Source organism: Eleutherodactylus coqui, chromosome 2 (genome assembly GCF_035609145.1).
Source record: "Eleutherodactylus coqui strain aEleCoq1 chromosome 2, aEleCoq1.hap1, whole genome shotgun sequence".
NCBI lineage: Eukaryota > Metazoa > Chordata > Amphibia > Anura > Eleutherodactylidae > Eleutherodactylus > Eleutherodactylus coqui.
The window spans coordinates 52,108,253-52,396,610 of NC_089838.1; the positions used below are offsets into that span (position 1 = coordinate 52,108,253).

The window sequence follows — 288,358 nt, forward strand, 5'->3', positions numbered from 1 at the left end:
TTCTCCAATATGAGGTTGTGCACAGCATTGACGATCTCCGGAACAACAACCTCTCTCGGTCGTCCAGGACGTTCCTCATCATTGGTGCTGAAGTGGCCCGTTTTAAATTTGACAACAGAGTTCTTAACTGTAGAATATGAAGGCCATTGATCCCCCAATGTCTGCGACATTTCACCATGAATATCCTTCGCAGACTTTCCTTGCAGAAACAAGAATTTTATCCTTTGCGGTGAATATCGCCTTAGACTCCGACATTTTGTTTTCCCGCGTGCCTAGATCACTGTTGCCATAAGCTTCAAACACAACATTTTGAAAACATATATTAGACACATAAGGCTTTCATGTGAGGTAACATTCGTTACCATAGAAACAAGAAAAGAATACAAAGCCAAAGACTTAGCAGCTCCTCGTATACTAGAACAAGTACTAAGGGTACACTATGTAGTCATGTCTTGGTCCCCTTTATAATAGGACAAGTACAAAGGGCGCACTGTGTAGCCATGTCTGGGTCCACTAAAAATTTGGACAAGTACAAGGGGGACCTGTGTAGTCATGTCTGGGTCCCCTATATATTAGGTTGAGTAGTAAGGGTATAAAGTGTAGTCATCTCTCGGTTTCCTATATATTAGTGTAGCCATGTCTTGGTCTCTTTATATTAGGACAGGTACTAAGTTCTAAGGGTGCAAAATGTAGCCAAGTCTGGCTCTCGTGTTTTAGGACAAGTACTTAGGGTGCGCTATGCAGTCATGTCTGGGTCCCCTATATATTGGGACAAGTGCTAAGAGTGCACTGTGTAGTCATGCCTGGGTCCCCTATATATTAGGACAAGTACTAAGGGTGCACTGTGTAGCCATGTCTGGGTCCCCTAAATATTGGGCAATTACTAAGAGGACCTATGTAGTCATGTCTGGGTTCCCTATATATTAGGCTGAGTAGTAAGGGTGCACTGTATAGTCATGTCTGGGTCCTTATATATTAGGACAAGTATGAACAGTGCACTGTGTAGTCATGTCTGGGTCCCCTTTATATTAGGACAAGTACTAAGGTTGCACTGTTTAGACATGTGGTCTCCTATATACTAGGACAAGTAGTAAGGGTGCACTGTGTAGTCATGTCTGGGTTTCCTATATATTAGGACAAGTACTGTATATTCTGGCGTATAAGGCGACGGGGCGTATAAGACGACCCCCCAACTGTCACCTTATACGCCGGGAATACAGCGGAGCGAGAAAAAAAAATCATTACTCATCTCCCCCGGCGTTCTGCGGCGCTGCTGCAGGATGTCGCTCCCTCCTGGTCCCCGGCAGAGCATTGCTTTCTGGACGCGGGGCTTGAAATCCCCGCCTCCAGAAAGCTAATACTGTGATTAGCTAACACACGCCGTCAGCCAATCACAGCCATTCAATGACATCATTGAATGGCTGTGATTGGCTAAAACACATGTGCCTTCAGCCAATCACAGCCATTCAATGACATCATTGAATGGCTGTGATTGACTAACACTCGTGCGCCTTCAGCCAATCACGGCCATTCAATGATTGGCTGACGGCGTGTGTTAGCCAATCACAGTATCAGCTTTCTGGAGGCGGGGATTTCAAGCCCCGCATTCAGAAAGCAATGTTCTGCCGGGGACCAGGAGGGAGCGACAGCCTGCAGCAGCGCCGCAGACCGCCGGGGGAGGTGAGTAATGATTTTTTTTTTTTGACACTTTCTTTTTTTAGTATTACCGGCGTATAAGATGACACCCGACTTCAGAGCAGATGTTTGGGGGTTCAAAAGTCGTCTTATACGCCGGTATATACAGTACTAAGGGTGCACTGTGTAGTCATGTCTTGGTCCCCTTTAGATTAGGACAAGTACTAAGGGTGCACTGTGTAGCCAAGTCTAGTTATCATGTATATTAAGGGTGCACTGTGTAGTCATGTCTTGGTCCCCTTTATAATAGGACAAGTACAAAGGGTGCACTGTATAGCCATGTCTTGGTCCCCTATATATTAGGACAAGTACTAAGAGTGCACTGTGTAGCCATGGCTGGGTCCCCTAAATATTGGGCAAGTTCTAAGGGGACCTGTGTAGTCATGTCTGGATCCCCTATATATTAGGTTGAGTAGTAAGGGTGCACTGTGTAGTCATGTCTGGGTCCCTATATATTAGGACAAGTACTAAGGGTGTACTGTGTTGTCATGTCTGGGTCCCTTTATATTAGGACAAGTACTAAAGGTGGCACTCTATAGACATGTCTGGGTCTCCTATATATTAACTTTAGTACTAAGGGTACACTTTGTAGCCAAGTCTGGGTTCCCTATATATTAGGACAAGTACTAAGGTTGCACTATGCAGTCATGTCTGGGTCCCCTATATATTAGGACACGTAATAAGTGTGCACTGTGTAGCCAAGTCTGGGTCTCATATGTAATAGGACAAGTACTAAGGGTGCACTATACAGTCATGTTTGGGTCCCCTAAATACTAGGACAAACACTAAGCGTGCACTGTGTGGTTATGTCTTGGTCTCCTATATATTAGGACAAGTTCTAAGGGTGCACTGTGTAGCCATGTCTGGGTCCCCTATATATTAGAACAAGTGCTAAGGGTGCACTGTGTAGCCATGTCTTGGTCCCCTAAATAATAGCACAAGTACTCAGGGGGACTGTGTAGTCATGTCTGGGTCCCCTATATATTAGGACAAGTAGTAAGGGGGCACTGTGTAGTCATGTCTGGGTCTCCTATATATTAGAACAAGTGCTAAGGGTGCACTGTGTAGGTATGTCTGGGTCCCCTAAATATTAGGAAAATAATTAAGGGTGCCTGTGTAGACATGTCTGGTCTCCTATATACTAGGACCATTTCTAAGGGTGCCCTGTGTAGCCATGTCTGGTTCCCCAATCTATTAGGACAAGTACTAAGGGTGCGCTGCGTAGCCATGTCCGGGTCCCCTATATATTAGGACAAGTACTAAAGGTGCACTGTGTAGTTATGTCTGGGTTCCTATTTATTAAGACAAGTACTAAGGTGGCAATCTGTAGACATGTCTGGGTCTCCTGTATATTAGGATAAGTACTATGGGTGCATTTTATAGCCATATCTGGGTCCCCTATATATTAGGACAAGTACTAAGGGTGCACTGTGTACCCATGTCTGGGCCCCTATATATTATGGCAAGTACTAAGGGTGCACTGTGTAGTGATGTCTGTTCCCCTATATATTAGGACAAGTACTAAGGGTGCACGGTGTAGGGATGTCTGGGTTACATATATGTTAGGACAATTACTAAGGGTGCACTGGGTAGCCAAGTCTGGGTCCTCTCGATCTTAGGGCTTGTACTAAGAATGCATTGTCCAGTCATGTCTGGGTCTCCTATATATTTGGACAAGTACTAAGGGTGCACTGTGTAGCCATGTCTGGTTCCCCTATATATTAGGACAAGTACTAAGGGAGCACTGTGTAAACATGTCTGGTTTCTTATGTACTAGGATAAATACTAAGGGTGCATTGTGTAGTCATGTCTGTTTCCCTTATATGTTAGGACAAGTACCAAGAGTGCACTGTGTGGCCATGTCTGGGTCCTCTATTTATTGGGACAAGTTCTAAGGGTGCACTGTTTGTTTAGTCATGTCTGGGTCGCCTACATAGTAGGACAAATAATAAGTATGCACAGTGTAGTCATTTCTGGTCTCCTATATTTTAGGACAAGTACTAAGGGTCCCCTTTATATTAGGAGAAGACCTAAGGGTGCACTGTGTAGCCATGTCTGGGTTTCCTATATATTAGAACAGGTACTAAGGGTGCACTTATGTAACCATGTCTGAGTCTCCTATATATTAGGACAAGTATTACGGTTGCATTGTGTAGCCATGTCTGAGTCTCTTATATATTAGGACAGGTACTATGGGTGCACTGAGTAGACATGTCTGTTTTCCTATATACTAGGACAAGTATATGGGTATAATAATAGATCATAGACTGAACATGAGTCAACAATGTGATGCAGCAGCCAAAAAGGCAAAAACAATTCTGTGTTGTAATAACACTTTCCAATCCAACTTGTATCCTGGTTTTCCTAGGGGGCTTACTGTTTTTCTGCCATTATACAACGGCGCTATATGCTGGCTAAAGCCAGTAATGCATAAGGGAACACGTTGGATAGGTTCCGACAGCAGACAGGTTGGCAATACACAGTAAGAGAACCCTGACGGATGTCTTCCAACATCGGAGCTGTACTGTCTTAAATCATAATGTCTTCAGAGGTCAGACAGTGGTTTTGAAAGGGTTAAGAGAAGCATAGAGTCTAGATCACGTGAGGTATTTATCTCCTACTCTTCCTTGGTCAGAACTCATTTGGAATACTGTGTCCAGTTCTGGGCACCCCACTTTAAAAAAGACTGAGACAAACTGGAGCAAGTTCAGAGAAGAGTTACCAAGATGGTGAGCGGTCTGCAAATCATGTCCTATGAGGAACGGTTAAAGGATCTGGGAATATTTAGCTTGCAAAAAAGAAGTCTGAGAGGAGACTTAATAGCTGTCTACAAATATCTGAAGGGCTGTCACACTGCAGAGGGATCAGCCCTATTCTCATTTACACAAGGAAAGACTAGAAGAAATGGGATGGAACTGAAAGGGAAGAGACACAGATTAGATATTAGAAAAAACTTTCTGACAGCGAGGGCGATCAATAAGTGGAACAGGTTACCACAGGGGGTGATAGATATTAGTCCAGCCTTTATTTGAACATTGAAGGAGAACCTGTCAGGGATGATTTAGTGAATCCTGCACTGAGCAGGGGGTTGGACCCGATGACCCTGTAGGTCCCTTCCAACTCTACTATTCTATGATACTAAGTACTAAATGTGCACTGTGTAGTCCCTTCTGGGTCCCCTATATATTAGGACAAGTACTAAGGGTGCACTGTGTAGCCATGTCTTGGTCCCCTAAATAATAGCACAAGTACTCAGGGGGACTGTGTAGTCATGTCTGGGTCCCCTATATATTAGGACAAGTAGTAATGGGGCACTGTGTAGTCATGTCTGGGTCTCCTATATATTAGGACAAGTGCTAAGGGTGCACTGAGTAGTCAGGTCTGGGTCTCCCATATATTAGGAGAATAAAGTATCTTGACTTGTTTGGCACTCCCGTAACGAGTATATGGGTGAGAGGCATCATATATATTATATATGTAGCTCTTTCACTTGTAGTTTATAGGGCTTGTGAATTGCTGGCTGGTACTTTGACATCCATCCGCATGCGTTGTCGCCTCCACTCTGGAGTGTTGATTGGGGGAATGTGACGTTCATACTCCCACTAGGTGGGAGTGTTGGAATTATAACTTTGATTTACTACGACATCTTCGTAGGATATACCAATAAAGTGTTTTTTGGGGGAAAATACTATTGGATAGGTCATCAATAGTTGATTGGCTTGGGTCTGTAGCTCGGGATCCCGACCGATCAGCTGATCATGTGCCCTATGACAGCTCCACAAATACACAGAGGTTGGAGCGAAAGTCTTCTATACCGACTTCTGTGTAGTGGCCATTGCTTGTGACTGCTGGCACGGCTAGCATGGATTTCAATGAGAGCTGCGCTTGCAGTTAGAAGTGCCAGCCACTACACAGAGGTCAGCGCAGAGACTTTCACTGCTTCCGCTCAGACCTCTATGTTATTGTGGCACATTCAGTGGGCACACGATCAGCTGATCGTTTAGGGTCCCAATCAATAGATCGCCAATAGTATTTGCCCTGGAAAACCCCTTTGTCATTAAATTTTGGCCTCCTACAGCCATCGCTAGAGTAAGCTTAGGGTGGATACATTGTACTCTGTAAATCTGCAGTTAGCAACCCCTAGTGGTGGCTACAGACTGTAGGTTTCACACTAAATGGCCTTCTCATGATTGGCACTTCCCTGTATGGAAATGATCCCTGTGACCCCGAAGTGCAGCATAAAATCATGGGACAAGTTTACCGTGAATCAGTTTTGGTGTGAATCCACATTAGGGCTCCCAGACACTAGCGTTTGCGGTTTTTGTTAACGCGATTGTCAATGGGACTTTCTAATGTTAAAAACGCAACGCAATGCACCAAAAACGCAAGTGTGTGGGAGCCCTTAGGAGGGTAAAATTCAGCGATCTAAACCACTTCCAACTAGGTCATCGGTGTTAGACTAGCTAGGACCTCACTGCCAGTCGTGGGTTTACTTGTGTAATTGTGTGAGGAGTATACAGAGAATGGTGCGATCAAACATGCAGCGAAGGGGATTGTGTGGATGGAAACAACTTATCACCAAAAGGGGTCAGAGGAGGATGTCAGGAATCATTCTGACCAACAGGCACTGCCCAGTCAGCCGAATACAACGCTGCAGCTCCAACTAACATCCAAATGCACAACTCGCCGTACCCATAACAGGAGATGGACAGTTCCTGTGCCATGGTGTCTAAGAGAAACAGAAATGCGAGACTCCAGTGGGGAAAACTTGCATTGCTGAGCGGAAAACATCTCCTGGTCAGATGGATGCAGATTTCTGTTGCCCCGTGCTGATGGGAGGTCAGAATTTGAATCACTTACCCCTTCCTGTCAGTCTGATCAGAATAGGTCAGTACCTCCATCTAATCTGCAGCAACTACAAACAGCTTCCTGTCCGCAGGGGCCGATATTCCGGCAGAGTGATGGCCTCACCGGGTGAGATCTACGGTACAACGAATTGCTGCAATTCTGAAGGTCTCTAATAAAGTGGCTATTTAATGTAATATTGAGTAATAACCTGTACAGTTGGGGACAGCTGCAGGAATCCCACAAGGAAGGGCTCCCAGCTCGCTCCTTCCTCAGAGGCTCCATCTCTTCTTCCCTCATTAAAAAGCTCTTATTTGACTAGTTTTTGAAAACAATACTCTTGACCCCCCACTAACCCGGCCAATTAGGAGCCTGTCTCCTGCCCATCACTCCGCAGCTTGTGAAAACCACTTGAGTCTTGTTTTCTGGTGTAGACCCCTGAGCTTCATGCCAGGCTCACTCAAACGAGACCGCAGCACCAAATTAGTCAATGACCTTCACATCATTGCTGCTAGAAGACATTATTCTGTCCTAGTCTTACTTGATCAGCGTCTCTGATAATGCGGACCACCCAGTCACTCTCCTGAGACTCCACCAAGACCGAGTTCCTCAAAGCCAAGGCAACCAGGAAGAAAAGGAAGCAAGTGCTGGGCTAGGCACATTCAGCTGATTGCTAGTAGCACTATGATTTACAGGGCTAGTACAGGGCTACAACCTACTAAGGCTCAGGGGTGACATGCATTGGAACCGAGCGCTGCATCAGGAGCGTGCACCTGATGGCTAGTGGCACTATCATTTACAGGGCTACAACCTACTAATGCTCAGAGGTGACATGCATGCGTAGCGAGCGCTGTGCCAGGAGCGTCCACCTGATGGCCAGTGGCACTATTATTTACAGGGCTACAACCTACTAATGGTCAGGGACAACGGACATGACATGCGAATCGAGCGCTGCGCCAGAAGCGTTCACCTGACGGCTAGTGGCACTATCATTTACAGGGCTACAATCCACTAATGCTCGGGGATGGTGGGAGACCATGACATGCGAAGCAAGCACTGCGCCAGGAGCGTCCACCTGATGGCTAGTGATACTATCATTTACAGGGATGGTACAGGGCTACAACCCATTAATGCTCGGGGTGGGGAGGATGACGTGCAGAGAATTGTAGTAAGCAGCAGGTGTTCTTCCTACAAGCATATAAAAACTTGTTCGAGTTGCGTCTGCAGTTCTATGACGTCCAGTCGTTTTATACTTGTGCGACCCTCAGTTTTTCACATCCACAAAACGTTTTTCCCCATTGCATCTTATTGGCTACCCACACTGTCCACAGGCGAGTTTCCTGTGCGAGCTTTGAATATTCCAAGACACGACAAATTTGTACAGAAATGGAACGATTGAAAGCAATGGGGTCTATTTAATTTTGCAAATTGCAGCAATTTGCATTCTTCCGCAATTTGGCAGAAAACACACCCATAAAAAATAAATGGCACTCACAGGCATGTGACTTTCATGCGAGTGTGATTTCTTAATTTTCTTATTTAAAAACTTTGCGCTGTTCACGTACATGAAAATCTCATGTTCAGCGGTGAGATTTTCTTGCAAATCATATTATGATTTTCTATGAAAATGCGATCTTACCAGCGCACATCAGTCCAAGTCTATGTTGCCTCAAATTTCTTGATGGCATTTGGTAATGTATCTTGCCGGATCGCAGGTCTCCTGCTGCTCCTAGTTGAGGTCAGGAGACTCGCGGTCAGGTAAGGACTCGCTTCTCAAGGCCGTACATAAAAAACAGGTACCATAAGAATATGCTCCGCCCCTTAGCCATAAAACTTGAAAATACGGGCCTCCTTTTTTTTTTTTTTTTTTTTGCATCCTATTGACTTGAATGACGAATCTAATCCACCAATTGCACCACAATCGTGTGCAGTGAATTTGCGCATTGACTCCTAGGAGTCTGTGCGCCATCAGAGTCTAGCTATTTGTAAACTCAGACAGCACAGCCACCCAAACTCCGCTCATGCAGTAGCCCCAAGGCGCTGTGTACATGGGACAGATTTGTTGTGGAAAATTCCTATCAACAACCATTTGGTGCGGATTTTGATCTGGAATTCCCCTCATTAGAGGATGTGGAATCCGCACCAATAAGCGGATGTTATAATTAATACGCTTCGGATTTTAAATCTGCACCGCCTGTCAATTTCCACAGAGGTTTTCTACGGTGCTGCTGCTGTAAATGCTGCAGATTTTCTAGGCGGAGCCCCGTCCAGGAAGATCTGTGGCAAACTCGCTCCGTGTGAGCATAGCGCGGCCAGGGTACTGCTGTCCACTGGGGTGTAGGCTAACCATTTTCCTGATAAGACTCCATCCATTCTGGTATGTATATCTCCCCCGCGCTGTATGTTATTAAGAGTCAGGCACTTTGTTTATATACATTTTTTTAATATTTTTGGCATCCTGTGTCGGGAAAAACAAGGGGAAAAAAACAACAAATTAACAAAAATAAAACTATTGTTACATATAGAAAAACTGGATTCGGTCACATTAACCTCTTAACTCCCAGGAGTCTGGGCTAACTCTGCATCATCTTCCAGGAAAGCGCCCATGTTGCTACAGGCAGCACCCCTCAAAGACTGCGGAGGGGGGTGGTGGGAGGGAGGGGGAATTTTATTTCTCCCTTAAAGAAAAAAAAAAGTTTTTACAAGATTTTAAAAAAGGCACAAAAACAGCCCAATAAAATACAGAGGGAGGACTTTGCTTAACCCCTTTGTGGCAATAAGGATGCTACAAGGCCGGCACCTCCGACAGCTAAGGGGTACTTGGATTATATATATATATATATATATATATATAAACACATCAGACAAACGGTAATGGTAGTGAGTTGGCTAGCAGCAAACACAGAATTTGCCCGTTATCGGGGGCTCCCTTCTGACTCCGTAGACACAAACTCCCCCCTTACAACAAGTCCACATTATACATTCATTAGCCTTCTCATCACCCCTCTCCCTTTAGGGTCACAAACTGGAATATCCCCCAGAGAGGGTTAAAGCAGCGGATCCCACTCTTGCCAGTAAAAAGTTTGCAAAGTGTGAACTCCCATTTCCCAGCGGGTTGTGGACCCTCCAGTACGGTGGCACATAGCTAACTAGCACCAGAAATAAGCTGTTGGTGGAGACCGTGCGTTCATTAGATGTCAGGAAGGCTCGTGCCTCAACAGTCTATGGGGGATGCAAATGTTGCACCGTTGTTTCTTATGTATGCGTCTCCCCAAACACATACACCACACATACTATGTTGCAATGTGGCGACTGCCCGCATGTTTCTGGCACCATCTTTACAGACATAAGTTTGCTCTGCGCTGACACACGAGCCTCCGGCTCTCCGGCATCAGGGATGGCACAAGCTCTGAGAAAAATGCGTGTTTTACTTGCAACATTGTATCCTGTAAACCAATGGACCACCCCTTTAAATAGACTTAAAGGGGTCCTCTACCAGATCACGTACTACTTGGCAGGACCTCAGTGTCACCAGGTATAGACATTGTGGTATTATATATTATGTATATATGCGCCATCTGCAGAAAGGTAGGAGGACCCCTTTAATAACCCACAGGGCACATATACAAGATGGTGAAGATGCCTTTAAAAGCCCCAAGAATTAAAGAGATACCTTTTCATTCTGCATCATTCTAGAATTAATAGTTCTGCAACTTTCCAATATACTTTGATTCAATTCCTCACCACTTTTCAAGATCTCTGCTTGCTGTCAATGAATGGGACCTTTGTTTCTATCCCAGTACTTTTCACAATTCTATCCTCTGTAGGTCAGGTTCTTAACGCCCCAGGGCGTACACTCAGGTCCTGGGAATGTGAGGTTTGTATGGAGTGGGAGTTTATCTTGTTCCAGACATGGCGGGTGTCGGCAACAGCCGCGATCCATGTGAACTTCTGACGGCCATTTAAGTGACGTGATCATTTAATGGTACCGTGACAGTGTGGGTTACCACATCTGCACTGAAACATTGTAACAAACTGCTGTATCAAGGCAAGATAGAGATCCGAGCTGCTTGTGCGTTCAGAACTAGACCGGAAAGATACAACGGTAACAAGTCCACATCCTAATCACTGACAGCAAACGGGGGCCTTGAAAATGGTGAGGAAGTGACAAAGTTTATTAGTGACTTGCTGAACTTTTCATTGTACAATAACGGAGCTTTATTGACATAAAATGGGACACCGGCCCTTTAATACTTGTAATCGTGAACTGCTTCGACATAAAGGCACTAATATCAAAATATGGAGCCATTGACAACAGCTGCTGGACACTGAGCACTCTGTCCTAAGTTACCGAGGGGCTTTCTGACGGCACATTGGGTGGCGGACCTTACAATAGCGTCCAGAACCGCCACCTAGAAATATCTGGCGTAGCTCAGGGTTCACGCTCTGCAGCACTTTACCAGAAGACGGCAAGCGTAATTTTGCTGTAAAACGTTCTTAAAACCACCTAAAAAAAAATTGTACAAATTCAAACTGTGAAGAAAAAAAAAAAATAGATCCAATATGGCGATTTATTCATACGTAAAACACGCGCGCGCATATTATACATCTATACACGTGTGCAGCGATACGGGACACACGCAACATTTTACTACTTATGTGGTTTGTATACAACCGTAGGGCCCCTAAACGCACCGACATCATGGACAATGGGGGTCATTCTGTCATTAGCGGAAGTAACAGACATTATAAGACACGTACACAAGGGGGAGGAGTCTGTTAAGGGCCCGGCGCAGGCATAAACCACATGAGGAGAAAAAAAAAAATGTAGAAAGGCCTGAAAAATTCAGGTTATTACACGACTCCACGTCAGGAACGGAGAATTTTTTTTTTTTTTTACTTTTTGACACAAAAATGTAAAAACAAAAAAACCCCCAAAAAACTAAAACCCCCACAACCCTCAACCCCCCCCCCCATATAACTCTAGAAACGTGTAGCAGCGGCAGCCATTTTGCTCAGTAAGATTTGTCTGTGGTGATATATAGGATTTCCACCCGTTTCTCGTAGCCTCGGAGAACAAAACCAGATGGGTTTGCTGTAAGAAAAGATGTTTAACCCTTTAGTTGCAGCTTATGTTTACGGTGAAGGAGGACTGGTTGGTTGGGATCTGGCGGTGGGTTCTGGTTTCTTCCCACCGATCCCCCTTTGGAGAAGTAGACACTGTGACATTTGGGTGATATGATCCCCTCGCATAGGATCAGACTCCTGTCAGACTGTAGGTTGTACCTCTACACATATAAGGCCGATCAATTCTGCCTATATCCATCTTGTTCCGGTCTCGCCATACATAAGATTTTTTTTTTTTTACTGTGGTCACATCCAGAGCTGCATTCAAAGCTCTGCATTGTGCCGATTCATCCTCAGAGCCATCCATCTCTGATCCAAAGCTCCAAATTTCCTCCCTGTGTGGCCATAAAGAGCTGCAGATTAAAATTCTAGATTCCTGCAGTCACCACTAGAGAGTGCTCCCTGCATACTGTTTATACACAGAACGCAGCTCTGGATGTGACTGGAGTACACAATGTAAGATGAGATCAGCGACAGATGAGTAAAATTAGTGAATTTTTTAGGAAGATTGACCCGGTTAGCATAACTCAAGGCTTTCATAGAAGTCTCTTTGGATCCACAACTCTGTAATTCGCCCCACCCATCTAGGACCCTCAGTAGACGTCTTTCCACCACGGAAGCATTCTGTGTCTCGTGTCTCGGCTGCATCCTCATAACATAGCGAGAAGGCAACAGGATTTTACCATCTTGCAGAGATTCGTGGACCTGACAGCTTGGATAATCTGCAGACTGATGAAAACCTTTGACCTCATCTAGAGAGAACTTACTGCCGGCATTCCACCCGCACCGGCGGTGTTTTATGGTCCCTCCTTAAACCTCTTGGTTAGATCTGGATTGTATGGATTCTGAATGATAGATTGAATTCCTGAGTTTATCAGAGGTCGGGGGGCAAGAAGTCGCTCTCAGGTGAGGGGATGCTCCCCAAATTAGATCCAGACTTGAGTTTCTCGGAGTTAGTGTAATTTACAGCTAGTGTTGCAAGTGACGCCTTCAGCGTTATTACACAGGAGTCTCTACTCATCAACCAATATTTCCAGCAGCTTCTCCTCCACCCGGGCAGGTCATGTTTTAAAGATTTCCCACGATGCCGAAGAATGGAAACTAATGAAGTCCCCTGTAACAGTCGAGAATCAGTTGCCGAGACGGAGCAGCTTCTCTGCGGAAATGTCTTTTTAGTAATATCGGATTAATACTGCAGTCTGAGATGGGGAACACGGACAGTCCAGGCTGGCGGCGAGGGGTACACTGTGCAACACCCAAAGAGGTGGTCAGGCAGCACGACCCTTAGCAGCCAGTTGGTCACCGAGAACACAAAAAGGAACAATAACATTGAATGAATCTCTTTAATTTAGGACAACCTTTTGGGGGAAAGACAAATCTATCACCAGGAGAATGGCACAATCCTGCACTTCCTTGCCGGCGCCCACAATGGGACACCGATGGCATTTTGTAGATGCTATATTCTTTAGAGAATCTTAAGTCTGTCTTGGTGATGAATCCCCCAATATATGAGCGATTGGGGGCAGCGGAGCTCTGATATATGGGGTGTAAAGTAAAAGCTGCGGTAATAATAGGAAGAATGAGCTGGCATCTCCTGGTGAAGATGGTGGTGGTGGTAGTGCTGGTGGATCTGGGTTGCTGGGTTTGATGAACAGTTGCTGGCTGATAGAAACCTTCCCAGGAAAAGAAATAAAGTGTCACACGATAATATGTGCAAAATTAGAATTTCACACCCGAATAGCTGCGGAGGAGGAGGATGAATCTTGTAGTCTGCAAGCTTTGAAGCATCTTGGATAGACTCTGCTGGAATCCAATGGAATCTGTAGTGATTGGCGAGAACTGAGTTTGTCTTCGGATAGAAATCTCCTTACATGATAAGTTCTGTAACAGTTCAACTTCATCGCCTCCTGACCTCGAGATCCCCGCCGCCGCCGCCAACACCGTCACCACGGGTCCAGGCAAACTCTTATTGCATTGCTGTAGTGAAAGTCTGGTGATTAAACCAGAGGGGAATGACCGCGGAGAGGTCAATTCCACCCTTAACAAAAGGGGGATCTTTTTTTGGTCCTAGTGTTAGGAATGGGGTTGCAATGCAGCCCCTAGAAACCACAAGAAGCCCTGGTGGAACGGTGCATACAGTGCAGTTTGTGACAGGCAGTGCAAGGCTGGATGTGCGGGTCTCTACCCCTGGCCGCAGCTAGCGGGTGGAGAGGAGGAAGAAGAAGAAGAACTGTTGACTAACACTGGCGTCCGTTGTATCTGAGCTGCAGGAGGAGACCTCAGTCTCTGTGGTGTCAGGAGGACTCTTCCAAGGCATTGACAACTTGTTCCAGGATATCAGGGCAGTGATCTGCAATCTGCTGGAGGATGGCGTTGGCGAATTCCTGCAATTCTGCGCTCTCTTGCTCGCATTTTTCCAGCTCTTCGCTCAACTGAAAGACAGAAACAAGCAGATTGTGAGCAAAGAAGAACACCACCAAACAAAGTGAGCGTCAATACGATGTTGTCCACAAGACTCTGGAAGTGCCTGCAATTCATGGTGGGTACAAATTAATAGCTCCAGTGTCTTGGGGGGCAAATACTATGTTCACTTCTTTCCAGATCTTTAAAGTGAATGGCTACCCTTGAACATCATAAAAATATTGGTTGAAAAAAGAAATCAGCGCAAAATCTCTTAGTAAGGCTCTGTGTTTCCAAATCCCCTGCATAGACATAGCTATATGACAAAATTCTGTCTGCCCGCAGCCACCACTAGGGGGAGCTCACTCGCAGTTATACAGTTTCCATTGCACTCTAATAATAATAATAACATTCTGCAGTGAGCTCCCTCTAGTAGTGGGTGCAGGTAGGCAAAATTTCTACATCTGACCATGTCTGTGCAGGGGATTTGGGGGTTCTGTGTATACTTTTATGTGTTTCATGATGGTACTACTACCCCCCACCCTCCCCCTTCCATATACACACACACGCACATACTCTCTCACCTCTTCAGCAGTCATCTTCTGTAGCCTCTGCTCCCAAACTGCCCGGTTATCATCCAGGTAGTAGGAGTCGGGCGGTTGAAGCGCTTGCAGGATCTGGGGGTCTCTGTCCTGGCACAGAGCAGTCAGATGCCCGATATATAGTTTGAGTTTGCTGCGATTCTGGTCAAGGTCTAAGAGGGGCTGAATCATCTGCAAGAGAAGTCATAGCGGTTAACTGCAGACAGAGAAGACGAGAAATATCCAACAATGTCAACTACAGGTACCGCCACCGGTCACCCAAGAGGAACCTTCAGGGATGTCCACGCGGGGGATATTTGCCACAGATTTTCTGTGTGGACGCTCAGTGCGGAAAATCTGCAGTATTTTCAGCAGCAAAGTGGATGAGAGGTTAATAATCCCGTCCACACACTGCAGAAAACTGATCTGCAGAGCAAAGATCCTCAGCATGTCAATTACAGCACCATATTTGGGGTACGGATTCCACCTCTTCAAAAAAGGAAGCGGTTGCCGCACCAAATGGCGCTGATTTTGTGCTACGGACATTCCGCGGCAAATATACCTCGTGTCAATATCCATCAGTTATACTAGAGAAGCAAAGGAAAAAAGAGGGGTCAGATGGAAACAGCACAGGAAGCGTAAGCACAAAATGGTGTGTGTGTGTGTGGGGGGGGGAGGTGAACATCAAAAGGGACCATCAACGTGCTGCTACATTGTAACAAACTATCAGGACTGGAATGAGGGAGTTTTACTGGCAATTATTCAGACTGGATACATTTATAACAAACGCTCAGCTGTGAAAAGTAACAAGTCTACAGAAGATTTTAGCTTCGGTACATAGTAAAAGTATTCCCATTTTCTGACAGCAAGCAGAAATCTTGAAAACTGTGAGAAACTGACAGTTTTAAAAAGTTGCAGCACTTTTCCCTGCTCAGCAATGAACCTTTACTGACACAAGACTGGAGTGGCCCTCTAAGAAGGTGGATATTACTGTATATAGCGCCGGGAATCTTGCAGTCCTTTATAAGGCAGCGACACGTGGCATCAGGCGCGGCGCAGCTTAACAGATACCGTATCTTAAAGTCACGTTCACAGACAAGAGCGCAGGCGTGCGAGGGGCTGTCAACACCGGATAAGGGGAGTTTAGCAGCTCCGACAGAAAGCAGCGGCGATACGGAGCAAATCCAGGGGTCTCGGAGGGCTTCTCGGGAAACAGATAACTGCCAGATAAGACACGGCGCACACAGAGCCTCACGTCACACATCCATAGGGCTCCATTCACATGACGAAGGCCAAAAGAGTCGGGCGGGATACATCATACCGGTTACAGCAGACTACGCTTTCCTATATAGGGAATAACACAAAAAATAGTATATATATTTTTTCAATAGGAGTCAATGACGGACGCAAGTTGATATAGCAGCACACGTAGGCGCCTTTCCAAAATTCACCTTGCTGCAAAGCAGCGTGCACAGAGGCTGCGGATCCAAGGAAAGCCCACCTTTTTCAGGCAGATGGCAGAGGACGAATTCTGCGCCAAATCTTGCAAAAAAAACGGACAAGAAGGAAAAAGTGCAATGCAAAAAAATGAAGTTTCATCAGTAAACGTAAACAATAGACTGAATTTTTCATGGTCTTCAAGATCTCCACTTGCGCGGCTTCTCTGAACAATCTTCTGTGAGCTCAACACAGCAGCAGCACAACTCTCTCCTCCGTTCTGATACTTTGTTGCAATGTATCAGTTTAACCGAAGAGGATTGTCTAGAATGGATACAACTGCGAGACAGACACGAGTTCTGCAGGTTGTAAACAGCAAGCACAGATCTTGAGGGTAAAAAAGTGGATAATTGATCTACAGAGCGGATTAAAAAGTTTCAGAACTTGTCATTATCCGGTGATGAACCGTCGTTATACAAAAGTTCACAGGGTCTGACGTGGGGCTGCGGAGCACGAAGCAGTCAGAAGAATATGGAAGGGACACGATTCCTTACACATATGTGATATATAACAAATCAATCTGCCCCCATGTACAACACTTGAGGACCCGGACGTATAGATGTGGCCCTCAATGCAGTCATCCACCACGACTCTTATGTACGGTGAATGTGAGCGACTTAAAGGGGTTGTCTCGCGAAAGCAAGTGGGGTTAAGCACTTCTGTATGGCCATATTAATGCACTTTGTAATATACATCGTGCATTAAATGTGAGCCATACAGAAGTTATTCACTTACCTTCCCTGGCTCCACCCCTTCTACGCGTCATCGTGTAGCTCCGCCCCGTCACGCGTGCCGATTCCATCCTCCTGATTGGCTTGAATCGGCACACGTGACGGGGCGGAGCTATGCGATGACGCGTAGAAGGGGGAGGAGCCAGAACGCCGCTCGTGCCAGACCGAGCCGAAGGCAGAAGACCCTTCTGCGCAAGCGCGTCTAATCGGGCGATTAGACGCTGAAGTTAGACGGAGCCATGGAGACGGGGATGCCAGTGCAGGGAAGGTAAGTGAATAACTTCTGTATGGCTCATATTTAATGCACGATGTATATTACAAAGTGCATTAATATGGCCATACAGAAGTGCTTAACCCCACTTGCTTTCGTGAGACAACCCCTTTAATGATTTAGCAGAAACAGGCGGCACAAGTGAACGCACAAACTCCGACGTCGTCCTCGTCCGCTTGTGTGAATTGTAAAGACCCCCCAGACGGTGTGGATTAATTGAATTTATTGTTCCCGTTTTCCTGCCTGAAATACCTGATGAGGCCGACTCAAGGAGAGGCAACTACTGTCTATTGCCCTCGGTTATCAGTGCTATAGTAGTGTCCTTCTGTAGGATAGGTGTCATGAAGAGCTGGGGAACGACTGTGACCATACAGACAATTTTTGGCTTTGATCTGCGGGTGTTAAATATCAACCACGTAAACATAGTGTGAGTATATGAATACAAGGGAGTGTGACAAAGCAACATACCCTACCCTATTATGACCATACACTAAATGGCTCCTTTATTAGAGCCCCCGACCCTCTCACGATTGGCTCTTCCCTATATGGAAATGATCCCCGACGTGCAGCATAAAATCGCACGCCAAGTTTTTTCGAGGAACAGATGGGAGTTCAGAATATGGCGCAAGCAACCTGAATCGACGACCCCTTCCTGTCAGGCGGGTGGAGGCGCAATAATGGTGCGGGGAAGTGTTTCGTGGTGCAAAGGTATCCTCGGACACCAGCGGATGGGTTCAAAGCGTTACTAGGTGGGGGGCTGCAAGTCTGGCACTTTATGGTCTGGAAGCCCTGATAATCTGACATGCAAAAAATGATCCAAATTAACAGGATATGCCACCTGATAATCCAGCACCTTCAGCAACCCTGTCAATATAATGCAACCTGCTGGGTGACAACTAACATGGCAGCCATTATGGTGAGGGGCAAGCGCTTCCCGGGGGCTAATCCTCTTAAAAAGGGCAGATCCTGGGACAATGGGCAGATAACAGGTGAAATGGAGCACGGCAAAGCCCGTTAAGCCCACTGTCTGCAGATCATGGGGTGCAGCACACTTCATTAAGGATGCCATCGTCTCTGCTGAGATGCGAAGCCTTGTTAATAAATATATTGAAAGAAGAGCTCATGGAGGGCTCAATAATGGGCTCCTCGGGGCGGAAGATGGAGGGGTTGCAGCGCCAGAGAGGGGTGATCCGATGCATTAATAAAAAAATGAGTCACCGGGTCATACAAGCATCTTTGGTGAGTGCAGCCTGCAATGTAAAGTATGGAGGTTCCCATTCTATTGATGACAATATCTGGCTGTTGTGGCACTACAACTCCCAGCAGCTCCTAGATGTAAGCAGCGACCGCAAGTAGAGAAAGTTGCTAAATTTATTATATGGGCGTTCTCAATGAAAAACAAATTCGCAGACGAAAACATCAATTTACAATTGCGATCATGGAAAATGCTGACGGCGCTTCGAGAGGCCGTGGAAATGAGGTAGTGTGACGCTGCTGCGGCTTTGGTACAGTGTCTACTGGGGACACACAGGGTTTACTATGCAATCCCCAGTAATGAGTGGGTTAATTTTAAATGAGGGGGTAGCAAGTTCCTTTCTTCTAGGTTGAGGGGGAGGAACAGGAGGGGGTTGCTTTTTGGGAATGTCAAGAGGAAGAGACCATCCAAGATGCTCTGAGATGACGCCAAGGGACACAAGTTTGTGACCGGCTTGTCAGTAGTGCCGCCAGCACGAGCTTCACCTCACACTGAGATGGGAGAGATCTGAGAACGCTCCCCTCTGGAGGGGTGCAGGCGAGCCCCCGATGCAAACAATATCCCATGTATGCACCATTGTTTTCTGCTGTGCAAATTAAAGAGACGACATCATCGGTGCGGCCAGAACTAACATACGGCATGTACCACTGTGAATGCGGGGGAGGACCCTGCACCGGAAAACTCACAGGAACTGCTGTAGAATATGGCAGTCCTCAAGTGCCCCCCACCTGCAGGTCAGGATTTAAGGATATCCTATAGAGAGAACACCTGTGCAATCCTAACAACATTGGATGTCGCTGCGCTCCTCCAATCAACATTTTACCCAGAATCCCACAGGTGACTGGATACACGTTGAACTCTACATCAGAAGTTAAGGAAAAACTTTGCAACTACCTTGCTTTACAGCTTTTGCAGCAGTTCTTATCTATTATTTTCCTCTACTCACATACTAAGCTGCCTTTCACAGTCCTGCTGGTTGCAGATAACAGTATCTTCCACCTCTAAGGATAATGCACTGCTCTCTAGCTTTAGACCTGAATGGAGAAGAATAATCCCATAACTCACTGGTGAAGGATAGAAAATGCCTGTATAGCGAGCGTTGGCCGTCTCCACATACGGCCGGGGCTCCTCCGGTCTGACTGTCGCTCGGCAACAAAATATTTGGGCGTCTGCGATCTGTCTTGCATTGGAAGGAATGTGCCGGGAGCCATGACGGGCAGAAGTAAATGGCTTCTTAATTACATGATAAGGACAATGGGCAACACTTAACATCACACCCCTGAGAGTCCAAGATAAGAGAAGGGCACAGGCAAGCACGACCCATCATACCACCATGGCCACTAAGGCTACAACGGCATCTGTGTTGTGTAATATGACATGGCAGCGGGCTATAGGGGCCGAGAAAAGCCAAAACATGGGGTCCTTGTGTACCTACTCTTACCCGAACTGCTATGATGCCACCACCTGGCACTGCCATCTTTATGGCACTAAGATCCAAGCCAGAAGCCTTCTGCAACTTTTAACTGACTTTATGCTTCAACTCAGTACCGATTTCCAATACCTCTGCTTGCGGTCAGTGAATGAGAACACCCCTGCTTGCAGACCTCTCCTGATACAATGCATCAGTCACCAGCTACCGAGTCCATCTCACATCAGTGGGTTCGTTACAATGTACTTGCTTACAACACTGAGGAGAGAACCGGCCGGGAAAGGGTTACTGAGGGCTCCGCTTGTAAATGACCCCGGTGACAATGCTTCAATAGGCCGCAGTTATGTGGTTCCCATAGATGGCCCAGGTGCTGCGTCCTCCGCATTCCTCCAATTACATGCTCTGCGAGTTCCTCCAATATCAACAACAAAAAGGGGAGGGGGGTGATAAAGAGCCCCCAGAAAAGCCGGATTAAATCCTGATTAACCCTTTCACCTTTCGCTTTCAGCTCACAGAGGGTGATGAGAACAAAGCGTCACTTTCATGACGTAATTGCACATTGGGGGGTGATAAGGATTTTTTGGGGGACGGGATTGGATTCACCCATCTCCTACTCCATGGAATTTTCAAAGTTCATTCATTGGAGATGTTCCTCGGAGGGTGGGGGTGGGGGCATGGGGGTGTTGTAGGAAAAATCATACAGATATACTGCCATTGTTTTGGGGGTTTAGGTTTATGGCTTTCACTATTTGGTAAAATAACCTGCCAGCGATCTTATCTGATCGGCACGATTACTGCGGCACCAAGTTTATAGAGATGGTTTTGGTTTTTACACTACATAATAAAAACACATTTTTAAAAGAAAACAACTGACTGCATCGCTGCGTTCGAAGACCAAGAACATTTATATTTTCCCGGAACGGAGCTCTGTGAGGGTTTGATTTTTGCAGGAAGAGTTGTAGTTTTTATTGGCACCAGTTACAGCTACATGTGACTTTTGGATTGCTTCTTATTATGTTTTTTTGGAGGCGAAGAAAAGAAAAATAGCAATTATAGTGTTACTTTTTTCAATCATTTCTCACCATTTGAGATAAATAGCACAATATTCTCATTGTTTGGGTCGTTACGAACACGGTAATACATGTCATGTGCTGTGTTTTTTGTTTTTTTTAATTGCAGGTATTTTATCCATTTAAAAAGGCTGTTTTGTGGGGAAAAGGAAGTATTTTTTTTTTACTTTTGTTTTTAAATAAACTTTATTGGACTTTTTTGACACTATTTTTTTTTTTTTAATTCGTTTTATTTATTAATGATAAGCAGTCTGCGAGACACATAATAGAAAAGGTTTGTACAGTACAAATGAACGTAGATAGAAACATATTCGTGCTTTCAAAGGTTAACATCGAGCTTGTTACTGTGTCTTCCAAACTATCCTTCTGTAACTTTTATTAACAATAAACATTTTCGAACTTTTATAAACAATAAGTTAAGCTTTGCTCTTCCTTCTTGGGTCTTAGTGGTTACAGGTCTTCCAGGCACTTGTCAGTGGGGGGGGGGGGATATTAGGGGGTGGGGAGGGGGGGGGGGGAGGGGATTATCGTGTATTGGGTTTAAATTTCAGTTGGTACTCAGGGTAGAGTAAGAATTTAGCCAGGCTCCCCATACTTTTTGGAATTTAGCCGGGCATCCTCTGTGTTGGTATATGATTTTTTCATACGAGGTTACAGTGTTCACGCTCCGAATCCAATGTAGGATCGAAGGGGGCTCTGTTGCCATCCATTTCATAGCTATTTCTTTGCGAGCCAGGAATAGTATCTTCTGTAAAAAGACCCGAGTATGGAATGGCCACTCGTCCTCCTCCAGTAAACCAAACAGCGCCACCTTGGGGTCTAGTTCAATGGATAATGGGGGTTGTAACAGCGAGTTTACAAGATTTATTACTTCTGACCAGAACTCCCCAACATGCCGACACCTCCAGATCAAGTGCCAGAAGTCCGCCCTTGGTTGGCGGCATCTCTGGCATGAATCCGAGGTCGTATTGCGCATTTTGTGTAGTCGATTGGGAGTGAGGTAGGCTTGGTGTATGATGTATAGCTGGATTAGCTTGTTATTTACAGCTGGTGATACTGACAGGTGGGATTCAGAAATATCCTGCCATTCCTCAGGTGTAAGGGAAGCAATGGCAAGTTTCCATTTATCATATGCTGGGGGGGGTTTAGGATCTATTTTGGCTGAGAGGAGGTGTGTGTATAGAGCTGATATTAGGCCTTTGGGTCCTTGGGATTTAAGAATTCCTATTGTGGGAAATTTGGATATGCGGGCCGAAGGGGGGGGGGGGAAATTGGGAGTTTAGTGCATGTCTTAACTGAAAGAATCTGAACAGTTGGAGGCGTGGGGCCTGTAGTCTCTCTCGCAGTTGTGTAAAAGTGGGGAGGATTCCGTCTATATATATATCTTTTATTGCTTGTACTCCTTGGGCGATCCAGTATTGTGGGTCTGGGACGGTCTGTAGTGCGGTAAGACCAGGATTGTTCCAGAGAGGGAGCTCTGGTATTACATTCTGGTAACTCTGCAGAGTCTTTATTTCCTTCCAAACGCTAAGAGCCAGTTTATGGAGTGGGATTAGTTCGGTGGCTTTGGTACATTCTGGGAATTCTAAGAAGTTCAGGAGATTTTGTCCTGTTACTTGTTTAGCTAGTTGTTTGTCTGCTATGGGTAGTTCTTTCCCCAAGACCCAAGCTCTGATGTTTCGTAGTTGTCCTGCCAGGTAGTAAAGCCGGAGGTCCGGTAGGGCCATTCCGGCTTGCTCTTTGGGTCTTTGTAGGATTGATAGACTCAGCTTAGAGCGGGAGGAATTCCAGATAAATGTTATCATTAGGGAATTTAGGGACTTAAAGAGGCGCTTGGGGACATTCACTGGCATGTGCTGTAGTATGTATAGGCATTTGGGTTGGACGACCATTTTGATGAGATTTATGCGTCCGGCTACAGATAATGGTAGTTTAGCCCATCGCTTTAGTTTGTGTTTTATATTTTCTAAGAGTGGGTTTATGTTATCTGCTATTGCATTATTATGGTCATATGACATGATCATTCCCAAATATTTGAATGTTGAGACTGGTTTTAGTCCGTATCTTGCGACGCAGGGGTCATTTTTTGGGTTGGTCTCTGTATAGAGGATTGTTGACTTGGACCAATTAACATGTAGTCCGGAAAAGTGGGAGAATCTGTCTATGTGTGTCATGGCTTGGGCAAAGGAGTCTGATGGGTTCGATAAGAATAGGATTGTATCATCTGCATACAGTCCCAGTTTGCTTTCGAGGTCTGACCATTTAATGCCGGTTACACTAGGGGCACTTCTTAGTCGGATCGCCAGTGCTTCTATGGCTATGGCGAACAAGGCCGGGGATAGAGGGCATCCCTGACGGGTGCCTCTTGCCAGGTGGAAATCCGCCGAAGGGACACCATTAACGACCACATTTGCAGTCGGGGATTTGTATATAGTTTTAACCCATTGTTGAAACTTGGGTCCGAAACCGAAACGGATCAAACAGGCCTCCAGAAAGGCCCATTCCACAGAGTCAAAGGCTTTTGCCATGTCGAGTGAGACCAGAGCCCAGGGCATGTTATATTGTTTACCTAGCTGGATAGCTGTTTGGACTCTGCGGATGTTAATAGTTGTAGACTTCCCGGGCATGAAGCCCGTTTGGTCGGGGTGAATTATGGATAGTATCACCTGGTTCAGCCTAGTGGCCAGAATTTTCGTTAGGATTTTGTAATCCACATTCACCAGTGATATGGGTCGATAAGATCCACAATCTGTGGGATCTTTCCCAGGTTTCAGGATGACTACTATGGATGCTTTATAGAATGAGGCTGGGAGTGTTTTGTCTAGTTGCGCTTGAGTTAGCACCTCAAGAAGCTGTGGGCCTAGTTGCTCATGGTATTTGCGATATATCTCTATGGGAAGACCATCGGGTCCTGGTGATTTGTTAAGGGCCATATCTTGGGTTATTAGCTGGATCTCTTCCAGAGTGAAGGGGGCTTCCAGGAGATTGACCTGCTCTTCAGAGAGGGTAGGGAAGTCTAGATCGTTCAGATAAGCCAAGACATCTGTTACCGTGTTATTAGAGGTGGAGGTGTATAAGTGAGCATAGAATTCTTTAAAGCAATTGGTGATAGATAAGGCGTCAATGAACTCTGTTCCTTGCTGGTTTTTGATCTTAAGGATCGTGTTTGTTTGGTTTTCCCTCTTGATGAGGTTAGCGAGTAGGTGGCTGGATTGGTTCCCTAACTCAAAGTAATGTTGTTTGGAGAAAAATAGTTGACGTTTAGCTTTGGCGTGTATTTGGTGCTTATAGAGTCGGGATAGGCTGAGCCAGGCTACTTTGTTGGCGTCTGTGGGGGCTGATATATATGCTTTCTCAGCCTCTAGGGTTTGGTTTTCCATCTCCCTGTCGGCCTGGGATGTCGTTTTTTTTATATGTGAGATAGCTGATTTGAGGAATCCTCTGATATAGGCCTTGAGCGTGTCCCATTTCAGGGCGGGGTGGGTGTTGTCCTTGTGGGCGTCTAGGAATAAGGAGATGTGGAAGGGCATCTGGTCGTCCGGTCCAATAAGTTTGAGCCAGAATGGGTGTAGTTTCCATGTGGGCCTTATTTTAATTTGTGGGAATTTTAGGGTTAGCAGTATGGGGCTGTGGTCTGATATGCCTCTCGGACAGTGTGTTATACTTGCGAGATGTATTGCCAGTTCTATGGAACTAAATATGTAGTCAATTCTTGTCAGTGCGTTGTATCCCGGTGAGTGGCAAGTGTATTCTTGTGTCTCGGGGTGACGTAGTCGCCAGAGGTCGACCCATCCGACGCTTTCGATTAATTGTCTCAAAGGGGAGTTTGAGGTGGGGGTGGGATTAGAGGATGTGTAGAATTTGTCTTTGATAGGGTCCATTATCATATTAAAATCCCCTAGACACATCACCTCCGCTGATGGATAGTGATGTGCAAACGCAATAGCAGCCTGCAAGATATGGAGATTATTGTGGGGCGGATTGTATATGGATAAGATGACATATGGTTTGGAGTCTATTTCTCCGTATATAAATATGTACCTTCCTTCAGGGTCCCTGCGGGTGGTGATTGGGTTCCAGCGCACTGATTTGTGAATTAGCACCGAGACGCCCCTAGAGGAGGAGGTGTGAAAGGAATGGGAAGTCCACTGGATCCATGGTTTTGACATGGTGTCTGCTTTGTCTTTGACAAGGTGGGTCTCTTGTAAGCTAATGATGTGTGGGTTTAGTTGTTTGATATACGCAAATACCGTCCTTCGTTTGAGTGCTGTGCCAAGCCCTCGGACGTTCCAGCTAAGACATTTTAGGGACGCCATTGTTTACATAGGCGTAAGATTTAGTCTTTTGTCTGTGATCTTGGGATGGGGGGGGGGGTTGGTATTAATGTGTGTAAAGGGGGGAATTGTGTTAGCGCCTGTTTGTGGAAGACATTGTTGAAGAGCAAAAACATAACAATTCAAAACATTGAACATTGACATCTCACTAAAATTATACCGCGGATATCAAAGAAACCAGCAAAACAGAGAGGTTGGGGAGAGGGTGAGGAAGGGGGGGAGAGGGTAAGGAAGGGGGGGAAGAGGGGAAGGAGGGGGAGAATAAGAAAAAGGAAAAAGACAAAAAAGAAAACAAGAAAACAATTTAGCTACAATCTAATTAGAGGTAGCAGCTGTTCTGTCTTTTTTAGGGGAAGACTTCTGTTGGCCTTTTTTTAGAGGCTTGCGGCTGACCGCTGGGCTCCAACCATAACTTTAGCGGTGTCCCGATCGTGTTGCACACAGTCTATGCGTCAAAGGAATGTTGGGCGTTTAGGTCACAACAAGATTTAAAGTCCCATTAGCTAGTGTTGTGGGGACGTTCATCCTTTTGGTGTTTCAGGGTGCATATCTAGCCACTCCAAGGCCTCTGTGGGAGATTGGAGGAAGATCGCCCTTCCCTGGGCTACGATTCGTAGGCGGGCGGGGTATGCCATTGAGTAGGGAATCTGTCTCTCTTTGAATTTTCGCTTCGCCTCTGTAAAGGTAGCTCTTTGTTTTTGTAGCTCAGCAGAAAAGTCAGGAAATATAGAAATCGTTGCGTTGTTATATTTCAGCGGGCCTTTAATTCTGGCTTGGCGTAGTGCAGCGTCTCGGTCTCTGCAATTTAGGATCCTTATTAGAAAGGGGCGCGGGGGGGCACCCGGCTGTGGCGGTTTTGCAGGGACTCTATGGGCTCTTTCTACTGTAAAGTTGGTAGAGAAGGTGTCGTCTCCTAGTAGCGTTTTTAGCCAAGTTTCGGCGAATGTTTCTATATGGGAACCCTCTGATTTTTCAGGTAAGCCTATTATGCGTAAGTTGTTACGACGCGAGCGGTTCTCCAGATCGTCTGTTTTGGATTGGCAGAATTCTATCGCTCTTGTTGCCTTTTTGACCGCCGTAGTTAATGGACGCAGTGAGTCTTCTGCATTGGAGACACGCTCTTCCATTTCCCGCATTCTATCGCGCATATTGTGTAAGTCTTGTCGTAGCAGGGAGACGTCAGATTTAATCTCTTCAATTTTATTAGTAAGAGAAGATTTACAGGTGTTGATTGCGTCTAGGAGTTGGCGCATGGTAGGTTCTGCGCTTTGCCCTGCTTCGGTTTCAGGCTCTTTCGCCTGTGTGGGTCGTGTTGCACGCGGGGTGTGATCAGGGGTTTCAGAGCGAGAAAATTCCTTTAGTTTTTCGGTGGCATAGCCACCTTTCGCGCGTGTACTCATGTTAGAATTCGTTGGGTTGGTGTGGCGGGTTATGCGAATTGTCGTTATAGTATAGACTATGTCAGTATTTGCTTGTAGAGATCAGGGGTCTCTATCTTTGCGTTACCGTGGGCAACCGCACAAAGAGTATTCAGTTGGCTAAATCCTGATAGCGCCTAATTGATTCTAGCCTAGGTCTGGTCGCGGTGGAAGAGGGTGGGGGAGTTGCGCCAATCAGATATGGCGGTCGCCGACCGCAGGATATTACAGTCTACAGGAAATAGAGTATTCCGGTTGTGTTATAGTCCGCCTGGACTGTGTTAGCGTTTGTGAGGAGTCTATTCAGTCCTGAATGTTGTCCCCCAGCCCCCTGTGAGCAACTTACAGTTTTTGTTGCCGGCTCCGCAGGTCCGGTCCCGGAAATGGGTTTTTCTTCAGGGGTTAATCCTCAGGTGGTGTGGTTCGGTGGAGCGGACCGGAACCACGTTGAGCCGCAGAAGCCGATCAGGCTGGGATCGCCGGGTCCGCCGCCACCGGCGCCGGGAGGAAGGAGCGCCGCTTTAAATTTGTGGTGCCTGGATTAAGTCGGCGTGCGGCAGAGGCGTTATAGTGTAGTGGCTCCGGCGAGGTACGGACCCCGGCGGGCCCCGCGGCAGCAGCACGGACACAAGGGACGTCCCCTGTCACTTTCCAAGGAGGCGGTCACCCTACGGCGGCTCGGTCCCCCCTCGGGAGCGATCAGAGGTAGGTGCTCAGCAGCGGGGAGCAGGCGGCGAGTCACGATCTCCGCGGCCGGCCGCGGGCAGGTGATGTCGGGACGGTCGGCGCCGGCAGCTCCTCTATGTCTCCTGCGGCTTTAGTCCGGGACCAGATGCGGCGCGAGCGGAGCGCCTCGCTCCTCCAGGTAAGCCTCGTCTGTTGCGGCGGGGGGGGGGGTTGCCCTCACCCGGCCCGTGATGCACGCCGATCTCCGCAGCCCGGGAACAGCGCAGAGGGGCTCCGGTGAAATTGGAGCGGTGCGGCCGGTTCCGAGCGCCAGCGGGGTCTCCTGCCGGGTGGTAGGTGAGGAGAGGTGGTCCGTTGGGGCTCCGGGTCAGTCAGGCGGCAGGTTAGGATAATAAGGATGGCTGCAGACGAAGCGCGGGAAAACTTGGCGGGGTGCTGGTGCCGTCTCCCACTCGCGGCTCTGTTGCAGGAGTTAGAGGGCTGCCATCGTTCTCAAACTCGGTCCAGATTGTCTCCGAGGGTCAGGGAGCCCGTTGGTACCGTTTGGGTTGCTCAGGTACTGGTCAGGCCAGGATTTTGGACGGATTTTGCTATCCCCTCTGGGGAGCACCTCTTAGTTGCGACCTTCCATGCTGGTCGCAGGCCACGCCCCCCGACACTATTTTTTTAGTCCGTGAAAAGAACTTGACGATGTGATCGTTCGATCGCTATTAAAGTACACTGCATTACTTATTTAGTTCATTCTACCCAGCGCATAACAACAACTTATTAGACCCTGCAATAGGCTGAGTTCCAGCTGCCAAGGAAACCCATTGTGCTGCACCCATCAATGGGTGACAGAAAGAGCCCCCCCCTCCTTTCATCTACTTACATGCTACAGTTGCTATTGATTGTGCCATGTAAGGTGTTAAAATGACAGAATCTGAGGTTTCTCCTCTCCTAACACTTAAGAGCAGGAGCCTGGCTGTCAGTAGTCCGTCAAGCCACCATCTTAAAAAGACCTATGTGAAGGTTTAAAGCCCACGATAAGGCCAGTAAAAAGGCATATTGTGGTCACAAAGGGGTTAACTAACTTGCATTTACCTGCACCCGACGATGGCGCTCTGTAGTCCTGACCCAGTACAGTACTAAAAAGGCCAACGGGGCACAGCTGCAGGCATGTAGTAAAGGTTTGGGGGCAACATGCAAGCTGTTAGTGCTGTCCAACGTCTACATACTACAGGAGGATGAGACCTTTACATTGAGAAGCTCTATCTTCATCCGCTTAGTTGGGCGACTCTCGGACACATAATGGATCAGCTCTCCATGTGGTTCTGTGATGTACGGCTTCTTTCAGTTTGTTTAGTCACGTTTGTTGTGCTGGCTTTGATAGTATGACGCTGGCGCTATCTTTAGCGCCAGGTCTTTTACCGCTGGCCACTCCGAGCATTATCAAGGTTTCTATTGAATTAGCTTGTGTCTTCTGACCAAAGTACGAGAGTCTCCGTTCCGGAATTTTGCCCTCCAATGAAAACTTTGGTTTAATGGGGTCTAGGACTGTGTTAGGGATCTTGGCAGTCCAAGGAATTTGTAAGAGTTTCCTCCAGCACCAAAGTTCAAAGGCATGAATCTTCCTCCAGTCTCTTTTGTCCAGTGTCCAACCGTAAGTTGTGGTTGGGAAGATGATTGTGTTGACTATCTACCATTTCCTTGCAATGCTTTTCTTTGGCGATCCAGACTGCAGCATTGTGGTTCCTGTAGAACGTCTATATAAGTTGCCCCATGACTCCCACTTGTCTCAGGCCACAGCTTGACGTGTTCAATGCCATTGATAGAGCACAAGTACCTCCTTTCGGGATTCCCGGCTCTTTCCATAATCAAATTAAGAAGCAACATATACAAAAATCACAAAGATACAATGGTGACAGATATCTGCAGGGATGAGGTGCAAGGCGTAATGTCACCTCCAGTCAAGAAACCATACATAGCTAGCTAACTGCATTATGGGTGGGAGAGGAGAAGCACAGCAGGCACATGCCAGGGACAGAAGAGGGTGAAGGGCATCGGTTCCATGCAGACAGACCAGACAAAGACATGCAGGACATCCAGGATGAAGCCGTAGCGGGTTCTCACCGTTCTGAACAAAATGGCTGACCTAATCATCTCATTGGTTATGCCCAAATACCCTCCTCATCATCCTATTGGTTGAGATGGTGAGGATAGAAGAGGCATCAGAGAGCAGCGTGAGGGATAAAACAAAGAGCTGGTTAGTGACTGCAGCAGGAACAGTTAATCATCTACACATCATCCAATCTGCTCTGACAGATCTAATTGTATACATACAGCAGCCCATGTGACCTGTGGCCCTACGGGATTATCTACACTGACCAATTCAATCTGATTGGTTGCAGGAGTGGCTGAATATATTCCAAATACTTAACTGCAAACTTCTGGAAGGACGGGAGCTGCGTGAGAACTTTGCCCCCAGCAGTCACATGCTGCTGCACAAGTTGCAGGATGCCGCCATACTGCGTCACATTCACTGAGCGTTACTACAGGACAATCAAAGGGCTATGGATGCCCATGTGTGTATAGGGGGTACCAATAAGGATATTTACAGTGACACAGGACCAACCTACCTGATCGGGGGAGGGCTTGTGGTTAGTTTGGTTGGACTGGGCAGATGTCTTCAGGTGATCGGCTTCGTAGTTGTCTGCCATCAGCTTCATCCTGTTCTGCGTCTGTGAGCACAAAGAGAAAAAGACACTAAACACACGGCGGATAGCCGCTCCTTAGCAACCACCAATATGGCTGCAGTTACGGTTGTTACCCAGACTTTCAAAGCGAAGATCTGCTATTCAGGAGTCGGGGAAAGTTGGATAGCAACTCCAGCAAGAGTGGAACAGGCTCCATATCTGCCATCACTCAACTAATACTGATACAGGACTTCATTTTGCCTACTGCTCAAGAGGCCCGGGTGTAGCAGATCCCTACAGGAAGGGTTAACAGCGCAGGCTCTCAGCGGAACATCTTAATCTACAATACCCCCTCAAAATACTCTAAAGGGGTCACCCAGCCGCAGCAAGTACAAGGGTTAACAGCTGAATACATACATGGAACATCACAGCAAAACACGCACAGATGTGCCGCCTGCAGGGGGGCTGCTGACACAGGAGGCGACCCCGGGGGGCAGCAAAAATATTACTCAAGGTACAAACTATTTCACCTACGGCTTGGAAGTCACGGTCAAGATGCTTCACAATGGCCTGAAGACCCAAGAAGAGCAGCAGCTGCTGAGTGTTCATGTGCCCGCGGGGAAGGGTAGACACCAACTAATGGTAAATGGGCACCAGAGACAAACACAGAGGGTACATGGGGCGCTACAGGAAAGAAAAAAGGGCATGAGGGCGCTACAGTAGAGAAGTGAAAATTCTGTCTATGAGATACGCCACAGGTCCAATCACCGGGGAAGCTAGAATATATACTGTGCAGAATAGTGAGTGCAGCTCTGGAGTATAATACAGGATGTAACTCGGCATAAGTAATGTGTGTGCACAGTGACTCCACCAGCAGAATAGTGACTGCAGCTCTGGAGAATAATACAGGATGTAACTCGGCATAAGTAATGTGTGTGCACAGTGACTCCACCAGCAGAATAGTGACTGCAGCTCTGGAGAATAATACAGGATGTAACTCAGGATCAGTACAGGATAAGTAATGTATATACAGTGACTCCACCAGCAGAATAGTGAGTGCAGCTCTGGAGTATAATACAGGCCATGTAATGTGATGGACACTATATAATGGGTTTCAGGTGTCACATATGCTTGTAGATATTTAGATATGTTAGTAGTTCACATTTAACAACATCTGTGACTTGTAGTTCCACTAGTACAGAGGCACAGTATCCTTTCCGGTATCGCCATGGTTCGGGCTATACCCGCGTCCTTTCCGGTATCGCCATGGTTCGGGCTATACCCGCGTCCTTTCCGGTATCGCCATGGTTCAGGCTATACCCGCGTTTTTTCCGGTATCGCCATGGTTCGGGCTATACCCGCGTCCTTTCCGGTATCGCCATGGTTCGGGGTATACCCGTCCTTTCTGGTATTTCTATGGCTTGGGGTATACAGGTCCGCCATCTCTGTGAACGTTTGTTTGCTTTTCCTACAGTGAGAAATCGCTGCTATTCTGGGGGAGAGGTCAGATGACAAGCAAAAAACAGCGTGATTGATGGAGAGCGAGACCCCTGGGAGGCGCTGCAGGTAGTGGCAGACGATGTCCCCCTCACTCCTGTGTCGTTGCACTGTGGGTTCTTGCCAGATTATTTATTCTGTTTATCGTCTGGATGGAAGAATCTCAGACTGACTCTTCTTGGACAGCGGAGTCCCTGCGGGCCGAGGAGCTGACTATTACATTTGAGAGTGACACTTAGGACCCTAGATAAGCTGGGGGCTTGGGCAGAAAAATGGCAAATGAAGTTCAATGTTGATAAATGTAAGGTTATGCACATGGGCAGCAAAAATGGATGTTACCAATATTCACTTAATGGGGTACCGCTAGGGAAAAGTGATATGGAAAAAGACCTGGGGGTACTAGTGGACTATAGACTAAACTGGAGTAACCAATGCCAGTCAGCTGCTGCAAAGGCAAATAAAGTTTTGGGATGCATTAAAAGAGGTATAGGGGCAAAGGACGAGAACATTATCCTTCCATTATATAAGGCACTTGTCAGGCCTCACATGGAATACTGCGCACAGTTCTGGTCACCGGTGCTCAGGAGGGATGTTACGGTATTGGAGGGGGTTCAAAGAAGGGCAACTAAACTAATACATGGAATGACTGGACTGGAATACCCAGAGAGGCTATCAAAATTGGGACTATTTACTCTAGAAAAAAGAAGGTTAAGAGGCGACCAAATAACCATGTATAAGTACATGAGGGGACAATACAAGGATCTCTCCCAGGATCTGTTTATACCCAGGACTGCAACGGTAACAAGAGGGCATCCGCTACGTTTAGAGGAAAGCAGGTTTTATCACCAACATAGAAAGGGATTCTTTACTGTTAGAGCAGCTAGACTGTGGAACTCTCTGCCTGAGGACGTAGTGATGGCAAAATCCTTAGAGGAGTTTAAAAGGGGACTTGATGTCTTTTGTAGAGCGGAAGGATATTATAAGCTATAAATCTAAGATTATTTGTTAATCCGGGTATACAGGCAGGTAGGAACTATTAGGGGTTGATCCAGGGAACAGTCTGATTGCCATTAGGGAGTCGGGAAGGAATTTTTTCCCCAAAAGGGCTATTGGCTTCTGCTCTTGGTTTTTTTTTGCCTTCCTCTGGATCAACAAAACAGGAGGCTAGACAGGCTGGACTAGATGGACATTGTCTTCATTCAGCCTTACGAACTATGCTACTATGTTACTATGTTAGTTAAAGGAGCCAAGAAGTGAAAAAGCCAGAGCCTCCTATTCAGCAGATTCTGCTTCTGGGAGAGCTGGGTGACCGGCGACAGAGCCCCTCCCCCGCTACGTGTGCCGGTAGGACTCAAAGCAGCGGAAATCATCCAGATCCGTACTTGGCAAGACAGCGGCTCAGAAAAGGGGGGCCGGACAGCAGGTGACAAGAGGCTTGAGGGGTAGGGGGGTTGGGTCTGTTGAAGACAATGTCATGAGGAAGAGGACAAACGTGTAACATCTGCACCAAAATCGGAGGCAAGAAGAGTGGGGGGGGGGGGGGGGGGGGAGGCGGCGCTGCCCAGCCGAGTGACAGCTATCTAGAAATGGGTCAATTGTGATAGATCGGAGCAGCCGACCCATGTTACACAGGAGTCTGTGGGGGACTAAAAATCTGAGCACCCCAGCCACATAGCTCCGCAACAGCTCCTCACATCCACTTAAAAGCAGACAAGATGGCGGGGGAAGGGTGAAATATTAGCTACATGCGCGTCCATCACTGATATGATTCATCTGGAATTCGCGGCAGGAAAATGTGAATCCTTCCAGGGTTGGCGGCGTCTGACAGGGTGTGATAGAAAGCAGTCGCAGCAGGCGTCCACTCACCCCTCTCCAGAGACCACAAATGGTCCAGCCCATGTGGCGGTATGGTGACACAATGTTGGCTCATGCAGAATATACCATATGCAAGGGAAAGCCGCGATTGTGGTGGTGGGCTTGGGACGGTCGCAGTAGGGTGGTCAATCTCTGGATGTACCACAGGTTGGTGGGAAGTGCTTGCTTTCTGTATATACACGATATATGGAGATATTTGCCTCCGGAGTATAAGGGGCTGCGAACGGCTGGGAGTGTTTCCATCTGATGTCATCCCCGCGTCTGGGAGGGTCTAACATCACTGTCATCCCCACATCTGGGAGGGTCTCAAATCCCTGTCATCCCCTAGTAAAACTGCTTGTCAGGGTCCTGATTAATAGACAGTCTCCCTGTCAGTAAAGGGTTTGTGGAGGGGACTGCTAATGTGTGAAGAGTCAGCTCTGCTGCCTAATGACCAGTCCCCCTCACAAAGTTCTGCTTCAACTCTTCACCATTTTCAAAATCTCTGCTTGCTGTCAGTGGATGGGAACAATTTTATTCACATCCAGACATATTTCACACAGCTGAGGGTTTGTAACAGCTGCATCCAACCCCATGGGAGATCAACCCATTAGATTCACCAATCTCTCTCCTGTTCCAATTGTTTGTTACAATGCATCAGTTTACAGTCCGGGCCGTTTACCTATCAGAGGACTGGATGCACTGTAACAAACCCTCAGCTATGTAAAGTATTAGAACTGTGCAGGTTTTCACACTTTTGATGTCAACAAGAACTTTCCAGTTTACTTACAGCAAGCAGAGATCTTGGAAAACAATAAACAAAGTCTATGCCAGGAAACTCTTAAGGGGATCGGTGACCAGGAGGCGTCTACTTTAGATCAGGGCAGCCGTGACTTCACAAATACATAGTAACATAGTTCGTAAGGCCGAATGAAGACAATGTCCATTTAGTCCAGCCTTCTATCCTCCTGTGTTGATCCAGAGGAAGGCAAAAAACCCCAAGGGCAGAAGCCAGATAGCCCTTTTGGGGAAAAAATTCCTTCCCGACTCCCTAATGGCAATCAGACTGTTCCCTGGATCAACCCCTAATAGTTCCTACCTGCCTGTATACCCGGATTAACAATTAACCTAAGATTTATATCCTATAATATCCTTCCTCTCCAGAAAGACATCTAGTCCCCTTTTAAACTCCTCTATGGATTTTGCCATCACCACTTCCTCCGGCAGAGAGTTCCACAGTCTAACTGCTCTTACAGTAAAGAATCCCCTTCTATGTTGGTGATGAAACCTACTTTCCTCTAATCGTAACAGATGTCCCCTCTTTACCCTCGCAGTCCTGGGTGTAAACAGATCATGGGAGAGATCCTTGTATTGTCCCCTTATGTACTTATACATGGTTATTTGGTCGCCCCTTAGCCGTCTTTTTTCTAGAGTAAATAGTCCCAATTTGGATAGCCTCTCTGGGTATTCCAGTCCCGTCATTCCATGTATTAGTTTAGTTGCCCTTCTTTGAACCCCCTCCAGCACTGTAACATCTTTCCTGAGCACCGGTGACCAGAACTGTGCGCAGTATTCCATGTGGGGCCTGACAAGTGCCTTATATAGTGGGAGGATAATGTTCTCATCCTTCGCCCCTATACCTCTTTTAATACACCCCAAGACTTTATTTGCCTTTGCAGCAGCTGACTGGCATTGGTTACTCCAGTTTAGTCTACTATCCACTAATACCCCCAGGTCCTTTTCCATATCACTTTTTCCTAGCGTTAAATGCCTTCGCTGACTGCAGAACACGTGGTTCTTAACATGTGTCACGCTCTAATCACATCCAAAGCTGCATCCACAATTCTCCAACTTGACCTACAAAGTCTCTGCAGTCATTGATGTGACCGACAGCCCAGCTCTGTGTCACCATCACCTTAGGTCCCACAATGCATCGCTCTTTGGAAACCAGCAGAGCTGTGAACGCAGCTCTAGATGTGACTGGAGTACTAAAGCAATCCATGTAATGCTGATAGAAGTGGATGTTGTACATGAAGAAGCGTCTCACCTGCTGCTTCAGCTGCTGCACCAGCCGATCCTTCTCCCTCTTCAGCGAGGCCACTTCCTCTTGCGTCTTCTTTTTACGGGACGAGGATAATTCGAGCAGCGCGATGTTTGCGTCTTTCTCGCTAATGGCGGCGAGTAGCGCTTCCTGCCTGTAGGGAGGAAATAGAGCAATCAGGTCAGAAAATGAAACATGCCATCAAACAGCGCCCCCTGTGGCCACATTATCATAAAACGCAGACCCTGCTCCTCAAAGCACGACACTGTCGCACCAACATTCTGCTCACTAGCACCCTCCAATGCGCACACTCCTCTTCTGCAACGCTCTTTACTGCTGTGGGGTTATGAACGCTGCTGCTCTCCGGCATGCGGTTACATGTACTTTTGGGAGGTCTGTACGCCACCAGGACCCCCCACAGCCCGGTAGTAAATTACAGGGTCCAGCAGGTAATTACCACCCTGTACCAGCAAGACCTCTCTGTAAAGGCCCATTTACACAAAGCGATGATCGTTGCGTCTGAACGTGCGGCCATCGTGCACTGCTCGTTGATCGCTAAATTCAAGCCAGCCTAAAAATCATCCTGTGGTCTTATCAGGACCGCACACTGAGTTCTCCGCGGGTAGTGCTGATAGTATTGTTTCAGCTACTTCACCTGCCAGAGAGCAATGGAGCTGAATGCAGATAAGAGTCCTCGGGCTATTAACTGCATTCAGCTAAAGGCTTCATTTGCACGCTAATAAGCTATTAAGTAGGCATATATCTATATTACACTCAAGTTCGGCACTATAAATCACTGGAGCAGGGGGAACACCAGATGGTCAAACTGAATTTGTCACTGTAGGGTTCAGAACTAAAATATAACTTTTATTGAATCTTTATAAAAAAGAACTTGATGAACAAGTCTCAAATAGGACACACATATAGCTAAAAGAGAGTACTCCTTAAACAAAATTCCCAGAGATGACGGAATGGCCGTATTTCGGGATAGAGAATTTAAAACTATACAGCTTTAAAAGGAGTAGACCATAGAAGGTTCAAAACAATCAGTGATTTGCTACAGAATTATGTAGTGTAGCTATAACCTTTTACTCAAAGGGTCAAACTAGCTAGTACGTTCAGAAGTTTCTCAGAACACCAACAACCTCGAGAAGTCTCCGTAGCCCTCTAATCGAGGGGTTAACTCGGTGATTGAAGTTCCAAAAATTCTGAACCCACACGTTACCCCAGCCTAGTTTAGTGCACAGGGGTATACATAAATCCCTCTAAATTGCACTCCAATAGAGACTTCAGGGTAGTCTCAGCAGAAAAAAGAAGATCCACTCCTCCCAGATCTAGTCCACTATATATAGATAACTTCCCATGTGGCTATATCTGATGGAGAATAGACCATTGATAACTTAGAAAAAATTCCTCTGTGGTAGGCTGGCGGCTACCTTCTCTCGTTCTTATTGCTTTCTAGGGGGGAATCTCTCTCATTAACCCTTTGAATGCTAGCATCGTCTACCTCTCCTTTACCTTTACAACTTCCGCTACAATCTAATTTTTGTCGAGCAGTTTAAGGACGTTGTTTACTGACTTTTTGACGTCCAGATATGGAATTTGGTTCCTGATGACGCTACTCTAACTGTAGCAGAAACGCGTCGAACCGCGTAATTTTTCTTAAGAAGTGACGTTCTAAGACTATTCCATATAATTGATGGATTATCTTTCCTCTCCTTATTTTGGATTGGAAGTAATCAATTTTGGAATTTTTTCTAAGTTATCAATGGTCTATTCTCCATCAGATATAGCCACATGGGAAGTTATCTATATATAGTGGACTAGATCTGGGAGGAGTGGATCTTCTCTTTTCTGCTGAGATTACCCTGAAGTCTCTATTGGAGTGCAATTTAGAGGGATTTATGTATACCCCTGTGCACTAAACTAGGCTGGGGTAACGTGTGAAGTTCCAAAAATTCTGAACCCAATCACCGAGTTAACCCCTCGATTAGAGGGCTACGGAGACTTCTCGAGGTTGTTGGTGTTCTGAGAAACTTCTGAACGTACTAGCTAGTTTGACCCTTTGAGTAAAAGGTTATAGCTACACTACATAATTCTGTAGCAAATCACTGATTGTTTTGAACTTTCTATGGTCTACTCCTTTTAAAGCTGTATAGTTTTAAATTCTCTATCCCGAAATACGGCCATTCCGTCATCTCTGGGAATTTTGTTTAAGGAGTACTCTCTTTTAGCTATATGTGTGTCCTATTTGAGACTTGTTGATCAAGTTCTTTTTTATAAAGATTCAATAAAAGTCAAGTTCGGCACTATGGAGCAATTCCAGCAACCTCATTGCTGATTCACAATTCCAGCAACCTCAGTGGTTGTTTGGCTTGTCTGATTCAACCTCATTGGTTGTTTGGGTTCCCTGATCCAACCTGATTGGTTGTTAGTGCCGAACTTGAGTGTAATATAGATATATGCATTAAGTAGCTGAGTAGCTACCTAATAGTTTATGCAAAATGATCACTCAAAGCGGTCAATCAATCTGTCGTTTGAACGATTATCGCTCCGTGTAAATGGGCCTTTACTCCTGGGTGCCCCCACTTCCCAGCAGCACCCCGTCCCCTACATTCCAGATGCAGCACTGTAATCCTCGGCCCCAGCTGACTGACCCCTACAGGCGGGTCACTGTCTGCAGCATCACATGGCAGCTTCAGCCACGGGAGATGTTGAGACACTGACAATTAGAAAGACTGGCACAGCAGCGGCCCACCAGGGAGAAGCGGCGCTCCTCCACCCATGTGGAAATCTGTCCGCTATGGTGACTGACCAGCAGGGGGTACTCAGCTTTCCCAGCACCCTGAGCAGATACTGAGATCGCTCTTCCCACCGTATGATCTTGTGACGGGAGGGAACAGTGGGCTCCATCTATCCTGGGGTCCGGAGCCCCACCTGAAGCTTATTTAGCAACGCCCCTCCTGCTGGAGCCCAGCCAGATGTCTGAGGAACACACTTGTGGGGGAAGGCGCACGCAGAGGGTTGCCCCAAGATCCCACCCCCCTAAGTCCCGATACACGGGGCGTCACCCAGCTTTCCTTGAAGCAGACTTGATGCAAAGATTTATAAGTGAGACGCTCCCGTCGGCGGTTTTGCTGGGACTAGTAGTGCAGTTGCTCAAGAGCATTTTTCATATTTGCACCTGGCAAGCACATCGGCACTAGGACCCAGCTCTCTTTATATGGGCCTCTATATGGGTGAAGTTTTGCACTTAACCCTCCGACTCCTAGCTGCGAGGGGTTATTGGCGTCTGGAGGCGGTGTTACCCCCAGTCTGATGGTTTCTAATACCTACAACCTGCACCCCACCCTCCCCCATTTCTTTCAAGCCTGCACAATAGGTCCTTTGTGAGGGGGCGCAGGATTAAGGATTGTGTTTTCTATTATTGTGCCGCTGATTAATCCTGACCTGGTGTCACTTTCCTCCCTGGGATGGGGGGCCGTGGGGGGCCCTGGCTCCAGCTTCCTCACCGCTGCCAAACTCTTTTCACGCCTCATTTGCCACGTAAGCGATTACATTTTAAACTGATGGGAGGTTTCTACCTCCTCGAGGGTCACATAAAGAGAATCGCTCTTTGTGCTCGAGGAATGCGCGGCTAGCGAATAGCGGCGCCCGGGAGGTGCTGCGGCCACTAATGGGAGCGTCTACATGGGGACGGATAGGACAGGTGTGACAATATTACAGATGTTACTCTACAGCGGCTGACCCATGAGTTACATCCTGTATTATACTCCAGAGCTGCACTCATAGTTCTGCTGGATCAAAAGCCGAAATCTCCTCAATGACTCCACCAGCAGAATAGTGAGTGCAGCGCTGGAGTATAATACTAGATGTAACTCAGGATCAGTGCAAGATAAGTAAGGTATGCACACAGTGACTCCACCAGCAGAATAGTGAGTGCAGCTCTGGAGTATAATACAGGATGTAACTTTGGGAGAAGTACAGGCTAAGTAATGTATGTACACAGTGACTCCACCAGCACAATAGTGAGTGCAGCTCTGGAGTATAATACAGGATGTAACTCAGGATCAGTACAGGATAATGTACGTACACAGTTATTCCACCAGCAGAAAAGTGAGTGCAGCTCTGGAGTATAAATATAGGATGTAACTTGGGAGCAGTACAGGATAAGTAATGTACATACACAGTGACTCCACCAGCAGAGCAGAATAGAAAGTACAGCTCTGGAGTATAATACAGGATCTAGACAATGTTGGGATCAGTAGTCCAAGCTGGGGTTACTTCACCAACAAGCATGGTGTACCCCTTTAAAGGAGCAAGGAACTTACAGTTCCTCCTGGAAGGTCCCTGCTGACCAAACTGCTGCGGATCATAAGGACGCAGCAGTTCTTCCTCCTGGGGTCGGAGGTCGATGCTTCACGGAGGATATTACAAGGGAAGAAATGGATTTTGCAATTCCAGTAGATTTCAAACACGAGGGGGGAATTCACTTAAGGACTGTTAATTAGCAGGTTGCAAACTTCTGTCAGGCGTAGTTGGTATTATCTTACGGTTCCCCCACGAGATGATGAAGGGGAGATACCACACAATGACAAAAAGCGTCTTAAAGGGCCAGTAAAAAAACTTATGAAGCTTGATCGGTGCATGCGGATAAGTTCTACATCTTTAGACTGTATTCCAATATATCAAGATCTCTGCGTGCTGGTAGTGAATAAACATTCATTACTAAGATCCAGAGGCTGGAGCCATGAACAGGACTTACCTTAGAGCAGTGGTCCCCAACCTTTTTGGCACCAGGGACCGGCTTTAAGCAAAACCATTTTTACAAGGCCCGGCAGGGTTGGGCGGGACATGGGCGGGGCTTTGGTTATATGGGCCGGGTTATGAAGGGAGTTGGAGTTTAGTGCATTCTTATTTAATTATGACATTTAGAATGTCCTGGCAGTACACACATAGGGCAGTATATAATCTATCCCCCCCCCCCCAGCACACACATAGGGCAGCATATAATTTATCTCCCCCCACCTCCAGTAATAGACAGCCCCCACCTCTCAGTAATTAGCAGCCCCTCCCCCTGAAATAAGTAGCCCCCGCCCCCAGTAATAAGCAGCCCCCCCCCCAGTAATAGGCAGCCCCTTCCCCTGTAATAAGCAGCCCTTTTCCCTGTAATAAGCAGCCCTTTCCCCTGTAATAAGCAGCCCCTCCCCCTGTAATAAGTAGCACCCACCCCCTCCAGTAATAACCAGCCCCCCCAGTAATAGGCAACCCCTTCCCCTGTAATAAGTAGCCCCCTCCAGTAATAAGCAGGTCCCCTACCAGTAATAGACAGCCCCTTCCCCTGTAATAAGTAGCCTTCCCCCCCAGTAATAACCAGCCCCCCCCCCGTAATAGGCAGCACCCCCAGTAATAGGCAGCCCCTTCCCCTGTAATAAGTACCCCCCCCAGTAATAACCAGCCCCCCCCAGTAATAGGCAGCCCCTTCCCCTCTAATAAGTAGCCCCCACCCCCCAGTAAGCAACCCCCCAGTTATAAGCAAGCCCCCCCCAGTAATAGGCAGCCACCCCCCCCGTAATAAGTAGCCCCCACCCTCCCAGTAATAACCAGCCCCCCAGTAATAGGCAGCCCCTTCCCCTGTAATAAGTAACCCCCACCCCCCAGTAATAGGCACCCCCCTGTAATAGCCAGCCCCCCAACCCATACACTTACCTCCTCCCTACTGTCGCTCTCTGTCTGCTTGCCCTGGCGTCAGTGTGCAGCCCGTAACGCTTCCTCCCCGAGTCCTCTCCTGCGGAACTAATGAGCAGGGGACTCGGGGAGGAGAATCCTGGCTGCACACAGACTTCAGTGTGCGCCGGGATCAGCGCGATTACCAGCAGAGAGCTGCGGCGCCCCCGCTGGTAATCGCTTCAGTGGTTAGCGGCGTCGGCACGCCGCGGGCCACATAACACAAGGCAGCGAGCCGGATTCTGCCCGCGGACCTTGTGTTTAGAGCAAAAGTTCCCGGCGGTGCCGCAGACCGGCGCTAAACACCCAACGGCCCGGCCCCGGTCCGCGGCCTGGTGGTTGGGGACCCCTGCCTTAGAGGATAGTCTACACTAAGAGGCTGAAGGCTTCAGCGCAGGGTGGAGCTTAAACCAGTAAAGAATAAATGCTTGTATTCACAGACAGCAAGCACAGATCTTGAAAACTGAGATGAATAGAAATACAAGGGCGTTTTCTGATGAGAGGGGAGGAGCCTCTTACTTCATCTCCAGGACCTCCTCTAGGTGTTTGCGCCGCTCGGCCCGCAGGCTGGTCAGGTGGATCTCCTTCTCTGCCAGCGACTGCTGGGTGGACGACAGTTTTGCCTTCATGGATTCGAGCTCCTGCTTCACCTTCTCCATCGCCATCATCAGCTCCTCCACCTGTGGAAGAGATAGGCAGAGTTATTATCAAAGAGTGGAGAGCAGCGGCACCGCACCTGCAAAAGAGAAGCAGAGCTAGAGTCACAGAGCGGAAAGCAGCAGCGCCGCACCTGCAGAAGAGAGAGTCAGAGCTAGAGTCACAGAGCGGAGAGCAGCAGCGCCGCCCCTGTAGGTAGTCACAACAAAGAACTAACAAGCTGGAAGGAGGTAAAGGACACTTCAGCTGTAGGGGAAACAAGCTATTGTCCTCTCTTATCAGCCATTTTAAGTTTGTGGTATGCAGAGTGCAAGACAGGCTGGAGCCCTATTTACATGCAACGCTTATTGCTCAAAATCCATCGTTTGAGCAATAATTATTGTGTTTAAATGTTGCCATCTTTCACTCTTCGGCTGAACGATGATTTTTAGGTGAGCATAAAATCCATTGTTCGCCCAGAGAGCTGATAGGACCGCATGCTTTGTTCTCCACAGGGAACGCAAATTATATTCAGCTTGCAGCCCCATGGCAGAACAAAGGAACAGTATGCAGAGAACAGACCACCTGCTGTTCTCTGCATACAGCTGCAGAGACTCATTTACATGCAAATGAAGGTAATAAGCTACTAATCGGCATTAGTGCCCATTAGCAGCTTATGCAAAATGATCGCTGAAACTGTCAATCATCCTATCTTTTGAACGAATTTTGAACAATCATCTTTGCGTATAAATGGGCCTTAATACTATCTGTTGCTCCCTGTTATCAACCTTGTTATGCTGCTACTGTGGAACAGGTGAATACATCTATCCTTTCCGGTTATCAGCCATTTCAGTTAGCAAAGCAGAATATCCTCTGTTATCAGCCACTTGGACCGGGATTGTAGAACAAGTGAATACCATCTGTTGTCTCTTGTTAGCAGCCATTCCCATTCTGAGCTAGGGAGATGCAGACCAGTGAATACAGTGTATTGCTCCCAGGTTTCAGTCAGAGAGGCGACTGTAGGACAGAGGGATACACTCTATTACTTCTTGTTATCAGCCATGTCAAGCTGGGGAGAGGCTGATTGTAGTACAGATCTACAACATCTTTTACCTTGATATCATTCTGGTCGGAGGCTAAAGCTCCATTTACACGCAAAGATGATCATTCATTCAAAAGATAGGGAGAATGACAGTTTCAGCGATCACGCCCATTAGTAGCTTATTAGCTTTATTTGCATGTAAAGGAGGCTCCCTTTCTTGTATGCAGATAACAGCGGGTGATCTGTTCTTTTCATACAGCTCCATTGTTCTCCCACGGGACTGCAGCTGAATACAATGTTATCAGCGCTACCATGGAAAATCACAGTGTACGACCCCTGCTATCAGCTGTCCAGCCGAACAAACGATGGTTTTTATACTGAACGAAAAATCATCATTCGGCCGAAAAGCAAATGATGGTAGCATTTACACGCAATGATTATCACTCAAAATACATCGTTTGAACAAATTTTGAGCAATTATCGTTGTGTGTAAATGGGTCTATGGTGAGAATGACAGTCTGAATGATCATTTTGCATAAACTGCTAATGGGCACTAATTCCCATTAGTACCTTATTAGCATAATTTGCCTGCAAATGAGCCTCCCTTCGCTGTAACAGGTGGTCTGTTATCTGCATAGAGCTCCATTGTTCTGCCAAGGGACTGCAGCTGAATACAATTTTATCAGCACTCCCAATCACAGCGTGCGGTCGCTGCTATCAGCTGCCTGGCCAAACAATGGTTTTTACACTGAACTAAAAATCATTGTTCGACTGAAAAGCAAACAATGGTAGCATTTACATGCAATGATTATCGCTCAAAAGACATAGTTTAAGCGAATTTTGAGCAATAATTGGCCCGTGTAAATGGGGCTTAACTGTGGGGCAGGTAAATACTCTGTTGCTCCCTTTTATCAGCCACTTAATTTCTGTTTTCACTACTTTATGTCACTTAGACAAACTGAAACAAACTCAGTCCGGATCATATTACGGGGTGCGAAATATAATGCCCTTCCATGTTTGGAGATCACATTATGGGGTGTGGTATATAATGCCCCTTCCCTCTCACCCTCCATTTTCTTAGTATATAATTATATAGCGCCCCTCTCCACAGAGCAAAATAACGTTTGTGCCCGAACCTCAACTTTTTAAAGGGGAAGAGCACTCTGCACAGGCTGCTACCACGGAGAGATGTTGCTATTCCTTTAAGGAGCCCCCGAGCAGTGTGCAGCAGAACAAGAGGGGGTTTCACGGCATCTATAATAACCCTCCGATTACCAGCTCATCATAATTAGATGACTCGGAGTTTAGCAGCCAAGGTCAGCGAGTCAAGGGAATCCGTACTTGCAGCAAGCACATTGGGAGTGATTGTCTTTTTTCCACGAGGCAGACCGGCTTTTCTGTGAGCAGCACCCATCATCTCTCTGGTGTGTGTTGTGGTGGGATAATACGGATCGAGATGATGCTGGGAACAAGCTCTCGCTGTCTGCTCCGGTCACTGTACCTGCGTGGGATGTCCGGTGTAGCAAGTCTGCGGGAGAGGGAGGGGGTGGAGCACCAGCCGCCAGGGTGGGGTGCTGTGTAGCTCCGACTCCGCAAAGGGGGGAGCAGTGACACCATATTAGAACAATCCAACGATAAACCTCTCAAAATATTGTCAGATATAGTAGAGCCGAGTTGGTCTTTAGGCACAACTCAAAGCAATATCAGATATGTCATGTGCAAATTTACACAGGACTGTAGGTCGCACTTCACCTAGATGATGCAGATGTAGCAGAGCTGAATTGGTTATTTGGTACAGCTAGACACGTCCCTATCAATTCATGTACTGCTCAACGTGTCATCTTCCGCCGCAAAATAAAGCGTTGTACAGTTTAAGATTTCTGCTTGCTGTTACTCTCACACGGTCGATTGCTGCAGTGGTACTACAACTCCCAGCAGGATGTCACTGAGCATAGTTACAATGTGGCAGAAGGCAGTAGCTGGAAAGTTTAAAGTCTAAAGAAAACTGCCCACTTCTTCGAAGACGTGAAAAAAGTGTGTGTGTGTGTGTGTTATTTATATCCATCATGAGCGAAGAGTCATGTGATCTAACTTTGGGGACACTAATGGCACCCCTACATCCCCTCAAAGGGTTAAAGGTCTGTCCTGCATGAGGCGTTAGGGCAAATGATTACCCGTGGGGTGGAGATCTGTCTGTAGGACCGTGAAGGGTTAACCTCTTATCTTTGGTTTAGAGGTAAGAGTTCACGGATTTGATTAGCTGAACCCCCTCACTGATGTAATGATCTCACGCTACAATGTGGCAGCTGTGCTATAAGAACACCCCACCACCACCACCCCGGATTCACTGATGATTGACAGAGGAGACTAATTAATAATCAGTTATCCTGCGACATGCGATTAACGAGGCGAATAAATAAACCGAAGTGGGATAAATTTACCAAGTAATCTGGAAGATCTCATTATTAAGACAAATCACATCCGCCGCGCCACGGATCCCGCTGCCAAGAGGAAAGGCAAGACGGCCAAGGAAACAAGAGACAGGCGAGGGCAGCGCCAGGTAGCCGTGACTTATTATTGGTTGGCTCATGCCAGCCGTAGCCCGATCTCCCTGTGGCGCCGCAAACGCCACCGGCTACGATTTAGTATGGAGATGAAAATTTCAGGAGACGTCTTGTTGATGAGTGAAAACGTCTTATATGGAGACACAGCGAAGTGCAAGAAGTCAATGCACTGGACACTAGTGGGCTGGAGGAGGCATAAGGTCCACAGCGCCTCCTCCAGGTCACTAGTGACAAATTAACGGACAGGCCAACTCTCCTGAACACGGCTCCAGCCATAGTGGTCTACTAACATTGTGAGAAGTGATGGACGTCCAGCACTGATGAGGTCTTATAAAGCTGAACAGTTCACATCAATGTGCCAAGCTCATGGGCGCCCCCTAGTCACCCTGGGGCATCCGTTACAGGCCCAAATCATAATGTGTTTATCCGGTCACATATCAGCAGGTTCTGGCACAGTAACTGCTCAATTAAGATATATCTGCAGTCTGACTAGGATAAGACAGGAGACGACTACTCGGCACTGTCCAAATTTATTATAGTGATCTATAAGATTATTAAGTATTACCAGCATGTAAAGAAATACCAACGTCAGATTGTACTTTCATGTATAAATACTGTAATGTTCATAGTGGCCACTAGAGGTCAGCAGAGAATCTCCAGGGAAAGCATCTCACTTTACAGCCTGTTGTTCAACACTGAATGTAATAACAATATGGTCAGACAGAGGGTGAAAAATGAGGGCAGCGGCACTAGGGAATAGGGCTCACTGTGGCACAGGCTGGACAGGTGCAGAAAGGAAGGTCACAGCAGACAGGGCACGGGTTGCTCACTATACCTTGCACCATTTAAAAGCAGGATGAGCGGCATCGTGCAGCGCTTCACAAGACAGCTTTAGACAGGAAAAGAAACACAAGAGAGGAGGAAAGCATGCAATTATACTAGCACAGTGTCATGCTGGGAGTAAAGACATTCTAATGTACAGGGCATGGCACACCTTCCCACTGAGCCACACACTAGCTGCTCTGCACAGGTTGGTACAGTGATAGTAAAGGGCACATAATCTCCTTACTATCCTGTTCTTCAAACTCCTACTGTTTTAATGTGGTTAAAAGAACACCTGCCCACTAAGCTGCATACTAACTCCTTATAAAGCTGTGCATCAGAGCTATCTACTGAAGGCCAGTGCATGTTCCCACTGAGCCACACACCATTTCCTTACCAACCTGTGTGATGAAAGTAAGGCAGTGAACACAATTGCGTGTCCCTGCTGATCCACACACTAAGTTCTTACCAACTTGTGCAACAGAATCCTCTGCGGAGCTCTCATGATGAACTTACCTACTGAGTCGCACACTGCTCCATCATCAAACTGCACCAACAAACTCACACAACACATTCCTACTGAGCCAACACTTCCAAGAGCTCATGTAAAAGAAGTCTCTCCTTGGTTAACAAGTGACAAACCTACTAAGCCGGCTATCGCCAACTGAGCTACACAGACGCCAATTTGAGTACTGGGACACTTTACTACTGAGCCAAGCACTGCGTAAATTATGTAATCCACTAACCTGCCTCAGTTACTTTGGCTGCCCCTTCCTATCAATCTGTACTTTATAAAGAACAATCCATTACATCTTCCCACTGAGCCAGCTCCTCCATACACCAGGTCATCCTTTTATCTCACTGAGCCATCCAAGCAACCACATTTTTACCTGGGACATCAGCTTCCCACCAGCCACAGTATACAACCCCCTAAAACTGCTGCACAGAGAACAGTCAGACATGAGTGGACCTAAACCCTTCAGAATTCAGGGCATGCTGTGAGTTGTAGTGTAGGGCTGGATGACCATTTGGTGTATTTGGGGGTCACCAGATCCTCCCCCAACTGTAGAAGTCAGAGGAAAGGAGGTAGTATGAAGTACAAATAACTGCACCCCATGCAATGCAGTGTTGCCCTATCTGGAGAGGAGCTATAGTGCTGTTCATCCAAATCTTCCTGGTTCATTAATAGAATGCCAGAGCTACAGAAAAGACCGACACAACCTCCCCACAGTAGACATTTGAGGGACTGATTTATGGGCTCTTTAAGGCCTACAGTGAACAGATACACTGTCCCAGGTACCAGGCGGCTGACCTGCTTCTGAAGATTGGCCCTCGCGGACTCCTCTTGGGCCAGCACCATTTCCCGCTCGGCGGTGATCTGCACGCTTTCGCGCAGAGCCTCTTCCAACTCTTCAATGCGATCGTCCTTCTGATGCATGACATCCTGCGGAGAGGAAGGCAGACTGTGAGGCGTTTTTTGTGCATCTAGAAACGGTCATAGAGACCTCAGCGGAAAGGAGACCGTCAACCACAGGAGAAGCAGGAGGTTAGTGGCAGAAGTGATGAAAATCAAAGCTAGCGTCCAGCGCAAAGATGGCAGACGTCTTGTGTCCTTCGGTGCAGTTTGAGCAAATAGCGTTAAAGAGAAAGCAACAACGAGTGATAGGAAGGTTCAGTGTACAGAGCGTTCACCACTGAGGATGAGAGTAGTTAGTAAAGTGTCCGATGAGCGCAGAGGGCGGCGTTAGAAGAACGTTCGGAGAGGTCTCCGGTTAGTGAAGCAGACTTTAAAGATGAAATACACCTAAAATCATGTAAGCTACCAGATCTCTGGAGATCCTGTGCCCCTTGGTCATGACTCGGAGACTTCTAGAACCACCCAACCCCCTCCTTGTATTGCTACTTCCTTTTGAATCTATTGGGGGTCCAAAGTAACAGCCCACGATGGTTTCGAAGAGGTCTCCTAAGAGGAGGTAGACTTTCCCTTTAATTAAAGATCCAGAACCAAAAGCAAGACGGCTTCCCCGCCATAGCCCCCAACGCAGATTGTTAGGAGCGGAGGGTGACCTGACCTCCTTGACTTGGACCCGCATAGGTTTATACCGTTCTACGGAGGCAAACCACGCTGCCCCCCACTCTACCATGAGCTGAGAGAAGCGATGTCCTTTGCACCCCACATGGCATTAGTTGGGGAGATTTGACTATAAGCTCTGCAGAATAGCCTGATGATATCATACAAGAGTGTCCCCCCCCCTAATTCCAACAGTTTGTCCTGTGGAGATGTTGCAGCTGGGACCCCAGCGGCAAGGGACGTAAATCAGTTCCAGATGCGGGTGTGAAGTGGGTTTCTCAGGAGCGCGGCTGGGCAGATTGTGTTACACGGAGGGCTGTTTTATTATTATTACACGGAAAGGGTTTGTGTTAAGTCTTCGGGTTTTTTGTGGCTCTTCGGATCAGGAAACGCTCGTTTGATGATCACCTACAGACGGTCAGGATGAAATGAAGCTGGATCTTCGGGAAGTCTCGCTGAGCCAAGAGCAAAAAAAAAAAGGGGAGGGAAGATGAAAGTGAACATGCCAAATCAATGTTTAGGGTCGTTTTGTGGAGTCCAGCAAACGTCGCGCAAAACACGGAACCTAGAGGCTTGCTGTACTGCGGCTCTGCTCATCCAAAATCTGGCCATAATGGGAGAGCCAATAGGAATCATCTGCATTTGTAAGCATGCACACCCCTAAATTTGTTATACGTAGCGACTTGTCACTTAACCTAATGTGTTCTGATTGGGCACATATTTATGTCACCTGCCCTGACCCTGTGGGTAATGACCCCCAGAGTTCTCTTACAGGGCCGTCACCTGCAAACTCGTAACGACAAATTTTGCATTTCCTTATGTAATAACTCTGCTTGCTGTTAGTAAGTGAATACATTCCAGAAGCTGCACAGACTGGATACTTCTCACAACTAAGGATTTATCCAATCCAGACTGCAGACTGATACATTGTAACAATCAATCAGGACAGGAGGGAGCTGCGGATGTGTTCACCTCACAGAGGATTATATAGACTGGAAATTAATGTAACAAACCCTCAGCTGTGAGATGTATTCGGTCAGGACAGCTTTTCATTCTCTAGAGAAAAAAGTTTATTAGGTGGCTTAAACGTTGGGGTGCGGGTGGAGAACACAGTCATACAGGAACAGCTCCTGGACTGAACGCCCTCTCGCCCCTTCTGTTTGGTTTAGGCCGTTGTGCATACGGCGAGGGGACGTATCTTCTGTCATCGCTTCCAATAATTCGCCTGACATGATCCAGCGCTACAGAAAGCCTCAGATCATAATCCTGCAAAGTAAGAGCCCCCTGCCAGAAACCGGGCGCGATGCTCTGCAGGATCAGTCCAATGTGGAGGAGGGGACGGACGTTAAACGGCTCCCGAAGCATTAGGGGCCCGGTGGGGCTGGTGAGGTATTTGACATCCACGTCCAGCGGTCCAAGTGTTGGGTGACAAGCAACATCCGGCTGTGTCCTGCCGTGGAACGTTGCCGAAATCCAGGTTACAATATTATGATGGGATGAATTTACCTCAATTGCAACATTAGGTTTTCATTCGTCATCAATTTCAAAATCTCTGCTTACTGTACTGTAACGTTCAAACGCGCCCGATTGTCCTGGCAACGCTGCAGCCGCTAGCAGAGAAGCATCGGATGGGTTTGCTACAATGTATCAGTGCAGTTGTGTAATATATACCACAGGACGGGTGTAATCAAGAAGACTGCGAGCAGAGATCCTGAAAATGGCAAAATATTGAACCACAACCTCCGAGTGATACGAAATGATGTAATTTTATGTGTTTTCATTATTTTCGCCGGGTCCAGTGCCGCTGAGACGTCTCCTCTGAGGCCGCGTCATCTGAGCTGCCGTCTGCCGCTCATAGGGTCACGGTCTCGGAGGCCATCGTGGCAGTATTCATCCTGCGACTTCCTGGGCAGCGCGGCTCAGAGCAAGACACATCCAGTAAACGACTCTGCTTGTCCAAAGTAAACAGGCTGGGTGAGCTGGAGATGGCCCAAACCGCAAACCCTGCGTTGGACACCCTGGCCCCATGCCAGCTCTCTGAATCAAGATGGCCGCCCGCGGGTCCCTCAGTGAGCTCCGTGGCACGTCTCCAAAACCACTGTCCCTTGGGGACCTGAATTCATCCTTCCAAATAAAACAACCTGAGACGCAGAGGCCAAGCACCTAAATCACAGGCTCTTAGAGAGGGCGCGCAGAGCCCCCGCTGACTAATTGGAGACATTCTTCGGGGGCCCTAATCCGTCTTCTCTCGCGTTGGTCTCAGTGAATGGATCCTCTGTCACTGCCCCTCTGCCAGACGCTAATAGGAAAGGCTTCGGGGATGTTCTGGAAATATTTCCATCCCCGCGACTGACAAGCAACGAGACCTTCGAGAAAGCGGCAGAAACCTCAGAAGTATCTTTAGGAATTCTTCCAGAAAGTTCAAAAATAAAGAAAAACGTTAAAAAAAAAAAAAAGGGTGAAAACCTTTATTTTTTATATTTCTTTTTCCTATAACTCCTTTTAAATTCACTATTTTGCTGATGGATCGGCACCGTTGACTGCACTGCGTCGCCGTGCGTGTAATGTCTGAGTTGTAGGGGCAGCCATCTTTTGGTTGTTGGGGTTAAGGATGCGTCACCTCGTCTTCCCCCTCTTGGACAGCACAGAGCAGGGAGTGTGCAGCGAGGGTATTTATACGGCAGGACGCACAGATGGCGTCTGCGGGAACACGCTGATCTTACTTTCTGAACGTCCTGTGCTATTAATTCCGGCCAAAACCATGAAGGCCAGAAGGTTTCTAAAACTGGGACTTTTGTAAACCCACCCAAAACCCCAAACCTGCTGGCAGCAGCATCAGAGCTCTATATATACAGCCTCCGATGTCACATGACCCCCTACTTCACGTATTAGACTGTAATCTCTTAGACATTTTCTGTCTGGCAGCTTTATAAACCCATACATGCAGTACATTTCCTTTAATCCAGAATCTATTAGTCTGCAATTTCTGGTAACTCTGCACTGAGCAACCAGAATCCTGAGCTGACCAGGCGAATACCAGCTGCAAATCTTCTAATTCGGAACCAACAACACCACCAATAGTGAATGTCCATTAATCCGGAATGTCAGGCACTAAGCAAACCGAATGGTCATCTGCAGCTAGAAGAAAATTACTGACCCAACTTTCTTTAATCCAGGACTGGTAGTCCAGCAACAAGCCTAAGGAAGTGTTTGTTTACTTTGCAGTTGGTTTTGCCAGATTATCAAAAAACTTCCTTTAATCTGGAATCCGATGGAAGGATCTTCTTGCCATTCCCTTTCACCCCCAGACCTTATATTGGTAGTAGATTGTCATTACCCCCCCCCCCCCCCCCCCTTGTATATGATGAATGTAACTACGCCGCACCGATCTCTGTCCGTCCCAGCTGCACACGTGTTTGGCGCGGCCGCTGGGGAAGAGGTGCCAGTTGCGTCCCCCACAAGGGATAAATTTTCCACTGCAAGACAGCAAGTTCACAGCACCCACCACAGACCCAGGGGAGGGGGAGGTGAGAGCTTCCAGACTTCTTTAAGCTTCTCTCCGGGTCTTGGCGCCGCATCTTCATCTCCAAATGAAAATATTCCGCTCTGGCTTTCATGTACATGCGGGATAGGCTGAGGGGGGCAGAATAAAAAGGACCTCCCATAGCGACCACATATAGATGGAGGAAGCGGGGGGTTATGTATCCACAATAGCAGATATGTAATCCATTAACCATCAGCACATCCTCCCCTGAAATACTCTGCTCTGCTGGAACCCCGCTCCTTCCGCCATAAAGCGCTCAGTCTGTCCCCCATTCACGGCACATCGCACCCTGACCAATCAGTACACTCCTATCCTGAAATACTTTTTTGCTGCGGTATATGATACCTCCTGTTCCTACCTGCAGCTGCTGGGAGCTGTCGTTCAGGTTGTCTTCTCTGCGCCTCGCCTCCTCTAGAAGTTGAGCATTTTTCTTCTTCTCCACCTGCTCCTTGTGTTTCAGCGTCGCCACCTTCTTATTCTGGTCCTTAATTTGCCTGGAAGAGACGAAAATAAAAAGAGGTGAGATGCAGCGCCGCCGTCCAAAATGCCTGTCAGCTGATCACCTATAACACTTTAATGCTCGTTGAACTTCCCTGTACTTGGAACTCTGTTCATATGCCGCATTGAATCCGATTTTTCCCAGCATGGTGCAAATCCACCCGGCACAGAAACCACGTCAAAAAGTTACGTCACTTTTGAATCCACATATGGAACAACAAATCGGTGCCATATAATCTACGGCACGCATTTCCATGGAGTCAATGGCAGACTATTAGGGGGTGGAAATGGCACGGATTCGGATTCAAACCCACTGCAAAGATCAGCCGTGGGAACAGTCAAAAAGTAGTTTACAGCAAAACTTTCCATGTAAATTCCACTTCCAAAATCCGCTGCAAAATCCGTGGCTTTTTGTCATGGGTTTTGGCTCAGATCCACACATGGATTTAGCACTGTCAATAGGCAAAATCCACGTGCAGAATTCCAAAGCGTTTCTATTTCTTAACGCAGAAACGCTATCTTCCGCACGGGAGTTCAAAAGACGCAGATTTTAACAAGGACTAGAGGTGAAATTTACGTGGAAAACCCGGCTCTGCCGCCATCACGATTTCCATGAGGATTGCCGTCCAACGTTCCCCGTCCTCTGAATAGGGATCCTTTATGGTTATACAACCAGGGGCTGAGTTATCTTATCATTCAGGGGTCCAGAAGAGCTGGGTGAGAGCCGCAACATGGATTATCATGGTCGTCACCCAGCTTTCCCAAAACTAAGAGGGGCATGGATACTTTATCACCGACAGGATATAGATGCTTCACTGTTATGTAACTATTTCAGTAAAGCGGTGGAGGGGCGCAAGGATTTACGCACTGAGGGGGTTCAGAGTCAGCTGATGGATTACACTCCAATCCAATGTGGTTTGGACGGTTGGCTGGGAGTTTAGGCCAATCCATGTAAAATATAGCTGACATGGCTGCCGCGCCCTCTAATTAACCGTAGAAAGCGTCAGGAATAGTCAGGCGGGGATGGGGCGACTCTCATAGGATGACCCATAATGTGACTTCCAGTAGAACTGCAGCACGCATCACGTTTTATGTACTCCATTCACATCCAGAGCTGCGTTCCTAATCCTGTTCCTATTAGTTTTCAGGCTGCAGGGGCTGGGTGTGTAGTGCATTGTGGGTACTCCGCTGTGGGGTATGTCTATCAGTAGGATAGTGAATGCAGCTTTAGCAGTGAATGGATAGATTAGCATGCCGCCAGTTGCAGCTACCAGGCAGTGAAGGGGTTAGGTGTGCTGCGGAGCTGCGCTCCCCGGGTGACCCACTGCCCACACACAAAGGCTTTGCTGATCATTTGGAACGCAAAGAACCATCCAGGGGAGTCGGGGGTGAAAACACAATGGGTGACCGGCGGGCACGGGACAATTGGTGACTGAGGCAGCCCGAACTCAGCACAAGCTGCCAGTCACCACGCTGACGGGGCAGGGGACAGGCCTCATCATTAACCCCTGTGTCTCCAGGCTGTCCAGTGCGCCTGTTGGGGGTCTCTGTGGGAAAAGGGGATTTGGCATCAGTTTGGAGTCACTGTACACTTGGGGTGTCTTTGTGCCCCCAACCTGGTGGCTGCTGACAGATAGAAGTGTGTGGCCATCAACATCAACTGGCAACCTGACCCCCGCTGAACCCCCGCCTGGCAACAAGCTGGTTACATATGGACAACCAGCAACTCACTGACAATCCATTCCTATCTCCTCCACACTGCCTCCCATTGACCACCTTTCTGCATCCCCCACCCGCTGACCACCCCCCAGCACCGCCCCCCCCCGCTCACCCCCCCCCTGCACCGCCCTCTCCCTCACCACCCCCCAGCACCGCCCTCCCCCTCACCACCCCCCAGCACCGCCCTCCCCCTCACCACCCCCCTGCACCGCCCTCCCCCTCACCACCCCCCTGCACCGCCCTCCCCCTCACCACCCCCAGCACCGCCCTCCCGCTCAGCACCCCCAGCACCGCCCTCCCGTTCAGCACCCCCCTCCCGTTCAGCACCCCCCTCCCGCTCACCACCCCCCTGCATCTCCCTCACCCCCGCTCACCACCCTCCCGTCGCCCCCCTCCCGCCGACAAGCCTCCCGTCGCCCCCCTCCCGCCGACAAGCCTCCCGTCGCCCCCCTCCCGCCGACAAGCCTCCCGTCGCCCCCCTCCCGCCGACAAGCCTCCCGTCGCCCCCTCCCGCCGACAAGCCTCCCGTCGCCCCGCCTCCCGCCGACAAGCCTCCCGTCGCCCCCTCCCGCCGACAAGCCTCCCGTCGCCCCGCCTCCCCCCTCCCGCCGACAAGCCTCCCGTCGCCCCCTCCCGCCGACAAGCCTCCCGTCGCCCCCTCCCGCCGACAAGCCTCCCGTCGCCCCCTCCCGCCGACAAGCCTCCCGCCGACAAGCCTCCCGCCGACAAGCCTCCCGTCGCCCCCTCCCGACGACAAGCCTCCCGTCGCCCCCTCCCGACGACAAGCCTCCCGTCGCCCCCTCCCGACGACAAGCCTCCCGTCGCCCCCTCCCGACGACAAGCCTCCCGTCGCCCCCTCCCGACGACAAGCCTCCCGTCGCCCCCTCCCGACGACAAGCCTCCCGTCGCCCCCTCCCGACGACAAGCCTCCCGTCGCCCCCTCCCGACGACAAGCCTCCCGTCGCCCCCTCCCGACGACAAGCCTCCCGTCGCCCCCTCCCGACGACAAGCCTCCCGTCGCCCCCTCCCGACGACAAGCCTCCCGTCGCCCCCTCCCGACGACAAGCCTCCCGTCGCCCCCTCCCGACGACAAGCCTCCCGTCGCCCCCTCCCGACGACAAGCCTCCCGTCGCCCCCTCCCGACGACAAGCCTCCCGTCGCCCCCTCCCGACGACAAGCCTCCCGTCGCCCCCTCCCGACGACAAGCCTCCCGTCGCCCCCTCCCGACGACAAGCCTCCCGTCGCCCCCTCCCGACGACAAGCCTCCCGTCGCCCCCTCCCGACGACAAGCCTCCCGTCGCCCCCTCCCGACGACAAGCCTCCCGTCGCCCCCTCCCGACGACAAGCCTCCCGTCGCCCCCTCCCGACGACAAGCCTCCCGTCGCCCCCTCCCGACGACAAGCCTCCCGTCGCCCCCTCCCGACGACAAGCCTCCCGTCGCCCCCTCCCGACGACAAGCCTCCCGTCGCCCCCTCCCGACGACAAGCCTCCCGTCGCCCCCTCCCGACGACAAGCCTCCCGTCGCCCCCTCCCGACGACAAGCCTCCCGTCGCCCCCTCCCGACGACAAGCCTCCCGTCGCCCCCTCCCGACGACAAGCCTCCCGTCGCCCTCTCCCGACGACAAGCCTCCCGTCGCCCTCTCCCGACGACAAGCCTCCCGTCGCCCTCTCCCGACGACAAGCCTCCCGTCGCCCTCTCCCGCTGACAAGCCTCCCGTCGCCCCCTCCCGCTGACAACCCTTCTGTTGCCCCCTCCCGCTGATAACCCTTCTGTCACCCCCTCTCGCTGACACCCCCTTGACAGAATCTGGAGTGTAGAGGATCCAACAGTAACAAACCCTCAGCTAAGAACACTTTCCTCTCACACCCAGTCTGCAAAAAGCACCATAACAGCACCCCCTACTGGACAATTCTAAGCATGCTGGGCTTGTAGCGCACATTACACTGCAGGCGGCTCGTCTTCCAGCAAGACCCCAGTTGCTTGTTTGGTTTGTGTCATCTGAGACCCCCGGCCTCATTAATGGTGGAGACACAGCAACAGCCGGAATGACTGCCCCGAGACATACAATGTAATACGAGCCGGACGTGGCGGGATTAGCGCGGATCATTTGTGGCAGCCCCACCTGCGGATCATTATAAGCAGATAATGATCGGAGCGTGGACACAGGGTGACGGCCAATAGCAACAGGGAAGGGTGGGTAATCCAGCCCTAATCCTCAACTCTGGGGGTTTAATCAGCAGGGACCTGTCAGGACATTGTGCCATCCCCCCATCTAGTGACCCGCCCTCCAGAACCTTGAAACTAGGATCCACCTCCCAACTAGAGACCCCCAACAAAAACATTCCCCCAACTAGAGACCCTCAACCAGATCCCTACAACTAGAAACCTTCCCCAACCAGGGCCAGATTACTAGAGCCTCCATGCCCCCCAAATCACATCTTGTATCCAAGCTAGAGGCGGTACAACAGGGTACTAGAGCCTCCATGACCGCCTGTATCACATCTTGTATCCAAGCTAGAGGCGGTACAACAGGGTACTAGAGCCTCCATACTCGCCTGTATCACATCTTGTATCCAAGCTAGAAGCAGTACAACAGGGTACTAGAGCCTCCATGCCCCCCGTATCACATCTTGTATCTAAACTACCAAGCTAAATTGTTAGAAAATCCATACGTGGATTAGCTCGACTGAAATGGGTTAAATCTGTCGTAAACAAGTGTAAATTAAGACACAGATTTCTGCTGTGGATTTGGCCATGTGAGAATATTACCTGCACCGATACATTGTAACAGAAGCGTTAGATGAGAGTGTCCAGACAGGTTTTCTGGCTGTAATCAAGAATATTCCTACTTACTGACAGCAAGCAGAGCTCTTGAACTGAGAAACTGGAACAAAGTCTATCAGTATCAGAAACAAATCTGTATCAAATTCTGCCGTGCGTTCATCAGGACTTGACGGTAGTGAACAAATCCGCCACAAGATCCTGATGCACATTTTGATGTTGATTTGCTGCAGAAATACAGCAGATTCTGTATCAAAATCTGCAGGCTCTATGTTGGCGGGACGGGAATGTGCGCAGGTGATGTCCCCCCTCACATGTGAAATAGACAATCCCAAGAGTCAGAAAAGTGTCACGTTCTAATCCTTCAGAGACCACTAATGGCGTACTCAGCAATGCACCCAGCGTGGGCACCAAACGGGTCACGGCCAAAAATCACTTATTACCGGACACTTGTTACACCGCATCCAGGGGCTCATTATAGAACAATTGCGTGCAGATCTGTGGCAGATTTAACCCTTTTAATTGAATTCAAACAGAAGGGAAGAAATCTGCTGCAGATCTGTAACAAATCCCACAGGAAATCTGCGACGTGTGAACGCACCTTTATACAATTTTTCATCTGTTTCTGCGAAAACAGGAAAACGAAACAAAGCAGTCTCTACAGGTGTCAGACAACACCAAGGAGAGTGAGACACATCTGATATTCAATAAGAGTTGGGAGTAGTCACGGTGGCCATATTGTTTGATTTTCGGCCAGTTACACTTACTTATCTTGCCTACCTGACCGCACGGACGCCATTCAGACACTGAAAGCGTATAGGATATTGATCACCCTCAGGATAAGTCATCAATTTCAGAAGGGTGAGGAACCTGCGCCAGTTGGCTGTTTGAAGAGACTGCGGTGTTCAGGTGAGTAGCACAACTTCTCAGGCCAGCGGTCACATGGCCTTTATTGGTCACATGGCCTGAGAACAGCTCAAGTGAATTACACTCAGCTGCAATACCAAGAACAGCCACTATGAAATGTACGGCGCTGTGCCTGGTATGCAGTGCAGTGGAAGTGGCACTTACCATGAACACAACGGCTACTTTAGACAGCTGATTGGCGGGAAATTTCTACGCGGCAGACCCCCACTGATCTGAGACTCACGCCTGACTAGAAGTCATCAATAGTTAAAGCAGTTGTCCAGTTCTGAACAACTGACAATCTATACTCAGGTCAAACCATCAGAAGTAGATCAGCAGGGGTCTGCCTCCTGGAACCTACACCAATCAGCTGTTTACCAGGCCAATGTGTTCGTGCACCGAGCCAATTTCTACAGGAAGCAAACAGCTCCGTTCTTTCTGCAGTATTGGTATAGCATTGTTTTCACTTCCATAGGACCTTTGCCCGTAATACCAAGTCGGGCCACTACAGTGGATGCGGAGCTATCTGCTTCCTGCAGAAATCAGCTCAGTGCACAAATGTACCAGCCTGGCAAATGGCAAGGGTTGAGCGTGGCAGCTTCTCACCCCCCCCCCCCCTCCCTCACTGATATACTATTGATGGCCTACACAGTGAATAGGCCATCCATAGCTTACAACCTGACAATCCCTTTAGGATAAAGAAAACCCCTATAAACAATTACAGGGTTTAAGCCAATCAATTCACTGATAAAGCTGCACCAGGAGGGAATCACTCACCTTGACGTCATGCTGAGAGGAACCATGGGTCCAGGAAAGAGACAGCAAGAGAGAGTCAGATAAAGAGACAGTTAATGAACACGGACAGAGGATTATTATAAAGAAAGGAAACAGAAAGTTATAGTGTCTATAATGTGTGCGGGAGAGGGGCAGGTCACATGGCAGTCTATAATGTGTGCGTGCGGGGGAGGGGAGGGTCACATGGCAGTCTATAAAGTGTGCGCGGGAGAGGGGAGGGTCACATGGCAGTCTATAAAGTGTGCGCGCGGGAGAGGGGAGGGTCACATGGCAGTCTATAAAGTGTGCGCGCGGGAGAGGGGAGGGTCACATGGCAGTCTATAATGTGTGCATGTGGGAGAGGGGCAGGTCACATGGCAGTCTATAATGTGTGCGCACGGGGGAGGGTCACATGGCAGTCTATAAAGTGTGCGCGCGGGAGAGGGGCAGGTCACATGGCAGTCTATAATGTGTGCGCGCGGGGGAGGGGAGGGTCACATGGCAGTCTATAATGTGTGCGCGCGGGGGAGGGTCACATGGCAGTCTATAATGTGTGCGTGTGGGAGAGGGGCAGGTCACATGGCAGTCTATAATGTGCGCGCACGGGGGAGGGTCACATGGCAGTCTATAAAATGTGCGCGCGGGAGAGGGGCAGGTCACATGGCAGTCTATAATGTGTGCGCGCGGGGGAGGGGAGGGTCACATGGCAGTCTATAATGTGTGCGTGCGGGGGAGGGGAGGGTCACATGGCAGTCTATAATGTGTGCGTGTGGGAGAGGGGCAGGTCACATGGCAGTCTATAATGTGTGCGTGTGGGAGAGGGGCAGGTCACATGGCAGTCTATAATGTGTGCGCGCGGGGGAGGGTCACATGGCAGTCTATAAAGTGTGCGCGCGGGAGAGGGGCAGGTCACATGGCAGTCTATAATGTGTGCGCGTGGGGGAGGGGAGGGTCACATGGCAGTCTATAATGTGTGCGCGCGGGGGAGGGGAGGGTCACATGGCAGTCTATAATGTGTGCGTGCGGGGGAGGGGAGGGTCACATGGCAGTCTATAAAGTGTGCGCGGGAGAGGGGAGGGTCACATGGCAGTCTATAAAGTGTGCGCGCGGGAGAGGGGAGGGTCACATGGCAGTCTATAATGTGTGCGTGTGGGAGAGGGGCAGGTCACATGGCAGTCTATAATGTGTACGCGCGGGGGAGGGTCACATGGCAGTCTATAATGTGTACGCGCGGGGGAGGGTCACATGGCAGTCTATAAAGTGTGCGCGCGGGAGAGGGGAGGGTCACATGGCAGTCTATAAAGTGTGCGCGCGGGAGAGGGGAGGGTCACATGGGAGTCTATAATGTGTGCGTGTGGGAGAGGGGTAGGTCACATGGCAGTACAGGACAACAGTCTGGCGTGACTTCTAGACACGGGGGACGATGAACATTCCTCCTCTTAAAACTTACCGTTTTAACCCTTCACCATAGTCAAGATCATGGCTTGCTGTCGGTGAATGGAAATGTTCTTGTTTACATTCTTAGCTAATAATTCTCACAGGCCTTACCAGCATTGTATCCAGTGTAGACAATCCTACGAGAGTCACTCAGACTGATACATTGTAACAGACAAGAGGAAGGATTGCGCTGGATACAAGTGTAACACTCCAGACGCAAGCAAAAACGACACCATTCACTGACGGCAAGCAGAGTTCTTAAAAACGGTGAGGAACTGAAACACAAACTACATTATATTCATTATACTATGATTCCGCTTTTTACCCATTACCTGCCTTTTTTTCCCCTAATTTTTGGTTTACCCACTCAAAAAATTATAACTCTTATTTATCCGTTGCTGTCGGAGGGCCTTTTGTTTTTCGCAGGATGAGTTGTATTTTTCATTGGTTTTATTTAATATACCATATAATGTCATGAAAAACTTTTTAAAACATTTTAAGTTGAGTGAAATGGAATAAAGCATAATTCCACCATCTTGGGGGGGGGGGGGGGGGGGTTTACAGCGTACACACTGTGGCGACAATAAGATGATAACTTTATTTTGTGGGTCGGTACGATTACTATGATACCAAATTTATAGAGTTTTTTTTTTTATACTTCTCTGCTTTTTAAAAATAAAATATCTTTTGGAAAAATGAAACTAATTCTGTCGCTATAACGTTCTTATTTTTCTAACAATGGTGCTGTGTGAGGGCTCATTTTTTGCAGGGCGTACCTATCAGTACCATTTTGGAGCACATACAACTTTTTGATAGCTTATTAACATTTTTTTTCTTGGAGACTAGATGACCAAAAAAGCGTAATTCTAGTGTTGTATATTTTTTTATTCTGACGACGCTCACTGTATGCGATAAACAAGTTAATTTGACAGATCAAATATAGGAGAAGGGTTGTTTTTTTTTACTTTTAATAACTTTTATTTTTTTTCTGATAGTTAAGAAAACTTTTTAGAACTCCTTTTTGCATTATTTCTTAGTCCTCACAGGGGACTTGAACTTGCGATTGTTTGATTGCTCATCCAATATAATGTAATACCATTTCATTATACAGTGTTCTGACAGGACATGCCACAGACATAGTCTGATAGGCAATCAGCTATGGCAGCCGTGGGGGCCTTCAGAAGGCCACAAGCTTCTATGGCAACCAAACAACACCTCACAATCTCATCATAGGAAGGGGGGTCCATGGAATACATAACAGGGCATTTAAATGCTACTGTAAGAATTGACAGCTGCATTAAAACGGTTAACAGATACGATTAGCGTTCACGCCAACTGCAGTACCCACATTCCGATCGCTCTCCATTCAAACCCTACACCCCAATGAAGCAACTGTAGGTTTTGGGGCGTCAAGGAATTCTTCATTATTGCAAATCAGCCCTCAATTATGCAGGGTATGACGCCTGCGGCTGCGCATGAGACTTTTCCTCTAAATACATGCTGGTTCTTGCATTGGACGTAAACCATGGAGACCTGAGTATTTTGGCTGCAGGACTAGACACCCCCATACAGAAGACACCGTGTGTCACATGTGTGCAGATGTTGTACCTGGATGCTCACGTCTGACCACAACTTATGGAAGAACAAAAGACATTTGCAAGACTTGGACAAGTAGGAAGACCAATATCTAGTTTTACCGCAAGACCTACAACTCAATAAGTATAGAGAAGGGGTGCAGTTCCCCCTGGTGGAGGATGCCACCAGTGCAGTTTAATGGGATTATGACAGTGCTGGTGGTTGCCTCTCACCTCTCCAGCTCCGTGATCTTTGTATCCTTTTCATTCTTCTCATTCTCCATCTCCTTGAGGATCTCTAGGAGCCGGTCCACCTCTGCCTGGGACTTGCTGGCCTCCTCCCGAAACTTTGCTACCTCTTTCTCCAGCTGCTGAACCCGCTCGTTCACCTCGGGGTTGGATTTCGCTTCCTGCGCAGCCTCGTGGACCTAATGAAATATATGACAAGACCAACAAAGGGGACATTATGAAGGGGAATGCAGCAAACCTGCTGGTTTCTATTCCTGTGTAACTGGGAAAACTGGCAATCAGGGGTCTGGGAAAGCCGGGTGGACAAGCCTTGCAGAGCACTAATGGCAACCATATTGTTTTTTACTCCACTTTAACAATAAGACAATTTAGTAATAAGTGCAGATGGTTCTTCTCGTCTGGACATTTCAAGTTTCATCTCTAGGAAGCAGCAAGAGGAGAATGAAGTCAGCTCGCTACAACTTGGTTGTTGGCTTGGCAGAAATGCTAACTTTGGTCTGTTCCTAGCAGAGTGGTGATTGAAATAGGGTGAGCGAAAAGGGCTGCGCCCAGAGGTCTGGCGCGCACACCGTCCATGCAGCCGAGGACGCTAGACACTGCTTTTCCATGACGGGACAGGTGGCTGTAAGCAGCTGGCATGGTCCAGAGGGCAGATGGTACTCATCCCGCCCCTCCTCTTCTCGGCTGCCAGGGTGATAATTAACAGTCGCCTGTTTACATGAGGCACTCTGCCCATATACCTGGCACCGTCCCGCCATCCACAAAACACACAGTGTGCTCTGTCACTGCCTGCCAGGGCGAGGTCACACCAACAGGACGAGGGCAGGAAGGCCAAAAACCACAGAAGGACTAATCACAGAGCGATGCACATGAGCAGATCCACCCTGGAAGTGGCGGCCGCAGTGGACATCATCTGGTCATCTAGCAGCCAGCACATCAGACAGACACGTACACGCATGTGCATGCAGCTGAACACATATATAAGATAAGCAGTCATCTGGAGTAGGGAAGGAGTGAAGCCCTGTGTACAACGTGTACATATATAGTATTTATTGTACTCCAGAGCTGTACTCACTATTCTGCTGGTGGAGTCACTGTGTACATAGACTACTTATCATGTACTGATCCTGAGTTACATCCTGTATTATACTCCAGAACTGCACTCACTATTCTGCTGGGGGAGTCACTGTGTACATACATTACTTATCCTGAGTTACATCCTGTATTATACTCCAGAGCTGCACTCACTATTCTGCTGGTGGAGTTACTGTGTAAATACATTACTTATCCTGTACTGATCCTGAGTTACATCCTGTATTATACTCCAGAGCTGCAATCACTATTCTGCTGGAGGAGTTACTGTGTAAATACATTACTTATCATGTACTGATCCTGAGTTACATCCTGTATTATACTCCAGAGCTGCACTCACTATTCTGCTGGTGGAGTCACTGTGTACATACATTACTTATCCTGTACTGATCTTGAGTTACATCCTGTATTATACTCCAGAGCTGCACTCACTATTCTGCTGGTGGAGTTACTGTGTACATAATATAACAAAGTCTTTAAGGGCAAAGTGAAAAAAATGGGCTCCTAAAAAAAAAATTTTTATTGTACAATTTTACTTTTCTAAAATTGACAGAGTGGTAAGGGGAGAAGGAATCATCATCCATTCATGGGAAGTTGTGAATGGTGACCGCTCACTCAGGCGAGCAGCATGGACAGCACACAAACAATGAACATAGGGGGCCTAAAACCATGCGGCCATCAGCTTTAACACACGTGTCTCCATGCGGTGACAACTTACTGCTTTTCCAATGTGTGGTGACCCATCTGATTGCTAAGATAAGGACAAAAAACAGACTGAAGTCAGACAGAAGACTCAAGAAGCTGCAAGGAATATTATGTAACAGACCTATCTAGAAGTTAACATCACATTATTTCAGGTCGCTCTAGCAAACAACTTCCCCATGGCATCCATATGCCAACAGTACTAGGACTGTGATGACCACAACTCCTCACCTTCCTGAGCTGGTTCTCAAGCTTCAAAAACTCCTCCTTCCTCTGCTCCAGTGCAATCTCCAGGGACTTCAGTCTCGAGTCTTTTTTAAGGCCGGAGGATGCCAAGGTGGAGGCGTGTTCCTTTAGGTCCAACAGTGACGACTGTAGAGACCAGGTCAAGAAAAGGAAAAAATAAAAACATCCGTTATAGAGAAAGTGCTTCTTCCCAGTCATTGGCCACTCAGATTATATCCCGGACGAGCCCCCAAATTATTCTTCACCTACATACAAAACGGTGCTACTATAGATTCCCTAAACCTTAAAGTTAGCACAGATGAATCCATCACACTCATTGGGTCATGTGCAAGAGTGTAGCGGGTTCATCGGTGCAAATGTTTAGGGAATCTATAGTAGCATCCTTTACTATGTGGATAAATAAAAACTTGGGGGCTTGACAGGGATTCAGCAAAATAGTCATTGCGTTTCCCCTCAAAGATTATTTTACTACATCCCGGACGAGCCCCCAAGTTTTTCTTTACTGGCAAGCACACGTCTTGCGCACCTCTTTCTCGGACAGGTCTCCTTGTAAAGTGCTGACTTTTTCTTTCAAGTCTTTTAGCTCTTTCTTGTAGGACTCGATCTCTTCTTGTTTCTCACGTTCATCTCGGTCCCTTTGGTCTTTCAGACGTTCAATGATTCTCTCCTAGGCAATAGACACGACTTTTGTGTTACTCACAATGTTGCACACTTCATAGCAGAGATTATCAAAAGATTGCTTTTTAGCTGCCATATCCCTCTTCTGCGAATTGTAGTAGACATTTTCAAAATAACATCCCCACAGCTCTACCCCCTTTTACCTTCTCAGCCAACGCCTCCTCCAGGGTGGTCAAGGCAGTATCAGTGTTGGTGGTGTCAGCTTGGAGGGACTTCACTCGCTCCTTCAGACTGCCGAGCTGTTTCTCCTTGTCCCGCAGTTGCTCCTGAAGGTTTTCGATCTGGGAGACAGAAGAAACACGTAGTAACTGCGATCAAAGAGTAGAAAAGTAACATGCACAATGTATCTGCACAATCTACAGTGAAATTCCTCTAATATGACATTTGCTAATTCAGAAAGAAAAAAGGTGGAGGACAGCTTAAACTATAAAAAACAATTTCTTCTTTATTAGTTAATCCATTAACCCCTTCCCGCTCCTGGACGTACCTGGTACATCATGGCAGCCTGGTACTTCCCGCAACATGACGTACCTGGTACGTCCTGGAGATAGCACGGGATCACATAAGATCCCGCGCTATCCCGCAGCGGGAGCCGGCTGTCAGTCACAGCCGGCGTCCCGCTCCAACAGCGGGGGGGCATCGGAGATGCGCCCGCCGCTGTTAACCCCTTCCCTGCCGCGATCTAAGTAGATCACGGCAGGGAAAGAGTTCACAGAGGGATCGCGATCCCTGTGTCTCTCCGGCCGGAACTCGCGATGTTATCGCGAGAGCCCGGCCTGTCACCATGGCAACAGGACGCCAGACACTGGCGTCCTGTATTGCCTGTGCCTATAATCGCTGTACAAGCGATAAGGCATGGCAGAGCAGTAGCTTTGCCATGCCTTATGACAGCGATCATAGGCACAGTGATGTAAGTCCCTCAGAGGGACTCAAATAGTATAAAAAAAAGAAAAGAAAAGTGTAAAAAAAAGAAAAATGTAAAAAAAAAATGTAAAAAACCCCTTTTTTATGCTTTTTCTAATATTAGCATAAAAAAAGGGGAAAAAAAACTAAAACCCCACATATTGGGTATTGACGCGTCCGTAACGATGTGTACAAAAAGTTGAACACGCTTTTTTATTTTGTACGACAAAAAGCGTAAAAAAAACCGCTAAAAAACTGCAATAAAAGTGATCAAAAAAGCCGTACATTTCCCAAAATGGTACCAATAAAAACTACAGCTCGTCTCGCAAAAAATAAGCCCTTAAAGAGCTCCGTACATAGAAAAATAAAAAAGTTACATGACTTTGAATGCAGCTATAGAGAAAAAAAAAAGATTTCCAAAAAAAGGGGGTTTTATTGCAAAAAAGTGTAAAAACCTAAAAAAAATATAACAATTTTGGTATCGTTGTTACCGTACCGACCCGCAGAAAAAATTTAGTGTGTCATTTATGCTGCATGATTAACGCTGTAAAAAAAAAAAAAAAATCTATGGCAGAATTGATGCGTTTTCTCTCCCTGTTATCATTAAAAAAAAAAAAAAAAAAAATTTTTACGATATTGTCTATGTACCCAAAAGTGGCACCGATAAAAACTACAGATCGCCACGCAAAAAACAAGCCCTTATACGGCCGCGTCCATGGAAAAATAAAAAAGTTATGGCTTTTGAAAAATGGAGATGGAAAAATACCAAAAAAATCGCTTGGTCCTCAACGCCAAAATAGGCCATGTCATTAAGGGGTTAAAAGAGCAATCTGCTTGCAAACATTGTATGCAGAAACGCTGAACGCGTTTCGGCCAACTGGCCTGTTAAAAAAACTACAGCCGCTAGCCGACGGCACTTTGAGGATTCAGCTCCCATTGCATCTTTCTAAAACTCTAAAACTACCAAGACACTACGAGAGAGGCGAGCCCACATTTTCTTTTTCTTTTTATTACCTTGATAATTCAGAAAGTCTGATATTACTGCGCCACTTCATTACCTTCTCCCTTACGGCCAGACGTTAGTTATCTCCAGTGGACGGCCAGCCTGACCTGACACACTGGATGAAGGGCGCTCTCAGTGTAAAGCCGCGCTCTAATTAATGAGACGTCTTGGCCACAACAGAGCCGCGTCGCAGACTGCTGTGTACACAGGACGAGCCCGAGTTCCAAAAATACCCACGGCCAAAAAAAAAAGGCCTTTTCAAGGTAAAAAGTCTGTCGCAGGACATCCCATGAGACAAGACGTCCTTGTTGTCTGAAGACACCTTCAAGGTTCCAAGATGAAAGGTTAAGGAACGAGTCCGTGGGCAGCAGCGCCCGACCATCACGTGACCGATGCGGGTAGAAAGTGTTTATTATTTAGTCTGTACACCCTTTCATCGTTGGCAACACATTCAGGAGGTCACAAACTTTTCAGTTTAAAGGGCAACTTCACCAAAAACTAGACTAGGCTTTTTTTCCATAATCACTTTCATGCCAGAATTCTGGTGTTAAAAAGTTGCACATTTTTTTCTTAAGTCTCACTTATGCAGAAATTAGTGGCTAATCGTCATTTTCCACCTCCCTCAACACTACAAAGTCGGTACAGTTATAACCCATATATATGTGTAGATCTAGCCAAATTGCCAACACCTCGGTCCCTGAGCTCATTATAGCTAGAGTCCTTGGCCAATCCTTGTTTTTATAGGGGACTCTCACCCTTAGACAGGTACCGTAAATTGAAAAGTTGCGGAGGAGGTAAAGAGTGCAATCCCCTTTGTCATTGATTTGAGGTCTCCATTTGGGCTTAAAACAGCAGGGGACAATGGTAGATTAGCTTTACCGGTAATCCTAGGACAAGAAGCATACTGAGAAGTTTAAAGGCTCCCTACCTTCCTCAGTACTTATAACGAAACCTGTCAGGGGTAGGACTGTATACCTAAATTAAACCTATCCTCCCTATCCTGGAGACTTTAAATAACCTATAGAGAAGGAAAATTACCAAAAATTCTTTGAACGGGGGGAATATACGGGTGCTGTCATGGAGACTTCCTGAAAACAGGATTACCGGTAAGGCTAATCTACCTTTCCCCGTCCTCTCCCCGACAGCACCAGCTGAGAAATACCAGAGAAACAAAATATTTTAGGGCAGGACCACTGCACCCAGGACCTTACGTCCCACGACTAAGTCCTCGTTTGCCCAAACATCTAACCTATAATGTTTGATAAACATGTGTTTTTTTTCCACACTGCGGCCCTGCATATTTGGTCCAGGGAAGCAGAAGCATGCTCTGCCCAAGAAGACGCCATTGCTCTTGTGGAATGAGCCTTAAGATTCGTTGGAACTGGTTTATTTGCCCCTATTGCTCCCATGAAACTTCAAATTTGTGTCCATTCTCCACTGATTCTTGGAGGAAATATACTGTAATACTGCCCTTCTGACATCCAGGCAATTATATGTCCATTCTTTACTATTTTTTGGGTTATTACAGAACAACGGAATAATTATTACCTGTGATCTGTGGAAAAAAGAAACTACCTTGGGGGAGAACAAGGGGTCTAATTGGAACACTATCTTCTCACCTGTGTCCCTAAAAAGTGGTGGCCGAACGGATAAAGCCTGCAACTCGCTAACCCTCCGAGCTGTTGTGATGGCTACCAAAAACATGGCTTCCAAGTTAGATATTTAATAGGGATGTCGTCTATCGGTTAAAATGGATGCCCTGACATCACCGACAGGACCAGGTTCAGATCCGGGGGGGAAGGGGGGGGAACTGAGGTGGGGATTTTAGGCCTTATACAGTCGACCGCTCTCAGAAACCTTGTGATCCTGCGTTTTTTAGACGCCAGACTAAGGCCTCATGTCCACGGGGAAAATAAGAATTAAAATCCGCAGCGTTTTTCCCGCACGCGGATCCGCGCCCCATAGGAATGCAATGATCACCCGCGGGTAGATAAATACCCGCGGATGGTCATTAAAAAAATTTCTGGAGCATGAAAAAAATGGACATGCTCCATTTTAGTGCGGTTCACGTGTGCGGGAGCTCATAGAGCACATAGCTCAATTGATCTCCCGCATGAAAAATAGAAGACAATTACAGTGCATCCACACTGCATCCGCAGCCCAAATGCGCGTTACAAATCCGCAGCAGATCTGATTTTCCCCGTGGACATGAGGCCTAAGTGCTGTGACCTGCACTCTTTAAGGGTATTGGGTGACAGCCCCAAGTCTAACCCGTCCTGCAAAAAATCCAAAATCATACCAGTATCTGGTGATGAGGCTACAAAATGTCTAGCTTTGCACCAGGAAAAAAATCTTTTCCATACCTTGGAATAAATCCCATTAGTGGTCTGCTTTCTTATGGGATTTTTCAATAACCAAGCTACTAGATGCAAAGTTTCCACTTTCTGGTTAGATAGGGGCCCCTGGGTTAGCAGGTCCCTGTGGGGTGGAAAGAATATCGGCTTGCTGACGCTCAAACTCCTTATCAGAGAGAACCAGCTTCTCTTTGACCACAGGGGCGCTACCAGGATTAATGTGCATTTTTCGTGCTGGAACTTCTGTAGCACCCTGGAAATTAGAGAAAATGGTGGGAAGGCGTAAGTTAGACCTTGCCCCCAATCCTGCACTAAAGCGTCCAGGCCAGACGGCTGGTCCTGCGGGTTGAGAGAAAAAAATTCCTCTACCTTCCAATTTTTTGTTGTCGCAAATAAATCTATCCTGGGGACTCCCCATCTGAAAGTCAACCCCTAAAACACTTCCTGGGAGAGGGTCCACTCCCCAGGATCCAACCTCTGGTGACTTAGGAAATCTGCTGCTGTATTTTGGACTCCTTTCAGGTGTGTTGCTGAAATTGACTGGACATGTTTTTCTGCCCAATGAAAAATTTTTTGTTCTATATTCTGTAATAGCATCTGACCGGCTCCTCCTTGATGCCGTATGTATGCTACGACTGTAACATTGTCCGACAGGACTCTCAGATTTTTCCCCTGAATCAACCTCCTGAATATCTGAAGAATCTTCCATATTGCTAAGAGTACCCTGGCGTTTGAGGAATATTGCCTTATCTCTTGAGACCAAGCTCCCTGGTCCAAATTTGTTCAGTGGTTTTAGGTTCACTTTGAGTCTGGAATTCCCATTCGTTTTTTTTTTACCAAAAAAAGGCGCAAATACTGTCCCCCTCCCTGTTGATTTGGGGGTCCGGGTACTATGGCCCGGAGTCTTAGTAAATTTTTTACCCCTTGAAGTAAGGGAATAATCTTGGCAGCTGGGCCTCTGGTAGCTCGAAAGACCTGTGGGGGCTGAGAGGTCCATTCTAGGTGGTAGCCTACTCTTAAGATCTCTGAAATCCAGGGGTCTGCCACTCAGGCTCATACTGACAGCGGGACCAGGAATCTGCTGATCGGCAGATCCCTGCTGATCAACTATTGATGACCTGAGGATAGGTCATGGATAGGAAGAGTCCCGACAAGCTCTTTAAGGTCTGGGGTATAAAGACGTTTCTGTATAATGTATTTTGATTTCTTCTGTTCCATTAACCTGGCCTGCACAATTCACTTCGGGGTCCGACTGTTCCCTGTTATCAGCCGTTTCAAGTGGGGAACAGGTTGACTGTAGGGCAGGAAGGCATCTATTATTCCCTGTTATCAGCTATTTCAGGCTGGGAAGAGGATGACTATAGTCTTCTTCAATGAGACGAGTGAAAGGATGCATACAGACCCCCTCCACCCACGGCCCCCCATGATCACTACTTTCTAAGACATAACTCTAGTGCCGAGACCCTCCAGAGACATTCATGTCCATAAGCGTGGGGGATACTATCACTGCTGAATTTGGGGTTACCGCCCCATTAAAGGGAAGCCAGACAGCTGGACCTTGATATAATCTAAGTCAGGTTCAGTTCCCACTAATCTAAAGCAGTTTATTAATGAGGCTTGTAGATGGCACAGCGCCCTGCGGGTTACCAGGTAGACCAGGTCTGGCACCATTGTACCCTGCCATAGTGCCAGTTATGTCTAGAAGCCATCGACATTTCCAACAGACATGAATGGGCAAGGGCTGGATGCCAGCGATGACGGGGGTAGATAATGGTGAGCGTGGTGTCACCGGAGAGCCTCTGTTATTACTGCGACCAATTACTGTTTCCAGGTCAGCGGCTCCTGACAAAGGAGAAGGGAAGTTTCTGCAAAGCGACACCAGGTGAAGAGAGGCAGGGGACTGATGATGTGCCAGCTGCCTGCACCCACAGTACGGGGTCTCCCCGCAACACACACAAGGGTTCCCACAGTGTAAGGTAACAACTTCTCTGCCCCAACACTGCTTAGCCTGGAGCTTGAGACCCCCTCAGAAGTGGCAATCGCCTATAGTACGCATACTAGCTCGTATATAGTCGTCAGCAGAAAGAAGAATTTTATACTTCAAGTGCAAAAAGTATGCTGATCAAGTAACTGGTACAAATGGACTAAGGGGAAGAGCCTAAATAAGGGAGAGGAGCCCAAAAGTGCCCCATAAAGAATAACCCCTGTTCAGTGATCCCCCTTGAACCCGGCCATCTGACAGTCCCATGCAAATAAATAGCATTAGCGGACAGACGTAACCACAGCTTCGTTCATTCAGAGACCCTTGGGACAGCTGTCCACGTGATGGTTGGGGGTCCCAGCAGTTGGTCACTCACCGATCAGATACTTATTCCCTATTCTGTGGAGAAGGGACAATTTATTTTTGTGGGACAATTCCTTTACCACCTTCCCGCCCCAGAGAGCAAATGTACGGCCCGGCTGGGAATCAGTTCCTGCAAATAGATGCACATTTACGTCCTATGGATGGTGTGGGCGCAGCATCTGAACCATCCGCAGCAGGAGATGACTGACTGACAGCCAGTATCCTGCTGCAACTTAAAGGGCTCACAGAGAGAGGGCACTCCCTATGTGACTGTATTAGACCTCCAACATACAATTACAGAGGGCCGATAGGTTGCCATGGCATCCAGGTCTGTCCTGGTCTGTGATCACTATAAGAAGCAATAATGTACTGCAGTACAGAAGTACTGCAATGTATTATTAGTGCACTTGTAGCATCATAGTTTCAAGTCTCCTGCAGGTAAATAAAAAATGTGAAAATATATTATATATAGATATAAGATCAAGAAAGCCGAATGTACCTCAGAATGGTACCTATAAAACTAAAGCTCGTCGCGCTATAATCAAGCCTCTACAAAGCTCCGTCCATGGAAAAGTCCTAAAGTTATAGGACTGTTAATGCAATGATGGAAAGGCCTAGAAAAAATATATATAAATTTTGGTATTGTCGTAATCGTACTGACCCGCAGAAAAAAAAAATTACCACGACATTTATGCTTCATGAGTAATGTGGTTAAAAAATGCTGAAGTGATGTGTTTTTTCTTCCTGCCCTCCAAAAAGAAATTATTAAAATTTCTACAATACATTACCGAAAAATGATGCCAGTAAAAACAACAGCTCGCCACGCAAAAAACAAGCCCTCATACGGCCATGGAAAAATAAACAAGTTATGGTTTTTAAGAAGTAGAGATAAAAATCCACCCCAAATTATTGCGCCCTCAAATCCAAAATAGACTGCATCACTGAGGGGTTAAACATGGCTAACAGACTCGGGTGGTACTACAAGCCCCAGCCAGCAATGCCAGACACAACCCTCTATAGTGGGATCACTAACTCATAGACAGTGATACTAACAGAGCAATGGTCAGACTGCACCATCTACTGGTAGTAGTGCAGAACTACACCACATACTGATCCCAGGACATAAGCCTCATTTTTCACTGGAGCTCACAATCTAGTGATCCTACTAAAGGCACAAAGTCGTGTTGCAGTGTCAGCATCTTTCCCATACGCATGTAGCATGCAAACTGTGTATAGTCTGATGCACTGATACACTGTACCAAAGTATCAGGACAATAGAGTCACACAGCTGGTGCGTTTACCCCACAGTAGATTGTTTAACTGGATACACTGTAACAAACCCTCAGCTGAGAGACGTTTTAGACCAGAATTGGTTTTCAGTCTTCAAATGTAAACAAAAATATTCCTATTCACTGACAGCAAGCAGAGATCTTGTACCTTCTTCTGCAGCACGTTGACTTTCCGCTCCTTGACATCCAGCATGTCTTTGAGGTCATGGATCTCCCCGGACAGGGTACCCTTCTCCTCCGACATCTCCTGGATCTGCTTTGTCTTTTTGTTCAGCATGGTCTCCTTCTCCTCCAACCGTAGGCGAAGTGCATCCACCTGTGTAGCACACGAGTCTGACTCCACCCACTATCATCAGAGTGATTGACTCCACCCACAAAATGTAGGTCATACTCATTATCCCCTTCCAACAGATCAGCATACACACCATAAAACTCAGACCTTTAACTGCAGCCACTAAAATGTAAAATGTGGGCTCAATGCCCCGCCCTCCGACTCCACCCACCCGCCTCAATGCCCCGCCCTCCGACTCCACCCACACGCCTCAATGCCCGCCCACCCGCCTCAATGCCCCGCCCTCAGACTCCGCCCACCTCAATGCCCCGCCCTCAGACTCCACCCACCCGTCTCAATGCCCCGCCCTCCGACTCCACCCACCCGTCTCAATGCCCCGCCCTCCGACTCCACCCACCCGTCTCAATGCCCCGCCCTCCGACTCCACCCACCCGTCTCAATGCCCCGCCCTCCGACTCCACCCACCCGTCTCAATGCCCCGCCCTCAGACTCCACCCACCCGCCTCAATGCCCCGCCCTCAGACTCCACCCACCCGCCTCAATGCCCCGCCCTCAGACTCCACCCACCCGTCTCAATGCCCCGCCCTCAGACTCCACCCACCCGTCTCAATGCCCCGCCCTCAGACTCCACCCACCCGTCTCAATGCCCCGCCCTCAGACTCCACCCACCCGCCTCAATGCCCCGCCCTCAGACTCCACCCACCCGCCTCAATGCCCCGCCCTCCGACTCCACCCACCCGCCTCAATGCCCCGCCCTCCGACTCCACCCACCCGCCTCAATGCCCCGCCCTCCGACTCCACCCACCGGCCTCAATGCCCCGCCCTCCGACTCCACCCACCGGCCTCAATGCCCTGCCCTCCGACTCCACCCACCCGCCTCAATGCCCTGCCCTCCGACTCCACCCACCCGCCTCAATGCCCTGCCCTCCGACTCCACCCACCCGCCTCAATGCCCTGCCCTCCGACTCCACCCACCCGCCTCAATGCCCTGTCCTCCGACTCCACCCACCCACCTCAATGCCCTGTCCTCCGACTCCACCCACCCGCCTCAATGCCCTGTCCTCCGACTCCACCCACCCGCCTCAATGCCCTGTCCTCCAACTCCACCCACCCGCCTCAATGCCCTGTCCTCCAACTCCACCCACCCAAATGTTCTGCTCTCCAACTCCAGCCACCAGATTGATAATTCCATCCCACAAAGTATACATACAGGCCCTACATTAACAACATCCCCCATTACAGGACACTACACCAAATGGCTTAACCCCCATCCTCCAAGCAACCAAAGAGTTGTTTGAACAAGTGAGTGCCTCCACCGTTTGCTTTTGTGACGCGCGTTTAGTCTGGTAAATGCACTGTTGGCAATGTGAAAGACTGAACAATTCTCGTTTGAATCAGTGATGTATCTGTTGTATGAACAGGCGGCCCAAGAACCATGGGTGGTGGCACCACTCGCTTGTTCAGACAATAACCATCTTCTCTAAAAGGACCCCAACTCTACTTACTAAAACCAAAACTCCACCCATCAAAAAGGGCCATCAAATCCCACCGACCAATGTAAAACCCTATTAACCCCACCCACCAACCCCAAGCAGGCGGCCCAAGTCTACCCACCAACCCGTCGCAGGCGGCCCGACTCTACCCACCAACCCGTCGCAGGCGGCCCGACTCTACCCACCAACCCGTCGCAGGCGGCCCGACTCTACCCACCAACCCGTCGCAGGCGGCCCGACTCTACCCACCAACCCGTCGCAGGCGGCCCGACTCTACCCACCAACCCGTCGCAGGCGGCCCGACTCTACCCACCAACCCGTCGCAGGCGGCCCGACTCTACCCACCAACCCGTCGCAGGCGGCCCGACTCTACCCACCAACCCGTCGCAGGCGGCCCGACTCTACCCACCAACCCGTCGCAGGCGGCCCGACTCTACCCACCAACCCGTCGCAGGCGGCCCGACTCTACCCACCAACCCGTCGCAGGCGGCCCGACTCTACCCACCAACCCGTCGCAGGCGGCCCGACTCTACCCACCAACCCGTCGCAGGGGGCCCGACTCTACCCACCAACCCGTCGCAGGCGGCCCGACTCTACCCACCAACCCGTCGCAGGCGGCCCGACTCTACCCACCAACCCGTCGCAGGCGGCCCGACTCTACCCACCAACCCGTCGCAGGCGGCCCGACTCTACCCACCAACCCGTCGCAGGCGGCCCGACTCTACCCACCAACCCGTCGCAGGCGGCCCGACTCTACCCACCAACCCGTCGCAGGCGGCCCGACTCTACCCACCAACCCGTCGCAGGCGGCCCGACTCTACCCACCAACCCGTCGCAGGCGGCCCGACTCTACCCACCAACCCGTCGCAGGCGGCCCGACTCTACCCACCAACCCGTCGCAGGCGGCCCGACTCTACCCACCAACCCGTCGCAGGCGGCCCGACTCTACCCACCAACCCGTCGCAGGCGGCCCGACTCTACCCACCAACCCGTCGCAGGCGGCCCGACTCTACCCACCAACCCCTAGCAGGCGGCCCGACTCTACCCACCAACCCCTAGCAGGCGGCCCGACTCTACCCACCAACCCCTAGCAGGCGGCCCGACTCTACCCACCAACCCCTAGCAGGCGGCCCGACTCTACCCACCAACCCCTAGCAGGCGGCCCGACTCTACCCACCAACCCCTAGCAGGCGGCCCGACTCTACCCACCAACCCCTAGCAGGCGGCCCGACTCTACCCACCAACCCCTAGCAGGCGGCCCGACTCTACCCACCAACCCCTAGCAGGCGGCCCGACTCTACCCACCAACCCCTAGCAGGCGGCCCGACTCTACCCACCAACCCCTAGCAGGCGGCCCGACTCTACCCACCAACCCCTAGCAGGCGGCCCGACTCTACCCACCAACCCCTAGCAGGCGGCCCGACTCTACCCACCAACCCCTAGCAGGCGGCCCGACTCTACCCACCAACCCCTAGCAGGCGGCCCGACTCTACCCACCAACCCCTAGCAGGCGGCCCGACTCTACCCACCAACCCCTAGCAGGCGGCCCGACTCTACCCACCAACCCCTAGCAGGCGGCCCGACTCTACCCACCAACCCCTAGCAGGCGGCCCGACTCTACCCACCAACCCCTAGCAGGCGGCCCGACTCTACCCACCAACCCCTAGCAGGCGGCCCGACTCTACCCACCAACCCCTAGCAGGCGGCCCGACTCTACCCACCAACCCCTAGCAGGCGGCCCGACTCTACCCACCAACCCCTAGCAGGCGGCCCGACTCTACCCACCAACCCCTAGCAGGCGGCCCGACTCTACCCACCAACCCCTAGCAGGCGGCCCGACTCTACCCACCAACCCCTAGCAGGCAGCCCGACTCTACCCACCAACCCCTAGCAGGCAGCCCGACTCTACCCACCAACCCCTAGCAGGCAGCCCGACTCTACCCACCAACCCCTAGCAGGCAGCCTAACTCTACCCACCAACCCCTAGCAGGCAGCCCGACTCTACCCACCAACCCCTAGCAGGCAGCCTAACTCTACCCACCAACCCCAAGCAGGCAGCCTAACTCTACCCACCAACCCCAAGCAGGCAGCCTAACTCCACCCATCTTTCTAAACTAACTCTTCTTACCAAAATGAAAACTTAGCGTCTAACTCCTCCCATTAAAAGGAATATCTAATCCCACTGACTCATGTGAAACCCTAACTCCACCCACAAAAAAAATTAAATCTTAATTCAACCCACAAAAAAATAAAATCCTAACTCCACCCACAACACATAAAACACACACTTTTCTCGCCATTTACTCCAGCGCTCTGCAGTCTTCTACACCGACGGCGGATACTTTGCAGCCTCGGCCTAGGAGCTCACCTCAGTCTGTAAGATGGCAGCTCGCTGCTCCTTGGCGGTCAGCGACTCCTTCAGGACCTCCACGTGCTGCTTGCTGTCGGAGAACTGGTTGGTTAGGGTCTCTAGCTTGGTCTGTAGGGCCAGCAGTTCTGTGTCCTTCCGGGAGAGCTCTTGCTTTACCTGTCCGATCTGCAGGGGGCGACAAAAGTCAAGAAAAAACAAACTGAATGGCTTTGAAGACAAGACAGAGGCCACCAACGTGCGAGACGTCTCCAGCTCTTCAGAAAGCCCAACCAGACATAAAATCAAGTCCAAACAGAGAACACCCCCCCCCCCCCCCCGGAGTAGAAACCCCCCAGTAAATACAAGACCTTACGAGGTCCAAATCTAATGTATCTGTCACTGGGAAAGTTGGGTGGCTAGGAATATGGCCAACAGAATCAATCCCACTGGGGCGGTCACCTCGCTTTCCTAGCCCCCTGAATGCTAAATCGACCTGCTTGCTCTGGTAGATTTGCTATTCAGAAGCCAAGAGAGCAGAGCTGTAATTTCAGCCATATTAGTACATGCACGATGGACTATGTGTCATTCTAGTGTCTAGGAAAGCTGAGTGGCAGGCCGATAGGTGGTCACCCGGCTTTACCAGATGCAGAGGTTCGTGGCCTCCATTTACCGGAAATCTCCAGATTTAAAGGGTCGGTGCCTCGGAGATTGCAGTGTAAGTGTAGAGGTTAGTGTGAGTGACAGCCATTGATTGATAGAGGGAGGTGTTAGAGGCAGCGCAGACCACCAGGAAGAGACAGGGAAAGCCAGCGGACAGACAACGAGCAGCCTTACGCCAGACAGCTCCGTCTGCAGAGCTGACACTCTTTTCCTCAGCTCCTCTGCCTGGCTCTCCTTTGCAGTTAGTTCCTCTTTCAGCTGCTCTACCTGTCAGGACATTGAGCAAAAAAAACACTCAGTCACATGATCAGCATCTGTGTGGGGTGGGGGTGGGGGCAGAAGCCACCCAAAAGTAAAGGGGAACTCCACCTTAACCCCCGCAGCCTTTTTTTTCCTGCATTTTTGGTTTCTCCGCCTCCCTTCAGAAAAATTTCTAAGTGGAGTGAAATAAAATATTTTACAATCTTTGGGGGTACTTTTTTAACGACGTACACACTGCGGCAAAACTGACCGCTTATTTTTTTAAAGTAGTACAGCAAAAAGAAAAGGTAAGTAAATAAATCAATTAAAAAAACAAACAAACATAATTTCTATCCGCCGCCTTCTGGCCGCCATGACATTTGTATTTTTTCAGCAATATAGCTGTGTGATCGCTTACTTTTTGCGGGACGCCCTGAAGCTTCTACTGGAATACATACGACTTTTTGATCGCTTTTAGCAAAACACAATTCAGTGTTTTTGTTAGGAAACTGTTCACCGTGCAGGATAAAAAATGCGTACGTTTGACAGATCTAATGTTTATGAATCCAGCGGTGGTTATAGGTTCTTAGCATTTTTTTTTTCATTATAAAATACAAATAAAGGGTTTCTTCTAATTTTTCAATTATTTTTCCTTTTTTTTTTTAGCCCCCTCAGTCCACTCTCATGCAGGTGTTTTATTACAGAGTTTAGCGCAGCGTTTCAGACGCCATGCTAAATGCAGTAAAATGCCTTCTTTAATTTCAACGGGGCTTCTCAGACAAGCATTCGAGCGGAATGTTTCTATCGCCATGATTTTCGAACACTGTCTGCTCTATTTTAGTGTGTTTCAGAGATTTTTAACGAACCTCATCACCCACTGCAATGATGGGGTACATTTAAAAACACTATCAAACACGTTTGAAGACGCAGTTCGAAAACTTAGTATTTTTATAGATGCCCGTATGAAAGTAGCCTTAGAGAACTTGAATTTACGATCATTTGATGGCACATACAATATACTGCAATACTATTAGTATTGCAGTATATAGTATTTCTGCAGACATTCTATTAAGACAGGCCCCATGCTCATCTTAAAGCGCCTGTGTCTTTAAGCTCCATATACTACCTGATTCAGCTCAAAAGGTAAGGTGAAGGGGGCACTCGGCACCCCTGAACAATAGTCAAAGCATTTAAATGCCACTGTAAGAATTCACAACAGCATTTGAAATGTTAAGAGCAGCGATCGGTGCAAACTTTGATCTTGGTTGCTGTGGATGGGCTTCAGTTGTCAAAGACAGACCGCACCCGCCATGTGTGGAGCGAACTCAGCTCCTGGTCCTGCTCCGTACAAACCCACCACACCTAGGGGGCACATATAAGTCCTAGGGCGCTACAGGGTCAAAGACCTCCATCCTCCAGTCCTGTGTAAGTAAAACTTAAAACGGTTATTCAAGGAAATGAAGTTATGGATAGGAAATAGTTACTTGATAGTCGGGGGTCCGATGCTGGGGTCTGGAACTCCCCCCAATGAACGGCTAGATAGTCACATATGTACACCCCCTCCCCATTCATTTCAATAGGGCCGCAGGAGACAGCGGAGCTGAGTTCAAGCGACAATCTATCATGGGAAGTGCACGTGCGACCATTCGGGGATTTCCAGCCCCACCCCCCTCGTGCTCCTGACTGGTGGGGTACCGGAGCTCAGACCCCAATATTCAGCTAATTATCCCCTATCCTATGGACAAAAGATATCTTAAAGTTGTGACACATCTCCCTCATTCATTGTAAAATAATACAATTTATCACCATGACCAAGACCTCTGCTTGCTGTCAGTAAATAAGGCTTTCCTATTTACATCCAGAGGCCAACTTCACACAGCTGAGGGTTTGTTACAGTTTATCAGCAAATGTAAGAGCTATAAGATTAAATTACCTGCATGGATACACTGTAACAAACCATCAGCTGAGCAATTCATTCACCGACAGCCAAAAAAGTTGTTAAAACTGGACCGGCCTTTAATAATTTTAGGTGGAATTTCCCTTTAAAAATAATGAGAGAATCACAACATGTGCGACAATTCTATACAGTTTGCTTTGTAACAAAATATAGCTATTGCTCTCAGTTATCAGGCAGAACAGAAGAAAATACAACATAACAAAAAACCTCAAAACAAAAAAAGATAGTAAAACTTTTACATCTCTAAATTCTACAATGCCAGTGTTGCACCGCCACCTACTGGCCATGTAAAATACTACAATACTTTGCAGACCCCACAATGTATAACAGTATACGGAAGAACCCACAGTGGGATAACGATTCTTTCCTTTGTCAAAACAAAATCAAATCATAAGTCTCGCATGGAATAAAACAAGAGATCAATTTTGCAACTTTGGTACAACGAGATGCGGCTACTGACTCAATATCATACCTTGAATGCTTCTGCGGTGCGTTGTCCAGAACGCTGTGGGACAAGTTACCTCCAGAGCTGCACTCACTATTTTGCTGGTGGAGTCACTGTGTACATACATTACTTATCATGTACTGATCCTGAGTTACATCCTGTATTATACTTCAGAGCTGCACTCACTATTCTGCTGGTCTGGTAGAGTCACTGTGTACATATATTACTTATCCTGTACGGATCCTGAGTTAGATCCTGTATTATACTCCAGAGCTACACTCACTATTCTGCTGGTGGAGTCACTGTGTACATACATTACTTATCATGTACTGATCGTGAGTTACATCTAGTATTATACTTCAGAGCTGCACTCACTATTGTGCTGCTGGAGTCACTGAACATACATTACTTATCCTGTACTCATCCCGAGTTACATCCTGTATTATCCTCCAGAGCTGCACTCACTATTCTGCTGGTCTGGTAGAGTCACTGCGTACATATATTACTTATTCTGTACTGATCCTGAGTTACATCCTGTATTATACTCCAGAGGTGCACTCACTATTCTGCTGTTGTTCAGCAAGCTTGTCATCACTTTAGCTGGCCTCCTGTAATGCAGGTTGGGCAGCTAGTTTGTCCTACGTCAAAGTGGAGAGTCTGAAGTAAAGAAGACACTTAATTATCACAGCAAGCACTGAACAAGCAAGGAATGCTGGGAGATTTCATCTCTGAAACCTGCAGCATAGTAAATGCAGCTCGAGAGTATAAATTGTACAAGAAGTGAGTGGAGCCTCAAAAATCTGTATGTTTCCTCTCTGATGGGCCCTCTGCACAATACAGACACCAGGACCCGGAGCTTCCGGGGGGCCGCGTTCATGTCTGCGCAGAGCTGCCCTCACCTTGTTCTTCATGAACTTGGAGTGGCTGCGGTACACCTCCATCTGCTTCATCTCCTCTTCTCGCTCCTCTGTACTCAGCGCCCCGTTGGATTTCAGCATTTGGATCTCATCCTCCAGATCCCGCAGGCCACGCTCCATGGAGGTGATCTTAGAGTCCTAGGAAATAACTGAGGTCATATGACTCTACAGGTGCAAACGCCATACTGAAAACTTACAGAAAACGTATCAAATGTGGGTGGTGGGGCACGAGTGCAGAGAGATTTCCTACCAATCGCTAAAACAAAAGGAGCAGAGGTGCACAACCAAGCCCTATGCTATAGATCACCAACGACAGACATTTATGGGGTCATTTACTAGGCGTAACTCTGCCCACTAGTTAGGATTTTCAGTGACAGGTGCCCTTTAATATCCCACTCCAATCTTATGAATGATACGTCCCGTTTATGCCCCCTCTCCTCCACCATCTATGCCCGCCTTCATTGCCCGGCGACAGATCTATATATAGACCCAAGGTGGGGGGTCTCGTTACCTTCATCTCGATCACGGTCTGCAGGGCTTTCGTCTTGGCAGAATCTGGAGCGTTCTCGAAGCGTCGGTGGATTTCCTGCAAAGACAACAACACAGGTGAGTCGCCTGCCCCAGAACGCCGCTACCCTGCCCCTTGGAGACTGCCGCTGCCAGACGCCACACACTGACAGAATGGTTGCCTGGAGTGAATTTGCGCATTCTCCCTTTGGGCAGGATGTGGCTGAGATCAACTCAGCAGGTTACTCAAGGCAAAGGGATGTCTATTAACACAGGGCAATGCTAATGCATGGTATCCACCGAGCCCACAATGCAGGATGGCACTAGGGGGGCAACAGAGGTTGCAATGGAAACACTGCACAATTGTTGTATACAACCCCCAATGAGAAGAGTAGGAAGGGACAGGAGCAGAAGTTGTATCAAGATGCCGCACTCATTAACAACGGGCATCAATCATAGGGCACCGATGGCTCTAAATGGCAGCTAGGAGTTAAGTCGTGCGTGGATATGGCCTTCTATATCACTAACCCCCCCTGTGCAACTCACCAACAATCACAATCTGCAGGGTGCTGCAGTCCCCAGCTCATCCACTAGATGGCAGTCTGGTGTCATCACCCTACAAGTGAGTGCAGGTGACCCCACAGGGAGTGGGGTAAATACGATTTCACTATGACAGCGCGTTTCTCCAAGATCATCGCCTTCTATACGTGCAGCGCCGGTCAGATTATGCTTTTAAAGCTACAGGACCAGTTTCTTGGCCCTACAGGAAAGCTGGGTGAACGAGTCAGGGGGGGTGCAGTGACCCTATAACCTTGGGAGGGAGACCCCAGTAATGAGGCAGACAGTCTAGCGTGACTCACAGTGATTTTTTAAAGCGGAAATGCTCTTTAATTAACCAAGTATAGAGCGTGCAGCGTGTGTGGCTATTGTACGTGTCAGGGGGCGGATTAGCAGCATGGCGGGGGTCTCGTCGCCCCCTGGTGTGGCAGATCACTCGCCGCCTGCAGACCGCGCCATCTTCCCTGCAAAAAACTATTTCCAGCTACTGAACAGGAGCATTTATCCGACACCCACGGCCACCATAGCAACAGTCGTCGTGGAAACAGGAAAGTAGCCGTCTGTTTAACGTACCCTGTAGCAGCGGATCAGCACATTAACCTTTATACTGCCGACGCTTGTATGTTATGATGCACGGATCTTGTTTAAGGCTTATACTCCAATCACAACCAAAGCTTGGGGGGTGGGAGGGGGCTACATCCCCCACACTGTTATGTGCAGTGCATGATGGGTGTTCAGCTGCACGGTTATGTTTGTGTCCATGTGACAAGCAGGAGGATTTTCTCTGCAGCTTTGGCTGTGAGTGGAGGATGGGCTGACCTCTCTCAGCATGTTGCTCTCCTTCTCCTTCTGATCCAGCAGGCTCTCCAGGTGGTGGACGTGCATCTCGGCCTCAGCCAGTCTCCGCGTCCTCTCGTGGTCCTCATCCATCACCTTGGAGGAGACCCCCTTACTCTGCAGCATCTCCAGCAGCTTCTTGATGGACTCGTCCCGGGCGTTTAGTGTCTGTTTCTGCGTCTCGATCCGTAACTCCATCTCCTCCAGCGTCTTGCGCAACAGGAACAGCTCCTTGGCTTGGCGGTCGTGCTCGGCATGCAGGATGCGGAAGTTTTCCTCGGTCAGTTCGGAGGTGAAGACCTCCTTGGTGCGCCCCCCACTGTCCTGCTGGAAGAGTTGGTTGAGGTCCCGCTGGATGCGCAGCTCATCTTGTAGCGCCTGGATGGTCATTTGGAGATGCTGCAAGAAAAGAAAAAGGAGGAGATAAAGCAGTAAAGACTGACACTTAAAGCAAGATTCAAGGTCTGGATTGACAATCTCTATAGCACGGTAATGGCCACCAGTAGGCGCCGTCACCCACCATCCGCTACCTACCAATAAGAGCGATACAACCGCTGTAGCAGCCACAAGCCAAAGAGACAGCTGGAGGCCCCGCCCACTACGACATGGCAAATTTTCCTATGTCAAGCTGCCGCAGATGGCGATAACGTACGGCATCATACTTTGGAAGAGGCAGCGCCTGGTGACGCTGATCGTAAAAACACACCCATTAACCCTTGAAGAGCAATATCAGCAGACAGAACCCATCATAGTGACCGCAAGAGGACAGGGCGTGAAGGCTAATGCAATGGACCCCATAATGCAAAGGGGCAGGCCCAGCTTTCCCAGACCCATAAATGGCCAGTCCTGACTCCATTCCAGCACCTTGGCAGCTCCGTCTTTCAGGATTCAGAAAAAGCTGGGTTGCCATTATGGAGGAGCGGTAATGGCGGCCATGTTAGAGGAGTAGGGGAGAGGGGAGTGACAAGTCTACGTGTTATCCAGCGGTGGCTCCTGTACTGCCACATCACTAATCCAATTTGCCATTCAGGAGTGCAGGAAAGCTGGATCAATGGTGCACATGTGAAGTAAGCAAGCGACTTGTGCACTGTCAGGGCATGCTGGGAGCTGCATGGTAGGTCCCTGGATGTGCCCTCTGCACTGTGATGCATTTAAGTTGATAGCGGCGGGCGGATTAGATGTCGGAAGCCAATTAAACAGTTAAAGGATTCAAGATTCTTCGTCCCTGCCGGGTGGTGGTGGGGGGATGGTGGGGGGGGGGGGGGCAACACGACTGCACCGAGGACTTATGATTAATGACTGTGAAGCGTCACCGCGCAAATCTGACAACCTGATCAGCAGCTTCCAGAAACGTGTGATGAGACAAATAAAGAGCGCGACCAAGGCTGCAGCGAGTACAGGACACATCTGTCCAGTTGTCACCTAGCTTTCCCAGAAACAGATATAAGGAAAGGCAGGAGAGGTTACCAGTACGCGCCGTCACCCGCCGTCCGCTACCTAACAATAAGAGCGATATGACCGCTGTAGCAGCCACAAGCCAAAGAGACAGTTGGAGGCCCCGCTCACTACAACATGGCAAGTTTTCCCATGTCAAGCTGCCGCAGATGGTGATAACGTACGGCTTCATACTTTGGAAAAGGCAGCGCCTGGTGACGCTCATCGCAGCCATCGCTCTACAGTCAGGTGCGTGACTATAAATCGCAAGGCTCATCCAGACTGCAAGACAATGACCCCCCTCCCTTGCCCCAACACCAAGAAGGAGGACAAAGGGGGCCGCAAGATGAATTATCGCGCAGATACAGGCGGAATACACAATGTCCTCGCCACATAGCGCACAGGTTCACCTGAGGACGTAAGAAGGGCAGAGAGTAGAAAAATCCTAAAGAGCTCTATTGATTATTAAATTATACTCCAATCACATCCAGAGCTGCAGCCACAAATCTTCTTGCTGTTCCTAGCTGGTTCAGCGTATATCCGGCAGTGAGAGATTTAGAAAACAATCCCATAATGCAACACAACCAAGTGCTGAGCAGTAAGGGATTCCTTGTGTCAGATTCCAGAATTAAGAATGCAGCTCTGGATGTGATTGGAGTAAAAGTAATAGAACTCATAACAGCATCTGGTAAGCGGAGGAGAGAAACCGGCAGGTTATGAGGGGAGTCCATCCAAATAACAGGACCTACAATCTAAAACACAGCAGTATCAGCGCTCAACCACAGGGGGCAGCAGAGGGCTGTGAATAAACCTCCAATCAGGGATGTGACATAGTATCATTACTCTACCACTAATTATGTCTATACAACTTGTCCTGTATAAACGGATGAAGCTGGAATACACAGCGGGACTTGTTTGGGGTTCCTTTGTGAAGTCATTCTGCACATCTCCCCACCCCCACTGTGGCCCTGATGACCATGGGGCCACAAGCAGCAAATGCATTAATAAAATAAGGGATTGTGGGAGCGCAGGTGGCTCCTTTAAGTCTCCTGCAGGAGTTAATGGCGGCACGCTCAGAATGGCACAGTGCCATAAGCGGGGGGGATGCTGCAGCGCCATTGTGTGCAGCCATTATCACTACCATTAGTTGCTCCTTATAGATAGCAAATTGTGGCTCATCCAGAGCAAGAAAAAGGAGCAACTGCCACCCCCCAACACTGCACCCCACACCCCACCAGTGGAGGAATGGCAGGAATGTCTCTGCTAACCACCCGCTGGAAATATTCCTCCCTCTGTGTATATAAAGCTGGGCAGCGGGCTGGACACCAGGGGGAAAGGGGTTAAATACACCCCCATTAATATCAGAAGACAGAACCCATCATAGTGACCGCAAGAGGACAGGGCGTGAAGGCTAACAGCAATGGACCCCATAATGCAAAGGGGCAGGCCCATCTTTCCCAGACCCATGAATGGCCAGTCCTGACTCCATTCCAGCACCTTGGCAGCTCCGTCTTTCAGGATTCAGAAAAAGCTGGGTTGCCATTATGGAGGAGCGGTAATGGCGGCCATGTTAGAGGAGTAGGGGAGAGGGGAGTGACAAGTCTACGCGTTATACAGCGGTGGCTCCTGTACTGCCACATTACTAATCCAATTTGCCATTCAGGAGTGCAGGAAAGCTGGATCAATGGTGCACATGTGAAGTAAGCAAGCGCCTTGTGGTGCGCTGTCAGGGCATGCTGGGAGCTGCATGGTAGGTCCCTGGATGTGCCCTCTGCACTGTGATGCATTTAAGTTGATAGCGGCGGGCGGATTAGATGTCGGAAGCCAATTAAACAGTTAAAGGATTCAAGATTCTTCGTCCCTGCCGGGAGGGGGGGGGATGGTGGGGGGGGCAACACGACTGCGCTGAGGACTTGATTAATGACTGTGAAGTGTCACCGCGCAAATCTGACAACCTGATCTGCATTTTTTAGAAACGTGTGATGAGACAAATGAATAGCAGACCAAGGCTGCAGCAAGTACAAGACACATCTGTCCAGTTTTCACCCAGCTTTCCCAGAAACAGATATAAGGAAAGGCAGGAGAGATTACCAAACACAATGATCGCTTATAGTGGGCGACACTTGGCTTTCCTAGAGTCCAGAATGGGGAATTGCCCTAGTTATACAGCAACGAGTAGAACATCCCGACCGGCTGCTGGCACCGGCGAGTACCTGTCACTACGAAGTACAGCGGCTCCCTGCTGCTTCCCCTGCGCGGTTGGAGAACTATCGCTTTAATGAGGGACTTGTGCACAGAGTCTAATAGTCCCCTCCCCCCACTTCCGGCTGCAATCTGCTTCTTGCAGCATCTTGGCACAATCCACAGTCCCCCATTTCTGTGCCAAGGAGCGCCCCCAGGAGACATCAGGGTTAAAAATCCTACAGTGTTCTTTGATGGAGGAGGGGAATTTATTACACGATTTGCGCTAGTTTTCTATTGCACGCACCTTCATGGTGCAAAAATGGGTGTCTTTTTCCCCCCTGATTTTACGCCACATGGCCGACAGATATTCTGCAATTAACCCCAGAAAATGTTTCCCGACGCCAAATTAAGAGTTTGTCTCTTAACTTTATGCATCTTAATCCAATGCACATCAGATGAAATGCACATCAGTCTTCGTAAATTCCCCACTCCCCATGTATGCTGCTTGCCGTCAGCAAAAGGAAGCATTCTTGCCGAAAACCTGTCCTTTTCACGGCGGAGGTTTTATTACCATGTATCTAGTTTAGACAATCCTCTGTGGACTCCAGACTGATATATTGTATCAGCACAGGTACAAAGTAGCACTAGGAAGAGGGATTGGTGCTGTAATTCGTAGGATTGTCTGGATACCCCCCTTTCAGCCCAAGGGTGTATATATACGGTCTGAGCAAGAAGGGGATCCCACGAAAGGGCATAAACTTACATCCTATGGATGGTGTGGTCTCAGAAGCCGAGTCAGCACCATCCGCAGCAAGAGCCAGCTGTGACAACAGCAGAGATGGGTAAAAAGACAGATCCCTGCTGTTAACCCCTTATGTACCGCAATCAATGTTGATCATGGCACATAAAGGGTTCACAGAGGGAGGGTGCTCTCCCTATGGGACATTATCAGACCTACTTCACATAATCACAGAGGGCCAATGGGTTGCTATGGCATCCAGACGCCAGACAATAGCGTTTGGGTCTGTCATCGCTATGATAAGCAACGATGCATTGCAGTACAACAGTACCTCTGTGTATTATCAGAAGGATCATGGCATCGAAGGTTCAATTAAAAAAATATCACATCTTTTATGCTCCATGATTGACGAGATAATTAAAAAATAATAAAAAAACGGCAGAACTGTAGCGTTTTTTCTTGCGGCCGTCTAAAAAAATTACTAAAATAAAAAAGTTCTACAATACAATATGCGCATCCAAGAAACGGTACCAATAAAAAGGACAGGCCCGCATATGGCAGTGTCGATGGAAAACTAAAGAAGTGAAAATCCCCAAAAATCGTTGCTTCCTTAGGTCCAGAATTAGCTGCGTCACTAAGGGGATACAAGTGCAACAAACCCTCAGCTGTACGAAGTCTCAGGACATATTTTCAGCCTTCAAAAAGAAACAATAACAACTATTCACCGACAGCTAGCAGAGATCCTGAACAACAGAATGTACAGCTCCACGTTAACTTTTATGTAATACTCCCTCCCATCTTTAACGGATGGCTGTGGTTCAGGTGGAAGGCACAGCGACTACTGCCCTCATCATCATCCTGGCCCTTAGTCAGCAGTGTCTCACGATGTTACTACCAGAGGCTTGAAGCGGCAGCCTTACACTAGGAGCTCGCGGCGGGTACGCAGCACATGCCGACTTTCAAATCTTCTAAAGCACAGAAAAAACAAATAACGGCTAAACGCAAGCGCCACCAGGAGCTTCCCAAAATATGAGGCAGTGCTCCGCCCCCCCATCCAGAGGGTGCCGCCATCTATCAAACCAAATAAGGGGGCTTCCACTTCTGAGATTTCCATGACAAGGACAGCCGAGGAGCTCATCAGTCTCTGGGGAAGCTGGGTGAACATTAATAGGATCACACAATGGCAGCATTTCCAGTTCGTCCGCCGAGGAGTCTGGAATGGCGATTCACATGCTACATCCTAATGTGACATGACCTGCAAAACGGGTTTTGCACACCGCCACTCGAAGCCCCATAAAGGTATACACGCCTACAAGAAAACACACAACCTACACGAGGTGGACAGAAGGGGTCGAAGCGCATTGCCAGATGTCCATTTATGTGCAAAAAGTTTACATCATTGGCGCAGAAACTAAAGCATAAGGAGTTCTAGCCGCACTGCCTTCTGGGTAACGGAGCGAGGACACGTTTGATTGTGATGAGATCTGAGTTTGTTCGGCTGGACAGTTGTAGCCTCAAAGCCCGAAAGTTCCCAGCCTGGGGGAGGCGGACGACGGCGCAAATTATGCAAACGGACGTTTCTTGCGGCACCTCGCAGGCACATGAGGAAAATAAAGGAAAGGAAGAGACAAAGATCACAGCAGTTTCCCACAATCCCCGGGGCAGAAAATTTAAAGGGAGCGTCCAGAACAAGGTCAATAAAGTTTATTGACGTACTCCAATCATCCAATTTTATCCACTTCCTGTCTTTGTAAATAAAGGTTCATCAGGATGAACCAAAACATCTGCAACTTTCTAACCGATGCTATGGAACACTTTTCTAGATCTCCGCTTGCTGTCAATGAATGGAAAGTTTACAGCCAGAGGCTGAAAACCTGTACAGACCTGATACTTCTCACAGCTGAGGGTTTGCTACATTGCTTCAGTCCGGTCAGTCCTCTGGGAGGTACAGGTGGTTTCACATCTGCGGCGGGGATTCTGTTCAGGAAGCAGGAAAGTCGAATCCCTTCTACGAACGGGACCGTCTTATGACATGATTGAACAGTGCTGAACAGACCTCATCGAATCCAAATTGAATATGCCCTAATAGTTCATGTGGCGATATCGATCGTTTTCTTTGCGCTGCTTTGAAGATGCGATCATTGGGTGGTCAATGGTAGGTTCATAAGGCTTAATGATTCAGCGAAACAACGGCGCAAAAGATCCTTATGGTCACATTCAGACGAGCTCATCCAGTTTTGGTCCATGGAAAAGGAGACTGATTTTAGGGTGAATTCACGACTGCAAACCTTTCTGGGTTTTTTTTTAAAACCCATTGGAATAAAAAAGGGGGGGGGGGGGGGGAACAAAAAGCGAAGCATTTATTTCCAATTCACCAAAATGGAATAGAGAGACAGAAACCCTAAACCGTGCCCTAATGCAGGCGTACATTCACCCTTCATCTGTACGGATTGTCTATGTTGTGCCTGTATTGTTATTTTTTCTTTTTCTCGGCCTTATCCATTTTTTCTCGCATGCAAATAAAAAAATTAAAAGTCAGTTTTTTTTGCTTCTGTCGCAAAGCAACGATTCATAAAAAAAAAAAAAAAAAAGTACATACAGATGTCAATCCAAGTGCGCTCTGTTTTTTTGGTATGCCCACCCACTTGAAATGACATGTGTCAGTTCTTGCAGGAGGAACGAACCATGGTAATCAATTTAAGATCGGTAATACAGGGGTTAACACATGTGTTTTTAATCAATCAATTATATGTTAAGCTTTTTTAAAGGTCTGTGTAATGTTTGTTAGTTAGAGGTGAGCAAGGTTCTATGTGAACCGAAACGCGTACTCTGTCTGTTATGAGCACAAAGTTATTGGAATAAAAGCAAGGTTTTTTCTCACTAAAGCCGGACTCCTGCATATGGAATTTGTGTGTCCCACTTGAAATGGCACCTGTAGTCTAAGAAATTGGGCCAGAATAGGACACCACCATTTTTTTTAATTTTTTTTTTAAAACAGGATCTGAAAAGCCCCACGATCAGTGGTCTGCGCGCACTCAGATGAGGACTGCACCCATATGAATGACCACCTAAATTCCAGCAATATTTTTGGGTTTTGTTTTTACAGCGTTCACCTTTTGTTTGCCCGCAGCTATTAGGTTCTATTGAACCTAACAGCACAATGCTTACAGTGCGGAATTCCACCGCGGAAGTCCGCACCGTAAAATCACCCATCCTCACCAGCGGCATGCTCTATTTGCTGCGGGTGTACGCGCGGACGGCTTCCATTGCAGTCAATGGAAGCCGTCCATCACGCTATCTTCCGCTGTAACACAGCAGTGTATTATAAAGCCTATGAAGCACAGGCAGAGCCACATGGCCACTGTAGACCTGGAGGATGCCTTCAAGGCTCCAGGCGCTATAGCAACCCATCAGGAGCCCGCGATCATATAGCATGGGCCCAAAAGGTGACAGAGGGAGCACCCCCCTCCTTCTGTCATCCTTTCCATGCCGCGGTCACATCGACTATGGGAATGGGCAATTTTGTTCGGTCCCCGCTGTTAGAGCAAGTGGCTGTCATGCAACAGCCGGGCACCAGTGCCAGGCTTCTGATACAGTGTCGTAAAAAGCCGCATGCAACAGAACAAGGCCCCTTAACAATGGCGTATCAGTGGTCACTAAGGGGTTAAAGCCCATTAGTGAGGTCAGTAAAAAGGTTAATGTCCAATCTGCACTGGAGGCTCCAACAGGACCTTCCAATGCAGATGTAAACCCAACCGAAGGGTGTGCTCACACGGAGCCGAGTTGGTGCGGATCTTCCAGTGGAAAATACGTACCGAAATATACTATGTGTAAATGCACCCCAAGACTGACTCATACGGTTCATCATGAAACCCCTGGTTCAGGAATACAATGAAAGAACTACAGTAAAGACTGACAGTACCCAATCTCTGTTCACACACACAAAAAATAAAAATATAAAAAAAGTAATGTAGGACACTAACTTCCAGCAAAGTAGCGACAGATGGTTAAAACACGAATAAGAAAAAAAAAAACAGCCCCTGCGTTGGTGGTATGTACGAGGAGGGCGCCGCAAAATCTCATCACATGTGTTGGAAGATTTGGCTAGAACAGCGAGGCAAACTTACAAAAATGATTTTCTTAAAGGGCCGCTACAATAAAATGGCGCAGTAGGAGGAGCGGCTGTTATCAGCGATATACAGTGGTGGTTCTCAATACTGGCAACTGTGGGGGACACAAGGGATTCTGTACATTGAGGAACACTACACTCAGCCTCTTCCCAGTCTGAAATGGCTGATAACAAGGAGCAACAGACTACAATTAGCTGTATAGCACAAAGAGACAACCGACATAGCGTCCCTGGATGGTGCTACTCATCACCTCACTCCCCAGCAGAGGTATAAGCCTGTAAGCATTTGTCTTGCTGTAAACAAGCGGGGAACACACAGATGGAGAACAGCGACTGCTTCAGGAACGTTCTGCGAGTCGGCAGCCAGATCCGGCAGGCAGTTCCCAGAGACAAGCGGCTGCCGAACGCCAAGTTTAATTAGGCTGCAAGTTTACTGTAATCTACCAATTATCACCCCCGATACTTAAGACATGACTGAGCCATGAAAATAGCGAGGGGGAAGATTTCCGTGCCAGTCATGTGACATCACGGCACCAATCACTGTGCGCGTCCTATGGTCAAAACTTTAATTTTAGCCTGGAGAAGCTGGGTGACAACCGACATGCAATGGTATGATTTTGGCAAACACACAGCTTTTCCGGAAACGGCTGAATGACAGTTTCAGTCAAATTGTTTCCGGGAATCATTTTTGCACGACAAGGCTCCTTTAAGAGCTCCTTATATTGGATTCTCTGGGGCTCGTTCCTTCCTGTAACTTCCATCTTCCACCATCCTGGAGACGCCGGCCGCATCCTTACGTGACCTGGCTCATGAATTAGTGATACGTTCCTTGGAACCCTCTAAATTATGCACTTACTACTAAGAGTGGCGTGAGGTCACCGCCGGCATGTCCTACCCTAAGAAACCTCCATCCTCCTCCTTCCATGTGATCGTGGGATGTGAAATATGTAAGATGCGGCTCAATGGGATTTTTCTCCCCCACGTCTTGGAACATGCGATAAGTAACTGCAGGTTGAAACCTTGAAGGACTCCACTATGATGTAGCAAAGACCTCTGGAGACGGACAACCATGAGGGACGGGTCGGAGATCCCCATTCATTGGCTGATTAATATCTAATTTCTATGGCAATTTTAAAGGCGCCACAGAAAAGCAGGCTCCAAAGAGAAGTCCTGCCCGCTACGCAAAATGCCTACAGAACAATACAGCCGTCCTGCCCGCTACACCACAGCATCAATGGGACAATACAGCAGTTCTGCCCGCTAGGCCACAGCATCAACGGAATAATACGGCAGTCCTGCCTGCTATGCCACAGCACCAATGGAACAATAAAGCAGTCCTGCCTGCTATGCCACAATGCGAACGGAACAATACAGCAGTCTTGCCCTCTACTCCATAGCATCAACGGAGAAATACAACAGTCCTGCCCGCTACGCCACAGTGTCAACGGAGCAATAAAGCAGTCCTGCCTGCTACGCCACAACGTTAATAGAACAATACAGCAGTCCTGCTCACTGCTACAATTGTGTGGGAACTCTGTCTGGAGTCCTTCCTCAAAGACACAGTCCATCATCTTAATAACGATAGACTCCTTTACAATCACTTTTCTTCAGCGAAGACTGTCACCAGCAGCTGCATACAATGACAAACTCATAAAGGGGTACACCCAGAATATCCATAGGAAGCCATGGCATCTAACTGGGGGACTCCTGTGCCCCACGTCTGAGACCATCTTCGGAATTAGATCACCATAAAACGAGCCACCCAATATGTGCGACTAGCAGCTTGGGAGCCTATAGCAGGTCGGTAGAGCGCGCCAAATACGCAGTAACAATACGTCATGTGAAGAAGCCCTAAAGCCCCGCTGCTGCGTATTTTACCACTATATACAAACAGGTAACCTCCATTATATCAGGGGGCAAGGATGCAATAAAAATGCCACTCAATGCAGAGAACAGCGCCAAAAGACGGGGAAATATGAGATCTGCTTGTGGAAGAGCCCGAGAGCGAACAAGAGACAGTCAGAGGGTACAAGAGAGAGTCAGAGAGCAAGAGCAAGAAGATACAGTCCACACGAGACGAAGAATGTGTGTGCATAGTTACAGTCCAAGTACCTGCCGAGCAGGCTGGGTGTGCGGCGCTGACCTCGTCAGGCCGAGCAGACAGACAGTCAGTCAGTGTGCGCAGCGCTGCCCTCGCCAGGCCGAGCAGACAGACCGCGTGTGCGGCGCTGCCCTCGCCAGGCCGAGCAGACAGACCGCGTGTGCGGCGCTGCCCTCGCCAGGCCGAGCAGACAGACCGCGTGTGCGGCGCTGCCCTCGCCAGGCCGAGCAGACAGACCGCGTGTGCGGCGCTGCCCTCGCCAGGCCGAGCAGACAGACCGCGTGTGCGGCGCTGCCCTCGCCAGGCCGAGCAGACAGACCGCGTGTGCGGCGCTGCCCTCGCCAGGCCGAGCAGACAGACCGCGTGTGCGGCGCTGCCCTCGCCAGGCCGAGCAGACAGACAGCGTGTGCGGCGCTGCCCTCGCCAGGCCGAGCAGACAGACAGCGTGTGCGGCGCTGCCCTCGCCAGGCCGAGCAGACAGACAGCGTGTGCGGCGCTGCCCTCGCCAGGCCGAGCAGACAGACAGCGTGTGCGGCGCTGCCCTCGCCAGGCCGAGCAGACAGACAGCGTGTGCGGCGCTGCCCTCGCCAGGCCGAGCAGACAGACAGCGTGTGCGGCGCTGCCCTCGCCAGGCCGAGCAGACAGACAGCGTGTGCGGTGCTGCCCTCACCTGGCTCTCTTCTTGCACTACCCGATACTGCTCCTTCCACACGGAGATCTTGGAGACTTCGTCTTTCCGTAAGGCTCGCTCCTTCTTCAGCTCTGGGCTCCAGAACGTCTTAATGCTGTTCATAGAAGAGCTGAGTTTGCTTTCTTTCACCTCCAGGTCCTTCCGCAGAAGATCGTTCTCCCGCAGGACTTCCTTGAGTTGGGCCTGGAGGTCCATGATGGTGTTGTCCCTCGCTTGCCGAAGAGAGTGGGGGACAGTGGAGGCCATATTGACTGCTGGAAGGTGGTGATCCCCAAAGGCAATAGTGTCACTAGCCACGCCGCTAGTCGCAATGTTGGGACTGCTTCCCATAGCGGTCATTCTCACCCCATAGGGCGGCCGCCCTCCTGACCGGCCCAGGGTCATGGTGCTCTTAGGAGTCTCTCCACCCACGTTTTCATGGTCGCTGAGATACATGGGGCTGGCGGTGGCATAGGCGGCATTTAGTGACTGAATATTCTCCATGGACAAAGTCTTGCCACTGCCACCACCGGGGATTCCTCCCGAGCTGCCACCTGTGCTGTTAGTGCGGCGATGACCTAGACGTGGCGAGCGAGGGAGTCGCGGAGAACGTCCAGGACTTTGGCTGCTGGATTCCACCTTCCCGACAGATCGTGAGCTTCCGTACATGGCTGCAGCTCGGGGGAATCTCGCGGTCGGAGAAGCACGTAGATAAAGGCAGGACGGTCACTTTTGAGAGTTTCCAAAAGTCTTCGTCGAGTTGGTGTAAACTTATCAGCAGTTCAAAGATAGCAACAACTTTCCCATGTTTGATAGACGCACAAATCTGTTGACCTGTGGACAGAAAAACAAAAATATAAAAATTAGTGACCTCTATAGGCTGGTGGCAAGACCCTGAACAACACTTATATAATGTATACAGTTTTATTCTCCCTCTCCTGAACTGCTCTGCTTGTGTGTCAGTTTTCACTGCAGCTCTTGCATTCTACTCATAAAAAAGAAACCCTCCAGGTGAACATTGCTGCAGTGAATGGAAGTGTAGGAGGTTATCATAAAGGCATAGTATATAATCAGGCTGTCCCCCACAGCAGAGATCTCCGGGGGTTTCCTCCATCTTCAGCCAGTTAATAACTTGTCACTGTATGAGCTCTAGAAATGTCCCCAAAAGCCAAAATCTCCCTAATAAAAACTGACGAAGCAGAGACACCGACTGCGGGGTTCAACGGAAAATGGACGAAGGGTTAATGTGCAAACCTCCGAGAAGAGAAAGCGTGTGACGAGTCTAGATGCAGACAAATGTGTAATTCAAGTGACACTAAATACATCCATGTGCCACTGCAGCGCAGAGTATGTCAGCCGTGCTGTGTAACGGGGTGCGATGTACTGCGAGGGGGATGGGGGCGCTGTAGCTGCTAAAATCAACTGCGGATACTCAGCTGATTACTGCTCAAAATCTGTACCGATGATGCAGGTTTTGAAGCGTTTCTTTATGCAGAAATGCTGCGGAACTTTCCGCTGTGGAAATACTATCGCATTTCTGCTATGTGTGAACATGTGATATGCTTGCAATATGCACTGTAATAGGGAACGGCGCCACTGTCTAGATGCAGTTTTTCCCAACGTGAATTTAAAACACACATCACAGAAAGAAAAAAAAAAAGAACGTTGTTTTTCCCAGTTGGATTTTGGCTTTGCAATCAATGGGACTTCAGAATGTGTGTCGCCAGGTTTAAACGTGTATTTTGATGCATACCCGTGACTTAAAACCGAGATTTCACAGCGGCATACTTTCACGCGGGTTGGAATTGCATTACCAATTGCGGCAAATAGAACGCAACACAGTCTATTGTACCGCAGAATCTGCGACAGAGCCCACAGCGGTGGCGCAGGATGTATAAACAAATGAAAAAAAGCTGTTCTGTGCAAGACCGGCTGCGTGAGGAGGCAGTCATACGCCGTGCATTATGCGGCTGTACGCAGGGTCACAGCTGGAATGTGCTGCAGGCCTCCGCAAGCGGTTTCCACATATGGTTGTGTAATCCCTGACCAATATCGCGCTTGTCAACGTGCATTTTACCCGCAGATGTAAAATTGTGATCCTCTTTCGCTGCAAGTGTTGAAACAATGGGCTACACATTCCGAGGGACGAGAAAAAATAGGATATGCAGCTATTTGTAATCTTGCAGCATCGCTCATGTGTACGACTCTAAAGAATGGAGTGAATATTTGTGCGTTGCGCAACGTGCAAGATTTGCGCTTATGTGAATACTGTCTTACGATAGAGGAAGGGGCAGAACCCCACCTCAGCACAGAAGAGGTGAGGAGAGGTGCGTGCATGTCAGTAACTTAGATATTACTGCACCAACACCCCAGACACCTCACCCCCATATGCCTCTCCGGCCATCATCTCTACTCCCGACTGCGGCTGGAGGGCATAATCGACCAAACACAAGACAGCTGCGGTCAGCGCTCTCACAGGGAGAGCACAAGCCAAAGGTCTCCGTGACCCGTCCGCTGTGGTAACTGCATGTACTATGGTAAACACCAGTCTAACCCAGCTCTCCCAGGCACGAGTGGCCACCTACCCGCTCTACATCCAAAAACTAAGGACTCTAAGAAAGCAGTGACAATGGTGGCCAAACTGGCTGTCCCAGAGACCACTGAGTAAGATTTAGTATTCTTTGCATTTGGGGAGTTTAAGATCAGAATCCCAATACATCAAGCAGGAGGCTTTGGATAAACAGGGACAGAGTTCATTACAGAGAGCCGCCCTTCCAGAGGGGCTCTGTTACCATGATCAATGGGATAATGCCCATGACAGGGTGCTGGCGCAGTGGGATGATAACGGCACTACATATCAGCACTGCGGCGCTCGTTTCATGGCAGGTGAGAGGCTACTAATACCATAGAGAAATTTCCAAGACGCTGCAGTTGCTATAGCAACGACCGATAAGAATCGACTGTACAGGAGGATAGAGACGGTCAGATGAGGAGGAGGCGACTGCGACAGTACTGTAGAAAGTCATCAGAGGAAGAAACACCAGCTGAGGTTCCGCTGCAGAATAGTGAGTGCGGCTCTGGAGTATAATACATGATGTGTCTTAAAATCAGTAATGTATGTACACAGTGATTCCATCAACAGAATAGTGAGTATAGCTCTGGAGTATAATACAGGATGTAACTCAGGAGCAGTAGAGGATAAGTAATATATGTACACATTGACTCCACCAGCAGAATAGTGAGTGCAGTTCTGGAGTATAATACAGGATGTAACTCAGGATCAGTAATGTATGTACACAGTGACTCCAGCAGCAGAATAGTGAGTGCAGCTCTAGAGTATAATACAGGATGTAACTCAGGATCAGTACAGGATAGGTAATGTATGTACACAGTGACTACCAGGTGAATAGTGAGCGCAGCTCTGGAGTATAATACAGGATATAACGCAGGATAAGTAATGTACGTACACAGTGACTCCACCAGCAGAATAGCGAGTGAATCTCGGAGGTATAATACAGAATGTTTTTTCCAACATAAACCCCCATCTCTGAACTATTCCAACCCCTCACGGATATCAGCGTCTGACATCCCCCAGCCATTATTTGCGGATAAATTTCTCCGCTCTGTAAGACGAGACGTTTAAAAATAACCAAAGATTCTGCAGTATAAAGTTAAGAGCGATGTCACTGAGACCAGAGAATAGTCTGACAGACAAGATGGGGAAATTATATCACCAGAGGGTCCGGCCATCTTCAGAAATGTACATGTGACAGCACTGGATGGACTCCACCGCTGATCGTAAAAGGTGTAGGAGTCACAAGGCCCGTACGCATTCAATTATGGGTGACAACCAACATGGCCGCTCTCCATCAGAGGTCGTCAGCCAGTCCAGAAGAGTAATGCAGCAATTATGCGTAATCAGGCTGACATACTGATGAAGTGGCCGAAAAAGCAGGGTGACAACCCTGTGATGGCAGACATAGCTGTGCGAGCTGGGTGACAACCGCTATAACAATGAAGACGGCGACAACAAGAACATGTAGTAACTGCGGATTTAAATGTTAAAGCTCTGCATGTAAAGCCGAGTCAGCTGATGACAGCTGCAAAAGAAGTACGCACTGTTCCTTTAAGACACGCCGCGCAACCTGCAAATTACACCACCGCCATGTGAGAGCATCACAGGATCCATTCATCCTCCGCGACAAGGCCGACTTGTTATGTAACTTTGGCGCTGAAGGTGTTAAAATTCTATTTTAACTTCCCCCATGTCATGGGAATTCAGAGCCAGCAGGGAAAACGCAGCCGGCGGCGTCATGACATATTTCAGGACAGAGGAGACAGAGATTCCGTTAGAAAGTGCTGCTCGTCAGCCACGTTACCAGGGTAAAATGGAGGCTGCGTCGTGATCAGTGGCGGCATGGTCGCGAGTCTGGATGTCTGCCTGGCTGAGGGTCGTGTCAGAGGAAGCCACACCTAGTCTACATGATATCGAACCACCAAATAGTACATTATTATCCACTCACACACTGCACCAAAGTATACCGCCATAGCCTAAGGCTACATGCACATGGGCGAGCGTGATATCGCGCTTGCAAACGTGCATTTTACACGCCGATGCGAAGCTTTTTTTATTCAAATACGCCTCACATAGTTTCTGTGAAATTGCGATCCTCAGGCGTGGGTTTTATGCACGTCAGAGGGTCGCATATGTTTCCCATTGATTTCAATGGGAAACATCACATTGCACGGCCTGCAATGTCTTAAGATCTTATTGAAAATAATGGGCGAGGCATTCCGAGGGACCCCAAAAGACAGAACATGCTGCGATTTTTATCCTCGCTGTATCGCTCTGAGAGGAAAAAAAATTTCAAAAACGCGCACACAAATAAGTCCATTCAAAAGCATGGAGTTCATATTCGTGCAAGTTATGTGCGTCTCACAACGCGCATGATTCTCGCCCTTGTGAATGAAGCCTAAACAAATTATAATCACCACAGAGACACTGCGCTCTACAGTGGGAGTTATTAAAACAGTCTTGGTTACCCCTAGCAACCAATCTCAGTGCTGCTTTCATTTTATTAGAGCAATTTAAGAAATGAAAGCAGAGCTCTGATTGGTTGCTAAGGGCAGTTTTGATAAGTTGGGAAGATTTATTTGCCCATAGCAACCAACCAGAGGGCAGTATTACTGCTGTGGTAAAATGAAAGCTGTGCTCTGAATGGTTGCTAGGGGAACTAAATCATCCCACCTTATCAGAACTGGCTTTGTGGACCATAGCAACCAATCAGAGCACAGCTTTCATTTTACCACAGTATTAATACTACGCTCTGATTGGTTCCTATGGGCAACAAGGCATTTTTTTAAAGATATTATTGGTAAGGCATAACGTTTTATTTGAGCATAGCAACCAATCAGAGGGCAGCATTACTGCTGTGGTAAAATGAAAGCTGTGCCGTGATTGGTTGCTATGGGCAACCGAGACCATTTTTCTTTTAGACAGCTTTCATAATTCTACTCATACTCTATGAGGTGCCAAAAATCCCTGTCTGTTGAAAAATATTACTATTCGCTATCTGCTTGTGGAAAAGCAGGGCGACAACTAACATGGCTGCCATTACAGTTCCAACCCAGCTTTCCCAAACCCTGATTACATGGCGATATGTCCCCCTCCTCACATATTAGAATGCAGCAAAGTAGGTCTGGCATTCAAGTCTGGGAAAGCTGGGTAATCGGCCGTGTAATGGAAGCTATCTACAGCCGGCCACGCAGCATTCCCAGGAACAGGGCGCTAAATAGAGATGCCTACATTTTAGCAGGAACACTCTTATAATGTCCGTATGTCCTATCAGATCTATATTTATGGGAAAGTTGAGTGCCAATCAACATGGCCGCCATCATGTCACCCTGATTCTGCAGGTTGCTGATTTTCAGAGCTCAGTAATTCTGCACTGGCGCAGGAGACGAGAAAATAGAAAATAGAAGGCGCTGCCATGCAGGATTCTGGGAAAGCTGGTTAGAGAAGAGCTTAGAGCCGTGGGTGTGTGCTCAAATCAATTCTAGTTATCAGGGGCCAGTCGTCACTATCCACTGCTTCGCTCCCATAGATGGCGGTGTGTCCCGACGTCCACTGCCGCCACAAGACGACCGGTTACTACACTGCTTAGAACACAATCCCACGAGGTCAGAGAGTAATGAGAACGAGAAATCTCATCAAGCCAAACAGCAAATGAAAAAGAATTGTTTCAGTGTTTTAGTATCAGATTAATAGAACTGCGGCTTATATAAAAGCTCCCGACCGCGCGCCCCCCGGAGACCTGAGCTGCGGGGACAGATGCGACCATCCGCTACATAACAGATCCATACATCTACTTCTCCTGAAATATCTGGTCTGTGAATAGAATTCCAGAGCGACACTAAAGACTGGCACATCTGCATGAAATAGATTTATGTTCCATAGGGGGTGTGAAAAGCTGGGTGACATCCCTGATTGCTACAGTAATGGCCGCCACGACCCGGCATCTCTTAACGGCTAGTAGTATGAAGAGTTAACAGGCCTGGGCAGCGGTGGCAGATTTGGCCGGAGCTCGCACTATGTGGGACGCTCGTACAATGCGTCATCTCAGTCTGTCCTGGATGCAACATGCCAGGGGGGTGGCACAGGCAGGGGGCACAGCGGGCACCCCACGTTCTGCTGACCTACAGCTCAAAACAAGATGCGCGCCCGCTGTTCCGCCTGGCAGATATAGAGCCTCCAAATGTCAGCTATTAGTCAGACCAGCACTACCTGCCATCACATTATCCTCTTATTACAGCTCACGAAGCCTTCACCCTGCACAGTACCTGCAGGACTACCGTCGCTTTAAAGTGAAGCTCCACCCCGATTGGCATCAGGGCAATACATTTGCATAATTCTACTTCTGAAGTGTTAAGATCTTTTGCAGCCACTTGCAGACCACAAGACGCAGCTGACGGATCCTTGCTGGGGCGCTAGTGAGCTCTCTGTATATGCCCATCCTGTAATATTGTCACATTCAAGCCAGGGCATCCCAAGGAAATATAAAAGTGTCATCCAAAGTACCCATAACTAGTGCCAGCCACAGTGCTACCCACTGAGTCCCCCTACAGCAGTGCCAGCTGCAGCCATCCGCTACAGCAAGACCAGCTGCAGTGTGCCCCCTACGTGAGCCACAGTCCCCCTACAGCAGTGCCAGCTGCAGTGTTATCCGCAGACCCCATTACACCCACACCAGCTGCAGCGCCCCCCCTCTGTCAGTGCCATTTGATACCAGCACAAGACACAGCACCCCCCTCCACCAGCGTCAGTGTTTCCTCCTATGCCAACATTCTCCTTAGACCAGCACCAGCGTCCCACTCAACCAGCATCCTCCTTAGACCAGCACCAGCGTCCCCCTCAGGCCAGCCACAGCGTCCTCTTTACACTAGTGCCAGTGTTCCCCCCTCTGCCAATACCAGCCAGCATCCTCCCCAAACCAGCCCAAGTGTTCCACTTTGTATCAATGCTGCCCTCTACCAACGCCAACTGCAGCGTACTCTATACATCAGCGCCAGTCCTCCCCCATCCGCCAACACCAATTGCAGCGTCTTTCCGACACCAGCGTCATTGTCGTCGTCCCCCCTCTGCCAATGCCAACTGCAGCATCCTCCCTATGCCAGCGCTAGTGCTCCCCCATTTGCCAACGGAAATAGGAATGTCCTCCCCGCACCAGCGTCAGTGCCCCTCCCCGCCACCAACGTCAACTGCAGCATCCTCCGTACACCAGCGCCAGTGTTCCCACTCTGCCAATGCCAACCGCAGCATCCTCCTTACACCTGCGCCAGTGTTCCACCCTCCACCAATGCCAGCCACGGCATCCTCCCTACACCAGCACCAGCGTTCCACCCTCCACCAACGCCAGCCACAGCAGCATTCTCCCTACACCAGCGCCAGTGCCCCCCTCCTCTGCCAACGCCAACCGCAGCATCCTCCCTACACCAGCGCTAGTGTTCCCCGCTCCCCTGCCAACGCCAACCGCAGCATCTTCCCTATACCAGTGCTAGTGTTCCACCCTCTGCCAACACCAGCTGCATCCTCCCTACACCAGTGTCAGCGTCCCCCCACTCCACCAACGCCAGCTGCATCCTTCCTACATGACCCTCAGCTGCAGCGTTCACTGCCAGAAAGCGAGAAATGCTGCAAAATTTGCACCCTCATTGAACATTGCTGACATCTTAAGGAGGAGGCTATAAGACATGGCCCTTTACCTTCACAGGAAGCATTCACCACCTCATGGTCACTCACAGGCGATGCAGAATTTGTACATTTTTTTTTTAGGGGATTTTCTGGCATCAATCGAAGGAGAGAAAAATAATAAGGTAATCTTGGATGAAAAGCCACACAGCGTTGCGCCCCCTGTAAATCTCATTACATCACGCAGCCACTTATCCACACTGACTCCATGAAGCTGGAAGTAGAGACAAAAACGAAAAAAAGACAAGCAGTGCCTGTGTGCCACTGCTCCTGATCTGGAGTAATAATCAATGATGCAATAATGGCGGCCATGCTGGTCATCACACCAGAACGCCGGGAACTGGATGCTTCTACAATTATTACAAACCAGGTTCTGGGGTACCACGTGGCACGAAGGGGTAAGAGCGGGCAACTGAGAGACACTCAGGGGTCTTAAGTCATGACGTGAAAGGGTTAAACGCCACTTACTGCCTCATGGCAGAGTGCATTGACATTCAGGTCAAGTTGTGGATAAATGGCGCCACCTTGAGTAATAAGCAGCAGGACGATCTGCAATCCCTCCCTAACAGGCCTTCAGCGTAGACGAATGAAATGGCGCCAAACTCAATAGAGAAACTTCAGAATCGCAATCAGTCGCAGATAAAGTGATGACAGCATGAAGCTTGGCACCGAGGGCGAGACTCCTGCCCTCGTGTACCCATCTGCTTTATAATACAAACCTCACCTGCTGTAGAACCTCACTAACTGGTCAATACAAGGCTGCTCCCCTTCCCCAGGGGTTGTGTATTATAATGACCCTCCTGCCATAACAGGTCACCTCTAATATCCTTAGAAAAGTGCGCAGTACCAACAGAGGGCACCATAAATTAAAATAACAGACACTGATGTCATCAACAGTGCCCAAAACCTAGCTTGGAAGTGCCCACAATCCCCTACTATGGAGCCTGGCAATGCCCAGGAAATACCAGGCAGTGGGTACACTACAACATACACATTACCAGAATGACAGCTGCCAACCTGAAGAGGTTAGTGGGTAAAATAAATGACACGAATAAGACAGCTTGGCAGACAAAGATTTCAGACAGGGCGGTGACATATTATATCAAACACGGGCACTGCCAACAGAGGGTTAACAAGGGATAGGCATGCAGGTGGCATTTCACAGCACTGTGTAATATAGAAATCGCGAGCATGATACATGATGTGGTGCCAGGCGGCGCACATCGGCACTGGCATGGCTACTCGTCCACACAATGGAGAAATAGGGCCAGCAGGAATGCATAGTACCTGGGGGTGCACAGTCACATGCCAACCAGAGTCAAATGTGCCACTGCCCGATAATCCTGGGGTTGCCACAATTGTGCACTATCCAGAGCCTGGCAGAGTACTCTACATAGCATAACCACAGTATAGACTAGTAGTGCCCAGATACCAACCACCATATATAATGAGACTAGGTGGCAAAGTCCATATATAAACCAGTGTGCCTACTGTTGCTTGCAAAATCCTCCATTCCTTACGTCCAAGAGTGGGCATAATCTCACAAATAGAGATGAGCGAGCGTACTCGGAAAAGCACTACTCGCTCGAGTAATTTGCTTTATCCGAGTATCGCTGTGCTCGGGTCTGAAGATTCGGGTGTCGGCACGGAGCGGGGAGCTGCAGGGGAGAGCGGGGAGGAACGGAGGGGAGATCTTTCTCTCCCTCTCTCCCGCCCGCTCTCCCCTGCTCCCCGCTGCGACTCACCTGTCAGCCGCAGCGGCACCCGAATCTTCAGACCCGAGCACAGCGATACTCGGATAAAGCAAATTACTCGAGCGAGTAGTGCTTTTCCGAGTACGCTCGCTCATCTCTACTCACAAACTAAAGAATGGTTATGCCAACATTCCAAGGAGCCTGGCATTGTACACAATCACGAGACTGAAACTTGGCAGCACCAACAATCACCCACACTAGAGTCATAAAGTGTCCAGTCACCAAGCCTAGCAGTTCCCATGAACAACCAAACCAGAGGAAGGCAGTGCCCAGGAATATCTACCATCTGTACATGGCATGAGTCCATGATCAACTTCCCCAGCCTGGTGATGTACAGAACCTGCCACACTGCTCACATTCGACATGCCCGAGGGGCTGCCTCCTATGCCAATATTTAGAATCACCCATCCTTGAGCCTGGCAGTGCCCAGTATCCACAAAACCCCTCAGTACTGCAAAAGGATACAATGCCCTGAATGCGGCAATACACAGAAGTCACCACAGTGCCCAGAACCCATTGCGTGGGATCACCCGAACAGAGCCTCAATGCCCAGAATCGCCAACACCAGTGCCCAGGATCACCAAACCCAGACACCCCCCCCCCCCCCAGTTCCCAGGATCGCAAAACCCAGATCCCAAGGCTACTATGCCCAGGATTAATAACCACCCGAGACCCTCTAGTGCCCAGGATCACCCAGATCAGACCCCCAATGTCCAGGATCACCCAGCCCATGCCCCCCAATGCCCAGGATCACTCGGCCCATGCCCCCCCCCCCAACGTCCGGGATCACCCAGCCCATGCCCCCTCCCCAACGTCCGGGATCACCCAGCCCATGCCCCCTCCCCAACGTCCGGGATCACCCAGCCCATGCCCCCCCCCCCCCCAACGTCCGGGATCACCCAGCCCATGCCCCCCCCCCCCAACGTCCGGGATCACCCAGCCCATGCCCCCCCCCCCCAACGTCCGGGATCACCCAGCCCATGCCCCCCCCCCCAATGTCCGGGATCACCCAGCCCATGCCCCCCCCCCCAATGTCCGGGATCACCCAGCCCATGCCCCCCCCCCCCCCAATGTCCGGGATCACCCAGCCCATGCCCCCCCCCCCAATGTCCGGGATCACCCAGCCCATGCCCCCCCCCCCCCCAATGTCCGGGATCACCCAGCCCATGCCCCCCCCCCCCCAATGTCCGGGATCACCCAGCCCATGCCCCCCCCCCCCAATGTCCGGGATCACCCAGCCCATGCCCCCGCCCCCCAATGTCCGGGATCACCCAGCCCATGCCCCCCCCAATGTCCGGGATCACCCAGCCCATGCCCCCCCCCCCATCTCCGGGATCACCCAGCCCATGCCCCCCCCCATCTCCGGGATCACCCAGCCCATGCCCCCCCCATCTCCGGGATCACCCAGCCCATGCCCCCCCAATGTTCGGGATCACCCAGCCCATGCCCCCCCCCAATGTTCGGGATCAGCCAGCCCATGCCCCCCCCCCCCCATGTCCGGGATCACCCAGCCCATGCCCCCCCTCCCCGAATGTCCGGGATCACCCAGCCCATGCCCCCCCTCCCCCCCGAATGTCCGGGATCACCCAGCCCATGCCCCCCCCCCCCCAATGTCCGGGATCACCCAGCCCATGCCCCCCCCCCCCAATGTCCGGGATCACCCAGCCCATGCCCCCCCCCCAATGTCCGGGATCACCCAGCCCATGCCCCCCCCCCAATGTCCGGGATCACCCAGCCCATGCCCCCCCCCCCCCAATGTCCGGGATCACCCAGCCCATGCCCCCCCCCCCCCCCAATGTCCGGGATCACCCAGCCCATGCCCCCCCCCCCCAATGTCCGGGATCACCCAGCCCATGCCCCCCCCCCCCAATGTCCGGGATCACCCAGCCCATGCCCCCCCCCCCAATGTCCGGGATCACCCAGCCCATGCCCCCCCCCCCAATGTCTGGGATCACCCAGCCCATGCCCCCCCCCTCAATGTCCGGGATCACCCAGCCCATGCCCCCCCCTCCCCCCCGAATGTCCGGGATCACCCAGCCCATGCCCCCCCCCCAATGTCCGGGATCACCCAGCCCATGCCCCCCCCCAATGTCTGGGATCACCCAGCCCATGCCCCCCCCCCCAATGTCCGGGATCACCCAGCCCATGCCCCCCCCCCAATGTCCGGGATCACCCAGCCCATGCCCCCCCCCCAATGTCCGGGATCACCCAGCCCATGCCCTCCCAATGTCCGGGATCACCCAGCCCATGCCCCCCCCCAATGTCCGGGATCACCCAGCCCATGCCCCCCCCCCATGTCCGGGATCACCCAGCCCATGCCCCCCCCCCATGTCCGGGATCACCCAGCCCATGCCCCCCCCCCCATGTCCGGGATCACCCAGCCCATGCCCCCCCTCCCCCCCGAATGTCCGGGATCACCCAGCCCATGCCCCCCCCCCCCGAATGTCCGGGATCACCCAGCCCATGCCCCCCCCCCCCCCGAATGTCCGGGATCACCCAGCCCATGCCCCCCCCCCAATGTCCGTGATCACGCAGCCCATGCCCCCCCCCCCAATGTTCGGGATCACCCAGCTCATGCCCCCCCCCCCAATGTTCGGGATCACCCAGCTCATGCCCCCCCCAATGTTCGGGATCACCCAGCTCATGCCCCCCCCCCCAATGTTCGGGATCACCCAGCCCATGACCCCCCCTCAATGTCCGGGATCACCCAACCCCTGCCCCCCCCACCATGTCCGGGATCACCCAGCCCATGCCCCCCCCCATGTCCAGGATCACCCAGCCCATGCCCCCCCCCCCATGTCCAGGATCACCCAGCCCATGCTCCCCCCCATGTCCAGGATCACCCAGCCCATGCCCCCCCCATGTCCAGGATCACCCAGCCCATGCCCCCCCCCATGTCCAGGATCACCCAGCCCATGCCCCCCCATGTCCAGGATCACCCAGCCCATGCCCCCCCCCCATGTCCGGGATCACCCAGCCCATGCCCCCCCCCATGTCCGGGATCACCCAGCCCATGCCCTCCCCCCCATGGCCGGGATCACCCAGCCCATGCCCTCCCCCCCATGTCCGGGATCACCCAGCCCATGCCCTCCCCCCCATGTCCGGGATCACCCAGCCCATGCCCCCCCCCCATGTCCGGGATCACCCAGCCCATGCCCCCCCCCCATGTCCGGGATCACCCAGCCCATGCCCCCCCCCCCATGTCCGGGATCACCCAGCCCATGCCCCCCCCCCCATGTCCGGGATCACCCAGCCCATGCCCCCCCCCCATGTCCGGGATCACCCAGCCCATGCCCCCCCCCCATGTCCGGGATCACCCAGCCCATGCCCCCCCCCCAATGTCTGGGATCACCCAGCCCATGCCCCCCCCCCAATGTCTGGGATCACCCAGCCCATGCCCCCCCCCCCCCAATGTCTGGGATCACCCAGCCCATGCCCCCCCCCCCAATGTCTGGGATCACCCAGCCCATGCCCCCCACCCCCAATGTCCGGGATCACCTAGCCCAGACCCCCCCCCCCCCAATGTCCGGGGTCACCCAGCCCAGACCCCAGGATTGCCAGACCCAGACCGCCTAGTGCCCAAGATTGCCCATCCTAGGAACTCAGTGCCCAGAATTACACACCTAAAATTTTAAGTGGCCAAGGCCACCTGCCATGAGTTCTGAGTGCCCAAGGTTACCCACTAAAAACCACCCCAATGCCCAGGATCACCAACCTCTTATTCTCAGTGCCTAGAACCACCCACCCACCCCAAACCCCACAGTACCCTGAATCACCAACCTCATTCTCACTGTCTAGGATCACCACAGTGACTAGGATTGCCAGCTTCAGGAACTCAATGCTCAGGATCAGCCATCTCCCCAGTGCCCAGGATCGCCCACTCCAGACCACCCACATCATATTCTCAGTGCTCAGGATCTCCCAGCCCAGACTCCGCAACACCCAGGATTGCCTGCCCCAGACCCTCAGTGTCCTTTATTATTTGCCTTAAATTTTGAGAGCCCTGTGGCCAGGACCTCGGTGCCCATAATCATCCACCCCATTGCCCAGGTTTCTCCCCCCCACCCCAGTGCCCTAGGATCACTCAGCTCATATTCTCAGAGCCCACGAGTGCCAACCTTAGCCCCTCCCCCCAGTGCCCAGGATCACTCCACTCATATTCTCAGTGCCGACGATCATCCACCCCAGTGCCCAGGATCACTCAGCTCATATTCTCAGTGCCGACGATCATCCACCCCAGTGCCCAGGATCACTCAGCTCATATTCTCAGTGCCCACGATCATCCACCCCAGTGCCCAGGATCACTCAGCTCATATTCTCAGTGCCCGCGATCATCTACACAAGATGCCCCAGACCACCCACATCATATTCTCAGTACCCAGGATAGCCCACCCCAGGGCCTCAGTGCCCATGTTCACCCATCCCCCTCCAGTACCAAGGATTGCTCACCCCAGACCGCCTAGTGCCCAGCATCTCCCAGCTCATATTCTTACTGCCCAGAATTGACCACTCCTGGACCTTAGTGACCAAGATCCCCCCAGTCCCCAGGATTGCCCACCTTAGACTGCCCGGTATTGCCCACTCTAGTACCTCAATGCCTAGGTAAAACCATCCCCCCCAAGTGTCCAGAATTGCCTACCTCAGACCACCCAGTGCCCAGGAATCACCCACCTCATATTCTCAGTGCCCAGGATTATCCATACCAGACACCCCAGTGCCCAAGATAACCCAACCCCCCAATGACTAGGATCGCCCACTCCAGGACCTTAGTGCCCAGGATCAGCCATCCCCGAGTGCCCAGTACTGCCCACCGCAGACTGCCCACTCTAGTATCTCAATGCCGAGAATCACCCATCCCTACCCTAGGACCTCAGTGCCAGGATCGCCCACCTCAGAGTCTGTGCTCAGGATCAGAGGGCTCATATTCTCGGTGCCCAGGATCGCCCACCCCAGAGGCTGTCAGTGATCACCCCCCTACAGCCTGGCACTGCCCATACACAGCACAAATCCTGGGAGGGTCCCCGTGCCCCCAGAAAGGGTGAGTGCCGATCCCACCATAATCTCCCGCAGACACTGAGGGACCTTCCTCCGCCTCGGCGCCTCCATCCCCGATCATTTATCACCGGCTCCCCGCCCCATGTAGCTATCCCCGGGCCGCTACCAGCCGCTCTCCATCTCACCTCCGTCCGCTGTCTCCGCTCTCCCTCACTCCGGTCCAGGGCGGAGAGCGGATCGGGCTATGACGTGCGCGTTCACTAGCAAAGCGATCTGTCCTAAGCGAGACACCGTACACTACAACCTCCACCCATTCCACTACGCCCCGCCCACCGACGTCGTGACTGGCATCTCAACTGCAGGAGCAGAAAGTGACGTCATGTTCTGGGTGGTTGATAGACCGGCATGCTTAACGGCTACTTCCTGCCAAACTGAACTTGTCCCTAATGGTTGGCCATGTTGAGAAGGTCAAAAAACTTCAGCTCAGAGTGATGTGATCATTGTGAAGGAAGACAATGGAGCAAAAGAAACATATTACAGTTAGCAGCCGGACGAGGGGTATCTAATCCTATCTTGTGTGATACAATCTGCTGATCTGTGTATCTAATCCTATCCCGTGGGATACCCTCTGCTGAACTGTGTATATAACCCTGTCCTGTGTGGGGTACCCTCTTCGGGGCCGCGTGCCTAACCCTGCCTTGTGTGGGGTACCCTCTGCCATGCTGTATATCCTTTCCATGTTCTGACTTTTTGCTGGGCTTGTATTTATCTGAAGCAGCCAAGCAGAGCTGCAGTGTAAAGCACAGAGGAGGGGAAATTGGCAATCTGATGAGACCGAACTCTGATATACGGCACAGCTAAGATAGAGTCGCCAATCACAGTGAATCGTTCTGGAAATTCCAAGCCTACGCTGCTATTGCGTTGAAGCAGAGGTTGCCATTAGGCGCACAGATAAGGCCTCGTGCCCACGGGAAAATATATTTTAAAATCTGCAGCGGATCACCCGCGCATGTCATCCTTATGTAAAACTTCCCATAGGAATGCATTGACCACCCGCGGTTATATAAATAGCTGCGGATGGTATTTTAAAGTGATTAAAAAATTTAATGCGTGTGAAAAAAAAGTGACATGCTCCATTTTTAAGTGCGGATCACGCGTGCGGGAGCTCATAGAGCTGATACCGTAAAGGAATTTAAGTTCATCCGCTGCGGAAATCCGTGTGGGCCACATTTTTCCGGTGGACATGAGGCTTAGTCTTCTGTAGGATTGCAGATAAATCTATGCCATTATTGGAACTTATAAGGCGCTGGCTCCGTGCGGTTTACTTATCCAGGACGCATGCAGCGGGCGCGGTTTTGTACTGCGGTGTTGCCCCCTACGGAGGGATGCAGTCGGACTCGGTAATTGCCGCTATAAATAAAGATTATTGTAATCTGAGCGCCGCAGAATTCCCTTCTTTTACAGGGTGGGTCAATGAGCGATGCGCATGTATAGAGCGGCGTATGCCTCCTTTGTAGGTATATGTCAGAGAATACCCCATAGGACTTTCCTGGGCGATTTTTGGTTCTTTTTTTTTTTTTTTTTTTTAACACAAACACACGCCTGACAACACCAAGAAGTCCTTGTGGTGTGATTTAGTAAAAAAAAATACGGACCCCACATGGACAAAAAATATGCCCACATAATTGAGCCGTTAGCACCCGTCTTTGTTACCAATGTGTGTGACCTCTTTCAGGCAGCAGAGGGCGCTGTGACCTAAAATTCCTTTAATTATACCCTGAAAAGCAAAAGTGACCGAATCTGAAAACATGAGATTGTCCAAGAAAGGGTTAATATTGTCCCGATGTCTTTTCCTGCCATGTGGTTCTGCACACTTCCTGGTTCTGCACTTTTTTTTAAGGTTACTATGGTTACAGTTGATAAAAATGGAGCAAATGAGTGCAATTTTTTTTTCAATGCACCAATAAACTTGAATGGGTAAATTTTGGCCAAAACCACAACAAAATACAAACACTTAAAATATTTTGCTTTTATTTCTGTCCCAAATTTGATCCGATTTGTACGGATAGAAAATCAGATGGTAAAATCGTTCCTTGAATATGGCCTCCCTCACACAGGTGTTTGTAAAAACGCTGCGTTTTTCAACGCTGCTTTTACTGCGTTTTCGGCAACATTGACAAGGAAGCTGGAGACTTTTTTTCAGACTTGCTGGCATACCAACCTGCGTTTAACGCTTTAAAAACGCAGTACAAAGTTGTGCCGTGTTTTCAGCAGTGCTGAAAGCGCAGCCCATTCATTTCAATGGGAGACACAGGGCTGGAAACGGCTAAGAATAGAACATGCAACACTGTTAAAGCGCAGCGTTGGAAACACAGCGTTTTCAGCCTTGTGTGAGCAGGTCCATTGAAATGAATGGGAGCGTTGTACAGCGTTTAGCGCAGCCCTTAACACTGTACAAAAACGCCTGTGTTAGGGGGCCTAAGGCTGGATACATTGAGCGTATGCGTATTTGCAATGGCACGATCACGATCCCAGCCATTGAAATGGACAATTAATGTAATTAGTTAGCAAATGTGCAGGAAAATGCGTGACATATGGAAATTGCTCACCCAAAATACGCGCTTGTGAACGAAGCCATTGAAATTAATGGGTTCTATTTACTACGTATTGTGCGCGTAAATACGGTTGTATGAATCAGGCCTGAGTTCGGATTCACATGACCATATTTGCGCACAAAAAATTTCTATACACAATCCGCAGAAAATAGAGCCCCTTAATTTCAACATTATGCATGCACAATTTTGGCACGCAAAAAAAAAAGGTGGTATGTTTTATTTTCCTGCACATTTGCGCATGGAAAGAGAACATTCTGAAGACATGAAACTAACTGAGAGTGTTGTTTTGTGTTTTTTGCACGTGCATACGCTCGGAGTCACATAAGCATATTTGAGCCGTGTTTTTGTGCATTGCGCATTTTGCGTGCGGAACAGCGGGTTTTACTGTACTTTTTGAGTGCACAATTGTGGGCGCAAAAAAAAAAACACCCCAATCCTGTCAGCCATTGAAAGGGCCAGTTAGTTTAATGAGTCCAAGATGTTTTTCTTTATGCGTAAATGTGAAACAAAATAAGGTGTGATGCTCATTTTTTTGCGCCGCTGAATTGGTTTTTTTTTTAAAAACTCTGACAACGTGATTTTTCACGCACGTGAAAATCGCATGTATAGCAATGCGATGCGTTTTTGTTGTTTTTTTACCATTCGCTTCGCATTTGCAGGCCAAAATTGAAGGTTTCTGAGTACGATAATGTGAACCGATATCGCACTCGCCCGCATGAGCACACACCCTATCGGATGACCCTTGTATCTGTAATATCTCCATGAACCATAACTGGCCAGTAGGTGGCAATGTTTCCATGGTTTGTAAAAGGCCCAATAATATTGCGCTCTGCGTATAAGGGAAAACACAACGCTGTGGCATCGTACAACGGCGCCAGACAGATAGACCCCATTGGCTTGTGATAGGGCTTTCATGCGTCCGTTGTGTTGATGGCAAAAATAGCGCTTCATGCAGTGCCATTCTTGCCACCAAATCTGCCCATTCATAAGGGCTAAATCCACATAAGGATCCACAGCAAAATATGCAGTTGCGTAGGCAGATCCGCGCCATGTTCCGCTGTGTGAACGCACCCTCATACATTAATGGCTTGAGTTCATCAGAGGGCGCCCTTTTCCGGCTCATCCAGGGGCATCTGCCTTACCGGTTTCCGATTGTGGAGCTGATATTGCGTCTTCGTCTGGGTCACACGTCCATCACGCATATACGTAAAATCCCCAGACTATACACTGCTCCATTTCACCTGCGGAAATGTTAAAGGGTAGGACTGAAGCTGAACGGACCCCCATTATAGTAAGTGGGGTCCATCAGACGCTGCTTATTTTAGTTATTGGACGGAAACGCTATTCTGTTTTCCTGCTCCCATAACGTAATAGAAAAATAGAATAGCGATGCTGATGTGAACCTGGCCTTCAGTGCATCCTCAAAGCAGTCACCTGTGTACATAGCTGTTTCGTTGCCACCATTATACTTGGTCACTGACTGTGCAGATATAACGGTAGACTGGATACGCGGTTGTTTATCCCATTAATGTGTGGACGCGGCGCTGCAGCGTAAGTGCGGCTGTGGATTGTACTGAAGAATTCCTGCAGTGTTTACCTTACACGCCATTTCAGCAATCTTCACATGGTGCAGAAATTTTCCACAACTAATCCGCATTGTCTTAGGGCGGCTTCAGATAGGCGTATTTGCGTGCGCAATATAAAGAAAATAGAACTCATTGTTTTCACATTTCCGTATTTTGCACACTCATTTCAATAGCACAAAAAAAAAATTAGAACCTCTTCTACTGCGTATTTGCAAACCAAACAACCCCATAGGAGTCAATGGATGCGCAATACGCAAGGAGATATGTGGAACACTACGTAATTGTGGAGGAAAAAGAACACATCTAGAGCGCATTAGCCATTTCTATCAGTGCATCTTTGTTTGACATGCGCAAATGAACATGCCTTGCGGGCGTAAAAAGTCTCTGCTATGCATGAATCCATTCCAAATGATGGATTTCATATTTGTGCAGGTTTAGTATGCATCCCATCGTACAAAACTTGTCCGAGAATATAGCTTGTGTGAATAAGCCTTGAATGGGGATTAAAGCGAGAAAAAAATGGTGATTTTTCTTTCAGAATGGCAGAATTTTCCATGTGAATTGCTCCTAAAAAAATGTGTTAAAATCCACGGCTTTCTGCTGCTTTTTTTCTTTTCTTTAGCGTGCATCCGCACGTAGAATATGGCCTTGTTATGAGCAAAATCCGGATGCAGTTTAATGACACCAGAAAAAATTGGTTCCACAAGTATGGGGGCAATCAGGCTGATTCTCTTATTGTGGTTGGCTCTTTATGGGGGCTCCATTGTCCCCTTTGTACGTTTTGTTATTGGGGGCGCTGCGATGGGCTCTGTAACTACCTGTTTTGCTGAGGGCCACGATGGTTTTGTTATGGGGGCTCTCACTGTCTGTCCATGTTATATTCATTACTGTGGCTGCTCTTTTCTGGAGACGTTACGGAAGTGCTCTGTGAACGCCTCGGTTGTGATATTCCTTGGCAATGGATTGTTCTTTCTGTCAGCACGGCAAATTGCGGTTTATTTTAAGATTGCAGTTTTGCTGCAGTTTCGGAAAATCTCTACAAACTCGCAACACAGCGACAAGCTGTGAAAGAGCCCCAGAAAAGTATGGCCAAAGCCAACCCAAGACACACTGCAGCCTGTTCCACTCTATTCTATATAAGCCGCCCGCTGTGTGCTGATATCACACGACTGCTGGCAGATGATTTTTAAAATTTATTTCTAATTTTTAAAATGAACTTTGTAGATATTACTGACATAAAGTGAACATTACTGAGTGTCAGGTAATTTCCTGACACTAAATTTGGGGGGCAGGTGGGGTTCTCTATAAATTCAATTTCAGCCATTTATGTAGAAGAGTCTTGGTTGTCATAGAAACAAGTCATGTGACAGGGAAGTAACGGAAGAAGGCTGTGATTGGTCGGAAAAGAGCACGTGAGGGCCGCGACCTTGGTCTGTTCAAAACAAATAAAGGGGCGGGGCTCAGTGGGACTACATTTCCCGGCGTGCCGTGTGATGTAGGCGGGGCTGCTCAGAGCGACGGTCCGCTGTATGCCAACTAGAGGCACTCTGATTGGTTGCTGCTCCCTCGTGCGATGGGCGTCATGGTGACGCTGCCAGGCAACCCGGGGAGGCGACAATAAGAGACGGCGGCGGCCGGACGGGCAGAAGAGCGCAGCGGTTGGAGACAGGGAGCGGGAAAAGGTGAGGCGGCCACCGGGCAGCTGCGGGATGGTATGACGACCGAGGGTGATGATATGCGGCCGTGGGAGCCGATATCCGGATGTATCTGTGTGCGTCCGTAAACTGCCAGAAACCCCGACTGTCAGCTGACCCTGTACCCCCACCCGTACACCAGTATAATGCCCCATCCCCCTATACAATAATATACCGCCTCGTGCTCCAGTATACTGCCCCATATCCACATGTACTCCAGTATAATACCCCCATGTCCCCCTATACAGTAATATACTGCCCCGTATCCACCCGTACACCAGTATACTGCCCCATATTTCCCTGTTCAGTAATATATTGCCCTGTACACTAGTACACTGCCCTGTATCCACCTGTACACCAGTATACTCCCCCATACCACTGTGTACAGTAATATACTGTCCTCATATCTACCTGTACACCAGTATACTGCCCCCATATCCCCCTGTACAGTAATATACTGCATCGTACACCAGTATAATCCCCATTATCCCTGCATATAGCAGTATATACTTACCCCTATATTCCATGTACAGCTATATACTGCCCCCTGTGTCCCCGCATACAGTTTTACACTACCCTGTACCGCCAGTACAGTGTTATACATTCCTTACTCCTGTATAGTAATATACTCCCAGTACACTGGTATACTCCCCCCAGCATCCCATCCATACACCAGTATACAGTTTATCTCCCTGCCCCGTACACCAGTGTGGCTCACGACCTGAAGGTTGCGATTTCAACCAGGTTCAGGTTGCCGTCTCAAGGTTGACTCAGCCTTCCGAGGTCCAGCTTGGGGGGGGGGGGGGGGGGTAATAAATAAATTACCCGAAAGCTCTGCGGAATAAGTTGGTGCTATACAAATAACAAGTCCCTTATACAACTCTGTTCACCCGTACACCAGTATACTGCCCCCATATCTCCCTATACAGTAATACACGCCTTGTACACCAGTATACACCGTATACCATACCCCCACCCTGTATAGTAATATACTGCCCCCGTACACCAGTATATTCTCGTACCCGTAACATACCCCATATCTCCCTATACAGTAACATACTATCCTGTACTGTACGCCAGTCTAATTCCCCCTGTACCTTCTATAGCTTCTATATACTGTCCTCGTTACCCCCTTTTTACTGATACTGCTCGCATACATCTGTACACCAGTATACTTCCCTGTACCCGCCTGTACAGTAATATACCGTCCCTGTACACCAGTAAACTGCCCCATGTACATTAATATATGGTCCATACCCTATATTGTCTCCATAGCCTGTGTATACTGTCCCTTTGCCCTCTGTATAGTGCCCCCATACCTGCCAGTATACAAGTATGTTGCCCCGTGTACATTAATATATTGTTTCCATATATACACTGTATATATTGATATATTGTCTCCCTTGTACACCTGATATCCTATCGTACCCTGTGTTAGTCCCCTATCATCCTTCAATGGCTCCCTTCAGTGCCAGCGGGCACAGCGGTCTTGACGTATGTTACTTCTTCCTGGCCACCAGAGTGGCATTTGATGCCCTTTGCTGCCTCTGTATGTGATCCCTCAGCGACCGTAGGTTCCTCCACTCCATATGTGCCTACAGGACTGTGCCCGATCAGGGGCGCCAGCTGCCCACTTGGCATTCTTGGCTTTGGCACCTGCTACTTCTCGGACAAACATTTGTGAACAGCAGATTTTCCGCCGGCACTTCTTGGGGCATTTTATATATGGTATTTCCATAGGAAGAACTTTTATAAGTGCCAAGAGGTGCGATTTGTAGCCAAGTGCCACCTGGGGTGAGAAGTAGGATGTGACTGATGCCAAGGAGTGTAGATCGCTGGCCCTGCCCCCTCTGTGATTCCAGCCTGGTCAAAGTGTCAGACCCGATGAACTTCTTGCTGAGTGGTCTAGACTCTAAATGTCTGGGGGAGGGGCTAATTTACATATGCTAATTAGCTAATAGTACAAGTTGCTTTGTGTTCTTTATCTCCCCCAAGCTGACATAGTTGTGTGAGAACTCGTTTTTTGTGTTTTTTTTTGTTTTTTTTCTTAGAAACAGCATGACCGAAAAAAGCGCAGTTCTGGCGTCGTAGATATTTTTTTTTTTTTCATTTATTTTTCTTCTGCCGATGTTCACTGCAGATAAATAATCCGTTATTTTGATAGAGTAGTCAGTCTTCTACGGACGCGGCAGTATCAAATATGTTTGGGGTTTCTGTTTGGCTTTTTTTTTTTTTTTTTTTTTAAATTCTGACTACAACATCAGTGTTTGTTTTCTGTTTCTTAAAAAAAACTTTAAATCTCTTTATTTTTTTTTATATTAACTTTATTTTTCCACTTTTTCAAGGGGACTTGAACTTGTGATTGTCGTTTGCTCGCTTATGCGATATACCGCGTTACTTCTGGGTATTTCCGTCGGCAGGACCGACCACAGGTCTCTTCTAATAGGCAGAAATAAATGGCAGCCCTGAAGGCCTTTAGAAGGGACTGGGTTGCCATGACAACTGAATAGCACCTAACAATCTCATCGCAGGAGTGCCATCTGGGACCCCCAGACTTCAATCAGGGCATCTCAGTGACTTGTATGTTGGTAACTGAGAGAGGAAAACCATGTCTGTGGCGCCATAAGCTACAACAGTCGCCTTCGTATTGCGGCCGTCTGCATGCTGTGGGAGTAGTAGTCCCACAAATGGGGAGCTGCAGGTTGGAGCCGGCTGCTTTTCAGTCGCGTCGGCCTGGTTCCTCCGCAGCCGCCACATCTGGGAATGTATCGTCGGCTCAGGTGGCTTTCCGTAACCTTTATTTCTCATTTAATTAAATCTGATTTGCGCGGTAAACCACCTCCGTCCGCCAGTGAAAGCACCAGTTCTGGCCACTAAATGAGGTTTCTCAGTTTGGTGGTAGATTGTTCTGCATTAGCCTTGTGTCCGAATACTGAGCTAAATGAACATCCCCTTTCTTTAGAGGGCGGTCAGCCTCTCTTCAGCCTGAAATGCCTGATAAAAGGGAACAATAGATTGCAGTTACCTGTCCAACAGTCTGCAACTTCTGTAGTTTCGAATGGCCAATAGCATTCATCAGTAGGAACAATCCCTCCCCATCTTGAACTGGCTGATTAATAGATGGCGTTTACATATACAGCTCCGCCCCTGCCTGAAGTGGCTGATAACAGGGAGCAATAGATTGCATTTAGTTGAGTCCCGCTCCCCTCTTCTTGCAGGTAGAGATGGAAACCGTCAGCATTGCCGGAGACGTTTTTTTTTCACACAGTCGGGGATGTCGCTTCAGCAGCGTGGATTCCTTACTGAGCGTGGTAATAAATCCGTGTACAAAGAATAAATGACGTCCCTTCTCCATGCGGATTCTCCATCATGAGATCCGGACGCAGCTTTACCGACTCTTAAATGGCTAATTCCTCGTGCCGATCCGCGTATGATTATTCGCAACATCGCAGCTCAAATCTGTACCTCGGTTGCAAGCTTCTGCCGTGACAGAAACTAGGCAAAAAAATCTGTGGCAGATTCTGATGTCTGAACGTGCCCTTATATTTCCTGCAGTCTCCCTCCTCCGGCGACGGCCTCCCGCATCTGGAATTTGTAGATTGTGTCGGCCGTTATGTCTGCGTTATGTTGTGGCCCCTCGGAGCCCAGTTGTAGAGCTGCACGAAGCAAGAGCTTGACGTTAGGGCCTTGTTCACCGCTTGTTTTCGTATCCAGTCCATACAATGCGCAAGTGTGCATTTTTAGCGCTTATTTGACGCACATGTGTTTTTTTTGAGTGTCGCACCTGAATCCACTGCGGTTTTTAAGCACACAAAAAAGCTAGAAGGCCAACTCTTTCCACACCGTCTCCCCGCTCTGTTATATTCCTGGAGCGGCATGCTTTGGCGCGCTCTCCGGTATGTGCTTTTATTTTGGGATTGGGTTCAGCAGCTGCGGCTCAGATGACCCCCTTACTGTATACGGGGGGCTCGAGGACTTCCACTGCTACCAGACCTGGGTAAGTAGCCTTTTGGTCTGTCCCTTGGGTGTACACTCTGGTCTGCTGCATCGTGTGGGGAGTCCTGACGGACAGAATTGTGTGTGCAGCTCTGGATGTGACTGGAGTAGACAGTCTAATATATGATAGCAGTCACACCTTTCTAAGGCCTCATGTCCACGGGGAAAATCAGAATTAAAATCCGCAGCGTTTTTCCCGCACGCGGATCCGCGCCCCATAGGGATGCATTGACCACCCGCGGGTAGATAAATACCCGCGGATGGTATTTAAAAGTGAATCAAAAAATTTCTGGAGCATGAAAAAAAAATGGACATGCTCCATTTTAGTGCGGATCACGCGTGCGGGGGCTCATAGAGCACATAGCTCAGTTGATCTCCCGCATGAAAAATAAAAGACAATTCCAGTGCATCCGCAGCCCAAATCCACGTTACAAATCCGCAGCGGATCTGATTTTCCCCGTGGACATGAGGCCTTAGTGAGGTCGCTCCGTCTCGGGTCTTGCAATAACTTGTCTGGAATTCGGCCACTGATATTTCTGGTTTTATCCTCCATAATTTTTTTTCTGGTTCCCTTGTGATCGGTTGGTTTTTCTGCTTTGTGTTCCGGCTAATAGGTGGCGTCCATAGACGCTGCATGGGAGCTGCCAGCTTTGTGGAAAACTTTACTATTGACTAATGAAAAGTTCTGCAACTTTCTACTACTTTGTATCCCAGTTCCTTCCCATTTCTGTTGCAGCAGCAGTCTTGTTACACTGTATCGGTGAAGTTGGTATCTAAGTACACGTCAACAAAGATCAAGCCCCTCGAAGGAGTTGTCATGTCAAGACCCGGCACAGCAACAGACTGCCCCCTACTGACTTAAATGGAGTCCGTGTCCATTTGGCGTCTCAGACGCCGGTTTGAATGAGGGCTTATTTCTTCTTATTGGTGTTGCTTGGTTTCAGAAAACACACTTTGGGAAGGTGCGACCTCAAGGCCTCCTGTCCATGGGCAGATATTTGCTGCGCAATCCACGGCGGGCGTCCGCAATGTGAATCCACAGTAAATGGCGCCCATAGCATGCTGTTGGAAATCTATTCTTCCTGCACACTTGTGGAAACCAATCGCGGTTTCCTTAAGCGGAGGAAAAATTGCAGCATGCTCCTTTTTTGCACGGATGACTTCCATTGAACATTACAGACAGGTCGCGGATTCTGCATTGTCGCTTAGCAACAGTGTGCAGGGGTGGGGATTAGAAGAAAATGTCTGTACTGCGCATGTGCGATGGTGAGCCACCGGGTCCATCCGCAGTAAGAGAAGAAGCCGACAGACCAGGTATGTGCGGACGCCACTGCTGCCAGAGCCGGATTCCGCATCAGGGTTTTTACCCCTTTAAGTGTTCTGGTTTATTTCAGATGCCCCATTGCCACAATGCTTTTGGTAATCAGAAGACCCCTTTACGACTGCGGCTAAATGGAAACTTTGGTCACCTGATCAAAAAAAGGACATGGTCCATCTGTGACCGGCTATTCGTCAACTTTTAGGGTGCAAATTGGCTACTAGTCTTGCACAAAGTCGCAGCCGTGCTCTACTTAAAATAATCTTTACGAAGGAAAAATTGCTTTCGATTCGTAACGAAATATCCCGGAAGTTTAGATTGTCTGTGACGGCCATGTAGTAATGCGACTACTTGCGATCTTGGTGTCACATGACCAAAGTTATTATTTAGCCCTTGAGGAAGCTTTGTTGTTGAACGATTCGCGCTTTAGTCGCTCGGGTGGCTTTTCCTGTTCTACAGATTCTTCCCCCAACCCCAGGCAGCTTCAATAGAGAACATTTTAGGGTTGAGCACAGGGAGGGGGCCAAATGCACAGCATAACAGTCCTACTGTGCGTTGGAGGCCTAGTGGTCACACCACTGCTTTATGTCGTCCAAGAGGTGCAGCAGCAGCTACTGTGAACCCTTTAAAGGTGGGTGGGAGACCTTCATGGAGTTCTTAATCCTAGCTGTTCCCTAATAGAGCACAGCTGCAGTATAAAGCATGGTGACCGGGCAGAGCAGTAGCCTCTCAGAAGGTGGGTTTCAGGATCCATCGGTCTCCAGTAGCGCGTGCAGCTGACACTGAGATATGAGCTTAGCATTGCTCGTGCGATGGCGACCTCTGTAGGGATCTTCCACCCATTGTGGATCGTTCCACTTTCATAGATGTGATATCGTTACGTGTATTCCGCGGTCACTTTGTGCAATTATAGTTTGTTTTTTCATCTCGCGCAGCATTGTTAAGCCGCTCCTGAGGTTGCTGGATCTTCGCAATGTAAATGCTGCTAGCGCGGCTTGGACATGGTTGAGCAATGGGCGCCACAACGCTGCCACGTTCTGACAGCAGCTTCCGCTTTATGACAATGCACTTCATTGCGATCACATGGGACCTGCCGTAAAGCGATATTTAATAGGGGGTTTTGTGCGCCGTCGCTGCAGATTTACGAGAGTCTTCTATCAGGAATGAACAGAACGTGAAGGGAAATTAACTCCTTGCTCACTGGATAGACGTCTGCATCGCGCCATTTATAACCCCAAGACACTTCTACTTGGGGGATATCAATCTGCGGTTAGGAAGCCATGTCACTTAAATTTGCAGCAAAGCAGGTGACAACAGCAAAACGCCCCCAAAAACAGATGGGAGGCAAATCCTTGAAAGGGCACACAGACCTCCATGTGGTGGTCAACAGTACCGTAAATATACAGTGTGTTTACACAACCAAATTGTTTGATCGTGTGAATTAATTGACAAGCGAGAATTTGTTTGCCATCGTTTATTCTCACATTCACTGGTACAATGAAAGCAAACAACTGAACGATAAAATAACGTAATTGCGAAAGATTTATCTGCCTGGATGAACTCTCATGCACTTGTGTGACCAATTTATCGCTTCATGTAAAATGGGCAAAAGGATATGCGCCGACGGAACGAGCGGCAGCAGCAACAAACGTCAGGGCTGCAGCGCTGAATAGCGGCGGCAGGAAATGGGTAAGTACCGCTCTTATTTAGCTCAGGGGGCACTAAGGGAGGCGCATCGTCTGTAAAAAGAATTGACATGCTGCGACTTTAATTTCTGCACCGTTTCTCCGCAACAGATTGGCCACAGCGTGTGTCCAAGTTTTGGTTTTTTTTTTGCAAAATCTCATCCACTTTGCTGGCTAATCCCGGGGTTAGGAGCCGCATGCAGAATTTCTGTGCGGATGGGGGGGGGGGGGGGGGGATGAGAGTTGTCAGCTCTTTCCTACATGTATGATTTCTTGGGTTTGCTCTGAACATCTGTGGTCACCCCTGATGTCCTGTCCATAAGTTCTTGGAAGCACGTGGCAGTTTCCAGGCGTCGGTCTTGCGTCTCGCGATATTACTTGCGTGCTGCATTCCAGCGGTGTAACGTCATAACCCCCTTCTAGTCATCGCCGTCATCTGCCAAGCAGCGTTCACTCTGCGCCAGGTCATCATGCTGTATTATGGGGTCAGGGGTGGCACCGGTTCAAGAAACTGAAAATGCTTCATTAAACAGGCTGTCGGGTCATGCTGGTACTTGTGGTTCTACTAGAGTATTAGGGACACACGGTATGTTCTTGTACTGTCTCTGCGCGCTTGCGTTGTGGGAAAGATCCCTTTCCTTATGTTGTATCAGCTCCATGAACACACAGGTTTAGACTCCGTACACCCGTGTCACAGAACGTTGTGTGCCCACGGAGAAGTGCCAGCACCTGTGTCCAGCAGTACAGCTTGTGTGCACCTGTGCCACGCTGAAGAACTCACCAGAGGGCACATGCAGTAAACGGCATTCTTCTAGAGAGATTTATGAGCTTGGCACTACCGCAACTAGACCGAGGTGCCCGCACGTGTCTGCCGGATCAGAGTACAATACCTGTATCCATTATAAAGGGCCACTCCACTCACTGCTGGCACTCCGCTGCACTCATCGGTGGCCTGGTTTCTGTTGTAAACTAGATCACAATACAGCAGCAGATTGATCACCAGAAATACTCTACCAGTCAATAAGATTACATGTAGAGTTCTCCCGCAGTACGACTGTATCAGCGACAGAGACTGTGAGCCACCGATGCAAATGTGACACTAGCTTAATATTACTAGTACAGAAATTTGACCCATTTATGATCTTGTACATGGGGGGCAGTATTCTAGTTTAATCTTGTACATTGCTAACTCCTATAATACTGCCCTAATGTAAATGAATATAACTACTATAATACTGCCCCCTATGTACAAGAATAGAACTACTATAATATTGCCTTCCTATGTACAAGAATATAACTACTATAATACTGCTCCTATGTACAAGAATATAACTACTATAATACTGCCTCCTATGTACAAAAATATAACTACTATAATACTGCCTTCCTATGTACAAGCAGAGAACTACTGTAATACTGCCTCCTATGTACAAGAATATAACTACTGTAATACTGCCTTCCTATGTACAAGAATATAACTACTATAATACTGCCTCCTTTTGTACAAGAATAGAACTATTGTAATACTGTCCCCCTATGTACAAGAATATAACTACTATAATACTGCCTTCCTATGTACAAGAATAGAACTACTAGAATACTGCCTTCCTATGTACAAGAATAGAACTACAATACTGCCTTCCTATGTACAAGAATAGAACTACTAGAATACTGACCCCCCCAACGTACAAGAATAGAACTATTAGAATACTGACCCCCTATGTACAAGAATAGAACTATTAGAATACTGACCCCCTATGTACAAGAATAGAACTATTAGAATACTGTCCCCCCCCCTATGTACAAGAATAGAACTACTAGAATACTGACCCCCCCCCATGTACAAGAATAGAACTACTAGAATACTGACCCCCTATGTACAAGAATAGAACTACTAGAATACTGACCCCCTATGTACAAGAATAGAACTACTAGAATACTGACCCCCTATGTACAAGAATAGAACTACTAGAATACTGACCCCCTATGTACAAGAATAGAACTACTAGAATACTGCCCCCTATGTACAAGAATAGAACTACTAGAATACTGACCCCCTATGTACAAGAATAGAACTACTAGAATACTGACCCCCTATGTACAAGAATAGAACTACTAGAATACTGCCCCCTATGTACAAGAATAGAACTACTAGAATACTGACCCCCTATGTACAAGAATAGAACTACTAGAATACTGACCCCCTATGTACAAGAATAGAACTACTAGAATACTGACCCCCTATGTACAAGAATAGAACTACTAGAATACTGACCCCCTATGTACAAGAATAGAACTACTAGAATACTGCCCCCTATGTACAAGAATAGAACTATTAGAATACTGACCCCCTATGTACAAGAATAGAACTATTAGAATACTGACCCCCCCCCCCCCCTATGTACAAGAATAGAACTACTAGAATACTGACCCGCCCCCCCCAACGTACAAGAATAGAACTACTAGAATACTGACCCCCCCCCCCCTATGTACAAGAATAAAACTACTAGAATACTGACCCCCCCCCCCCCCCAACGTACAAGAATAGAACTACTAGAATACTGACCCCCCCCCCCCTATGTACAAGAATAGAACTACTAGAATACTGACCCCCTATGTACAAGAATAGAACTATTAGAATACTGACCCCCCCCCCCTATGTGCAAGAATAGAACTACTAGAATACTGACCCCCCCCCCTATGTACAAGAATAGAACTATTAGAATACTGACCCCCTATGTACAAGAATAGAACTATTAGAATACTGACCCCCCCCCCTATGTACAAGAATAGAACTACTAGAATACTGACCCCCCCAACGTACAAGAATAGAACTATTAGAATACTGACCCCCTATGTACAAGAATAGCACTATTAGAATACTGACCCCCTATGTACAAGAATAGAACTATTAGAATACTGTCCCCCCCCCCCTATGTACAAGAATAGAACTACTAGAATACTGCCCCCCCCCCATGTACAAGAATAGAACTACTAGAATACTGCCCCCTATGTACAAGAATAGAACTACTAGAATACTGCCCCCTATGTACAAGAATAGAACTACTAGAATACTGACCCCCTATGTACAAGAATAGAACTACTAGAATACTGACCCCCCCCTATGTACAAGAATAGAACTACTAGAATACTGACCCCCCCCCCCCCCTATGTACAAGAATAGAACTACTAGAATACTGCCCCCTATGTACAAGAATAGAACTACTAGAATACTGACCCCCTATGTACAAGAATAGAACTACTAGAATACTGCCCCCTATGTACAAGAATAGAACTACTAGAATACTGCCCCCTATGTACAAGAATAGAACTACTAGAATACTGACCCCCCCCCCCCCCTATGTACAAGAATAGAACTACTAGAATACTGACTCCCCCCTATGTACAAGAATAGAACTATTAGAATACTGACCCCCCCCCCCCCCCCCCCCCCCCCTCCTATGTACAAGAATAGAACTATTAGAATACTGCCTCCTCTGATGTGGTGTTGTCTCCCCCTCTATAAGATGATCACTACATAACGGTCTATACAAGATTGGGTTTGGCGGCTCCCGGCAGCGTGGAGTTGTTTGTATAGACCACTGGTGACGGCATGGGCAGCGCCGTCCGTGGCAGCGCCTCCCTCGCCGGAAGGTAAGTGTTCCCACGGCTGTTGGTTCCTCCCTCGTTAATGATTCATCATCTTCACTGATAACTACAACAAAGTGATCTCTGGGGAATCTCCAGTGAGCCGCTGTGGCTGCTCGGGGGAGAATTGGCGATCCCGTCGCTGTCAACCTGTAGCACTTCCGTTTTTTTGTTCTACGTCCTTTTATATATTTTATGTTTTGCACACGCGATAGAGGAACTTTCAAGCTACAAATACCAACCCCACAACATCAGCACTTGGGTAAAAAGAAAATGGAGCAATATGGATACTATATTACTGAGCGACTGTTGTGTACTCTGTGAGCTGTAGGGGGAGAGGACATGCTTGGAGGAGGTTAATTAAGCAGTAAGTGGCCATCTCTCCCTCCCCCGGTCACTGCCAGTTGGCTAATCCCTCCTTGAGCGCCTTTCCTTGTTAATGCTGAGCCCCTGTTTTGCATATTAAGCTGTTGATTATGAGATGCATGTGCCCTCCTCCCCCTGGCAGCACCCGCCGTCTCGCTGTGTACTTTCCTGCCAACTCAACAGAATCTCCTTGATGTCAGGGCTCAGGTGGGCAATGTGAGCAGCAGAGTAGCGCGGTATGAGCCAGGCACTGCTGTGCATCCTCTGCAGATTTCCACGCTCTGCCGAGGCGACGCACAAACTGCTCAAATTTATCTAATGTTAAAGTTCACTTTCTTTATGACTGGGCAGTCATGTGCCGCTCTGGCGGGGGAGCGAGCGAGGAGGTGCTGCCCCCCATCTTCAGTCGAGAGGCACAGGATATCACAGCTCCTGTTTGATATCCCCCTGGTTAACGGGACCACCACTCCTTTCTTCACCAGAAGAGGTAAGGACCCCCAAATTCTTGGACTCCAACACCCTTCCTTGTAGATGGAATTTCAAATTTAGAAGTAGACTTCCCCTTTAAGAGACCTTGCACCCCATGTGGCGCGTTGTAGTGTGATGTAGGGTTTATGACGCACTGCCTCTCTGGGAAGGGGGATTTATCAGATTTCCTAGCTATGGAGTAATAACTTTTACGACCTGCGTAGCAGTTATAAGCTCTGCAGGCACAGTGTGGCACTTTCCTCCGCAGTTGGCGATTGGCTAAGAATGTTCCTGCGCTCCGGACACAATAGTAATGTGTTCAGGTTTTGTAACGTTTTGCGGTTCTGGGGGGTAAAGGACGGGCGCTCATGACTGTTTCTTCTCTCTGCAGATTTTTCGTGCAACGCTGGCCGGTCATCCAGCGTAACGAACACCGAAGTGGGACCCCCACATCCCATGAACACACAAGAAGAGGAGGGGAGCAGCGCCCATCCCGAGTCTGTCCTGAGGCTGCGCAGAGGACACATGCCAGTCACCTCCGAGGGCACCAATTCCCAGCATGACCAGTACGATGATATGTGTGCCCTCCTGGCTGAACCCCCTCCATGCCCTGCCCAGGAGAATGTAAGTCACTGTGCCATCTTAATGTGTGTTGGGCAAGGGGTGAACTATCAGGTTCTGGGCATTTAAAGGATCGGTAACGCTGGTGTTATAAGAGGAGCGGCTGGTTGGGCCATCGGTGCTGGTTATAAAGGGTTTGGTGTTAGTCTGGTGGGTCGGCAGCTTTAGCTGGGGAAAGGAGCCAGACCCCCAGCAGAGCAGAGTGTTACAGGAGGGCAATATGCTAATTAGTGGGGGTGGGGGGGTGCGATATGCGGAATTCTTATGTCATTGGTGTTGCTGGGGTTCGTGTGTCGGACCCCTGGAGGGTTGCTGTCAAGGCCTCCATTACTTCCTTGGTCCCTGGGCAGTTCTGTGCAGGTGCAGTAAGAGTTTAACTCTGGCTTTAGCGTCTGCACTACGAGGACCTCACGCCCATCAGCTGACCCTGGATGTTGGCAGTCGCTTATGTCACTGCTTTTCCACTCTTCCTATTGTGCCTGGACCCGATTCCTTATTCTGCACTTGGTCGGCGCTGTAGACTGGCAAAGGGACAGGAGGGGCGCTCCACGCAGAACACTTCATCCCTTGTTACTCCCAGAACATCCAGTATGGAGGTCTACTACTTCTAATGCGACTCTCACCCTGTGCAGTAAAATAAGAGAGGTAGTCACTGCTCCGCCTACTTGTCGCATCCTCTAAGTGTAGTCGCATACTGCTCCCAATGTCCAATGAATATTAAATGCTTCCTGCGCCTTACTGGGGACCCCACTGTTCTGGTATTAGACCAGACCCCACCTATCATATGAAAGTGGAGTTCACCTTTTAACTAGACCCCTATGATCTGTCCCCTCCTGCCCCTTGTACTGTACTGCTGTGACTGCAGTTGTCTCAACATGGAAGGGGGGTTTCCTGGTAGCTCCCCGCATACTGTACTGCAGAGCGCGCCCCCCTCGTCTCCAGGGCTTTGAAGGGCTGCTGAAGGTGACCCAGTCCTGCTCGCAAGTTTCACTCCTGACGGTGAATGTTTTCTACTCGGTCGCCCCGGGTGAGTCAGCGCTGCGCTCAGCACTTGTGTGCTCAGTCTGCATTCATAGTTAATAGTTCCTGATGGTCCAGAATCTGCCTACTAATCCGCCATCTGACCCCGTTAGGAGAGTGGTGTCTTCTATAATATATCACTAGGCTTTTCCAGGGACAGATCAGTTGGGTGACACCCACCCTCCCCCCAGCAGCATTAATGGTGGCCATGTAAATTGGGTTGTCCTTCCCAGCTCAGAGCGTGTGAAAGTTGGATGCCCGCTCGACTCTTGAAGGAAAAAGCTTGATAAAGACCAACACTTGCTCAAAACATCGCAGGTTTCATTTTTGGAACAATGGAGGAATAGAGATATATTTTTGTACATCGTAGGCTGCCATGATTTTTTTTTTTTTTTTTTACCAATTTAGCTTGACTCTTATAGTCATCATTACTTCTATGAGGGATTGTCATCCAGCTTTCCTAAGCTCCTGAAAGAGTGCGTTTGTGGTCTAGCTTTTGGCTTTGCCACTCAGGAGTCTAGAAAAGTTGGGTGACAGCCAGTGTGAGTGCTGTAGTATATGAAAACCAATGAGGACACTATTACAGCACCCATATGGGTTGTTGCCCAACTTTTCTATGTTGCTGAGTGGCAAATCTTAGGCATCGATCAGACTTGAAATTTCTGTAGCGTGGGAAAGCTGGGTGACAACCGTTGGGGCATTAATGATGATTACATGTACCAGGTTGTCGCCCAGCTTTCCCAAGCCCCTGAAAGTATAGGTCTGTGATCCATCTTGCTGACCTAAACACTGAAGTCTGGAAGTGCTGGGTGACACCCCATGTGGGTGCTGTAATGGGGTCCATATACCTTATGCAGAACCCTGGCGGGTGTGCAGTTGGGCAGTGCCAGTCATCTTGAGGTCTGTTGATCCGTCATCACTTGTTTATCTCTCCTTTCATTATGCGGAATATTAAAGTAATGCACTCCAGCTTGTCCTCGTGATCCGCAGCACATACTGGCTTCTGTTTTCTGACCATTGTCACCCGCTGATCTCATTGGGCACGGTGCCCACCAGACTGTGATGGATTTTTCCATCTCTGGACACTTGCATACAAGGGCTCTATTTTAGTCTCATGAGATCGGATCCCCTTATTGTCCGCCGATCGTTGTTTAACAAGCCCTGATCTTTAACACGCGGTCCCTGCTCACTGCGCCCGAGACTGGCACAGTGTTAAACCCAGCATGATCGCCCTCATCTGCCAAAATCTTATATCTCCAAGTTCTCGAGATTGCTTGGGTGAGGAGATGATAATCTGGAACTCGTGACTGCAAGGAGGGGAGTGACCTTTGCCGCTTTATTACAGAAATTCTCATTTATTGACCCTGGTACTGCCTAGCGCTGCGTGAGCTGAGGCTGACACATAGTAACAAACCGGAGAATAGCATTCTTCTGCTGTTGTACTAGATACACTCTACCAAACCCTCTGCTGTGAGCAGTATTAGGCTGGGAAATCTTGCAGAAAGTTTGCAGCAGAATCGTGCGGAAATTCCACAAGATTTCTGCAGAGGAAAGGTCGCTTCAAAACGCGTGCCATTTGGTGCAGGTTTTGTAGTGGCTTTTCAGTCTGTATTCCCCTGAGGAAATCTCTCCCCATAGAGAGAAGAATCCGCACCGGAAACTGCATCAGAATTGACTTGTCGCTGATTTGATTTCCGTGCAGCATGTTAGTTTACGCACGGCCTGTCCGCAGCATCTGAATGAGATTTTTGCAAATCTCGTCCACTTTGCTGATTGATCTCGGGTTTAAAAATGCATGCAGAATTTCCAAGCCGAATGGCAGCGCGGAAATTGAGCGGCAATTCTGCCCCGTGTGAACGCAGCCTTGGGTCTGGTCTGGTTCACAGCCCAAAACAAGAATGGTGTTAAGGAAATGATCTACTAATGTTTTTTACACAGTGTATTTTGGTGCGTATACCGTATCGCAATTCGCATCTTATTGATTTGTAATGGGTTACAGTGGCCGTATCTTAACGACACTTGTTTTTGTTTGTTTTTTTCTCCCTAACGCACCTTTAAATTATGTCTCATGGGGGGGAAAAAAGTGGTAGCAGTACTTCCCCCCCCCCCCCCCCCCCCCCACACACACATCGGATTTTGGGTTTGCAATAAGCTTTGCCAGGTTTGAAGTGTATTTTAATGCAAATACACATCTAAAAAAAAAGAGAGTTCACAGAGGCAGATTTTGAGGGAGATTTTTTTTTTGCCCTCTAAATTGCGCTGTGTTAATGTAACAGGAGGGCCCATTCACACGGGGAGTTTTTTTTTCGTCCGTATTCTGCACCTATATATTTATTTTTACATACGCAAATCTGACAGCATAAACCCCGTTGCTTTGCATTGGGGTATTCAAACATGCGGTTTTTTTTTCTTAACGCAAATGAAGAAAACTGCAGCATGTCTAATTTTGTTTGCAGACTACGGACCAAAAATAGCAGTCTATTGGTTGCGCAAAATGTTACACATTTGCTGCGTATTTTGCACGATCGCTAGGAGACTCTGTGAAAGAAGGTGATGTGAATTTGTGTTTTTGTCTTTACTGTGTGAGGTTAAAAAAAACCAAAAAAAAAAACCGCAGTGAATACAGATGCAACGCACGTTCAAAAAAACTCATGCGCGTCCGTATGCACCAAATACTCCTATACACACACACAGTAAAAACACTGCATATTATGCGGACCACTTATACACGTGTGAATTAGGCCTAATGGTCTTTTCTGCATGCCCTGCCTGAAAGTGACTACTGTTCATGAATAGAATGCCAACGCTGCAGTGAAGACTGACACATTTTCCTATTTTTATAACGCTATATAACAGGGCAAATCTGTAGACCACTTGGGGTATAGGAAAGCTGGATGGATAATGCAGTGTACAAAAGGAAGCTAATTTTGGTAGAAACTCTCTTTGATCGACTTCTCGGTAATGTATAGTTTTTTTTTTTCCTGGCATCAGTTGTTGCCATTTTTGGTGCCCATGGGGCTGCAGTTTGAGCCAAGAACCGACTTGGCAGTTTTAGGGCAGCCACTAAATTCCCTGCCTGGGATGGCAGCCGTGCTTTTGTCACTGGCGACTTGTCTGTAGAAAGATGTCCTGTGTGGAGTATATCCCTATCAGTCAGACTTGGCAGCCCCGGCGTTTGCCACCCTCACATCTGTACTTCCATCACCCATCCGGACTGTAATCTGAAAACTTCTAAGCAAGTTAAACAAAGTAGGGTAGAAAGTTGCAGAATTTTTAAGATCTCTGCTTGCTGTGAGTGAATGAAAAGGTCTTATGACAAACAGTCAGCCCTTTCTGATTGCTGCTCTCCGTACTGACATGTTGTATCATTCTGGGGCTCCAAACTTCTGATACATTGTAGCAAGTCCTCCTCATACCACTGGAGATCAGCGGCACCTGGTAGGTGCATATTGGGCCAGTCGTGTGACTAAGATCTCCAGCTCAGATCATCTGCATATAATCTGCGCCTTGTTTTGTGCCCCACCCCTCTTTTACCTCTGTTGGCCCGCTATCAGCGGCTGCCGCTAACACTCGCCATTTACTGTTAACTTCTGGGCTAAAGTTGGCAAGTCCAGGTGCCGCCCAGCAGTTAATCGTACCTTGCAAACATTAGCAACAGCCACTGACGCTTGGAAAATGGCGCCCTAAGGGCCCGTTATAAATGACCTAATTTAAAGGGATTGACCGCGGAGTTGCCATTTTTCTCACCTCTATCCCATAATCCCTTTTTTATCTCCCAGAGCTCCTCCTGTGACAACTTTGTGACCTGGGTACATGCAGGAGGTGGTACAAATGATTGGATTCAGCAGTCTGTGCGCTCGGTACCTGCTGGGAGTTGTAGTTCAGGCACAAACCGCAGTCTGCAATGAAGTGCAGATCCCTGCGATGTAAAAACTCGAAAAAATGCAGACCAATTTTTTTTATATTTAATAGTGGTGACTGCAGTGACCTACACTAGTTGGGCCCCGGAAAGGGAGCTCTGCCCCCCTGACTCTCTACTTCTAGGACTCTCGTTTCTTTAGAGGTCACATGATGTCCCTAAAGCCCAGACTCTGCTGCTTAGCTGAGCGACTGCACTGGGAGGGGCTTATGACAAGGTATGTTCTAACCACCTGATTGAGAGATTGTTATAGCGCTCCCTAGCATCTAATAAACCTTAAAGGGGGTTCATGTATAATAAATTCCTCAACTTCTAAAGACTATTCCAGTTTCTTGTTGCTCTGTCGTCTTTGTCGGTTCTCATCAAGTAGCACTATTCTGGAGCAATCAGGATTCTCACCGACCTCCGTTATCAGTCAGGAAGTTAAGTGGTATTGCAGGTGGGTAACCCGCCGCCTCTGACCACGCTCCCCAGGCATTATATCACTTTATTATTCAGTAGCTCCGGCACATGATACCACAGCGGAGGTGCTGGTTGCCAGAGATAGGATTCCAGAGGCGGATGCGGTGTCAGGTGATGGCTGTTCACTTCTGGATTTTTCCTAGAGCCAAAAATCCTCCAACCTTCTACGGGACACATTTAAAGAGAAAAAAGTGACTTTTGTCAGTAAGAGAAACCAACTAATTCCGTAGATGATACCTTTTAATCGTTAACAAAAATACATGTGTTTTTTTGTTTAATTGGTATTTTTCAAATATTTCACTTAACCGTAAGGAAACCGTATCAAATCATAATACCCCGGTCTCGTCCAAATCAGACTCACAATATCACTTGCATAGATAGCTTACCACATTTTTAAACCGCATCAAATAACCGTAAAGAAAACGCAGTTGAAAAACTAACCCAAACAATAACTTAAAAGGTGGGGGGATAAAAGCAGAAGGCGAGAGAGGAGGTAGAGAGATTAAAAAAAAGAGGATGAAGAAGTCTTAGAAGGTGCAGAGATATAGATGGAAAAACTAAAGGGCCTTGGTGACAGCTGAAATACATGATATAGCGAGCTGAAGAACTTCTCAGGATTCTTCCTTGGGCATATTGAAATAGATCCGGAAAGGCATGCACATATATGACAAGGCAGAGACATAATGTGATTAATTTGCACTTAACCACTTAACGACACAGGACGTAAGGTTACATTCGGGGTGTGTATCAAGGGAGATCGCAGAGGACTCTCCCTCCATGCAATGTGGGCGCCGGCTGTTTCTTACAGCTGACACCCACCTGCAACAGCTCCGATAAGCCATGCAGCTCATCAGAGCTGTTAACCCTTTAAATGCCGCTGTCAATGCTGACCGATGTTCCGGGGTCCTTTATGGCCTCCCTGCGATGAGATCACTGGGAGCCGTGTGGGTGTCATGGCAGCCAGGGGCCTTCTGAAAGGCCCCAGGGCTTTCTTAGCAGCATGCCTATCAAGGATATGGCTTGATGGAATGCCTGTTAGAATGCAGTATGATGTAATGCTGTATCATTACATTACACTAGAGGGGCAATCAAAGCAATGCAAAAAAAGTTAAAAATTGAAGTTCAAAAAAAGTTTAACTTTTTTTTTTTTTTTTTTTTTAAGTAATGTTTTTATATAAAAAAACAAACCTTTGCCATATTTATAGTATCAAAATAATAAAACAAAAAATACATATTTGGTATCACTGTGTCCATAAAAGTCTGATCTACCAAGGTAACGCATTATTTATCCCGCATGGTGAACTTTGTCAGAAAAAAAGAGCCCCTGAATTGCGCTTTTTTTTTTTTTTTTTTGGTCACCCTGTCTCCAAGAAAAGTAATGTAATAAAAAGCGATCAAAAAGTCGTGTGCACTCCAGAATGGTACAAGTGGGAAATACGAGATGTGCTGCACAAAAAGAGATGTCGCACAACTATATAGATAAAAAAATAAAGTTCTATCGGTCAGAAGATGGCAGCAGAAAATAATTTTAGAAAATTTTTATATTTTTGCAAAAAAATATAGTACAGCAAAAAAACTATGTAAATTTGGTATTGTAGTATTCGTACTGATCCATAGAATAAAGTTATCAGGACACTTTTTGTTGCAGTGTGTACGCTGTTGCAAAAAGCACACCCAAATATGGCAGAATTTCATGTTTTGTTTTTTTTCTTTCACTCCATTAAGAATTTTTTTAAAGTTTTTTTTTTTCAGTAAATTATATGTTAAATTTAAATGGCATCATTAAACATGCAACTCGTCCCGCAATTAACGAAGCCCTCAGACAGCTGCGTCGATGAATAAGTAAGAGTTATGGTTTTTGTTTTTTCTAATGCTGGGGGGTGGGGGGGTGGGGAACAGTCCTTACGGGGTAAAAAAAATTTATTTCTTTTTATTTATACCAAAACAGAATGAGTAGAGAAATAAATACTTAAATTTGGTCTCGGAATTTGTGTCATGGGGTCACCAGGCCAGAGTGTTATCTGTGCTATAGATTTCTCATACTTCCCGAATAAGGGAGATGGAATGAAACCTCCACAGTGCCACCTCCGTCCCAGGCCTCTCGCTAGCAAAGCCAGACTCCTACTGCACACTGATGGGCAAACAACCTGAAACAGCTGTATGTACATGGAGTCTGGCTTTGCTTTTAATTCCCGGTCATTGTTACAAGGCTTGTATAAAAAGTCTGACTTTGGCTTGAAGGAATGCTGCCTTCCAATATGGGGCACTGTGGAGGTTTCATTCCATCTCCCTTATTTGCATATTACTCAAAGGAGTGTGCGTGGCCATTTGAGTCTCCTCACTCACCGTCTAGGTGCTCTCTCTAAGGAGAAAAGATAGCATTTCTGACCCTCATACTTCCCAGTCATGCATGAATCCTCTTGAAGAATTTAGGCCCATGCCGAAAGTGTCAGAAGTTGTTATAAGTTTGTACCTACAAATTCTTCTATGGCTTTGTCACTTGAAATTGCCTTTTAATATGGTAACTTTCATATGTTGTGTCCGTGACTACAAAAAATGCTCGGCCGCAGGTAATTCTGTCTCTCTGTTTAATCGTGTGACTATACGATCTTGTCCTCGCTTTCAGTTTTTGTCCTGTTTCTGCAACATAAAGCCACCCAACAAGGCATTTGCTGCACAGGATCAGGTACACAACATCAGACGTGGAACATGTGAATGTCCCCGGGATCTCTGTGTATTGGAGTAGCTGATTCCTGGGTATCCTGGTGGCTCTGGTGATTTGGTCATCAATTGAGGTGGAAAATGTCCTTTTAAGATGTTATAAATGTTCCTCTCTGTCTGTTGGGTTGGAGCAGATCCGGTTGTATCTGATGCTGGCTGTAGACTATGGACTTTTTGATGTGCTTAGGATGGGAACTGTCCCATCTGAGGGATGTGGGTCGATCAATCGGTTTCCGGTAGAGGGATACCTGTATTGAGTTGTATTTTTATGGTGGTGTCCAAAAGGTTGATTTCAGTATATGAGTAGCTTAATGTGAGGTTTATGGTGGGGTAAGGCTGGGACATCGGCACAAAAATATCGATAGTCGATAGTTTGTTCAGCGATAGTCGATACTATCGACTATTGTAAAATATCGGTGGAAAACTATTGATATTTCGATACTTTTTAAAATGCTGTATAAAAATAAAACATGTCTAGGGTTAATAAAGCAACACAATGAACAACAAAAATTATAGTTTTCTTTTAAAACTTTTAAACTGTTGAATTTAAACACACTAAAACAAGGTCCTGTCAGCTACAAGGAAGCCAGAAGATGGACGCTGGACCTGACGGGATGTGAGCATGGTGTGTGTGTGTCGGGCTGCGTGCCCTGCATTTTTTTTCAAGTTGCCGCTGAGGGACCAACTGTCTCCATGGCAATTTGTAAACCATGCAGGGCGTGGTAACGCGAACACAGTGCCCTGAACGTAATTGTAATTGCGTTAGATGGGTCTCCTATCTATGGGCACTGCGTTCGCATTAGATGCTGAACGTACGACATGTCGCATCTCCTTTTCTGGACACTACCTTCGTGTGTTCAGCGCAGCCCTCAATCTGCCTGTGGAAATGCTTTCATGTAGAAAGCATTGCCCACAGCCATCGCGTTAGACGCAAGCGTTCAGAGCCTGCGTCTAACGCGATGAACAAACGCGTGTGGAAAACCACAAGACACGCTTGTTCTTTACAAAAATCGATGATATATCGCCTTAAACGATCGATGTTACCGATATATCGGACATAACAATATCGATGAAAAGTATCGCCAAAGCATTAGCGATATATCGATATTTCAATATATCGGTTTTCGATGTCCTAACCTTATGGTGGGGTGGAATGCATTGAATCTCTCATGGAATGTTATTAGTTCTTGTTCGGTGTTGGTCCAGATGATCGTCATCAATGTAACGGGAGTAGGCCAATGGTTTGCTGGAGCAGGCCAGAAAGTCGCTTTCAGCAATATGCCAACCTTTTCATGGCAAAACTGGTGCCATTTTACTGCCCATGGCACTTCCGGTGAGTTACAGGAATATCTCTTTGCCAAAGGAAAAGTGCGTGCGTGCGTGCGCGTGCCATGTGAGAATGCAACACTGATTCAGAGGAAACCCAATTGGTCTCAAGGTGTGCCTGGCAGGCGGTCAGTCCATCCTCGTGTGGATGTTGGACTATAAGGATTCCACATCCATGGAGGCCAGGATGGTGCCATCGGGGAGGAGACCTATGGTTGACAATTTGTTCACCTGGTTGTGATCCTCACCAGTGGTTTGAGGACACCTTCTAACCATCCTGAGATTCCTTCAGTGCGGGTTCCCACACTGGAGATAAAATCCGCCTCCCTGGGTTGCCAGCTTTGTGTGGTTTTGGAAGCATGTAGAATACTTCAACCCTGGGGTTCTCCGGTATCAAGTCCAGAAGTCTTGTGGAGCCCACAGACAGGTTTCTGATGACCCTTCTTAACTCGCTCACATATTTTTGAGTCAGATCTTGTCCATTTTGGTGTAGTATCTGTTGTCCGTCAGTTGTCTGCTTCTTTCTTGTAGTCTGATGTGTTCATGAGGACTATAGGACCTTATCTGCAGGCTTAATGGTGATGATCTTGTTGTTTTTGCGTGCATAGATGGCCCTTCTTTCCTGCATATTGCTATTAAATGCTTCCCTTTTCCGCTTATCCAGTATAGTTGATTGCACCACATGCCTAAAGGAGCCTATATACTTGTCCAAAGTGGGGTTGCGGCCAGGAAGGGGTGTCCAATCAGACTTGTTCTTGGCCCCTAGTTTCTCCTGTGAATGGGTGCTTGAAAGTCCTGTCTCCTCTTTTGAAAGAGTTCTTACACAACAGTCTTAGGGCTCATGTCCACGGGCAAAATGTGATTTAAAATCCGCAGCGGATCTCCCGCGCGCGGATCCGCACCCCATAGGGATGCATTGACCACCCGCGGGTAGATAAATACCCGCGGATCGTCAATAAAAGGCATTTAAAAAAAAATGGAGCATGAAAAAATCTGGACCATGCTCCATTTTCATGCGGGTCTCCCGCGGGGACGGCTCCCGCGGGCTTCTATTGAAGCCTATGGAAGCCGTCCGGATCCGCGGGAGACCTAAAATAGGAATTAAAAGCATTTACTCACCCGCAGCGGGCCGCGAAGCTCTGCTCTTCCTCACGGCCGCATCTCCCTTGCTTCGGCTCGGCGGATGTGCCCGGCGCATGCGCGCGGCACGTCGACGACGTGCCGCCGGCGTCAGGAATTCATCCGCCGGCCGAAAATAAAGATCCGGCCGTGAGGAACAGCTGACCTTCCCCGCACGCTACGGATAGGTAAATGCTTTTAAATTTCTATTTTCAGCGCTCATGTCCGCGGGGCAGGAGGGACCCGCTGCAGATTCTACATGTAGAATCTGCAGCGGATCTGATTTTCCCCGTGGACATGAGGCCTTAGTCTCCTGAAATATTCCTCCATGTCACCGCAGAGTTCTGTTTTGTCAGTGTTTTTAGTAGGGCAGATGTCCCCTGGATAGGACACTGAGCTTCACATTAGTAGGGTTGTGAGATGACAGATTGATAACATAGCTGATTTTACCCTGCGTCCGTGTCTTGTTGGGGCTTCCTCCTTGTCTGCTCTGCCTCTCACTTTACTAATTCCCCCCCTTCCACTCTTGGATCACAACCTCCTTTTTCCCCATCAGGCACCCTAGCATCTCCCCTGACCCTCCTATCTATCGCACCTCTAGGAACCTCCAGTCCGTCCGCACCCAACAGTTCGCTGAGACCATTCAGTCTTCCCTGTCCCCTATCTCTCTCCTCCCCTGCAGTAACCTGGCAGCCAAACACTACCACACCACCCTCAGCCATGCCCTGGATGAAGCGGCACCGCCCATGACCCGAGCCGTCAACCGCAGACCACGGCAACCCCGACTCGTGTCACAAACGCGCTTCATCCGGTGGTGCTCTAGGTGCGCCGATCGGCTGTGGAGAAAATCAAAGCTGCCCACAGACTTCCTCCACTTCAAATTCATGCTTAACACTTATAACCTAGCCCTTCACCATGCCAAACAAGTTTATTTCACCTCCCTTGTCTCCTCACTATCCCACAACCCCAAACGACTTTGAGACCTTCCACTCCCTCCTCAGCCCCAAAGAACAGGCTCCCATAACGGATCTCAGTGCTGAAGAACTAGATGCCTATTTCAAAGAAAAAAATCGACAACATCTGAAAAGAGCTCTCCAAAAACTGCACGACTAGCCCTGATCCCGGACTCCTCAGCACTGCATCCATCACCTACTACTCCCTTTCTATGTTAGAACCAACGACAGAGGAAGAAGTGTCCATGCTGCTTTCTGCTGCCCGTCCACCACCTGCTCTAGCAACCTTCTCACCTCCTCCGGTCCCTTTCAGCAACCTTTCCCTAACCTCTGGCATCTTCCCCTCCACATTTAAACACTCCATCATATCCCCTCTGCTTAAAAAAAAAACCCTTGACCCGACCGATGCCGCCAACTACCGACCTGTCTTAAATTTCCCCTTCATCTCCAAATTACTAGAATGCCCAGTCTACTCCAGCCTCACACGATTTCTCTCTGACAACTCACTCCTCGAGCTCCTCCAGTCTGGTCTCTACACTTGACTGAAACCGACCTCACAAAAGTATCAAATGACCTGATGATGGCAAAGTCGAGAGGTGACTACTCCCTACTAATCCTCCTTGACCTCTCTGCTGCATTTGACACTGTCGACCATGACCTCCTTCTCACTATTGGTCCAAAGGACACTGCTCTCCTGGTTCTCCTCCTACCACTCTGACCGCTCTTTCAGTGTCTCCTTTGCTGGTTCTCCTCTCCACTTCCTCTCGCTGTTGGGGTACCCCAGGGCTCCGTCCTTGGTCCCCTTCTCTTCTCTATCTATACTGCCCCACTTGGACAAACCATCCACAAATTCGGCCTCCAATACCATCTGACCAGCTGACGACTCCCAACTATACACCTCTTCTTGTGAGATCTCAGAACCATCCCCTCAAAATTTTACCGACTGTCTGTCCTCTGTCTCTAATACTATGTCCTCCCTGTTTATCAAACTTAACCTCTCTATAACTGACCTCCTCGCCTTACCGCCTTCCAACCGACCTCCCCTCAAAATCTCCATTCTAGTGTCTGGCACCATCATAACCGCCAGACAGCATGCCCGCTGCCTTGGGGTCACACTGGACTCTGACCTCTCCTTTACACCCCCCCCCCCCCCATATCCAATCTCTGGCCCAAACATGCCACATGCATCTCAGAAATATTGCTAAATTATGGCCATTCCTCACCACGGACATGCTAAAGACACTCGTGGTCGCCCTCATTCACTCCTCGCTTGACTACTGCAACTCTACTCATTGGCTTCCCCTGCACCAGACTTGCTCCACTCCAGTCCATACTAAATGCGGCAGCTAGGCTCATTTTTCTATCTAGCCGTTACTCAGACGCCCCTGTACTATGCCAGTCGCTGCATTGGCTGCCCATCCACTGCAGAACTAAATTTAAACTCCTCAACCTCACCCACAAAGTTCTGTATGGCGAGGGGCGACACAATACATCGCCTCTCTCCTGTCCGTACACCACCCAGCCCGCTCACTCCGATCTGCTACCACACTCAGACTAAACACCCCTGTAATACGAACCTCACATGCTCTTTCCCCCCCCCCCCCCCCCCCCCCCCCCCCCCCCCACACACACACACACACACACACACACACACACACACACACACACACACACACACACACCTACCCACACCTACACACCTCACCCCATGGCTCTCCAAGCCTTGCACCCTGCCTATCACATACGACCTCTACCCCTGCACCTCCTTACCGCCCCATTCCGTTTGCTGTCTAAGAACTGATTTCCACATGAAATTCCTTACTGCCTGTGTTCCCCATGCCTTGCTCCCCTCCCCCCCCCCCACCCCATTTGTTTCAAACTGATTGTATTTCACATGTAATTGTTTGAATTTCTTCTAGGCTTAAAGCGCTGCGAAATAAGTTGGCGCTATACAAATAAAGATTATTATATTATTCTGCTGGACTCTGGGTGCTCCTGATCAGTTCTTGGATACAGGCCTGCTCTGGACTTGGGTGTACCTGATCTGTATTTGGGTACAGGCATGCAAAGTTGTTGCCCTAGTTGTTTCTTATAGGTTGTGTATCTTCACTACAATTCTTGACTTTTCGAAGTTTGGAAGTGGACATCAACTGACAACATAGAAAAGGAGAGGAGCCATATGGTGAGCTGCTGTTATATGTTTACAGATCTACCAGAGGAAAAGCCAAACTTCACCTGCCAGAAATGCAAGATTCTGTGTCTATTGGAGGAAAAGGTGCCTAGTCTTCAGGAGAGAATAGCTACATTGGAACTCATTAAAGAAGGTGAAGATTTCCACGACACAGCAGAAGAAAGTCTTTAAAATGTTGAAGGAAAAGAAATGTTCTGTGCACCTGCAGAAGCCGAGGAATGGAAGCATGTGACTCAAAGAGGCAGGAGGATCAGAAGTGAGCCAGCACCAGTACTGGCCATGGAATAAGAAGGTGGAACAGGATTTTAGAGGTGAAAAACTGGCTACGTTGATGGTGCAGTCAGCAAAGGATTCCTAGACCATGGAGTGAATTGCCTGTATGATGGACTGCTTGCTAGAGATGGGTTGCACATATATAAAACAGGCATATATTTGGTGGGCGCCATGCTTCACTCATTAGGAGAGCTTTAAACTAGAACAATATGGGAAGAGAAGTGAAGGGCCAGGTAAAAATATACAGATAATTAATGCATATGAGAACCTTGCTATTAGAAGTGGAAAGAAAGAACAAAGACAAAAAAAATCTGAAGGAAAGTAGAGACACCGATCACAAACTAAAATGTTTCTACACAAATGCCCAGAGCATGGGAAACAAACAAGGAGAATTGGAGCCACTAACACAGGAAGAGAAATATAATGTCATAGGCATCACGGAAACTTGGTGGAATGCTACACATGATTGGAACACAAGGCTTGAAGGATACAACTTATTTATAAGAAACAGACCAATAAAAAGGGGAGGAGGTGTTGTGTTGTATGTTAGGAAAACATTCAATTCCACAGAGATTCAAGCTTCAGAGCATGGTAGCTCTGTAGAAACTGGGTAAGAATACAAGGAGAGAACAACAGAAAGGACAGCATTGTAGGCATTTACTATAGGCCGCCTGGACAAGCAGAAGATATTGATGAACTCTTTCTACATCAGATGGCCAAGCTCTCAAAAAAGCATGACAGTGATTATGGGAGATTTTAACTGTCAAGACATTTGTTGGGAATCTCTCTCTCAGGTAAAAGTAATGGATCCAACAAATTTTTATCTGCTCTTGCTGACAACTTTATCTTCCAAAACGTCGAAGAGAAAACAAGGGGATCTGCTATCTTGGACCTAATTCTTACCAACAGGGAGGGAATGGTTGAAGTACGGGTGGCTGGGACCTTAGGAGGCAGTGATCATGCTATCCTAGAATTTTGGATAAAAACTTTCTGCCAGTGAGGGGGATCAATGAGTGAAAAAAGGTTACCAGGAAGTTCTCCTTCAATGGAAGTGTTCAAACAAAGGCTGGACAAATATCTGCCTGGGATGATTTAGTGAATCCTGCACTAAGCAGGGGGTTGGACCAGATGACCCTGGAGGTCCCTTCCAACTCTACCATTCTATGATTCTACAGGCTTGCTCTGGACTCTGGTGTTCCTGATTGGTGTTTGACTCAAAGCAGGCGTGTACCCAAAGTCTTTGGAGCTTCTTTCCCTTTGTTCTTTATTAGACACAACCGTAGTGTTGTAGAATAGCATTGCCTTTCCAGTTTCAAGTCCTCGAAGTGTGATCCTCAACGCCTCTTTCACACTAGCGAAAGCGATATCGCTGCTATGTATCTTGGGAAAAATGTAGCATTGCGTCGCTGCTACCCGTGAGTTTGTCAGGAAGTTAATAGGAGATTCTAATGTTAGAATCGCATCACACGAAAATGACAGGTTCGCGCTATTCGATAAACAAGGAGGCTCCATAGGAAAACATTGGCTACAAAAATCACAAATCGCGGCTGTATTGAGCATTTTGTATTCTCAGTGTAGCAGCCTACAAAACATCGCCAATGTAAAAGGACCCATTGGAAAACATGGGTTTCCCTTCGACATCATGACAGCATACATCTGGAGGTTGCTCACCTGCTGACCTGATGGGACAGGAAAAGGCAGAGCATAAAAGAAACCTCCCCTCCACCAAACACCAGTGCTTTTCTTGTCCCTTCAGGACAGCAGCGGCAGAGCTCCAGCGATGCTGTCCCATGCCGGAGGTTCCAGGGTTTACCGGTGAGCGGCGGCATCTCTCCTGGCAGCCCCGGTTGCCCCAGTGGGAAGTACCTCATCTGGGAGCTAACCGGGGACTGCGTGGGCCTGGGTCCAAGTACGGGCTTTCCGGCACCACTGCGGCCGTCATTTAGGCGGCGGCCGCCATCTCTGGGTCCAGGGCCCAACAGCAGCACTTCTCAAGGGGGCGTGGCCTCGGCGGAGCACAGGGAGTGACGTGGTGACGGCAGACGGTCCGCAAGGGGGCGTGGCCTAGCATGAAGGGGGCGTGGCCGAGCACGGCTGGCGCCGGATTCAATTTTTAAAGCTCCTCTGCAGCAGGGAGGACGGCTGGTGCTTCTTCACGCCGGGGAATCGATCCTAAGTACAGGAGTTGATCCCACAAGCGCAGGATGTCGGCCGGAGAGGACCCAGAGAATCCCCAAACTGTAAGTGGTCCAGTGGGCCAACCTACAGACACCTGCACTACATACACTTCCTGACTAACAGAGTTCTCCCTTGTCATTTCAGGACAGGGATACTCAAAAACCTAGGGAGGCTAGGCAGAGGAGTAAAAAGTGTCCAGTGTGCTTGGCCGAACTCGACGACTCCTACACCAAAACATTATGTGCCATTTGTTCTGCAAAAGTTCTGCAGGAGGAAAAAACTTCCCTTATGTCCGAAATTCAGTCGGTCGTCCGGGAAGAAGTTCAGTCCTCCCTCTCGGACCTCCAACCTGGGCCCTCAGGGGTTACACGAAGGTCTGCTCCGGCTGTGTCAGAGTCCGACTCTGACATGGCGGAAGATTTGGAGTTTGATAATCTCGGGGAAGTGTTGCAGGAGGAGAAAAAGTACCTTTTTTCCACCGCTGACATGGATCAACTTTTAAAAGCTGTACGTAGAACCATGCAGGTGGAGGAAGATGTGCAGCAACCCCGCACGGCGCAAGACGATATGTTTGCGGGATTGCTTCCACAACGGAAATCTTCGTTTCCTGTAAATGCCACACTCAAACAACTAATCCTAAACGAGTGGGATTGTGTGGATCAGGCTCCGCTAATCCCTAGGGAGTTCAAGGAGCGCCTTTTATTTGCGGGAGACGAGGTGGCGTTTCTTGACGAAATGCCAAAAGTAGATGCGGCTATCGCTATGGTGTCCAGGAAGTCTGGATTACCGTTTGAAGATACGTCCCACTTAAAGGACTCCTTGGACAATAAAGTGGACATAACCATGCGTAAGGCCTGGTCCACGTCCAGCCTTATTATAAAATCCAATATCGCGGCCACTTCTGTGGCTCGCTCCATGGCGGTCTGGCTGGATCAGCTCGCGTCCCTAATTGACCAAAAAGCCTCCAGGGAAGAGTTTGCGAGCGGCATCCCTCTGCTACAGATGGCAACGGGGTTTCTGGCGGATGCCTCTATGGAAACGGTCCGCTTCGGAGCTCGCATGGCAGCCCTATTCAACACCGCCAGAAGGGCAGTCTGGGTAAAGGAGTGGTCGGGGGACTTAACATCCAAAAACAAGCTGTGTACCCTACCCTTTCGGGGCGCACGCATTTTTGGACCAGACCTGGATCGCCTGCTTGAAAAAGCAGCTGACAAGAACCGGGGACTGCCAGCCATCAGACCACCTAAGAGACCCTTCACTCCACGTCCCTCGTCTACATACGCTGGGAAAGGGAAGACCGGAAGATGGTCTTATCCAAAGGGTGAAGACTCTTATTGTTGTCCCTCAGCCCGCATCTTCGTGCCCGGTGGGCGGTAGACTGGCTCGTTTTTCCACTAGTTGGCGTAACATAACGACTAACGAGTGGGTGCTACACCTGGTGGCGGAGGGGTACAAGATCAAACTAGTATCTCGCCCCCCTGACAGATTTATTGTAACCTCAATCCAGTCTCCAGACCTAGAGCAGGCTCTGTTGAGAGGTGTACAGAACCTGCTGGATCTTGGCGCGGTTATCCCCATCCCCAAGAAGGAACGGGGGAAGGGATTTTATTCCCCCCTTTTTCTGGTTCCCAAACCAGATGGTTCCCACCGCACAATAATTAACCTCAAAGAACTGAATAAATTCATTGAGTATAGGAAATTTTAAAATGGAAATTTAAAATGGAGACTATCAGAACTGCAACTCCCCTAATTGCCAGGGATAATGTAATGGCTACAATTGACCTAAAGGATGCTTACTTTCACATCCCTATTTACGCCAACTCGCAAAAGTTCCTGAGGTTTGCGCTGAGAATGGAAGGGGAAATCTGTCACTTTCAGTTTATTTGCCTCCCACTTGGAATTTCCTCTGCTCCGCGGATTTTTTCCAAGGTGGTGATAGAAATGGTTGCCTTTTTGCGCAATCATGGGATTATTATCGTCCCCTACTTGGACGACTTCCTGTTGGTGGCAGATTCCCCGACTATTCTGAGGTCACACTTGGGTTCCACGCTTCAACTGTTTAACCCCTTCCCGCTGCAGGGCGTAAGTTTACGTCCTGGCAGCCTGGTACTTCCCGCAACAGGGCGTAAACTTACGTCCTGGAGATAGCGCGGGATCACATAAGATCCCGCGCTCTCTCGCAGCGGGAGCCGGCTGTCAGTCACAGCTGCAACAGCGGGGGGGGGGGGGGGGCATCGGAGATGTAAGTAGATCGCGGCAGGGAAAGGGAAAGGGAGCGCGGCTCCCTCTGTGTCTCCGGCCGGAACTCGCGATGTCATCGCGAGAGCCCGGCCTGTCACCATGGCAACAGGATGCCAGACACTGGCGTCCTGTATTGCCTGTGCCTATAATCGCTGTACAAGCGATAAGGCATGGCAGAGCAGTAGCTCTGCCATGCCTTATACCAGCGATCATCAGGGCAGTGGTTAAAGTCCCTCAGAGGGACACAAACAGTGTAAAAAAACAAAGATTAAAAAAAAATTTAAAAAAATGTAAAAAAAAAGTTAAAACCATTTTTTAATGCTTTTTCTCAGATTAGCATAAAAAAAGGTAAAAAAAAAAAAAAACCCCACATATTTGGTATTGTCGCGTCCATAACGACGCGTACAATAAGTTGCACATGCTTTTGACTGCACAAAAAAAAACGCTAAACTGAGGCAAAATGCTAATTTTTAGCATTTTGCCTCACTAAAAACGCAATAAAAGTGATCAAAAAAGCCGTATGTACCCCAAAATGGTACCAATAAAATCTACAGCTCGTCTCACAAAAAATAAGCCCTCATAGAGTGCCGTACATCAAAAAATAAAAAAGTTACAGGACTTTGAATGCAGCAATTTAGAAAAAAAAAAAATTACCCAGAAAAAGGGTTTTTATTGCAGAAAAGTGGGAAAACCTAAAAAAAATGTAAGAATTTTGGTATCGTTGTAACCGTACCGGTCCGCAGAAAAAATGGAATGTCTCATTTATGCTGCATGATTAACGCTATAAAAAAATCTATGGCAGAATTGATGTGTTTTCTCTCCCTGCTATCATTAAAAAAAAAAGAAAAAAAGTTTTACAATATAGTCTATGTACCCAAGAGTGGCACCGATAAAAACTACAGTTCGCCACGCAAAAAACAAGCCCTCATACGGCCGCGTCGACGGAAAAATAAAAAAGTTATGACTTTTGATAAACGGAGAAGAAAATCCGCCAAAAATTGTTGCGTCCTTAAACCCAAAATAGGCCATGTCATGAAGGGGTTAAAGACCTGGGTTGGATTATTAATGATCTAAAATCCAACATGGAACCAGAAACCAGGAAAAAATTCCTGGGAGTCATTCTGGATTCCAGTCTCCAAAATTAGTCCCTTCCTCCTCTAAGGAAACTGCTTATTTTAGAGGAATGTTCCACTCTCTATAAAAAATTTAGAGTAACCGTAAGAGACGCAATGCGGATCCTGGGGCTAATGACTTCGTGTATTGGTGTGGTTCCCTGGGCCCAGTTCCATAGTCGCGGTCTCCAGTCACTAATCCTTCAGAATTGGGACAAGTTACAGTCCTCACTTGACCAGACAATCTCTATTTCTGCTAAAGCCAGATCTTCACTCCGCTGGTGGTTGTCATCGGACAACCTGTCACGGGCATCCGAATGGAACTTGGACCCTGCAATAATAATCACAACAGATGCCAGCGCCAAAGGGTGGGGGGCCCACTTTGAAGGCGGTCATATACAGGGTACTTGGGACACTCATGAGAGATCTGGTTCATCTAACTTTAGAGAACTTAATGCAGTGTGGAAATCCCTACGTAGCCTGCAATCGCTCTTAGGGATGAAGCATGTGAGGATCTTTTCAGATAATATGACAGTGTCACTCATTCGCCACCAGGGTACAACCAGGAATCCTCTACTGCAGCAGTTGGCGGGAAGGATCCTTTAGTGGGCGGAACTCACAACCAAGTCACTGTCGGCCTTTCACATAAAAGGAGCCGAGAATTCAGCCGCGGACTTTCTAAGCAGGAAGAAAGTGGACCCAGGAGAGTGGGAACTCCATCCCGAGGTGTTCAGCCTGCTTGTGACGAAATGGGGGGTACCAGAAATAGACCTATTTGCGTCAAGCGCAAATACCAAGTGCCGGCTTTTCTTTTCCCGAGGCGCGGAGAAACAGGCCTTGGGCACGGACGCTCTCTCACCCCTGGGTTTGGGACTTAGCGTACGCTTTTCCCCCTTTACCATTAATTCCGCTCCTACTAGGGAAATTACTGCGGTCAAGCCTTACAGTAATTTTGGTAGCACCTTATTGGCCCAAAAGATCTTGGTTTCCCCTCCTGAGATCTCTGTCAGTTGGAGAGCCTTTCCACCTTCCACCAAGACCGGACCTATTGCTGCAGGGCCCTCTTCTTTACCCGGAGGTTCACAAGTTCAGGCTTACGGCCTGGATCTTGAACGGGTAAAATTCTTGGGGAAGGGTCTTTCTCCTAACGTAATTTCCACTATTAGTGAGAGCCTTAAACCCTCAACAAAAAAGATCTATTCCAAAGTCTGGAAAAAATTCTCGGAGTGGATGGGCCAGGACATCCAGCAGTTAGATCAGCCAGACATCCGTAAAATCCTAGATTTCCTCCAGGCGGGCCTGGATAAAGGGTTGAGTCCGAATACCCTCAAAGTCCAAGTTGCGGCTTTGGGGGCATTCTTTGATCTCGCGCTTGCGGAGCACAGGTGGATTAGGAGATTTCTTAGAGGGGCAAGTAGATTGCATTCATTTACAAGGCTTACGGCACCCCCCTGGGATCTGACCATAGTCCTTCAGGCCTTCTGCGATCCCCCATTTGAACCTATTAGAATTCTATCCATCGCCTTGCTAACGTATAAGGTAGCCCTCCTTGTGGCAGTCACGTCGGCTAGACGCGTGGGTGAAATTCAGGCCCTCTCACGAAGGGCCCCATATATGACTATTCACCCAGACAAAATAGTATTTTCTTTAGACCCGTCCTTTCAGCCTAAAGTCTTGTCAGATTTCCACAGAGGCCAGCCAATAGTTATTCCAGCCTTCTGCCAAGATTTCAAAAAAGAAAAGGAGCAGAAGCTCCATAATCTAGATGTCAAAAGAGCTGTACTAGCGTACCTTGAGGCAACGGAAAGTTTCAGAAAGACTGATAAACTTTTCGTTCAATTTCAGGGGCAGGCCAAAGGAAGGGCCGCTTCTAAAGATGCGATCGCCCGGTGGCTCAGGAGAGCTGTCCAGGAGGCTTACAAGGCCAAGGGCATCCCTCCTCCAGAAGGATTGCTCACTCGACGAGAGCGGTGGCATCCTCTTGGGCAGAAAGAGCGCACGCGTCAATCGAGCAGATTTGTAACGCAGCCACGTGGACTTCTGACCATACTTTTATTAAACAGTACAGGCTGGACTTTAAATGTAGTCAGGACGCAACCTTCGGTAGGAAGGTGCTCCAAGCGGTAATCCCTCCCTAAAAAAGCCCATGCCAGTTATTTGGTATTCCTCCAGGTGTATGCTGTCATGATGTCGAAGGGAAAATGGGAATTTTTCTTACCGATAATTCCCTTTCTTGAAGGCATCAAGACAGCATACGGGCTTCCCCCCCCCCCCCACCGACATGGTTACCCTTGTTTTGTCCAACACATGAGGTAATGTGTATGCTTATGATTTCTTTGTCTAAGGTGTGTGATGACAATAAAAACACATCTTCTGGTTAAGTATTCTGTCACTGTGGTTATTTGGAACGCACTGGTGTTTGGTGGAGGGGAGGTTTCTTTTATGCTCTGCCTTTTCCTGTCCCATCAGGTCAGCAGGTGAGCAACCTCCAGATGTATGCTGTCATGATGCCTTCAAGAAAGGGAATTATCGGTAAGAAAAATTCCCATTTTTCTCATGCATGCAATTTGTAGTGCTATCGCGTGTGTGAAAACAGCCTGAAGTTTGTATCTCCATAAGGGCCTTTTTCTTGGTGCTGTAGAAGTCGTGGTTAAGGTGGTTCCGCAGTCTCTCAGAAGTCCTGTAGCATAGATGTTTTGTATGAAGGGTATTAGAAGTATGCAGAATGGGATTCCTCGGGCAAAGTCCTTTTGGGAATTAAATGTTCTTTCTTGTATCTGGTTAAAGAAAATGTTGCTGTCCAGTTGTGCCAATTTCTTCAGAAGAAGTTGTTTCAGATCCATTTGCGTACAGTACATTTTGGTATCCTCCATTAGGTATAATGAAAAGAGTTTGGCACCGTGTTAGCCAGAGCAAACTGTGATTGTTCTCAGCAAGAGAATCCAAGCAATCTTGTAGATAAATTTTCTTTTTAATGGCTAACAAAAATACATGATGTCATAGCGAGCTTTTAAACCTACTCAGGGTTCTTCCTCAGGCATAATGAAATGGATTCAAAGAGAGATAGATATAGATATATATAGCGCATGACGTGCCAGCGCTAGGGTATGATGCCCCCAACAGAAGTATCGAGGGACGGACAGCTTCCATTGACTGCAAAGCAAGCCATCCATACGTTTTTCCACACAAATTAGAACATGCTGCAATTCTTCCCCCCCCCCCCTTGTTCAGCCTGTCACTCTATGTATAAATGGTGAGCATGATTGAACGATCTGTAGTTAAACTGAACAATTGCTGAACGAGCCAATGATTTTTTTGACTGCAAAGAATGAACGAAAAATGGACAATTTATCGTTCAATAGCTGGCTGCATTTACACTGAACGATTTATCATTCATTTTTACTTGATTTTTAGCAATTTTATTTATTTTTTTGAACTAATCATTCCGTGTAAAAGGGTCATAACCAGTGACCTAAATGTATGTAGGTGGCAACTGGGTTTCCAGAAAGAAGTGTAAGGAACATCGTATTACAATATACATTGCAGGCCAGTGTTATACTGGACTTCCCACAGCAGAAAATCAGCCCAAGTGTCATACACACATTGCTTCAGCTAACCCCTATGTACAAGATTAGAACTACAACTGTATAATACTGCCACCCTATGTACAAGATTATAACTACTATAATACTGCCACCTATTAAGAATATTGTAGATCAATGTATCAGTTAATTGTTTTTGCTATTAGATTGTAGACTAGAAATATATAGCATCCTGCTAGTATAAGTAGTAAAGGGGCTAAATGTAACCATTTCTATATACCAGTGAGATAATTAAGTCCTCCAGACCCCCTCCCTTGCATTCCTTCGCAATGAAATAACGTTTTTTTTTTTGTTTGTTTGTTTTTTATGTAAAGGCCCATTTACACCATCCGATCGCTAATCGGCGCTCGTTTTAGCGATAATCGTTGGGTCTGAATTTGCACCCATCGTGCGCTTTTTGTTAAATTCAGTCCAACCTAAAAATCGTTGTTCAGCCTTATCGGCAGTTCTCCACAGGTAGTGCTGATGGCATTGTTTCCCCCTGGAACAAAGGATCTGAGCACAGGTAAGAGCCCTCGGCTATTAACTGCATTTAGGAAGGCTTCATTTGTACACTTAATTGCTCTTAAGTATCTGAGTAGCTACTTAATAGTTTATGCAAAATGATCACTCAAAGCTGTCACTCAGACTGTCGTTTGAGCGATCTTTTAGCGATCATCCGCTGGTGTAAATGGGCCTTCACTTACACCTTTAAAAGGTGTGAACTTATGCTAATCATTTTAGTTTTAGCCAATCGTGTATTCTTATTCGTTTTGGAGGTATATAGTTTTCTTGTGATGTCGTTTATGATATATAAACCACATGCAACTTTGAATACCTTTTAGAAATCATCTTATACCGCATCAGGCTGTATTTTTCCTAAGGGCCCATGCTTCTACACGAGATCTGAGATTGTCTTCTCCTTGGTAAACACACACATTGTCCTTACACCTATGTACAAGAATAGAACTACTATAATACTACCCCCTACGTACAAGAATATAACTACCATAATACTGCCTCCTATGTACAAGAATATAACTACTATAATAATGCCCCCTATGTACAAGAATATAACTACTATAATACTGCCCCCTATGTACAAGAATATAACTACTATAATAATGCCCCCTATGTACAAGAATATAACTACTATAATACTGCCCCCTATGTACAAGAATATAACTACCATAATACTGCCTCCTATGTACAAGAATATAACTACCATAATAATGCCCCCTATGTACAAGAATATAACTACCATAATAATGCCCCCTATGTACAAGAATATAACTACTATAATACTGCCCCCTATGTACAAGAATATAACTACTATAATACTGCCCCCCATGTACATGAATATAACTACTATAATACTGCCCCCCATGTACATGAATATAACTACTATAATACTGCCCCCCATGTACATGAATATAACTACTATAATACTGCCCCCCATGTACATGAATATAACTACTATAATACTGCCCCCCATGTACATGAATATAACTACTATAATACTGCCCCCCATGTACATGAATATAACTACTATAATACTGCCCCCCATGTACATGAATATAACTACTATAATACTGCCCCCCATGTACATGAATATAACTACTATAATACTGCCCCCCATGTACATGAATATAACTACTATAATACTGCCCCCCATGTACATGAATATAACTACTATAATACTGCCCCCCATGTACATGAATATAACTACTATAATACTGCCCCCCATGTACATGAATATAACTACTATAATACTGCCCCCCATGTACATGAATATAACTACTATAATACTGCCCCCCATGTACATGAATATAACTACTATAATACTGCCCCCCATGTACATGAATATAACTACTATAATACTGCCCCCCATGTACATGAATATAACTACTATAATACTGCCCCCCATGTACATGAATATAACTACTATAATACTGCCCCCCATGTACATGAATATAACTACTATAATACTGCCCCCCATGTACATGAATATAACTACTATAATACTGCCCCCCATGTACATGAATATAACTACTATAATACTGCCCCCCATGTACATGAATATAACTACTATAATACTGCCCCCCATGTACATGAATATAACTACTATAATACTGCCCCCCATGTACATGAATATAACTACTATAATACTGCCCCCCATGTACATGAATATAACTACTATAATACTGCCCCCCATGTACATGAATATAACTACTATAATACTGCCCCCCATGTACATGAATATAACTACTATAATACTGCCCCCCATGTACATGAATATAACTACTATAATACTGCCCCCCATGTACATGAATATAACTACTATAATGATATATATCTATATCTTTGCCTCGGTTGGTAATGACGGGCAGCCCTGGGTTGGTGGATATCACATCATGATCAGTTTACAGGATGTTGGCACTTTGCTATCAGGATAACGATGAGAGAACTTCTTAGAAGTAGTTACTTGGGCTCCTTTCACATGTGTGAGGGCATGATGGAACTTTTCACCCCCACCCACCCCAACTGGAGCCGGAGAGTAGCGGGTTGAGGTGGTCTGAGTTATCTGCCTGGGTATCCTAACCGGTTGGGTGCAGTTGTGCAATTCAGAGTCCTATCTGTGATGCCATGGATCATGAGAGGGAAAATGGTTGTCTGTAAACCCCCACCCTGCAGTGTGTACTGTATATATGTGTGAGTAGTCCTGCCCAGCATAGGAAGCAAACGCATTCTTGTGTGTGTGTGTGTGTGTGTGTGTGTGTGTGTGTGTGTGTGTGTGTGTGTGTATGTATGTATATATTGTGTGTGTGTGTGTGTGTGTGTGTGTATATATTACACACCTATCTATCTATCGTGTGTGTGTGTGTGTGTGTGTGTGTGTAGACAAACACAATATATACACACATTATTTATATATATGTTTGTGTGTGTGTGTTAGTCCTACCCACTCTCCCCCCTGTATACAGTCAGCAGGATGACCTCTGTGTATATATAATGTGAGTAGTCCTGTCTGCTCTCCCCCTGTATACAGTCAGCAGGATGACCTCTGTATGTATATATGATGTGAGTAGTCCTGCCCGCTCTCCCCCTGTATACATTTAGCAGGATGACCTCTGTGTGTGTGTGTGTGTGTGTGTGTGTGTGTGTGTGTGTGTGTGTATATGTATATATGATGTGAGTAGTCCTACCCACTCCCCCCCCCCCCCTGTATACAGTCAGCAGGATTACCTCTGTATATATAATGTGAGTAGTCCTGTCTGCTCTCCCCCTGTATACAGTCAGCAGGATGACCTCTGTATGTATATATGATGTGAGTAGTCCTGCCCGCTCTCCCCCTGTATACAGTCAGCAGGATGACCTCTGTACACAGTAACCTCTGCACACACAGTGGTCATCACACTCCTCCTCCCTCTGCCTCCGCCCCGCCACTTCTCTCTTCTTTGTTTCTGTTGCAGCAGTGTAATTCCAGGCTCAAGCCCCCGTCCGGCATCCTTCTCCCTGCAGGAATGGCGGATATTGGCTTTTATAATTGCTGTGGGAGGTTTGTGGAGGACAACTTGCAGGATGCTTATTGTTTGGGTGAAGTCGGCCCCTCGTGCATCCTCTGGACCACTGCTCGGACTTGTAGTTCCCTTCACACTCTGAGACTTGCAACTGTACTCAGCTACTACAAAGATATAATTAAATAGTGCCTCTAGTGGACAGATGGTGAATAAACACGTGCAAATCCTCGTCAGCTGATGCTCTGTGATGTCCCTTACTGAATTGTGCGGCAGGACCGTGAGTTCTCCATAAATAAGCGATGACTGTGATCTGAGTCACCCAATAGTGGGTCCGTGTTACCAGAAGTATCAGCCGCCATTACCTGCAAGTGATCAGCCATGTTTATAGCCAACCCGCCTGATCATGCTCCCCCACCCCGACACCAGATGGTGTTGAGCTGTTGGACTTCACTATATGTGGACCTTACAGCTACTCCTAAGGAAAACATGAATGCTTTCTTCCAAACGCAGCGCCCCCTTGTCCGTGGATTGTCTGGTCGGGTATTACAGAACTGCTCCCATTCACTTCAATGGAGCTGAGGTGCAATACCACGCACTACTTTAAGGACCAGGGTGGCACCGTGTTTGGATGAAAGCAGCCATGTTTTTCTAAGTGTGAAGAATCCTTTTAAATTGCCAATCTCTGTTAACCCCCGCACCCAGCCACTTACTCCATTACGGTTTATAGAGGCCCCTGGGCAAAAAGATGGTTTCTCCTCCTCTGGGGCTTGAATGAACCTGATCTTGGATTTCAATACAGCTGACTACTTTAACCCTTTAACATCTTCTAGCCTGGATGTGTAGTTATTTTCTTGTATATAGGGGGCAGTATTATAATAGTTCTATTACATGCAACATTCGATCTCCGGACCCGGATCACATGTATACAAGACACAAGAGGAGCCAAATGTAACAGACACTGGAAATATGTTACACTATGTTTGTGTTCTTCCCATCATAGTAGTTCTATTCTTGTACATAGGGGGCAGTATTATAGTAGTTATATTCTTGGACATAGGGGGCAGTATTATAGTAGTTATATTCTTGGACATAGGGGGCAGTATTATAGTAGTTATATTATTGTACATACCCTGTTTCCCCGAAAATAAGACGCGTCTTATATTAATTTTTGCTCCCAAATATGCACTATGTCTTATTTTCAGGGGGTGTCTTATTTCGCTGCAGCAAATCCGTCTGTGGCCGCTAATCCCTCAATTGGCCAGCTTTGTGGACGAAATTTCTCAGACATCTCGTCCACATGGGACAGCAAATCTGTCACGGCAAAGCTGGGAGAAGCCACTGTTGTGGTGCGGATTCACCGGCCACAGAAACGGAAAAGCGTGCAGCCAGGTCGCTTCAAAACAAGCGGCTAAGTGCTGTGGGTTTTGAAGCAGCGCTTTCCTGGCGGAAATCTCGCTGTTTATCGCTGTGGCCAAACTGCGAGATTTCCGCTGGAAATGCACTCTGTGAGAACCCAGCCTTAAGAATCACACAGGGTGCCTGACTCACACACAGAGCCATAATAAAATAAGGGCTGTAAAGTAACGTACCTGTCTGCAGACAGAAGTTCCTGTACCGCTTGTAAGAAGGGATGGTATTGCAGCTTCCAGCCACCAGGGGGAGCTCATCACAGCAGACATGTACAGTAGGAACAGAACGTACAGTATGGACTTTTCCAGCCATCAAGGGGTGCTCACAGCAGCACACTCGTACAGCACAGCAGAGACAGGATAACAGCAGACTGTCTGCAGATCTACCTATACATCTGGAGGCAGGAGACAACGGGGATGGCAGCAGAGGACGGGCCTCTTGACTTGCCTGCACACTTTACTATGCCTTACTATCGGGGGTGCCTTATATTTGGGACTTCTGCAAACTTCAGGGAGTGCCTTATTTTTGGGTAAACACGGTAGGAGGCAGTATTATAATAGTTATATTCTTGTACATAGGGGGCAGTATTATAGTAGTTATATTCTTGTACATAGGGTACAGTATTATAGTAGTTATACGGTAGTACATAGGGGGGGGGGGCAGTATTATAGTAGTTATATTCTTGTACATAGGAAGGCAATTATAATAATAATCTTTATTTTGCCCTGGGCAAAAAAATTGTTTCTCCTCCTCTGGGGCTTGAATGAACCTGATCCTTGATTTCAATACAGCTGACTAATTTAACCCTTCAACATCTTCTAGCCTGGATGTGTAGTTATATTCTTATATATAGGGGGCAGTATTATAGTAGTTATATTCTTATATATAGGGGGCAGTATTATAGTAGTTCTATTAGCCTCGTGTGGCGCAGAGTGTAGTTCTCGCCTACGACCTGAAGGTTGCAAGTTCAATCCCCACATGATTCAGGTAGCCGGCTCAAGGTTGACTCAGCCTTCAATCCTTTCGAGGTCGGTAAAATGAGTACCCAGCTTGGTGGGGGGTAAGAAGTAATAATTACCTGAAAGTGCTGCGGAATAAGTTGGCGCTATACAAATACCAAGATTTATTTATTACGTGCAACACCCGATCTCCGGACCCGGATCATATGTCTACAGGAGCCAAATGTAACAGTAGTTATATGTAACATATTTCCGGTGTCTATGATACTGTCCCCCATGTACAAGAATATAACAAATGTAATACTGCCTCATATGTAAAAGAATATATTTGTTATATTCTTTTACATGGGAGACAGTATTATAGTAATTATATTCTTGTACATAACTGCTGACTACTTTACTTTAACCCTTTAACATCTTCTAGCGTGGATGGGGAGGAGACCTGACGGCAGGTGGATGGGGAGGAGACGTGTTGGGTGCTCACAGGTTCTGTCTGCTGCACTGTGTGTTATTGCGTCCCTGTATTGTTATAACTGCAGCGTGGGCGTGTATTACCCCAGGTGTATTATGGAAGGGGAGCATACCTGAAATCAACCTGACACCTTTTACACATTGTTGAGTGCAGCTGCTGCGGCGCTCGTCGCCTGTCACCGGATTACGTGCAACACCCGATCTCCGGGTCATATGTCTACAAGACACAAGAGGAGCCAAATGTAACAGACACTGGAAATATGTTACATTATATCTGTGTTCTTCCCATCATAGTAGTTATGTTCTTGTACATAGGGGGGCAGTATTATAGTAGTTATATTCTTGTACATGGGGGACAGTATTAATAGTAGGTATATACTTGTACATCGGGGGACAGTATTATAGTAGTTCTATTCGTGTACATGGGGGGGGGCAGTGTTGGAGCCTTGCCAACAAGGGAGGGACAGAGTTGGTGCAGTTATATTCTTGTACATAGGAGTTGAAGTGGTAAAGCTTTTGAGTTGGTTAGAAAATAACTATCTCCCCTGACAACCAATTCTTGTATGGCAAATAAGTCCTCGGAGCAGTTGTCACTTCCCTTCCCCTGCGACTTCAGTCACATGGTGGTAGCAATATTTTGTGTACTGTGGATGTGTTTCGTCATTACATAAATGTTGTGCCGCCCTCGTGATCCGCCTGACCTCCCACCTCCGACTGTGTATGCTTTCTATATATCCTCGCTGAACGATATTTACCTCATTTCCTCGCTACAATATTTTGCCCCATATATGAAGCCTCCGGTTCTGTGTGGAGTTGTTCGGTGCATTTATTTATGGAGGACGCACTTTTTCTCTGCAGACTAGGAGGAGTGGCGATTATCTCCTGCACTGATCCCCCACATCCAGACAGAGCAGAATTGATTGCAGCACTTTATTCCTTTTGAGATCCATCCATGGATTGTAAATGTGGAGAGTTTTCCTTCCTCCCGGCTCATCGTGATGCAGCAGCTTCACAGTTCACGTGAGCTCAGTCAACAAGCCAGAGCTCAGCCTGTCTGGGGACACTCATGCAATTTCTGGAAGCCTGACCTCGTGTCCCTAACTAATATGCTTTGTCCTTTGGTCCTGCACCCCCCCCCCCCCTCCCCTTTTTTCTCTTTTTTTTTTAACTTGGAACTACGGACTTTAGAGGCACGTGGGGTTCACTGTACCCAAAACCTCTGACTGCCAGTTCTTAGTGGGGGGCTGTTGGCAGTCCTGAGGTGGTCCAGTGCTGCTGTTGCATCTTTTATGAATGACCTGGAAATGAAATGGGTAATTAAAGGAGTTGCCAAGGATTATAAAAGACATAGCTGCTTTCCTACAGAAACGGCACAATCCATGGGTTGTGTGCAGTACTGCAGCCTTGCCTCGTTCACTTTAAAGCAGCTGCAATACCAGGCACAACAGTCATACGGCTGTGGCACTGTTTCTGGAAGATAGCAGCCTGTTTTTATCATTCTGGACAACTCCTTTAAGTGGTAGTAGGAGATACATTTAAAGGAACAGTATGCCTTCAGTCACTCATCTTCAGGTTTGTGCTACTTGCTGAGAGTCTCCAGAGATATTTCCATCTATATTGTTCGCCCGATATCAACCTCTCCTCTTATAATGCTACTGCTGACCGAGTACTGAAGCATTGCTCATCTGATCGGCCCCCGTTACTGCTGTGCTAATCCTGTATTTATTAATTTTTCTTCGTCTTGCAGACACCGGAGGAAAGTGAGGAAGTAGTAGAAGCGGCGCAGGAAGATGAAGGCTTCATGGGAATGGCTCCCCTCCTACAGGCCCATCATGCAATGGAAAGGGTGGAAGAGTTTGTCTGCAAGGTAGGAACGCCCAGTTAAGCACCTGCTACCAGGAACAGAAGGCATTCTCCCCCTATACTAGCGCTGTGAGGCATGTGCTTTTGGTGTGCTCGGTAGGACAGTCGTGGGGTCTTCCCAGCCGGGACCCCCGAGGCTGCTGTCAGATGCCGTGTTCACTTTCTATGGCGTAGTGACTTTCAGAGGAGCATTTAAAGGGCGAGCCCATGGGTGACTTTTGGGGGCTCTAATGCCATTATTTCCTCCCCCATTTTGTAGGTATGGGAGGGCCGATGGCGTGTCATTCCTCACGACGTGCTTCCAGATTGGCTAAAGGACAACGATTACCTGCTACACGGGCACCGGCCGCCGATGCCTTCTTTCAGGGCCTGCTTCAAAAGTATCTTCAGAATACACACGGAGACGGGCAACATCTGGACCCACCTACTAGGTAAGAATTACTAACCCCAGGCACGAATGGATCGGAGCGACTGCTACTTTACTGCGTTTTTGCTTACGTTTTTTGTTTCTTTAAATGGTTTTGAGTGGTTGAGCAGGTTCAATCCAGTCAGGGAGCCGTGAAGTTTGGGACTTGCCTTTCCGCCTTCCTTGATGGACAGTAGTTATGTGGGAGGAGACTGCACTAGTATTGGCACCCCAAAGTTCACGCTGACCTCGTCTCACTTTCTCTTTGCAGGCTGCGTTTTCTTCCTATGTCTTGGCATCTTCTACATGTTTCGGCCCAACATGGCGTTCGTCGCCCCTGTGCAGGAGAAGGTTGTGTTTGGCCTCTTCTTCCTGGGGGCCATCCTCTGCCTGTCGTTTTCTTGGCTCTTTCACACCGTTTACTGCCATTCGGAGGGAGTGTCTCGTGTCTTCTCCAAGTGAGTAGTCGACGATTGCTCTCCGGTATCAGCTGGTGAGGTTTTGCACCATCTGCTCTGATATTAACTCTTTAGGTTCCGTTTTTATTCCTCATTTTCTCTTTCTTTGCAGATTGGACTATTCGGGCATCGCCCTCCTCATCATGGGCAGCTTTGTTCCCTGGCTCTACTACTCCTTTTACTGCAACCCCCAGCCCTGCTTCATCTACTTAATAATCATCTGTGTCCTGGGCATCGCCGCCATCATAGTCTCCCAGTGGGACCTTTTTGCCACCCCTCAGTACCGCGGCGTAAGAGCTGGTAAGTGATGGCACCCAACAGCATCAAAACAAAAAAACCCACAGTGTAGTGGACCCCAAGATCCGGGCCGAAGCCTCAAAATCTCTCCAATATCAGCAGAAGCAGCTTTACATGATCTGTGGTCAGAGCTTTTTTTCTTTTCTCACTAATCATGTGACTTCTTTCTTCCATCCAATCCCCTATAGGTGTATTTGTAGGACTGGGTCTCAGTGGAATTATCCCCACCCTACACTTCGTCATCTCAGAAGGGTTCCTGAAAGCCGCCACCATGGGGCAGGTCGGCTGGCTTTTCCTCATGGCCTCCCTGTACATCACGGGCGCCGCCCTGTACGCCGCCCGCATCCCTGAACGATTCTTCCCTGGAAAATGTGACATCTGGGTAAGTAGCAGAGGGTCTCCTGTCACTGGGGGCGGGTTAGATGGGGAACGACTTACCACTGGGTTTGATATTTGAGAAGTAACATAGTAACATAGTAACATAGTATGTAAGGCCGAATGAAGACATTGTCCATCTAGTCCAGCCTGTCTATCCTACTGTGTTGATCCAGAGGAAGGCAAAAAAACCCCAAGGCCAGAAGTCAATTGGCTCTTTTGGGGAAAAAATTCCTTCCCGACTCCCTAATGGCAATCAGACTGTTCCCTGGAAAATGATGGCATAGGCTGTGTAGCAGGTTGAGCTGTGATTGGAGGGGGCGCGGAGCCGGTTGAGCTGTGATTGGAGGGGGCGCGGAGCCGGTTGAGCTGTGATTGGAGGGGGCGCGGAGCCGGTTGAGCTGTGATTGGAGGGGGCGCGGAGCCGGTTGAGCTGTGATTGGAGGGGGCGCGGAGCCGGTTGAGCTGTGATTGGAGGGGGCGCGGAGCCGGTTGAGCTGTGATTGGAGGGGGCGCGGAGCCGGTTGAGCTGTGATTGGAGGGGGCGCGGAGCCGGTTGAGCTGTGATTGGAGGGGGCGCGGAGCCGGTTGAGCTGTGATTGGAGGGGGCGCGGAGCCGGTTGAGCTGTGATTGGAGGGGGCGCGGAGCCGGTTGAGCTGTGATTGGAGGGGGCGCGGAGCCGGTTGAGCTGTGATTGGAGGGGGCGCGGAGCCGGTTGAGCTGTGATTGTGATTGATTGGATGATGGGAGTCTTTCACATAACTTCATTCAAGAAAATGGTTGACTGCATGGTGGATGAAAGTTGTGGGGTTTTTTGTTTTTTTTTTAACATTTGTTCCCCTGTCTCTCCTCAGTTCCACTCTCACCAGCTGTTCCATATCTTTGTCGTGGCCGGAGCTTTCGTCCATTTCCACGGAGTTTCCAACCTGCAGGAATTTCGCTTCACAGTTGGTGGTGGCTGTGCTGCCCAGGAGGTGCTGTAAGGACCTCGCCGCCATGGAGGGAGCGCGGCACAAGATCAATTACCGCACAAGATGGTTGGGAGGACAGGACCTTCCTAAACCACCCTGTGAGGGATGGGAGGAGAGGCAGCAGTGATTTACAAGTCCCAGACAGACTTTGGAACCTAACAATCTTACCTCAGATACCAAGTGTATGACCGAGTCTAATTTATTCCTGGGGAGGGAGGGGGGCATTGCATATCTTTTATCCTTTCCATTCTGGGGGAGGGGGGAATTTATGGTCTTTCCTGCACTGACTTCGCTGCTTGAGCTTCCCACTAAGCAGGAGACTCCACCCCTGTGGGCGGGCCGTTCTGCGCTATAACAACATCTATTGCTTTTTTTTATATCTAGATCATCTTTTGGATTTGGGATCTTACAAAAAATTCTGCGACTTCCGGTAAAATTTTTATTTTATTTATTTTTTTTCTCCCATGTTGACTGTATTTTTGAGAAGATCCTAGGAGTGGTCAGTGAAAATTTTATGATAATATAAAAAAAAAAAAAAAAAAAAGAGGAAAAAAAATTCAACTTTTTCTGTTTAAAGAAAAAAAAATGCTATAAAAAAAATCTAGACATTTTTGAACATTTTCAGGAGCGGGAAATATACAGTATAGAGAACCTCTTTTGCGTATCAGAAGAATTTGTACCATTCACTGTTCTGGATGGGTTTGCACATGTGTGGCGGAGATGAGCACGGCCTGCTGGGTAAAGAGGGGGCAATTCAACCACCGAGCCTCAGATTTGACGCCCTCTCCTGCCTCGGAGGCCTTTATGTGGATATTGATTGATATGGAGAGTGATTGCCATGGGATTTATACCTTGCAACAATCGCTGCGTCAGCTGACCTGTCGATCACGAAGGGGCTGCTGCATGAACGCTTCCGGAATATTTACATAGAAAACCATGAAAAAAAGACAAGCTTCACGCTGGGGATGTTTACAGTCTGCACTTAACTCTTCTGCCATGTTTTTAGGGTGCAAAAGTCGCACTCTGCAGTTCACCGGTGATGCACCCGCTTTGACTGCATCACCCCTTCCCCATCTTGTGGGCCGCCTATCACCACAAGGAGTCGGTGACTCATTTTATGTAGAAATCCAGAAAATTCTTAAAATAAGGAAGCAAAAAAGAAATTAGAAATTTTCTTTCTTTTCCTCACCAGGAAAGTGTGTGTGTGTGGGGGGTGGCGTCATAAAGATTTCATGTTCCGCTCCAGCCATTGGGGATGCTTAGTATGTTCTCAGGACTCGGGTGGGAGGAGGATGTCTGTTCATGATGTGTCCACTCCAGGTCCGTACAGGAGAAGGATGACTACATTACAGGCTTGTGATTGTGGAGGAGTGAGGTGGGGATATATGATGGCCAGACTTCGCAGACCCGGATTCGAGCCCTAGAGTGATAATGAAGATCCAGTTTCACTTTCCCCATCCATACAATTCCTGTAGTAGACATTATCCAGCAATTTTGGGGGTTTGCAGGAATGTCCATTGCCCGTGAAAAGCGGTGTATGCACTGATTTGGAGCTCTGAAGGAAACACACTGGGTAGGATAGGAGTAGTAATGAAAATATCGAGCCCTGTCAGCCCATGGAGAGCGCAAAGTTGCATCACATTACAGGGTCGCAAGTAAAAGCTGGAGGAGCCTAAACTGGGGCCCTGCCGGCTCTGCCTTACACTTTCCCTGGGAGCTACCTATGGATAAACATGGAGAAGACCCAGAACTTTAACACTAACAATGCCTGCAAGTTGTGGTTGGTGCCAGTTTCGTTCAATGATGGGCGACCTGTAATGTGTTGCTGCCCCCGCAGGCTGGGAAGGGTACTTGCCATGGTTATGCTTGTCCCAGCTGAATGACTCCTCATGGGCGGAGCTGCCTGGAAGCCTCATTTATATCCTCTCGCTCGTGTAAGGGGAGGGCACAGCAGATGTCACCCGTGTCATCAGTCCTCGTGGTTGGGTCACTCTCCGCTTCTATACTCAGTAATTAGTGGCCTTGTTAATACTCATAACTATTAACTGTTTACTGTGAGGAGCAGCAAAGCACATTTGGGGGGCAGAGACTTTGGGGTTCATTCTGAATTCTCACTGTATTATTCACTTTCTGTTCAATAAAAGCAATTTAAAGTCACGGTTGCCTCCACTTCATTCATCACATTCTGGACGCCATGTTGGCAAGAACTTTTTAATTCCTTACAAGTACTGATATGCTTCTAGGTCAGGGGTGTATAGCGGCCCACTGCAGATCACACGATTTCCTCCCCTCCAATAATAGTCATGCCAGTTCTGCTGGTGGGGTGTTAGTGTGGCAGTATCCGTGTGTGACTTCATGTGTCCTGGGCTCGGTGCACTTTAAGTTTGGCTGCACAAATAAAGGTCAAAGCAAAGCCCTGCGATCTCCTGAGATAATAGAAGCCAATGCAGTTCACCTCGCAGATCACAAGACATCTTGCAGAGTCTGATGTCTTGCGATCTTCAGGTTGTGGCTCCTTGTGAGTCGCAATGCATTGCCAGATCGTAATGCTGCACTGCGATCTTTGGTTGCACAACCTGTGGTGTAGACACAGTTCCCATGTGGCCCTAGCCTGAAAACGGCGACTTCGCCATTTTATCAAATTTAACATGAGTGAAATTCCTACCTGAGACTCGCGCTGCATGGCGACTTTGGTGCATATTGCAGTGTAACAGAACAAAATGTGATTACATTGTGACTTGCAAGTAGCCGCGATCTGTAGGTCACAAGAAACTTTGGACCGCGTGCAATCTACGAATCGCAGCTACTTTGAAGTCACATTAACGTTATTTAGCTTACGAGGTCTCAGGGCTACGCTGTGACGTCAACCCTCCTTGTGACAGCAATATACCTTTTTACTGACCTCACTAGGGGGCTTGAACCCTTTTGCATTCCAATTTTAGATTCCGGGATTTCTAGGGGGCTTTCTCTTTCTGCCATTTATACAATGTCTCTATCTGCTGTCTAGAGCCAGTACTGCGGTATGGGACATGCTGGAGAGGCCCCCTGACAATAGAGCGGCCAGTAATCTACAGTAAGAATACCCTACCGGACGTCTTCCGACATCGCTGTGCAGCCGTCAATCAGTATGTCTGAAGACATCACACAGTGGATTGGAAAGTGTTAAACCTCTACATACATCTTTTTAAGGTGGTGGCTCAGCTGATTACCGACAGCCAGGAGAGGAGAAACCTTAGATCCTGGTAGTTAACTGCTTATGTACCACAGTCAATAGCAATGGCAGCATGTAAGCAGATGACAGGGGGAGGGGCTTGTTCTGTCACTCATCAGCACCCTGCAGTGCGATCAAAGGGTATCAATGGATTCCTGTGGCAGCTGGAAGCCTGACAAAGGCCTACATGTCTGCCATGTAACTTGGCCTATTAGGCCCCGCCTCTGACAGAGCCTAATATACTGATGTCATAGACTTAGTAGAATGCACTACATAAGTAATGCAGTGTACTATACTAGTGATTGAACTATCACATCTTAGTCTTCTTCAGGGACTAAAACATAGTGTTAAAAGTTCAATAAAGTTAAATTGAAAGGAAAAAAAAGCAGTTTTTTTTTCAGCCGCCCTGTCTGTGCTGCTGCACCACAAAAGGGGATTGTTGTGAGAGGAAAATCCCTTTAATTCTGTGGGCACACCAGTGACTGGGAATATAAGCTAAAGCCAGAGTCTTCTCCAGCAGGAAGAGAGAACCATATACAGATGGACTGTTTTGGAATTCTAATGAGTGGCGCTGTGGAGGCATTGGTCCATCTCATAGTTCCGTGTTAAGTTTCCCAGAGGAGCCTGCATGGTCCTCTAGTTCTTCTCACACCTACTATGGTAGCTGCTCTCCATAAGGAGAATCCTAACATTTTAGGAACTAATACTCTGAAAGTTTAATACTGCCATCTACTGGATGAATCAGAAAATTTTCAGGGGTTTGAAGGCAGAGCAAAAACTGGTGGTACATATAATGCTATAATATACATACTGCATATACAATGCTGGTCGTGAAAAACCTTAAGAGATATCTGATCATGCATCATTAAAGGGGTTGTCCAGAGTTGTAAAAACATGGCCGCTTTCTTCCAAACACAGCGCCACTCTTGTCCTTAGGGTAGTTTGTGGTATTGCAGCTCAGCTCCATTGAAGTGAATGCGAGCTGGGCTGCAATACTGCACACAACCCGACGGACAAGGATGGTGCAGTGTTTGGAAGAAAGCAACCATGTTTTTCTAACCCTGGATAACACCTTTTAATGTTTTGTCATTTCAGAATAAGTTGCTTTTGATTTCTTTATGGATGTGCTAACCATAATGCACTCAACAGGAGAATGAGGCGCCTCTAATACTATAGCTAAACTGTAAAGGGGTTGCGCCAGGGATTAAGCAGTGAGCACCTCTCCACAGCTCAGCACAACGACCAGCCACAGTAATTCCCTTCTTTGTTTCACACCTGTGCTGTGATTTACCTGTACAGGTGGCCCACCTGGTCACAAAGTTCCTCCCATCCAATGTTTACTTACTGTTTGACCACTTTGTGCTGATTGGCAGGGATCCCAGCAGTTGGACCTCCTATGATTGTACATTGATGACTTAGGCCTTCTGCAGACTGGTGGAAATTTGGCGATGGGATTTCCCGCAGAATTTCCTCCCGTGCCCGCTGCCATAGGATTGCATTAGATAATGCGATCCTATGCGCACAGCCGCGATTTGTCCGTGTGAAAACACGTGTAGATAGCACATCGCGGCATGTTCTATTTCTGTGCTGGTTTTGCAGATGCCCGCACAGAAACGTCACTAGTAATGCGCCGTCTCCGCTCTGCGCATGCGCCGGTTGGGCGGCAGCCGGCACATAGCAGAGCTGGGAGCAGGTGAGCTGCACTGGTCACTGCAGGGGCATAGATCGCATCCCGCGGCGAGAATTCTCACCGTGGAATTAGACCCGGCTGTCTGCAGGCGGCCTAAAGCTAAGAGTTAGGCTATTGCATAAACATATATGTCCATCCAGTTCAGCCTATTACACCCCGATGCTGATCCAGAGGAAGACAACAAAAGAAAAACGTTATGACGTAGAAGCCACTTTCCCCCATTTAAGGGAAAAAATTCCTTCCCGACCCTAATCTGACAATCTGAATGATCCGTGGATCACCAACCCTTCTGAAGTAATCCGTGATTATAACATAGTCTTGTCGCACTCAAAGGCATCCAGGCCCCTCTTATACACTCTTATCAAATTTACCATTACCACGTCCTCAGGCAGAAAGTTCCAGTTTCACTGCCCTTACAGTAAAGAACCCCCTTCTATGTTGTGTGGAAACCTTCTTTTCTCTAGACCTAGAGAGCGCCCGCAGTCCTGGGTATAAATAGATGGGAGAGATCTCTGTACTGACCTCTTATTGGAGGCTTGGATTCCGGGAAGTGACGTCAGACACCAGAGGCAGAACCAGGAGCAGGGCAGAAGGGGACACCGGAGCAGCGTAGGTACCGGTGCCCGGAGGCCACTAGGAGTCCGAGGGAGCGCGACTGGAAGATTGCCCGCTGAAGATCCAGTGGGCAGAAGCAAGGTAGCAGGTCCTGGAGCTGAGCGGCAGGAGGGCAGAGAGCGTGGCCGCCAGGAGAGCAGGTGACGTCACCAGAGCTGCGACAGCGGCTGATAAGTATCTTCTGTGTATCTAGTGTGACTTAGTGTGTGTGTCTTCTGTGTATCTAGTGTGTGTGTGTGAACCTAAGTGAGGGGGTATTAGAGTGTGAGTGTATGTGTCTGTGTGCAGCAGGATTGGGTGATAGAAAGAAAAAAAAAAAAGCGTCTAAGCGGTTGCGCGTGGGGGGCGGCGTGTGAGTGGTTGCGCATAGACTTGCTCACACGCTGCCGCCTATCTTCACTACTTCCACAAGTAAATTGTAGATCCCCATTAGGATGAGCTCCATGCCTGCCAATGTCATCCAGTGTGCTACTTGTGCAATGTATACATTCCTTGATCAGCCGATCGAGGGTGCATACTGTTGCGCAAGATGCGTGCACGTCGCACATTTAGAGGCCCAAATCCTGGATCTAAATGGGCAACTGGCAACACTGAGAGCCATTAACATCATGGAAAGGAGTTTGGTGCTCACTGAGCAGGCACTCGCTGGGGTAGAGGCGGGGGCGGATGGTAGTACGGAAGTGCAGGGGGAGCAGGCAGCTAGCTGGGTGACAGATAGAAGGAGGCGTAGAGGGAAGAGAACCAGGAAGGCTAGTCCTGAACTGGCACAACCCAACAAGTTTGCAACGTTGGCAGATGAGGGGGATGCCATTGCAGAGCCAGCACCGCTGCAGCACGACATGCCTTCTGAACGCCAGGGAGCTGACTGCTCCAGTGAGACGGGGACGGGAAGCACAGGGCAGGCTAAACAGATCCTAGTGGTGGTAAAAAGAGAAATAGAGGGGTAGTCAGTGTAGCTAGCGACCTGGGTCTAAGCAATGGGAAGGGGGGTCGAGCAGGGGATGGGGTTAGTACAGTTAGAACTGACAGATCAGCCAATAGTACGATAAGCAACAAAACGAATTTAAAGAACAAAAAAAACTGTATAAATTGTATGACCACGAATGCAAGAAGTCTGATTGGTAAAGTGGGTGAGCTTGAAGCGAGAATGGCCGATGAAAACTATGATATAGTCGGAATAACGGAAGCATGGCTGGATGATAAGTGCGATTGGGCGGCGAATTTACAGGGTTACAATCTCTTCAGAAGAGACCGTGGGAACCAGAAAGGGGGAGGGGTATGTCTGTACGTTATATCGTACTTAATGCCGAGACTACGGGGAGATATAGGAGTAGGAGATGAACATGTGGAATCTCTATGGGTAGAAATACAGGGAGAAAAAAAATAACAAAATCCTGATTGGGGTTTTCTATAGACCACCGAAAGCAACAAAAAAAACCCGAAATCTTACGATTAAGGCAGATAGAAGAGGTGTCAAACCGCAATGAAGTAATTATCATGGGGGACTTTAATTATCCGGATATAACATGGGGGAACGAAACCTGCAAATCTCATAGGGGTAATAAGTTCTTGAGATCAATTAAAGATAACTACCTTACCCAACTTGTGCAGGAACCAACGAGAGAGAGGGCCATTCTGGACCTAGTACTAACAAACCGGACCGAATAAAGGGGGTACAGGTTGAGGGGCACTTGGGGAACAGTGACCACAATATAATCAACTTCCCACTATCATTTAATAAGAAACCTTATCAGGGAGCGACAAATAAACTAAACTTTAGTAAAGCAAAATTTGATCAGCTTAGAACTACTATAGGTAACATTAATTGGGACAACATCCTCAAAAATATCAGTGCAGAGGACAAATGGGAGAAGTTTAAAAGGATCCTAATCACCTCATGTGAGCAGTTCATTCCCTTTAAAAATAAAAGAACTTCCAGTAAAAGGAAACCAATGTGGCTCAACAAGACGGTAAGAGGGGCAATAAACGAAAAAAATAAAGCGTTCAAACTACTAAAGCAAGAAGGCAGCGAAAAATTGCTAAAATCGGGAAAAAAACTAAATATGCAAAGATAAGATCAAAATTGCTAAGGAGGAGGCAGAAAGACTGATCGCCAATGAGAGCAAAAACAACCTGAAACTATTTTTCAACTATATTAACAGCAAAAGGATTTGCACCGAGAGCACTGGCCCTTTAACGAATAATGCAGAAAAAATCATTGAAGACGATGGAGGGCAGGCAAATCTATTAAATAGTTTCTTTTCAAGCGTATTTACAAACTAAAAGGAAATGCCACACAAGATGCAGGGGAATAAAATGAGCCCCTCACAAAATATCTCATACCTAACGCAGGAGGAAGTGCGGAACCGGTTCAAGAAGATTAAAATCGATAAATCGCCAGGCCCAGATGGAATACACCCAAGGGTACTAAAGGAACTAAGTGATGTGATAGCTAGGCCGCTATATCTAATATTTATGGATCCTATCAAGACCGGGGTTGTACCATTGGATTGGTGCATTGCCATTGTGGTTCCAATTTACAAAAAGAGGACCAAAAGTGAGCCTGGTAACTACAGGCCGGTAAGTCTCACTTCAGTAACGGGAAAAATATTCAAGGGGTTTCTGAGAGACGCCATCGATGAGTACCTCAAGGAGAACAACGGAATAACTCCTCACCAGCATGGATTCATGAAGGGTCGATCGTGTCAGACTGATCTGATCAGCTTCTATGATGAAGTAAGCTCTAGGCTGGACCTGGGAGAGTCTATTGATCTTGTATATCTGGACTTCTCTAAAGCATTCGGCTAATATACAAAATAAGACAGCTCGGATTGGGTGAAAACGTGTGTAATTGGGTAAAGAATTGGCTCAATGATAGAAAGCAGAGGGTGGTAATAAATGGTTCCTATGAGCAGTTAGACTATGGAACTCTCTGCCTGAGGATGTGGTGATGGCAAAATCCATAGAGGAGTTTAAAAGGGGACTTGATGTCTTTCTGGAGTGGAAGGATATTACAGGTTATAAATCTTAGGTTAATTGTTAATCCGGGTATACAAGCAGATAGGAACTATTAGGGGTTGGTCCAGGGATTAGTCTAATTGACAGAGTGTCGGGAAGGAATTTTTCCCCCAAAAGGGCTAATTGGCACCTGCTCTTGTTTTTTTTTGCCTTCCTCTGGATCAACAACACAGGAGGATAACAGGCTGGACTAGATGGACATTGTCTTCATTCGGCTTTACATACTATGTTACTTTGTTATATATGTACTTAGTTATTAGAGCGCCCCGTTGTTACAGTCCTGGGTATAAATATATGATGAAAGAGATCTCTGTATTGTCAACTGATATATTTATACATAGTTATTAGAGCGCCCGCTTGTTACAGTCCTGGGTATAATAGATAATGGGCGAGAGCTGACCCCTGATATATTTATACATTAGTTAATAGGTCACCTCTCAGCTGTCTTCTAAACAAAATAACCCCAATTTTGGTAACCTCTTTGGGTATTGTAGTCCATTTATTACTTTAGTTGCCCACCTTTGTACCCGCTCAAGCTCTGATATATCCTCCTTGAGTACCAGTGCCCAAAACTGTACACAATATTCTTTCTACCAGGTCATCAATAAATATATTTAAAACAGTACCCAAAACCTACCTCTGTGGGACCCCACTATTAGCCGCAACAAAACTGCCCCCTGTGGTACTCTACTAGTAATGGTGACCTAATCAGGGTACGTACTATTTATAACCCTCCTCTGCTTTCTATCACTGACCAGTTACACAGGAATTAGTATTTCATTCCTACAGAACTTATTTATCAACAGAAAAGCTGAGTTATATCCTGTATTATCCTCCCAGAGCTGCACTCACTATTCTGCTGGTGAAGTCACTGTGTACATACATTACTTATCCTGTACTGCTCCTAAGTTACATCCTGTATTATACTCGAGAGCTGCACTCACTATTCTGCTGGTGGAGTCACTGTGTACATACATTATTTATCCTGTACTGATCCTGAGTTACATCCTGTATTATACCCATAGGCGTGCATATAGGTCCCCTAAGCCCCCAGAGGGCTTCTTTCCCCACACTGACTGACCGCATTACTTTCACTAAGGTCTCTGCGCAGGCCGGCAGCTTCTCCTGCACACCAGCGCTTCCTCCTGGACCTCCGCTCAGACTCCTTCCCTATCTGGTTCTGCACTGAGATCATCAGAGGAGAGGACGAGGAGGACCCTGTGTGATGGGGTGGGGGAGCGAACGAGGGGACCCTGTGTGATGGGGGGGGGAACGAGCAGGACGCTGTGTGATGGGGGGGTGGGAGGAGAGAACGAGGGGGACCCTATGTGATGGGGGTGGGGGGGAGAGAACGAGGGAGACCCTGTGTGATGGGGGGGAGAGAACAAGGGGGACCCTGTGTGATGGGGGGGAGAACGAGCGGGACCCTGTGTGATGGGGGGGAGAGAACGAGTGGGACCCTGTGTGATGGGGGGGGGGAGAATGAGCGGGACCCTGTGTGTTGGGGGGGGGGAATGAGGGCTTTCCGTGTGATGCGGAGTGGGGGGGGGGGGACGAGGGGTGTTCCATGTGATGGGGAGTGGCGGGGGAACGAGGGGCGTTCCGTGTGGTGGGGGGGGGGGGACGTGGGTTGTTCTGTGTGATGGGGAGTGGGGGGGAACGAGGGGTGTTCCGTGTGATGGGGAGTGTTTTAGTGACAATGCGTATGGAAACAATGTATTGTGTATGGGCAGTGTATCATATGCAGCCCATACAAGTGTACCGGGCTCACGTTGCGTGCTACACAGAGAAAGAGAGCATGCTGGGATTTATTTCTGTTGCATATCTACACACAGTCCATTGACTTTCATTGACTCCGTTCACTGCACACCACGTGTGTGTGCGCAACGCGCGCATAATAGGTGGTGAAAACCTGGTCGTGGACATGAGCCCTAACACGTTATAAAAGTCAGCTTATGTTGTCTCTATTGTATATATCGTTATTATGCAGTCTCCAATGTATGTGTATGTATGTGTATATATATATATATATATATATATATATATATATATATATATATATATATATATATATAATTATTTTTTGCTTTCTTGGGGAAGCAAAGCATGCCTTGAGGCTTGTGTTCTGGATGTTTTAAAACTCTGCTAAAACCCCTGATTACTAATGACTAGAGATGAGCGAGCGTACTCGGAAAAGCACTACTCGCTCGAGTAATTTGCTTTATCCGAGTATCGCTGTGCTCGTCCCTGAAGATTCGGGTGCTGCTGCGGCTGACAGGTGAGTCGCAGCGGGGAGCAGGGGAGATCGGTGGGAGAGAGGGAGAGAAAGATCTCCCCTCCGTTCCTCCCCGCTCTCCCCTGCAGCTCCCCGCTCCGTGCCGGCACCCGAATCTTCAGGGACGAGCACAGCGATACTCGGATAAAGCAAATTACTCGAGCGAGTAGTGCTTTTCCGAGTACGCTCGCTCATCTCTACTAATGACCCATTGATGGGTCATTTAAAAAAACAGTAAAGTAGCTAAAAGTGACATACAAGGAGAAGCCGTGAAAAGGTTGAAGGGGTCTGGAAGGGGGCCCCAAGCTAAACTTTTGCACCCGGGCCCATGAGCCTCTAGCTATGCCCCTGATTATACCCCAGAGCTGCACTCACTATTCTGCTGGTGGAGTCACTGTATACATACATTACTTATCCTGCACTGATCCTGAGTTATATCCTGCTTTATACTTCAGAGCTGCAGGTCTATATTAGTTTAGGGGCTTTAAAGACGGCTGAGGTCTGAATTTGTTCTGCTATAGAGGCAATTAAAGAGATTGTCCAGGGTTAGAAAAACATATTTGCTTTCTTTCAAAGCACAACACCCCCCTTGTCTGTGTTATGTCTGGTATTGCAGCTTAGCTTCCATTCACTTCAATGGACCTGAACTGCAAAACCAAACACAACCCCATAGACAAGGGTGGCGCTATACTTGGAAGAAACTAGGAGTCAAATATGTCTCTGTATGAAACCTTAGGACGAGTTCTCTTATCTGCCTGGGCTTCATGGAAAAGAAAAAGAAATGGAACTGGATTATAGAGACAATGGGGCAGATTTATAAAACAGTCTAAAAGAAAAATTGTTTTAATTGCCCATAGCAACCAATCACAGCTCAGTTTTCATTTTACCAGAACAGAATACAACATGAAAGCTGAACTGTGATTGGTTGCTATGTATTGGTTTCATAAATCTCCCCCAGTGTGGCTGGATTCTTGGAGGAGCGTCGCCTCTCCTGACTCATCTATTACAGTAATTACTTCTGTTCCACAGGAAGCCAATGTGTAGCCCAAGTCTAATAGCCAACCGAACGTTACCATCCGCTGTTAATAAGAGGAGTCCCTTAACCCCTTGTGTGGCGGGTTTCTTACCACCCTATTGTACCCACCAGGGCAGTTTTTTTTTAAATGGGCCATTCATTTAATTTCAACAAATTTTCCAGTCGCGTTCCAAGAGCCATAACGTTTTCATTTTTCCATTGACACGGCCATGTGAGGGCTTGTTTTTTGCGGGACAAGTTGTGCTTTTTGATAGGATCATTTTTGGGTATATATAATGTATTGCATAACTTTTGTGAAAAAAATTTGTAGGGGGAAAAAAAGAAATTCTGCCATTTTTTTGGATTTCATTTTTACGGCGTTCAGCGTGCAGAATAAATAATGTGATAACATTATTCTCTTAGTCAGCACGATTCCGGTGATACCAAGTTTATACAGTTTTTTTATGTTTTGCTATTTTTGTACATTTAAAACATTTTTTTTCTTAAAGGTTTGCTTTTGTGTCGCCACATTCCAAGAGCCGTATTAATGTTATTTTCCCATTGCCAGAGCCCTAGAAGGCCTTGTTTTTTGCGGGATGAACTCCAGTCTTCATTTATCAAATTTTTTGGAACATGGAAAATTTTGATCACTTTTTATTCCCTTTTTTTCTAGTGGCAAGATTAACAAAATCTGTAATTCGGGCATGTTTTTTTATTTTTATTTTTCACTGCATTCTCTGAGCAGTATAAATAATGTATTAAAGTCATTCTACAGGCCAGTAAGATTATGCCAATACCAAATTACAATAGTTTTTTTTTCTTTTGCATGACTTTTTCACACTTTAAAAAAAAAGGAATACAAGTTTAAATCACCCTCCTTTTGCCATATTCACAGGAAAGACTTATACTAAAATAATAATCTTTATTAGAATAATTTAAAAAGAGACAGTAGACTCAGGGCACAACACAAAACAAAGAGTTGGGAAGGATGTTGCAGCCACTCAAGGCTGGTCAAGCCACCAGGTGGCAGCGCCTCCGACCAACCTAGGACAAGACGTCGTTAGCTACAAAAATACTCTTGTTAGAGAGATATACTTATTGGAACTAGAACTATGGATCATGTCACAGTATGGGAATGATAAATCCTCAACCAGAGGATAAGATGATCATACACTTTGTTCAGATATTTCAGTCAGACCGAAACTGATGATGGTGTCACGGTCACGTCTCCATATGTAGCTAACGCAACAAAATACTTAGTAAGGACTTGCGTGTCTTAGTGCAAGAACTACAGAATTTTCTCACTAGGTACACTATTCTTAGGTTTATTGCATCACACTTTTGGTCTCGGGTTATTGCATCGTACTATAATCTCGACGCGTTTCACCACTTCGTAAATGTGGATCATCAGGAGTGATAGTACTAAATAAGTCGTATAATTTGCAAAGATGAATCACTGTGCTCAAGGTGAAGAGCCAAGTGATGTATATCAAAGTTGTAAGTCCTAGATGCAATATATGCTCATGCTAATGCCTATGAACAAAAGTTGCAAAGATAAATCACTGTGCTCAAGGTGAAGAGCCAAGTGATGTATATCAAAGTTGAGAGTCCTAGATGCAATATATGCTCATGCTAATGCCTATGAACAAAAGGTAAGACGGCTTCTAGAAAAAGATGCAACAAGCCGAAGTCTCCTTTTGGGGGAAATCGATCCAGTATATAAGCTGAGACCAATCTGATTATCTCACTCTCACAGACTTAAGCATTCCATTTATGCCATTGTCAAAAAGTAGCTTGGAAGTCTGGGAGTCAATCCTAACACTCGTTGGCTAGCACCGAAGGCTATATACGCCTAGAGTCAATCCTCCTAAAGTGCCAAACTGCCCAGTTAGAATCTGTAGGTAAAAGCTGGTCTCTTTAAAGGCCCAATCACCCCAGTCAAAAGGTCAAGAATAGCGAGGTATACAGCATAGATCATTTCCCTAAGCATAATAGCAGGCTTTAGTATGTCAAAATAACAAAGAGAGGTCCCATCGCCTTGATGGTAGGCAAGGGAATGAAGAGCCATCTGAAAACCACCCATTTAAGTAGCCCTAGGCCATGCCTACTTGGAGGTTGGCCCTGTTGATCAGCCAATCCTAAGACTCTGGGCGTTACTTGTGGAAGGAACAATAAAGAAAAGGAAAAAAAAAAAAAAAAGGGGGCTTATTCACATGTTGAATAAAAGGATGCAATGTTATGAGTCATATTTCCTTCCATCCCCCCGGGGACGTGCTGGCTCTCATGAAAGTCTCTCAAAACCATGAGCAAGCTGCAGAATGGCAGTGATAATGTTTGGATTATGCTCAGACCGTAGATGGGTAGGAAAGTGAGTATGAAGATCAAGAGTTGAATAAAGCATATGCTTATATTTTTCGAATAAACTTCCAAGTATCAATTGGTGTCTCTGTTTTTACTTCATTGAGCGTAAGGGAGTTTTCATACTCAGTTAGCTTCCTATACCTTATATGGGTCTACTGATTTATCCTCAGATGGATCATTGAATGGATTTTATACCTATCATACATTTATCAAGAGTGCAATAGTATGTATGATGATAAATTAGTGGTTATTCAGAGGAAACAATTAAACGATAGCTGTTCATTCAAGCCCGCTGGATGCTGTGTCTCACAGCGATAAATCCAGCCAGCTTCCTTTTGGAGGAGTAGAGAATCCAAATCTCCTCTTCTTCCATCAGATTTTATCCTCTCTATTCCTTGGAATCTGAGGCAGTTTGGATCTCCATCATGTTGCTCCCAAACGTGAGTGGATACCGGTGTGGCTTCCTTTCTCCCGATGTTGCCAATGTGTGCAAGTAGTCGTCGACGCAACTGTTGACGGGTTTTACCAATATATTGCTTGCCACAGATACATGTGATCAGATAAACTACATTGGTGGAGAGGCAGTTGATGAAATCACGTATCTGGTACTGTCTACCTGTTGTTGTAGAGACAAAACAGTTGCTTTTGTTGATAAATTTGCATGCCATGCAATTTGCACATGCAAAAGTTCCTTTCGGGATTGAGCGAGAAAGCCAATCACTTTGTGATTTACCAGATCTCAGATGGCTCTTAACTAGATGGTCTCTAATATTCCGGCCACGACGGTATGTTATTTTTGGGTATGGTGGGATGAAAGCCTGCAGATCTTTATCGTTCTGGAGGACATCCCAGTAAGATCTCAAAATTTCCAGGATTTCTTTTTGTCCCGTGTCATATGTCCCCACTATGCGCAATTCACCAGAATCTTCCCGTTTTCTCGGGATAAGTAACTTGTCTCTTTTCTGGGCACGTGCATATGATTCTGCCTGATCAAGGACTTCAGCTGGATAGTCACGTTGTTGGAACCTTTTCCTCAGTTTTTGGCACTCGATGTTAAATGAGTCATCCTCTGAGCAGTTGCGTCTCACTCTAAGGTACTGCCCCTTTGGGATGCCCTTACGTAGTGGATATGGGTGGAAGCTGTTCCAGGAGAGTAGACTGTTCGTCGCAGTCTTTTTCCTAAAAAGATTTGTGGAAAGCTTCCCATCCGATTGGATCTCGATAGTAATATCCAAAAAGGTTATAGATTGTTTATCGATTTCTGCCGTGAATCTGAGGTTCAAATTGTTGCTATTCAACCAGCTCACGAAGTCCTTGAATTGTGGTTTTGTGCCGGTCCAGAGAATAAGAATGTCATCTATGTAACGAATCCAGGTAAGGATGTATTGTGACCATTCTGTATTCTCTAAAGAGAACACACACTTCTCTTCCCACCAGCCCAGGAGCAGATTTGCGTAAGTTGGGGCACATGACGTCCCCATCGCGGTGCCCCTGAGCTGGTGGAAAAACTTGTTTTCGAAGAGAAAATAGTTGTGTGATAGTATGAATTCCAATAGTTGTAAAAGTAATTCATTATGTACATTGTAGCGAATGCCTCTTTGTGAAAGAAAATGCGCCACGGCACGTAATCCTATCTCGTGGGGAATTGAGCTATATAAAGCTTCGACATCAAGGCTAACGAGCCAAGTGTCGGGGGTCACCAGGATCCCTTCTAATTGCCGGAGGACGTCCATCGTATCTTGTGCATAGGAAGGGAGAGCTGAGACAAATGGTCTCAGCACCTTATCCAAGTAGACACTGGAGTTTTGGGTGAGATTCCCGATGCCTGATACGATGGGACGTCCTTTGAGGGGAGACGTCCCCTTATGTATTTTTGGTAAGGCATAGAAGGATGCTATCCTGGGGGACACGGGGGTCATGAATTTATATTCTGCCTCACTGATACAATTAGATTCCTTGGCCAGGTGTAAGATATTGTTTAGGGCTGATTGGAAGCTTATTGTTGGGTCCTCTTTTAGTACGGCATATGTAGTTTTGTCATTTAATATATCCATACACATCTGGATATATTTTGCTTTATCGAGAAGGACTACGTTTCCTCCTTTGTCTGAAGGTTTTATGACAAGGTCTTCATTATTCTCAAGTGTCTTCAGAGCCAGCATTTCAGACCGCGTCATATTTGGAGCTTTTGGATGTTTTGGAGCAATTTTTTTGATGTCTCTTGAAACAAGTCTTTCAAAAATGTCCAATTCCGGGCAATTGATGGCCGGAGGATTGGACTTATTTGTCGGTTTGCAATCAGTGCATGCCAAGGGTCCCGTTCCTTCGTCCTCTAAGCGTTGAAGATCTCTCAACGCCGGAATGTCAGAGATTGCTAAACCTAGATCACCCGCTAGTTTGCGATCTTGAAGGGCGAAATATTTCTTCCACCGTAGTCTTCTGACAAAGGGCAAAGGACATCTCCCTCTTTGTCAGAAGACTACGGTGGAAGAAATATTTCGCCCTTGAACCTCAGATTAAACAATCTATAACCTTTTTGGATATTACTATCGAGATCCAATCGGATGGGAAGCTTTCCACAAATCTTTTTAGGAAAAAGACTGCGACGAACAGTCTACTCTCCTGGAACAGCTTCCACCCATATCCACTACGTAAGGGCATCCCAAAGGGGCAGTACCTTAGAGTGAGACGCAACTGCTCAGAGGATGACTCATTTAACATCGAGTGCCAAAAACTGAGGAAAAGGTTCCAACAACGTGACTATCCAGCTGAAGTCCTTGATCAGGCAGAATCATATGCACGTGCCCAGAAAAGAGACAAGTTACTTATCCCGAGAAAACGGGAAGATTCTGGTGAATTGCGCATAGTGGGGACATATGACACGGGACAAAAAGAAATCCTAGAAATTTTGAGATCTTACTGGGATGTCCTCCAGAACGATAAAGATCTGCAGGCTTTCATCCCACCATACCCAAAAATAACATACCGTCGTGGCCGGAATATTAGAGACCATCTAGTTAAGAGCCATCTGAGATCTGGTAAATCACAAAGTGATTGGCTTTCTCGCTCAATCCCGAAAGGAACTTTTGCATGTGCAAATTGCATGGCATGCAAATTTATCAACAAAAGCAACTGTTTTGTCTCTACAACAACAGGTAGACAGTACCAGATACGTGATTTCATCAACTGCCTCTCCACCAATGTAGTTTATCTGATCACATGTATCTGTGGCAAGCAATATATTGGTAAAACCCGTCAACAGTTGCGTCGACGACTACTTGCACACATTGGCAACATCGGGAGAAAGGAAGCCACACCGGTATCCACTCACGTTTGGGAGCAACATGATGGAGATCCAAACTGCCTCAGATTCCAAGGAATAGAGAGGATAAAATCTGATGGAAGAAGAGGAGATTTGGATTCTCTACTCCTTCAAAAGGAAGCTGGCTGGATTTATCGCTGTGAGACACAGCATCCAGCGGGCTTGAATGAACAGCTATCGTTTAATTGTTTCCTCTGAATAACCACTAATTTATCATCATACATACTATTGCACTCTTGATAAATGTATGATAGGTATAAAATCCATTCAATGATCCATCTGAGGATAAATCAGTAGACCCATATAAGGTATAGGAAGCTAACTGAGTATGAAAACTCCCTTACGCTCAATGAAGCAAAAACAGAGACACCAATTGATACTTGGAAGTTTATTCGAAAAATATAAGCATATGCTTTATTCAACTCTTGATCTTCATACTCACTTTCCTACCCATCTACGGTCTGAGCATAATCCAAACATTATCACTGCCATTCTGCAGCTTGCTCATGGTTTTGAGAGACTTTCATGAGAGCCAGCACGTCCCCGGGGGGATGGAAGGAAATATGACTCATAACATTGCATCCTTTTATTCAACATGTGAATAAGCCCCCCCCCCTTTTTTTTTTTTTTTTTTCTTTTCTTTATTGTTCCTTCCACAAGTAACGCCCAGAGTCTTAGGATTGGCTGATCAACAGGGCCAACCTCCAAGTAGGCATGGCCTAGGGCTACTTAAATGGGTGGTTTTCAGATGGCTCTTCATTCCCTTGCCTACCATCAAGGCGATGGGACCTCTCTTTGTTATTTTGACATACTAAAGCCTGCTATTATGCTTAGGGAAATGATCTATGCTGTATACCTCGCTATTCTTGACCTTTTGACTGGGGTGATTGGGCCTTTAAAGAGACCAGCTTTTACCTACAGATTCTAACTGGGCAGTTTGGCACTTTAGGAGGATTGACTCTAGGCGTATATAGCCTTCGGTGCTAGCCAACGAGTGTTAGGATTGACTCCCAGACTTCCAAGCTACTTTTTGACAATGGCATAAATGGAATGCTTAAGTCTGTGAGAGTGAGATAATCAGATTGGTCTCAGCTTATATACTGGATCGATTTCCCCCAAAAGGAGACTTCGGCTTGTTGCATCTTTTTCTAGAAGCCGTCTTACCTTTTGTTCATAGGCATTAGCATGAGCATATATTGCATCTAGGACTTTCAACTTTGATATACATCACTTGGCTCTTCACCTTGAGCACAGTGATTTATCTTTGCAACTTTTGTTCATAGGCATTAGCATGAGCATATATTGCATCTAGGACTTACAACTTTGATATACATCACTTGGCTCTTCACCTTGAGCACAGTGATTCATCTTTGCAAATTATACGACTTATTTAGTACTATCACTCCTGATGATCCACATTTACGAAGTGGTGAAACGCGTCGAGATTATAGTACGATGCAATAACCCGAGACCAAAAGTGTGATGCAATAAACCTAAGAATAGTGTACCTAGTGAGAAAATTCTGTAGTTCTTGCACTAAGACACGCAAGTCCTTACTAAGTATTTTGTTGCGTTAGCTACATATGGAGACGTGACCGTGACACCATCATCAGTTTCGGTCTGACTGAAATATCTGAACAAAGTGTATGATCATCTTATCCTCTGGTTGAGGATTTATCATTCCCATACAGTGACATGATCCATAGTTCTAGTTCCAATAAGTATATCTCTCTAACAAGAGTATTTTTGTAGCTAACGACGTCTTGTCCTAGGTTGGTCGGAGGCGCTGCCACCTGGTGGCTTGACCACCCTTAAGTGGCTGCAACATCCTTCCCAACTCTTTGTTTTGTGTTGTGCCCTGAGTCTACTGTCTCTTTTTAAATTATTCTAATAAAGATTATTATTTTAGCATAAGTCTTTCCTGTGAATAGGGCTGAATTTTCTAGTTAGACTTTTACTACCCCCCCCCCTGTGAAAAACCCTCCTTTTGCCATATCCATAATAAAAAAAATCTAAATCATAAAAGAAAAATACATATTTGGTATCGCCGCGTCCGTAAATGTCCGATCTATAAAAGTAGTGCATTATTTTTCCCGCACGTTGAACTTAGTCCGAAAGAAAAAAAAAGAACGCCACATATGCACTTTTTCAGTCACCCTGTCTCCCAGAAAAAATGCAATAAAAAGCGAACAAAAAGTCGTATGTATTCCAAAATGGTACCAACGTTAACTACAGGATGTCCTGCAAAAAATGAGCCCTTGCTCAAGTACGTCGATGGAAAAATACAAGTAGTACAAAAAAAAGTATACGCATTTGGTATCTTAGTAATTGTACCAACCGATAGAATAAAGTTATCATGTCACTTTTGTTGCAGTTTGTGTGCCGTAGAAACAAGACGCACTGAAAGATGGCGGAATGTCATTTTTCTTTCATTTTACTCCACTTATAATTTTGTAAAAGTTTTTCAGTACATTATATGGTACTTTTAATAGCACCATTGAAAAATACAACTCATTCTGCAAAAAACAAGCCCTCAGACAGCGACGTCTATGGATAAATAAAGGAGTTATGATTTTTTAAACGGGGGGAGGAAAAAAAGAAATGGGGAAAGAAAAAAAAAGGGACCGTGTGATTAAGGGGTTAAATAATGTACTAACTTCCTTCTCTGGGTCATTGCGACGCACTGATACCACATGTGTAATTTTATTTTTAATTTTTCACTAAGTAAAGGGAGACAAGTGTTTTAATTTTATTTATTTTATTTTTTTAAATAATTTTTTTTACTTTTTTTTTTATTTTTGTCCCTTTAGGGGACTTCCACAGAGACCCATCAGGACCCCCTGATCACATTCTGGGGGGGTCCCATAGTGACAGCCCTTTACATGCTGCAGTCACATAGACTGCAGCATGTAAAGGGTTAACACAGCAGAGCTCAGAGGTTTTCTCTGATCTCTGCTTTAAGAGCTGGTGCCTGGCTGTCCTCTGACAGCCAAGCACCAGCTCTCCCTGCAACAGAGACCATCGCTTTTTTCTGACAGACAAGCCGATGGTCTCTATAGCAACCTGTAAACAAAGCAGGACATTAGAAGCAGGATATTGCCGGCATATCGGCAATATCTTTCTGCTTCTCAATGTCCTGATTTGTTCTCTGTGGGTCTGTGCAGGCAGAGCACAATGTCACAGCTTGTGGCATTGTGCTCTGCAGCTCCCATAGTGATACATAGCCCGGAAATCTTCCGGGCTATATCGCTATGAGCAGTGGAGCTCGTCCCGGAAAATTTCCGGGCGTGCCACTCAAGGGGTTAATGGTCTGATTCTGTCAGCAATGATTGGGGACAGTCAGTATGTAGGGTTCAGCCCTTTAACCCCCTCAAGACACAACCCCTTTTTTTGTTTTTGTTTTTATCTTTGCTTTCAAAAAAATCATAACTCTTATTTTTTCTGTTGTTAGCTGTTGGATGACTTATTGTTTCTTGTAGGACAAGTTGTATTTTTCAGTGGTGCTACTAAATGTACTGAAAAACGTAAAATTTTTAAGTAGAGTGGAATAGAAGAAAAAAAAAAAGCAGCGGTTTCGCCATCTTTGGAGGTGATTTGTTTTCACAATGTACACGCTGCAAAAAAAAGGACACATGGATCAGTCTAATTATGATACCAATTTTTTTGTGTCACCATTTTCTGACCATCATCACTATTTTTCTGTCGATGGTGTTGCATGAGATCTCGGCTTTTTGTAGGACGTCTTGTAGTTTCTATTGGTACCATTTTGGAGTACATACAACTTTTTGATAGCTTTTTATTATATTTCTTGGAGACGGCAGACCAAAAAAGTGCAGTTCTCGTGTTGTGTATTATTTTTTTTTCTCTGCTGACATTCACCATGCAGAATAACTAATGTTACTTTTGATAGGTCACACTTTTTTTTGGACATAGTGATACCAAATATGTTTTGGGATTTTTTTTTTTTTTTTTTTATTATAAATACCGGAAAACGCTTTTTTCTTAACTTTTACCATCCTTTATTTTTTACACTAATAAAAAACTTTTTTTCTACATTTATTTATTTTTCATCCCTACAAGGGTTTCAAACTTGTGATCATTCATACTGTATACTGCAATATTTCAGTATTACAATATATGGTATGTCTGCCTGCATTCTGTTAAGACACGTCCATCTTAAAAGGTAGAACTACTTGGTAGCCCAGAATTGCCTTGACAACCGATGGGAGGGGAGAGGGTTAGGGAGCTTTCAGGACCCCCACATACTAATCAGGGAATTTAAATGCTGCTGTCAAAATATCTTTAATATCAAGTGGTTGTTTCCGAATCTGCAAGACGTTACATAAGAGAATGCTATTGGTGAGTCCCTGTTCTATTGTCAGTGAAGCGATGCCACCTGCTGGATGAGTCTTGATCCTGCAGGGTCTAGTATTTTTCTGTTCTCTGGCATTGCATGTGCAGTGTATATAGGCAAGGCTGGCAATGGGAAAATATACTGGGCAATTGCCCAGAGTTCCATTCTCAAGGGTGGCCTAACTACATGCCAATGTCTCAGTGGCATCAGAGCTGTTGCAGAATATAAAAACGTAAGACTACACTCATCTCACCGTTCACTTCTCCCGCCCTCCAGACTCTTTGAGTGCCTCCCGGGAGCCTGTGACATGCTATCTAAACATGTGATCACTGAGGTCAATCGGTACAGATTGTACAGCTGAGGCCAGGGTAGGTGGCAGAAGTCTTGTGCTTAGACAGCTAATGAGCAGGCTACCTGGAAAAGATCAGTAGGGGGAGTGAAAGGTGAGTATAGCCTGTTTTTATTATTTTACACTATAAAATAGACATTCTTACTGAATGGGGGCATGAAATGGGACACTTACTCCATGGATCCCTTTAGGGTGGCACATAAGGTGGTGTGTGTGTGTGTGTGTGTGGGGGGGGGGGGTGCTATTACTGCATGGGGTACCATGGGTGGGAAGATTATGTAGAGGTCTGAGTAATGTAGGGTGGGTGCTGAAAAGTGAGGAGCCAAGGATGTCTGCATGTCAAATTCTGCAGAGACAAGTTGTTGCTGGGAGAAGTCATCATGGTGGTTTTGGCCAAATGGGGAAGAAAGGGGAGAGTCGTTTCTTCAGTAACACAAACATGGGCAATAAGAATTGAAGTTGTAGTCCTCTTTCTAGCTATCTGTTACATGCTTTCTGTGATTTAAAAAAAAAAAAAAAAAATAGTTTTTTAAAACGCGTCTCTGTGTAGACATGATAGAGCAATGTAAATATGTGTAAGAAAGCTTGAAAAAGACAGTATATGTCGAAACGCGTAGCTTGAACAATAAAAAGGATTTTCTTTATGGCGCTGGAATTTTTTCATTTTATTTTATAACATTTATCCTGCCGACCGTGCCTGCAAGCACATACTGGAACTCCCCGGATGCCGCTCCTGGTTTACACAGCCAAAGGAGAAAAAGAAACTCTGACACCGCAGACCAGGAAAACAGGTGCCGAAGGGTTAGTGCCTTTTTCTTCTGATTAACCCTTCGTGCACCAGGTAAGTCCTGCACACTATGCCATTTCAGCAAGTTTTTTTTATAAAGCATGAGAGGCGCATTGACAATTCTAATTGTACTTTGTGTAGACATGATATTACACAATACCTTCCATTTGTAATTTTATGGATTTTTTAAAAATGAAGTGTTTATAAGGAGCCAGCTATTCTCCTTTGTTGTTGTTAACTCTTAATGCCCTTGTTTGTGTTACTTAAAAAACACACTCTCCTTTCTTCTCTATCTGGCGCAGACCACCAAGATGATTTCTCCCAGCCACAACTTCCTTTTGATCCATCAAGCTGTTTCTGCCTCTCTTTTATTCTCCTGATGTTTTCATATTATTCAGTCCCTGTGTAGTAGTAGTCATGGTGTTGTGGTATTATTTTGGCCTTGTATAGAGTTTATTGGCAATATTGGTCTTTGTACAGTGTGTTTTGTTCAATAGTAGTTGACGGTAATATTTAGTCATTCTATATATTTGGTACAGGTATGTGATATTATCAGAACTACCGTATGTCCCCTTTCCCCCCCACACACAAAAAGTTATTTGTATATACAGTGGGACCCTGATCTTCCACAACCCCAGCAAAACCCATGAAAGCAGAAGAGTTCAGCTCTGCCTGCCGCCTCCTCCATTGACAGAGTGTGACTGTGGTGTTGGTGCAATATTGGTGGGTAGTAAAACGTATATACTGGATTATCGGACAGTCTCCATCACTGTGTAATCAGACACCTCTTTATCATTGCGTTTTTGCTTTTCTGGAGACTCCACATTGTTGTTCGCTGCGGTAAATAAGTAGTGGATTATCAATGTTTCTGGATTATCGGACAGCATAAACCATTTACCTTTGTAAACTCGCTCGTTGCTCAGACTGCAGAATGAAACGTATTATCGATAATTACACAAAATGAGCAGCAAATTTACAGAAACTGAAAAAACCCTTTTATTTGTTGGGAACGTCACATATTATAGAAATATAGAGATGAGAATCTTCTGGGCGCCGCTGATCTTGAGGCTCCAGAGATGCTGCTTCCTCGGCGGCCTAGAGCGCCCCCTTCAGGGGACATGCTGTTATCTAATGAGGGATCTTCTCTGTTCAGTGGATCTCAATCATCCAGCAAGTGACAGATGCTTTGGAGAGTCTAGAAGAAGACTGCAGGACATTACTGGTAAATCTGTGGGTCACCTGGGGCCCGCCATATGTTGCATAGATAATTGTTTTTTTCCATGTCTATCATTTTGAGCCTACAACAGGAACCCGATGTCTATAGTCGCTGATGATGGAATTGGTCACCGCAGGGAAACCAGGAGACATGTGAATAGTAACAAAGTGGAGACCGACAGTCCCATCCCTCTGCCGCAGTCCTGGGCGTTTTCCTGTGGAAAAAGATGTTAGGAGTTGGCACATATCAGGGGGTTTTATTGGCTTTGGACTCCCACTGATCACAATGGTGTGCAATCTCCCATTCACCAGAATAGAGGGTGAGCAAGACACAGAGACTGAACTACCCAATTCCTGTCATATAGGTCATCCCTGGCTTTCAACATACAGGGATGACTCCGCCCACATTGCACTTACCTCAGGATGGAAGGCGTGGCAGGAATGTGGCCGTCGCCGGAGTTTCTGGGATCTCATCCGCTCACACTTCACAGAAGCGTTATGTGCAGTGGAGTTAAGATTCTCGTGACTTTATGGTTCTATGTATAGTATTAGAAAAAGTACGTACACCTTATTTGATCTCTATGGTTCTACCTATTGGGACATAATAATAAAAAAAAAGCATGTAGATGAGCTTTTACAAAGCTCATCCACATTGCTGCTACTGTAACTGAACTTGCCACTCCTGGTCCAGTCTAACTTTTAGACAGTCTTAGTAAATAAGCTCCAATGTCCTTTGGACAGATGAGACCAAGGTGGAGATGTTTGGCCATAATGTCCAGCACCACATTTGGTGAAAACCATACCCAGCCATTTCAATACCAATACCTAAGCAGTCGCCGATTTCGGTCATGTATGTTCTATTTTTTCCGGTGCAACATTTTTTACGAGCCGCAAGGTCACCCATGTGAACGAATGCATTGGAATCGAATGGTCATTTTTTTCGGACGGGCGTGAAAACGCTCATGTGAATAAAGCCTAAAGCGGGGTTCACACGGGAGGTAAATTGTGTCCGCAACGGGACCGCATGAAAATTCCATGAGATTGGCACGGGTTTTGAAAGCTGTTTATTCTGCTGCGGCCATCTCTCCCCATGGAGAGGAGAGCCCGCAGCGGAAACAGCAATAAAAGTGACATGTCACGGCTTTGAATCCTACACGGCCTGTCACTTTCAACGCAGCGTAGCTGCAACGGACTGTCCGCAGTGTGTGAAGAAGATTTTTGCAAATCTCGTCCACTTTGCTGCTTAGTCACAGTCTTAAGATTGCAGGTGGAATTTCAGTGCTGAAAGTCCACACAGAAATTCTGCGGTAATATCGTCCCGTGTGAACCCAGCCTAATAATGCTTCTGCATTCTGGGCTACTTTTTAGTAAATAAATGATAACACGGTGCAATTTGTTGTGAGCGTAAGGTAATGTAACGTTACCAAGCTTAGTGTGAACAGATCCTAATCCAGTGCTTGGTAACGTATGGCCCTACAATTCCCAGCAGGCTGTGAACACTGCAGACATGCTGGGACTTGTAGTATAACAGATACATGTCCAATCTTTGTATGATGCAGCTAAAGGATATATTTAACTTCTTTGGCTTGTAAAGAGACTAGGGGGAAGATGCTGCAGTCGCAGAACGAGTCGCTGACCAGGAGGAGGAGGTTGCTGTGCACTACGTGCTGCATGACGTACATCCTGCGGAGTAAACGGAGGAACAAAAGTCACCAGAGAGAAAACGCCAAAGGATCACAGTCCTAAATATATAGAGGGGTAGGGGAGAAATCATAATTAGTCTGCAGTACCAATAAATACCACAAGAGGGGGATGCAAGCAAGCAGAAAGATCATTAAATCCTTTGTGTTACTGCAGGCTTGTAAACGTTCCTAGAAGACCGTGTGATACATTTACTTAAAGTGTTATTTCATACAACAGCCTAAGTAAACTTTGCACTGGTGTAAATACAGAGGCGCAAGCTTCTGAACACATTTCTCGCATCTCAGGGCAGCACTTCCGCGCACCATACTGAAATCTATGCCAGCTGCGAGCTAGCACAAATTCCGACTATACAGTACTTTACCCAAGCTTCTATCATTAATTACAGTAAATCTGATGGGTCATGCACAGCCACATAAATAAATACAGCACCAGAACGAACCTCAGTACATAAGTACAGCCCCAGAACTAAACTCCTAGTATAAATAAAGCACCAGAACCAAGCTCCTAATATGAATACAATACCAGAACCACGCTCAGTAAATAAATACACAACCAGAACCAACCTCAATACATAAAAAGATCAGAACCAAGCTCAGTATAGCCCAAGAACTAAGCTCCTATAATAAATATAGCACTAGAACCAAGCTGGATACATAAATACAGCACCGTAACCCAGTTGAGTACATAAATACAGTACCAGAACCAAGCTAGTACGTAAATGCAGCAGAATTAAGAGATTGTGTAGTGGTGGCTCTGATAGGGCTCCTGTCCACGGACGAATTTTCATTGCGTTCCCCGCAGCGATAATCCGGTCGCAGGAACGCAGTGAACGCTTTCCATAGCGTTGCTATGAAAAGCGCAGCCCCCCTGTCCACGAGCGGGGAATCATAGAGATTCTCCGCTCGCGGCCTGCAAATCGTAGCATGCTGCAAATTGCCGCGATTCTTCCGCAGTGAGCCTATCTGTCAGATAGGCTCACGGTGGGGATCTGTCTGTAGGCTCCTGCTCCCGGGCGGCAGAGATTTGCCGCTGGATTTCGCAATGCCCGTGGACAGACAGCCATAGGCAGCACCTCAGAACATCAGAGAGCAGGAGACAAAGCCAAGAGGAGGAGGAGGATTCAGCTAGCACCACAAGACACTGCTCCACGAAGGAACATGATTACCTGGCAGGGTGGACCAGGAGGGAAAACCAGCTTAAATCATAGTAACATAGTTCGTAAGGCCGAATGATGACAATGTCCATCTAGTCCAGCCTGTTTATCCTCCTATGTTGTTGATCCAGAGGAAGGCAAAAAAACCCTAGAGCAAAAGCCAATTAGCCCATTTGGGGAAAATATTCCTTCCCGACTCCCTAATGGCAATCAGATTAATCCCTGGATCAACCCCTAAAGTTTTCCTACTATTGGGTACCTGGATTAACAATTAACCTAAGATTTGTAACCTATAATATCCTTCCGCTCCAGAAAGACATCAAGTCCCCTTTTAAACTCCTCTATGGATTTTGCCATCACCACTTCCTCAGGCAGAGAGTTCCACAGTCTAACTGCTCTTACAGTAAAGAACCCCTTTCTATGTTGGTGATGAAACCTGCTTTCCTCTAGACGTAGCGGATGCCCTCTTGTTACCGTCGCAGTCCTGGGTATAAACAGATCATGGGAGAGATCCTTGTATTGTCCCCTCATGTATTTATACATAGTTATTTGATCGCCCCTTAGCCGTCTTTTTTCCAGGGTAAATAATCCCAATTTGGATAGCCTCTCTGGGTATTCCAGTTCCGTCATTCCATGTATCAGTTTAGTTGCTTTTCTTTGAACCCCCTCCAGCACTGTAACATCTTTCCTGAGCACCGGTGACCAGAACTGTGCGCAGTATTCCATGTGGGGCCTGACTAGTGCCTTATATAGTGGGAGGATAATGTTCTCGTCCTTCGCCCCTATACCTCTTTTAATGCACGCCAAGACTTTATTTGCATTTGCAGCAGCTGACTGGCATTGGTTACTCCAGTTTAGCCTACAGTCCACTAGTACCCCCAGGTCTTTTTCCATATCACTTTTCCCTAGTAGTACCGCATTAAGTGTATATTGGTGACATCCGTTTCTGCTGCCCATGTGCATAACCTTACATTTTTCAAGATTAAACTTCATTTGCCATTTTTCTGCCCAAGCCCCCAGCTTATCTAGGTCCATTTGTAGCCGCACATTGTCCTCTGTTGCATTAATTATATTATATAATTTTGTGTCATCTGCAAATATTGATATTTTGCTGTGCAGCCCCTCTATCAGGTCGTTGATAAATATATTTAACAGAATGGGGCCTAATACTGAACCCTGTGGCACCCCACTAGCGACTGTGGCCCAATCAGAGTACGAACCATTTATTACCATCCTCTGCTTTCTATCATTGAGCCAATTCTTTACCCAATTACACACGTTTTCACCCAATCCGAGCTGTCTCATTTTGTATATTAGCCGAATGCTTTAGAGAAGTCCAGATATACGAGATCAATAGATTCCCCCAGGTCCAGCCTAGAGCTTACTTCATCGTAGAAACTGATCAGATGTGTCTGACATGAGCGACCCTTCATGAATCCATGCTGGTGAGGAGTTAGTCCCTTGTTCTCCTTGAGGTACTCTTCGATGGCGTCTCTCAGAAACCCCTCGAAAATTTTTCCCGTTACTGAAGTGAGACTTACTGGCCTGTAGTTACCAGGCTCACTTTTGGTCCCCTTTTTGTAAATTGGAACCACGTTGGCAATGCGCCAATCCAATGGTACAACCCCCGGTCTTGAGAGTATTCAGAAATATTAGATATAGCGGCCTAGCTAGCTCATCACTTAGTTCCCTTAGTACCCTTAGGTGTATTCCATCTGGGCCTGGCGATTTATCGATTTTAATCTTCTTTAATCGGTTCCGCACTTCCTCCTGCATTAGGTATGACATATTTTGTGAGGGGTTCACTTTATTCCCCTGCATCTCGTGTGGCATTTCCTTTTCGTTTGTGAATACGCTTGAGAAGAAACTATTTAATAGGTTCGCTTTCCCTCTATCATCTTCAATGATTTTCCCTGCATTATTTGTTAAAGGGCCAGTGCTCTCAGAGCAAATCCTTTTGCCGGTAATATAGTTGAAGAATAGTTTCGGGTTGTTTTTGCTCTCTTTGGCGATCAGTCTTTCTGCCTTCTCCTTGGCAATTTTGATCCTATTTTTGCATATTTTGTTTTTTTCCCTGTACGATTTTAGCGCTTCTTCGCTGCCTTCTTGTTTTAGTAGTTTGAACGCTTTATTTTTTTCGTTTATTGCCCCTCTTACCATCTTGTCGAGCCACATTAGTTTCCTTTTAATTGAGATTCTTTTATTTTTAAAGGAAATGAACTGCTCACATGAGGCGATTAGGATCCTTTTAAACTTTTCCCATTTGTCCTCTGTACTGATATTTTTGAGGATGTTGTCCCAAAGAATGTTACCGATCATGAGAATGTTTGATCAGCTCTGAGCTGATCAAATTTTGCTTTACTGAAGTTTAGTTTATTTGTCGCTCCCTGATAAGGCTTCTTATTGAATGACAGCTGGAAGTTAATTATATTGTGGTCACTGTTTCCCAAGTGCCCCTCAACCTGTAACCCCTTTATTTGGTCCGGTTTGTTAGTTAGTACTGGGTCCAGAATGGCCCTTCCTCTCGTTGGTTCCTGCACAAGTTGGATAAGGTAATTATCTTTAATTACTCTCAAGAACTTATCACCCCTATGAGATTTGCAGGTTTCGTTCCCCCATGTTATATCTGGATAATTAAACTCCCCCATGATAATTACTTCGTTGTGGTTTGACCCCTGTTTTATCTGCCTTAATAGTAAGTTTTCAGTTTCTTATGTTGCTTTTGGTGGTCTATAGAAAACCCCTATCAGGATTTTGTTATTTTTTTCTCCCTGTATCTCTATCCACAGAGATTTCACCTGATCATCTCCTACTCCTATATCTTCCTGTAGTCTCGGATTTAAGTACGATTTAACATACAGACATACCGCTCCCCCTTTCTGGTTCCTACAGTCTCTTCTGAAGAGGTTGTAACCCTGTAAATTCACCGCCCAATCGCACTTATCATCAAGCCATGTTTCCGTTACTCCGACTATATCATAGTTTTCATCGGCCATTCTCGATGGCCTGCCTAGAAGCTGGTGGCTGGCAGCCTGTGAGACTGTATTGGTCACATGTAGCCAAGTATATGAAAGGACTCAAGGAGTTGTGGCTGGATTTTGTGATAGATGGAAGGTCTCACCTTTGGCAGTGACCGCACTCGATGAACCCATTGGCCTCTCGGATGGAGGTGTCATGTATGAAGGCCGGGTACTCTGTGTCACAGGGCTGCAGCATGTCCTGCTTCTTGTGCTTGTGAGCTGAAAGCAGAAATAAAAATGCGTGTAAGACACACGAAATAAACGTCTGACTCCTCCTCCATTACCCATGTGCAATGAGGGCAGAGGATGAGGAGGGCATCTGTAACTGGAGGGTGAAAGATACAATGTATATACGGGGCAGGAGAGAAAAATAGGGTCCTTGGGGGAGGGACAAAGTGCCTGGATGGCAGGGGTGTGGCTTTAGAATAATGGGAGTGGCTATGAGTGACCTGAGTGTGGGCTGGTTGTGACTGACAGACAGGAAGTCATGTATATCGCAGCAAATTAACTAAATCTTTGCCGTGGGGGTGGCCCCGCCTTTTCTTACTTACAGTGATGGAAAAAGGACTTTGCTGGAAGTCACATGACGGGTCACGTGATGGATGAGACATCAATGATTTCATATGGATGGTGGAAGGATGGAAGAAATGAGAGACAATGGGATATTGTGAGTCATATGGTACAGCGGACCCCGCATGGCCCCCGCCAGTAATACAAGAGGTTGTAATAATCCTGTAGGATCCATATATGGTCCATTAGACCTCCTGGGAGTTGCTGCAGCTACTGCATTAGTAAATGTCTGACAGCGGTACTGCACCTCACGGGACTCCACGGCCACCTACCTTCTGCTGTATTATCTGAGGACCATAGAGGACAGAGGCTGAACTCCAGGATGAACCTACAGAAGAGGGAAGAAAAGGGTGAAGCAATTATGGATAAATATGCAATCTAATGCTCTCTGTTATTAGCTGTTTCACAAGATCACTACTTTATAAATATCTCCAGTGTTGAGACCTCCAGAGACATTTACATCATAAGTGTGACTGATATCAGCCGCTCCAGTACTGCTATAACCTCTAGAGACATTTACATGATATATGGGACTGATATCAGTATCCCCTCTTATAACACTCCAGTACTGATATAACCTCTAGAGACATCATATATATGACTGATATCAGCCACTTCTTTTATAATGCTCCAGAACTGATATAACTTCTAGAAACATTTACATTAGATATATGACTGATATCAGCTGTTCCTCTTATACCACTCCAGTACTGCTATAACTTCTAGAGACATTTAGATTACATATGTGACTGATAACAGTATCCTAGGCAAGAGAAGAAATACTCCGGCAGCATAAGAAGGTGCTAAATAAAAATGGATTTATTTCCTTATAACACAAAAAAATATGGCGAAGTTTCGACCGTAAGGTCTTTCTCAGACCTTACGGTCGAAACGTCGCCACATTTTTTTGTGTTATGGGGAAATAAATCCATTTCTATTTAGCACCTCCTTATGCTGCCGGAGTATTTCTTCTCTTGTTTGGAACACTTCATACGAAAAGAAGTTTGGATTTCGTTTTCTTTAGCTATTGCATTACTGAGCCCGACCCATAGTGGTTAAAACATTGGTGCTGCTGGTACAATCTTTCTAAACATGATATCAGTATCCCCTCTTATAACGCTCCAGTACTGATATAACCTTTAGAGACATCATATATATGTCTGATATCATCCACTCCACTTATAATGCTCTAGTACTGATATAACCTCTAGAGACATCATATATATGACTATACTTACATAACCTCTAGAGACATCATATATATGACTGGTATCAGCCACTTCTCTTATAATGCTCTAGAACTGATATATCCTCCAGAAACATTTACATCTTATATGTGATCAGTATCAGCTGCTTCTCTTTTCAGTCATATATATGATGTCTCTAGAGGCTATATCAATACTGAAGCATTATAAGAGAAGCGGCTGATATCAGTCATATATATGATGTCTCTAGAGATTATGTCAGTATAGTCAAATATAAGATGTCTGTAGAGGTTATATCAGTCTGGAGCATTATAACCTCTAGGGACATTTACATTATATAAGTACTGGTGTGTTAACAGAGGAACGGCTGATATCAGTCATTTCTATGATGTCTGTAAAGGTTATATCAGTACTGTAGCGTTATATCAGCTGTTCCTCTTATAACGCTCCAGTATATAACCTCTAGAAACATCAAATTTATGACGGATATCAGCAACTCCTTTTATAACGCTCTCACACAATTATAAGCTGCATGTTCTCCAGTTATTTTCCTTCGAAGGAAACCTGCACCCTGGTGATTCACTCAGTATTATTGCCATTGTTGGGCAGTTGGCATCTACCACATTAGTCCTCACCATGTACAGGACAGGTGGAGTACTTACAAGACGAGGTTACTGAGCAGCCACTGGGCAGCTGAGATCAATGCAAACAGCGGCTGGAAGAGAAGACACAGATGGTTGGTGCCATGTTCACCTGTGGGTACGTGTCATGTGTGGTGCATGTACAACAGAAGTGCTATCTGGGGCGCATACTGAGGGGGCCGCAGCTTATATTGGCCCCATTCTCTTTAACATATGCACCGTGGGACTGTCATGTCATGTGTAATGTGTGCTGGAAGGTAGCAAATAAGCACACATGTCCTGGGATACAGGGGTGAACGAGCAGGAATCTGCACCAGTAGGGGGCAACTTCTACACTGCATTGTTTCCTTCCCACCATACTTTACATGTGATCTATGACTGTGTGGTGGGTAATATATGATGTGTAATTGTGTTCTACATTAAATGTAATGTATGATTGTCTTGTAACATGATGTATGACTGTATGTGTGTCACACATGATCTATGACCATCCTGTTTATAACATACAATCTATGTTTGTCTTGTGAGTAACATGACGTATGACCATCTTCTGTGGTACATGTGGTATATGATCTGTGTGTGTAATAAGTGATCTATGACCATCTTGTGTGTCACACGTGATCTATTGTCTTGTGGGTAACATGACGTGTGACCATCTTGTGTTTACCTATGCATGACTGTCTTATGTGCTGTATGACCTTCTTGTGGGTAATATATGATGTATGACCGTCTTGTAAGTTATCTGTGATCTACAATCATGTTGTGATCACATGATCTATCACTGTCTTGCGGCTTACATGTGATATATAACCATTCTGTGTGTCACACATGATCTATGATTTTCATGATCTATGAACGTCTTCTGTGTTACACATGGTGCATGACCATCTTGTGTGGTACATATAGTGTATGACCTTTGTGCATGTTACATGTGATCTATGACCATCCTGTGTGTCACATATGATCTATGGTTATCTTGTGGGTAACATGATGCATGACCATATTATGTGTCCTATCACTGTCTCATGTGTCACATATGATGTATGACGACTTGTATGTTACATATGATGTATGACTGTCCATCCTATGTGTATCCTGTGCTGATATCCTTACATTGAGCAGGTTGCGGCCTCCGCTGTGGTGATGATACGGGTGCTTGCACATGGCCTGGTAGTCGTACAGCGTCACCCTGAGACGGGAAAGCATAATACAGGATCAGTATGAGTCTGAACACAAGACTACAGCGAGATGCTGGGAGTAATAGTGCCTGCAGCCAGTGACATAGCAGCATACTCTATAAAACACAAGGAGAGGCGCTTACTGCCGGAAGATGCTCATGTGTAGAAGCTGCGTCATCAGTGAGCCATCGACCTCTCCGAGAAACACGCCCGTCTGTAAGGGAGAGAGTAAAGGTGAGCGCCCATCGTGGCCAGAGGAAAACTCTACGGTTATGGTAAGTTGATGGGATTACAGCGACGGCGTATAACCGCTCTGCCTGCACTATGGCTCTGCGTATCATGAACTTAGTTGGCTGGACGCTCAGTGACATTGTATGTTGTAACTGCGTCATTATGTGTTGAGTCATGTGAGCGGTCTGGCATTACGTGTAGGCAGGTGTGTGCCCGGACTGCACACGTATAATGGGCTTTTAAAAGCCAACAGAGTGGGTGCAAATGGTGATCGTGGAGCTTGTTTTATCGGAGCCCTTGAAATGCATTTAACCCTCTCACTGCCGGGATGGGTGGAGACGACTGGTGAGCAAGAACGAAATGTCTCCATCCTCATCTTCCCTCCATATACATCAGGAGATGTAGTATATATACAGCACATTATGTAGGGAGGAGAACCCCCAATATCCTCAAATGACCCCTCCTCATCCTGCATGCTGCCGCCAATATATCAGAACATCACATCTCCCATCATCCTCCCACGCATCCCAGTCAGCCACCTCAGCAATAGGACCGCAGTCCATTAACCTACAGAACCCACGACAAACATCTCACCCCATGCTCCTACCTGCTTCTCCGGCGTCCATGTGCTATCTCTCAGTGGTGGTACCAAACATCCCACCCTCCTACTCCCCCATCATCCTCCACTTACCTGCTCCAGGTCTTTGGACAGTACAATGAAGCCATTATTGTCGATCAGGTAGCAGTTTAGTCTCTGAAAGAAGAAAGCAGAATCTCCTCAGCTCGGACCCTGATGGCAGAGACACCCTCCTCCTGCCCCGATAGATTAGTATGGTGCCCTGCTTTGGTGCATTGTGGGAAAAACCATACAAAAAAAGGAACATCTCCCACAATACAATGCACCAAAAGACACTGTAAGCTCTGAGTGATGTATTCAGATAGAATGTAGAAGAAATGTGAATGCAGCTCTGGAGGTGACTGGAGCATTCCCTCTGTGTATGATGCGTCATGATGCGTACGTACCTCATCCTCACAGCTCAAAGGGCAAGTCCCGTCCACATCACTGCACTGCAGAAGATACAGATGGTGTCAAATATGAATATATGAGCATCAGTCCCCTCTAGAAAACATGGGCAGGTAACCTTTAAATACATGATAAGTTCTGACCAGTCCATGTCCTCAATTAGGACCCCTGAGGCCAGTGATCTGCTCTGGAACTGACTAGGAGACCCCAACATAACCTCTGGACCTGAGGAGCAGACCCAATCAGAATCTCTGAACTTGAGGAGCAGACTCCATCAGAATCTGAGGACCAGACCCCATCAGACCCTCTAGACCACAGAAGCAGGCCCCTTTAGCATCTATAGACCTCAGGAGTGGGCCCCATTAGAACCTCTGGACCCGAGGAACAGACCCCATCAGAACCTCTAGGCCTCAGTGGTGGGCCCGATCAGAATCTCTAAACCTATGTTGTGGGCACCATCAAAATCTCCAGACCTCAGGGGTGGGCCCCATTAGAACCGCTGGGCCTGAGGAGCAGACACCATCAGACCCTCTAGACCTCAGAGAAAGGCCCCATTGGCACCTCAGGAATGGGCCCCATCAGAAGCTCTGTACCTGAGGAGCAGAACCCATCAGAACCTCTGGACCTGAGGAGCAGACCTCATCACAACCTCTAGACCACAGAGCAGGTCCCATTAGCACCTCAGAGGTGGGCACCATTAGAACCTCTTGACCTGAGGAACAGACCCCATCAGAATCATAGAATGGTAGAGTTGGAAGGAACCTCCAGGGTCATCGGGGCCAACCCCCCTGCTCAGTGCAGGATTCACTAAATCATCCCAGACAGATATTTGTCCAGACTCTATTTGAACACTTCCATTGAAGGAGAACTCACCGCCTCCCATGGTAACCTCTTCCACTCATTGATCCCCCTCACTGTCAAAAAGTTTTTCTAATATCTAATTTGTGTCTTCTCCCTTTCAGTTTCATCCCATTGCTTCTAGTCTTTCCTTGTGCAAATGAGAATAGGGCTGATCCCTCTGCACTGTGACAGCCCTTCAGACAGCTATTAAGTCTCCTCTCAGCCTTCTTTTTTGCAAGCCAAATATTCCCAGATCCTTTAACCGCTCCTCATAGGATATGATTTGTAGACCGCTCACCATCTTGGTAACTGAACTTGCTCCAGTTTCTCGATGTCTTTTTTAAAATGGGGTGCCCAGAACTAGACACAGTATTCCAGATGAGGTCTGACTAAGGAAGAGTAGAGGGGGATAATTACCTCATGTGATCTAGACTATGCTTCTCTTAATACATCCCAGAATTGTGTTTGCCTTTTTGTATGCTGCATCACATTGTTGACTCATGCTCAGTCTATGATCTATTAGTATACCCAAGTCTTATTCACATGTGTTGCTGCTTAGCCCAATTCCCCCCATTTTCTTGCCCAGATGTAGGACTTTGCATTTCTCCTCTTAAATACCATTCTGTTAGTCGCCGCCGAATCTGTGAACCTGAGGAGCAGAACCCATCAGAACCTCTGGAACTGAAGAGTAGGCCCCATCAGAACCTCTAGACCACAGAGACAGGCCCCCAATAGCACCTCTAGACCTCAGGATTGGGCTCCATTAGAACCTCTGAACCTGAGGATCGGGCTCCATTAGAACCTCTGAACCTGAGGATCAGACCCCATCTGAATCTCTGAACCTTAGGAGCAGATCCCATCAGAACCTGCAGAGCAGACCCCATTAGAAACTCTGGACCTGAGGAGCAGACCCCATCAGGACCTCTGGACCTGAGGAGCAGGCCCCATCAGGACCTCTGGACCTGAGGAGCAGGCCCCATCAGGACCTCTGGACCTGAGGAGCAGGCCCCATCAGGACCTCTGGACCTGAGGAGCAGGCCCCATCAGGACCTCTGGACCTGAGGAGCAGGCCCCACCAGGACCTCTGGACCTGAGGAGCAGGCCCCACCAGGACCTCTGGACCTGAGGAGCAGGCCCCACCAGGACCTCTGGACCTGAGGAGCAGGCCCCACCAGGACCTCTGGACCTGAGGAGCAGGCCCCACCAGGACCTCTGGACCTGAGGAGCAGGCCCCACCAGGACCTCTGGACCTGAGGAGCAGGCCCCACCAGGACCTCTGGACCTGAGGAGCAGGCCCCACCAGGACCTCTGGACCTGAGGAGCAGGCCCCACCAGGACCTCTGGACCTGAGGAGCAGGCCCCACCAGGACCTCTGGACCTGAGGAGCAGGCCCCACCAGGACCTCTGGACCTGAGGAGCAGGCCCCACCAGGACCTCTGGACCTGAGGAGCAGGCCCCACCAGGACCTCTGGACCTGAGGAGCAGGCCCCACCAGGACCTCTGGACCTGAGGAGCAGGCCCCACCAGGACCTCTGGACCTGAGGAGCAGGCCCCATCAGGACCTCTGGACCTGAGGAGCAGGCCCCATCAGGACCTCTGGACCTGAGGAGCAGGCCCCATCAGGACCTCTGGACCTGAGGAGCAGACCCCATTAGAACCTCTGGACCTGAGGAGCAGGCCCCATCAGAACCGCTGGACCTGAGGAGCAGACCCCATCAGAACCGCTGGACCTGAGGAGCAGACCCCATCAGAACCACTGGACCTGAGGAGCAGACACCATCAGAACCTCTGGCCGTGATAAATTCTGCCACGACCCACAACTATTAACTTACTGTTTTGCAATGCAGCAAAAAATACTTACATCAGTGTCGTTGGGCTGACAGCGATGAGACCAGCAGGAAAGAGCGTAAAAATAAAACCAGAGAGGCAGTCACTGTTAAGTGACAACAATCTACCACAAGACACATAGTAATGTATATCGCTTTTCAGGACTCTGGGAAAGCTGGGTGACAGCCGTCATGGCAGACATGTTGGTTGTCAAACAGCTGGCCAAGATCATACAGCCACTTACCTGCTGCGCCACCTTCCAAAAGATATCCCGCAACATGGACAGTTTCATCTGGACCCCAATAGCTGAAAGGAGAAGAGAAGATGCTGATTATATACAGATGATGACCCCCAGGGGGCACCAGTTCTACACATTGTCATTTTGTCTTTCTCAGTTCGCATTGATTACCAGTAAACAATGAGGTGCCAGCGCTTGTAATTTCCGTACCTGCCACACGAGCAAGCGCCAGTAACCTCTGCATTATCTGTGCGCCCGCCACAATTTGCGCAATGTCATTAACAAAAAGGTAGATTACAGCGGGCACAGAGAGCAGCATGCCAGCTATGGGAAGTATATCACCTCTCCCTGCTGCCCCCTGCGGGTAGCATATTAGCACTTTCTGCTTAGGTTAAGCAGCGCTGCTGATTAGAGCCACCTGATTGGCTCTTCGGCACCACGTGACTACACAGCGTGCACGCGGATTGCCTTCAGCAGCCGTGCAGTACACACTACATAAGCAGACGTGCACTACACACTACACTTAAGCAGCACGGGGTTAGGGTTTAGGGTTAGGGTTAGTGTTTAGGGTTAGGTTTAGGGTTAGTGTTTAGGGTTAGGTTTAGGGTTGGGTTTAGGTAACCCTAACCCTAAACCTAACCCCGTGCTGCTTAAAGGGGTTGTCCCGCGAAAGCAAGTGGGGGTATACACTTCTGTATGGCCATATTAATGCACTTTGTAATGTACATTGTGCATTAATTATGAGCCATACAGAAGTTATTCACTTACCTGTTCCGTTGCTAGCGTCCTCGTCTCCATGGTGCCGTCTAATTTTCAGCGTCTAATCGCCCGATTAGACGCGCTTGCGCAGTCCGGTCTTCTTCCTTTCTGAATGGGGCCGCTTGTGCTGGAGAGCGGCTCCTCGTAGCTCCGCCCCGTCACGTGTGCCGATTCCAGCCAATCAGGAGGCTGGAATCGGCAATGGACCGCACGATGCACCGCATGGTGCACCGTGGGTGAAGATCCCGGCGGCCATCTTACTTAGGTAAGTAAGAAGTCGCCGGAGCGCGGGCATTCGGGTAAGTACTGGCCGTTTTTTTTTTTTTATTCCTGCATCGGGTTTGTCTCGCGCCGAACGGGGGGGGCTATTGAAAAAAAAAAAAAACGTTTCGGCGCGGTACAACCCCTTTAAGTGTAGTGTGTAGTGCACGTCTGCTTAACTGTAGTGTGTAGTGCACGGCTGCTGAAGGCAATGCGCGTGCACGCTGTGTAGTCACGTGGTGCCGAAGAACCAATCAGGTGGCTCTAATCAGCAGCGCTGCTTAACCTAAGCAGAAAGTGCAAATATGCCTGCGGGTATGCTGTTAGCTTTCAGGAAAAGGATATTACATCACTCTGCTGGTATACTGATAGCTCTGGAAACAGACATCAGCCGTTCCTCCTACCCCTTTCTGGTCTCCTGTTAGCACTCAGGATACAGGGCCTCACATCTCTATGCTTCCCCCTTCTGGTATTCTGCTATTGTAGCTGTCAGATTAGGGCCTCAATATGTTCTGCTGCCTCCTGCTGGTATCCAATTACCACTCAGGATACAGGACCTCATATCACTCTGTTGCCCCTTGCTGGTCTCCTGTTACTTCTCAGGATACAGGACCTCACATCACTCCGCTGCCCCCTGCTGGTCTCCTATTATATCTCAAGATACAGGACTTCACATCACTCTGCTGCCCCCTGCTGGTCTCCTATTATACCTCAGGATACAGGACTTCACATTTCTAGCATTACCCCTTCAGTCTGTGCAGACCTTGCCCCGCTGCAGTGCACTGTGGGAGAGGAAGTTTTTACCACTAGTCTGTTGTAGGAAGAGACTACATATGAAAAAACAGCAAAGTGCCAGACACTATGGGCTCTGACTTTGCTTTCAATTCCTGGTCATTGTTGCAAGGCTTATATAAAGAGTCAAACATTTACTTTAGGTATTGCTGCCTTCCAATAGATGGCACTGTGGGGGTATTGTTTCATCTCCCTTATTTGCAGGTAGTGCACAGTTGCAGCTCTGGGTGTGACTGGAGAATCACCTGATGTACAAGGTAGGTATAGTCAGTTGACACCATTTGGATTTTTTGTGCTGTAACATGATTGTCCATTGTCAGGTCATGCTGGGAGTTGCAGTTTTGAAACAGCTGGAGAGCAAATATTCCCGGCTCCCAAGCCAAAAAAAAGGAATCCCTGAAACTGACCCCATCTCCTCCCAGACAAGGACTAATCATCAGATGACTGATCTAAGAATATCCCCCCAGAGACTTCCCACCTACGGCTCGCACCTTCCCTCGCTGCCACCTCTCACTCTTCCAGCAGCGAAAATGTGAAGTTTTCCCCTGCGTCATTAAGTCACAAATATAGGAACTTTATACCATGTCATACCCCATATATAACCGTCTGGGGGGGCTCATACATTGCACACGTAGCCAGTAACTGCTTCATTAAAATCAGCAACTGGACCCCGTCTGACTCTTCATACAGAGTAATACTTAACATGAAACTGAACAATCATCACTGAAAACAGTCATTACTAGAGAGCCATAGTGACATCACTGAGAATGCCACCTATTCCTTCACTAGAGAGCAGCGGTGACATCACTGAGAATTCCGCCTATCCCTTCACTATAGAGCAGCGGTGACATTGCTGTGCATGGCACCTATTCCTTCACTAGAGAGCAGCAGTGACATTGCTAAGCATGCCGCCTATTCCTTCACTACAGATCAGCGGTGACATCACTGAGAATGCCACTTATCCCTTCACTAGAGAGCAGTGGTGACATTCCTGAGCATCCTGGCTATCCCTTCACTAAAGATCAGCGGTGACAATACTGAACATGTTGCCTATTCCTTTACTATACAGCAGTGGTGACAATACTGAACATGCCGCCTATCCCTTCAGTAGAGAGCAGCAGTTACAATACTGAACATGTTGCCTATTCCTTTACTATACGGCAGTGGTGACAACACTGGGCGTGCCGCCTATCCCTTCACTAGAGAGAAGCAGTGACAACGCTGAGCATGCCGCCTATCTTTTTAGTAGAGAGCAGCTGTGACATCCCTGAGAATGCCGCTTATTCATTCACTAGAGATCAGTGGTGACATCACTGAGAATGCAGCCCATACAGTCATTTGCGTGTAGTGGTGACATCACGGAGAATTCAGCCTATCACTAAAGAGCAGAGGTGATATAACAGAGTGTAGCCTATCTGTTTACTAGAGAGCAGCGGTAACATTACTAAGAACGCTACCTATATATTCACTAGTAACAGTGACATCACTTAGAGTGCAGGCTATCCATTCAGTAGAGAGCAGCGGTGACCTCACTAAGAACGCCGCCTATTCCTTCACTAGAGAGCAGCGGTGACAACACTGAAAGTTATCCATCCACTGTGTTCAGTCCTTGAGCGCCCAGCATTCCAGCAGCGCCATCCGCAGGAGCCCTGGAAGCTAACAATGCAAAGACAGACGCAGCTCTGCTGGTATTAATAACTGGTCGCCTCAGTGATGGGGGTGTTTTTTGGATTATAGTCCCCTCACATTTCTCATGGGAAACGTGCACTCTCCATGTAGCTCCGCCTCTCCGCTGTAAATAAACTGATGTAACAAATGATTTACAGCCTAATTATAAGATGCAATGATTACAAGGCAGACAGGTACGAAGACTAATAACGCCGGGATCTGGACCTCATGAGCTGTGAGACGTCTTCCACTGACGATACATCTATGTAGGCTAGTATGCAGAAACTATCAGTGAAGAGTGGTCACAGCAGCACAGAGTATTTCAGGAGAGCAGTCTGTGATGCTGGGGAGGATGATGAGAAGTAGGCTGGTGTATCACTGGGCTGCAGGAATCCCTTCAGCACCGCAGTCAGCGCCTCAGGCTGACATAACAGACAGGCCGGTGAGCAGCTGCTGCGCTCCTCTTGCTAGTGACATCACAGTTAATGGTTGGGGACTTGCTGGAAGTTTGAGGTGGGTGGCGGATCCCATTGTGCTCCACAGATGGGTGATCTAAGTTGACAATGCTAATTACATGGGGGAGACAGCAGCAAGACAGTAATGCCCTGAGCACACCCCGAAAACAACAGCAAACAAAAGAGACAGCAACAAAGAGACCCATATAATGAGGGGGACAGGACAAGAGCCAAGAGGGGGCAGAGAGAAGAAAACAAAAATAGCAAAAAGGAGGAAGAGACAGCAAGTGAAGGAAGAGACCACCTCTGGGGGAAGAGACAGCTAGAAAGGGATAGCAAGCAAAGAAAGAGACAGAAAGTTTGGAAAGAGATGGCAAGTAGGGAAAGAGACAAGTGAGGAAAGAGACGATAAGTAAGGAAGCAAACAGAAAGTGATGGAGGAGACAGCAAGAGAGGGAAAAGACAGGAGTCCTTTAAGGCTTCTGGAGCGGTGACATCACCTGCCCATTGCCCGGGTTTCTCAGAGTGTGAGGCAACTTTCTAACAATCAATCTAGGCCTGTAAAAACAATAAAAGTAGCATTGCCACACCACCGTCCTCTGCAGCCGACGATCCAGCGCTACCACATCGCCGTCTTTCTGGTCTTTGATGTGGAATAGATACTGCTGCAGCCAATCAGAGGCCGCAGCTAGTGTTGCCACTTTTACATCCAAAAAATAATGGTAAGAATAAACAGGCTTCACATGATGTATGGTGTTACCTCTGTTATTCCTCCTGGAAATGTATGAATAACCCGACACCTGGTTGTTAGCGTTCTTATTTTGGGGCACTGCACTCTAACGCCTGTAGTATGCTGCCAGCCTCCAATGCTTTCTGTATGGTACACCAAGCCACAGACAACCCCCCACATTGGGGCACTGCCTGCTGTCACTGTCATAAATACACATGGGTGGTTCAGGGCTACTCATGACCTGCTATAGTCAGACAACTTTTATAACACCATAGGCTCAAATACAGAAGGCTTAGATACAGCAACTCAGCCCTAGTATACCTAGAAATAATGCAGTCACCATCCAATTGTCAAGTACCAGTGTACAAAGTAAGGCTGGATTCACATGAACGTATATCGGCTCGGTTTTCACGCCGAGCCGATATACGTCGTCCTCATCTGCAAGGGGGGGGGGAGGATGGAAGAGCCAGGAGCAGGAACTGAGCTCCCGCCCCCATCTCTGCCTCCTCTCCACCCCTCGGCACTATTTGCAATGGGGAGAGGCGGGACAGGGGCGGGGGTTAATTCTCTAAACTTAGCCTCGCCCCCGTCCCGCCTCCTTTCATTGCAAATAGTGCAGAGAGGCGGAGAGGAGGCAGAGAGGGGGCGGGAGCTCAGCTCCTGCTCCTGGCTCTTCCATCCTTTCCCCCCTGCAGATGAGGACAACGTATATCGGCTCGGCGTGAAAACCGAGCCGATATACGTTCGTGTGAATCCAGCCTAACAGTGATTACAGTGCAGTTACCTCCAGTGATAGTTATTACAGTTTAATCGCTTCCAGCAATCATAACTGACATTTCCTCTTTCATGTTCTTGGCCTAGACCAATATGGAGACTTTTTCAACTATAACCCGCACCTCCACATCCTGCTGCTCCCCACCGAGTGCCCCTTCTTTGGCCCCTCAAAGTTTTAGTGTTTCCAATTTGTAATATTGCCCCCAACTAATATTAATGCTTCCAACAAGTAATAGTGCCCCTCCAGTGGCCCCAAATTATAATAGTACTCCCTCAGTGGCCGCAACAGTTATAGTGCTACTCCCTCTCTGGCCACAATAGTAATATTGCTTCCCTCTCAGTGGCCACAGCTACTAATAGTGTCCCCTCAGAGGACTCCAGTAATAGTGACACCCCCCCCCCTTAGTGGCCCCAGTAGCAATAGTATCCCTTTTCATGGCCCCAATAGCAACAATGGCCCTGTCAGTAAAAATATCCCCCTTAGTGGCTCCAGTAGTAACAGAGACCCCTTAGTGGCCTTATTCTCAGGATGGTGGGGGTCCCAGTTTTCACCTATCTAATGGATGGGTAAAATTTGAAAAAAATTACCCCTCTCTGGAATACCATTTAAGTTACAGCAGCTTTAGCTTCTTACTTGCTGTGGAGCGGCACACTGTGGTGTGATGGTCTGGGGGGCCATCTCATACGACAGTAGGTCCCCCCTAGTAGTGGTACAAAGGACAATGACAGCTCAGCGATATGTTCAGGACATCCTGCAGCCATGTGTGTTCCTCTCATGGCGGCTTCTAGCAGGATAATGCTCGGCCGCACACACAAGGGGGTCAGGGGACGCCCTCACAGCATTGTCGCACTTCCATAGCTGCCCGGTCACCAGATTTTACACCAATAGAACATGTATGGGACCTTCTGGGACACCAACTTCCACAGCCTAAACGTTTGTACGATCTAGAGGCTCAGTTACAGCAAATGTGGAGAGATATGCCGCAGAACCTGTATGCCTCCATGCCCGCCCGTATCACATCTTGTATACAAGCTAGAGATGGTACAACAGGGTACTAGAGCCCCCATGCCCGCCTGTATCACATCTTGTATACAAGCTAGAGATGGTACAACAGGGTACTAGAGCCTCCATGCCCGCCCGTATCACATCTTGTATACAAGCTAGAGATGGTACAACAGGGTACTAGAGCTCCCATGCCCACCTGTATCACATCTTGTATCCAAGCTAGAGGTGGTACAACAGGGTACTAGAGCCTCCATGCTCCCCATATCACATCTGGTATCCAAGCTAGAGGCGGTACAACAGGGGACTAGAGCCTCCATGTCTACCTGTATCACATCTGGTATCCAAGCTAGAGGTGGTACAACAGGGGACTAGAGCCTCCATAATCGCCCGTATCACAACTTGTATCCAAGATGCAATACAAGTATATATATATGCAGTCATTGTCAGTAACATCCCTCCCATAGAAGAAGTATATATACATATGTCCATCCAGTTCAGTCTATTGCCCCCAATATTTATCCAAAGGAAGGCAAAAACCCCAATGAAGTAGAAGCCAATTTTATTCACATTTAGGAGGAAAAAATCCTTCCTGACTACAATAGTAATAATCTCTAGATCACCAACCCTACTGAAGTAATTATATATATATATATATATATATATATATATATATATATATATATATATATATATATATATATATATATATATATATATTCCTTCTAGGTGGTGAAATAGTTTGGACAATGAGTGTATGTGAACATATGTGTCTGTGTACGAGTGTATCTTTACATATGTATGTATCTGCAGATGCCTTCTCCATTGTTATTGAATGATTGCTTTGTGTCATGGGCAGCAGTGTTTTAGGAGGATGTTCACGTGTGACTACTATGTCAGAAGGTTCCGTATGTGCAAGTATGAATATGCGTGCATGTGTATATATGTTTCTGTATGTGCATAGAAGCTATATATCTACTGTATAAATGAATGCATATTTATATGTATCTGTACATGTGTATGTATAAATATATGCGTGTATGCACGTACATAAGTGCACATATGGCTGCATATGTATGGATGTTTTCTGCGTGTATCTGTGTGTGTACGCCTGTGCTGGAGATTCCTTCTCCCCTGTGACTGAATGATCGCAGGGTATAATAGGCAGCTGTGGCTGAGTGTTGGAGGTTGCCCATGTCTGGGTGCCATGTAGGGGGGTTACACGTGTGTGTGTGTGTGTGTGTGTGTGTGTGTGTGTGTGTGTGTGTGGCTCGCTGCCTGCCTACTCTGCTCATTGCATTGAGTCCCTGTCATCCTACGTCGCCTTCGTCTCTCTTGCGCTCTCATTCTCTCGGGCTTCCCTGCTGTCTCGTTGCGTTCAGCTGACTGCTCTCTTATCGCCTGGCGAGGGGCATCATCACTGCGCTGACATCCCCTGCACCGCCACTCCTCTCTGAACCCCTTGTTTATCGTTTCACCCCCCCCCCTCCCTCCCAAGGGATGAAAGGTTGAAGCGGCAGAGGGCTCTTGGCTTCGTCACCATCTGAAGCCCTTTTGTTGGGGGGGGGGGGGGGGGGGTCCATGACTGGCATACATTGTGAGGGTTTCGCTCATCGCCTCCTGGCTGTCATCTACCTGGCAGGGTCCGCAGACCTACGAAGGGCACGGTAAGGATCACACGGCTAATGTGGAGGGGATTTGGAGGGGATGTTGTCAGAGACTTTGTACCAGCAGGAACAGGTGTGGGATAGAGAATGGCTGGGCAATGCTTAGGGTCATACATCATACATACATATATGCTGCTATACCTCATTAACCCTTTCCATGCCGGGTAATGTATGAGCCTAATGTTAGCAGGTGCATGTAATACAATATTGTAAGGTCATGGAAAGGAGGGGGGATGTAGAGACTGGCGTTGTTTGGGGTATATGGGATGTGATATCTACCTGGCCCCTATGTGCAATCACAGATTCTCAGGTGGCACGACGTATGCTTACATCCCCCCCATACCGCCCGCCTGAAGCCCCTATGCCAAGTCTTCTCTGCATACTAAGGATGGCTATTTAGTCTGGCACAGATAAGAGGTGCCAGTGGCCACGGCGCACTGCAAATATTATGGGACTCCGTTCATGTGGCTGCAAACGTCTCTCATATGGAATACCCCATTCACTGACTTCTAAATAAATTCCTGTGCATATTCAACATGGTGGTTGATTGTCAGCTGTGCGGTCGAGCCTGTGTATAAGCCTGGAGCTGGATTGCAACATTAGTTTTCTAACGTAGAGAAATACCAGATCACTGCACGCTTGTTTGTGAGATTTAATAGTCTATATCGCCATGCGGCCAAAAAATGGCACCACTTTGACTTGCTCAGGTATATGTCAATCTATTGGTGATAGTCACAGGTACGACGAGACGATATTTCTTCCGCCCATATTTCTGCTGAGGCCCCTTTAGGGCAATGGATATTTAGTGTTGTATCACATTTATAAAGCTGACCGTCATATTTGCGCCAGATCTCTTATTCGTGACACGTGCCACAGTGTATAATGATCCCCCCTCTACCCCAAATGCTTTTGCTTTCCGAGTGTTCCAGTTAGAATCCCAACTTGTAGTGGACCCTAAAGATTTCTATAGCTTCTAGCACTAAAATATGAAGAGACGACCGACGCGACAGACAAGCGACAATGGCGAAAAACTGTTTGTACTGTCAGATACGTCAAACACAAAGGAGCCGCAGGTTATTGGATAATAACCATGAAGGGGAAACTCAATCATTTCTCTGTATATTATGCAAGCTGTTGTTCCCTGTTAGCAGCCACTGCAGACTAGGATGAGTGACAGGAAGTGCAGAAACCTCCCCACACCCATCAATACATTATGACACATATCTCCAGGGACATCTGTAATATTATATGAGCAGCGACTGATTGGTTGCAGGTTACCGGCCCTTTAAATGAAGTGTAACTCTTCCCTCAGTGAACGGATCCTAGTTGCCTTTACTTAACCTTAAATCATAACAAGGATCAAGGAGGAGGTGAAATGCTACCAGCTGTAGAAACATAAAGGAGAAACAGACAACTGAAATTAACTGTCGGCGAAATTAGAGCCGCAGCGGGACAACATGTCCCAAAATAACAGGACTAGTATTGTAAAAGAGCAGAACTGGGGGCCGAAAGTTACAACCTCCAACACTGTACATAAAGAAAATCACACGTCGCCTCCTGAAGCACCATAATGCAGGTCACATGTATTAAAGCCATAGGGGGCAGTATTATAGTAGTTATATTCTTGTACATAGAGGGCAGTATTATAGCAGTTATACTCTTGGACATAGGGGGCAGTATTATACTAGTTTTATTCTTGGACATAGGAGACAGTATTAGGCTGGGTTCACACTGGGCGGATTCCAGTCGGAAATATTGTGGTTTGGCTGCAGCGAAAAAACGCGAGATTTCCGCCGGGAATCCGCTGCTTCAAAACCCTCGGCACTTAACCGCGGGTTTTGAAGCGGCCTGGCCGCACACTCTTCCACTGCTGCTGGTGCTTCCATAGAGGAGAGCACGGCCGCAGCGTAAGAAAAAAAAAATTAACATGCTGAGGCCCGCGAATCCGCGTGTGGACATGGCTGGCTAACCGCGGGATTAGCGGCCGCAGGCAGATTTGCTGCGGCAAAATTCCTAACGGAATTTCCGCTACAAATTTGCCCAGTAGGAACCCAGCCTTATAGTAGCTATATTCTTGTACATAGGGAGCAGTATTATAGTAAGTAAATTCTTGAACATAGTGGGCAGTATTATAGTAGTTATATTCTTGTACATAGGGAGCAGTATTTTAGTTGTTATATTCTTGTACATAGGAAGCAGTATTATAGTAAGTAAATTCTTGTACATAGTAGGCAGTATTATAGTAGTTATATTCTTGTACATAGGAGGCAGTATTATAGTAGTTATATTCTTGTACATAGGAGGCAATATTATAGTAGTTATATTCTTGTACATAGGAGGCAATATTATAGTAGTTATATTCTTGTGCATAGGGGGGCAGTATTATAGTAGCTATATTCTTGTATAGAGGAAGCAATATTATAGTAGTTATATTCTTGTACATAGTAGGCAGTATTATAGTAGTTAAATACTTGTACATAGGAGGCAGTATTATAGTAGTTATATTCTTGTACATAGGAGGCAATATTATAGTAGTTATATTCTTGTACATAGCGGGCAGTATTATAGTAGTTATATTCTTGTACATAGGAGGCAATATTATAGTAGTTATATTCTTGTGCATAGGGGGGCAGTATTATAGTAGCTATATTCTTGTATAGAGGAAGCAATATTATAGTAGTTATATTCTTGTATATAGGAGGCAGTATTATAGGAGTTATTTTCTTGTAATAGGGGGTAGTATTATAGTAGTTATTCTTGTACATAGCGGGCAGTATTAGAGTAGTTATATTCTTGTACATAGGGGGCAGTATAATAGTAGTTATATTCTTGTACATAGGGGGCAGTATTATAGTAGTTATAGTCTTGTACATAGGGGCAGTATTATAGTAGTTAAATTCTTCTCCATAGGGGGCAGTATTATACTAGTTATATTCTTGTACATGGGGGGCAGTATTACAATAGTTCTATTCTTGCATACAGTCGGTAGTATTACAGTAGTTCTATTTTTGAATATAAAGGGCAGTTTTATAGTAGTTATATTCTGGTACATAGGGGACAGTTATATAGTAGTTATATTTTTGTATATAGAGGGAAGTATTATAGTAGTTATATTTTTGTATATAGAGGGAAGTATTATAGTAGTTATATTCTTATACTCAAGGGCGGTATTATACTAGCTATATTCTTGTACATAGGGGGCAGTAATGTAGTTATATTCTTGTACATACGGGCAGTATTATACTAGTTATATTCTTGTACATAGGGAGGCAGTATTATACTAGTTTTATACTTCTATGTAGGAGCAGTATTATACTAGTTATATTCTTGTACATACGGGGCAGTATTATACTAGTTTTATTCTTGTACATAGGAGACAGTTTTAAAATAGTTATATTTTACATAGGGGTCAGTATTATAGTAGTTGTATTCTTGTACACAGGGGGCAGTATTATAGCAGTTATATTCTTGTACACGGGGGTAGTATTATAGTAGTTATATTCTTGTACATAGGAGGCGGTATCAAAATAGTTATATTCTTTTATATAGGGGGCAGTATTCTAGTAGTTGTATTTTTGTACATAGGGGGCAGTATTCTAGTAGTTATATTCTTGTGCATAGGAGGCAGTATTATAGTAGTTATATTCTTGTACATAGGGGGCAGTCTTATAGTATAAATTTTCTTGTTATTAGTAATCTACTATATGAGCTGGGTCCCAGGTCATGTCTTTGTGGATTTCTTGCTCCTCATCTGCTCATTGGTAGCCATGTATACTGCTGTTAGAGTGACCGAGTAGACTTTACAGTGGAGTGATATTGCAGTTGCAGGCCATAATAAAGCATATGCAATGCCCATGTACGTTATTATCTAAAGGTCAGTTTATGGTAAAATCCTAGTAATTGGTGGTATGCATAGGGGATGGATGGTAGCGAGCATCGTTTTGTCTGAGGACTGCAGCTGTGTCGTCCAACACATGACAGGTTACAGTAAGCAGATTTCTTTGACAACTTCTCTTTAAATGAGTTTTTTTCAGTTATTGCGGAGGCCCCAGAATAGACTACAGGAGATATTTCTGTCTATTATCTTTTCACCTCGGTGCAGATTCTGGGCACGTGTGAAGAGCCGTCAATATCCTGTACAATGGGATTGTCTCCCCTGTATATATCACTGTCTAGATCTTCTCAGTCAGACATTAAGGATGGCCTGAGGCTCTGCGCACACTGGTGTCATGGCTTCTTTTTACAATGGCCCCATGACTGCCACGATGGGTCTGTTATTGAAAGGATCCAAGTAGTTTCGGACACGTCACTGACTTATAATGGGGTCTATCAGGTATTCATCAGGATTTAGTTATTTATGATGAAAGAATAGCATTTCTTTTCTTGTTTTTTCTTCTCATCAAAAATACTGGTCCCCTGATATAGTGCAAATTATGCCAATGTGGATAGATCCTTATTTTTGTGTATGTGGAATGTGGGGTGACTGGCATAAGAGACCACCGACAAAGACTCTAATGTGATAGTAGTGTTCTGGCAAAGGCGTTTATTTTATTACAAATAAAATTGGTTGAAATTAACACAATGGGCCCTGCAACCAATCATATTTAAGCTGTCATTTTACCAGTGCAGGTTGGAATATTGCAGAGGTGACGGGATTGGTTGCTATGGCAGTACCTCCATGCTGTGTCTGCCCCAGTTCTGACTAGGCCTAGACCTGACGGCAGCAGGTCCCAACGCCTGACACAATCAGGTACTAGGCAGATATGTATCCACTGTCTGGTAAATGTGAGACCAGGAAAGTGTCAGATCGGCAGTGTCTGATTCCAGTGTCGGATTGACAGTATTGGATTTGCAGTGTGGGATTTGTACTGTAAGATTCACAGTGTCGGATTGGCAGTGTCTGATCTGTTTTTCATTCAGGAAAGTCAAATAATGTCCACATCACAATATAAATAGGAACAAGATATTATAACCAGGGGCAGCAGGTGCCGCAGCCGCCACATACAAAATTACATGAATCACTCAGACTGAACAGAAGCGAGGCAAATGTATTCATTACAAGTCAATTCTGCAGGAAGAGCAGAGTGAATGAGACAAGACGGGGCAAGGAAAGATGAAAAAGGGGGCAATGAAGAAAGAGAGGAAAGAGACAGAAGGACCGAGGAAAGGAAGGAGAGAAGAAGGAGAAAGGAACAAGTAAGGAAATGAGAAAGGAAATAAAGAGAGAGAAGAAACAAGGAGGGAAAGGACAGAGCAACGAGGAAGGAAGGAAAGCGTGAGAAAAAAGAAAGAGGGGAAGGAGAGAGGAAGGAAGACAGGAAGGAACGAAAGAAAGAGAAGGAAGCCGCAAAGAAAAGAAGAAGAAGGGAAGAAAGGATATAGTAAGGAGAAAGGGAAGGAGGGAGGAAACAAGAAGAGAGAGAGAGAAGGAAGAAACAAGAAAGAAATGGAGAGAGGAAGGAAGTAACGGAATGATAGATGAAGGAATGAATGAGTGAGAAAAAAGGAACAGGAAGAAGACAGGAAGGAGGAATAAAGGAAAGAAAGCGAGAAAGAACTGACAAAAAGGGAAGGAAGGAAAGGGAGAAGGAACTAAGAAGGAAGGGAAGGAGAAAGAGAAGGAAGGAGAGAAAGAACAAAAGTGAGAACAGGACGAAATAAGGAAGGAAAGAGACAAAAGGAAGAAACAAGAAAGTAAAGAAGAGAGAAAGGAAAGGAAAAGAGTAAGGAAGAAAAGAGAGAAGGAAGGAAATGAGAGTGGAAGGAAGAAGAGAAGAAGACAGTAAGAAAGGAAAGAGTTCTCTCTCTTTTTTTTTTTTTTACTCTTTTCCTTTCCTTCCTCAGGAACGACGTAGGAAAGAATAGAAGAAGGGAAGTAAGGAGAAGGAAAAAACGAGGAGTAGGGAGCAACTAAAAGGATGGAGGGGCAAAAAGAGTGGAAGGAAGAAGGGAAGGAGAGAAGGAGGGGGCAAGGAGAGTGGAAGGAAAAAGGGAGAAGGAAGGAAGGATAAAGAGAGAAGGAAAGAGCAAAGAAGGGAGGGAGTGGGGGACAGGTTGTGAAGGAGGAGGAAGGAAAGGATGGAGAAAGAACGGAAGGGAGGAGAGAGAAGGAAGGAATAAAATAAGGAGGGAAGAAGGAGAAAAAGAACAAAAGAAAGTGAAAGAAAGAAGAATGGAGGAAGGAAACAAGGAAAGAGACGGAAACTGTTAAGCGGGTCAGCAGCAGAGCTAGTAAAAAGAGGGAAGAAGAAGAAGAAGAAGAAGGATAAAATGAGGAAAAAGAATGAGAGAGTGACAAAAGAGAGGAAGGAGGAAAAGAAGGCATCAAAGTAATGAAGGAAGAGAGTAAGCTAAAAAGGAAAGGAGGGGGAAAGGGCAGGTAGGAAACAGAGCAATGGAAAGAGAGGAAGGCAAGGAAAGAGAGAAGGAAGGAAGCAGGGAAAGTAGGGACTAGGTAAGAACGAGAAAAGGAAGGAAGAAGGAGAGGAGGCTGAGAGAAAAGAAAAGGCAAAATTAAGGATAAAAGAAAAAGTGGGAAGTGCAAAAAATAGGCAACTGTTAGGAGAAGGCGAGTGGCAGAGTTTGGGCGGTATAATACAGTATACAGCATTGTTACCTCTTATTACAGTCAATTGGCTCGATAAGAGGGACTTTTTTGATATTACAATCATCGCTCTTCCTAGGAAGGACTTCTTAAACTACCAAAACAGGACAGGAGGATGAGCGGTGCCATGTTACTAATGACCAATCACTGTGGTCACCAATATTTACATTATTTACTGTGTACTTACTTTGATACCAGCACTGATTATTACTACTCACTGTAAACCCACCTCATATTCTATTGTTGTGTACTGTGCACAAAAATAGCACATTAAATTAAACTTAGCTGCCGATTGAAATCATTGGGAGCACGCTTGCGTGTTTTCTTGGGCAGGGCATGCACGTGCAAAAATATGGAAAATTTGCACACATGCACGCAAAAATGAAATGCCCATAGCACAAATGTGTGCGTAAATACGTTTATGCTTCTGGGAGACCGGCCTAAAACATATAAAGAGCAACAACTCGAAATGACTGCGACTGCTGAAGAAGAGACGGTGGGGATGGAGGGGTTAATCTAAGATGTTTCCAGCAGAACACCCCCTCCAGTGTTTTCTAATCATGTGACCACCACCCCACCATAAATGCTGACACAAACTTTGAACAACTGACTTAATGAGCGCGCTGCCACTGGCTGAAGCTATTCTGACCCTCCGGACACGGCATATACATGTATACACATCATTGTGCCTGCCTGCATCTTCTGATGAACAGATAGAAACTGTCACGCTGAATTCTCCCAGGAAGTGATAAGCGGCACCAGTCACAGAGATCAGCTACATCCTGGGGAATTGCTACCAGGGGGCTTGTGCTACATTATATAACTAATTAAATTTTTCTTCCGCACTCGCCTAATAAAAGATGTTACCATTCTGCATTTATTTCTGCTGTTGCAGAGACATAATATAAAAGTCCAGTATTCTGCGCTGACTTCTTAATATATCTTATAGCAGTTGTAGCTCATTTTTCCTGATAAAGAGCTCCAAATCCCCTGCATGGACATATAGATTAAAAATTCCACAGCCACCACTAGAGGGAGCTCAAACTATACTGTGTTATCATTGAGTTCAATGTGTAATCATTATACAATGAGCTCCCTCTAGTAGTAGCTCTTTATATTTCTATGTAGGTAGCTTCCCCTAGTGGTGGATGTATATATCTGTATACTGTTAGCTCCATCTAGTGATGGCTGTATAAATCTGTAAATAGTGAGCTCCCCCTAATAGTGGTTGTATACATCTGTTCGTAGTGAGCTACCCCAATGTAGTGAGTTCCCACTAGTGGTGGATGTATGAATACTGTATGTATGTAGTGAGCTCCCCCTAGTGGTGGCTGTATAAATCTGTATGTAGCGAGCTCCCTCTTGTGATGGCTGTATAAATTTCTGTAAGTAGTGAGCTCCCTCTAATGGTGGCTGTAGAATTATGCATGTACTGATCTACCTCTAATGGTCACTGCTTAAACCTGTAAGTAGCTAGCTTGCTCTAAGGCTGGGTTCACACAGGGCGGATTTGCCGCTGAAATTCCGTCTGGAATGTCGTCGCGGCAAATCCGCCTGTGGCCGCTAATCCCGGGATTACCCAGCCATGTGGAAGAGATTTCTCAGAAATCTCGTCCACACGGGACGGCCAATCTGCTGCGGTTAATCCAGCCGACCGCAGCATGTCCATCCTTTTTTCTTTCCGCTGCGGCCGCGCTCTCCTCTATGGGAGCGCCGGCCGCAGCGGAAGAGCGAGCAGCCGGGCCGCTTCAAAGCCGCTGCGGGTTTTTCCGCGGCGCTTCTCCCAGCGAAAATCTCACGTTTTTTGCTGCGGCCAAACCGCGAGATTTCCAGCGGGAATCCACCCAGTGGGAACCCAGCATAATAGTAGCTGTATAAATATGTATGTTTTGGGGTTTCCCCTCGTGCTGGTTAGATGTATAAATATTTATGTAGAGTGTTCTCTCTAGTGGTAGATATATATATATATCTGTATGTAGTGAGCTTTTCCTAGTGGTGGCTGTATGCATCTGTTCGTTATAAACATGTTTGTTGTGATCTCCGCCTAGTGGTAGCTGTATAAATCTCTGTAAGTAGTGGACCCCCTGTAGTGGTGGCTGCATAAATCTGTAAGAATGAAATATGTATGTATAGTGCTCTCTCTAGTGGTAACTCTAAAAATCTTTATGTAGTGAGCTCCCTCTAACTTTGGCTGTATAAATCTGTATGTAGTGAGCTCCCTCTAGTGGTGGTTGTTTAAATCTTTATGTAGTGAATTACCTGAGTGGTTGTATACATCTGTATGTAGTAAGCTCCCTCTAGCCGTGGCTATATACATTTGTATGAAAATGGAGTAATTAACCAGAGCCAGCATGGGTTTGTAACAAACAAGTCATGCCAGACTAATCTAATTTCCTTCAATGACAGTATCACCGACTGGGTTGATCAGGGAAATGCAGTGGATATAGTATATCTTGACTTTAGTAAAGCATTTGACAAAGTATCTCATAATATACTTATTGAAAAAATGACCAAATATGGGATTGACAAGGCAACTGTTAGGTGGATTCCCACGGGCTGAGTGATCGTACTCATAGAGTGGTCATAAATGGCTGCACATCCAAGTGGAAGAATGTATCAAGTGGGGTACCACAAGGCTCTGTCCTAGGCCCAGTGTTTTAACATTTTTATAAATCATCTGGAGGAGGGAATTGATGGGAAACTGATCAAATTTGCAGACAATACAAAGCTAGTAGGGATATCTAACACTAGGGCAGAGAGCGAGAGTATTCAAAAAGCTCTAGAAAAGCTTGCACAGTGGGAAGCGACTAACAGAATAGTATTTAACAAGGAGAAATGCAAAGTTCTACATCTGGGCAAGAAAAATGAAGAAAGCACATACAGAATGGGAGGAATTGAGCTAAGTAGCAGCACATGTGAAAAAGACTTGGGTATACTAATAGATCATAGACTGAACATGAGTCAACAATGTGATGCAGCAGCCAAAAAGGCAAACACCATTCTGGGATGTATTAAGAGAAGCATAGAGTCTAGATCACGTGAGGTCATTATCCCCCTCTACTCTTCCTTAGTCAGACCTCATCTGGAATACTGTGCCCAGTTTTGGGCACCCCACTTTAAAGAAGACATTGACAAACTGGAGCAAGTTCAAAGAAGAGTTACCAAAATGGTGAGCGGTCTACAAATCATGTCCTATGAAGAACGGTTAAAGGATCTGGGAATATTTAGCTTGCAAAAAAAGAAGGTTGAGAGGAGACTTAATAGCCATCTACAAATATCTGAAGTGTTGTCACAGTGCAGAGGGATCAGCCCTATTCTTATGTGCACAAGGAAAGACTAGAAGCAATGGGATGAAACTGAAAGGGAGGAGACACCGATTAGATATTAGAAAAAACTTTCTGACAGTGAGGGTGATCAATGAGTGGAACAGGTTAACACGAGAGGTGGCGAGTTCTCCTTCAATGGAAGTGTTCAAACAAAGGCTGGACAAATATCTGTCTGGGATGATTTAGTGAATCCCGCAGTGAGCAGGGGGTTGGACCCGATGCCCCTGGAGGTCCCTTCCAACTTTACTATTTTATGATTCTATGCATGTAGTGAGCTCCCTCTAGCTTTGGCTGTATAAATCTGTATGTAATGATTAGAGATGAGAGAGCGTACTCGGCCACGCCCCTTTTTCGCCCGAGCACCGCGATTTTCGAGTACTTCCGTACTCGGGCGAAAAGATTCGGGGGGCGCCGTGAGTGAGTGGGGGGTTGCAGCGGGGAGTGGGGGGGGGGGGAGAGGGAGAGAGAGAGGACTGCCCGCTGTTTCCCGCTGCTACCCCCCGCACCGCCACACCTCCCCCCACCCCCCGGCGCCCCCCGAATCTTTTCACCCGAGTACAGAAGTACTAGAAAATCACGGTGCTCGATCAAGTAATTACTCGAAACGAGTAGGTTCGCTCATCTCTCGTAGTGATCTCTCTCTAGTGGTGTTTGTATTAATCTGTATGTAGTGAGCTCCTTCTAGCCATGGCTGTATAAATCTGTATGTACTGATCTCCCTCTAGTGGTGGTTGTATAAATCTGTATGCAGCGAGCTCCCTCTAGCCATGGCTGTATAAATCTGTATATAGTAAGTTACCTCTAGTAGTGGCTGTATACGGTCCCCTGTCCATGCACGTGATTTCGCCGGCGGTAAATTGCCGGCGAATCACGCCATCTGAAGCTATCCATAGCGTTGCTATAGAAAGCGCCGGCCCCGTGTCCACAAGCAGAAAATCATTATGATTCTTCGCTCGCGGCCGGCAATTCGCAGCATGCTGCGAATTGCTTTGATTCTCCACGGTCAGCCTATTTGTCAGATAGGCTGACGGGCGGAGATTCGTCTGTGGCTCCTGCTCCCGGGCGGCGAAGATCCGCCGCGGGATACTGCAATGCCCATGAACAGGGGGCTAAATGTGTATTTAGTGAGCTCGCTTTTGTGGTGGCTGTATACATGTGTATGTAGTGAGCTCCCTCTAACCGTGGCTGTTTGCATTTGTATGTAGTGAGCTCCCTCTAACTGGGGCTGTATAAATATGTATGTAGAGCGCTCTCTCTAGTGGTGTCTGCATAAATCTGCATGAAGCGTGCTCCCTCTAGTGGTGGTTGTATAAATGTGTATGTACAGATATCCCTCTAGCCATGGCTGTGTAAATCTGTATGTAGTGAGCTCCCTTTAGTGGTGGCTGTATAACTGTGCGTAATTAGCTCCCTCTAGTGGTGGCTGTATAAATCTGTATGTAGTGTGTTACCTCTAGTGGTGGCTGTATAAATCTGTATGTAGCGAGCTCCCTCTAGCGGTGGCTGTATACATCTGTATGTAGAGCGCTCTCCCTAGTAGTGTCTGCATAAATCTGTATGTAGGTAGCTCCATCTAGTGGTGGCTGTATAAATATGTATGACCTCCCACAAGTGGTGGCTATACAACTGTGTGTAATTCACTCCATCTACTAGTGGTAGAAGGCACAGTTTATCATGGAACTATGATTATACAGGGAACTTGGAGCTTTCTTGATACAAAACTGGAGCTCCAACCTCTCCATAGATATGAATGTGGATCTAAAAACAATGTGGTAACAAAAAAAGTGAACGTTCAATTTACATCTTTCACAATGCGCTGCAGCAGAGCAGGCTCTTTGCAGACACTAATCCAGCAGGCAGGACAGGGAGGTGTGAGGTCTATTAGTCTGAAAGCTATTAACAAAATCATTTATGGATGCAGCTTCAATGTGACAAGAGTACAACTCCAGCTAAGAAACTAAGCTACACCTTTCTGGTATAATATACAAAGCCCCTATTTATTGGGAGCCAACATAGAGGCAAGGGCCCTGTTGCAAAACCTCTATCAAGATGCACTAAATGTTATTTGCTGTTTACAGTACTGCTGTCCTCTTATGTGGCTCCTCAGTTTGAAGGGCCACAATGCAACATCAGCCTCTTGCACCCCTGTTGCTGACGGTCCTTTCCACATGTCTGGTTACCGCTTTCCTATAGTAATAGGTGTGAACATATTAAACACTGAAGAAGGAGGTAAAAAATCTTTATACTGAGAAATAAGAGCAAGGAAGGATTAAATTGAGAGTGGGAAGATGGAGGGGTAGTAAGTGACTGCGCTATTATGTGCAGGCTCCTGCATGTAGATATATATATTTTCTACAGTCTAGTCTCATATACAATGAAATCATGGCTCTGAGTCTGAACAGGCAAAAGAAGACAAAACTTGAGCCCTCCTGACCAGCCGGGGGCGCTAAGCATGCTCAAGCAATCAATTTCTTACCGCTGCGGAACATCCAGTCATGATGTTACATTAGCAAATAAGATATTATAATGCATGTTAATGTTGGTGTAAGGGAGGGAGCTACATGATCTCCTGATTTTTAATTTAATCTGAAGACATATTTAAACACTATAATTTAATATGTTTTACACTAGAATTTTACATTTGTTATTTCCTCATCCAGTTAGATTTATTTGGTCTGATTTTGTCACTTTCAGTGAAAACCAATTACAGACGCACCTGTTTAGCAATGCGCCTGCACATAAAATAAGTGCCTGCAGGCATGTCTGTCAGTACAACACAAACCCCTTCCTTTGTACTGCGGTCTCTCCTTATTGATACACAACTCTCTCATGTCCTCGCTGGGATTCTACCGCTTTGTCTCATTTATGTGACCTTTTGGGGCGCAGGTTTGTGATAGGAGGAGAAAAGAAACGCTAAATATGTTTGGTAGATAGAAAACTTCATCGTGTCACACAAAGTAGTACACTCACTGTCAAAACCAATCCCTCCCCTAGAAGGCAAAAAAAAAATAATAATAAAAAAAAAATATATATATATAGGCATGGAGGCTCTAGTACCCTGTTGTACAACCTCTAGCTTGGTTACAAGATGCGATACAGGCGGGCATGGAGGCTCTAGTAGCCTGTTGGGTTGCCTCTAGCTTGGATACAGGATGTGATGTGGGTGGGCATGGAGGCTCTAGTACCCTGTTGTACCGCCTCTAGCTTGGATACAAGATGTGATACGGGCGGGCATGGAGGCATACAGGTTCTGCGGCATATCTCTCCACATTTGCTGTAACTGAGCCTCTAGATTGTACAAACTTGTAGACTGTGGAAGTTGGCGTCCCAGATGGTCCTATACATGTTGTATTGGTGATAAATCTGGTGACAGGGGGGCCACGGATGTGTGACGATGTTGTGGGGGCTTCCTGTGACCCCCTTGTGTGTGCGGCGAAGCATTATCCTTCTGTAAGCCACCATGACAGGAACACATGTGGCTGCAAGATGTCCTAAACATATAGCTGAGCTGTCATTGTCCCTCGTACCACTACTAGGGGTGACCGACTGTCTTATGCGATGGTCCCCCCCAGACCATCACACCAGCAGGGGGCAGTGTGCCGCTCCACAGCAAAGGCAGGATTGAGGCGCTCACCCCGAGGTGAGACACCCAGACACGAACACGGCTGTTGTCAGCGCCCAACTAAACTTGTATTAATTGCTGAAGACAACCCGGTTAACCTCCGTAGCATCCAGTTTCATCGTTCACGACACCCCTGCAAACGGAGGCGACTGTGGGGGTCAGAGGCTGTACATGTAATGGGGGCCACGAGACCAAATCCCCTACAGCCAAGTGCAGGGAAACCGTTCTGACAGACATAGGGGTGTAACAATGGTGCCCCCTGAGTCTGGATGGCAGACAACGGAGCAGTTGGAGCTGCTGGTGCTTGCTGGATGATCAGACGCTCCTCCATACAGGTGGCCTGTGGGGGGCATCCTGAGCCCGGTCACTTTGTGTGCCCTCACATATCCACTGGTCCCAACACCCCTGTCTGGTCAATGGGGGACAAGATCATGCATTTAATCACCAAAACTCTCATCATTTGTATATCTGCCTGAGATGGAACAGCATGCCGAGTTTTCCAGTAAACTTCTAGGGGCCAGATTGTTTTTTGACAAAGACTTCATGGCAGAAATGTTGTTTTGTAAAAGGTATTTTGGTGGCTGCATTATGTGGACAGAATTCATTTTGTGCCATAAAATTTACAAATTCCGGATATAAACGCATAGAATTCTGAAATTTGGAGTCCTTTGTGACACTTGGTGGTCTCGTAGACGTAACAAGCCTGACACTTGACATAAGGCATATACTGCAGTAAGGTGAACAGATTTTCCCAGGGTCAAAGCGGTGCAAAGGGGTGCGGTCAGAGGGCGGGGCTTTTAACAGCATATGATTTTACCTCTGCCGTTATAAAAAGTGCAGGGACGTTTCAAAGAAAGAAGGGAAGCAAATTCTGCAGCATTTCTGCAAATGTCAAAATCAGTACCATTGGTTCTTGCAGCTGATTTCATACTATGCGGCGCTGCCCTCGCCTCCTCTGAAGGCTACCCGCCATCAGCGTCCCCCAGCTTCTGGTTCCCAGCGGCCAGTAGTGGCCTCACCTGACCAGACTGCTGGGAAACGGAAGCCAGTGAGCGCTGACAGCCACAGTGGCCTCAGTAGTAATACTATTACTAGTGAGGCTGACATAGGGGACACCATTACTAATATGTGTCCCCTATATCGACTCCAGTAGTAACAGTGACCGTCCCACAGTAGCGCCGGTAGTAATAGAGCTTCCCCACGAGACCAATATACTTACCTCCTTCTTGCCTTCAGAGCACTACTGCTCTTTCACTCTGCGCTGCTGCGGAATGGACACACTAATGGAAGTGTGAGCACCTCAACTCCTCTCCTCCTGTGGAACCAAGGAGGAGAGGTCAGGGGAGGAGGATCCCGGGTGCACACACTTCCATTAGTGTGTTTCTCCCGCAGCAGCGCCTCAGAGTGATTACTAGCCGGGGAGCTACGGCAGCCCGGCTGGTAATTGGCTTCATGGTGACCCCGCGTCCCAAAAGCAGGACAAATGTCTAACCCGCTTGGAAACCTGAGGAAGGTGGGACACAGGGTCCCAAAGCGGTACTGTCCTGCCTAAATCGGGACGTCTGGTCACTTTACTGCAGGCTACAAACCGGCCTCTAATCCTCCCAACATGCAGGGTGTTCTGGCACTTGTAGTCCTTCATAAGCATGCAGGTTCTGCTTACAGGACAATTGGATTGAAGTGCAATCCATCCCCATCTCCCCAGAATTGGAATGAGTAATCTCAGGCACATGTGGCCAGACTGCAATAGCAATGGCGGTCAAATAGAAAGTGGTACAATATCGGTCCAAAGCCGAGTACTGGAAAGGCTAATAAAAGAAAACAGAGAAGCATCCATTATAGGAAATAGATCCTGTAACTCGCTAAATCCCCAATAATCAGTCCTGGAAAACAGAAGCAGAGGCGGAAAATAAAGAACCCACAATGTGCCGGACACAAGGCAATAACATCAGGGAGAATACAGAAGCGACGGCGCAGTCATAGAGTATCACGTATCACCCGGACATCACGTATCATGTTGTCATTACTAACAATGCAATAACAGACTAAATCTGCAGGATCAAGTAACCAATGAAAGAGATCAGATGTGACTGCTCTATTCAATAGACCAGTGACACTGTGCAAATAGCACCAGCCATATAGAAAGAGACTAATACACAGACCCCGACTTTGCCTAATACACAGACATCGGGACCCCGACTTTGCCTAATACACAGACATCGGGACCCCGACTTTGCCTAATACACAGACATCGGGACCCCGACTTTGCCTAATACACAGACATCGGGACCCCGACCTCTCCTAACACACAGATATCGGGACCCCCACCTCTCCTAATACACAGACCTTAAACACCCTCCAAATACACAGACATCAGGACCCCCGACCCCTCGTAATACACAGATATCAGGACCCCCGACGTCTTCTAATACACAGACATCAGGACTCCCGACCTCTTCTAATACACAGATATCAGGACCCCCGACCTCTTCTAATACACAGATATCAGGACCCCTGACCTGTCCTAATACACAGACATCAGGAACCCCGACCTCTTCTAATACACAGATATCAGGACCCCTGACCTCTCCTAATACACAGACATCAGGAACCCCGACCTCTCCTAATACACAGACATTAGGACCCCCGACCCCTCCTAAAACACAGACATCAGAAGCCCCTACAGCTCCTAAAACACAAACATCAGGACCTGTGAACTCTCCCAATACATAGACATCAGGAACCCTAACCTCTCCTAATACACTGACATCAGGACCCCCGACCTCTCCTAATACACAAACAGCAGGACCGCCGACCTCTCCTAATACACAGATATCGGGACCCCCACCTCTCCTAATACACAGACCTTAAACACCCTCCAAATACACAGACATCAGGACCCCCGACCCCTCGTAATACACAGATATCAGGACCCCCGACGTCTTCTAATACACAGACATCAGGACTCCCGACCTCTTCTAATACACAGATATCAGGACCCCCGACCTCTTCTAATACACAGATATCAGGACCCCTGACCTGTCCTAATACACAGACATCAGGAACCCCGACCTCTTCTAATACACAGATATCAGGACCCCTGACCTCTCCTAATACACAGACATCAGGAACCCCGACCTCTCCTAATACACAGACATTAGGACCCCCGACCCCTCCTAAAACACAAACATCAGGACCTGTGAACTCTCCCAATACATAGACATCAGGAACCCTAACCTCTCCTAATACACTGACATCAGGACCCCCGACCTCTCCTAATACACAAACAGCAGGACCGCCGACCTCTTCTAATACACAGACAGCAGGACCCCCGACCCCCTCCTAATACATAGACATTAGGACCCCAACCTCTCCTAATACACAGACTGCAGGACCCCCGACCCCTACTAATACAGACATTGGGACCCCCGACCTCTTCTAATACACAGACAGCAGGAACACCGACCCCCTCCTAATACACAGACAGCAGGAACACCGACCCCCTCCTAATACACAGACAGCAGGAACACCGACCCCCTCCTAATACACAGACAGCAGGAACACCGACCCCCTCCTAATACACAGACATCAGGACCCCCAATCTTTCCTAATACACAGACAGCAGGACCTCCGACCCCTCCTAAAATAGACATCAGGACCCCCAACTTCTCCTAATACACAGAAAGCAGGACCCCTGATCCTCCTAATGCACAGACATCAGGACCCCCTACTTCTCCTAATACACAGACATCAGGACCCTCGAACCCTCCTAATACACAGACATCAGGACTCCAACTCCTTCAAATACACAGACATCAGGACCCCCAACCTCTCCTAATACACAGACATCAGGACCCCCGACTTCTAATATACAGACATCAGGATCCCCGACCCCTCCTAATACATGGACATCAGGACCCCCAACCCTTCGTAATAGACAGACATCAGGACCCCGACCTCTCCCAACATAGTAACATAGTAGGTTAGGCTGACTGAAGACAATGTCCATCTAGTTCAGCCTGATTCATCCCCCACCCTTGTTGGTCCAGAGGAAGGCAAAAAACCCCAAGCAGCCATATATCCCTAATACACAGATATGATAGTATACCCCTGCACTACGCTGAGGCTGGCAGCAGATGGGTTACATACAGCGGGCACCTTTCCCCTCACAGATTAGGGGTGCCCCCCACCCTCTCTGAAATGAGAAGGACAGATTAAGACTTGAGCCGTATTTTGCCAGGAGATTATGCCCCCAGCAGGAAATTAAACCTAGTTGGCAGCGGGTGGTCTACACACCCATCCGTAGCCGCCACAGAGCACAAGTGACCGCAACGCAGGAGGTAACACAGCATCACTGAGGCACAACACAGCAGGTACCTCTCCAGCTGCGCCAATGCTGATGACCCGCAGTGTGACCGTCAGTGGCATCGTGTGCAGTGAGTGCGGTGTGAATGTCTGGAAGGATAGAAGTGATTAATAGATGATTACTAGGAGCAGAGATAGGCGAATATTCATGATGAGGCGAGGAGGACAGGAGGGAGCAATGACGAGGGTCACTGATACTTTCTATGTGGTGGAGATACAGATGTCTACAAGGATGAGAGTATATTGGGCTGTTACTGAGGATGGGAGGGATAGATAGATAGATTTTTCTATAATTTCTTTAGATTTATGGTGTATATTGGGGAAAAGTAGGAATTTGGTCAAAAATTTAGTGACTATTTGCGGTTGTACGGCTCTCAGTCCACATGTCTAGAATAGGTGGTGGGATTTGGGTGGAGTTTTCAAAGTTGCAAAATCTGTGGCAGTATCACTCTAGCAGATGGATGGTATCAGAGGTGACTCCACTTGTCTAGACCTATTTAAGGATGCAACAACTTTATAACAACATGCAACATTTGTTCGCATATGACACTGACGTTATTTCCAGGGTTATTTAGATGCAACATCTTATTATTTACTATTGAGGTGTGGGGGGGGGGGGGGGGAGGGGGGGAGTAACAGAATTTTTACAGACATCACACATAGCGCCAGCTGCGTGTCGGACAGAAGATCCACTATATAAACAGATTAGTATCTGCAGCGGCTGATAAATAACAGATCTGCATAATCTCATAACATGTCATATGTGCAAAGAAGATATCACCGTCTGCATCGGGCAGAGAGTTGGGTTCTTGTCTGTAGAGTGTAAGCTTCTCTGATATAAGATCTGCAGGAATGCTCGCCAGTCAGGAGCACCTTTACCGTAAGGCGAGCTAAGCCTACTGCCTCAGGGGCAGGCTGCAGGACCTGAGAGGGGCAGCGGGGGGTTTGTCACCAGCCTGGCCAGTGTTTGTTCTATACTGGCCATATTACTACTGGGGCCACTAATGGGGTCACTATTACTACTGGCGGCACTGGGGCCACTAAGGGGGGCGCTTACTGTTAGGGCCACTAATTGTGTCACTATTCCTACTTGGGCTACTAAGAGGGACGACTACTGGAAGCACTGGGACCACTAAGAGGGGTACTTACTATTGGGGCCACTACTGGGGCCACCAATTGTGTCACTATTACTGTTGGGGCCACTAAGGGGGAACACTTACTATTGGGGCTAGTGTTGCTACTGGGGACACTAATGGTGTCATTATTACTACAGGCGCCACAAATGGAGTCACTATTACTCCTGGTACTAATAAGGCAGGCACTACCACTATTGGGGCCATTAGGGAGGAAACTTAGTATCGGGGCCACTACTGGGGGCAATATTACTCTGTAATTTCAGATAAGTCTCAAAGGTTCAAATAAGTGTTGGCTATCTTGTGTATTGGTGCTTTCAATGACTGTAAAATGCGTGGTTTTGTTTTTGCAGGAGAGGGCACCATTTTACATTTCCCCTCAGGCAGCATAAATAGGCCCCCCTCCAAACAATATCTATAGATATAATCAAATATAGTATCAGCTGTGACTGCAGTCACCCCTCATCTCCATCCAGGAGGCTGAGATATGAGGAGCCGTTTGTGGGGTCTTCGCAGAATACCGTTCCGCGCTGCTGCCTGTGACACGGAGAGGATACAGTAGTCACCGGTGATATAATACCCCTTCCACAGGGTCACACAAATCTGTTTCTGACTGCCAATCGTACAAAGCCGCTTATATCGTCAGAGGGAGGAAATCCTCTGCGACCACGTTGTTTCCTCCAAAGCCGCTCTACCATGCCAGGACCCCAACAAACAGCTCCTTATATCTCCGCTTTTTGAGTCTTGCTGTGGAATAAAAAGGAGAAGCAGAACTGATAACACTATATACTATTCTAGTGTACAGAGATCAGATACAGCATGATGTCATCATATACAGCACAGCAGTGAGTAATAGGGGGGGTAACAGAACTTTTACAAACATCACACATAGCGCCAGCCACGTGTCGGACAGAAGATCCACTATATAAACAAATTAGTATCCACAGCGACTGATAAATAACAGATCAGTAGATGGAGCTCCGGCTCTTCCACCAGGACCTAAATCCTTCATGATAATCCCCCTAACTTGGGATGCTGCATACAAAAGGTCACCCCTGGTATTCATCCAGAGACCCCCATCTCATCCAGAGACCCCATCCCATTCTGTAGGCCCATACGATGCATGATGTCATCATATACAGTACAGCAGTAAGTGACATCATCAGTAGATGGAGCTCCGGCTCTTCTACCAGGACCTAAATACTTCATGATAATGCTCCGAACTTGGGATGCTGCATATAAACGGTCACCCCTGGTATTCATCCAGTGACCCCATCTCCTTCTATAGGCCCACACGTGGTTCTATAGGTGATGTTTGCTGCAAGCCCATTAGTATTTGTTGCCGCCTGCTCTGTATATGTATGAGTTCTGTGTGCGTGAGTACACTGCTAATTGGCTTCATTGAGCAGTGCCTGTAGGTTGCTGCGTGTTATGTAGGTCACCTCTGCCTTCATGAAGATGAGCTGTGCTGTGGGGCGAGGGTTGGAAGACCTGCGGCATCTGACAATAAGCAAAATGGTGCCCGGCTCTCTCCAAGCCCTAAAACCAAAGCAATGACCTCAAATCAGCTGCTTTCTGTCCTGCCAATGTACAGAGACAATGTGACGAGGGAGAACGAGCACAGGAAGCAGAGGATGAGACTGTGAAAGGGTAGAAGGCTCATGCGCTGCACTCACTATTCTGCTGGTGGAGTCACTATGTACATACATTAGGCCAGCAGCACGCGAACAGGTCGAATTCCGCATGCGGGAGCCCGCAGCGGAATCCAGCTCCGACCGTGGCCAGTGACCCTGTTGAATTCTGTATTGCGGATCACCGCGGACGCTCACAGCCGGTCATGTGCAGTACAGATTTTTTTTTAAAAATCAGTGTTTTTCCTGCGCCATCGCTAGGCAATGATGCGGGTACCTAAAACCTATCCGCAATGTTAATTGCGTATGGGCTGCGGGTCAGACAGCTTCCATTGACTTCAATGGAAGCCGTTCACGCTGAGCCCATAGAAAAATAGAACATACTGCAAGTCGTTTCCACAAGTGTGTAGGAAAAAGCGATTTTGCATAGCATGTTCTGAACGGTATTAGCTGCAGATCCTCGTTGCAGACACCGACTGCGGATTCCGCAATGCAAATCCGTTTATGTGCCACCGGCCTTACTTATCCTGTGCTGGTCCTGAGTCCGAATCTGTTTTACACCTCAGATCTAAACTCACTATTCTGCTGGTGGAGTCACTGTGTACATACATTAATTACCCTGTACAGTTCCGGAGTTACATCCTGTAGATCTTCTGTATATATAAAACTAGCGTACCCGTCGCGCGTTGCCGCGAAGACAGACATACATACACACATTCATTTTTATATATCTAGATAACAACCAATCACAGCGCAGCTTTCAAGTTACCTCAGCGGTGTAATATATAACAACCAATCACAGCACAGCAGCTTTCATGTTACCTCAGCAGTATAATATATAGCAACCAATCACAGCACAGCTTTCATGTTACCTCAGCGGGATAATATATAGCAACCAATCACAGCACAGCTTTCATGTTACCTCAGCAGTATAAGAAATAGCAACCAATCAGATCACAGCTTTCATTTTACCTCAGCATTCTCAATATCCAGCAATTGTCTTGCGAAACGTTCGGCGGATGCATCATTTTGTAGTTGAACACGCCTCCCGTTGCTCGTAATGCCTTTTGCTTTTGTGCTTGAGATGGAAATCAAACGATCTTTGTCTGGGGGGCATAACTGTCGACAATGCTCGCAGGATAGTTGTACTATGCCAGTAATCTTCCCAGGAGTGTACTCAACAACTTCCCAAAGTTTCATGGCGATTAGATGAATGGTGTAGTAGCGCAAAAAGGACAGACAGACATACATTCCTTTTTTATATAAATAGATGACATCAGGAAGTGAGAGAATTAGATTCCGTACGTAAAATTTGGACGCTAATTATTTTGCGCTTAGAATTGAATAATCTAGTTGGGACCTATTAGCTTTTCCTATTTATGACATAATCCATGCTCGTGCCAAATTTCAAGTTTCTATGACATTAGGAAGTGAGAAAATTAGATTCCGTACATAAAATTTGGATGCTAATTCTTTTGCGCTTAGAATTGAATAATCGAGTTGGGACCCATTATATTTTCCTATTTATGACATAATCAATGCTCGTTGCAAATTTCAAGTTTCTATGACATTGGAAAGGGAGAAAATTAGATTCCGCACGTAAAATTTGGACGCTAATTATTTGGCGCTTAGAATTGAATAATCGAGCTGGGACCCTTAAACGTTTGCTATTTTTGACATAATCAATGCTCGTGCCAAATTTCATGTTCCTATGACATTAGGAAGTGAGAAAATTAGATTCCGTACGTAAAATTTGGACGCTAATTCTTTTGCGCTTAGAATCGAATAATCGAGTTGGGACCCATTATCTTTTCCTAATTATGACATAATCAATGCTCGTTCTAAATTTCAAGTTTCTATGACATTGGGAAGTGAGAGAATTAGATTCCATACGTAAAATTTGGACGCTAATTCTTTGGCGCTTAGAATTGAATAATCAGGTTTGGACTCATTACATTTTCCTATTTATGACATAATCAATGCTCGTGTCAAATTTCAAGTTTCTATGACATTGGGAAGTGAGAGAATTAGATTCCGTACGTAAAATTTGGACGCTAATTCTTTTGCGCTTAGAATTGAATAATTGAGTTGGGACCTATTAACTTTACCTATTTATGACAATCAATGGTCGTGCCAAATTTCAAGTTTCTACGACATCACGAAGTGGGAGAATTAGTGGCAGTGATGGAAATCAAACGATCTACGTGGGGGGGCGTAACTGTCGACGACGCTCGCACGCGCGCCATTTATCATAGCATACTTGTACTATGCCTATAATCTTCCCAGGAGTGCACTCAACAACTTCCCAAAGTTTCATGGCGATCAGATGAATGGTGTAGTAGCGCATAAAGGACAAACAGACAGACAGACAGACATACATTCAATTTTATATATATAGATTGAATCTGTCTGTCTGTCTGTCTGTTTGTCCTTTATGCGCTACTACACCATTCATCTGATCGCCATGAAACTTTGGGAAGTTGTTGAGTGCACTCCTGGGAAGATTATAGGCATAGTACAATTATGCTATGATAAATGGCGCGCGTGCGAGCGTCGTCGACAGTTACGCCCCCCCACGTAGATCGTTTGATTTCCATCACTGCCACTAATTCTCCCACTTCGTGATGTCGTAGAAACTTGAAATTTGGCACGACCATTGATTATGTCATAAATAGGTAAAGTTAATAGGTCCCAACTCAATTATTCAATTCTAAGCGCAAAAGAATTAGCGTCCAGATTTTACGTATGGAATCTAATTCTCTCACTTCCCAATGTCATAGAAACTTGAAATTTAGAACGAGCATTGATTATGTCATAATTAGGAAAAGATAATGGGTCCCAACTCGATTATTCAATTCTAAGCGCAAAAGAATTAGCGTCCAAATTTTACGTACGGAATCTAATTTTCTCACTTCCTAATGTCATAGGAACATGAAATTTGGCACGAGCATTGATTATGTCATAAATAGCAAACGTTTAAGGGTCCCAGCTCGATTATTCAATTCTAAGCGCCAAATAATTAGCGTCCAAATTTTACGTACGGAATCTAATTTTCTCCCTTTCCAATGTCATAGAAACTTGAAATTTGCAACGAGCATTGATTATGTCATAAATAGGAAAATATAATGGGTCCCAACTCGATTATTCAATTCTAAGCGCAAAAGAATTAGCGTCCAAATTTTATGTACGGAATCTAATTTTCCCACTTCCTAATGTCATAGAAACTTGAAATTTGGCACGAGCATGGATTATGTCATAAATAGGAAAAGTTAATAGGTCCCAACTCAATTATTCAATTCTAAGCGCAAAATAATTAGCGTCCAAATTTTACGTACAGAATCTAATTCTCTCACTTCCTGATGTCATCTATTTATATAAAAAAGGAATGTATGTCTGTCTGTCCTTTTTGCGCTACTACACCATTCATCTTATCGCCATGAAACTTTGGGAAGTTGTTGAGTACACTCCTGGGAAGATTACTGGCATAGTACAACTATCCTGCGAGCATCGTCGACAGTTATGCCCCCCAGAAAAAGATCGTTTGATTTCCATCTCAAGCACAAAAGCAAAAGGCATTACGAGCAACGGGAGGCGTGTTCAACTACAAAATGATGCATCCGCCGAACATTTTGCAAGACAATTACTGGATATTGAGAATGCTGAGGTAAAATGAAAGCTGTGCTCTGATTGCTTGCTATTTCTTATACTGCTGAGGTAACATGAAAGCTGTGCTGTGATTGGTTGCTATATATTATCCCGCTGAGGTAACATGAAAGCTGTGCTGTGATTGGTTGCTATATATTATACTGCTGAGGTAACATGAAAGCTGCTGTGCTGTGATTGGTTGTTATATATTACACCGCTGAGGTAACTTGAAAGCTGCGCTGTGATTGGTTGTTATCTAGATATATAAAAACGAATGTGTGTATGTATGTCTGTCTTCGCGGCAACGGGTACGCTAGTTTTTATAATAAAAGTGAAAAACATAACAATAAACGGAACATAAATATCGCTCACTTGGCATAAGACATAAACATAAAACAAAAACAAATTATCACTTGTATTAACTGTACTTTGCCTTACTTCAGGACAAATGGACAAAAGCAAAAGGCCCATCTGGTCCAAATAATATATACAGCACACTACACCAACCTACACTCCAAAACTACACTCACTCATACTCACCAATACATATACGCTACATACTACATATAACAATAAACCCACATGTAAGAAAACATATCCATAACTCACAGGATCCAGCCTAATATCCCAAAAAATAAGAAAGAAAACTTGACTAATAACCGAAATTGCACGCCAAAACAATTATATAATAACTAGCGTACCCGTCGCGCGTTGCCGCGAAGACAGACATACATACACACATTCATTTTTATATATCTAGATAACAACCAATCACAGCGCAGCTTTCAAGTTACCTCAGCGGTGTAATATATAACAACCAATCACAGCACAGCAGCTTTCATGTTACCTCAGCAGTATAATATATAGCAACCAATCACAGCACAGCTTTCATGTTATCTCAGCGGGATAATATATAGCAACCAATCACAGCACAGCTTTCATGTTACCTCAGCAGTATAAGAAATAGCAACCAATCAGATCACAGCTTTCATTTTACCTCAGCATTCTCAATATCCAGCAGTTGTCTTGCGAAACGTTCGGCGGATGCATCATTTTGTAGTTGAACACGCCTCCCGTTGCTCGTAATGCCTTTTGCTTTTGTGCTTGAGATGGAAATCAAACGATCTTTGTCTGGGGGGCATAACTGTCGACGATGCTCGCAGGATAGTTGTACTATGCCAGTAATCTTCCCAGGAGTGTACTCAACAACTTCCCAAAGTTTCATGGCGATTAGATGAATGGTGTAGTAGTGCAAAAAGGACAGACAGACATACATTCATTTTTCATATAAATAGATGACATCAGGAAGTGAGAGAATTAGATTCCGTACGTAAAATTTGGACGCTAATTATTTTGCGCTTAGAATTGAATAATTGAGTTGGGACCTATTAACTTTTCCTATTTATGACATAATCAATGCTTGTGCCAAATTTCAAGTTTCTATTACATTGGGAAGCGAGAAAATTAGATTCCGTACGTAAAATTTGGACGCTAATTCTTTTGCGCTTAGAATTGAATAATCTAGTTGGGACCTATTAGCTTTTCCTATTTATGACACAATCCATGCTCGTGCCAAATTTCAAGTTTCTATGACATTAGGAAGTGAGAAAATTAGATTCCGTACATAAAATTTGGACGCTAATTCTTTTGCGCTTAGAATTGAATAATCGAGTTGGGACCCATTATATTTTCCTATTTATGACATAATCAATGCTCGTTGCAAATTTCAAGTTTCTATGACATTGGAAAGGGAGAAAATTAGATTCCGTACGTAAAATTTGGACGCTAATTATTTGGCGCTTAGAATTGAATAATCGAGCTTGGACCCTTAAACGTTTGCTATTTATGACATAATCAATGCTCGTGCCAAATTTCATGTTCCTATGACATTAGGAAGTGAGAAAATTAGATTCCGTACGTAAAATTTGGACGCTAATTCTTTTGCGCTTAGAATCGAATAATCGAGTTGGGACCCATTATCTTTTCCTAATTATGAGATAATCAATGCTCGTTCTAAATTTCAAGTTTCTATGACATTGGGAAGTGAGAGAATTAGATTCCATACGTAAAATTTGGACGCTAATTCTTTGGCGCTTAGAATTGAATAATCAGGTTTGGACTCATTACATTTTCCTATTTATGACATAATCAATGCTCGTGTCAAATTTCAAGTTTCTATGACATTGGGAAGTGAGAGAATTAGATTCCGTACGTAAAATTTGGACGCTAATTCTTTTGCGCTTAGAATTGAATAATTGAGTTGGGACCTATTAACTTTACCTATTTATGACATAATCAATGGTCGTGCCAAATTTCAAGTTTCTACGACATCACGAAGTGGGAGAATTAGTGGCAGTGATGGAAATCAAACGATCTACGTGGGGGGGCGTAACTGTCGACGACGCTCGCACGCGCGCCATTTATCATAGCATAATTGTACTATGCCTATAATCTTCCCAGGAGTGCACTCAACAACTTCCCAAAGTTTCATGGCGATCAGATGAATGGTGTAGTAGCGCATAAAGGACAAACAGACAGACAGACAGACATACATTCAATTTTATATATATAGATAACAATAATACTAACACCAAAAAGCAATAGTAATAATAATAATTATAAGAACAACCCAATACCCTTTTTTTGGTCCTTTTTTTTTTTTTTGATGCCCACCACCTAAAGAATAGAACCTTACATAATCCTAAACTAACCCTATAACCAGACCAAACCACCACACACCCCAAACAAAACCCCTATGGTGCAGCCTGGGAGCCACGCCTGCATCCCAAGTCAGTGCTCAATGTCTATGTCCAGGACCAGCCAAGCTGCACCAGAATACACGCCCTGCCCGCCGCAGCCTGAGGGCCACGCCCGCACCAACAGTCCGTGCCCAATGTTCATTGCCCAGGACGTGTCAAGCTACGGCTGAGGCATAAATCCCCCCCTCCCCCCAATAAACCCCCACCCAACCTATCTATTACCCCTAACCATATATATAAAACAAAACAAATAACATCTCTTATACTACATAACTACAACCCAACACTACATATTAATACCCGAAAGCCTAAGGTTCAGTTACTTGCAGCTGTACATACTTTATGTTTGACCAAAAACAAAAACTCTACTAGTGTCCCACTCAGCCCTCCACAAGGGCTGGATATGATAAGCCGGGCACCGACCAAATAGAGAAAAACTATCCCTATAGTTAATCTGTCCCTACAATGTCCCTACTCCTTCCCTAAAAATTACCCTCATAGAAACTGTCCCTACCTCTCCCTATTCTGTCCCTAAAAAGACCCTAACAATAAGAAAACTGTCCCTAACGAAAGACAAACCCTCTCCATAGGAGAGAGGCCTTAGTCGTGCCCAACCTCTCATAATCCAGAGAGTGCACCTTCACCAGGTCACCCAAGAGGTTTCTATTCACCTCATCCACGGGGAGGATTCTCTTCCGTCGAAACTAAACACCGTGCATTCCAAATGTGAAACCTGACCACTAGGCTGACTAAGAATAAAGTGCACCGGTCCCTGCCACCAAGGTCCCTGAATGCCCCATAGACCCATTCCGCATACGAGAGGCGTGCCAACCTGGGCCAACCAATGGAGGCTCCCACCCAATTGTACACCTCTGTATTAAAGGGACACTGAAGCAGGAAATGCTCCATGTTTTCCAGCACGTTGCTGCACTCCTGACGGTTGCAGCCCCTATCCACCAGTGGCCTGCTCTTCAAGTTGCCCCTTACATACAGTCTCCCGTGGAAACAGCGACAAGTCAAGTCCCAAAACTTCAAGGGGATCCTGTCAGAATTCAATAAACGCAACCCTCCCTCCAGGTCCCGACTTGGGCAGTCCTTGAGCGCCAAGGGCTTCTGGAAATGGGTCAACAGAACCCTCTTATCGAGGAGTTTTCTCGACAGAGTTCTGATCTCCCACATCCCTAGACCCCACCGACGTATCATCTTCAGAACCACGGTAGCGTAAGCCGGAAGATGCCCATGCGGCGTGCGAAGATCCTTCACTCGCCCTCCTGTCTCCCATTCCTGGAAGAAAGGCCAAAGCCATCCCCAACAGGAGAATACCCCCGGAGGAGCCCTCTCTTGCCAGAGGTTGCCTATATTGATCTTAACAAAAGGTGTTTACGAGAAACACCACAGGGTTGACCATAGATAACCCCCCTAGTCTCCTCGTGCGATATGTGACATCTCTCCTAATTAGGTTCAACCTGTTCCCCCACAACATTAGGAAGAACAGGTTGTAGACCCGGGTCCAGAGAGGCTCTGGCAAAATGCATACGCTGCCCAGGTAGATGAATAAAGGGAGCAGGTATGTTTTGATCAGGTTAACCTTTTCCCAAAGGGTCAAAGACCAACCCTTCCACTGGGCCACCTTCCGAGTGGCACCATCGAGCCTGACCACCCAATTTTGCATGGGGTAATCTCCTCGGCCAAATTTGATGCCGAGAACTTTAGCCGAGTCCTGGGGCACTGGAAAGGTGTCCAGGAGACCAAATGTAGGATCTCCCCTTCCTAACCAGAGACTTTCGCACTTATCCCAGTTGATGCCGGACCTGGATGCTTCCGAGAAGCGATCCACCTCTGCCATCACGTACTCTGCCTCCCCCCTCGAGGACACAAAGACGGTGACGTCATCAGCGTACGCTGCGCTTCCGGCACCGCCCGATCCATCCCAACCCCCGCCATAGGCCCACCATCAATCCTCCTAAGGAAAGGATCAATGGTAAACACGTACAGCAAGGGGCTCAGAGGACAACCCTGACGGACGCCAGACCCAACATCAAATGGGTGGCCGACCCAACCGTTCACTAGCGGGAAAGTCTCAGCCCCCGCGTACAATGTCCTGAGCCAATTGACAAACCCCACTGGCAGGCCATACCTCAGAAGAACAGACCAGAGGTACTCGTGATTAACCCGATCAAACGCTTTGGCCTGATCCAAGGACAGCAGGTACCCCTCCCAGTGACCAGCCCTACCCTGCTTCACTGCCTCCCGGACACCTAAAACAGCACTAAAGGTGCTACGGCCTGGAACAGAGCAATGCTGGGCCCCCGAGAGGAGCCGGGGTGCAAACTTGACCAGCCGATTAAACAGCACTTTTGCCAGAACCTACCTGTCCATATTGAGAAGCACTATCGGGACACCAGTTCTCAATACGGCTCGAGTCTTTACCCTTTGACAGAAGGATCAAAGCCGACCTCCTCATTGACCTAGGCAGAGTGCCTGAGGAAAGACACTCATTGACTACCTCAGTCAAGAGGGGACTCAAGAGGTCCTTGAAGGTCTTATAATACTCGGATGTTAGACCATCCTGTCCTGGCGATTTTTTTGAGCGCAAGCCCATCAATCGCCAGTTTAACTTCCTCTATGTTGATGTCCTCTGTCAAAACATTAAGGGAGATGTCATCCCCTGGCTCAGAAACAGCTTCAGCCAGGAAAGCCGACATCACATCTCGATCTAGATCCCTCTTTCTCAAAAGATGCGAGTAGAAGGATCTGATGACTTCCAGAATCCCTGATCTGGACCTGTTCAGAGATCCTGTACCGTCGATCAGTCCAGTGACAACTTTACGATTCACTGAAATCTTGCAGTTTCTGTAAGGGTCGGGCGAGTGGTACTTCCCGAAGTCCCTCTCAAAAACCAAAGATGCGTGCCTATTCTACTGGCACCCTTTGAGCAAAGACTTCACTCTGGAGTTATCCTCTCAGCTACCTCCAGTCGAGACGAGATGTTCGAGTTTCCTCCTCAGGCCCTGATAAAGACGGTACTTACTCAGGCTCCTGAGGCTAGAGAGCTGGCGGAAGAACCTCGCCGCCCTGATCTTGAGCATCTCCCACCACTCTGACTTACTGCTACAAAGATCCAGTAATGGTACCTGGTTCTGCAGAAAATCCTCAAAGGACTATCTTATCTCTGCTTCCTCCAGGAGTGATGAATTCAGCCTCCATAAGCCTCTACCCATCCGGGGGGTCTCTGCAACATTCAGGGAAAACAAAATCATACAGTGGTCGGAGAATTCCACCTCAACAACAGAAACTGGTGAAGAGATGGCTTCCTCCTTCAAATAAAACCTATCTATTCTAGACCTGCTCTCGCCTCTATAATAGGTGAAACCCGCGTGGCCTGGGGTGTGCCGGATGTGAACATCCACCAGGTGAGCTTCACTAGCTATGCTATTAAGCGCGACGCTATCATAAGTCAGCTTGCCTAGGGAGCCTCCCCTGTCACAGGTCCTCGTGACTGCGTTAAAGTCACCCCCAAAGATCACCTGCCGACTAGTAAAAAGGTACGGCTTGATCCTCATAAAGAGATCCTTGCAGTCCCGCTTGGTTTGGGGACTGTAGATGTTGATTAGCCGAAGCTTTTGTCCCATTATGAGAACATCCAGGATCAGGCACCTCCCTATTTCTAACTCGATAACCCGTCGGCATTCAACCGCTGCGGTAAAAAGTACCGCCACTCCGCTATATGGCTCGGGTGCAAGAGACCAGTAAGATGGACCAGACCTCCATTCTCTCCTTGCCTTATGCACAGCTGCCAAATTTGGCAGCCTGGTCTCTTGCAAAAACAAAATGTCGGCTTCAATGCGGCCCAGAAAATCAAAGGCCGCAAATCTAGCCATATCAGACTTAATGCTAGCAACATTAATGGATGCCAGCGTCAACGGAGTGGGTGCCGCCATCATTGGTGATCAAGTTAGATGGCTTTCTTCTTCCCACCCCCCTTCTCCTCACGGTATGAGGATGACCCCTTGCCACGTTTTTTGCAAATTGAAAGGTCCATAGCAAGGGGCTCCTCGACCCTGTCCTCCTTGCCGCCGGGCTCCAGGCCAGCCCTCCCCTTGGAGGTTACTAAACCCTCACAAGAGGAAGACAGCACCCCCTGTTAGCCTCACCTTTGTCCTAGGCATCTCACTGTCTGCCTCCTCCAAAGAAGAGGAGAGAGTTTGGAACCTATTGGAGAGCTCGACAGAAGGAGAGTTGGTATTACCTTCCTGCCTCTGGCCTCCCTTTTGATCCTCCTGACCTCCTCATCCAATTCCCTGTCCCCTGGAGCCTCAGCTACATGACTTGCATCCGGAGCAGGGGCCAGCATTGACCCACCTGCCACCTGGGTTTCCACCAGCTCCCTGCTCCTTCTGCGCTTTTCTTGGCGCCTCAGCTTGGCAGCTCCAGCATGCTTGTTCCTCCTTGGCTCCTGGGCTCCATCGCCTCTGCTGGTCCCCTCTCCTGCAGAGGCAACCTCACGGCTCTCCTCCGCTGGGGCAACAACCGCATTGGCGAAAGAGCGTGGACAGTGACTGAATGGGTGACCGAGGTCACCACACATGTGACACCTAATCTCTGCACAAGATGCCGCAAGATGACCTACCTCGCCACACAGAGCGCACTTGATGACTTTCCAGGCGGCAATCAAATGTGTGGGGTTGCCGCACTTGTGACAAAACTTTGGTTGCCCCTGGTAGAAGGCCAAGATACAATCCCGAACGAGGAAGGCCGCAGATGGTATGTGGGCCACCGAGTTCCCCGAACGCTTTAGTTTCACCATAAACGTCCAGGCTCCAGACCAGATGCCGTGTTCGTCCCGGTTCTTATTGGGCATGTCTACCACTTCGCCATAACGACATAACCAAGTCATAATATCGTAACAAGAGAGGGACTCGTTATGAGTCACAACGGTCACTCTCTTGACTCCAGTCTGGCGGGTTACCACTTGTGCAGCAAAACCGCGTCAGCCGGGCTCGTCCTTCATCAACTCGTAGTTCCCCCAAAAGAGCTCGAGGCCCTCTGGGCGAACAAAGCTGATGTCGAACTCAGACGTGCCATAAGGATGGATCAGGGCATAGATGTCATTCACCCTGAACCCCATCTTCAGCAGCAGCTCTACCACCTTACTCCTTGAGGGGCATGCATCATCGCCTCTCCACTGAAGACGGGCCACATTCCTACGGCCAAGGTCCTGCCCGGTTGTTGGCAGGGACCAGACGGTCTCTCCCTTTTGCTCTCGGAAGGCACCGAGTCCATGTCTCTCTATCCATAGAGACAAATCCACTACTCTACCCCCTACATTCATCGAGCTCTCCCCTCTCCTCAAGGCCTCCAGGAGGCGCTGCTGCAGAACGCCGTCCCGAAAGCCCAAAGACAAGGAGGACGCCTCTTCCCTCCCTCCAGCGGCGACATTGGCATTACTTCTACCAGATGTTGTCGCCGCTGGAGGGGCGACTGGATCCTGACCCACCCCCTGACTACCCTCTGAAGCCCCACCCACCTGTACACAAGATGACATACTAACCAGGGAATCGGGGACATCTGGAGTTCCCAGGGTCCCCACAGGGGCAGGGGCAGCAGGGACAGGGGAAACAGGGGTACCAACAGCTGCATTCGTTATCTCCATTAGCTGCTGGACCAGCACTCACATCTCCATTAGCTGCTGGACCAGGACCCATTTTACCTTTACCCTTATCTTGTCCTTTCTGTCCAGAGGGAAAGTCCATGGCACCTCTGGTGGGTGGCTGAAGATGCACACCAGCAGCTTCCGTGTCTGGTCTTTCAACACTTTTCTTGGTTTTGATGGCTGTAGCTCCACCCACCTGAGCCACTCTGGGAGTTGTAGTTCCTTCAACTTTACTTCGCACAACAAGCGGATGTTTACCATGGGTGGAAGGATCGGAAGACCCAGCCACCACCCACTGCGCCCCCCTCTGCACCTGAAAGGCGCTTTAGGGACACAAGGGGGACAGCTAAGCCACCACAGGTGGGACCTGGTGCCGGATCACGCCCCCCTCCCACTGGGACGTGACCAACAGCACAAGCACCTCTGGACTGGCCGCGACTCTTTGCTTCCCCAACGCTCTTCCCCACCTACTTTACTCCTCCATTCCCACTACTAACACAAGCGGGCTTGGAGTTTTGGGCCGCATTAACCCTCTCTTCCCCAGTCCCCTGCATCGGATCCACCACAGAGCACGGGACTAGGAGCTCAGGGTTACCACCCTGGTCTGACTTTGCAGCCAAACCAGAGTGCTTGGTAACATAAATAAATTTCTCCTGCATATATGCTTTTTCCTTTTTCCTCTTCTTCTTGCTTGATGTTTCCGGGGGCAAATCTTTTCCAAAATAGCAGGACTGCAGCCTCTCTGGGGACTCTTGCAGCTGAATCTGCCGCATTATTAGCGCCCCCTCTCCACTGCTGCTGCAGCTGTCATCAGAGTCCTCCAGGTCAGATTCACCCGACGTGGGGGGGAGGGCACACCTGTTCAGCTGGGATGCTGGGCCCAGTAGTCCCACCTGGCAGTGACGATTGCTGCTCACCAGAGCACCCAGCTCGCCCATCCTGAGCACCGTCCGATTCTCCTGAGCTGCTGCTTGAGCGCCTGGCAGAGCGCTCTTTAATGCCACCGCTGCTCACTGACGCTATTTTGCCGAACCTTTCATCATTCAAGAGCTTCTCTTTGAAAGGCCCACTTGCTTGCAGGATCCTTTCCCTTTCTTCTTCATAGAACTCAATAGCCTCCTCACAGGCTTCAATCTGCCGCGATATGGCCAATCTCCTGGTGCGGGATCTGGCCCGCTCTGCATCACAGTGGGCAGCATGCAGCTCCTGCCTGTATTTATTAGGCTGCCTCCCAACATGTCCAAAGTCCTTCACATATTTGTCAATACGGGTTGCCACATCCGTTACAGACTCGCCCTCCTTGCGATCAGCCCAACTTGCCTGCAAACGTTGTTTTTCCGCATGGTCCTCCACTCTCTTCCTCTGGCTCCGAGTCCTCTTGGGCTCCTCCAGGGGAGTCAGGGTGACATTGCTGCCACTCTGACCAGATGTTCTCCCCTCCTGGGGTGCAGTCCTCCCTCCGACCGAAGCCGGAGAGAGGAGGTCCAGGACTCCATGGCTGGAGCAAGCCCAGCACCTGAAGACTTTGCTGGGTAGGTTTTGCACTAACTGGTGACCACACCCTGGATCTTGCACAGCTCTCACACACGCAACCTTCTCCAGAGATGCACTCACTATTCTGCTGGTGGAGTCACTGTACATACATTACTTATCCTGTACTGATCCCGAGTTACATCCTGTATCATACTCCAGAGCTGCACTCACTATTCTACTTGTGGAGTCAAAGTGTTCATATTAAGGAAAGAGACGCAGTGTCCATGTCCCACTTGCAGTAGCACCTGCCACAGGGGGCATGTAGTATTGCAGGAGGTATATTCACATGAATAGCCATCCTATAATACAAGAAAGGCACAAAATCAATCCAGATCCTGCTAAAACTCGTAAGATGTAAATTCTACAGAGCACATTTAGCTCAGGATACGAGGGGATGCAGGTGGCGACATGAGTGAGGAATGCAGCAGTGATTGCACCTGCAGAGGTGACAGTGGAATGACTCCTGATCTCCGATATAACATCAGGCTGGCTTCAGTGAGCAATGACATCTTAACTGGGAAGCAGCTGAGAGACTGGGTCACATCCGTAATCTCTGCAGGTCACCGTACGGACGCACAGGCTGGCACTTGAGGGGTTAAGGCTGCCTTGCCCGCAATCTGCTCAACAGCAGACACACATAGGATAATCTGCAGATTTGTGGCATGGTCCATATTTCTATATTAGAGGGATGGATGCAGAGCGGAAGCGGCTTTCACATCTATTATCTACACAATTTACAAAAAGGATGAAAACCCGCAAAAATGTGTGTACACGGTGACTGCAGCAAAATAGTGACATGGACAGCGGAGAATCAATTTGCTTTCAATTAGCAAAAAACGTGGCAAGGGGGGTGGGAAGAAGAAAGCCATCTAACTTGATCACCAATGATGGCGGCACCCACTCCGTTGACGTCGGCATCCATTAATGTTGCCAGCATTAAGTCTGATATGGCTAGATTTGCGGCCTTTGATTTTCTCGGCCGCATTGAAGCTGACATTTTGTTTTTGCAAGAGACCAGGCTGCCAAATTTGGCAGCTGTGCATAAGGCAAGGAGAGAATGGAGGTCTGGTCCATCTTACTGGTCTCTTGCGGCCGAGCCATATAGCGGAGTGGCGGTACTTTTTACCGCAGTGGTTGAATGCCGACGGGTTATCGAATTAGAAATAGGGAGGTGCCTGATCCTGGATGTTCTCATGAAGGGACAAGAGCTTCGGCTAATCAACATCTACGGTCCCCAAACCAAGCGGGACCGCAAGGATCTCTTTATGAGGATCAAGCCGTACCTTTTTAGGTACGTGATCTTTGGGGGTGACTTTAACGCAGTCATGAGGACCTGTGACAGGGGAGGCTCCCTAGGCAAGCTGACTTATGATAGCGTCGCGCTTAATAGCATAGCTAGCGAAGCTCACCTGGTGGATGTTCACATCCGGCACAACCCAGGCCATGCGGGTTTCACCTATTATAGAGGCGAGAGCAGGTCTAGAATAGATAGGTTTTATTTGAAGGAGGAAGCCATCTCTTCACCAGTTTCTGTTGTTGAGGTGGAATTCTCCGACCACTGTATGATTTTGTTTTCCCTGAATGTTGCAGAGACCCCCCGGATGGGTAGAGGCTTATGGAGGCTGAATTCATCACTCCTGGAGGAAGCAGAGATAAGACAGTCCTTTGAGGATTTTCTGCAGAACCAGGTACCATTACTGGATCTTTGTAGCAGTAAGTCAGAGTGGTGGGAGATGCTCAAGATCAGGGCGGCGAGGTTCTTCCGCCAGCTCTCTAGCCTCTGGAGCCTGAGTAAGTACCGTCTTTATCAGGGCCTGAGGAGGAAACTCGAACATCTCGTCTCAACTGGAGGTAGCCGAGAGGATATCTCCAGAGTGAAGTCTTTGCTCAAAAGGTGGCAGTATAATAGGCACGCATCTTTGGTTTTTGAGAGGGACTTCGGGAAGTACCACTCGCCCGACCCTTACAGAAACTGCAAGATTTCAGTGAATCGTAAAGTTGTCACTGGACTGATCGACGGTACAGGATCTCTGAACAGGTCCAGATCAGGGATTCTGGAAGTCATCAGATCCTTCTACTCGCACCTTTTGAGAAAGAGGGATCTAGATCGAGATGTGATGTCGGCTTTCCTGGCTGAAGCGGTTTCTGAGCCAGGGGATGACATCTCCCTTAATGTTTCGACAGAGAAGATCAACATAGAGGAAGTTAAACTGGCGATTGATGGGCTTGCGCTCAAAAAAATCGCCAGGACCGGATGGTTCAACATCCGAGTATTATAAGACCTTCAAGGACCTCTTGAGTCCCCTCTTGACTGAGGTATTCAATGAGTGTCTTTCCTCGGGCACTCTGCCTACGTCAATGAGGAGGTCGGCTTTGATCCTTCTGTCAAAGGGTAAAGACTCGAGCCGTATTGAGAACTGGTGTCCCATAGCGCTTCTCAATACGGACAGGAAGGTTCTGGCAAAAGTGCTGTTTAATCGGCTGGTCAAGTTTGCACCCCGGCTCCTCTCGGGCACCCAGTATTGCTCTCTTCCAGGCCGTAGCACCTTTAGTGCTGTTCTAGGTGTCCGGGAGGCAGTGAAGCAGGGTAGGGCTGGTCACTGGGAGGGGTACCTGCTGTCCTTGGATCAGGCCAAAGCGTTTGATAGGGTTAATCACGAGTACCTCTGGTCTGTTCTTCTGAGGTATGTCCTGCCAGTAGGGTTTGTCAATTGGCTCAGGACATTGTGACACTTTCCCGCTAGTGAACGATTGGGTCGGCCACCCATTTGAGGTTGGGTCTGGCGTCCATCAGGGTTGTCCTCTGAGCCCCTTGCTGTACGTGTTTGCCATTGATCCTTTCCTTAGGAGGATTGATGGCGGGCCTATGGCGGGGGTCGGGATGGATCGGGTGGTGCCGGAAGCCGCCTTCAGGGTGGCAGCGTACGCTGATGACGTCATCGTCTTTGTGTCCTCGAGGGGGGAGGCAGAGTACGTGATGGCAGAGGTGGATCGCTACTCAGAAGCATCCAGGTCCGGCATCAACTGGGATAAGTGCGAAAGTCTCTGGTTAGGAAGGGGAGATCCTACACCTGGTCTCCCGGACACCCTTCCAGTGCCCCAGGACTCGGCTAAAGTTCTCGGCATCAAATTTGGCCGGGGAGACTACGCCATGCAAAATTGGGTGGTCAGGCTCGATGGTGCCACTCAGAAGGTGGCCCAGTGGAAGGGTTGGTCTTTGATCCTTTTGGAAAGGGTTAACCTGATCAAAACATACCTGCTGCCTTTATTCATCTACCTGGGCAGCGTATGCATTTTGCCAGAGCCTCTCTGGACCCAGGTCTACAACCTGTTCTTCCTAATGTTGTGGGGGAACAGGTTGAACCTAATTAGGAGAGATGTCACATATCGCACGAGGAGACTAGGGGGGTTATCTATGGTCAACCCTGTGGTGTTTCTCATAAACACCATTGTTAAGATCAATATAGGCAACCTCTGGCAAGAGAGGGCTCCTCCGTGGGTATTCTCCTGTTGGGGATGGCTTCGGCCTTTCTTCCAGGAATGGGAGACAGGAGGGTGAGTGAAGGATCTTCGCACGCCGCATGGGCATCTTCCGGCTTACGCTACCGTGGTTCTGAAGATGATACGTCGGTGGGGTCTGGGGATGTGGGAGATCAGAACTCTGTCGAGGAAACTCCTCGATAAGAGGGTTCTGTTGACCCATTTCCAGAAGCCCCTGGCGCTCAAGGACTGCCGAAATCGGGACCTGGAGGGAGGGTTACGTTTATTGAATTCTGACAGGATTCCCTCAAAGTTTTAGGACTTGACTTGGCGCTGTTTCCACGGGAGACTGTATATAAGGGGCAACTTGAAGAGCAGACCTCTGGTGGATAGGGGCTGCCCTCGCCAGGAGTGCAGCAACGTACTGGAAAGCATGGAGCATTTCCTGCTTCAGTGTCCCTTTAATACAGAGGTGTACAATCGGGTGGGAGCCTCCATTGGTTGGCCCAGGTTGGCACGCCTCTCGTATGCGGAATGGGTCTATGGGGCATTCAGGGACCTTGGTGGCAGGGACTGGTGCACTTTATTCTTAGTCAGCCTAGTGGTCAGGTTTCACATTTGGAATGCACGGTGTTTAGTTTCGACGGAAGAGAAAATCCACCCCGTGGATGAGGTGAATAGAAACCTCTTGGGTGACCTGGTGAAGGTGCGCTCTCTGGATTATGAGAGGTTGGGTACGACTAAGGCCTCTCTCCTATGGAGAGGGTTTGTCAATGTTAGGGACAGTTTTCTTATTGTTAGGGTCTTTTTAGGGACAGAATAGGGAGAGGTAGGGTAATTTTTAGGGAAGGAGTAGGGACATTGTAGGGACAGATTAACTATAGGGATAGTTTTTCTCTATTTGGTCGGTGCCCGGCTTATCATATCCAGTCCTGGTGGAGGGCTGTGTGTGACACTAGTAGAGTTTTTGTTTTCGGTCAAAAATAAGGTATGTACGGCTGCAGGTAACTGAACCTCAGGCTTTCGGGTATTAATATGTAGTGTTGGTTTGTAGTTATGTAGTATAAGAGATGTTATATGTTTTGTTTTGTATATAGGGTTAGGGGTAGTAGATAGGTTGGCTGGGGGTTTATTGGGGGGAGGGGGGGATTTATGCCTCAGCCGTAGCTTGACACGTCCTGGACAATGAACACTGGGCGTGGACTGTTGGTGCGGGCGTGGCCCTCAGGCTGTGGCGGGCAGGGTGTGTGTATGCGGTGCAGCTTGGCTTGTCCTGGATATAGACATTGAACATGGACTTGGGATGCAGGCGTGGCTCCCAGGCTGCACCGTAGGGGGTTGTTTGGGGTGTGTGGTGGTTTGGTCTGGGTATAGGGTTAGTTTAGGATTATGTAAGGTTTTATTCTTTAGTTGGTGGGCTATAAATAAATAAATAAATTTAAAAAAAAAATGAAATAAAAAATATAAAAATTTAAAAAACAAAAAAGATATTGGGTTGTTCTTATTGTTATTATTATTACTTTTGTTATTGTTGTTAGCATTATTGTTATTATATAATTGCTTCGGTTATTAGTCAAGTTTTCTTTCTTCTTTTTTGGGATTTCAGGCTGGATCCTGTGAGTTAGGGATATGTTTTCTTACATGTGGGTTTATTGTTATATGTAGTATGTAGCGTATATGTATTGGTGAGTATAGTTTTGGAGTGCAGGTTAGTGTAGTGTGCTGTATGTATTATTTGGACCAGATGGACCTTTTGCTTTTGTTCCTTTGTCCTGAAGTAAGGCAAAGTCCAGTTAACTCAAGTGATAATTTGTTTTTGTTTTATGTTTGTCTTATGCCAAGTGAGCGATATTTATGTTCCGTTTATTGTTATGTTTTTCACTTTTATAGTAAAAAGATCTACAGGATGTAACTCGGGATCAGTACAGGATAAGTAATGTATGTACAGTGACTCCACCAGCAGAATAGTGAGTGCAGCCCTCGAGGAGAATACAGGACAGGATCTTTGATTCCTGACAGGTTTAAACAAGTACAAAACGTAATTCCCCTACAGAAAGATGATCCTGTAGTGGAGCCAGTTTGCTCTGTGTGAATGGGAGATGTTACGGGAGGGTGGAGCAGCAGGTGGAGGCATCGGAGTGTCAGTCTGCACTGTATGCACTCTGTGTGACTGTGTGTCTGTCTCTTGTGTCCCACCAGCCTCCAGCCCGGACCACCCTGCTCAGCCTGACCCATGTAAAGGTGGAGACTCCCAGCGCTGCAGGTGCGCAATAGCAGAATGCGGGAGCCACGGAGACGCTTCCCCTGCAGATGGGCACTGACCTCATGTAAGTGGATGGATATTCAGATGTTTACATATGGAAGAAGTTCAGAGGAGGAGCAGATTGAGGGCGGGGTTTACTTATCACCAAATAAGTTAGGGAAGCACCGTACAGAGGTGGATGACTTAAAGGGTCTATCAAGTCTAATAACAAAGATTGATGCAAAGTTCTGGAACTTTTTCATACAATTTGTTTTTCAATTCCTCACCATTTTCAACATCTCTGCTTATGGTCAGTGAATGTGAACCTGTCCAGACCTAAACAATAGCTGCAGAAGTATCCAGTCTAGACAATCCTCTATGATGATTGTTTGCTACAATGTATCAGTGCAGGTAACATCTATCAGTCTGGAGTTCAGGCTGTTTAAGCTCACAGAGAAAGGTTGGGTCTGTTGCAATACCAGACACAACCTGAAGACGGGTGTGGTTTTGTTTCAAGAAAAAAGCAGCTACGTTTCCTTAACCCTTGCATGATCCACTTAGAATGAACAACTCGGCCAGGTGGTGGAGGATGAGGCGTCAAACTTTATTTCCTACAAGTTAAGGATTTCTGCCACTTGGCAGCAGCATATTATGTTCATTGACTCTAATGTAGCAGCGCCCCCTATAGTAAGAGACCTATTCATCAAGTGTGATGGACGTAGATAAGACAGAACCAGAGTCTTCATATGTACCAAGAAATAGGCAACATAGAAAGTGTAATAGACAACAAGCACAACAGCCATAAGTCATAAACGCAGCATCCATGATGTCTCATTAAGAGTCATGTAGGACCCCGAGGAAGTAGGGAGGGGTGTTACCATGTTAGTGCTCCCCTGGATTGTTCATCACAGTAGCAGCAGTTCTATATTCAGAGGCAGTAGCTGCTATCATGAGGCCCCTACACCGTATAAATAGCCCGCAATGTACGAAAATAGCGACATTATTTCACACGTATTTCATTATTAACTCCAAAGCTGCCGACTGTAGAGGAGGGAAGCAGAGGTCTAAGATGGTGGTGTATCTCGCTATCACTCACGGGAATATTTTGCAAAGTAGGAATTTTTATGGTATTTATATACACTTAATGTCAGTAACATCCCCTCCCCTAGAAACAGTGTGTGTGTATATATATATATATATATATATATATATATATATATATTACACACTCAGGGTGCATTCACACGAACGTATATCGGCTCGGGTTTTACGCCGAGCCGATATACGTTGTCCTCGGGTGCAGGGGGGGGGAGGATGGAGGAGCCAGGGCCAGGAACTGTGCTCCCGCCCCCTCTCTGCCTCCTCTCCGCCCCTCTGCACTATTTGCAATGGGGAGAGGCGGGACGGGGGCGGGGCTAATTCCCGGACTTTAGCCCCGCCCCCGTCCCGCCTCCTCTCATTGCAAATAGTGCAGAGGGGCGGAGAGGAGGCAGAGAGGGGGGCGGGAGCTCAGTTCCTGCACTTGGCTCTTTCATCCTCCCCCCCCCTGCACCCGAGGACAACGTATATCGGCTCGGCGTAAAACCCGAGCCGATATACGTTCGTGTGAATGCACCCTCATTGTCAGTAACATCCCCCCTCCCCCAGAAGTTGTCAGGTGAAACTTTCTTTGTGTGATTGTAACGTTGATATAAGTGATTACAATATCAGAGCAAAAGGATCATTTATTGTGGAGAACTGACCCCTTGTAGGGAGGCTCTAGTACCCTGTTGTACCACCTCTAGCTTGGATACAAGATGTGATACAGGCAGAAATTCTCCCCGTGACCCCAGAGTGCAGCATAAAATCACGTGACAAGTTTTCCGTGAATCCGCTTCAGTGTGAATCCACAGTAGATGGGAAAATCCAGTGATCTCAGTGACTTCCAACAAGGCCTGGTCATCGGTGCTAGACAAGCCAGGGCCAGGATGTCACAAGCGGGCATGGAGGCTCTAGTACCCTGTTGTACCGCTTCTAGCTTGGATACAAGATGTGATATGGGCAAGCATGGATGCTCTAGTATCCTGTTGTACGGTCTCTAGCTTGGATACAGCATGTGATACAGGCAGGCATGAAGGTTCTTGTATCCTGTTGAGCCGCCTCTAACGTAGAGGCAAAAGGCTGTACACGTAATAGGGGCTATGAGACCAAATGTCCTTCAGCCAAGTGCCTAGAAATGGTTCCGACAGACACAGGGTTGTAACAATAGCGCCACCTGTTTCTGGATGGCAGACAACGGAACAGTTGGAGCTACTCGTGCTTGTTGGATGATCAGGCGCTCCTCGCTACTGGTAGTCTGTAGGGGGTGTTCTGAGCCTGGTCGCTTTGTGTACCCTCACACATCCACTGGTTGCAACACCTAACAGTCTAGGCAGAACGACCCGGTGGGGGACAATTCGTCAATACGACCATTCAGCTCCTCACATCCCAATAATGCGCCCCCTCTCAGACTCTCTGCGTCTAGTTGTCAACAAGCTCTACCCAAGCGGAAGAAGAGGTCACTTCACACAAGGAGCCTCCGAGAGCCTTTTATAGGCCTAGGGGGAACCACTTTTTAGAGATGGAACTGCATGCAGAGTTCTGTAGCAAAACGAAAACTTCTTCTAGGGGTGGGACTTATTTGACAAGGAGTGTATATTATACAATAAATAACCACAATATTAGCCTCCATCTACTGGCATGTTGTACCTTCCTTTGGGCTACAGAACTGCAGCAATTCATCACAGTGTAAATGCCACTAGGTGATGAAATTGTTCTGGAGGAATATCCACCCCTGCGGACAGGAAGCTTCTTGTAGTTGCTGCAGATTAGATGGAGGTGCTGACATGTTCTGACCAGCTGACAGGAAGGGGTTAGCGATTCATGCTGCTTACACCAAATTCTGCCCTTTTATCAGCACGGTGCAGCAGCAATCGGGATCCATCCGACTATGAGATGTTTCTCTTCTGCTCAGTGATACACGTTTTGTGCTCTTTTTCCCACTGGAGTCTCACCTATTTTTTTCTATTAGATAAAATGGTGCTGAAAATGGCCGTCTGCTGTTATAGCCGATTCGTGTTAAGTAACAGCTTGGACATGTTAGTTGGAGCAGCGGTGTTCTATTCGGCTAACTGTGCAGCGCCTCTTGGTCAGAATGATTCCTGACACTCCCCTCTGACCGCTTTCGGTATCGAGTTGTTTCCATCCACAGGATCCCCGTTCGCTGGATGTTTTTCCTCAATCACAGAATTTTCAGTATACTTTCCGCACTGTTACACAAGAAAACCGCAAATTATTGACAGTGACATCCTGGCCCCGGCTTGTCTAGAACCGATGTCCAGGCCTTGTTGGAAGCCGCTCAAAATCACTGGATTTTCCCATCTACTGTGGATGCACACTGAAACTGATCCACGGAAAACTTGTCACGTGATTTTATGCTGCACTTTGGGGTCACGGGGAGAATTTCCATGAGAGTGAGGAAGTCTTTAATCAAGGGCTAGGGGGTCTATCTAGTCAAGTGCCAGAATTTCTAATAAAGGGCCAGGGGTATTAATAAAGATTTGTTCACTGTATATGTATCTACTGAATTAGAGTTAAACTTTACCTTTAACACCAGGTTGTTTTTAATATCAGGATGTCCGTCGTTCTGTTTTAATTAACTTATTAATAGATCTTTCAAGTGGTTGGAGTTCTGCTATTCTGACACAAAGCTCCAAGTCCCCAGCACAGATACAGTAAAGTGATAAAATCCTGTATGCCTGCACTCACCACCAGGGTAAGCTCATACTGATTGTACATTTGTCTCAATAATAACATAGTCTACAGTAAGCTACCTCTAGTGGTGGCAACAGGAAGACAGAATTTGATCACTTCACTCTGTGCTGGGGATTTGGAGCTCAATACCAGAAAATTATTATGCAATCAATTAGTGTAAAATGATGGAAGTGATAAGCTATAATAATGGTATTCATCGGTGGACTTTCCATTGATGTGAGTGGTAGGAATGAGCCACATTCCGAGAGTGGGCCCCACAAGTCAAAATGGGGCTCCACTACCTGTGCTGGTTGCTCCACCCTTTTAATTCCCCCCTTGCAGTGACTGAGATGAGACGCCCTGAGATCTCACCCCATCCCTCTCTCTCAGGTCCATGGCTGCTATTATGGTATGTAGATATGGATATGTCATATAAAACATGCCGCATTCCCATTGATACTGGCACTGAAGAGGTTACATCGCGGAACGCTTCATCTGTATGTCTCCCTTCAGTATGGCGCATTTATCTGTATCCCAGAGGAAAGATGAAGCGTTGAGGAGAAGCTGCTAATCATTTATCTAATGAAACATTCATACGTCTCACTTCAGCCACTTTGAAGTTAAATAGGAAAATTCGCAGGAAAATTAAAAGCACTGCTTATTATCGCCGCTCCCCACCCTGACCCGGCGGTGCCCCACACAGCCTGGCGCGGCTATTACCGGACATTCCCGGGCATCCAGGTTGGAAAAGTTGAAGTCTGAAAACAGTGAGGCACGATATATACCAATGGCCAATTATTTCTGCCCTCCTTGGGGCACTTTCTGTTACCTGGATGGGCCGTATAAGATAACTGCCCTCCCCCAAATGATGACCTGTAATGTGACCGAAGCTCCGGGGCCCCAATGCAAAATCTGTAACAGGGCCTCCACCTATGATGCCTAATAGGCCAGGGCTTTCATCCCTTTTTGGCACGTTCCCTATACCTAAGCCCTTGAGTCAAAGCTACAGCAAAAATGACCCCTTATGACTCTGCTGAATGATTCATAGAGGGTAGGGGAACTGTGCCAAAATATGGTCCACCCCTAAGACGCAGAGGAGGAGCTTGTAGATTTCAACCCCACCCACTGCCTCATGTCACTAAATAGATTCAAAAAACATGGCAACTTTTTTTTTTTTCTATAGCGACACCACACCTGTAGGTTGTATCTGGTATTGGTAGCTGGTACTCCATTGAGATTAATAATGTCAAGCTGCAATACTACACACAACCTGTAGAGAGGCATGGCTTAAATTCAGGAAAAAAGGATCAAGAAACAAAGCTTGTATTTCCCCATAGCTACTTCACTGAGCAAGGCTCTGCTTAATGCATGTCTTCAGGTCTTGCGGTTAAGGATAAGTAATGTATGTACACAGTGACTCTACCGGCAGAATAGTGAGTGCAGCTCTGGAATAGAATACAGGATCTGCGTCAGTTTACAACTCTGAGCGGAGTTTATTATTTTGATGTTCTCGTTTTGCCACTGCAGTGTAAGCAGGTGAACAACTGGAGCATGAGGCAGGTGAGGAGCAGGAACGATGAACTGCCAGCAGAAGAGTGTGCGCAGCTCTGAGGTATAATACAGGATGTAACTCAGGATCAGTACAGGATAAGTAAAGCATCTACACAGTGACTCCACTAGCAAAATAGTGAGTGCAGCTCTGGAGTATAATACAGGATGTAAAGGCCCATTTAGATAGGACAAATGTCAGGCAAACGATGCCCGACATTCGTCTTTGCAAGTACCTGATCACATGATTTTGCACAGGAGCGCGTATCATTACTTTACAGCGGAGCGGCTCAGGAGATTTCTCTCCTCGCGCTCTCCCGCCCCTCTCCATTCACTTAACATAGCGTCCGTTCTGTACTGAACGGCTACTATTAAAGCTCATCGTTCAGCTCATCGTCCATCATTTATGCTGCTCAGTGTAAATAGCAGCTGTTCAGTACTGAGCAGCCGCTATGTTAAGTTAATGGAGAGGGGCAGGGAAGCGCGAGGAGAGAGATCTCCTGCAGCCTCCCCGCCCCCCTGCTGGCCGCTCGGAGCAAGCCAGCGATACTAGCTCCCGTGCAACAGCAAGGGAGCGAGTACGACGGTCGACCATTGTTTTCCCAGCTTTCATCCCACCTAAATGGGCCTTTATTCAGAAGCAGTACAGGATAAGTCCCTGCTATCATGAACGATGGAATTCATGCTCACATGAAATTCATCATTCGGCAGAAAAGCAAACAATGGGAGCATTTACTCTGCACGATTGTTGCTCAAAAGCCATCTTTTGAACAAACTTGAGCGATAATCGTTGTGTGTAAATCAGCCATGGAGAATCTGTAGCGGGTCCATCCTGCCCCGCGGACATGAGGCATTAAAATAAGAATAAACCCACCTGCTGCGGTCCGTACATGTCTTTCCTTCTTCGCGGCCGGATCTTCTTTCTTCGGCCCAGCGGATGTGCTCAGCACGCCAGCTGCGTGCATGTGCCGGGCACATTCGCCAGGCCGAAGAAAGAAGATCCTGCCGCGAAGGAAGGAAGACCTGCATTGCCCGGAGCAGGTGAGTTTAATTCAGGCGCGGGTCTCCTGCGGATCCGGACGGCTTCCATAGGCTTCAATAGAGGCCTGCGGGAGCCGTCCCCGCGGGAGACCCGCAACGAAATGGAGCATGTCCTTTTTTTTTCATGCTCCAGAAATTTTTGAATTCACTTTTATTGACCATCCACGGGTATTTATCTACCCGCGGGTGGTCAATTCATCCCTATGGGGTGCGGATCCGCGTGCAGGTGATCCGCTGCGGATTTGAATAATTCTTTTTCCCGTGGACATGAGGCCTTAATGTATGTACACAGTGATTCCACCAGCAGAACAGTGAGCGCAGCTCTGGAGTATAAAACAGGATGTAACTCAGGATCAATACAGGATAAAGGCCCTTTTACATGGGACGATTATCGTTCTGGTTGTTCAAAACACTGTGCTCTCACTGGGTTTTGAGCGATAATTGTCCCGTGTAAGAGCATGCAGAAACTGAACGACTGGACGAGAGTCGTCCAGTAGTTAAGTTTTAAGCATGCTTAAAGTCCGTGCCACCATCATTCAGTGTAAACAGCAGCCCTTCAGTACTAAACGGCTGCTGCTTACAGTGAATGGGGAGGAGCGAGTATACAAGGAGACGAGTGTCGGGCATCATTTTTCTGACACTTGTTACGTGTAAAAGGGTCTTTAGTAATGTATGTACACTCCACCAGCAGAATAGTGAATACAGCTCTGGAGTATAATACAGGATGTAACTCAGTATCAGTACAGGATAAGTAATGTATGTACACAGTGACACCACCAGCAGAATAGCGAGTGCAGCTCTGGAGTATTATACAGGATGTAATTTCCTATTTAGACGACTGTTCGAGAGCTTATGTCAGTGCTGGATAACGGGCTTCTCGCTGGCTTCTTGCTCAACGATTCACCTTCTATGTGGAGGGGGGAGCGTTTACATGCAGCAAGAATCCTGCGATCCAGCGATATTTATTATTGCTTTCAGTCAGCATAAAAATCAAGTGAACAAATAGTAAATAATTTTTTTGCATTTAACACTGGATGATTATCGCTTATTTTTTGTTCGTTTGAATGAATTTTGAGTGATATTCGACCTATGTGAATGGCCCTTAATTCAGGATCAGTAGAAGATAAGTAGGGTATGTACACAATGACTCCAAGAGCAGCAGAATTGTGAGTGCAGCTCTGGAGTATAATACAGGATGTAACTCAGGATCAGAAAGGTCATGTATATGCACTGTGACTGCCACTGTAGATTAAATATTTGCTAGTTGCCATACATAGTTTTGCTGGCATTCGCCGTTCCCGCTGGTGAATTATCAGGGGAGGAGTAACTTCCTCCCTCCATCTTGTTGTATACAAGAAGCAGTGCAGCAGCGACAGATCTCACTAAATATTTATCACACTGATTGGGGTAGATTTCAAGGGAGACGCGGCCACCCAGGACTGCGCTTATTCGGTGCAAGTGTCTGTTACATGAGAAGCAGCTCCGGCCTCTGTAAACAATAAGACACGTTTCGCTTTTCCATGAGAGATTCATTATTAATGACCCCGCTGTGCGAGATCCTGAACACTGTGTCATTGTGGACGCATCAGAGATCTGATCCTCGAGATTTTTTACCTGGCGACCTCAAGTAGTGGTGGGAATAATTAAAGGGGAACACCACATGTACATATCTTCTAACATATGTGGGAATGGGTAACACTGTTGGGGGTCTAAGATCCCCACCACCTCCTAGAATAAAGAGGAATGCGGTAACGCTTCTGGACTTAAAACTTAGAGTTTAGATAATTATGGCTGCTTACTTTCAAAAACAGCACCACCCATGGCTGCAGACTCTGTCTAGTACAGCAGTGTAGCACCTTTAAACACAGTGGGGATGAGTTTCAGTAGTAGATGTAGCTGTACATTACATTCAGTGTCTATGGAAAGCTGGGCGACATCCCCTATGGGTTGTATAATGTAATGAAGCAGATTTTAAGGGGGCTTTAGCATTCTTTTTCTCCCACTCTATGAGCTCAACTTTTTGCAAACTCTGTAAATCTGCCAGTTATGATTCTCACCCAATTGGAAATTTCTATTTGATGGAAACATAAGGGAGCAAGGGCAGACAGCGCCGGGTACATTAACATGGAAATTCATGACTCCCCGAAGCTGCTCATTGACTTGTCATTGGAAATACATTTTATATCATGAGTGATTGTTTTGTAGGGAATGAGGAGACATGCGGCATGTAGTCAGGGGTCTTCTTGTAGAAACACTATTACAATGCCAGGGTCTGCGTCAGCTGAGTGCACTTCTCCTGTACACAGGCTCTGACAACTGGATAATAAAAAGTAATCCAACTCCTAGATTGACACACAAACCCCCAAAGTGTCTGCCACAGAAGCCCCTATAGTGTCAGCCACAGAAGCCCACATACTGTCTGCTGAAGAAGCCCCCATAGTGTCAACCACAAAGGCCTCCATACTGTCTGCTAAAGAAGCCCCCTTGATATTTGTTGCAGAACCCACATACTGTTAAACACAGAAGCCTCCATGGTGTCTGCTACAAAAGCCTCCATAGCTTCAGCCACAGAAGCCACCATTAGTTCTACCCAGAGAAGCACCCATCAATGTCAGCCAAAGATTTCCCATAAGTGTCGGGCACAGAAGACCCCATTAAAGTAGCCATAGAAGGCCCCATAAGTGTGAGCTACATAATCTCCATAAATTCCATCCAGACGCATCCCATAAAAGCTTGTCACAGAAGCCCCTAAAATATAAGGGCCTCTGAAGCTCACAAGTTTCAGGAGGAGACATCTTATCAATTCCAGCCATAAAGCCCCCCCATAATTGTCATGCAGAGAGATATCTCATAAGTGCCAGCTTCAGAGTTCCCACTGGAGAAAGAGGGGGAACAACTGCTTGTCAGGGTGCATTCAAAACAAAAAAGTCCCCAGCAACATGCATACCTGGATCATCTTACTGTATGGGGCTATTCAGTCACAACAAGCTGGGCACTCGCTCGAATCTCCTACAACTGGTAGTTGCCCAAATCACCTACTGCCAGGCCACTTGCCCAAACCTTCTGCAGCCGGGCTGTGCTCGGCCAGACCTCCTTCAGCCGGGCTGTGCTCGGCCAGATCCCCTGCAGCCGGGCTGTGCTCGGCCAGATGCCCTGCAGCCGGGCTGTGCTCGGCCAGATGCCCTGCAGCCGGGCTGTGCTCGGCCAGATCTCCAACAGTCCTGAACAATCAGGCACCTAACGGACATAGAGGATGGACCACTGCATTACTAGGCCATTCTGGGCAAAAGCCAATTATGCCCATCTGTACTGAAGCTGTACAGTAACTTTACCCTTCCATCAGTGGGAAGGTCTCCCCAATATCTAGGCCATGGCTGGCAGCTATTCAGTCCTGCGGTTACAAGCTCATCACTCCGTTCACTGCAGGATCTAGGGGGAGGGCGTTCATAACTTCAGAAAAACTTCAAAAATAGCTTCAAACAGGGGACGAATATGCAGCATAAAAACAGGTAGGATGCTGCAGATGAGCAGCAGATAATAGAACGGGGGCTAAGCTGAGGTGTATTGAGAACATTCAGGGAAAACATCCCAGGAGGGAGCTGCTCCAAGTGTGACAGATGACAGGCATGAAAGAAAAGGGGGTCTTCCAGTCTTGTGCAGATAAAGATTAATCATCATAAATGACAAGTTCTGAAAGTTTCAAACGAACTTTGATTTAATTTCTTATCATGTTCAAGAGTTCTTCTTGCTGTCAGTGAATAGAAATACTCTTGTTTACATCCAGAGGATGTATTTTCACGCAGATCTGGGCTTGCTCACACAGCTGAGAGGGTATTACAATGTATTAGCGTAGGTAAAAGCCAGGACTGGAGACAAGTTGTTGCTGCTGTGTTTAGCTCATGTCTGCACTGATACATTGTAACTAGCTCACCAGCTGTGTGAGCCAGACTAGGTCTAGATGCTTTTCAGACTCTGACTATATTGTAGGCAATATTAAAGGGGAAGCCTTCCTAATTATCTACTGACAAGTCATTTTGGCAATCAGTAGGGAGGAGGGTCACAGACCCCCATGGAATCCTATGATTAAAGAACTGTGAAAGTTTGTGAGCCCCTGTGCATAGATCCAGCAGTCAGCCCCTTGTGATCAGACTTTGTCCAAAAGATGTGGTATCTGCAATTAAGGGTGTTTTCCTATATATTTTTTTTTATATTGGTGAGAGTCCGATTCTCAGCATTCCCAGTGATCAGCTGTGTGAAGCGGCAATAGCATTGTGGCCTCTTCATTGTAAGCCAGGTATAGTGCTGTACATTGTATAGTGGTGTTACCTGGTACAGCAGCTCAATCCCATTCACTTGACTGGGACTGAGCTGCAGAAAGACTACATGACCAAAGAAGAAGCACCTGAGTGCCGCATCTCTTTTAAATGTGTGATCAGCAGGTTTGCGGGATTTGGACCCCCACTTAAGTCCTGGAAAACCCCTTTAAGGAGATATTGTAACCCTATCATTATGACATATCTTGCATCCAAGCTGACATTATCATTTTATCTCCTTTCTTCTCCAGTCCTCGTCTGCTCGCTGTCTCTATGTGTCGCCTCATCCCTCTTCTCCTGCCCCCCATCTTGCACCTGTAATAGCAGCAGCATGGAGGTGGACTGCAGCGGACAAGGACTTACATCTGTCCCCACAGATATCCACCAGGACACCCGAATCCTCCTGCTGCTCAATAACCGAATAAGCTCCTTGTCTGGAGGCCCGTTTTCCAATTTGACATCCCTACACCGCCTGGATCTCTCCAACAACTTCCTGGACCAGCTGCCACCACAAGTGTTCGGGGAACTGGTCAACCTCACAGAGATACGCCTGCGCAACAACAGCATCCGCAGCATTGAGCGTGACCTCCTTCATGGACTGCCGCAGCTTCGTAGACTGGACCTCTCACTAAATTTCTTGTCCATGCTGCCCTCGGGACTATTTGATGACCTCTCAACTCTACGTTGGTTGTCCTTACGCTCCAATCGATTGCAGAGTCTGGAGAGGATGACCTTCGAACCTCTAAGCAGTTTGGAGAACATTCAGCTCGGAGACAATCCCTGGGAGTGTGACTGCAACCTCCGAGACTTCAAGCACTGGATGGAGTGGTTCTCTTACCGGGGTAAGCCATGACTTCAAGAGTTTCATCCGAACTAGTGTTGGGGTTTGGACCATCTATTCTTGTTCAGTTGGGTGTGGATGGTATAAAGGGGTGCAGAAGTAGCTGTTGCACCCTATTCCTGATGCAGCCCAAAGCTCTTATTACCAGATAAGAGGTTGGATAAAGACAGTTTGGGGGGTCCTGGTATAGACTTGTGTTTGGTTCAGGAACTTCCAGTTACACTTCTGTCCAGAAGTTCTGCTGGAGCATATTAAAACCAGCCACCAACCTTCGCGAGGACAACGAGTGACACTGTGAATTTCCACTGCAGCTCGGAGATTTCGTGTCACTTGACCAAAGTATCACACATCAGGGCCAAGTGCAACCGAAATGTAGCTTTTATGTGCCATTTGCCCTATGCACCTTTCTTTACTTAGTCCTAATATTTGACTCCACTACAATGGCTGCCATCTAGTAGGGCTAAAAGCTGACCAGACAGTAGATGTTAAAGTGATCCTTTGGTTTTGGGACAAAGTTCTGTTTTAGGACCGGAGGGTGGAGGTAGTATATTACCTGCACTCGATCTTTTCCATTTTGCTGGTTCCAGTCCAGTTTTTGGGCAGCCAAGATGACCATTGCCATCTTTAGACTACCTAATAACACATGGTAGTCTAATGCTACCAATGTACTAACGCAGTATACTTGCTCTATGATTGGCCAGGCAGCTCATGTGATCAGCGCTGGCTAATCACAGAGCAGTGCATAGTCTAGTTAGAAAATGGCTGCACCCCGAAAGCTGAACTGGAAGTGGCACAATTGAGAGACAGAAGAGAAGATCGAGTACATGTAATATACTCCTCCATCCTCTAGTCCCTGGACAGAATCACTTTAATTGCAAAGGTTTATACCACTATTGTACCTAATATTATGGTAGTACAGGATATAGCAAGTGCGGAGACGAACATTATTGAGTGACTACCTCTATGGGGTTTAGCAGGGGTGTAGCTATAAGGGCTCATATATGCAGCACAGGACGGAACCATAGAGGGTATTGTCTAGAAGTGCTCATGAAATCGTAGGCATACATAGTATGACATTGTGTTAGTCACAACTCAGGACCACCATCTTCTCCTCCTTTCTCCTGGTCACTCTCAGAAACTCACTTGACAACCAGAACTTTCTTTATCTGACACCTGCCAGATTTATTCCATCACCACAATAGATCAGAGAAATTCACGCTTTACATTACATCGGTACATAAATCAACAATTGGCCAGCTGGCCTCTAACTATACAGTATACTTGTCCCTAAGTCACAAGCCTAGTGCCATCACATTTCACATTATCATAACCAAAGTCCATTACCCTTACTTGGGCTGCTGTGCAGAGGGAGTCTCTTCTCTCAGACTAGATGGCAGAATCCCAGGAGCTCCAAAATTACCTGCTGAAAAATGCACCTCCTCTTTTACAACAACTTCTGAGGTCCTCTTGATTAACACTCAGAGACACCATTTCTCCCTGAGCCCTGCAGTGGCCAGTTGCAGTACTGTATCACCACAATAGTTACAGTATGAACCTGTAGACGTTTATAGGTGCGACTCCTATGCAACTTCAAACATGTGCAGCACCACAATTCATCCACATGCATGAACCCAAAGAGTATGAGGCTGACACGGATTCTCGTTCTTATTATATAAATAGTAAGAAGTGGCCTCTTGTAGATTTTGCATTGAAGTCCACAAGCTTTCAGCTGCTCATCTGAGAGTAGGGTAGGAACTATGAGTAACATGGATTATAGCAGGGTGGTGCTAGTAGTCCACTAGGGGCCTATAGAAGTAAGATGGTTTGCCTCTATGGTACTTGTACAGGTGTTATAAGCCTTTTCTATATTTGCATTTGCTTACGAGATTTATGCCTCCACTGTCTTGTACAAACACCTGCTTGTCCCTGTGATTGGAGATAATTACTTCTGCAGTCTATCACAATACGATGCGTTCTCATCCAGCAGAAAGTCATTGTCTCTACTTCATCTGCTACATTTATTCATTGCAGTTTCATAAACTGCCTGCATCTGGTAACAGTTCTTCCCATTGATTGTATCTACAGGCGGGAAGATCGACGAGTTGCAGTGCACACTTCCCAAGGAGCTGCGGGGGCGGGACATACGCATGGTCCCCGTGGAGATGTTCAGCTACTGCTCACAGTTAGAGGATGAGAACAGTTCAGGGCCTGCTGATAGGCCGGCTTCACCTTGCACTAAAACAAGCCCCACCCATGCAGAGCCAGAACCAAGTCCAGACTGTCCTCAAAGGCAGAGGTATCGTCCTGCTAGCGTCCGGCGAGCTATCGGCACTGTGATTATCGCTGGAGTTGTTTGTGGTGTGGTCTGCATCATGATGGTGGTGGCAGCAGCTTACGGGTGTATCTATGCCTCTCTAATGGCAAAGTACCACCGAGAGTTGAAAAAGCGTCAGCCCCTCATGGGTGACGCAGAAGGAGAACAGGAAGAACAGAGGCAAATTTCATCTGTAGCGTGAGGAAAGTGATCTGGTATCACCATGTATGGAAGATGAAAAATGACCCATTTCAAGAATAAGGGGGGGGTCTTGCAACCTAGGAGTATGGATACATCCACAACCCTTCTAGCAACTGTACAAAGAGTAAAAGTTTATAGAATTCAGCCATGGAACAACTTTACTACAGTGTGCGGTGCAAGCTAGATATCAATTCATCAACCAACCACATACATTCAATATCTAGATCCCCTGACTGCTGGACATAACAATGCAAATCCAAAAAGGATCTGGGGCCGATCATAATTAATGCAAAGTGCATACAGACCGTATGCCGACAATAAAAAACTCACCTTTACACTTGGAGACAGACTCTGACACTGTGGTCACCAGTGAGCAGATCAAAGTCTCAGGATGCCTGTGCGTACCTGATCTGAGCCTGAGATCAGTTCGGAAGATCCACTGTAACCCTCAGTCTCGTAACTGATCTTAGTAGATGTCATTAATCTTGTACAGGATTGCAAACACAGAGACTATTTTTCTGGCACAATTTTTACCCCCTTCCTCCAGACTCACAAAAAAGTGGCAATAAAACATGGCAGGCAGCCTGTCCAGCTCCCATCCCCTTCGTTTGCTGGAATTTGTTTTTTTTTCCCTTGTCTTGATCCGTCTATACATAAAGTCTTAAAAATATGAAACACTCTGCCAAATGAAGGTTGAGTCATAATAAGCTAATTACGGATCCCAGAGTCAGAGGCCGCAGGGACTCCAAAGCTGCACTGATCTATTTGAGTCATTTCTAAATGCCTCTTTTCCATATGTCGTTAAAGCAATGCACTTAGTTACCAATAGCAACACAGCTTGAAGCAGCCGGAGAAGCGAGCGAAGAGGAGGACAACCTCTGGCTCTGCAGATGTTCTCCAGTGGCAAATCCCATAATGCACTTTTAATTAAGAGGCAAAAGCATGATGGGTACTGTAGTCAATACACAGCTGGTGAGACAATAGGTAGGCATCAGAAACTTGGTTGACATGTAAAAGCACAATGTGCACTGAGGCGGATGTGGTATTGTATATGATCTGCACATTTATGTCATGCTAATCTATTGCTGATACAGCCTCCACGGTTCCATGAAAAATGCCCACAGGAAAAAGCCCATGGCCAAAAATGCCCACAAGAAATTTGCCCAGAAAGAAATTTGCTCATGAGTAAGGTTGCCCACAGAGAAATTTGCCCACACGTTTTTGCATCACTGCAGCACCACAAACGTATAGATCTGTGATACTTGAGGTGCAAGGTAAAAATGTTAACATGATATGGAAATTTATTGTGATTTTGGGTTGACCTAGCGCAAATGTTATGAGGATCCATGTTTGTGCAAGTCTGTTATTATCATCAATAGATAGATATAGTCCAGTCTCATCACATACTGCTCCTGATGACTGCTCCATCCAGCCCAGCACACGCTCAGGGAAAAGCTGCAAGAAATGTGATTCAAAAGGTATCTATAATTACTCTCTGTACTAAGAGGGTTATTACTGTGTTATCTTGAGTGTTACATACGGTAGGAGTGCATGTCACATCTATTACATTACCTGTACTCAGAGCTTTCATTGTATATTATCTGTGGTGTTACATGGAACTGCAGGCAGCATCTACTACATTATCTGTACTTACAGAGTTATCACTGTGTTATCTGTGATGTTACATGGGACAGCAGGCAGCATCTACTACATTATCTGTACTCACAGAGTTATCACTGTGTTATCTGTGGTGTTATATAGGACTGCATTTAATATGTAGTACATTATCTGTACTCAGAACATGTTATTTTAAATGAGCAAGTGAGAAAAAGACCATCATGTCACCAAGACTGTAATTGCCATTAGGCACAGGGAGGACCTGCCTAGGGCATCCAGCTGTGAGAGGGTGGCCCAAGGAGGAGTCAAAAGAAATTTTGAAGAAAACATTCTCTCTCAAACTCCTTTCTCCTGCCACACAGACACAGGGTGGTATGTGGTACACAGCTCTGGTAGTTTGGCGATGGGAGCCAGCCACCAGTGCCCAGAGGAATATTGAGCACACTGGCAGTCAGAGTATTGTGTTAGCTGGGAGGGGGAAGGGCCTTCTGCATATATTGAGGGTGCAGCTGGTAGAGATCCTCAGTTTCCTATAAAAATATGGAATCATCATGATGCAGCCCTGGAACAGATTTTACAATGCACTTAATTCCCTATTCCACTGCAGTCATCCCACCGTGTGGTTTCTGTTTGATGGATGGCAGAGCGACCTGGTGTGCCACAAATTAGCACTGGCTAATGCACCGTCAGTTTCCTTCAGATAAAATAGAGGAAGTACAAGGCACTGTATTACATAGACTGTACAAGACTATCAGAAGGTGGAAGATAAACAATGCACTGGCGTAACTATAGTGAATGGAAGGGATACGGTTGCACCCGGGCAGAGGAGCCTTAAGCCGCCTGTCTACGGGCATTGCGGAATATCTTTAGCGATTTTCCACCGCCCGGGAGCAGGGGAGAGAACTGTCAGTTCTCTGCAGTGAGCCTATCTGACAGATAGGCTCACAGCGGAGAATCGCGGCATGCCACGATTTGCCGCCCGCAGGAGAGGATCGCTATGATTCTCCGCTCGTGGACAGGGGGCTGCACCAAAGCGTTCACTGCGTTCCCCGCAGCCGGATTATCCCCGCGGGGAACGCTGTGCACAATCGCCCAAGGACAAGAGCCCTTAGGGGGTCCATAAAGCCTCTCTTCTCCACATAGGGAGCCCAGTACTATGAATAAAGCATTATAGTTGGGGGCCCTGTTAAAGGTTATGCATTGGGGCCCAGGAGCCTCAAGTTATGACTCTGCGTTAAGGAGCTAAGAGAAGTTGGGGGGGCCCCCCCAAGATAAACTCTGCACCCAGGCCCCCGAGTCTTCATCTACGCCCCTGAAACTATGTGTACACCTTTGCACTAGTTTTTTTTTATTATTTAATCAATGTGTTTTTGGAAATGAAGACTTTTTGTCATTAGTTTTCATTAAAAATTTCTGATGGTTTAGTTTCTGTGCTTGTACTGTTTTTCAAGGCAGATTGGAGGATTGACAGCATTGGCAAACTCCATTAGTGAGAGTACATTGACAGCTCCACCCTTAGCCTGGGTTCACACAGGGCGGATTTGCTGCGGTTCTGCCAAGGTTTGCCATTGCATATCCGCACTGCGGCAAACCGCTGCGTTTGCAGTGCAATGCAGTACAAATGTGTTTCGGCAAAAAGCTGTTCTCACTGCGGCAGTGCGGAAATGCAGCTGCGGTGTGGTTTTTCAAGACGCAGCATGTCAATTCTTTTGACTTTTCCGCAGCGCTTTTTTGTCCATAGACCTCTATGGACGCAGCAAAATCTGCACCAAAATACGCTGCAAAAGTTAAAAAAAACGCTGTGGAAAAAAAAGCTTGTGGATTTTCCGCGCGGAAAATACGCAAGACAAAAATAACCTTTGAAGCGGTTTTGCCGCAGAAGCAGTTCTTCTGCGGCAAAACCGCAATAAATCTGCCCTGTGTGAACCCAGCCTTAGGCTGGATTCACACGAACGTATATCGGCTCGGTTTTCACGCCGAGCCGATATACGTAGTCCTCATCAGCAGGTTTTTTTTCTGCTGCAAATTCGTTGTGGTTTTTTTTCCCATTGGCAATGGGACTTTCTAATGTTAAAAACGCAACGCACCAAAAACGCAAGTTGCGTTGCGTTTTTAACATTAGAAAGTCCCATTGACAATTGAAAAAAAAAAAAACGCAGCGAATTCGCAGTGGAAAAAGAACGCTAGTGGGTAGTCACCCTTAGTCTGCTCTTCTAAACCAGAAGGAGCATGCTGTGAGGGGGGCACATTACACAGTGAGGAATTTGTGAGACATGACCAATCAGGGGCCTTCTACAGTGACAGGAATAAATGAGCATGTAGTAATTTTTAAACTCTTCCACACAGAGCTGTGCCATGTATCGAAAACTTATATGTTATTGTTTATTACAGTCACTCCAAGTCATAATTAGTAAAAAAAAGGGAATTTAAAAAAACCCTGTGATATGTCTGGAGGGAAAAATCATATTACAGAGGGCTTTATGACGGTGTGGAATGATAGTAATCATCTCACCAGCCCTCATACCACAGCATGCTCCACCTTCTAGTACTGCTTTGTTACGCTCTGCTCTCCATCCAGATCATAGTACAATTAGACACTTTTAGTGGAGTTGATCTCTCACCATTTCATCTGATGTAGAGATAACACTGTGTTGTAATCAACTGCACCGTATCTGTTCTAGAAGCATCAATCTCTCTCCCACTAGTGAAACAGTGAGGAGATAGATGGAGAACATTGTATAGTATTGAGTGGGCATGGCTACATAATCTCTGACAGAGGGGAGGGGGAGCTGAGCTTGTGTTGATCAGTGCTGACCACTCCTCATTCACAAATCTCAGTGGAGGACTTGACGCAAAGCACATATAAGGCATTTTAAGTGCATGACAACTGAAACTCAAAGCAAAAAAACAGATAAGTGCATATTTTTTTCTGCAGGGACTTAGTAAGTATTAGTGTGTTTTGATTTTATTGATGCACAAAGATTTCCATAACCTTTAAATATTTAAGGATATAGGCTAATTTACAGTAAAGAACTTTATTTCTTCATGTCTGAAATGATTGTTTAATAAACTGAAGTAACTGTTGTTATTGTACCTCTTTAATTAACTTATCTTGTCCATGTGGACAACTTTCCATGTGGGCAAATTGCCATGTGAGAAATTTCCATGTGGGCATTAATGGCCGTGGACCTTTTTCTGTGGGCATTTTTACGGCCACTAGCCTCCACTTATAAGATCGGCATACCCAGGTCATGCTAATCTACTGCTGATACAACCTGCACAACTACGACATGCTAATCGATTGCTGATATAGCCCCAATTTATATGATCTGCATACCCAGGCCATGCTTATCAATTGGCAAGACCACCATCAATTGTAGAACTTGCATAACGAGGACACGTTAATTTATTGCTGGTATAGCCTCTAATTAAAAGGCTGTGTTCACACTTGGCATTTTTTGCTGCCTTTTTGAACTGCAGTAAAAGCAAATAAGAAACTCGGCATGCATTGTTAAAAAAAACACACATTGAAAAAATTGCATGGTTTATTTTTAAGCTATTTTTGCTACAATTCAAAAAAATGCAGCAAAAGAACTGGGTGTGAACAAAGCATAAGGCTATATTCACATGGGCAACGTTTGTTTTTTATGCGCCCGTTGAAAATAATATATGATTCTTGAACAGGCCCTCAACTTATAAAAACCCAACACATGCTCATCTATTACTGATGCTGCCCCAATTTATATGGCATACAGCTCCAGGTAATTCTAATCCACTGCTGATCCACACTAATCGATTAGTGATACACTGCCAATTAACACTTTTTGTCACAAGAAATCCCCCCCCAAAAAAAGTTGTTGTTTTTTTTGTAAAACACGGCATGCAGTTCCATCTCAGGCAGATATGTAAATGACGAGAGTTGTGGTGTGATTAGATGAATGGTCTTGTCACCGGAGGCCCTAAGAGTGGTTTCCCCCTTGGCCTATAAAAGGCTACTTGTGTGTATTGACCTCTTCTTCCGCTTGTGTAGAGCTTGTTGACCACTAGACATATCTACGATGCAGAGAAGAGATTTCACCCAGTTACCAGAGTCTGAGAGGGGCGCATTATTGGGATGTGAGAAGCTGGATGGTCGTATCAATGAACTGTCGCCCACCGGGCCATTCTGTCCAGACTGTTAGGGGGTGTTGGGACCAGTGGATGTGTGAGGGCACACAAGGTGACCAGGCTCAGGACCCCTGAACAGACCACCAGTATAAGAGGAGCGTCTGATCTTCCAACAAGTACCAGCAGCTCCAACTGTTCCGTTGTCCTCCATCCAGAGACAGGAGGCGCCATCATTACATCCCTGTGTCTGTTGGAACCATTTCCAGGCACTTACCTGTAGGACATTTGGTCTCGCTGCCCTCAATTACCTGTTCGGCCTCTGACACCCATCGTCGCCTCCGTTTGCAGTGATGTCGTAAACAATGAAACTGGACGCTACGAGGTGGAACCAGGTTGTCTTCAGCGATTAATCCAAGTTTAGTTTGGGCGCTGACGATGGCAGTGTTCGTGTCTGGAGACCTCTGGGTGAGCGCCTCAATCCTGCCTCTGCTGTGGAGCTACACACTGCCCCCTGCTGGTGTGACAGTCTGGGGGGCCATAGTTTCAGTCCATTGTGACAACTCCTTCTAGAGGAGGGATTGTTTTCACAATCAGTGTATATGACCTACAAATCCTGGATATTTTAATCTAACGCCCGTACCTTTATGACCTTCAGCCATGACACACTAATCTATTACCGATGCTGTTCAAACCTGCATGACCTTCATTTCCAGGACATGTTAATCTACTACTGATACAACACCTATATACCCAGGATATTGTAATGAACTGCAGATACTACCCCGATTTATAAGACAAACCCAGGATATTCTAATCAACTGCTGATACGGCTTTAATATATAGATCCTACAACTCTAGGCTATAGTAATCTATTGCAGATGCAGCCCTTATCTTTTCTATGATTTTCACCCGTTACTGTTCTAACCTATAGCCCTACCCACAATGGCGGTATTTCCTAGTATGACTCTGGCAGCGCCTGTCAAATAACGATCTCCAAACCCTTTTGTTTTTTTAGTAAGCATAGAAGATTTTGGATGGATGTTGTTCAAGTCGGAATGAGATTGAAATATAGATAAAGTTGTACAAACAATATATTTTTCTATGACATAGGATGGAATATTTATCTGTCACTGCTTAGTGTTGTTGCCTCGGTGTCTCCTGGTCCCCTCTTTGCAGTGTGAATGACCCCCCCCCCATCCATCTACAATCTGTAACCAATGCACTTCATATTGGAATAAAGACGTGGTCCTTATTATACTACAACACAGGCTAGAGGTGTTTATTCATGCGGGTCATTTGGTTTGTTGGGAGTTGCAGCTTTGCAACAGCTGGCCCAGCCATATGAGACGCTCTAGTGTAAATCAGTGTCCCTTATTCATGAATATGTTCCCAACAAATTGGTATCTAAAACTGTGCCAGAATAAGGGCGAACAGAGTTTTAGATAAATGTACACACAGTTTGCACCACAAAGAAGCTCGCCAACTCCCCCTCCCCCAAACAAAAAAAGATGTTGTAAGCCTCTGTCTATCTTTCCAACACATTTATGAAGCGTTATCACAAGAGAGTGTCAATAAACACTGGTGTTAACAATCCTAATGAAAGTTGGTCTCAATCAAGATACATTTTGCCCCAATTTTTTGCATTAAAATCAGTAATTAGACTACTGGCTAACTTTTTTTTATCTTAGTACATGAAGCAGAATTGAATTTCTGACGCAAAATGTATTTTGGAATACAAATTGGTGCATTTTTTGCATACGCAGCACTGCTCTGCGAAAATTGGTACATCTTTCCTATTTTCGATGCAGCATAAATTGTTCCAAATTTACAAGTCCATGCGCCACTTTTGTAAATTTGGCACAATTTAAGACTGTCGAGTTAAAAAAAGAATTGGCACAATATATGCCAATATTCATAAATAAAGGGACAAGGTTTCCTTCCAATTAGTCAGAGACACATATATGTGGACAGATCTGTTTTAGTCTTGTAGACCTCATCAGATTAGGAACCCTGTTGGATAGGGTAGAGTGAGGGTAATAGTGAGGAAAAGTAGCAGGAATGCACAGAGAAACAAAAAATGCTGCTGGGGCAAAGAAAAACTCCAGTAAAGGTAGAAGAATTTATAAGCTGACTGAAGCTCCTCCTCTATGGAGAGATCTGTTTTGCTCTTATGAGACTCATCAGCAAAGGTTAGGAGTCCAGACATTGCGCATGCGCCCAATCACTCAGTGCGATGCATTGGAGGTGGAAGGCAAAATATCTCCAGCAGGGAGAGCTGGAGGCATCACTCAGCTAAAAAGGGGGTGGTTTTTAGCAGAAAAGGCTAGAAAAAAGCCCAGACCACTGGAAAAGACGGACTGCCCATTGAACAGCCCAAGGCTGATTAGCATATGGCACAGGAGAAACTTATTGGGCGATCAAATTGAAAAAAAACCCCGCAATTCTGCAATCTTGGGGGTGTCTAATTTCTACTGTGTATACACTACTATAAAATGACATTACAATTCCATTATGTGGGTCAGTAAGAGAACTATACCAATATAGTTTTTTTTGCTGTACAGCTTTTAAAAATTAAGCGTCTTAAAAAATATTTTCTGTTGCTATGTTTTGGCCTTCATGACTATCATCTTTATGAGCCTTGTGTGGCGCAGAGTGTTAAGGCAGCAGTATGCAGTCCTAACCTCTCACTTACGACCTGAAGGTTGCAAGTTCAATTTCTGCATGGTTTAGGTAGCCCGCTCAAGGTTGACTCAGCCTTCCATCCTTCTGAGGTTAGTAAAATGAGCACCCAGCTTACTGGGGGGTAATAAATTACCTGAAAGCGCTGCAGAATAAGTTGGCACTAAACAAATAAGTCCCTGCCCCTTACCCCTTTCCATTAATAGGGTTGTGTAAGGACCTGTCTTTTACGGGACGTACTGCGTTATCTATTCGTGTCTACAACGTTTTGACCCCTTTCTGTAAATTTTTTTCTTGAAGAGAGGGTGACCAAAAAGAACACAAAGTAATAAAAGTACAGCATCTGTACCCAAAAAATGATACCAATAAAAACTACAGCTCGCCACTTCGGGAAACAAGCCCTCATACGGCCGTGTTGTCAGAAAAATAAAAAAGTTTGGTACCGTGTTAGAACGGTACCAAAAAAAAAAAAAGACCGCCAGAAATGCAGATTTTCAGTCACCCTGTCTCCCAGAAAAAATGCAATAAAAAGCGATCAAAAAAGTCGTATGTATTCCGAAATGGTACCAACGTAGACTACAGGACATTCCGCAAAAAACGAGACCTCGCACAATTAGGACGATGAAAAAAAATGTAAAAGTTATTGCGCGCAGAAGATGGCAGCAGAAAATTTTTAAAAATTAAATAGTAGGGCGGAGCTTGCCGATGCCGGAGTGAGACGCGTCCCTGCCGGGCTCCCGCAGCAACCGCTGGCAAACACAGCCTACCGTGATCCAGACGGCACGAAAAGACACCTGACAGCACCATGGGGAAGAGGAGAACAGCGGGGAAGACACAGGAGGCAGCGGAGGACGAGCCGCGGCGCATAGAACGCTTCTTCAGCGGCCGCGGACCGCCGGCTTCTGCATCCAAGATGGCGCCGGAACACGTGCACCCGAAGCACATGGAGCCCAGCGGAGACAGCGGGGGGACAAGCGGAGCAGAGGAGGCAGGAGCGCTGGCACCACTAGCACCACCAGGGACAGATAAGTGCAATGAAACACCGGGTGCGGGCTCCGGGGCTGACGGGGGGGACATTGTATCTTCCCCACGGACTGCCGCCATATCAGAGGGGGGCCCCGAACGCTCAGCCCAGCACAGCAATGCACCACAGGGGGCAGACAAGGAACTCTCTGATGGGCACATGCACTCCCAGAACAAGGGATTGTGTGCAGCCCACACACATAACAAGGGGAGCCCAGACCACACCAAGGGCTCTGCTACACCACAACCCCCAGCAGAGAGTTACAGCCAGCCACAAAGCCAGAAGGGGGGCACAGATGCAAAACGAGCATTGCAGCAGCTAAGTAATCCAGGGGACACTCACACCTTGCCAGGTGGGAGTGGTAGTCGCCCACAACAAACACGCAGGAGCAGCGCCACAACAATAAAAAATACACCAGGCCGCCCGACTTCCCCAAACGATTCCTCATCTGATGATGACTGGAATTGGAAAGAGCACTTGAGATCTCTCCCGACAAAAAGGGACTTCCAGAGGCTGGAGGCCTCACACAAAGAGGCGCTATCCCTTTTACATCAAGAGCTTAAACATGTGGGGAACCGCGTAAACGCGGTGGAGGAGACACAGGAAAAAGTCCTTTCCACACTCGATACTCACAGCCAAGTAATCAATGCGCAAGCCCTACAAATGGCAGACATATTGGCACATATCGATGATCTTGAGAACCGCCACAGGCGCAATAACTTACGGCTGAGAGGTTTATCCGAGGAGGTGTTACCCTCCCAACTAGAGGACTGGGCACGTAATTTCTTTAGCTCACTACTAAAACGCAGCCCTGACCAACCGGTCGTAATCGATCGCATACACAGGACTCTAGGCCCCAAACCGGATGACCCTAATAGGCCACGGGATGTCGTATGCCGCATACACTATTTCAAAGAAAAGGAAGCCATCATGAAGTGCGCCCGCGACAGAAAGGACACTCTAACCCACAATGGGGTCCCTATAGCAATCTACTCAGATCTAGCAAGACGCACCCTGCAATTGCGCAGAGCCGTACGACCCCTGCTAGATGTCCTAAAAGCTAACAAAATCCTGTACCGGTGGGGTTACCCCTTCCAGCTCACGGCCACCAGGAACGGCAAGACAGGAACTTTTAGATCACCAGCTGACCTCCCTAGATTCCTAGGCACTCTGGAGCTCCCAATGGTGGCACTGCCGGATTGGCCCCACCTTCCATCACTACCCATATCTGGGCCCAGGGACACCTGGCACGAGGTGGGACCCCGGGGTCCTGGGCCCAGAAACCACACCAGCAAACCACAACGCTGATTGTCACACGACCAAAGTAGCTGATTCCCGGCGACTTGTTGCGAGCCGCCGATTCTAGACCTACAGCGCCGTCTGGACACGCCCACAGCGCTAAATATGCATGGCCATGAACCAGTAGACTGCAACGTTATTTGAAGGCCTGATGACTGGTTATGCGCACTACTATGTTATAACTGCTGTTATGTTACTACTGTTATCAAAGTTGCCTAAAGACACGAGCCATATGGTTGACCTCAGGGTTTGTCGGCGGGGATGGCGGGAGGCCCGGGCCATTTGGTTTCGGTGATCTCCCCTTCTCTCCGGGTTGACGTCACGACAGTGCCGTCTATAGCTGACCGATGGTCGGCTCCCCGCCAGCTAGACTAGGAATGTGTGACCTAGTCGACAGAATGTTCATTTTCTGTCACCCCACCCTTTATTCCCCTACTTTCTTCCCACTATTAATGTCTCCCTTTTCCTTTTTCTATCCCTCGTCCTGGTCCCGAGCCCCATGGACAGCAATAACACCTTGCTCAACCGTCAATATACCGCCATGACAAACCTATCCTTTTGCACATTTAACGTCAGAGGCATAAACGCCCCGGCCAAAAGAGGCCAAGTTCTGTCCCATATGCATAAAAAGAAAATCATGATAGTCATGTTACAGGAGACGCACTATAGAAAAGACCACATTCCTAAGAGTAACAATAAATACTACACAAGCTGGTACCACAGTACACACCCAGATAAGAAAATCTGTGGCACGTCCATTGCAATTCATAAGAATCTCCCCCACAGAGTCCTGGCCTCTAGAGCGGATCCCGAGGGCAGATACATCTTTCTCAGAGTTGACCTAGGATGCCGCATAATAACGGTGGCTAACGTCTATTTCCCCAACACAGGTCAGATTGCCTTCGGATGTCGGGTTATGGGGGAACTGGACCAATTCGCAGAGGGATCGTACATAGTGCTGGGCGGCGACTTCAATCTGGTCTGGGACGCGGCTCTGGATACATCGACGGGTAAGTCCAGTCTCTCCCCGGTAGCCCTGCGTAGGTTGCGGAGAAGATTATCCGAGCTTAAACTCGTTGATCTCTGGAGAACACTACACCCGGAGATCAGGGACTTTAGCCATCACTCCATCGCCCATAATAGTTATGGACGTTTGGACTATTTATTTGTCTCCCACGGCCTGTTGGACTGGAAACCTAGGTGCTCTATAGGTAACTTCATCTGGTCGGACCACGCGCCTGTATATGGGGCCCTATTGGGGGGGGAGGCGGTAAGGGGACTAAACACATGGAGACTGAATGACAACCTCCTGGGCGACCCTTGCTGCCTGCAGGAGATCAGACAAACAATAGAATCTTTTATAGAAACCCACAAAACGGACACAACCTCCCCAACCATCCAGTGGGAAGCCCTAAAATGCGTCCTGAGGGGGGTCTTCATCTCCCACGGGTCAAGACTTAAGAAGGATAGGGTAGCTAAACTGGCGAACTTGATATCCCAGCTGGAAAAAACGGAACAGGCCAATAAGACTAACGCATCCCCGTCTTTAAAAGCGGAGATATCAACACTACGCCAGCAAATTTTAGGGATTATGGACCAGACCTATCTGCATCTGAGGGATAGAGCGAAAGGAGGATATTATGAGTATAGCAATAAATGTAGCTCTTGGTTGGCTAGGGCGCTAAACCCGCGGGAAAGCCAGGCACATATTTTCTCAATGAACTCAGTAAACAAGGGCAAGGTCCACACTACAAGCGACATCCTGGAATGTTTCAGAGAATACTATGGCGAGCTATACAACATTGGGGGGACAGTCGAAACAACCGCGATAGACCAATACCTACAAAAACATGCACCAACAATGATCCCAATGGAGAGACAGGAGCTACTAGAGGAAGACATGTTAGATCAAGAAATACTAACAGAAATTAAAAATTTGAAAATAGGGAAGAGCCCGGGGCCGGATGGCTTCACCCCTAGGTTCTACAAGACATGTGGGGACTTGGTGGTACCTCTCCTGGGCAGAGCCTTTAATGCAGTTTCTGAAAGATGCCCATTCCCGTACCAAGCCTTACAGGCGATCATTACAGTTATCCCAAAACCAGGTAAAGACCCCATGGCTTGCGGAAATTATCGCCCAATCTCTTTATTAAACGTTGACACCAAATTATTTGCTAAAACGATAGCCACGCGCTTACGTCCTATCGTCCCCGGATTAGTCCATAGAGATCAGGTAGGATTTGTAGCGGGACGAGAAGCTAGGGACAACACGATACGGACCCTAGCATTAATGGGGAGAGCACGAGAAGAAAATATCCCGCTCTGCCTCCTCTCGGTGGACGCCGAAAAGGCCTTCGACCGCGTAAACTGGAGGTTCCTGGAGGCTACGTTAAGGAAGGTCGGACTGGGCAAATAGGGTGATTAACTGGATAATGGCCCTTTACAATAACCCAACAGCACAGATACGCGTCAACGGGAGGCTATCTAACCCAATTAACATAAAGAACGGAACGCGACAGGGCTGCCCGCTGTCCCCGACACTATACGCCCTGGTTATGGAATCACTGGCGAACGCCTTAAGGGAAAACAAGGAAATACTGGGTTACAAAACAACGAAGCAGGAGCATAAAGTCGCCTTGTTTGCTGATGATCTATTAGTATACATTACCAACCCCAACCGGGCATTGCCCGCTATCCTCAAGGAGTTTGATAGATATAGTCGGGTCAGCAATTTCAAGATCAACCTGAAAAAATCAGACATACTAAATATTACACTCCCGACGTCGGAAATCACGCGGCTTAAACACCTATTCCCCCTGAGCTGGCGAGAGGACAACATTAGATACCTGGGGGTGATACTCCCTACGGACCCCGGGAAGACCTATGACTTAAATTACGAACCTATATATTCTGCTATGATAAAAGACTTCGAGAGGTGGAGGCCAATGACTCTCTCGTGGTTTGGCAGGATTAGCGTCATTAAAATGAACTCCCTTCCTAAACTCCTGTATATATTTCAAACACTACCCATACAAGTTCCGAGGAATTTCTTTGTAAAACTGCAAAAGGCAGTGACACACTTCGTGTGGGGGGGGAACTAAACCGCGCCTAAGCTACAGACTACTGACCCAACCAAAAAAAAGAGGCGGAACGGGTCTGCCGGACTTGCTACTCTATTATAGAGCTGCCATTTGCAGAACGGTGCTAGACGTGGTACATGAGGGGACAACTAAACGATGGGTAGAACTGGAGCAAGAGCTAGCGACAGGGAGGATCCAGGGACTTTTCTGGCTACGCGGCGGGCTAGGAAGGAGGGGCGTTAAAGTCTCCTCTTTTATAAGCTCTTTACTGAAAGCGTGGGACAGCTTCGCGGTGAGGGGTGGCCTGGTGAGAGTCCCCGGGCCCTGGACACCATTGAGAGGGAACCCAGATTTTCCTCAAGGAGACACAGGTTTGCCCATACTTGACGGGCTGGGTGTTGAGTTGCCCAGGGTTAGGGACATGGTGGACGGAGAGGGCCTAATACCACTGGACGTTCTCTTGGGGAGCAGAGAGCGGGTGACAGGCGCGTGGTTCCAACACTACCAGATTGGTCACTATGTACGAGCCCTGGGTCCGAGCTTGGAGTTGACGGCACCAGACACCCCTTTCGAAGGGATGTGTGGGGGACCTCAGAGGACAAGAGGAGAGATCTCCGCGGTCTATAGCTTTTTGGTGGCCGGGGGGGGACTGGACCCTGGAGGTGGGTCTAAGAGGGCGTGGGAAAAGGAGCTGGGAAGAGAGCTGACTACGGAGGACTGGGCCAAGGCCATATGCCTGACCCATAAGATGACAATCTCGAGCAGCCATCAGGAGCTCAACTACAAACTGCTAACGAGATGGTATCGCACCCCTGTGCGCCTGGCTAGATGTTACCCTGGGGTGTCTGATCTGTGTTGGAGGTGCCAGAGAGAGGTGGGCACACTTTCACACATATGGTGGTCCTGCCCGCAGGTCAGGACACTCTGGAGGGAAATCGAGTCCTTACATAACGCCCTGAACAGGGACTCTTTGGTGCTGTCACCCGAGATGGCCCTCCTGTCGATCCTTCCGGGGTCAATAAGAGCAAACAAGAATGGCTCCCTAAGATTCTTCCTCTTAGCTATGAGAACAGTGATACCGAGATTGTGGAGATCCCGTGAACCCCCCACAAGGGTGAACTGGGTGACCGCCCTGGACGAGATAGGCCATATGGAAGAGTTGAGAGCAAAAGATGACGAGAAATATTCAGCATACCACGCTACATGGGAGCCCTGGTTGACATTCCGCAACACCACGGGGTTTGGACAGTGGCTGGTGAGTGGAGCTTTGCCTAACTAATCCCATGTTTTATGTGCGGGGCCATGGAAACGGGACCAGGACCATCTCCCCCCCCCACCCTCCCTTTTTCCCCCCATCTTCTTCCCCCTTCTTTATTGTCTGTTATATATGTACACACACAATGTTATTATTTTCTCTTTATCCTTCTTAGGCCGCCTGCAGACGAGCGGAAATCCCGCCGCGGGATTTCCCGCGGGATTTCCGCCGCTGAAAGTCTGCATAGGAGTGCATTACAATACGCACTCCTATGCAGACGGCCGCGGTTTGGCCGCGCGAAATCTCGCGCGGCAAACAAACCGCGGCATGTTCTAATTTTCTGCGGGGCACGCACTCACCTGGCCGCCGGCTCCGGTCTGCGCATGCGCCGGCTGCGCGGCAGCCGGCACATCAAAGAGCCGGGGCCGCCAGGCGTGGGTGAGTACGCGCTCGTCCCTGCAGGCTCTGGGGTCGGATCGCGCGGCGAGATTTCTCGCTGCCGGATCCGACCCGCTCGTCTGCAGGCGGCCTTACTTCTCTCTTTTTGTTTTGTTTTTGTTTTGTTGTGTTTTTTGCGTTTGTTTTGTTGTGGTTTTTGTGATTTGTTTTCTTTTACTTAAAGCTCATAACGTTATATAAGTAATAAGTTATAGAACACTCAGTCTATACCAAGCGGGTATTGATAGCAATTGATTGGGGTGGGCGGGTGAGTGGGAAAGTTTTACGGGTAAACTGCTTCCAAGTAAAGACCATCAGCAAGGTCTATGCCGCGATATTACTAACAACAGCCATTAGGGACAAGTCTGACGTCCTCCCGAAGCACGGAGTTAACGGCGGCTTAGTCAAACGAGAAGAGGTTTTTTACAAAGCTTGTACTATTGTAAGCTCTAATTTCATACTGTACGTACTGCAGAAAATTTCAATTTCATACTGTTTGTACCTCAGAAAAATTTAATAAAATACATTTTGAAGTAAAAATTAAATAGTAGTACAGTAGTACAAGTTTTTGGTATCGTAGTAATTATACTGACCCATAGAATAAAGTTATCATATCAGTTTTGTTGTAGTTTGTGCGCCGTAGAAACAAGATGCACTGAAAGGCGGCGGAATGTTGTTTTTTTTCCTTTTACTCCACTTAGAATTCTTTAAAAGTTTTTCAATACATTATATGGTACATTAAATAGCACCATCGAAAAATACAACTCGTCCTGCAAAACACAAGCCCTCATACAGCGACGTCGATGGATAAATAAAGGAGTAACGATTTTTTAAATGGGGGAAGAAAAAAACAAAAATGGAAAGAAAAAAAAAGGCATATATTTATACACACATACATATGACAAGGCACAGATGTAATAAAAAAAAAATCATCTTAGAATCATAGAATGCTAAAGTTGGAAGGGACCTCCAGGGTTATCTGGTCCAATCCCCTGCTCAGTGCAGGATGTTCTTAGGACCAAAATAGATTATATCACTAAGAGGTTAAAGTGTTATTTTCAAGGCTAAACTACTATTAGATGCCTCTCTAATCTTCCAACATTAACATTAGTATTGGCGAGTCTGCATTTATAGCCAAAAATCTTAAATCCCACTTGCAAATATTGAGCCTTTTTCCTCCACTTTGCTGCTCTTTCTCCCCTCTCACAGCATGCAGTCTTATAGAAACACTGAGGAATAGATGCTGCAGCTGCATCCCCCTCCTCCCAGTCTTCTATGGATTGCTTTATACTGATTTTTCATGGTAACAGCACTGAAACATTCAATTTAATTTAAGACTTTGAGGCCCTTATTACTAGATGGCGGAACATAATTATGCTATACAAACTCAGATCTAATCACATTATTAGCCTTGGTTGCAGCGCAGATACTTAAAGATTCATTCTCCAATCAGATGCATAGATCGTGATCATGAACATTCGTTATTGGTTACATTACCTGGACATAAACAGCCGCCTCTAACTATATGCAGAGGTGACAAACAGGGTTGGCAGCCCCTCCCCTTAATAACAGATCAGGGCTGTTCACACTGTTCAAACCCATTCACAGGAAAAAACAGATGGGACATTATTTAGAAGATTAAGCGCTCAGGATGACAGCACATTCTTGTTGCCACAGCAACTTGGTATCTGGCGACACGTTCATCAGTGAAGGTCACCGTGCACAGTCACGCTTCAAAGGGGCAGATAACAGCACTATGCTGGGTCATGCCATGCTGCTAAGACACGTGTGCGCCATCTCTCCAACATGGAAAAAGTAGCACAGTCACCAACATATCATTTATTTACCTGCAGTCACCTTGTGTACACTATGCAGAGACCTGTACATAAAAATCGCACGATGCGGACGCTTAACCTTTACTGTAATACTTCAATCCAGGAACAGATTAAAAGTGTAATGCGCTTCACGTCTCAAGAATGTCACCAACATGAAAGAGTAACATCACAATGATATTATTGCAAACGCTGCAGCGAAAATTATATATAAACATATACTGATTAATACACATCTTGTGTACTGAAAGTCACTCTCATCATCTCAGAGTAAAGCAAAGATTTCATGTTCTCCTCTCAGACATAGAAACTCGTCCATTAACCAATTTACCTGAGAAACTGTTTCCTATTTACAAGAACATAACTACTATAATACAGCTCCTATGTACAAGAATATAGCTACTATAATACTGCCTCCTATGTACAAGAACATAACTACTATAATACTGCTCCTATGTACAAGAATATAACTACTATAATATTGCCCCCTATGTACAAGAATATAACTACTATAATATTGCCCCCTATGTACAAGAATATAACTACTATAATATTGCCCCCTATGTACAAGAATATAACTACTATAATACTGCCTCCTATGTACAAGAATATAACTACTATAATACTGCTCCTATGTACAAGAACATAACTAATACTGCTCCTATGTACAAGAACATAACTACTTTAATACTGCTCCTATGTACAAGAACATAACTACTATAATACTGCTCCTATGTACAAGAATATAACTACTATAATATTGCCCCCTATGTACAAGAATAGAACTACTATAATAATGCTCTCCTATATACAAGATTATAACTACTATAATACTGCCTACTATGTACAAGAATATAACTACTATAATACTGCCCCCTATATAAGAACATAACTACTATAATACTGATCCCTACGTACAAGAATATAACTACCCGTATATACTCGAGTATTAGCCGACCCGAGTAAAAGACGAGTCAATAAGTCTCACCACGAAAAACTGGTAAAAATTATTGACTCAAGTATAACTCGAGCTATACTCGAGTATATGCTGGGTACAAAAAAAAACAACAACTCCATACTCACCTCCCAGCCGGCGTCTGTGCCCCTAGTGGCGGTGCGGCAAGCTGCTAGAATCCCCCCCGCTGTCCTCTCTGCTCGGCTCCGTCATTCCCTGTAGTCAGCGCTGTGATTGGCTGTGAATGATCAAGCGCCAGGTGTGATTGGCCGGCACCCAATCCAATCACAGCGCTTCCTTCCAAAGCGCTGATGGTGGGGGATTTGAAAGCCGAGCAAGGAGATGACAGCAGAGAAAAATTCTAAGGCAGCGGTAGGGGGCTTTTTCAGCACAAACAAATGTGTAGAAAAACTAGGCTTATACGAGTATATACGGTACTATAATACTGCTCCCTACGTACAAGAATATAACTACTATAATACTGCCCCCTATGTACAAGAATATACTACAATACTGCTCCCTATATAGAAGAATATGATTACAATAATACTCCTCCCTTTGTACAAGAATATAACTACTATAATACTGACCCCTATGTACAAGAATAGAACTACTATAATACTACTCCTATGTACAAGAATAGAACTACTATAATAATGCTCTCCTATATACAAGATTATAACTACTATAATACTGCCTACTATGTACAAGAATATAACTACTATAATATTGCCTCTATGTACAAGAACAGGACTACTATAATACTGCCCCCTACACGGCTAAGGGGCGATCAAATAACTATGTATAAATACATGAGGGGACAATACAAGGATCTCTCCCATGATCTGTTTAAACCCAGGGCTGCGTAACAAGAGGGCATTCGTTACGTCTAGAAGAAAGCAAGTTTCATCACCAACACAGAGGGGGGTTCTTTACTGTGGAACGCTCTTCCTGAGGACATGGTAATGGCAAAATCCATTGAGGGGTTTAAAAGGGGACTAGATATCTTTCTCGAGCGGAAGGATATTACAGGATATACACATTAGGTGACTAGCGGGTTTGTAGCTCAGGGTCTTACAGTGAGCTATCAAAGGTTGATTCAGGGATTGTTCTGATTGCCAATATGGAGTCGGGAAGAAATTTTCCCCAAATGGGTTAATTGCCTTCTGCCTCTTGGGGTTCTTGCCTTGATCTGGATAAACTAGGGGGTGGAAATAGGCTGAACTAGATGGACATTATCTTCTTTCAGCCTAACATACTATGTTACTATATACAAGAATAGAATTACTATATTACTGCTCTCCATGTACAAGAATATAACTACTATAATACTGACCATTATGTACAAGAATAGAACTACTATAATACTGCTATCCTATATAAAAGAATATAACTACCATAATACTGCTCCCTATGTACAAAAATATAACTACTATAATACTGCTCCAATATACAACAATATAACCACTATAATACTGCCCACTATGTAAAACAATAGACCTACTATAATACTGCTCCTATGTACAAGAATAGAAATACTATTATACTGCTCTCTTATATAAAAGAATGTAACTACTATAATACTGCTCCCCATTAACAAGAATATAACTACTATAATACTGCCCCATATGTACAAGAATATAACTATAATACTGCTCCCTATGTACAAAAATACAACTACTATAATACTGCTCTGTATGTACAAGAATTTAACTTCTACAACACTGCTCCTATGTAGAAGAAAAAAAACTACTATAATAATGCCCACTATGTACAAGAATATAACTACTATTATACTGCTCCAATACACAACAATATAACCACTATAATACTGCCCACTATGCAACAGAATAGACCTACTATAATACTGCCCCTTTGTACAAGAATATAACAACTATAATACTGCTACCCATGTACAAGCATATAAATACTATAATATTGCACACTATGTACAAGACTATTACTACTATAATACTGCTCCCTATGTACAAGAATATAACTACTATAATAATGCTCCCCTATTAACAAGAATATAACTACTATAATAATGCTCCTATGTACAAGAATATAACTAGTATAATACTGCCCCTTATGTACAAGAATATAACTACTATAATATTGCCTCTATGTACAAGAATATAATTACTATAATACTACCTCTATGTACAAGAATATAATTACTATAATACTACCTCCTATGTACAAGAATATAACTACTATAATACTGCCCATTATGTACAAGAATAGAGCTATTATAATACCACCTCATATGTACCAGAATATAACTACTGCAATACTGCCCATTATGTGCAAGAATAGAACTACTATAATACTGTTCACTATGTATAAGAATATAAATACTATAATACTGCAGCCCATATACAAGAATATAAGTATTATAACACTGCTCCGCTATGCAGAAGACTACAACTACTGTAATTCTGCCCCCTATGTACAAGAATATAACTACTATAATACTGCCCCCTATGTACAAGAATATAGCTACTATAAAACTGCCCCCCTATGTACAAGAATATAGCTACTATAATACTGCCCCCTATGTACAAGTATATAACTACCATGGTACATGACAGTATTATAGTAATTATATTCTTGAACATAGGGGACAGTATTATAGTAGTTAGATTCTTGTATATAATGGGCAGAATTATAGTAGTTATAATCTTGTACATGGGGGCAGTATTATAGTAGTTAGATTCTTGTATATAATGGGCAGAATCATAGTAGTTATATTCTTGTACATAGGGCAGCAGTATTACAGTATCTATATTCTTTTATATAGGGAGTAGTAATATAGTAGTTATATTATTGTATATAGGGAGTAGTATTATTGTGGTTATATTCTTGTAGATAGGGAGTAGCATTGTAATGGTTATACTCTTTTGCATAGTGAACAGCATTATATTAGTTATATTCTTGTATTTAGGAACAGTATTATAGTGGTGATATATTCTTGTACACAGGAAAAGTATTATAGTGGTAGTATTAGAATACTGCCCGTATGTAAAATAATAACTACTATAATATTACTCCCCTATATACTACTATATAATATATAGTAGTATAAAGGGGAGCAGTATTATAGTAGTTACTATTTTATAATATAACTACTATTATTTTATAATATTACTACTATTGATTGACTCCTATGTACGACAATATAAGTACTAAAATACTGACCCACATGTACAAGAATGGCATGACTTTAATACTGCTCACCTATATATAAGAATATAACTACTATAATACAGCTCCTATGTACAAGAATAGAACTACTATAATACTGTTCCCCTATATACAAGAATATAACTACTATAATACTGACCCCTATGTACGAGTATATAAATACTATAATACTGACCCCTATGTACAAGAACAAAACTACTATAATACTGCCCAGTATGTACGAGAATAGAACTACTATAATACTACTCCCCTATTAACAAGAATATAACTAGTATAATACTGTTCCTATGTACAATAATAGAACTACTATAATACTGGTCTACTATATACAAGAACATAATTGCCATAATACTGCTCCCTATATTCAAGAATATAACTACTACAATATTGACCACTATGTACAAGAATATAACTACTATAATACTGCTCCTATGTACAAGAATAGAACTACTATAATACTGCCCCCTATGTACAAGAATAGAAATACTATAATTCTGCCCCTATATACAAGAATATAACTAATATAATACTACCTCCTATGTTCAAAAATTTAACTACTACAATACTGGCCCAAATGCACAAGAATATAACTACTATAATACTGCTCCTATGTACAAAAATATAACTACTACATAACTGACCCCTATGTACAAGAATATACTTTAATACTGCTCCCTATATACAATAATATAACTACCATAATACTGCTCCTTTTATAGAAGAATATAACTACTATAATACTACATCCTATTTACAAGAATATAACTACTATAATACTACCCCTATGTACAAGACTATAACTACTATAATACTATTCCCCCTTTATACAAGAATGTAACTACTATAATGCTGCTCCTACTATAATATTGCTTGCTATGTACAAGAATATAACTACTATATTACTGCTCCCTATGTACGAGGATATAACTATTATAATACTGATCACTATGTACAAGAATATAACTACTGTAATACTGCCCCTATATACAACAATACAACTACTATAATACTACCTCCTATGTACAAGAATATAACTACTATAATACTGCCCCCTATGGACAAGAATATAACTACTGTAATACTGCTCCCTATGCAAAAGAAAATAAGTACTATAATACTGCTCATATGTACAAGAATATAACTAGTATAATATTGCTCCCACATACAAGAATATAACTACTATAATACTGCCCCTATATACAAGAATAGAACTACTATAAAATTACTCCTATGTACAAGAATATTACTATTATAATACTGCTCCCAATGTACAAGAATATAACTACTATAATGCTGCTTCTATGTACAAGAATCTAACTACTTTAATACTGCCCCCTATGTCCAGGAATATAGCTCCTATAATACTGCCCCCTATGTACAAGTATACAACTACGATTGTACAGTATTACAGTAGTTATAGTATTTATAGTAGTTATATTCTTGTACATAGTAGGATAGTATTATAGTAGTTAGATTCTTCTGTATAGGAGGCAGAATTATTGTAACATAGTAACATAGTTTGTAAAGCTGAATGAAGACAATGTCCATCTAGTCCAGCCTGTTTATCCTCCTATTTTGTTTTGTTGATCCAGAGGAAGGCAAAAAACCCCAAGAGCAGAAGCCAATTAGCCCTTTTGGGTAAAAAATTCCTTCCCGACTCCCTAATGGCAATCAGACTAATCCCTGGAGCTAATAGTTCCTACCTGCCTGTATACCCGGTTTAACAATTAACCTAAAGATTTATATCCTGTAATATCCTTCCGCTCTACAAAAGACATCAAGTCCCCTTTTAAACTCCTCTATGGATTTTGTCATCACCACATCCTCAGGCAAAGAGTTCCACAGTCTAACTGCTCTTACAGTAAAGAACCCCTTTCTGTGTTGGTGATAAAACCTGCTTTCCTCTAAACGTAGCGGATGGCCTCTCGTTACCGTCGCAGTTCTGGGTATAAACAGATCATGGGAGAGATCCTTGTATTGTCCCCTCATGCATTTATACATAGTTATTTGATCACCCCTTAGCCGTCTTTTTTCTAGAGTAAATAATCCCAATTTGGATAGCCTCTCTGGGTATTCCAGTCCCCTCATTCCGTGTATTAGTTTAGTCGCCCCTTTTTTAAACCCCTTCCAGCACTGTAACATCTTTCCTGAGCACCGGTGACCAGAACTGTGCTCAGTATTCCATGTGAGGCCTGACAAGTGCCTTATATAGTGGAAGGATAATGTTCTCGTCCTTCACCCCTATACCTCTTTTAATGCACGCCAAGACTTTATTAGCTTTTGCAGCAGCTGACTGTCATTGGTTACTCCAGTTTAGTCTATAATCCAGTAGTACCCCCAGGTCTTTTTCCATATCACTTTTCCCTAGCAGTACCCCATTTAGTGTATATTGGTGACTTCCGTTTTTCCTACCCATGTGCATAACCTTACATTTTTCAACACTGAACTTCATTTGCCATTTTTCTGCCCAAGCCCCCAGCTTATCCAGGTCCATTTGTAGCCGCACATTGTCCTCCGTTGCATTGATTATATTGTATAATTTTGTGTCATCTGCAAATATTGATATTTTACTGTGCAGTCCCTCTATCAGGTCGTTAATAAATATATTAAACAGAATGGGGCCTAATACTGAACCCTGTGGCACCCCGCTAGCGACGGTGGCCCAATCAGAGTATGAACCATTTATTACCACCCTCTGCTTTCTATCATTGAGCCAATTCTTTAACCATATACACACATTTTAACCCAATCCGAGCTGTCTCATTTTATATATTAGCCTATTATGCGGCACAGTGTCAAATGCTTTAGAGAAGTCCAGATATACCAGATCAATAGACTCTCCCAGGTCCAGCCTAGAGCTTACTTCATTGTAGAAGCTAATCAGATTTGTCTGACATGATCGACCCTTCATGAATCCATGCTGGTGAGGAGTTTTTCCGTTGTTCTCCTTGAGGTACTCTTCGATGGCGTCTCTCAGAAACCCCTTGAATATTTTTCCCGTTATTGAAGTGAGACTTACCGGTCTGTAGTTTCCAGGCTCACTTTTGGTCCCCTTTTTGTAAATTGGAAACACGTTGGCAATGTGCCAATCCAATGGTACAACCCCAGTCTTGATAGTATCCAGAAATATTAGATATAGCAGCCTAGCTATCTCATCACTTAGTTCCCTTGGGTGTATTCCATCTGGGCCTGGCGAGTTATCGATTTTAATCTTCTTTAACCTGTTCCGCACTTCCTCCTGCGTTAGGTATAAGATATTTTGTGAGGGGTTCATTTTATTCCCCTGCATCTCATGTGGCATTTCCTTTTTGTTTGTGAATACACTTGAAAAGAAACTATTCAATAGATTTGCCTTCCCTCCATCATCTTCAATGATTTCTTCTGCATTATTTGTTAAAGGGCCAGTGCTCTCGGTGCAAATCCTTTTGCTGTTAATATAGTTGAAAAATAGTTTCGGAGTGTTTTTGCTCTCTTTGGCGATCAGTCTTTCTGCCTCCTCCTTAGCAATTTTAATCTTATTTTGCAGATTTTGTTTTTTTTCCCCCTGTACGATTTTAGTGCTTCTTCGCTGCCTTCTTGCTTTAGTGGTTTGAACGCTTTCTTTTTTTCATTTATTGGCCCCCTTACCATCTTGTCGAGCCACATTGGTTTCCTTTTACTCGAAGTTCTTTTATTTTTAAAAGGAATGAACTGCTCACATGAGGTGATTAGGATCCTTTTAAACTTTTCCTATTTGTCTTCTGTACTGATATTTTTGAGGATGTGGTCCCAATTAATGTTACCGATAGAAGTTCTAAGCTGATCAAATTTTGCGTTACTAAAGTTTAGTTTCTTTGTCGCTCCCTGATAAGGCTTCTTATTGAATGACAGCTGGAAGTTGATTATATTATGGTCACTGTTCCCCAAGTGCCCCTCAACCTCTACCCCCTTTATTCGGTCCGGTTTGTTAGTTAGTACTAAGTCCAGAATGGCCCTCCCTCTAGTTGGCTCCTGCACAAGTTGGATAAGGTAGTTCTCTTTAATTGATCCCAAGAACTTATCACCCTTATGAGATTTGCAGGTTTCATTATCCCATATTATATCTGGATAATTAAAGTCCCCCATGATAATAACTTAGTTGCCGATTGACACCTCTTCTATCTGCCTTAGTAGTAAGGTTTCAGTTTCTTCTGTTGCTTTTGGTGGTCTACGCACAGAGATTCCACGTGTTCATCTCCTACTCCTATATCTTCCCGTAGTCTCGGCTTTAAGTACGATTTAACGTACAGACATACCCCTCCCCCCTTTCTGGTTCCCACGGTCTCTTCTGAAGAGATTGTAACCCTATAAATTCACCGCCCAATCGCACTTTTCATCAAGCCATGTTTCCGTTATTCCGACTATAGCTCACCCAGTTTACCGATCAGACTTTTTGCATCCGTGGTCATGCAATTTATACAGGTTTTTTTGTTCTTTAAGTTCGTTTTGTTGCTATTCGTACTATTGGCTGATCTGTCAGTTCTAACTGTACTAACCCCACCCCCTGCTCGACCCCCACTCCCCTTGCTTAGACCCGGGTCGCTAGCTACACTGACTACCCCACTATTTCTCTTTTTGCCCTCCCCTCAGTCCCTAGTTTAAACACTCCTTCAGCCTTCTAGCCATCTTCTCCTCAGCACAGCTGCAGCCTCCCCATTAAGATGCAACCCGTCCCTACGGTAGAGCCTGTAGCCAACAGCAAAATCAGCCCAGTTCTCCAGGAACCCAAATCCCTCCTTCTTACACCAACTCCAAAGCCACCTGTTTACCTCCATAAGATCCTGCTGCCTTTCTAGTGTGGCCTTAGGTGCATGTAATATTTCCAAGAAAACTACCCTGGAGGACCGTGCCCTAAGCTTGGACCCTAAGTCCCTGAAATCATTTTTGAGGGCCCTCCATTGACCTCTAATTTGTTCATTGGTGCCAACGTGCACCATGACTGCTGGATCCTCACCAGCCCCTCCCAGTATTCTGTCAATCCGATCCGCGATGTGTCAAACTCGAGTGCCAGGAAGACAACACACCGTTCGACGATCCCGGTTTTTATGGCAGATTGCCCTATCTGTCCCCCTTATAATTGAGTCCCGAGAGTATACGAGAATATATGTACAAGAATATACTATAATACGACTCCCAATGTACAAGAATTTAACTACTGTAATACCGCTCCCAATGTACAAGAATATAACTACAATAATACTGCTCTCCCTATATACAAGAATATAACTACTATAATACTGCCCCCTATATACAAGACTATAACTACCACAATACTGCCCCCTATGAACAAGTATGTAACTACTATTGTACATACGGGCAGTAGTATAGTGGTTATATTCTTCTACAAAGGAGGACAGTATTATAGTAGTTATATTCTTTTACGTTGGGAGCAGTAATATAGTAGTTATATTATTGTATACAGGGAGTATTATAGTGCTTATATTCTTGTAGATTGGGAGCAGTATTATACTGGTTATATTCTTTTGCATAGCAAACAGTAATATGGTAGTAATATTATAATACTGCCCGTATATAAAATAATAACTACTATAATACTGCTCCCCTATATACTAGAATATAACTATTATAATACTGACCCCTATGTACGAGAATATAACTACTATAATACTGCCCCCTATGTATGAGAATATAACTAATATAATACTGCCCCTTATCTACAAGAATAGAACTACCTTAATACCGCTCACCTATATGCAAGAAGATAACTACTATAATACAGCTCCTATATACAAGAATAGAACTACTATAATATTGCTCCCCTATATAAAAAAATATAACTACTGTAATACTATCCTCTATGTATGAGAATATAACTAATTTAATAATGCTCACCTATATACAAGAATATTAATACTATAATACTGCTCCCACTATACAAGAATATAACTACTGTAATACCGCACCCTATGCACAAGAATATAACTATTAGAAAACTGCTCCCACTATATTCAAGAATATAGCTACTATAATACAGCTCATATGTAGAACAGAACTACTATAATACTGCTCCCTACATACAAGAATATAACTACTATATTACTGCTCCCTATACACGAATATAACTATTATAATACTGCTCCTATGTACAAGTATATAACTACTATAATACAGACCCCTATGTATAAGAATAGAACTACTATAATACTACCCCTCT

At 46.8% G+C, this 288,358-nt stretch overlaps 4 protein-coding genes across 19 annotated transcripts in view; 2 read left to right on the plus strand and 2 right to left on the minus strand.

The window, feature by feature from the left end:
- Window positions 1-12,994: 12,994 nt before the first annotated feature.
- ERC1 (ELKS/RAB6-interacting/CAST family member 1) lies at window positions 12,995-109,177 on the minus strand. 11 transcript variants are annotated; one of them, XM_066590945.1, is made up of 21 exons: window positions 109,059-109,177; window positions 93,877-94,710; window positions 82,602-83,018; window positions 81,229-81,303; window positions 80,700-80,855; window positions 77,333-77,425; window positions 76,517-76,684; window positions 72,512-72,679; window positions 64,614-64,751; window positions 64,319-64,459; window positions 63,778-63,918; window positions 63,563-63,595; window positions 61,738-61,931; window positions 58,496-58,507; window positions 52,172-52,307; window positions 47,511-47,642; window positions 41,654-41,814; window positions 35,414-35,561; window positions 29,959-30,060; window positions 14,652-14,840; window positions 12,995-14,099 (listed from the first exon to the last, which is right to left on the minus strand). In XM_066590945.1, the coding sequence occupies exons 2-21, from the start codon at window positions 94,543-94,545 to the stop codon at window positions 13,962-13,964; spliced, it is 3,411 nt and encodes a 1,136-aa protein (XP_066447042.1). In that variant the 5' UTR covers window positions 94,546-94,710; window positions 109,059-109,177; the 3' UTR covers window positions 12,995-13,961. The 11 variants fall into 11 exon arrangements, with proteins under 11 accessions (XP_066447042.1, XP_066447046.1, XP_066447044.1 ...); XM_066590952.1 differs by lacking the exon at window positions 12,995-14,099 and adding an exon at window positions 29,453-29,517 and having other exon boundaries at window positions 14,731-14,840; XM_066590949.1 differs by lacking the exon at window positions 77,333-77,425.
- A 196-nt stretch (window positions 109,178-109,373) lies between these two features.
- ADIPOR2 (adiponectin receptor 2) lies at window positions 109,374-162,855 on the plus strand. Of its 3 annotated transcripts, none has more exons than XM_066590958.1 (8): window positions 109,374-109,431; window positions 126,641-126,873; window positions 158,075-158,194; window positions 158,450-158,621; window positions 158,868-159,054; window positions 159,167-159,354; window positions 159,540-159,733; window positions 160,582-162,855. In XM_066590958.1, exons 1-8 carry the CDS (start codon window positions 109,389-109,391, stop codon window positions 160,708-160,710), a joined length of 1,266 nt encoding a protein of 421 aa, XP_066447055.1. In that variant the 5' UTR covers window positions 109,374-109,388; the 3' UTR covers window positions 160,711-162,855. The 3 variants fall into 3 exon arrangements, with proteins under 3 accessions (XP_066447055.1, XP_066447056.1, XP_066447054.1); XM_066590959.1 differs by lacking the exon at window positions 109,374-109,431 and adding an exon at window positions 114,617-114,756; XM_066590957.1 differs by lacking the exon at window positions 109,374-109,431 and adding an exon at window positions 120,651-120,713.
- Window positions 162,856-184,667: 21,812 nt separating this feature from the next.
- Window positions 184,668-288,358, minus strand: part of CACNA2D4 (calcium voltage-gated channel auxiliary subunit alpha2delta 4) — a 251,480-nt gene continuing 147,789 nt past the window's right edge. The window contains exons 27-39 of one of the 2 annotated variants that reach the window (XM_066590960.1): window positions 198,548-198,609; window positions 198,338-198,352; window positions 195,636-195,680; window positions 195,304-195,366; window positions 194,525-194,595; window positions 194,317-194,392; window positions 193,225-193,277; window positions 191,630-191,685; window positions 191,339-191,359; window positions 190,889-191,006; window positions 186,476-186,593; window positions 185,328-185,405; window positions 184,668-185,125 (exon numbers count right to left, since the gene is read on the minus strand). In XM_066590960.1, coding sequence (XP_066447057.1) covers window positions 185,039-185,125; window positions 185,328-185,405; window positions 186,476-186,593; window positions 190,889-191,006; window positions 191,339-191,359; window positions 191,630-191,685; window positions 193,225-193,277; window positions 194,317-194,392; window positions 194,525-194,595; window positions 195,304-195,366; window positions 195,636-195,680; window positions 198,338-198,352; window positions 198,548-198,609 — 863 coding nt within the window. In that variant the 3' untranslated portion in view covers window positions 184,668-185,038. The remainder of the gene's footprint in view (window positions 185,126-185,327; window positions 185,406-186,475; window positions 186,594-190,888; window positions 191,007-191,338; window positions 191,360-191,629; window positions 191,686-193,224; window positions 193,278-194,316; window positions 194,393-194,524; window positions 194,596-195,303; window positions 195,367-195,635; window positions 195,681-198,337; window positions 198,353-198,547; window positions 198,610-288,358) is intronic. The other variant, XM_066590961.1, reaches the window with a different exon arrangement.
- On the plus strand, window positions 206,578-267,639 carry LRTM2 (leucine rich repeats and transmembrane domains 2). Of its 3 annotated transcripts, none has more exons than XM_066590964.1 (4): window positions 206,578-206,650; window positions 246,601-246,728; window positions 257,568-258,158; window positions 260,243-267,639. In XM_066590964.1, the coding sequence occupies exons 2-4, from the start codon at window positions 246,680-246,682 to the stop codon at window positions 260,671-260,673; spliced, it is 1,071 nt and encodes a 356-aa protein (XP_066447061.1). In that variant the 5' UTR covers window positions 206,578-206,650; window positions 246,601-246,679; the 3' UTR covers window positions 260,674-267,639. The 3 variants fall into 3 exon arrangements, with proteins under 3 accessions (XP_066447061.1, XP_066447060.1, XP_066447059.1); XM_066590963.1 differs by lacking the exon at window positions 206,578-206,650 and adding an exon at window positions 242,527-242,609; XM_066590962.1 differs by lacking the exon at window positions 206,578-206,650 and having other exon boundaries at window positions 246,546-246,728.

Coding starts and splice junctions, on each gene's coding strand:
- ERC1 (XM_066590945.1), bottom strand. CDS start 94,545: ATGTACGGAAGCTCACGATCTGTCGGGAAGGTGGAATCCAGCAGCCAA. Junction 64,752..72,511: donor TCAACGTGCTGCAGAAGAAG/GTACAAGATCTC, acceptor TCTGTCTCCCAG/ATCGAAAACCTTCAGGAGCA. Junction 35,562..41,653: donor GAGGAGGTCCTGGAGATGAA/GTAAGAGGCTCC, acceptor TCCTCCCTACAG/GCAGGAAGCGCTACTCGCCG.
- ADIPOR2 (XM_066590957.1), top strand. CDS start 120,668: ATGTCGTCCAAGAGGTGCAGCAGCAGCTACTGTGAACCCTTTAAAG. Junction 158,195..158,449: donor TGGAAGAGTTTGTCTGCAAG/GTAGGAACGCCC, acceptor CCCATTTTGTAG/GTATGGGAGGGCCGATGGCG. Junction 159,055..159,166: donor GTGTCTCGTGTCTTCTCCAA/GTGAGTAGTCGA, acceptor CTTTCTTTGCAG/ATTGGACTATTCGGGCATCG.
- LRTM2 (XM_066590964.1), top strand. CDS start 246,680: ATGCGGGAGCCACGGAGACGCTTCCCCTGCAGATGGGCACTGACCTCA. Junction 246,729..257,567: donor CAGATGGGCACTGACCTCAT/GTAAGTGGATGG, acceptor TTTCTTCTCCAG/TCCTCGTCTGCTCGCTGTCT. Junction 258,159..260,242: donor GGAGTGGTTCTCTTACCGGG/GTAAGCCATGAC, acceptor TTGTATCTACAG/GCGGGAAGATCGACGAGTTG.